This window comes from Acomys russatus, chromosome 32 (genome assembly GCF_903995435.1).
Source record: "Acomys russatus chromosome 32, mAcoRus1.1, whole genome shotgun sequence".
Classification (NCBI taxonomy): Eukaryota; Metazoa; Chordata; class Mammalia; order Rodentia; family Muridae; genus Acomys; species Acomys russatus.
In genome coordinates this window covers 17,353,723-17,585,250 of record NC_067168.1, presented here as the reverse complement: position 1 = coordinate 17,585,250, position 231,528 = coordinate 17,353,723, and the positions used below count along the sequence as shown (strand labels likewise).

At 46.3% G+C, this 231,528-nt stretch overlaps 3 protein-coding genes and 2 non-coding genes across 7 annotated transcripts; 2 read left to right on the top strand and 3 right to left on the bottom strand.

Moving 5' to 3' along the window:
• The first annotated feature begins 35,143 nt into the window (after positions 1-35,143).
• Positions 35,144-35,216, top strand: Trnak-cuu (transfer RNA lysine (anticodon CUU)). The gene has a single exon. It is a non-coding gene; the product is annotated as a tRNA-Lys (tRNA).
• A 12,034-nt stretch (positions 35,217-47,250) lies between these two features.
• Positions 47,251-70,995, top strand: Morf4l1 (mortality factor 4 like 1). Of its 2 annotated transcripts, XM_051140118.1 has the most exons (13): positions 47,251-47,305; positions 52,452-52,498; positions 55,903-55,970; positions 59,080-59,196; positions 60,218-60,304; positions 62,043-62,123; positions 65,151-65,176; positions 65,591-65,679; positions 66,280-66,381; positions 67,633-67,721; positions 68,144-68,316; positions 68,887-68,971; positions 70,253-70,995. In XM_051140118.1, exons 1-13 carry the CDS (start codon positions 47,266-47,268, stop codon positions 70,335-70,337), a joined length of 1,089 nt encoding a protein of 362 aa, XP_050996075.1. In that variant the 5' UTR covers positions 47,251-47,265; the 3' UTR covers positions 70,338-70,995. The 2 variants fall into 2 exon arrangements, with proteins under 2 accessions (XP_050996075.1, XP_050996076.1); XM_051140119.1 differs by lacking the exon at positions 59,080-59,196.
• LOC127184502 (small nucleolar RNA SNORA73 family) lies at positions 66,600-66,719 on the bottom strand. The gene has a single exon (XR_007830142.1). It is a non-coding gene; the product is annotated as a small nucleolar RNA SNORA73 family (small nucleolar RNA).
• Positions 70,996-76,264: 5,269 nt separating the features above from the next.
• On the bottom strand, positions 76,265-95,217 carry Ctsh (cathepsin H). The gene is made up of 12 exons (XM_051140186.1): positions 95,063-95,217; positions 89,764-89,795; positions 88,631-88,736; positions 87,596-87,666; positions 86,215-86,319; positions 85,873-85,959; positions 85,060-85,115; positions 83,286-83,367; positions 82,403-82,471; positions 78,826-78,932; positions 77,240-77,365; positions 76,265-76,560 (listed from the first exon to the last, which is right to left on the bottom strand). The coding sequence occupies exons 1-12, from the start codon at positions 95,145-95,147 to the stop codon at positions 76,485-76,487; spliced, it is 1,002 nt and encodes a 333-aa protein (XP_050996143.1). The 5' UTR covers positions 95,148-95,217; the 3' UTR covers positions 76,265-76,484.
• Positions 95,218-111,685: 16,468 nt separating this feature from the next.
• Positions 111,686-218,162, bottom strand: Rasgrf1 (Ras protein specific guanine nucleotide releasing factor 1). 2 transcript variants are annotated; one of them, XM_051140231.1, is made up of 28 exons: positions 217,218-218,162; positions 201,115-201,221; positions 191,310-191,457; positions 187,169-187,261; positions 183,629-183,882; positions 170,171-170,250; positions 167,852-168,045; positions 167,268-167,377; positions 163,716-163,834; positions 161,766-161,926; positions 157,961-158,024; positions 156,928-157,064; positions 154,282-154,364; positions 147,241-147,489; positions 145,321-145,841; positions 142,145-142,270; positions 139,680-139,850; positions 139,011-139,172; positions 138,345-138,460; positions 137,620-137,732; positions 136,883-136,943; positions 133,543-133,646; positions 132,036-132,120; positions 127,522-127,719; positions 123,285-123,364; positions 119,873-119,990; positions 118,862-118,930; positions 111,686-111,967 (listed from the first exon to the last, which is right to left on the bottom strand). In XM_051140231.1, the coding sequence occupies exons 1-28, from the start codon at positions 217,491-217,493 to the stop codon at positions 111,875-111,877; spliced, it is 4,092 nt and encodes a 1,363-aa protein (XP_050996188.1). In that variant the 5' UTR covers positions 217,494-218,162; the 3' UTR covers positions 111,686-111,874. The 2 variants fall into 2 exon arrangements, with proteins under 2 accessions (XP_050996188.1, XP_050996189.1); XM_051140232.1 differs by lacking the exon at positions 119,873-119,990.
• Between the last annotated feature and the right edge of the window lie 13,366 nt (positions 218,163-231,528).

Sequence of the window (231,528 nt, the reverse complement as noted above, 5' to 3'; positions counted from 1 at the left end):
GAAACCAAACTGAGTGAAAGCAGAGGTCTGTTTTCTATGAGGTGGTCATGGGAAGCTGTCATGATGACATTAGCCATTCGATCTGTGAACCAGAGTGGCCAGGCAGAGACAACTGCAGGAAAGGAAAAAAGATGGGCACAAACTTGTCAAACTTGTAGGACTAGCTTTTACGTCACTTCTTCCAGAAAGCCTTTGCAACCCCCTTGGAGAGCTGCAGAGCACGCTATCATGGCAGTCCCACCACTGTGAACGACTGGGGCTGCCTTGTATTGGTCTTTATAAACCTCGCACCTATCATAGCAAAGCCTTCCTTGGCCGACATATTTCTTTGGTCAGCCTCCAAGTCCAAACAACAGATGAGAGGCTTGAGGGAAATGCCACATTAAAACTTGTGTCTTCTTAAGATTTATTATTGATTTATTAACCTGGATTTTTTGCCTACATGTATGTCTGTGCACCACTAGGGTGTCTGGTACCCACAGAGGCCAGGAGAGTCATATCTCCTGGAACTGGAGTTACAGATAATTATCAGCGACCATGTAGGTGCTGGGAATTGAACCTGGGACCTCTGGAATGGCAGCCAGTGCTCTTAACTGCTAAGCCGTTTCTCCAGTCCCCAAAGTTCATAGTTTCAAAGCCCATGGCTGTCAGCGGCTCCCTCCTGTTTCTATCTGTGGCCCCCAGTCCTAGTGTGTAGTCTGATCACATCTTGCTAAGTACCTCCATTGTAAACCTCCTTTGGAACTACACTGACACAGTAGGATAAAAAAAAAAATGAGAAGGCTGAGTGATAATTCAACTGGAAAAGCAAACTGTGCCAACTCCCCATGTCGGAGGGCAAAGTGGATGTTTGGAACGAAGCAAGAGACTTGAAATCTCACATGCTTGATGCATTGTTCAGACATCGTGTGTCTATTTTGTATGTTTCCCCTTTACTTCTTTGTAAATTTATATTATTTTATTTATTATCATGGGCATAGGCTCAGCATTTGAACACTTAGTACCCAGTTGGTAGCATTGTTTTTGGAGGTTTAGGAAATGTGGCCTTGCTGGAGGAAATATACCACTGGGGACTAGTGTTCATAGGCTAAGGGTTCATAGGCTAAGAGTTCACAGTCTCAGCCCACTTTCAGTTTGTTCATACTCCCAATCTCTCAGTCTTCCCCTGCCCCTCTCTGCTTCATGATTGCAGTTAGGGACATGATCTCTTGGCTTCCTACTGAGTGTGGGCATACAGATTTTGCAGCAGCACATGGAAGGCAGAGGACAGTTTATGCAGAGTGGTTCTGTCCTTCCACTGTGGGTTCTGAGAATAGAACTCAGGCTTTTGGGCTTCTGCAACAAGTACTTTTCCCGGCTCAGCCTTCTCCCCAGTCCCTCCCTTCAAGTCTTGAAAGAGGTTGTTTCATTTATTCTCAAGTGGTTGGTGTGCTGGCTAACCCAATGCCTTTAAGAAGGTTTGGTATAGCTGAAGTGTTATCAACAACTGATCAAGTTTTAAAAGCAACTTATTTGTCCTGCTTCTGTATAGTCATTTGTATATTGCTAGGTAGTTGGAGGATAGAAAATTACAGTGGAGCACTATGTATTTGAAATTATGCAGCAGTTAAGCTGAGTGTGATGACACCTATCTGTATGGTGGTTTGAATGAGAAATGTCCCCCATAGGTTCAGGCATTTGAACAGTTACTCCCCATTTGGTGACATTGTTTGGGGATGTTTAGGAGGTATGGCCTTGCTGGAAGAGGTGTGCCCTTCTAGAGACAGGCATTGCAGATAAACATGTGATCTCTCAGCTTTCTGCTTCTGCTGCCATGTCTGCCACATGCTGCTATGCTTCCCTGCCATGAGGAACTCTTATCCCTCTGGAATCATAAGCCCAAGTAAACTCTTCCTTCTGTAAGTTGCATCCATCAAGATGTATCATCACAGCAACAGAAAGGTAGCAAAATCAGAAGCTTGTAGTGGAAGTTTTGGGTTCTTTTATGTGTCTTTTGTTTTGGTCCCAAGTATAGGATGTGGGAGTGTTTTTCCACCACTGAAGACAATCTCATGACCTTGGTTAGTGGAAAACAGACCCATGAGAGGGCACGTGATGTTTTTCTGGAAGCTGTCTTGTGAAAGGGCATGTGATGTTTTGCTGAAAACAGACATGTGAGAGGGCACAGGATGTTTAGAAGGAATGTAAGTAGAATCCCACAGTCAGTGAGATGGTGCTTTTGCATTGCTATGCCTTTCGGCGATTTACATCGCTTCGCTGGTCTTCACTGGTCTTCGCCTCACAGAGAGAAACATTCCAGAGCACCTCACTTCTGCTGACTCATGTCGATTTGATGGAGCCCTTCTGTTTCTGCTGGATCGTGCCGCTGTTACTGATTCATGTTGCTGTTTGGTGTTTGCTATTGGACTGGACTGCTGGTGTCCTGACAACACAGAATGCAATTGGCCCAAGGAACTACATCTAAAAAGGTCCACATCTCCCACCTCTATTAACCTTTGTTCTCTCCTGCCTCTTGTAGGTGGGATGGAAGGGAGGTAGAAGTGTTTAGGAACCCTAAATAAAGTAGGGTTTTTAAACACTTAAGCCTACAGAAGCTGCTACTGGAGAGTAAGCTGTTGCTATGAATAGCCTGACCATGTTGCTTTTTGGAGGAATGTAGAAGACTTTGAAACTTCAGACTGTAACATGGTTGGATGCTTTAAGCAGAGTTTACAGGGCTATTCTAGTAGAACCCTAGAAGACAGTAGTGCAGAGAGCAAGGTGCATGGTGGAGGCCCAAGCTCTACCGGTTTCAGAGAGTCAATACTAGACTCTGAGTTAGAAGATTTTCCTGGGGTATTTTGGCAAGGAATCTGACAGCCTTCTTCCAATGTCTTGAGAATTTGTCTGAGGTTAAGGTTAAAAGCAATGGACTAACTTCTTAGGTGGAAGAAATTTCAAGACTGTATAATGTTGAGTCTATGGTGTGGTTTGTATTGATAATACATATGCGGGTATGCTATGAGAAAGAGCAATAGGGCAGAAAGAAGTACAAATGTGTAGCTTGGAAAGAAAAAGAGCACTGCGAAGCTTAAGGTTACATCCAAGATACATGCCAAATGGGTTGCAGTTATTAAGATTAGCATCATTGTCAGGTGGTGGTGGTATGCAGAGGCAAGTGGATCGATGTGAGTTCAAGGCCAGCCTGGTCTACAAAGTGAGTTCAGGACACCCAAGTCTACACAGAGAAACCCTGTCTTGAAAAACAAAAAAACCAAAACAAAACAAAAAAAAAAGATTAGCATCATTAAGGAGAGGCCTGCTCTCCACTGGAACAGGCAGAAGGATATACTCAGGCCAAGATTCCACCCACATAAGCTTCTGAGTCCTAAAGAGAGGCTGGGGTGTTTTCTGCTTTTAGAACAGCACTGAATTTTAAAAGCCATTGTTAATGTGATTGATCTAAGAGAGCCAGAGTTCGTGCCATGCTTGCAACTGAACTTAGCGGTTTCATGCACACGGCGCTGCCTTTGGAAATATGAAGGACATAATAGGGAAAGAGTTGTGGATTCTTCCTCTGCAGTTTCAGGCATTGCCGAGGCCAGGCAGTGTGTGGCAGTAGCGCCTCTGAATAAGGCCTTTGAAAGGCCAGCAGGGGCAGAGGCATCTAAGCCCTTTTATGTGGACATTGAGCTACATGATTCAGAGTTTCCTATGCTTGGCTTTTGTCTTACTTTGGTCCAGTGTTTCCTCACCATGCCCTGATTCCTTCCTTTTGGAATGGTAATACATAGTTTTGTCACTGTATGTGGAAAGTATGTAATTTGCTTTTTTATTTTTACAGAGGGTTACAATTAAGAGATTGCCTTGAGTCTCAAAAAAAATAAAAATTAAAAACTTTGGACGTTCAAACAGGGTTTTAAAAAAAATGTCTAAGACTTTGTAGGTGCCCTAAATGCATTTGCATTATGTGACAATGAGCCTATAGGGCCAAGAAGTGGACTGTGCTGGTTTGAATGGGAAATATCCCCCATAGGCTTGAGCATTTGAACACTTGGTTTCCAGTTGGTGGCACTGTATAGGTAGATTTAAGAGGTGTCTCCTTGGAGAAAGCATGTCACCGGGGACAGGTGAGGAGATAGCCTCCGCCTATTTCCAGTGTGCTCTGCTTCCTGGTGCAATCTCTTAGCTTCCTGATCACACCACATGCCTACCATTTGATGCTAAGCCTTCTAATCTCTCGGGAACCAAGCCCAGAATATGTTCTTCCTTCTATCAATTGCTTTGGTCATGGTGTTTAATCACAGCAACAGAAAAGAAAACCATACAGGCCTGTAATGCCAACAATCGAGAGACAGGTGCAGAAGATTCAGCAATTAAAAGTCATCCTTGGATAGCTACACACCAAATTCTAGGCTAACTTGAGATACAAGAGATCCTGCTCAAACAAAAGAAAAGAAACAGAAAAGCCTGGAAAGATGGTTCAGAGAACAAAGTGTTTGCTGCATAAACAGGAGGACCTGAGTTCAGATCCCTGATACACACATACAAAGCATGTGTGCTGGCTCACAGGTGACCCCAGCATTGGAGGGGGAAAGGAGAGGTGCAGACAGGCAGATCCCAGATGTTTACCGGCCAGCCAATCCAGCCAAAATGCAAGCTTCTTGATCAGTGAGAGACCCTGTCTCACAAGTTAAGGTGGAGAGCAATAAAAGTTGACATCTAAAGTCAGCCTCTGGCCTCCACACATACACACAAAAGTAAGAGTATATATACACTCACACAACACACACACACACACACACACACACACACACACACACACACACACACACAAAACCACCCTCACCATCCTCAAAAAGAAAAAAACAAACAAAAAAGTAACAAAAGAAAATAATAAAAAGTGAAGCACACACATTGGGGCTGGAGAGGTGGCTCAGTGGTTAAGAGCACTGCCTGTTCTTCCGAAGGACCTGGGTTCAATTCCCAGCACCCACATGGCAACTCACAAATGTCTGTAACTCCAAGATCTGACATCCTCACACCAATGTACATAGATTAAAAGTTAAATAAAATATTAAAAAAAAAAAAAAAAAAAAAGTGAAGCACACAAAAGAAAAATACAGCCTTTTTGAACTTTAATTTTTTTTTAACCTGTCTAATAAGACAGCAGTCCCCACTACCAGGTCCCCCAGATCATCTAAAACAGTGGTTCTCCACTAGAGGTGCTTTTGCCTCTATGGAATTTTGCAATTTTCAGAAGACATTTTTTCCTTGCCAAAACCAGGGAGTAGTATTACTGGCATCTAGTGGTAGAGGCCAACAGTGCTGTCGAATGACAGCCAACAGCAACAAAAATTATCCAGGTCCCAAATGTCCAAAGAATCAAGGTTGGGAAATCCCAGGCTCCAGGGTTAAAGAGAAAGTTTGAAGGCAATTGGCAGTTCTGCATTTTATGCACAGAAGAAATGTCAAACTTTACACATGTTAAAAAGTAACTCTTGAGGCTGCAAGTATGATGGCTCGGCAATTAAGAGCAGTTCCTCCTCTTCCAAGGAACTTAAGTTTGCTTCCCACTACAGGCTCACAATTACCTACAGCTCCAGGCCCTGGGTGAGCCAATGTCTCTGGTCTTAGCAGGCATGAGACCAGAAGTATAACCACATAATTAAAAATAAATAAGTGGCCAGTCACGGTGGCTCACACCTGTAATCCCAGTACTCTGGGAGGCAGAAGCAGGTGGATCTCTGTGAGTTCGAGGCCAGCCTGGTCTACAAAGTCCAGGACAGCCAAGGCTACACAGAGAAACCCTGTCTTGAAAACGCAAGTAAATAAATAAGGAAATCTTAAATTTTAAAAAGTCACCTTCCCTCCCTAACCTGACCCTTCATCAGGGTTTTTCCCTGGAGGCATCACTAACTTGCTTTCTCAATACTCCTTCCAGAGGAAAAAATTCTATCAAGTACAAAGATACAGTTTATACATACTGTCTATGTGCTGTTGTTGTGACAGGTTCTCACTTTGTAGCTACGGCTGGCCTGAAACTTGCCAGATGTAGATTCCTTCAGAGTGCTGGGATTAAAGAGGTGTGCCCCACACTCATTGATAACTTTTATTTTTAATAATACAGCTTTTAGGTCTCGGGGAGTGTGTGTGTGTGTGTGTGTGTGTGTGTGTGTGTGTGTGTGTGTGTGTGTGTGTGTGTGTCTATATATGTGTAGCTTGCATGTGGCTTAGAGACTCTGATTTCCTTACTTAAGAACTGCTGCAACCTTGAAGCAGCTACGTCACTTTTCTCATGTTTACCAGACTGAGCTCCAAGACAACAGTCATTGGTTTGTTCACTGATGATGTGTCCTAAGTACCTAGAACAATGGGCCGCTTATAGTATGTGCTTAAGAGATGCTTTCATTATGCAGATAAACATTGCATGATTGACATCCCATTATGGGTGTATACTCTTAGTCCTACCTCCTAGTGGTGAGTACTTGGGTTGTTTCCCATCTCTTACTGCGACTGTACACTTCACATGTAGGGTGAAATGCTTGATCTAGAGGGAAGAACTGCATTTTCGTTTTGTATTTTGAGACAGTATCTTCTGTAACCCAGACTAGCTTGATGATCTCCAAGTCCTGAACTTCCTGGCTTCACTCCCTGAATGCTACGATTACAGGCATATGCCATCAGGGTCAGATAGATCATAAGAATTCTTCTTTCTTTTTATCAAATTTATTTTTATTTTATGTACATGGTTGTTTTACCCATACATGTGCCTCTGAACCTTCTTTGCAGTGCCCATGGAGGCCAGAACAGGACATTCTGTTCCCCCAGAGCTGGAGTTACACATAGTTTTGAGCCACCATGTAGATGCTGGGAATTGAAGAGCGGCCAATATTCTTCTCTCTCTCTTCTCTCTCTCTCTCTCTCTCTCTCTCTCTCTCTCTCTCTCTCTCTCTCTCTCTCTCTCTCTCTCTCTCTCTGTGTGTGTGTGTGTGTGTGTGTGTGTGTGTGTTTCAAGGCTGTGTTTCTCTCCATGTATCTCTGGCTCTCCTAGAACTCACTCTGTAGACCAGGCTGGCCTCTAACTCACAGAGAACTGCATGCCTCTGCCTCCTAAGTACTGGGATTAAAGGTGTGTACCACCATCACCAGTATTCTTAACTGCTGAGCCATTTCTCCAGCCCTGATTGGGTGCAGTTCTAACTTTGATAGGCGGGTATTGATAAATTAAAGATCCTATTTGTGTTGAATCTCTTCCGGTCCAGCAAATTGAAAAAAAAAAAAATGGAAATGCTGGTTCAGTTCCAATTGCTGAACAAAGATGTCCCGTAAAAGCCCCTCACAGGACAGGAACATGGCTGAGTAAGAGCTGGCCTTCAAATTGCCTAGGATGACTAGTTTGAGACAGGATGTGAGCTGCCACTGTGGGCCTAATTAGCCATTGTTCTGGAAGCCCTAGAGACATAGGCTCAGTCTATTCACACTCCTTAGAGGGCTGCAGCCTTCCAATGCCAAGGCAGCAAGGAGCCCCGTATTGTGCAGGACAATGCCACAGAAAGGGCCTTATCTTCCTGTCCATATTGAGATGTTGAAGTGATCAGTCAACCCAGAGGACACAGGCACAGACAGGCTTCTGCCTTTTCAATTGCCTAGGCATCAAGAGTGATGGTAGTTGCTGGACAGTGGTAGCACACACCTTTAATCCCAGCACTTTGGAGGCAGGTCAAACTGGTCTACAGAGTGAGTTCCAGGACAGCCAGGGCTACACAGAGAAACTGTGTTTCAAAGACAAGAAGAAAAGAAAAAGAAGAAGAAGAAGAAGAAGAAGGAGGAGGAGGATGGGACTATGGATGTGTAAGTGCTATAGCTCACAGGCCTGCATATGCTTTGCATGCAACATTCTGGGCAAATATTCTTCTCGATGTAAAGCAGGTATTATTACCTTTGACTTAGAGGCACAGAGAGACTGGGTAATTTGTCCCATGTCCCATCTCTGATGGTCTCGAAGAGTGGACTGGTGTAATCTCAGCACCCAGATCCTAACCACTCCACACGGCAACCCTTCCAGTTTCCACCACTGACTTGTCACTAAGGGTTCTGTTTCTTGAAGGGGGTCCCCTTTTAAAGTCTTTCACTTTGTCACACAGCAAGGTGTGTGGGAGGTGGATCACTTCCCCTTTTCTAGGGACCAATTGATGTCTTGGTGTTTCCTGTAAGTGCCAAATGCCAAAAGCCCTGCTGGCTTTTAAAGGGATCTTTAGTAATGAGCACCATGTTACTACCTGCAGTCAAATACTGTGCTTGCCTCTGGCCCACAAACTCTCATAAGCTGGGATCTGTATCTGGTGCACTGCCACAGCCACCCAGAAGGATCTCTGAAAATTGTTGCCTGAGAGAAACACCAGAGCTCCCACTGGAAGTTGCAAGCCTTGCCTGCAAAGCCTTATACCAGTACAAACATAACCAACCATCATTGAGACATTGGCTGCCCCTAGCCCAATAGTATAGTGATTGCCTTGGTTCCTTTTTTTTTTTTTTTTTTTTTTCCTTCTTCTTCCTCTTTTCTTTTTACAGCTGTTTTTCTTCATTTTTATGCCATTGTTTCAGCTCCATGGGCTCATGTCTGGAAATAATTTGAAAGCATTTTATGCTTTTCTATGGTACTAGAGGGAGAGGGAGATGGAGATGGAAAGGGAGAGAAGGGGAGAGAGAGAGAGAGAGAGAGAGAGAGAGAGAGAGAGAGAGAGAGAGAGAGAGAGAGAACTCTGCTTAGGAATAGCAATAGGCCCTTAGGTAAATTACTGAAACCTTCCTGGTCTTAAATCTTTTGTTTATAAGAACAGGGCAAAGAGACACATTAAACAATGTCCCCTGATAATAGAAAATAAATGAGACGGATAGTGTGAAAATGCACTGTGACACTAGTCCCAGGCCAAGTTCTTAAGCAGCCCTGGCAACCCTGTTCACACAAGTTCACCAAACTCCTGGTAAAGCATCTTTTCTGAGATCCACAGCATGCTGGCTTGTCACTACTAGTAGGACAGATAGACTGTCACTATAGAAAGTGTGGCCATTTGGTCCTGGTCTCAGGACACCACCTGAGAGCTTGTTAAAATACAAGATGGGGGTTGGGCATGGTGGCACACGCCTTTAATCCCAGCACTCGGGAGGCAGAGGCAGGCGGATCTCTATGAGTTCAAGGCCAGCCTGGTCTACAAAGTGAGTCCGAGACAGCCAAGGCTGAAACCCTGTCTCAAAAAACAAACAACAAACAAAAACAACAACAACAAAAGCAAGATGGTTCCCAGGACCACTCAAAACCTACGGAATAAGAATCTGTTTTTCCAGACCAAGAGGTGATTGGTGAACACATTAAACAGTGGTGTTCTGGACACTGGACATCCCTCTCCCACCAAAGGAGGTACAGACGTTCTAAGAGTCCCCTGGTTTGTTCCCACGCTGGTTTCTACTATGGTTCCTATTATCGTAATTATGAAACTCAATTAAGTAAGTAAGTCCAAGTCACAAAACGAGTTATTGTTTCCATTAAGACCAAGTCGAGAGGGGAAAAAGATGGCTTAGCAGTTAAGAGCACTGGATGCTCTTCCAAAAAAACCCGGGTTAGGTTAACCGGCACCCACGTGGCAGTTCACAAGTGTTCTGTACATCCAGTTTCTGGAGATTGGATGCTCTCTTCTGGCCTATGTGGGCACTGAGTGCGTGTGGTATGTATATGTGCAGGCAAGCACACATCAAATAAAATAAAAATATTTAAAATAAATTCTTCACTGCTGGAACGACATGATCAACGTGATTTGCTAAAGACAATTGTTTGTAATTAGAATTCAATCTAGAGAGACGACTAGAGAGGCTCTGATATCTTGGAGTATGTGTGTGTGTGTGTGTGTGTGTGTGTGTGTGTGTGTGTGTGTGTACACATGAACACATGTGATTTTAGTGATCTTGTTTTTGGTTTTTTGTTTTGTTTTGTTTTTTATTTAAGACAGAGTTTCTCGATGTGGCCATGGCTGTTCTGGAACTTGCTATGTAGACAAGGTAGTCTCAAACTCACAAAGCTCTGCCTGCCTTTGCCTCTCAAGTTCTGGGACTAAAGGAGCATGCCACCGTACTCAGCTTGATCCCCGGGGCTTTGCCTGCTGGGGCACTTGGTAGGTAGGCTGTCCTGTATGCAGGCTGGGCCAGCATACCCACACTATTTAGCTCTGTCAGCCCAGGATCCCCTCTGTGTATCCACAGCATTGTAAAATTATTCCAGGTCTAATTTGCGTGTTCTTCCACCCTTCACTATCGCCCGTGTGCTTGTGAAAAGACTGATTCTTCATCGGGATTTACCGCTTCCATGAGGGAGGATGCTACTGTCTCTACTTTATAGGCACAGAAAACAAACAAACAAAAGGCCAAGGGGTTTGTCCGCTGTTAATAACAAGAAACAGCAGGTCCAGACCTTAAAGGTCTAACATCTTGCAGGTGCTAGACTCACAGCCATTGCCCTATTCTTTGGCTGTAGAGTTTAGAGAAAACGCAGATGGTGCAGAAACGTTTGAGAAATGTATATTTTTGCCAGAAATTAAAGAATGCAAAGCCAAGCATCCAGGAACATTTCTCAAGTATCAAATTTGCAAAGGTCTCCTCCTCTTCCTCCTCCTCCTCCTCTTCCTCCTGCTGCTGCAATTTAACTTGCATTACATAAAACAATACATACTCATGGCTAAAAGAGGCAGAGTACAGCTTAGAGACGGTAGCACACGTTTGTAATCCTCGCATTTAGAATGTGGAAGCAGCAGGGTCAGATTTCCAGGGCTAGCCTCCACTACATGAACCTCAATCTCTCTCTCTCTCTCTCTCTCTCTCTCTCTCTCTCTCTCTCTCTCTCTCTCTCTCTCCCTCCCTCCCTCCCTCCCCGAATCAGTCAGTAACGTGATTGCCACACAAACATGAGGACCTAAACTGGATGCCAGCATCCATATGATAACAAATACTTTGTAACCCTATCACTGAGGGACCAGTGGCAGCAGGATCCTTAGGGCTTTCTGGCCAGCCAGGCTAGCCTAATTGATGAGCTCCAGGCTAGTGAGAAACCACTTCTCAAAGGAAGTGGATTGCATTCCTAAGGATGACTCTTAAGGACGTCCTCTGGCCTCTGGCCTTCACACTTACATGCAAATGCTTCTGTGTACACACACACACACACACACACACACACACACACATGCATACACACACGCACACACAATTTTTTTAAAGAATAGACCAGACCAGCCTGTAAAGTGTTTGCTATGCAAGTATGGGGCTCAGATTTCCAGCACCAACACAAAACCCAGTCATGGTAGTATATGCCTAGGATTCCAGCCCTGGGGTTGGGTAAGAGACAGGCAGATCTGTACAGGTAGCCAACCTCTGGTCTTCCTGCACACCCGCACACGTGGACATGTGGCCACGAATAAGCACACACATACAATTGTAAATTATTTAACTAAATTTTCATTTTATTCAATGTCTATGAGTGTTTGGCAGTGTTAGTGCCTGGTTCCTGCAAGGGTCAGAAGAGGGCATGTGATCCCTTGCAATTGTAGTTATGAGTAAGTATGAACCACTCTGTGGGTGCTGGAAACCAAGCCCAAGTCCTCTGCAAAGGTGGTATTATCCATTGAGTCATTCCCCTCCATTTATTTTATATATGTATCCATGTATATAATGTATGTATATATGTATAATGTATGTTTGTACTTTTGGGTTTTGGGGGGATCGTTTTTGTTTTGCTTTTTGTTTTGTTTGAGACAAGGTTTCTCTGTGTAGCCTTGGCCAAACTCACAGAGATCTGCCTGCCTCTGCCTCCTGCGTGCCGGGGTTAAAGGTATATATAACCACTGCCCAGTTTACAAACGTACTTTTAAAAGGAGAAAAAAAAGATCAGATTTCAATGTGGCTTTTTAAACTATGAGCATGTATTATTTTATGTAATGAAAGTTAAATAGGAGGCCGGGCATGGTGGCACACTTCGTTAATCCCAGCACTCAAGAGGTGGCAGAGGTAGGTGGATCTCTGTGAGTTCGAGGCCAGCCTGGTCTACAAAGTGAGTCCAGGACAGCCAAGACTACACAGAGAAACCCTGTCCCAAATAACCAAAAACAAACAAACAAACAAAGAAACAAACAGGATAGGAACAATATGAATCTTTAAAACATACTAGCTGAAAAGCAGCAAATTGGCCTAGCCCATCAAACACACATGTGCACACACATGCACACACACAAAATGCTCTGTAGGAAGATGAGATGCAATCTGAGGAGAGCCCCTGAATCTGTCCAGCCTCTCCACCACAGCCTTTGCCTACTGCCTTTTGCCTTCCAACCCTGGTGTTCTTCAGGGCCTCTGGGAAACATTGTCTTGATAGTGTCTGTAAGCCATTCAATTACAGCACAGAAAGGGCTGGCCCAGACTGGGGTGGGGAATGGACAGCGGGTGGTATGCAGAATGAACCAAAAGAACATACTGCCCTTTGACACAGTCATCTGTAATCTCACAATGGAGAGATTTATCCTCAAGGGGAAATCCAGCACTGGCTGCATGATGTCCACAGTGTAGCAATAAAAGCAAAGGTTGAAAGCAAAGTGATTCAAATGATCGAGCTGGGAATATAGCTCAGCAGAGCATTTTCCTTATAGACACACACACACACACACACACACACACACACACACACACACGTACAAAAATAATAATAACAAAACAAAATGCCTGCATTCCTAATGGAAAACCTTTTACCACCAATAGCTACCTCCTTTTTGGTGAATCTTCTTGTGCAGTTTTGGGAGAGTGATGGTCACATCTGGGCTCTCTAGGGAACCTAGCACATCTGAGAGATTTGGAGCATGTTCTCTCTCTCTCTCTCTCTCTCTCTCTCTCTCTCTCTCTCTCTCTCTCTCTATCTCTATCTATCTCTATCTCTATCTCTATCTCTCCCTCCCTCCCTCTTGAACCCAAAGCCTTTTTTTTGCATCCTAGAAAAATATTTCACTCCTCAGTAAGCATGCTTGTTTAAGCCTCAGTTTCCTCCTGTGTCAATGGGGATCACATTCTCTGCTTGCTCTGTGGCCCTGAGAGTTGGAAAAGATGGTACTTCTGAGCAGCCTGGCACTCTTGGATGTTTTGCTAGGGGAGAGGGGCAGCCCTCCATAAAGCATTCAGCACCTTAGCTTCAGTGCTTTCCCCACCCCCCCTTGGCTCCAACAACTATCACCACGTCACTCCTTGGGTTCATCTGTCCTTGGACATTCCAGTGACCTTCTGGCTCTAGCCTCCTGGGGCCATCTGTCCTCGTAGCCAGGATTCACCCATCAAGTGGTGCAGGACATGTCTTCATTGCCAACTCCAACCTCTCCTGATTGGCCTTTGTCCCAGCACTGCCTCACTGAACTTTCTATAGTCTGTCAAGTCCTGAGGCTAAGAATACAACCAACCCAGCTTGGTCTCTGTCCTAGTTTGTTTCTCTGTTGCTGTAATAAAAAGCCATGACTAAATGCAACTTCAAAGAGGAAAGGATTATTTGCTTATTTCTTTGGCTTAAAGAATATAATCTCTCGTTGAGGAAATTCAAGGCAAGAGACTGAAGCACAGACTATGAAGAAACACTCCTTGCTGGCTCATTTCCCATGGCTTCCTTAGCTACAACTTTTCTTACAAAGTCCAGGCCTACCTACCTAGTGAGAAACTAGACCCTCCCATGTCAATTAGCAATTAAGAAAATGGTTAAGCATCGTTGGCCTCAGAGGTTAAGAGCACTGGCTGCTCTTCCAGAAGTCCTTAATTCAATTCCCAGCAACCATATGGTGGCTCACAACCATCTATAATGTGATCTGATGCCCTCTTCTGGCCTGCAGGTTTACATGCAGGTAGAGCTCGCACATATATATGTGTGTGTGTGTGTGTGTGTGTGTGTGTGTGTGTGTGTGTGTGTGTGTGTATGTATGTATGTATGTATGTATGTATGTATGTATATAATAAGGAAATCTTTATTAAAAGGGAGAGGGCACTGGAGAGATTGTTCAGAGTTTAAGAGCACTGTCTGCTCTTCCAGAGATCCTGAGTTCAGTTCCTAGCAATCACATGGTGGCTCATAACCATCTGTAATGTGATCTAATGTCCTCTTCTGTCATGCAGGTGTACGTGCAAATAGAGCATTCATACACAATAAATAAATAAAATATTTTTTTAAAAGTAGCACTATTCCCAATTTTCTGCGAAAGTGCCAGATTGATTTCCAAAGTGACTGTACAAGTTTACACTCCCACCAGCAATGGAGAAGTGTTCACCTTTCTCCACATCCTCACCAGCATGTGCTGACACTTGAGTATTTCATCTTAGCCATTTTCATAGGTGTAAAATGGAATCTCTGAGTCATTTTGATGTGCAATTTCCCGATGACTAAGGACGTTGAGCATTTCTTTAAGTGTCTCTCGGCCATTCGATAGTCCTTTGTTGAGAATTTTCTATTTAGCTCTGTATTCCATTTTTAATTGGATTATTTGGTTTGTTTAATTTCTTGAGTTCTTTATATATTTTAGATATTAGCCCTTTGTTGGATGTAGAGTTGGTGAAGATCTTTCCCCAATCTGTAGGCTGTTGCTTTGTTCTGTTGACAGTGTACTTTGCCTTACAGAAGCTTTTCAGTTTCATGAGGTTCCATTTATTAATGGTTGATCTTAGAGCCTGATCTGTTATTCTGTTCAGGAAGTTGTCTCCTGTGCCAATGAGTTCTAGGCTCTTTCCCACTTTTTCTTCTAACAGACTTAGTGTGCCTGGTTTTATGTTGAGGTCTTTAATCCACTTGGACTTTAGTTTTGTACAGGGTTATAAATATAGATCTATTTGCATTTTTCTACATGTAGACTTCCAGTTAGACTAGCATTTGTTGAAGATGCTGTCTACCTCAAGACCCAGCTATACCACTCCTGGACATATACCCGAAAGATGCTCTGCCATACAACAAGGACATTTGCTCAACTATGTCTACAGCAGCTTTATTTATAACAGCCAGAATCTGGAAACAACCTAGATGTCCCTCAAATGAAGAATGGATAAAGAAACTGTGGCACATTTACACAATGGAATATTATTCAGCCATTAAAAACAAGGAAATCTTGAAAACTTCAAGCAAATTGACGGAACTAGAAACGATCATCCTAAGTGAGGTAATCCACACGCAGAAAGACGTGTATGGTATGTACTCACTTATAAGTGGATATTAGCCCAACATAGATGTTCTCTAAGAGACTCCACCCAATGGGGCATCAGAACAGATACTGGGACTCAAAGCTGGACTCTGGGTGGAGTACTGAGAGGTGTAGGGAAGAGTGGGGGGATGGAAGGTCTGGGAAGGAGCAGGAGCTTCACAGGAAACCATCAGTGTCTGAGGATCTGGACAAAGGGGGCCCTGCACAAACAGATGCTCTAGTCAAGGATAATAAATGCAGAGAACCAAAACCCACTGTTCAGATGTAACCCATAGACCGCCGATTCCCCCTGGGAGGGGGGGAGGTGAGGCCACTGCTGCTGAACCTCTGACATGCGCTCAGGTGTCCACGATTTGGTCACGTCTCCTTGGCAAGACGGCCTAGTGGACACACAAAGAAAGGGAATGCAAGCTATCCTGATGAGAGCTAATAGGCTGTCGCCAGACAGTTGTGGTAGGAGGGCCCCCATCAGAGGTCTAGGTGAGGGGAACAGGCAGAGGAAGGAGGGAGGATGGGAACAGGAAGATAAGAAGGGAGGGGATAACAATCAGGATGTAATGTGAATAAATTATAATAAATAAAATATACATCTCTTCCAGAGAACCCAAGTTCAGTTCCCAGCATCCAAGCCAGGTGCCTTACAGCCATCTATAACTCCAGCTCTAGGGGAACCCAAGATCTCCTGTGGTTTTCAGCAGTACTTGCACTCATGTGTAGGAATGCATGCCTACAATTAATTTAAAATAATTTCTAAAAAGTCTTTTTTAAAAAGGCATCCAAAAGGGGCTGGAGAGATGGCTCAGTGGTTAAGCTCACTGACTGCTCTTCCAGAGGTCATGATGAGTTCAATACCCAGCAACCATACAGTGGCTTACAACCATCCATAATGTGATCTGATGCCCTCTTCTGGCCTGCAGGTGCATATGCAGGCAAGCACTGTATACATGATAATAAATAAATATACCTTCTTAAAAAAAAAAAAAAATCTTTAAAAGTCTCTTAACAGTGGACTCCTGTAAAATGACAAAACAAGTTATATACTTTTTTACTCCAAAAGGTGAAAACTAGGGCACAGCTTCAATCAGAGGAAAGAGAAGCCAAAATCCAACAGTAAAACTAGATCAGTGTCTGGTTTCTGGGACTTACTCATGATCATCTGGGTTCCAAGGAGCTTGGACAGCCCAACCTGTAGAGCTCTGCTGTACAAAGCACATGTGGCTTGTCTCCTGAGCCCATGATGGCCTACTCCATGCCTACCACTGTCCTTGATGGTTGTCCCATGGTCCTGGCATCTCACTATGCATGATGCTGCACCTTCACTGATCATGTCTCCTGGACGCTTCAAGGAGCCTCTGACCCTGTTACAGAGTGTCAAACCTCAGCTACTTTCCAAGACCCTTTCAGCCTTAAAGACCAGTACCATATGTTACTCTTACACATTAGTTGCCAAGTTCTGCTGATACACACACACACACACACACACACACACCCGACACACACACATTAGAATTTAACTTCTATGTGTTGACCCTGGGGAAATACTTCCCAGAAGATTTCACCCCAATGATACTGTTCTCTTGCACCTCAGCTAACCAGCATCTATTCTTTTTTTTTTTTATTATTAATTCGTTCATATTACCTCTCAATAGTTATTCCATCCCTTGTATCCTCCCATTCCTCCCTCCCTCCTGCTTTCCCCCTACTCCCCTCCCCTATAACTGTGACTAAGGGGGACCTCCTCCCCCTGTATATGCTCATAGGGTATCAAGTCTCTTCTTGGTAGCCTGCTATCCTTCCTGAGTGCCACCAGGCCTCCCCATCCAGGGAACATGGTCAAATAGGGGCACCAGAGTTCGTGTGAAAGTCAGACCCCCACTCTCTACTTAGCTGTGGAGAATGTCCTGTCCATTGGCTAGATCTGGATCAGGGTTCAATGTTTACTGCATGTATGGTCCTTGGCTGGTGCCAAAGTTTGAGCAGGACCCCTGGGCCCAGATCCGCCCATCATAATGTTCTTCTTGTAGGTTTCTAGGAGCCTCTGGATCCTTCTATTTCCCCATTCTCCCAGTATCTACTCTTCCAGTGAAGCAAAGGTTTCACTTCCATGATTGTTGAGTCAAAATATCACATAAATGGTCCTGGTAAATTATTTGAGGAACTTTAAAACTTGCCTCTGAAACTTCACAAACCAGGCTTCCATCATCTGAATTTCTCCCCTGAACAACCCTTGAAACTCTGAACAGGCAATGGCTTTTCCAGCCCAAAGTTCTGAATGCTTACACAATGCAACCCCCAAACAGCCTGCATGTATAGTGAGTGTACCCCCATTCCTGGTGCCAACTTCAACCCAGTTTGCTTCTTTTGCTGTAATCAACACCATAACCAAAAGCAACATCAAGGAGAGAGGATATATTTGGGTTACAGGTTATAACTCATCATTGAGATAAGCAAAGGCAGGAAGTAAAGCAGAAGGCGGAAGCAGGAACCGTGAGAAGCGCTGCTTACTCATTCACTTCCCATGGCTTGGACAGCCCAGGTCCACCTGCCTAAGGGATGGTACCCTCTGCAGAGGATTGGGCCCTTTGGCATCAATTTGCAACTAAGAAAAATGCCTCACAGGCAAGGCAGACCTGGCCACAGCCCAATCTGAGGGAGGCAGTTTTTTAACTGATGGTCTGTCTTCCCAGGTGACTCTCTAGGATGTCTAAGTTGACAGACCTTCACCATCCATCCTTCTCAGAGCACTCAATGAACACAGACCCTACTTTCATGGGTCTAACTTGTTAGTGAGGACAGAAAAATAAAATATGCCAATATATGCACATATTCTATGATGAGTCCCATAACTAAGACCAAGAGATGAGGGCTGGAAATGTAGCTCAGTGAAAAAGCATTTACCTAATAGGTGTAAGGCCCTAGGTTCAGTTCCCAAGCACTCCATAAGGAAGGGGGAAATGACATAGTATTGAGAAAGTACAATCTGCTACACACCAGAATCTGATGAGCTCCAAGACAAATAGCTACAGTTAGAAGTGAGGGTTGTGGTTACCAACTATACTATGTGCCCATGGATGGAGATTACATCACAGTCATGGTTTGGCTACATATTTGGAGAGTCAAGAGAGCTGAAGAAAAACCATCAGTCCTGAGGTAAACTGGAGGAAAGCCCTCTACACAACAATCTCCAATGCCCACAAAGATCCTGGGGGTCAGGCTTTCGCTGCTCACTTGAGTGAGGATCAGTAGGGCCAGCCAGTCTGGGTGAAGCCAGGCACAGAAATGGGGGTGGAAGTTAAGAGTGCTTATAAGCTGGGAAACATCTCCTTCTCTGCCTATTCCCAGATATTTGGAGAACAGAGTAGAAGGAGAGTGTGGGTAAGAGATGCCATGGCTAAGGAAGAGGAAGAGAACTATCTCAAATGGGAAACAGAGGCAGAAGTGAGAACCGAGGAAGGCAAGTTGGAAGGCCGAGGGTCTTGTCAGTCCCTTGAGTCTGAACTCGAGCAGCCATCTTTGTTGCCTTCAGAGACAGAATTCAAATGACCTTTCCCCATCAGCGGCCTGGGAATGCACCAATATCTGAGGCCGGACACGTTATCCCACACACTGGGGAGAATTGCGAATCTTTGCTCTGCCAGGCCTCCTGGATCCCAAGCTCACTGACAGAAGGTTTCCAGCTCACAAGGAGATAGTGGGTGAAGCAACAGCTGATAGAAATCTTCTTGAAAGCTCCTGGAGTGTGCTATGTGTGCAGCCAGGCTATGGCGAGCATTCCAAAGTCCTGAAATATGCTGGGGCAAAGTGCTGGCGAGTCTCATTTTGTCACCACCTACCAGTAGGCAGCTGTAGAAACCCATCAATGGTGAAGACATCCTCCAGAGGCAGCCTTCAGATGCATGCTTCCCTGCTGGTGGCTAGATGTGGTGGAGGTACCTTCTACTGTCAGTCTTCTCCTCATCTGGAGTCCCTGCAGCTGAGATAGCCTAGAAGCAATAGCAGGCACTAATAGTTTGGGTGCAGATCACTAGGGCTTAGGAGACCCTGTCCACTGGCTGGGCTGGTGGGCCATGTGCTGGAGCAGTCCAGCAGGAGTGACATCACTTCCTGCTTAGTTACTTCCTTCTCAGCCTGGCAGCCACAAATCTACAGTTCACACTGATGCCGCCCTTCTGGTCTTTAGAGGAGCCATTTACAAGGGTTTGCTTAGAATTGCAGTACTCAACATGTGCCCGCAGCTTCTTCCTCAGTGTAATGAACTTGGTTTGCCAACGCACTGAACCCAGGCCAAGGCCATTCTGGCCACCTTGCCCACTGCTCTGTTCACCACACTGGCGAAAGTGGAATGTGGGCCTTTGTATGTGTTGCGCTCTCCTAATGGTAGTTCAAAATGCTTGACTTTCTATGGCCTGCAAAAATGGCGGTCACCTTCCTGCTCGGGGCCTATTCACTGATGCTGTCGTGCTTCCTGCTGGCAGTCAAGGGCCCTCCCCTGATCTGCTCTGAACCATCCCCAAGCTGGCCTGCTGGCTGCTTAGCCGAGTGCCCAGCCATTTAGAGCAGGGGGAAGAGAGAATGCTAGCCAACTAAATGTCAAGCCCCTGGGAGTGTCCCGACTTGCTAGCTCAGGCTTCCCTCTTTCTTGTCGCCACCTGCATAGTGCTCGCTAAGAGCTCTCTCGACCCACTGCTTTACTGCCTGCTGTGTTAGTCTTCTACCATGGCTAGAGAGTCTCTGTGTGTGGGTTCCACGATCCCCTTGGTGACACAGGAACCAGTGTTCTGGTGTCTCTTGGGAAAATGTGAATTGATGGAGACAACTTAAAAATGGATTTTTACCATTAGCCTTCTGTGTGATGCAAGGTGAACTCCTTCTGTCCTGGCCTCCCACAAGGAGCAGTAAGGAGGAAATAGCCAAGGGGACCTGCCATGTCTGGTCGCACTTACCATTTCCTGGTGCAGCCTTTGGAGACTCTGAGCTCCACTCCTCTCCCTTCACAATCCTGCCTCCTACTTTACTGTTTCCTTTCAATGTCACAAGGAGGAGGTCTGAGCAATGTCTGAGAACCTAAAGTCGGGGAGCTAAGAGCTCAAAAAGCCCTTTGGAAAGCTGAAGATGTCTGAGCTTTTGTTTTGATTTTTTTTTTTAATGTTTCCCCCCTATGCAATATATCTTGGCCATGTTATCTTTAAAGGCTGCTTTCTCTCTTGTCTTCTCCAGATCCCTGGGGCATGGCTGATTGCAAACAACTCTGAATCAGCAGCACATGCTGCCCTGAGCATGATAAGTGTTCCGGAAGCGGAAGCTGTGAAGGCAGCCAAAGGACCTTGGAGAATGATGCTAAGGGGTCATCTTGCCACCAGGCTAGTTGGAGCAACGGTGACTTAGAAAGCCCCAGGTATGAGGAACTAGGACTCATGGTAAGAAGTCATTAGAAACAGATTTCAGCCCCTAATTATGCAAAATATTTTCCCATTTCCAGCACCTGAGGCACATGAGGAAGTATGTTTCCTGTCTGGTATATAGTCTAACGGAAACTGATTGGTCACATACATTGTTTCAGTTAGTTGGTTGGCTTTGGTTTTGGTTTTGGTTTTTCGAGACAGGGTTTCTCTGTGTAGCCTTGTCTATCCTGGACTCCATCTGTAGACCAGGCTGGCCTCAAACTCAGAGCAATCCGCTTGCCTCTGCCTCCCAAGTGCCAGGATTAAAGGCGTGCGCCACCAAGCCTATCAGTCACATACATTGTTGAAGACTGAATTCATGTATCTGGCAAAGCGTAGAGCAGTGATTCTCAACTTATACGTCGAGATCTCTTTGGGGGTCAAATGATGATTTCTCAGGGGTACACTAAGACCATCTGCATATCAGATATTTACATTACTATCCCTAACAGTAGCAGAATTGCAGTTATAAAGTAGCAACAAAAATAATGTTGTGGTTGGGGTCAGCACAACATGAGGAACTGTAATAAAGGGTCACGGCATTAGGAAGGTTGAGAGCCACTCCTGTAAAGTGACTGATTTCAGCAGTCCCTTTTAACCTGGAGACCTTAGGACTGATATGGGAGATATGGAGCCTAACATATGCACCTATCTGCAAAATGTGTGCCTCAGCAGTGGATGTCACCCCTGCTCCCCAAATGCACTTACAGGTCAATCTGAGGACAGTTTTCTTCACTCCTTTCTGTGGGAGGAAAGGCTGCTTCTCTCATACTAACATATGTGCATTCTCAATACATGTCACCTCAAAAGATTCAGTGGGCAAGATCAGATTCTATTTTATAATTGCCTCTTTGCAAAGGCTGCTAATGAATTCCATGTCTGATGCTTCTAATGGGCAAGACAGCCTTCTTGAATGCACAGAGACCAACCAGGAACCTACACAGTCCTGTGGATCTACCTAAATGTCAGATCAGAGCATCCCAGAGTCTGGTCAGTTCCCATAGCTGCTACTGGGTGAAATAAAAACTCCTGGGTAATGTGATATGAATGATAATCTTCCTTTCAAATATCCAAGATAGAAGAATCTTCATCAAGTGCTGGGATTACAGGTGCCTGGCTAAGAATCTTAGTTCTTATAGTGCTTGGGCACTTAAAAAGAAAACCTTGCTTTTTTTTCTTTTCTCTTTTTTGTCTTTTTTAGTTTTTGCATTTTTGGGGTTTTTGGTTTTTCAAGACAGGGTATCTCTATGTAGCCTTGGCTGTCCTGGACTCACATTGTAGACCAGGTTGGCCTCGAAATCACAGCTATCCCCCTGCCTCTGCCTCCTGAGTGTTGGGATTAAAGGCATATGCCACCACGCCCAGCGAAACCCTTTTTTTTTTTTTTAACACAGAAAGGTGAAGTGGTTTACACCTGTCTCCACACTATGTTTTACTCTTGTTTGTGAGTCACTTGCTACAGGAAGAAGAGGTCCCCACCAAACTTCCTCTCTATCTTCCTGCAGCCCTTCCTCTGAATGAAGACCTGCCCTAAGGTGTGAGATCATGGCTGGCCTCCAAAGTGAACAGATGTCTGTCTGGGAGCTGCAAGCACTCTGAATCAGAAATAAGAGTTTATTAAATAGAACATCAGGGTAATGGTCGCTTCAAAAATAACATGTGTAGAGCTGGTGACATGGTTCAGTGAGTCAAAGTGCTTGCTTCACTAGCCTCCTGACCCAGATATCCCACAGTCGTAGAAGAGAAATGATTCCTGAAAGTTGTCTTCTGATTCCCATAACACATGTCCACACTGTTACATACACATCAAACACACAATGACAATTAAAACTGTTAAGGAGCTGCACGTAGTGGCGCACGCCTTTAATGCCAGCACTCGAGAGGCAGAGGCAGGCAGATCGCTATGAGTTCAAGGCCAGAGTCTAGGACAGACAAGGCTACATTGAGAAACACTGTCTTGAAAAACAAAAACAAACAACAAAAAAACTATTAGGAGGGCTGGAGAGATGGCTCAGAGGTTAAGAGCACTGTCTGCTCTTCCAGAGGTCCTGAGTTCAATTCCCAGCAACCACATGGTGGCTCACAACCATCTATAATGTGATCTAATGCCCTCTTCTGGTGTGCAGGTGTACATGCAGGCAGAACATTGTATATATAATAAATAAATAAATCTTTTTAAAAAAGTATTAGGAATATTGTGTTTGAGCCAGAAGCAGTGGTGTAAGCCTGTAATCCCAGCACTTGGGAAAGCAGAAGCAGGCAAATCACTGTGAGTTCTAGGCCAGCCTGGTCCACAAAGTGAGTCCAAGACAGCCAAGGCTACACAGAGAAACCCTGTCTTGAAAACACACACACACACACAGAGAGAGAGAGAGAGAGAGAGAGAGAGGAGGAGAGAGAGAGAGAGAGAGAGAGAGAATACTGTGTTTGAGCTGGAGAGATGATGCCTCAGAGGTTAAGAGCACTAGCTACTCTTCCAGAGGTCATGAGTTCAATTCCCAGCAACCATATGGTGGCTCACAACCATCTATAATGAGATCTGATACCCTCTTCTGGCCTGCAGATGTACATGAAGACAGTACATTCATATACATAAAATAAATAAATAATTCTTTTTAAAAAAAAGAAAAGAAAAAGAATATTGTGTTTAACTGGGCAGTGGTGATGCACATCTTTAATCCTAGCACTTGGGAAGCAGAGGCAGGCAGATCTCTGAGTTCAAGGCCAGCCTGCTCTGTAAATTGAGTTCCAGGGCAGCCAGGGCTACACAGAGAAACCTTGTCTCAAAAAAACATACAAAACAAAACAAAACCTTGAAAAAATAGAAAAGACAGAAAGAATGTTGTGTTTAAGGAATAACGTGTGGGCTGGAAGTGTCTCAGTAATACAAAACTTCCCTTACATCCACAAGGCTTGATCTCCAGCACACAAAAGCAATGTTACAGAACATCGCAGGCACGGTTCTAGAGACAACACACAGTATGGGAGGCAAAGGCCCTCAACTTGAAGTCAGCCTAGGCAGACACTTTTGCATATGTCTCTAAGTCACATCGCCATTTTCAGCCTGTTTCCTCACCCGTAAAGTGAGAAGGTTGAGACTTCTCTGTGTTTTTCCCACACCGATGGTTTAATTTTTTTTTTTATCCCCTGTCATTCTTTGTGTAGATAATTTCTATTCAGCAGTGATGAGAATCGAACCCAGTACCTTGTGCGTATTAGGTGCCTTAGTTTCAGTTACTATTGTCATTATGACCAAAAGCAAGTTAGGGAGAAAGGGCTTTATTTGGTTTACACTTCAACATTCATAGTCTATCATCGAAGGAAGTTAGGACAGGAACTCAAACAGGGGGAGAACCTGGAGGCAGGAGCTGGTGCGGGGACCACGGAAGGGTGTTGCTCACTGGCTTGCTCCTCCTGGCTTTCACAGTCTGTTTGCTCATAGGACCAGGACCACCTGGCCAGGAGTGACCCTACCCATGATGGGCTGAGCCCTCTCACACCCTGATCGTATGGAGGCATTTTCTCAAAGAAGGCTTCTTCCTCTCTGATGACTCCAGCTCCTGTCAAGTTGACATAAAATGAGCCAGGACACTCAGCAAACACTCTACCCCTCAGGCCCATTCCCAGCTCTGTGTTCTTTTCTGACGGCTGTCCACATACCAACCCTTATGGGGCTGTCTTTTGACACGTGCTGGCATCCTATGAACCATCTCAGCTTACTGAACTCTTAGTTCTTGTGAATCACCGAGGACTGCGTGTCTCTTGTTGTAAAAGTACCAGTCTTGCAGAGCCAGAGGCAGACAGATATCTTGTGAATTCAAAACCAGTCAGTCAGCCTGATCTTCTGTATAGTTCAGTCAGGGGTACATAGTGAGACTCTTTAAAAAATTAAAAAATAAAAAGTGCTGCTCTTTTTGAATAGCTCCTTCTTATGGGTATTGAATTCCTAGACAAAAATATTCCTGTTTTTTTCAGCCTTGTCTTCTACTTAGCTAGAATATTACTCTAGAGAAACAACTTATAGAATACGTGCGTGCTTGTGTGTGTGTGTGTGTGTGTGTGTGTGTGTGTGTGTGTGTGTGTGTGTGTGTATGGTGGATTTATTAGAATGGCTTATAGGCTGTGGTCCAGCCAACTCAATTAATGGCTGTCTGTCTACCAACAGAAGGTCCAAGAATCCAGTAGTTGTTTGGTCCACGAGGCTGTGTGTCTCAGTTAGCCTTCAGTAGACACTGGAATCCCAAGGAAGTCATCTCTAATGACAGGGGAGGGATGGACCTGCTAGTGAAAGCAAGCAGGCAAAGAGCAAAAGGCTCCTTCCACATCCTTTACACGGGCTGCTGGCAGAAGGTGTGGTCCAGATTAAAGGTTTATCCTCCCACCTCAAGGATTCAGATTAGAAGTGGGAAGCCTGCTTGAAATGGTTTAATTATGGGGAAAAAAAATCCCTCAAAGGTGTGCCCAGTCATTTGGGTTTTAGCTAGTTCCAGATGTGGTCGAGTTGACAACCAAGAATACCCATCACAGCATCCCACCCTCAACATGCGCCCTGGGCCCTCCATCTAGCCTCTGTCTCACGGCTCTCAGCTTTCCGCGCTTTTGACATCCTGCAGTCTCTCCGGCTCACCAAGTCTTCCAACATTGCTTGGCCTGACAAATACAGCAGTCAGTGTTTCCCTGCCTTCCCTTCAGCTGGATTCGCTCTTGTGCTGTGTATACAGTCGGTGCTCAATAGATGTTTGACGAATGAGCAACCAATGTTCTATGTGTCCTCACCCTCCACTTAGATCCAGTATAGAGTGGTCGTATGGTAAAGCTTAGACTTAGATGTGTCTTCCAAAGCCTCCCCCCGGATTCAAGAAAATTGTTCCAGAAGTTCACACTCCTGGGCAGTGGTCTGGCCTGACCACTCTGCCTATCTATTCCCTGCACTACTTGTTCTACAAGCTCCCTTTACACCATTATGTCAGTTCATCCTCATACTGTCTTTGGAGAGCACACTGTTGTCATCATGTCATAGAAAGGTGACCTGGGCTTCAAGGAAGAACACAGCTAATCAGCAACTGCGCTCACATATGATGTCACATCCTGGCTGAGAGTCTGTGATACCCATTATCAGACCAGAGTCAATCAGGATGGGATTATACAAGCAAATGTGGAGACGCTTTGCTACTTTCAGCAGTTGTTGCTTTGTCTTGTTGTGTAGTTCTCTTTGGGGTTTGTGAGTTGTTTTGTTTTTGAGACAAGATCCAAGTAGCTCAGGCTAGTCTTGACCTCACTATGGACTGAGAATGACCTGGCACGTCTTTTGTCTGTTTCATGGGTGTGTGTGTAATGTGGGTGGGTGTGCATGTGGCTGATGTTGGAAATCATCCTCAATTGCTCTTCGCTGAGACAGAGTCTCTCAGTCAAACCCAGAACTCACTAGAATGGCATCTTGCTAGCCAGCTTGCTCTGGGAATCCTTTGCTGGAGTCGTGCATGGGCAGTCTGCCACACCCACCTAGAGTTTCACAGGGATCTGGAGTTTCAAACTCTGGTCCTGGTTCGTGACTGGCCAATGCTTTAACTGCTGAACTATCTCTCCAGACCATCACTCTGAACTTATGCTCCACTATCTAACTGCCAGGGTTGCATGTGTTTGCACAAAGCCTGCTTTATGTGCTGTGCAGATCAACCCAGAGCTGTTTGCATGCTAAGCGAGCACTCAGCCAACAACGCTAAACTCCTAGTCCTTTGATTTCTCTTTGTTTCTTTTCTTTTCTTTCTTTTTTTTTTGTTTGTTTGTTTGTTTGTTTGTTTTGTTTTGTTTTTCAAGACAGAGTTTCTCTGTGTATCCTTGCCTGTCCTGGAGTCGCTTTGTAGACCAGGCTGGCCTCGAACTCACAGTGATCCGCCTGCTTCTACCTTCCAAATGCTGGGATTAAAGGCGTGCGCTTTCTGTTTGTTTGGCCTTTCTGTTTGTTTCTTTAAGCAGACAGAATCTGACTATGTTTCTCAGGCTAGCCTGGATCTCTTGGATTCAAGCAATCCTCCTGTCTCAGCCTCCAAAGTTGCCAGAACTGTAGGCACATCACTTTGGCTAAATTGTGAGTCCAGTCTTCCAAAGTCGTTCAGTCTGTATTTGGCTCTATAAAACGATGGATATAGTCCCCTACTTGTTTTACAATTAAAAAAAAACAACACTCCTTTTGCCATCCTCAAGTCACTGATAGTGTCAGGAAATGCCCCATATGCCCCCCTCTCCCCCCTCCCCCAGCAGCTAAGACCTGGCATTTTAAAGCCTCATATCCTTGGCCTCTTCCGTGCCTCTGTGGGGCTACAGTTTTCCTGGCCAACCCCTCTCAAGCCCTGTACCCTGAACATGTCCACTCAGGCGGCTCCATCTCTCTGGAGTGCCAGCCCGCCACCTGGCTAGAGTGGACATTTCTTGTGCCCCCATGACCTGTGGCTTACTCTGCACTGCAAGTCACCCCTGACTCTACATCTCAGAATCCCTTCCCACTTTCCTGTATTATCCAAGCATGTTTTGGTCCCTGAGTGAGACTGTAGATGGAGCTCAGTTGCTGAGAGTGCTTGCCTAGCATGCTGGAAGACTTGGTTTTGGTCCCCAGCACTGCATAAAACAGGCATGGTGGTGAACGCCTGTGAGCCCCACTCTTGACTCAGAGCAACCTCCAGGCCAGCCTGAGACACATGAAGTCCTGCTTCAAAAATAAATGAAGAACTCAGAGGCCTGATTGAAAAGCAGTGTTTGCAACCCATGCTGGCTAGGTGCCAGTCATCTGGACTCCTCCACATCTGGGGGCCCTGAGAGCTACTTTCCCCTAACATGCTAAGTGGTTCTGCTTCTCTTGGACAACATCCCCTTCCTTCATTGGACAGAAGCTTCTAGAAGTGAGGGTTTCTCCAATCTGTCTTGTTTGTATCCCCTTCACAGCAACCTCCGGTCTGATGCAGCGTCAGAGGTTCCTTACGGAAATGGAAATGTGTGTGGCCGTGTCCTGACCTTTCCACGTTCTGTCTCTGCTCTTCCTTTTCTAATTAAAATGTCAAGTAAACAGGGACCTGTCAACCAGCTTTCAGTTTCTCTGGGGTGGGGACAGGGGAGTATGATCTTCTCCTGTGATTGACAAGGACTTCCTAAGTGATACACTTCATGAACTGAAAAATGAGAGAGAGAGAGAGAGAGAGAGAGAGAGAGAGAGAGAGAGAGAGAGAGAGAGAGAGAGAGAGAGCGCTCATGTGTTTATGAGGTCACTTCTGCAGGGATCTAGTTGTCCCAAATGAATTTTTAGCACTTCCCTTGGGGAGGCAGCAACATAGGCAGGAGACCAAAAACACCCTTAATTAGGTCAGCAAGACACAGACTCATAAACCACGGAATGCGTGAGCTCCTAAGCCAGCGCCCTTGTCTTAGAGATGTCAACATTAAGGTCCAGAAAGGACCATTGGGTCATGCAGCCAGTTGATGTCAAACCTGCCCCCCATCAGTCTAACAGGGTCCTGGGAGGATGGCCGGGCCCTAGGGTCTAGTGCAGGGCTACCAGCCATCTCGTTTTCCTGGCACTGAGAGGCTGCCCAGCATCTCAATCACTCAGTGCTAAAACTGAGAGTCTCAGGCAAACCTTGGTGGCGTCACCCTGCTGCTGTGGGTCACAGCTTCTTTCTCCTCCCTAGCTCCAAAGCCTCCAGCAAAATTTCAGGAAAAAAGAAAAAGAAAAAAAAGGTATCTGAGGCCCAGATATGAGCATCAGATGAGCCCACTGGGATCAATGGTGTGGCCTGGCCTGGCAGGGAGCTGGGCTGCTAGTCACCACCCTGCTGTGGACACTTCCACCACCCTAATATAGACACTCCCCCCACCACCTTTGCAGCTTTGCTTTCTTTACACCAAAGACACAGTTTTTAAAGCTCTGTGGGGGCCGTCTGACTTTGATCTCTGCAAATATTTCTTTTGATAAGTACCAGAACCTCACATGATGTGGGTTTGGAGCATGTTTAGCAATATGCTGGCTTGCCTTTTTGGTTGTTTTCCAGTTTAGGACAGTCCAGTCAGCTCTGCCCCCTTAGCTCTTCTGTGTGACTGTGAGCAAACCTCTGAATACCTTGGAGTCTTGGCTTCCCCGTGTGTGGCATGAGAAGTGTTAGAATCGGGCTTATTGAACAGCTCTGGAGATTGAAAGGGGAAGCCCTGCAGTGCTCAGTGAACAGCTGTCACGTGCTGCCCCTGAAGGCCATGGGTCTAGTGTACCCCTCTTGCAAAGGCCGGGGCAGTCAGCCAGGGATTAGTGAAGATACACATTTCCTGGTGGATGAAGATGTACAGTGATGCACGATTTCTCTCTCCTTTTCCTTGAAGATCTATAGCTCAATTGTACTCATAATTTTTTTGTTGTGGTGGTGGTTGCTTTTTCTCTTTGTTTTGGTTCTGTTTCTGTTTTGGTTTTAGTTTTCTGAGACAGGGTTTCTCTATACAGCCTTGGCTGCCCTGGTCTTGCTTTGTAGACCAGGCTGGCCTCGAACTCATAGATTTCCTCTTGCCTTTGGTTTCTCGAGTGATAGGATGATAGGCCTACACCACAGCACCCCAGCTGTACTCATAAATTTTTATGAGTTTCTATGTAGTGGCATTGCTTTATACCCATCCCTCCCCACCGCCCTCCTGCTTCCCTCTGCCCCCCCCCCCCCCCCCCCCCCCCCCCCCCCCCGCCCCCAGGAACTGGTGAAAAACCATGCTGGAGCTCTGAAGGGCTCTCAAGCTTTCAGTGCCTGCAGTTGCTCAAATATGACAGTAGGGGGCAGCACAGGCCAATAAAGGTGATAAAATTAGACCAGACCCAGCCACACGACTCCTGGGCATACACTATACAACAGACACCTGCTCAATTGCATTCATAGCAGCTTTATTCATAATAGCCAGAATCTGGAAATAACCTAGATGCCCCTCAACTGAAGAATGGATAAAGAAACTGTGGTACATTTACACAATGAAATACTACTCAGCTATTAAAAACAAGGAAATCTTGAAATTTGCAGGCAAATGAATGGAACTAGAAACAATCATCCTGAGTGAGGTAACCCAGATCCAGGAAGACACGCATGGTATAAACTCACTAATAAGCGGACATTACCCACATAATACAGGATAACCACATTACAATACACAGACCTAAAGAAACTAAATACAAGAAGGACCCTAGGGAAAATGCTTAATTCTCATTCAGAAGGACAAACGGAAGCAGTTGAAGAGAAGGAACAGGAACAGAGCCTACCACAGATCCTTTGACAGACTCCAGCTAGCAGGGGATGCAAGCAGACGTTGAGACACACGGCCAAACGTCTGGGTGGAGTGCAGAGAGTCTTACGGAAGAGATGGGGAATAGAAGGAACTGGAGGGCCAGGCATGGTGGCACACACCTTTAATCCCAGCACATGGGAGGCAGATACAGGTGGATCCCTGTGAGTTCAAGGCCAGCCTGGTCCACAAAGCAACTCCAGGATAACCAAGGCTACACAGAGAAACCGTCTCGAAAAAACAAAAACTGGACGGACCAGGAGCTCCACAAGGAGACTAATGGAGCCAACAAAACTGAGAAGAGGAGGCGGGTGCTGCAGAGACTGATGCATCAGCCAAGGGCCTTGCATGGTGTGGACCTAAGCCCTCTGCTCTGATGTAGTAGATAGCACAGTCTCCTTGTGGATCCCATAATATGGGAGGCAGGGACTACTTGTGACATGGACTCTGACCCCCACATGCTGATCACTTCCGCCTGGCTTCCACAGAGGAAGAAGATGCAGGCAATCCTGATGAGACTTGATAGGCTGAGGTCAGTTAGGGGAGAAGGGCTCCCCTTTCTGAGGACTAGGGGAAGGCGGGAAGGGGAGGAGGGAGGATGAGGAAGGGAGGGTGGGACCCGGACATGACGAGGGAGGGGTCTACGATCATGATGTAAAGTGAGCAAAATAAAAATAAAAATAAAATAAAATAAAAACCAGAGACGAGCGCTGGAGTGGGGAATGCTGAGTGCTGAAGGCACACTCAAGCTTTGTGGTACCCACAGTAACATTGTCTGCAAAGGCAGATGGAGGAGGGATGTGTGGAGATGCGTTGGTCTGATAGAAAAACCACTGGCCTAGGCATCAGGAGACTGCCACAGCTCCTCACTCCAAAACTGCTTCTTATTTGTCATGTAATGGGAATTGAGGCTTTTATTTTCTCAGCCTCCCTGCTACCTATCTGCAAGGCATCTAAGTCAGAATAAGGGATTTTCCAGGATCTACTTGGTTTTGCTTCTTCGTGTCCCAGTTTCTATGCCTGACACTGTGCTAGGTACACAGCGACGTATAGTGCATCAGCATCATGGAAAGTAATTGTGGCAGGAACCTGAGGCAGATACTCACACTGAAAGAGACACACACAGAGGTGGGGGGGGGAGGGAGAAGGAAACACAGAGACAGAGAGACATGGGGTGGGGGAGGGGTGGCGCACCGAGGTCATAGCTCCTTTCGCCTTCCTGACTCTAAAGCCTCCAAACAAGTTTCAGGGGAAAACAAACAAAACAGAAGGGAGATGTAAAATTCAGCCTTTATTTGCAGAAGTCATGGGGATTGAAGCCAGGGCCTAAAGCTTGCTGAGCAAGTGCTCTGGCAAAGGAACCTCCTCAGCTGGACTAGCTGAGACCAGCAGTGGCTACCCATAGGCACCTCTGGCCTCTCTGTTTGCCCATCTGGCTGCCTAGTCTGGTCAAAGGCAAACCCAGACACCAGAGTTCTTAGAATTATATTTAAATCCCTTTACCCAACCAAGAAATAGTTCCTAATACCCCCCCCCAAAAAATGAAAAGTTCTATGCAAAAACTTGTAACGGGGCTGCACATAACAGTCAGAGTGTGGAAATGGGTGCCAGCTTGCCTTATGGACAAGTATGGGCTCTACCACTCTTTAGCAGCGTGGCCTTGAGCAATTCACCTAACTAGTCCATCCCAGCCTTCCCATACCCTTCCAAGGACAGCACAACCCTCCTCCCAGCACTGCAATGAGACTGCTTGCTAACACAAACCCAATGCTCAGATTAATGAGGTGCCCGGGACGTGGAAAACGAAAAGCAGGTCCAAGAGACAGAACAGTGGGTAACTGTGGGTTCGAATGCGCCCAGGACTGTGCAGGAAGCCCCAGCTCTGACATTTGTTCACTGGACCAGCCTTTGAGTCATCTATGCTGTGGCCCTTGTGGCCCTTGAAATGCCTCTGCAGAATGGAGACTCCAAAGAGACTGGTTATTAAGGTGTTGCTCAGTGCTCCTGGCTGGCTTCCATGGCATTCTCAAGGCTGCTGCCCACCCTTCTAAGGCTGGGTTGGGGTGAGGGTGGGAGTGAGTGGGGGTTGGGCCTTGATCTCAGAGACAGACAAAGAGATTCCACCAGGCACAATGGCAGCATTGTGAAGGCACGGAGCTCACAGTTTCCTTTCTGTCCTTTCAACCCAAAGGAATGCCCTTCTGGGGTAAGCATGGGAGGCAGTCCAGAACTCTACCAGCCACATAATTCAAGGTGGACAGAGGAGGGACCAGCCCAAAGCATCCTTGTACAACAACCTTCTAGGAGAATAGAAGAAGAATCAGGGGCTCAGAATGGGAAAGAGACATGCTTGGCCCTGTAGAGCCAAGAGTAGTGTGGAGGCCGAAGCCAAGGTCTCCAAGAGGCCTCCATCCCTGAGGGCCCACATCCCCAAAGGACATTTTAAACATGTACACTTTAGAAATTTGACCTTTTACCCAAATGAAGTTCTGTGTGTGTTACCATTGAACACCCTGACAAGGTGAAAAAGCAGACATTTATCTTGCAACTTAAATATTTAAGGCACATCTAAATTCCTATAATAACAGCTGTGGCTTTTTCTTTTTCTTTTAAAATAATAAATACCGGGCTGGGAAGATGACTCAGTGGTTAAGACTTACTGCTCTTACAGAGGACACTAGTTCAGTTCCCAACACCCACATAAGGGGATTCACGGCCTCCTATAAATGTAGTTCCAGGAGAGTTGACACCCTCTCCTGGCATCCTCAGGCACCTGCAGGCATGTGGTACACACATAAACTCACAGAAGCACACACACACAAAGACATAAAGTAAAGAAAAAGTCTTTTTTTTTTTTTTTTTTTTTTTTTTAAGTAAAAATAACAGGTTTAGGGCTGGCAAGATAAAGCAAGCAGGTCTAGATGCTTGCTGCCAAGTCTGGTGACCCAAATTTGATCTCCAGGCCCCATGTGGGTAGAAGAGGAAAACTAACTCCCAAAAACTATCTTCTGACTTCCACATGGCACGACCCTTCCCCAAACCCAAAATAAACAAATACGTTCAGATGTACTAAGTAGCCTGTGTTAGTTACTTTTCTCTAGATATGATAGAACACCGTGGCTAAGGCAACTTATAAAAGGCAGGATGTAAATGCGCTTAGGGTTCCAGAGGGGCGGAGTCTACAATGGTGGAGCAAAGGCAATGTGGCAGGAAGAGCTAAGAGCATCTATCTCAACTGAACCACATGCTCTGGGCATGGCATCTGGCTTTTGAAACCTCAAAGCCCACCCCCAGCAGCACACCTCCTCCAAGCAAGCCACACCTCCTAATCCTTCTTAAACAATTCCACCAACTGGAGACCACGAGTTGAAGCGTAGGAGTCTGCGGAGGCCATTTTCATTCAAACCACCACATAACCTTAAGAATAAATAAAATAATAGGGTGGTGGTGGTGGTGGTGTATGCCTTTAATCCCAGCATTGGAAGAGGCAGAGGCAGGCAGCTCTCTGTGAGTTCAAAGTCATCTCTGGTTAGAGAGGGAATTCTAGGACAGCCAGAGCTACACAGAGAAACTGTCTTGAAACACACACACACACACACACACACAGAGAGAGAGAGAGAGAGAGAGAGAGAGAGAGAGAGAGAGAGAGAGAGAGAGAGAGAGAGAGAGAGAGAGAGAGAGAGAGAGAGAGAGCACATGCCTATGATCCCATCACAGGTAAAAGGCTCATGTGCATCCACCAGGGTGGGCAACATCATGATATCTTGTTTGAAAAAACATATCACAAAATTAGTCCTTTTAAACTATACAGTTCTATGTGTGTCTGTATATATGCCTGTGCAGGTTACATAACTGGAAAGGGGATCATGAGAGGAAAAGAGATCTGAAGGGAGGTAGAAAGAAGAAAAGGAGCCAAGCAGTGATGGCACACACCTTTGATTCCAGCACTCAGGAGGCAGAGGCAGGTAGATCTCTGTGAGTTCGAGGCCAGCCTGATCTACAGACAGAATTCCAGGCTGTCTGGAGCTACACAGAGAAACCTTGTCTTGACATTTTTTTGTTTGTTTTTGTCTTTTTTGGTTTTGGGTTTTTTGTTTGTTTGTTTGTTTTTGTTTTGTTTTTCAAGACAGGGTCTCTCTGTGTACCTTTGGTTGTCCTGGACCCCCTTTGTAGACCAGGCTGGCCTTGAACTCAAAGGGATCTACCAGCCGCTGCCTCCTGAGTGCTGGGTTAAAGGCGTGTGCCACCGTGGCCGGCTTTTTTTTTTTTTTAACTTTTTAAAATTTTGTTTTGTTTTTGTTTGTTCTTTGTTTCTCTAGACAGGGTTTCTCTGTGGTCCTGGCTACCCTGGAGCTTACTCTGTAGACCAGGCTGGCCTCAAACTCCCATAGACTGGCCTGCTTCTGCAGAATTAAAGGCATGGTGCATTTTTTTGGGATTACTTGGAAGTGTGGTGACCCAAAGGCAGCTAGCTGTGTTAGGGAAAAGCCGACCCAAGCTTGGGTGAAGACTCAGTAAAGGATAGTTGGAGTTCCTTGGGAAGGAGCTTCTGAGTTGACTGTCTTTCTAAGCTTCCAGAGCCTTGCAAATTCAGTAGCTTTTTTTCAAATGTATTTTTAAGTTACAAGAAGGGGGTGTGCGCAGACATACAGTAGTTAGTTTTCTCTCTCTCAGAGATGGAACTCAAGTGACCAGATAGCTGAGGTTGGGAAATTAAGTTCCCTCCCACTGAGTCTTCTGGTCAGTTACCTGTGAAAATAATGCGGATTCTCGGGGCTTTGGTCCGGAGCAGCGTTGGTTCCTGTGCAAAGCACACGCCCAGCTCGGCAGCGCGGGAAACTTCTGGGTGACGTACACACAGGCCGGTGGAGACCAACTTCCTTACCCTGGCTTGCCTAAGGGAACAGGAGACTCTGACCGCTAGAGGGCCGTTTAGACATTTGTGTTAAGCAACAGAAGTTTGGGCGTACGGAAGCAGAAACGAGATTAATTTCGCGAGAAATTTTACAAAAAAAAAAAAAAAATAGAAAGAAAGAAGAGAAAAGGGGAAAAAACAAAAAACAAAGAAAGGAAAGCTCGGAATAAAGTAACTTAAAATGTGATACACCAGTTGATGCTAATTAAAATGATGTCATTCCTTTGAAAGAACCTAGAAAAGGAAAAGTGCTGGCTGCCCGGCTAGCTCAGTCGGTAGAGCATGGGACTCTTAATCCCAGGGTCGTGGGTTCGAGCCCCACGTTGGGCGGTTTGGTTTTCAATTTTCCCAGTCAACATCTGACCTGTTATCAAATCGAGTAATTCTGAATTACTTATTGTGAAACAATATAGTGCCAAAAGAAACATAAAGGTGAAGCGAAAGCTAAGGGTGCTTTTACTCAACGTGAGAGCTGTTATTCTGTCTCTGGAGCCCACTTGGTTGAAACAACAAAAATGACTGCCTCAAGTTGTTCTTCGTATCCACACAAGAAACCCATGCAGAACCAGCACCCACAAGATATAACGAAAAACAGCCGGAAACTTAAAAGCTACTCCGCCTAGGAAAACTTTTTTTTTTTTTCAATGTTCTATTTTAAGGGCAGCCTAAAGTGAAAAGAGGGGGTACCACGACACGAAAAGTAATGAAATCATAGGGTTCACTAGTGAAGCGATTTTTTTTTTTAACTTAAATACTACATGTGTGTTATTGAAGGTTGGTTTGGAGAGCAATTCCAATCCCCCTCCCAACCACCCCTCCCCCCTCCAGAGTTTCTCTGTGTAGCTTCCGCTGTCCTGGACTTGCTTTGTAGACCAGGTTGGCTTCGAACTCTCAAGAGATCTGTCTGTTTCCGCCTTCCAAGTGCTGGGATTACAGGCTTGTGCCTGGCTATAGGCAATTGGGAACCCACCAGTAGGGTTTTTTGTTTTGTTTTGTTTTGTTTTTTTAAACCCCTTTCCCTATGCTTTTTTATTTAAGTTGGTGGTTGAAATCGCAGTTTTTTCCGTTGTCCTTTTAGAGCTTCCTTTTTTTCAGAGATTTTCCCAAAGCAATTCACATTGGGTAAAACTTTGCTTTGGTTTTTTTGTTGTTGTTTTGTTCTGTTTTGTTTTTCCGAGACAGGGTTTCTTTTGTAGCCTTAGCTATCCTAGACTCACTTTGTAGACCAGGCTGGCCTCAAACTCACAGAGATTGCCTGCCTTTGCCTCCCAAGTGCTGGGATTAAAGGCGTACGCCACCACACCTGGCTTTGCTTTTCTATTGACAGTTCCAATTATTTTCTGTCATCCTTCACCAACTCTTTTTTTTGGTCTTGTTTTGGTTTTAGTTTTTTGAAACAGGGTTTCTCTTTGTAGCCATGGCTGTTCTGAAACTCAGAACTCATTTGGTATCCCATGGTGGCCTCTACTCACAAAGATCTCCTGCCTCTGCTGTGCTGGGATTAAAGATCACCATCACCCTGTTTCTCTCAGCAATTCTTTTGTTTGTTGGTTGGTTGGTTTTTTTGTTTTTGGTTTTGTTTTGTTTGGTTTGTTGTTGTTGTTGTTGTTGTTGTTGTTGTTTTTGGTTTTTCGAGACAGGGTTTCTCTGTGTAGCCTTGGCCATCCTGGACTCACTTTGTAGACCAGGCTGGCCTCGAACTCACAGCGATCCGCCTGCCTCTGCCTCCCGAGTGCTGGGATTAAAGGCGTGCACCACCACGCCCGGCTTGTTTTTGTTTTTGAGACAGGGTTTCTCTATGTGGCCTTGGCTGTCCTAGACTCACTTTGTAGACCAGACTGGCCTCAACCTCACAGCACCTGCCCCTCAGCAATTCTTAAATGTCATCCACAATTAACATATATTATGATCATCAATTCAAAACACAGTTTCAGGAGCCAGGCGTGGTGGCGCATTCCTTTAATCCCAGCACTCGGGAGGCAGGCAGATCAATGTGAGTTCGGGGCCAGCCTGGTCTACAAAGTGAGTCCTGGACAGCCAAGGCTACATAGAGAAACCTGGTCTCGAAAAATTAAAACAAACAAACAAAATACAGTTTCAGACTTTGGAAAACAAAACATGAACAAGTCCTGAAATTATCAAGCCAGGTGTCAAGTTACAAAAAGAACAAGGGAGCAAAACAAGAAAAGAGGAGGAAGAGGGGGAAGGGAGACCAAAGGGCGGGGAGGGGGGGAGAGAAGGAAGGAGGGAGACCCTCACACTCTAGGCACAGAAATGCGTAGTCTCTATGTGATATGTAGACAGACGGACTTTTTCCAGGACAGCAAAGAAGCGGCAAACTGTAAACTGAGGAGAAGTGAATGAAAACACCGCACATCTGTTTACTACAGAGCAGTGCAATGGGCAGAACTGTGTGTCTGCCCCATCCATCTCCGTTCCTATGTTGAAGTTCTAATTCCCACTCTCTCAGAAGTTTTATTTAGTAATAGTGTCGTAGATGGAGGTCATTAGTCTGGGTGAAGTTAGGGCAGGTCCCTAATCCAGTCTGACTGCTGGCCTCACTGCAAAAGAGAAACCCAGACAAATGGGAGGGTGTTTGGTGAAGGTCAAAATAAGGAACACCAAGTACTATCAGCAAACTATAGAGGTTCCGGAAGATGCGTGGGATGGTTCTTCACCAGCCGCAGAAGAACACCCTTACCAACACTTTCATTCCAGCTGTAAATTGTGTGAAACAATCCATTTCTCTTGTATAACCTGCCTAGTTTCTGGTGCTCTGTTCTGTCTGCTGCGGGAAGTGATTCTGCGCTGCATTATAGCTGGCTGGTAATTTTGATTTCAGACTTGGTCTGTTATGAAATCTCTCATAGACAAAGTAAAGAAACTCGTGGCTCTAAGTGAGCACAAGTTAGGCTGTGAGGCCACAGGTTCCCCAGAATCAACAGAATATATGTTCGTTAGTGTCGCTTGCTATAGCATCCGCAGCCAGTTTCCCGCTCATCCAAAATGATCACTTTTAAGCCCCTGTGCAGTTGGGCAGAATAAAATCTCAGAGAGCCCTCGATGCTTGGGCCCACGACCACAGACCTGACTTCTATATGTTCTGTAGGTCGTCACAGCTTCACCACACCCACCCAGAACGAACAGTCAAGCTCAAACTAACGCAAACATGGTTCACAGTTTAGGGCCTGGGATACTAAAATGAGCAGGAAGTGTGAGCAGCCTAGAGCCTGGGATCCCCCTCCCCACAACAGAAAAGCCAGTATGAGCAGCTCAGCCAATCCCTGGTCAGGTTACAGAAAGGCCACACCTCACTGCCTAGAATTGTATCTGCACCTTTCCCCTTCAGCCACTGGGGTAAGAGCTGGGCTCTGTGAGAAGCAACACTTGTAAAAATTTAATCCCAAAGAATAGTTTCTTCAAGCTGGGCATGGTGGCTCAGACCATTAATCCCAGCGCGCAGGAGGCCGAGGCAGGCAGATCGCTGTGAGTTCGAGACCAGCCTGGTCTAGAAATTGAATCCAGGACAGCCAAAGCTACAGAGAAAGCCTGTATCGAAAAACAAGAACAAAACAACAATAACAACAACAAAAAGATAGTTTCTTCTCACTCTTGGCTGATGGTTTTTGGACTAGTAATTTATTCCATGATTTGTTTTCCTGTGGATCTTATATTTGAAGATTTCATGTTTAGTAAGTCTATATATCAAACATTTTAAGAAGATGTGCTAATTCTGTGTGATTCAGTTTCAACCATTAAATAGCAAAGAAAGAAAAAGAGACAACTTAAAAAAATTTTTTTTTCAGGTGGAGAGATGCCTCAGAGGTTAAGAGCACTGACTTCTCTTCCAGAGGTCATGAATTCAATTCCCAGCAACCACAGGGTGGCTCACAACCATCTATAATGTGATCTGATACCCTCCTCTGGCTTGCAGGTGTACATGCAGGCAGAGCTCTGTATATATAATAATACATAAATAAATCCTTAAAAAAAAAAAAAAAAAAAGGACTTATTTTCTGCAGTCACAGGGAGGCAGCCAGTTTGGAATCTGAACCATGTGTCCTAGTAAAGAAATTGTACAACATTTTTAAAGGATGAGAATACAAGAGGCGGGAGCAAGGTGGGCTGTTGCGTTCGTTGACCAATCATATTTCGACACAAGGGCTTGAGCAAGGAAGTAAATGTGGGTAACTGGGCCACATCCAGGTCACCAGGCTTCAGGACCTTTGTTTGACTCAGCTTTTTTCAATCAGGTCCCCTCCTGGCCCTTGGCCTGGAATTTAGAAGGATAAAGGAACAAAGGAGCAGGCAAGCTTTAAGTCAACACAGGCAACACATTTATGACTTCTGGCCAGGCACGGTGGAGCACACCTGTCATCTCAGCACTCAGGGAGGCAGAGGCAAGCGGATCTCTGTGAGTTCGAGGCCAGCCTGGTCTACAAAGCGAATCCAGGACAGCCAGGGCTACATAGAGAGACCCAGTCTGGAAAGTACAAAGCAAACATTTGACTTCCGTGCCTTAGTTTAGATAACGAGATAAAGGCAACTTCTGTCTTCACATCCTTTCCTGGTTAACAGACACATGAAGCATCTGAAGAAACAGGGCAGGAGCCGGTTCTGGAGCCCCCGTCGTTGTCAGGAAGACAGAGGCTGTTTCTGAGACCGCTGGACTCAGGCAGTTGTCTCCTAACAGTCTGAGTGAGAATGCCTCCCATGGGGTCATATGTTTGAATACTTGGTCCCCACTTGGTGGAACTGTTTGGAACCGATTGGAAGGTGTGGCTTTGTTGGAGGAGGTATGTCACGGAGTGGGGGAGGTGGGGGTTGGAGGGGTGAGGGCTGGGGGATGGCGGGAGGGGGGCGGGGAGGGGAGGGTGGAAGCAGGCTTGGAGGTTTCAAAGAACTCACCCCAGTCCCAACGTTCTGAAACCGTAACCCCAGTTAAGCATTTTTTAAAAGTCACCTTGGTCGTGGTGTTTTGTCACAGCAATAGAAAAGCAGCTAAGACCCGATAGAGCATTGTCTATACAGCAATGCCCAGCCTAGCCAGAGCTCCTCAGTGAGAGACCCTGGCTCAAAAGAAATTGAAGACACTCTAGTCTACAGAGTGAGTCCAGGATAGCCAAGGCTACACAGAGAAACTCTGTCTCGAAAAAAAAAAAAAAAAAAAAGATATTGAAGAAGGTGGGGGAAGGTAGGCCCTGGTTTCCACTCTTAGCAACTGCTCCCCATAGAAGCAGATAGGACTCATGAGGAAGCACGGTGTGTCCACCACCCAGCTTCCACAGTTACTAACGCCTACCCAATCTCGTTTCTCAGGTACCCCTTCATCCTTCTTCCCAAAAGATATTTATACACACATTGCAGATAGCATTTCTGTATTTCATTCTATGTAATTATATATGTCTGTAAAAACTGCCTCCCCTTGGCCGGGCGTGGTGGCACATGCCTTTAATCCCAGCACTTGGGAGGCAGAGGCAGGCGGATCGCTGTGAGTTCGAGGCCAGCCCAGTCTACAAAGTGAGTCCAGGATGGCCAAGGCTACACAGAGAAACCCTGTCTCGAAAAACCAAAAAAAAAAACAAAAAACCTGCCTCCCCACCCACAGTAAGTCCCCCAACATGCACACCATTAGTACATTTAAAAGTAAATAATTCCTTTGTTCTTTTAGGTATCTAGTCAATGTTCAGATTTCCTGGTTGCCTCATACATATCAAATCAGCATCTAAGTAAGACAGACACTTAATTTCATTACGATGTTTCTGTCTAGCAGAGAAGTCAGGAAGCTGAGGCAGGCCAGCCCAGGCGATGTACTGAGACTGTGTTTAAAGAAAAAATTTTAAAAACTTTATCTCGGCTGGGTGTGGTGGCACATGCCTTTAATCCCAGCACTTGGGAGGCAGAGGTGGGTGGATCACTGTGAGTTTGAGACCAGCCTGCCTGGTCTACAAAGTGAGTCCAGGATAGCTAGGGCTACACAGAAAAACCCTATCTCAAAAAAAAAAAAAAAAACCAAAAATAAAACAATAAAACAATGAAAATTGATCTTGAGTAATTTTGCTTTTGTTTTTAAAGATGTATTTATTCATTATGTATATAATGTTGTGTCTACATGTGTAATTGCATGTTAGAAGAAAGCACAGGACCTCATTATAAATGGTTGGGAGCTTTTTGTTTTTAAGCTTCTCCAAAATGAGTTTTCTCAGCTTCCATCCTGAACCCAACAAAAGCACCACAATCAGGGACCACACTTTGACCAATGCGGCTTAGTTACACATATCTATTTAAAAGATTTTTATTACATTTTAATTTTGTGTATATGGGTATGTGTCGTGTACTTGTGTGAGAATGAGGGGAAAGGTAGGAAGGGGAGGGGAGATGTGGCGCCCACGCCACCGCTGTACCGAGTCGAGAGCAAGGGACTGCGGATTTAACTCATGCACACACACGCGCACACACACGTGCACACACACACACACAATAACACAGCGGTCCTTCGTGCTAAGAGAGCAGCAGCCGTGGCAGCGGTTTATTATTCTCGTCCTCCAGAGTGCCAAAAGAGCCTTCTTATAGGCAGCAAAACAGGAATCCTCCTCCCAGGTGAAATCCCTCAAGAGGTGATTGCACACAGGAGGAAAAGTCTCGAGGAAGGGAGGGGTGCGTTCTCAGAGCAGTAAACACGACTAGCTAACCAAGATAATCACAGACATGGAAGCTGCTAGAAACAGGACGTGAAACAGCAAGACAGGCAAGCAGCCCAGTTGGGCCTGGTTCCTACAGGGAGTGGGATGGATGTCACAGCAGCAAGCTTTTGGAAGTCAGAGGCCAACTTTTGGGAACTGGCTCTTTTCTCCCACCGTGTAGGTCCCAGAGATGAAACTCAGGTGGTCAGGCTTGGCAGTCAGTGAGCTACCTGACTGGCCCAGGTGCACTCTGTGTGTCTCTTTCTCTGTGCATAAACCTAAACCTTATGTCAGAATCCTAAAGATAAAGGTGGGGTGTGTCACCGACCCTCTTAGTTTGTCCCTTTCCCAGTGTGGCTACTGTGAATAAACGACTTTTTCCCCCTGCTTTTCGCTACTATGTTTCTGTTAAGTTGACCTGTTAGGATCCTGCTGGACCTGGCTTGTGAGGGCTGCTGGCGATTGCTACGCTTCTTATCGCCGTCTTGTGACAATCAGGCACTGTGGCATTCTCAAGGGACACAATGAGAACCGTGTATGTTCATGTCAAAAGTGGCCATGAGAGCCTGGCACAGTGGTGGCTCACTCCTTCAGTCCCAGCACTCGGGAGGCAGAGGCAGGTGGATCTCTGTGAGTTCGAGGCCAGCTTGTTCTACTAAGGGAGTCCAGGACAGCCAGGGCTACACAGAGAAACTCTGTCTCAGAAACAAACAAACAAACAAACAAAGTAATGTCAAATAGTCAAAATGGCTCAGGTTCTTTTTTGTTTGTTTGTTTTGTTTTATTTTGTTTTGTTTTATTGTTGTTTCCAGTTTTTCAAGACAGGGTTTCTCTGTGTTATCTTGGCTGTCCTGGATTCTCTTTGTAGACCAGGCTGGCCTAGAACTCACAGTGATCCACCTGCCTCTGCCTCCCAAGTGCTGGGATTACAGGCATGTGCCACCTTGCCAGGTGGCTCAGTTTCTTCAGAATTTGGGTGTCATGACCAAATAACTAATACTATTACCACTGTTAATGCAGTGTGTGTGTGTGTGTGTGTGTGTGTGTGTGTGTGTGTGTGTGTGTGTGTGTGCTGTATTTGAGCCATAGAATCCTTCTCCAGTCCCAGAGGCAGTCAATTAAGCCAGTGAACTCTTTCCTTATAGTGTTTTCAGATATATAAAATAAAAAGCATAAGATCATAAAAGAAAATAATAATTTTATAAAAATAAAGTTTAAAATATGGTAGGTGCATGCTTTATCATGAATCTATTAAATAACGGGATCTAGGTCAGGTCTAGTAAGTAAATATTTTTCAATATCTATTTTGTTTTTTAACTATGTCAATATGTGGGTGCCTGAGTGTTTATCCATGGACGTGAGTGCAGATGCCCTCAGAAGTGGCAGGCATCAGATTCTCCTGGAGTTGTAGTTACAGGTAGTTAGGAGTTGCCTGAGAATAGCTGGGAAAGGAACTTGGCACTTCTGTAGCAGCCAATCATGATCTTAAGCACTGAGTCATCTCTTTAGCCCCAAGCACAGTAATTTCAAAGTCTCGATGAATGCAAATGATCTTTCTGAGACATACGCAAGAACTATAATGTGATAAGAAAGCAGCTTAATTTCTCCTGGCCACTAAGTCATAGGTTCTGCTAATTACCGTGGCTTCCACCTTCATTTATTTTTATGTTTTAAAGTAATAGAACTTATTGTATTCACAGTTGTATTACATTTACTTGCTGTTTGTGGGCCCTTGTGCCTCTGTGTGTGTGTGTGTGTGTGTGTGTGTGTGTGTATGTGTGTGTATGTGTCTGTATGTGCATGCGTGTGTGTGTGTGTATGTGAGTATGTGTGTGTGTGTGTGTGTGTGTGTATTAGTATATTAGTTAATAAGAGTCATTTCTTTCCTTCCACCATGCAGAACCTGAGACTAGAACTCAGGTCTTCAGGCTTGGTGGCAAGGCTACTACTCTCTGAACCATCTCACTGTCCCTGTCTTTGTTTGTTTGTTGATAACTTTGTGTATGCATGTTTTGCCTGCATGAATGTTGGTGCCCAACATGTGTTCCTGGTGCCCATGGAGGCCAGAAGAGGGCATAGGAGCACCTGGTCCTGGAGTTACAGGCAGCTGCGAGCTGTCATGTGGGTCCTGGGAACTGGACCCTGATCCTCTACAACAGCATCTAGCTCTTTCCAGCCCCACTATCTCCACGTATAAAGACAGGAAACAAACACTAAATTTCAGCTTGAGTTTGGAGAAAACCATGATCTCTTTTTTTGTGACCCATGCAAATTCATGGACCTTTGAGCCGATGGAGTTCAATGATGATGTGTTTGCCCAGTATGTGCAAGGTCCTGGGTTTGATTGCCAGCACTTAAAAAAAAAAAATCCCTACCTCTACCTCCTTTGAATTGTGCCCATGGGCTTCTAGATTAAGCCTTCTGATCTAATTTTTAAAATGGTTCAATGAGCCGGGTGTGGTGGTGCACTCCTGTAATCCCAGGACTCAGGGAGGCAGAGGCAGGTGGATCTCTGTAAGTTTGAGGCCAGCCTGGTCTACAAAGGGAGTCCAGGACAGACAAGGCTACACAGAGAAACCTTGTCTCAAACCCCCACTTCCCCCCAACAATTAAAAATAAAAATAAATAAAAAAGAGGGAGGAGCGTGCACAACTGGAACTGGAGTGTCCTTGTAAGACTGAGCCCTCTAGAGAGATCTCTAGTCTACTCCCGGAGTCCCCACTAAGAGACGGAGTCCATTGTCAATGCAAATGCATAGGAATAGGAATTTATTGAGCCATCGCGACGGGGTCTGTCCAGATCTTTCAAGCTGCAGACCCCGAGAAACAGAGGCACAGGCCTTTTATAGGTTTTAGACAAAGAAATGAGTTTTACAGTATGTGATTGGTTGGCATTTGGGCAGAAAAGCTGCAAGCAGGGAGTTACAAGTCTTGGCGTTTGGTGGTTGGATAATGGGTGGAGGGGCAAGCTGACCTATGGGAAAGATTGGTTGAAGCAGTCACGGGGGCGTTTAGAAACTTTTTAGTTGGGGAGGGGTAGTAGAAATTTTAAACACAGTTGGTTGTCCTTGAGTCCAGTTGGACTCTGAGCACAGACTGAGACCTTGATTCAAGTTGGACTCTTCCAAGGTTTTTCCTGTCCCTGCCACACACATACAGTGATCTGATATCTGTCTGTCCTTGGTTCAAGCTGGACCCCCTAGAAATGTACATGCTTTGGCCTTCATGGGGGTCTTTAAGGGAGGACTGAGTAGGCTGACTTTTACATTTTCCCAGACTTTGGCTTTAATGGGGGTCCTTAAGGGGACTGGTTCCTTCATCCTCAAGCTGCCATGTGGGTGATGGGGATTGAACCCAGGTTCTCCAACAAGTACTCTTAATTGATGAGCTATCTCTTCAGTCCTCATAATAAAATCTTTTTTTTTTTTTTTTTTAATATTTGAACCGTATGATTATTTTTATTTTTTTATTTTTTTTTTAATTTTTTTTTTTATTAATTTATTCTTGTTACATCTCAATGTTTATCCCATCCCTTGTATCCTCCCATTCCTCCCCCCCCCTCATAATAAAATCTTTCAAAATGGTTATAAACATATTTTTTGTTGAGCCGGTATGTGGTTCTGTGGAAAAGAAACCAGATGCTAAGGTTGATGACCTGAATTTTATACCCAGAGTGCTGATGGTAGGAGAGAACTGACTTCTGCAAGTTGTCTTCTGACCTCCAACACTTGTACCATACATAGTAAACAAATTGGTTCCTAAGGCATAATATAGATAGGGTGCATTGCTCATATGTGTACATTTGAAATGCCTAAAAAAAAAAAAAAAATCACATAATCATAATTACATAAGATCTGAAAATCAAGATATAGGACATTGCAAGTGTCTCAAGACTTAGTACCTCTTTTGTATTTATCCTCTTCTACCCTCCCTGGACATCCAGTTAAACACTGTCCTGATCTCTAAGTCACTGATGAAAACGTTCACTCTTACCCCTTGCTTCTTTTGCACAACACATTTCTGTTGATTTAAAATCAGAGAGTGCAAATACCACATGTGGCAAGGATGTGGGGGAAAACAAGTATTTTCTTAAAATATAACTCAAGGAAGCCTTTCCTGAAGTTGTTTAAAAGACACCGGAATCCGAGTTTGGTGGCACATGCCTCTAATTCCAGCACTCGGGAGGCAAAGGCAGGTCAATCTCTAAGTTTGAGGCCAGCCTGTTCCGCAGAACTAGTTTCAGGAAGCCACGGCTACGCAGAGGAACCTTGTCTCAAAACAACAACAACAACAAATTAGAGACAGAGTCTCAGGAGGTAAAATCAGGTGGATTTCTGTGTGTTCAAGGCCAGCCCAGTCTACATGGCCAGTTCCTGGCCAGCCAGGGCTATATAGTGAGACTCTCTAAAAAGAAAAGTCCCAAAGGTTTACCTAGGATAGTTAGGTAGCTGCAAACTATGGAAAGGTTTCATATATCAGAATGACGATTTTTGGACTTCCTAATTAACAGCGCTTTAAATCTTTGCACGCAATTCATGTTATTCTGTGGGTACAGTGTTATTTCATCGCAGAGTACACTAAGGAGTTTTTGAACAGAAAAACAACGTGAAGAAAGGTTTTAGTTTTAAGACTTATTTATTTTTAGGTCCACTGATTTTTATTTTATTTTGTCTCAATGCACGTCTGTGAGAGAGTGCACTGTCCTCTGAAACTGGAGTTACAGACAGTTGTGAGCTGCCATGTGGTGCTGGGAATTGAACTGCAGTCCTCTGAAAGAGCAGCTAGTGCTCTTAACCGCTGAGCCATCTTTCTAGCCCGAAAGGTTTGTTTGTTTGTTGAGTATACATCCAATATTACACCAAAGAAATAAGATGACAAAAAAAAAAGAGTACAGAGAGGTGAAGTATGGAACCCTGACTTTCGCGTCAACCAAGGTTTGCTTCCTTCTGTGCGACTAAATATGTCACTACATTCTACAAACAGTCATGGGAACCGACCTCCAAACAGGGCATGGCTTTCGAGACACAGAAGCTTCTGGAGCGGACCCCCTTCTTGCTCGCCTCTAGCTTCATTTCTGCCTTCCAAAGCTCTCAGAGGCAGAGTGCTGACGCTGCTGAAGAACACAGGCTGCTGAGACAATCCTGCCCTCAGGCCACTTCAACACCCCACATTACCACGGCCTTATCTTGTACACAAGCCATCAGCCCCCTGAGCCTTTTCCATCCTTTTATTGCCAGCCAGTGATCTATTTATTTCTTCCTCCTTGTCACCTACAGAAAATCAGATCCGGATTTTAACAAGCCTTTGGGGTCTGGATACCCTGGGAGATTGAGACGGGCGGGCAGGAGGGGGGAGGGGGGTTGGAATGGGGGTGGGGATGCGGGGAAGGGAGGAGGGGCGTCTCCCGCTCCCCCTCCCCCACCCGGCTTCTCGTGGGCGGAGAGCGGAACTACCAATCCCGGCGTGCCTTGGGGCGGCACGGGCGCAGGCTCGCGTGCGCGGCGGGCAGCCGTTGGCTGAGGCGGCGGCTGCGTGGGTCGCGGTGCTGTGAGGTCAGGCGGCGCTGGCAAATCGCGCCTAGGATGTAGAGCTGGCTGTGCCCGACGGCGCGTCTGACGCTAAGTTGGGTGGGGTAGAGAGTAGGGGGCGGTAGTCGGGGGTGGTGGGAGAAGGAGGAGGCGGCCGAATCACTTATAAATGGCGCCCAAGCAGGACCCGAAGCCTAAATTCCAGGAGGGTGAGTGTGCAGCTTTGGGGAAAAGGCACCTAACGGCGGAGGGGAGGGAGGTTGAGTCAGGGCGCTTGAGGTTTGGGGGTGTCGGGGGGTCGGCGTGGCTCGCGGCCTCGGGGAACTGCGGGCAGAGCTTTGTGGGGGGGGGCGAGGGAGGGGAAGGCGCATTGCGGAGGGTAGTAATCTGGGTGCGTCATCTGGCGACAGTGCTTCGTGGCGCGAAAGCGTGCCTCGGTGCGGGTTGGCCAAGCCTCGGCGCCTGTTTTGTTTTTCTGAGAGCGGGGGGAAAAGTCTTATTGTGGGGAGGCGGCCGGCGGGCGAGCGATGGCGTCGGTTAGGAAGTGATGTGGCGTGGGGGAGGGGAGCCGCGGCAGCCCATCCCCCGCGCTGATGCGCACCCCCCGGGGCCGCGTGGGCGACTGAGCTGGAGGGTTCGAAGCTGCTTTGGCAGCATGGTGGTGGGTTAGGGGTCTGTCTCAGCTGCGTTCTGTGGAGTGGAGTCCTAGTGCTGGAGGATGGGGGCGATGGGGGGTGGTGGGGTGGGGTGGGCTGCGCGCCCCGCGGCGGGAGAACTGCGTTGTAAAATGGCCGCGGCAAGATGGCCGCGCCATCATGGCTGCCGGCTCTCCCGCAGCTTCGGGCCAGACGCAGCGCCCCCTGGGCACCGAGATCACGCGCAGACAGACGAGTGCCTCCTCTTGCCTCTGAGTGATGGGTGGGGACAGGAAAAACCGTGGGCCGCCCTAGCCAGTTCCTAGGCTTGCTGTTGCCTGCAGGCATCGTTTTGTTGTCTTTGGAGCGGAGCGCCCGGGTCCTTTTAGTACGGTGTGCTCTTCCTGGAGAGCCGTTGCTCGGGAAAACAATTTGCGTCCCACCTTTGGGCGTTCCGGTTTAGAGGTCCTTGGCCTTGTCATTGTTAAGTACAGCAGTTGCCTGGCTGGTTACTGTCGTAGTCGGTTATTGGCGATTTGAAAGCTGGTGTTTATTAGTTGGCTTTGAGAACAGTGTTTGCTGATGATCGGTACTTCCAGTGGAAAGCATACTCAGTTCTCACAACTCATCTGTCGAGATGGGTTTACCAGTACAAAAAAGGAAGTAAATTAATCTAAAGTCATAAAGAGGAACACTTTAAACCTTTTATTGCTATGCGCTTGTTATCATACATGCTGAGTCCAGATGCCTGCCTAGCTCTTGTTTTAGGGATGTTTAACCGTTAACGAGTTAGACATTAAAGAAAAGTCTTAAGCCCCAAACCTAAACATTTTCAACTATATGATGTTCTTAAGGGTATTCCGGGGGTATTTTGGTGCGGACTCAATACGTTTTTTCAGCTTTGAGAAATTGAGGCTGTTCATTATTTTGGTAGGTGTTTTTGAGAAAGTTTTTTGTTTTGGCTTTTGAGGCAAGTCTTGGTATGTACCCTTGGCTACTAGACTGATTTTCCTGCCTCAGTCATAAAAGTGCAATAGCTAAATCTGTTAACTATGTCTTACCCTAAATACTTTAGAATTAAAATGACACTTAAAATAGTTTTTGAGGGGATAGAGCGATCTAGTGCTTCCAGAGTCAAGCATGAGGGCCCGAGCTTGGATCTGCAGCAAACCTTTTTTAAAGCCTTTTTATCTCTGGAGGTGGTGCATGCCCTAAATCCCAGCACTCAGGAGGCAGAGGCAGGTGAACCTCTGGATTCCAGACCATCCTGGACATCCAGTGCTACACAGAGAAACTGTGTGTGTGTGTGTGTGTGTGTGTGTATCCTTCGTGGTGGGTGGGGACTGGAGCAGGGGGATAAACTCTGTAGCTCATTGGCCGTCCAGCCTACTGATCAGTGAGCTATGGTTACAGTGAGAAACAATCTCAAAAAATAGCGTGGGGAGTTAGCTGCTGTGGAAGACACTGCGCTGGCTCGGCTTCACACATAGAACGATGCTGTACTCTGTAGTTTTGCTAACTGCTAACAGGTGGTTTCCTTTGTGATGACTGTGTTTCATGTATTAAAACATGCTAAGAGGCTCAGGCTTCTTCTCCAGGTTGTCAGAGCACAAAACTTAATCCTCGGTTGATGTTAGGAACTAAAAATCAAGAATGGCTGTTTGAAGGAAGTGCTTTCTTTATAAAGGAGATGTTTACAAAGTGAGAGTGCTAAGAGCAAACCAGAGGGAGTGGAGTGTTGGTGTAATTGGAGAAGAGTGGGAACAAAGGCTAGGTTACGAGAGCCTTGTAAATCCTTGCCCTTACAGATTCTTTTCAACTGTAGTTTCTAGGTGTACCTGGGTGTGACACACACTTAAAATTCCATCCAGTATTAGAGAAGCAGAGGCAGGAGGTTGACCAGCCAGGGGCTACATAGTGACCCTGTCTCAGAAAACCAAAGCAAACAAACAAACAAAAAATGCAAAATATATAGTCATCTTTAAAAACATTTATTTATTCGCTTTACATCCTAATTGTAGCCTCCTTTCCTCCCAGTCCTCCCCTCCTCCCTATTCCCCTACCTCTGATAAAAGGGGAGTCCCCCCAACTCACTCTAGCATATCAGGTTACATCAGGACTGAGGGCATCATCCTCTTCCTTGATGGCCCTGCAAGACAGCTCTGCCAAGGGGAAGTGATCAAAAAGCATGCAACAGAGTTGTTGTCAGAGACAGCACCCACTCTCTTTACTAGGGGACTCACATAAAGACCAAGATGCCCATTGGGTACATATGTTTAGGTGGCCATCTTTTAAAAAGATGATAAATGAGGTTTGGTCCCTGTCTTAACTGACTCCTACACCCCACATGATGAGGTAAAGAACTGCTTCCCACAAGTTGTCTCTGACCTCCACATAATGTACAGTGAGTGGCATGTATGTATACACTTACTCCCCTTCCCACAATAAAATCTCAGAGAACATTTGGAAAGGAAAAATATTTAGTGTTAATGGGATTGTTTTGAAATCTTGGTGGAATTGTGATAGTGAAAGGTGGTGAATATTCGATGTGTGTGTTGGATTATTTTATGTGTGTGTTTGTGTGCCATGTATGGCTCCGGTGCTCTTGGAAGCCAGAAGAAGGCATTGGATTTCAGGAACTCGAGTTGTGAGCCTCTGTGTGGGTGCTGAGAATGGAACTGTTTCTTTGTCCCCTGGAGGGGTGTTCTTAAATAATTACAACCTAGCTGAGCCAGATGACGCCAGCCTGTAATCCCAGCACTCTGGGTGGCAGAGGCAGGGCATTGCTGTGAATTTGGCGCCAACCTGGTCTATAAAGTGAATCCAAAGCAGCCAAGGCTACACAGAGCAACCTTGAAAACAAAACAAAAGGCACATGGAGTGAAATCAGTTAATCACAGATGTGATTTTAGTGCTTCTGTTTAGTAGCAGAATGTTTTACCCATTTATGTGGATCTTACCCCTGAACTGTTTGAAAAGAAAGTCTAGGCAATTTTTCAACTTTATTCAAGGTGGACATAGCTTTAGTAATGCTTTCATCATTTGAGCTGTACAGATTTTATGACGAACCTTGCTTTTAAGGTTACTGGACCCTAATCTGGGAGTTTAGGGGGGAAAAGTTTCAAAAACCACTCCAGTGGCTAAGGATGTATGTAGCTCAGTTGGAAGAGTGCTCTCATAGCCTGCACAAAGCCCTGGGTTCCCCCAAAGTGGCGGCCTGTAATCCCAGGCAGACAGAATGAAACAGATGCTTCTCTTCTGCTTTTACATGTTCATTCTATGTTCCACAAGTGATGAACTATGTAGACACTACTACACTGTTGCACGCTTGTTTCTGCTGTCTGGGCCCTCCTTTCTTTGTGAACCCTCTCTAGTATCTGGCTGTCTTTACTGCTTAATAGGAAGAAAAGTACAATATAAGTGCAGGAAAGGATACAAACGCATTTGCTTGTCTGTGTGTTCATTATGAATTAAAATACTCGACAAACAACAGAACTGGCAAATAGATGCTTTAAAGGTCACATTTAAGAGAGAAAGGGTCGCTACATGGAACATACTGGCTTTGAATTCAAGAGATCTGCCAGCCTCTGCCTCCCAAGTGCTGGGATTAAAGGTATGTGCTACCATACCAGACCCATAACATATTTTCATAATTATTTTAATAGTTTTCAGTATAAGATTAGTAGACTAAACTTTATAGCCATATAGCTGACCCTGTTGGATACCTCAGTTGCCTTGCAGTGTGCTGAAAGCAAGTGAACTGAAAGGAATCAGAGTTCAGAAATCACCTGCCCAATTTGTTTGATGAACACAGATGGCTTCAAGTCTCAACTCTAGCCAGATTTTATTTGGATTTGCAAGTGCTGATGTTAGACTCAACATTGGGTGTGTAAGTAAGTTCTTAGTGTTAGGATTGTGTGTATCTGTTGCTCATTGAATAGCCTAGCTTCTAAGATACCGAGAAACACAGGTAGGATAGTTTAAAAACTAACCATTCCTCTGGGCACAGTGACACATAACTTTAACCCCAGCATTCAGGAGGCAGAGGCAGGCGGTCTCTGAGTTCGAGGCCAGCTTTGTCCACAAAGAGAGTCTAGGACAGCGAAGGCTACACAGACAAACCCTGTCTCAGGGGAAAAAAACCAAAAAACAAAAACCCTAACCATTCCATTTCCCATGTATGTGATCACACATTTTAAATATGTATAGAGAATATTCAGTAAAAGGAAGCAAAGGTCAGTCAAGTGACTAAACTTAGACACTGGAGAAGACCATTTAATAGATTCTGTTTCCAATCTGGAAATAGTTGCTTACAGGTGCACACCTTTAATCCCAGTGCTCGGGAGGCAGAGGCAGGTAGGTCTATGAGTTTGAGGTTAGCCTGGTCTACAAGTCCAGGAGAGCAAAAGCTACACAGAGAAGCCCTGTCCTAGGAGGGAAAAACCCCCAAACAAAACTATTTTCAGATAATTAAAACAAGTGAACTAGCCAAGCATTAGTTCATGGGTAAGTATAGTAGATTTTATTAGGTGAGCAGATTATTTAAATATAAATATAAATTTAAGTTGGTTGTTGTTGACCTTGGGTACTTGGTACTGGGTAGAGTTTGTTCTGAAGCATTTAGGTATAGTGACTCGTGGAGTCACATCTTTGTATATGGCAAAGGACTCACAATTAACCGGGCCCTTTCCCCTCCCCCCCCCCCCCCCCTCTTTTACAGGCGAGCGAGTGCTGTGCTTTCATGGGCCTCTTCTTTATGAAGCTAAGGTATGGAACCTGCTTTCTTTTGAGAAGGTGTTCAAAAGTGTTGGTAATCTTCCCATCTCATTTTGAGTGTCACTGCATACTTGGTGGTGGATAAAGTTCAGACATTGCTACTTTTCTGACTTCTAAACTAGCCTATTGGTTGGAAATAGCATTTAAGTGATAGGTGAAGGTTGGTTGGCTGTAACAAGTGGCGTTTTATAGTCAATAACTCAACAGAAAACTACTATGCATGCATGCAAGTGCTTGTGCAGGTAGGTGTATGCCACCTCATGAGGTTGGAGGTCAGAGGAAACCTCAAGTGCCAGTTTCTTCTTCCTGTCTCCTTGTCCTTATCCAAGTCTATCAGATTTCCCAGGATTCTTTTCTCCAACTTCTATCTCAGTGTAGAAGCAGCAGGATCGTATGGGTTTGGAGATCATATGAATTCTGCTTTAACTCAGCTTTTTTTTCTTTTTTGGTTTTTTTGAGACAGGATTTCTCTATGTAGCCTTAGCTCTCCTGGATTCACTTCTCACTTTGTAGACCAGGCTAACCTTGAACTCTAAGTGATATGCCTACCTCTGCCTCCCAAGTGCTGAGATTAAAGGCGTGCGCCACCTTGTCCATTAACTCAGCTTTAATGGTTGATATTTAACTTCTGTCTGCACACTCAAGTGTTTATGCATGCATCTTTCTCTTTGGATCTGGCAGTCAAGCTGGCCTTGAACTAACAATAATCTTCTGCCTCACCCTCATGCTGAGGTCTCACACAGATGTGAGCCACCATGCTCTGCTTGTCCTATACGTCTAACTTCTGTTTGTTAATTTGGATGGTAAAGTTTGAATCCTGAGTGAGTAAGGCTTTTTCTCTGTTTCATCATGTGCTCATCTTATGTAATAATTTACTTATGATTTAGCCATAGGTGCCTGATGGTGGTGGCGGTACATGCTTTAATCCCAGCGCTAGGTAGGCAGAGGCAGGCAGATCTCTTGAGTGTAAGGACAGACAGGGCTACACAGAGAAACCCTGTCTCAAAAAACAAAAAAGAAAAAAAGGCCAGAGATAACAGTATAATGCATTTATTTTTATTTTAGTGAAAATGTTTGCAGTTTTCTGAATTAAACCCAGAGCATTGCACATACTTGGAAGAGAGCTACCACTGCAGTTACATGCCTGTGCCCTGTACAATGTAATGGCTCAGCAGTTAAGAGTTCTGGCTACTCTTCCTGAGGACCTGGGTTCCGTTCCCAGTACCCACATGGTGGCATACAACCATCTATACTCCAGTTCTAGAGGATCCAGCACGCTCTTCTGATCTCTGTGGAGACCAGGAACATATGCTACACATAAACTTAACAGCCTAAAATCTTTTACTATTTTACTTCCGATGATTTTTTGATAGAATTTAGGTTGGGGTGTCATTCTGGTGCTTGAACCCAGGGATTTAAAAAACTCCAGACATGTTCTCTGTTACTGAGCGAACCCTAGCACAGAAAATTAAGTTTCTCTCCCTGTTTGCTTTTTGAGTCAGGATCTTCCTATAAAGCTCAGAGTGTCCTTAACTTCATTCCATAGCTACTCTAGACTGTATCTTACTCTTAACTGCCTGAGGATTGGGATGAGAGGCATTTCTTATTTTTAAAAACATTATTTTGAGATACCATTTCTGTTTGTAGCCCTAGCTGGCTGGAAACTTACTCTTTAGACTAGGATGATCTTGAACTTATAGAATGACTGCCTGTAACTCCTCAAGGTTAGGATTAGTTTTAAAGGTGTGCTTGGGCAGGCATTTTAAGACTTGTACACAAGCCATGGGTTTTGGCAAAGAGTTGTGGCACGTGACTGCACTTCCTGAGGCAGAGGCAGGTGGATGGATCTCTTGAGTTCTAGGTCAGCCTGATCTACAAAGGGAGTCCAGGACAATCAAGGCTACACAAAGAAGCCCTGTCTCAAAAAGGCTGCTGGCTAATTACATGGTAGAATACTTGCCTACCTTGATTGATAACTTGAGCTCAATCGTTAATACTACTGCACAACCACCACCCCTCAGGCGGTAAAAAAAATAACCCACCCATGTAAACAGTGCTGCCACAGGCCTATGACCAGGCTACTTTAGGAGTTGAGACAGAAAGATTATTTGGGATACAGAGTTCAAGATTGGCCTTGGCCAGCCTGGTCTACAAAGTGAGTCCAGGATGGCCAAGGCTACACAGAGAAACCCTGTCTAAAAAAAAAAAAAAAAAAAAGATTGGCCTTGGTAGCTTAGTGAGACCCCTTTCTCACAAAGGAGTAAGCAGGCAGGAGACAAAATTCAGTGGTAAAAAGCACTTGCCATGGTTGAGACACTGGTTCAGTCCCTGGTACAGAAAACCAACAAAATCTAGCAACACCCACCACACACACACTTTACATGTATATATGTAAATATAAAAGCATAATGCTTAAAAGCAATTTCTGTGTAAATTTCTAGCAAGTTTATATTTGTATGAAAATATTCTTAGCATATAGTACCAGGCAGTTCTGACTAAAAATGATGTTCACTTACTATGTTTTAAATGTGCAGGTGTTTGTTTATAACTAGTCCTTTTGATGATCTTGTATGTTTTTCATTGTTAATTTGTATGTACTTTTGGCTGTTTTTTCCTTCGGCAGCGAAATACTTGGGTGAACAATTTTTAAATGGTGATTGGAGTAAACTATTGTTTGGTTTGCCTATAGTGAATACCCTTAAATCCAAAGTCAGATAATCATCACTTGTCCTAGTGACTTTCCTTTAATAATTTGTTCGTTTGGCTACTTTTTTTTTTTTTTTTCAAAACAGTTTCTCTGTGTAGCCTTGGCTGTTCTGGACTCACTTTGTATACCAGGCTGGCCTTGAACTCACAGAGATCCACTTGCCTCTGCCTCCTTGAGTGCTGGGATTGCAGATGTGTGCTACCTGGCAGCTTTCATTTCTTGAGTTTGGATAGCAGATGTAGCATGTTGATTTATAGAGACAGCCTATCTATTTATTTATTTATTTTGGTTTTTCGAGACAGGGTTTCTCTGTAGCCCAGCTGTCCTGGTTCTCACTCTGTAAACCAGGCTAGCCTCAAACTCAGAGATCCGCCTGCTGTGATTAAAGGTGTATACCACTGTTTGGCTAGAGACAGCTTATTAATGCTGTCTATCAGCTTTGTGTTTATTTCTGAGTGCCAGTTTTGTAATTTTTAGAAAAGTGTTCCCAGCACCAGGATTATAAGATCTAATTGGTTCACTCTCAGACCTTGAAAGTGCTCTAAAAGTTTTTACAGCATCAAATTATTCAAGATTTAATTCTTTATATTAAAAAGAGCACATCTGTTATTATGCAGATTTGCTTTTTAGATTAAGAATGATAAGATTTCATATGTGTATACTAAAGACCTTTTCTTTTTTATTTCAGTGTGTAAAGGTTGCCATAAAGGACAAACAAGTGAAATACTTTATCCATTACAGTGGTTGGAATAAAAAGTGAGTATTAGACCTTTAAAAGCATTTTGTACTCTGTTGTAATGTAACATATTTTGAAGCAAGGATGAGCCATTTTCAGTATGATGAAACTGTATCAGGCAAAACTCAGCCATTTTATATGTACTTGATTTTCTTGGGAATATTTACTTACTTATCCCCCCCCACCCCCACCCCCGAAAGGGTTTCTCTGTGTAGCTGTCCAGGACTCTGTAGATCAGGCTGGCTTCGAACTCAAAGTGATCCACCTGCCTCTGCCTCCTGAGTGCTGGGATTAAAGGCGTGTACAACCACGCCTAGCTTTTATATTGTCCAGTGACTATCTGGACCAACTATCCTAGTTGAATTATGTTTTTTTTTTTTTTTTTTTTTTTACCTGCTAGCTTTGATTTATTTATTTTGGGCATATGTTTTAGGATAGCCTGAATTTTTTGCCTGAACACAAACGAAGTGACTAATCTTTCTTATTCTAGAGGCTAACCTCAAAATTAGTTGTAGAAAAAGGGGGATATTAGCCGGGCGTGGTGGCGCATGCCTTTAATTCCAGCACTCAGGAGGCAGAGGCAGGCGGATCGCTGTGAGTTCGAGGCTAAGCCTGGTCTACAAAGCGAGTCCAGGACAGCCAAGGCTACATAGAGAAATCCTGTCACAAAAAGGGGCAGGGGATGTTTTTTTAGAAATGACAGTTTACAAACCTGTTTTAGGAAGTTTTGAAACATAATGCTAATGTTAACAGAAAGTAGTTTCCATGTGCCTTAGCATAGAAAATTCTGATTTACAGAATTTAACTTTTCAATGACCATTGGAGCTCTTTCTCAGTATGTTCTTTTTGGGACCCAAAAGTAATATTAGCACTTAATAAATTATCCAGGCTTTTTGTCTGGAATTGAGTGGCTTATTTTTATTAGGGGAGATTTTAAATCATTTTTATTACTGATATTTTGTACTTCAGGGATTACATTGAAAGGAACTAGCCATTTAGGAATTACTTTTCTGATAACTTGGAATGCTTAATGCTGCTTTGTCTCATTTGATATAGTTCTTTATCTGAATGACCAACTCATTAAGTAAGTTTGTTAAAAATAGGTAAATGCTTTTAGGTGAGAAACATCAAACTTATATCATAAATATAATTGTAGAAAGGCCGCAATTCAAAACACATGAAAGCACATTCTGATAATTTGTGAATAAAGTATTTCTAATAATGATCAGTTGATAATGTCAGTATTTCAGAACAATACCAGTCTTCTGTTAAGAAATTGGGAGCTGAGTGTGCTGGTGCATGCCTTTAATCCCAGCACTCAGGAGACAGAGGCAGAGGCAGGCTGATCTCTTGAGTTCCAGGCTAGCCAGAACTACATAGTGAGACCTTGCCCCCACCAAAAGAAAAAAATACATTTTTATTTTAGGTTGGTTGTAATATCTATATCTAGGAAATGGACGTTTTAATGTTAGTATTTCCAGAGTATATCTCCATATTTTAAAAGTGAATTAGAAACTGAATTTCTGTCTCTAATAATTCATGAGGGTTATATTGTACATGTTACTTTGCTAATGTCCAGATAAAATGTGCAATACTCTTTTTGATACTCTTCTTGAATATGAGGGGTGGGAAAGTTAAAAGTCCGTATAAACTAGGAAACACAGCACATTCATGGTGTGGGCCTTTCCCTTTCTCTACACACTTTAGAGTTTTGTTTTAATAGCTGTGAATATACTTTTTATGCTTCATTCTTGTATTTTGTGTAAAATTACACACATGGACATGTATAGGTCAATATATGTTAGGTTGCAGTTTTTGTAGATTGCCATCAATTATGAAAACTAAAGCCTCTGCTTTTCTACTTTTGGTTTTTCAAAAGGCATTTTTCCTTTCTTGGATTGTGGTTCCAGACAGAAATAGGTGGCAGTTTTATTTATTTAGACCATGTTTTCTTGGGAAAAGAAAAGGAGAAATAGCCATAGTAGGCATTATAAGACTGTTGGAGTGTACTGAGGGAAATTAAGATATCATAGGTGTTGACACTTTCATAGTTGACTTGCTAAACATGCCGTTTTAACCTTGGGGGTTATTTAGAAATGATTTTTTCATTTTCCTTGTTTGAGACTGGGTATTGCTTTGTGGCTTTGGCTGTCCTGAAACTTGCAGTAATCTTTCTGCCTCCTGAATGCTGAGATTATGGCTTGTACCACCACATCTAGCTCTAGAGAACTTGAAAACCATTTCAGATGCGTGCCCCTTAAATGCCTGTCAAGTACGTTATGTGTGTATTTAATTTTGCCTGTGCATTTGACTTTGGATTAGTCACAGCTACTTTAGAAAATGCTGAAAGTCACTTGCTTGATCTATATTTAAGATTTTGAATGACTCTCAGATATTCTTAGTAGAGATTCTCAGAATGCAGGTAGCTAGCCATTTTGCTTTTTTCAGTTTTAGCAAGGATTTTTAACTCTTTGCTTATAAGCTCTTGGAGTGTCTTGGTAATTGGCTATTGGTCAAAGTGCTTGTTTATATCTCATGGGGAAAGAGTTTCTACGGTTTTAAAGCAGTTAAAAGTTTGTGTTCTTTAATTTGGGGAGAATAGGGATATAATTTTTTAAAAAAAGATCCTCATGGATAGGGATATAGTTCAGTGGTAGAGCTCTTTCTTGCTTGGAGCCCTGGGCTCAATCTCCAGTATCTTGCCCCCTTCACTTGCCCCCATCCCCCGCAAAAAGAAAGAAAAGGACGGTTTACAGGATACCTTTATTTATTTAGAAATAGTGTCTTAATATGTAGCTAGACCAGGCTGGCCTGGAATTCAGGCTTACCTGTCTCTGCCTCTGTAGAGTGCTGAGACCAAAGGTGTATGTGTATACACCATTATGCCCTGCTGCAGGACACCTGAAAGAAACACTGTACAGCAAAATTCCAGTTTCAAATTGGAATTTTTTGAATATTAGTATAAATACACTTTAAAAATCACAGTAGATACTAAGATAATAAAAACCTTACTGGAATTTGTTGACACAGACATTAAAATATTCCATTTGTAAATGAATCTTGATAAAACTTACGCTAAAATCTGCACATAGTTACTGAGATTACTTTGTACTATGCTGTCTGTATCAGAAGTGCTGTGAGGCCCAGGCGCTCTGAAAAATCTTTGAAGACACGTGAGGATATTGTAGCCCTTTTTCCTGTTCCTGAAGGAGCTCCCTCAGTACACCACCCCCTCCTGACCTCTAGGTAAATGCATGTTTTAAAGTTTTCTTTAGGAAATCATGTTGAGGAATGTCTTATTTATTAATTTTCCTTTTGGCTATACTCTATAAGAGGTCAGAGGTGGGAATCATTAAGTAAAAGATTGCCTCAATAATACACCTGATTGTGTCACTAATGGAGCTCCATCAGCAGGAGAAAAGACTAATTTTGCTCAAAAGTTAGTTTGCTTAAAAAGTTCAACATTCCACAAGAAAGTTTTGTTTTCCCATACACAGCAGCACAAAGCTTGTTTTGTGAGAAGCTAGGTAGCTACCTTAGTTTTTAGAAAGCCAGCCTCTAGTCTTCCTTAGAAGTTACAGTACTCCCTTTGAGTAGAAGAAAGTGAGCAGTGGGGTATCTGATGTGCCTCTGGTGCACCTTCAGCATATGTGACCTGTGTAACTTACGGCAGTACTGTAATTCTGAAAGGCTAATCATGCCTTAGAGACTTTAGTGATTTATTAAACCATTTAAAAATGATTTGAATAATCTACATACATAGTTTATATTTGGAATGCTACTTACTAGAACACTTTGTTAGATTTGTCTTTTAGATAAGAATGGATTTGCACTGCCAGCTTATCAAATTATTTCAGAAAAAGATAGGCATGGTTTGTACATTCCTGTAATTACAGAATTTGGGATACTGAGGCAGGATTACAGTGAATTCAAGGCCAAGTTGGAATTCATTTTTAAGAATTCTCCAAAAATGAGGGTTGACAAGATGGCTCAGTGGGTTAAAGTACTTGCCAAGGGTGAAGACCTGGACCTTCAGGACCGACATGGTGAAAGAAGCAACTCGGAGAAGTAGTTCTCTGATTTCTACACATACACTGTACTATGCACTTGTACATACATACAGATTAATAGATGTTAAAAGTACAAAATTAAAACGTTGTTTCAGGGGATTCCTACATTTTAACTCTTAGATCTTTAAATGTTAGATGGAAGGGAGCCTAAACTGCATTAGGCTGTTCCTCAGCGCTGCTATGACTTGTCGTTTCAGTTGGGATGAATGGGTCCCAGAAAGCAGAGTGCTCAAATATGTGGACGCCAACTTGCAGAAACAGCGAGAACTTCAGAAGGCCAATCAGTAAGTTTGTTTTGAGAATTTTTTTGGGACACAGAATGAACAAAATAGGATCATGTTGGTGCCTCCCTCTCTTGGCAAAATGATTCTTGATACTTGTTAGTTCCAGTGTTAAAGCTTGATTGCAAGTAATTACATATTTTCTAGGTAAAAGAAATGTCCTGTCATTTCTGAGTCTGTCTTTAGATCTTGGAGTTTTAGAAATTGGAGGTGCAAACCCATTAACACCTTGTTTAACTACTTCTTGGGGGCTGTGGAGGCTGCTAACTTGGAAGAAACAAGGGAGGAGACGTTCCCGGTAATATTCATCTCTGAAAATACACCAAGAGGAAAAGACCCATAAAATTATAGGAGTTACTACATTTGAATTTTATAGCATTTACAAAACTAAAGTTATAACGTGGAATCAAATAAAAGAAAACACTGGGACTCTTAGTCAATCCCCAACCAGGCATAGCACTGGAATTAAAAAAAAAAAAAAAAAAAAAAAAAAATTTATTTATTATTTATACAATATTCTGTCTGCATGTGTGCCTGCACACCAGAAGAGGGCACCAGATCTCATTATAGATGGTTGTGAGCCACCATGTGGTTGCTGGGAATTGAACTCAGGATTTTTGGGAGAGCAACCACTGCTCTTAGCCTCTGCGCCATCTCTCCAACGCCAGCACTGGAATTTATAGTTTCTGAGACTATATATTCATCAATTTGTATTGTATGACTTATATTTTATTTTAGTAACAAAAGCCTTTTTTTTTTTTTTTTCCCCAATCTCTCTGCATTCATTTTGTATGTGGGCATAGATTTGCCATGTTGATAGTGTGGAGGTTGGAGTCATTCCCCCCTCCCCCCCCCCCTTCATGTAAGGTTCAGGAATTGAACTCAGGTCAGTGTGAGTGGTTGTACTTTGACCTCTTAGGCCAGCCCTCTGGCTTCATCCTTGGTTTCTTGGATCCTTTGTTTGGTTTCTGTAGACCTTTTTTTAAAAATTATTTTTGGGTTTGTTTATATATACGCCAGTGTTTCGGCATTATGTGTATGTGGGTACCACATACATGCCAGAAGAATGAGTCATGTCCCTTGGAGCTACAGATGATTGTGGCCATCCATGTGGGTGCTGGGAATAAAACTCATGCCTTGTGGGGCCTCAATTTTTAATATGGAACTTTAATTCTTGTTCTTGGTTCTAGGCACAAAACTTTCAGGCCTTTTGTATTTTGTTGTGATTTGTTGTTGTTGTTATCTGCATGCCTGCACACTAGAAGATGGCATCAGATCTCATGGGGCTATAGTCATGTAGTTGTGAGCAGCATGTGTGTGTTTGGAACTGAATTCATAACCAGTGTTCTTCATTGCTAGGCCATCCTTCCAGCTCCAGTTTCAGACTTTCTGTGGGTGTTACTTATTTTAAAGTCTTTATTTTGTTTGTTTGTTTGTTTATGGTTTTTCTAGATGGATTTCTATGTATAGTCTTAGCTGTCCTAGATTCTTTTTGTAAACCAAGCTGGTCTCAATTTGGAGCGTTATAGAAGTCTACTTATTTTAAATTTTTTCTGAGATTAGGGCCTCACTGTACAAGCCTTGGCTAGGCTTGACCTTACAGTGATCCACCTGCTTTGCTTTGTCTCCAAAGTGCTGGGTTTAAAGGTGTGTGCCACCATACTTGGCTGAGAACTGCAGGCACAATTTACTTTTTCTTAAATAACTGCTTTATGATGACTTTTTGACCTTATTTTTGAAGGGAACAGTATGCAGAGGGCAAGATGAGAGGGGCTGCTCCAGGAAAGAAGACATCTGGTCTGCAACAGAAAAATGTTGAAGTGTAAGATGCTCTTTGTTTAAATATTGCACACTGTTTTATAAGTGTAATTTAAGTTTATGATTGCTTATGATACATTCTTTGTCTCTAATGGGAGCTTTAAAAAATGTCAAATTTTCATTTCTCAGATATCAGGTTGTTACAGTAATTTAAAATGCACATTAACTACTTTCTTAGCCTCTTCTCTTACACTAGAATATATGCAACATTAAAGTAGCATAGTTTTAGCAGTTCATTGGTGATAAGTGCTTTTACAGTTCTTATGTTTGAAGTTACATGTGTATATACATACAGTGTTTTCTCTTAGAAAGGTAGTGAATTATCAGGCAGTCAAGTTTTGATGTAATTATTTTGGCAAAGGTTACTTTTTCAGTAGTGTTAATACAAACATGGAGAATGAGAAAAGGGTAACTTGTTAATTCTGGATTGTGAGGCTTCTTGATAACCAGCCCATAGTGTGAAAGTCAATACATGCCTTTTATCTTTAAAGGTTATGTATCTGAAACTCACTGTAGACGACCAAATTTTTGATTTTAAAGATTAGTAATACAGAATATAGGCTATAACTATTACTTGAATTTTTTGAAAAATTCATTCATATATATAATGTATTTTGATAATATTTATCCCACCACTCTCCCCTCCTACCCTCATTTCCAGTCAGTCTCTTGCTAAAGTTCATGTTCCTTTTCTTTCAAAAAGTCTGATGAGTAGTTGCTGCTAGTTTTGTGTTGATGGGTGTGGGTCCGTTCATTAGAGCGTGGGCTACCTACTAGTGGCCATATCTCCATTTCACAGCACTCTGTCCCTGTTCTTCTGTTTGTACATTTGTTCACACCCTCTTAAGCTTTGTTCCCTGAGCTCGTTGTAGGGGAAGGAGGGACAATACAGATATATCCTAGTGAACATTCACAGTCAAGTCTTGTGAGCACTTTGGCTAGTTACAAGTCTGTAGAAGAAGCTTTTCTGGCCAAGGCTGAGAGCAGTGCTAATATTTTGAGTATAAACAAATATCTACAAGGTAGTTAGACAACAACCATTTATCAAAACAATAGATTTCCCTGTAGAACCTATGACCTCCTCAGCTATGCATAGGCTTTTGACCAGGTACAATAACCAGGCATGGATTCCCTGCTATTGAGCAGGCTTCAAAATACAATCAGAGTCGGGCGTGGTGGCGCACACGTTTAATTCCAGCAAAGGCAGGTGGATTTCTATGAGTTTGAGGCCAGCCTGGTCTACAAAGCAAGTCGAGGACAACCAGTGCTACACAGAGAAACCCTGTCTTGAAAAAACAAAACAAAATCCAATCAGAGTAGTTGATCACCTCTCTAACAGTCGCCATTATTGTACCACGGCAATATTTCTGCAAAAAACATCCATTTGTATTTTGGGGGGTTTTTCTGTTTGGTTTGGTTTGGTTGTTTATTTTTCGGGATAGGGTTCTCTGTGTAGCCTTGGCTGTCCTGGATTCGCATTGTAGATCAGGCTGGCCTCAAACTCACAAGGGTCCTGCCTCTGCCTCGTGAGTGCTGGGATTACAGGTGGGTGCCACCACCGCCCAGCTTTTTTTCTTCCTTCTCTCTCTCTCTCTCTCTCTCTCTCTCTCTCTCTCTTTCTTTCTTTCTTGTCTCAATATATAATTCTGGCTGACTTGACTGGCCTCATAATGATCTTCCTGGCTCTGCATATTGGGTGTTAGGATTAAAGGTGTCTGGCACCATCCCCAACTTAAACCCTATTTTATCTGTCTGTCTTATATATCTGTTGTTAAGCTTAAATTTTTAACTAGCCTACAAAAAAGTGGTTTCCATGCATTTTTCTTGAATTTACCTACCTTTCTATTACTTCCTGAATTATTTTTCTTCTTTTTAAAGATTTATTTATTTCTTTGTGCTTGGGTGTTTTCTCTCTCTCTCTCTCTCTCTCTCTCTCTCTCTCTCTCTCTCTCTCTCTCTCCTCTCTTGTCTCTCTCTCCTCTCTTGTCTCTCTGTCTCTCTCTGTATGCCTGTGCACATACAGTCCAGAAGGGATTCTCTAGAGTTGGAGTTGGCAGACATAGTTGCTGCCATGTGGGTACTGGGTACAGAACCCACGTCCTCTGGAAGCAGCCAATGTTTTTAATGACTGAATCATCTCTCCAGTCCCCTAAAATATAATTTCTAACAGTTTATATTTTGACTGTATGTTGTCATAAGTTTTAGAATTAGAATACAGGCAGAGCACTAGCAGTTATTGTATGAATCCGGTACACTTAAGAACTGGTCTCCTGGGGTTGGAGAGATGGGTGGTTCAGTGGTTAAGAGCACTGCCTGCTCTTGCAAAGGACCTGGGTTCAATTCCCAGCACCCACACGGCAGCTCACAACTGTCTGTAACTCTAAGATCTGACACCCTCACACCAATGCACATAAATTAAAAAACAAAACAAAAAAAAAAAAACTGGTCTCTTGACCTGGGCGAGGTGGCACATGCCTTTAATGCCAGCACTTGGGAGGCAGAGGCAAGTGGATCTTTGTGAGTTCGAGGCCAGCCTGGTCTACATGTGAGCCCAGGACAACTACACAGAGAAACCCTGTCTCGAAAAACAAAAACAAACAAAAAGAACTGGTCTCTTTTGATTTCCATGAATCATTAGCATGTGTGTACAAGTGGTTTAATTGGACTTGGGAATAATGTCATCAGATCTTTCCTACTATAAACTTTAAGCTTATTGAGTAAAGGGAAACTTACGATTGGCTAGATTTTGGTTTTTCAAGACAAGGTTTCACTGTGTAGTCTTGGTTGTCCCGGAATCACTTTGTAGACCAGGCTGGCCTTGAACTCACAGATATTTGTCTGCCTCCAGAAGTGCTGGGATTATAGGTGTGTTCCACTGTGATTGGCTGTGAAATTGCTTTTTATAATTTTAAATTTTATGTGTGGCTGTGTATTCACAAGTATGCATGGTTCCACAGAGGTAGGCTAGTCATTTTTCCTTGAATTTACCATTGTTTTTCTAGTAGTAATTTTTGTTTTCTTCTCTTTTCAGGAAAACAAAAAAGAACAAGCAGAAAAGTAAGTGTATAAACTTTTTGAAAATTGACCTATTCCTTATAACACTTAGGTTGTGAATTCTCTACGTTAAGCTGACATTTAGTAAGTATGTGGCTCATTGGCCTGGAGTCTAGGTCTCAAAGCCGTGTTGTGTGTAGATAAGGACAGCTTTGATCTTTGACCTCCTAGAAAGTGTAGTTGTTTTCACCTACCTGCTTTAAGTCTTCATAATTCTCTTAGGAAGATAGTATTTTAAATATATGGTATTATCAAATATTTCCTAAATGAATTACTAGGTACATTCTTTTTTAGAAATATGATTCGTTAAGTTGGATTTATTAAACATCTGTAATGGGGAAATGAGAACTTAAGGCACTCTACCATACATTTGTTAGTTGACCAACACTGCCCCCACCTTCCACACATATTTTGTAGCACCTGGAAATGGAGATGGTGGCAGCACCAGTGAGACGCCTCAGCCTCCTAGGAAGAAAAGAGCCCGGGTAGATCCTACAGTTGAAAATGTGAGTTTTCTTCTCTTTTTCTCTGTTAGGCTGGCCTAAAACAGTCATCTTTACTTCCCCCACTCCTGTCGGTCCTGCTATTGGTGTGTGGTTTAGGCTAGCTTTGCCTTGAGCCTCATGCCTCAGTTTTCCAAATGCTAGGGTTACTGACACATGCTACCAAAGTTCAAAGATAGCCATGTTAGCTGTGCATGGTGGTGCATGCTTTTAATTCCAGCACTCAGGAGACAGAGAAAGGCAGATCATGAGTTCGAGGCCAACCTGTTCTACGCAGTGAATTCTAGGATATCCCGAGCTACATAGTAAGACCATGTCTCAAAAAAGCAAGAAAATCGTGTTTGGGATAACCATTTGGGTATCAACAGTAATTCTGAATATTCCATTTCCAGAAGAGGAAAAAATGCACTAAGGGCCATTTTGACTCAAGACCATATTTTTCCTAACTGTGTGATTTCATGTTTTATTTTTTCTAATGACTAATCCTTTGTTATAAGTGGCTCCTTCAAGGAATTAGTGTATACATGCTGATGATTTAAAGGTCAAAAGAGAAGTTACTATTAAGCAAGAAAGGCTTGCAATACCTTTGCTTTCCCGATTTAGGAAGAGACATTCATGAACAGAGTTGAAGTTAAAGTAAAGATTCCTGAAGAGCTGAAACCATGGCTTGTGGATGACTGGGACTTGATCACCAGACAAAAACAGGTAATTTAGGATGACATAGGTTGTAGTTAATTTTCTTTTCTTTTTTTTTTTTTTTTTTTTTTTTGCCTGCATATATGTCTGCATGGCATGGCCTTTGCGGTGCCTGTGGAGGGCATTGGGTTTCCTGGAACTGGTTGTTAGCCACCATGTGGAATGCTGGGAATTGAAGCTGAGTCCTAGTGGCTCTTAATTCCTTTTTTTATTTTTTATTTTTTTACTGTTGTTTCTTGCATGGTTTGTCTCCTCAGTCACAGTCCATAGGACTCTGAGAAGTCGTAGGAATATGCAGGCGCGGACTCGAAGTCCAGCTTCATCTTCAACAGGCTCTTAATTCTTGAGCCGTCTATCTAATCCCTTAAATTTTTCTTTGTTTCTGATGAAGAAAGTTGGAGGTTGCTAGAGCAGAACTCTTCTGACACTAATAGCAAGTAAACACAGGTTTCCATCTTAATGTTGCCTACAGGAGAGCATTTACATACGTCCTGATAATGGAATAGTGTAGAAAGCATATAACATTGCCTGCAAGCAATCCTGAATGTAATTAAGGTCCTAGGTTTATTTACTTGCATAATGTTGTTTTAGAAAAACATCCATCCATCCATCCATCCATCATCATCATCATCATCCCCCCTACCCCCCCAGATGCAGACAACCTGATCTTTCCCTAAGACAGAATGGATGCCAACAGAAGAACCTCAACCCAGTGACGTTTTAGGGAGAAATGGGAACAGTCCAAAAATAGGCGTACCACTGAAAAGCCCACTGCTAAATAAACCATGACTTAGACAAGATGCATGTGAACATTGTCCCTGGAGCTTCATCTTCGCTGTTAGGAAGGACCCTGTGGATCTTTCAAGTGTCAGTTTTCTGAGGGTTTTGTTTGTTTACTTAGTCTTTAGGAGCCTCTTTTCCTCCCTCCTGACAGGACATGTTCAAAATCCAAAGAAACTGCTTTCACAACATAGAAATATAGGAATCCAGAAAAACTTAGAACAATCAGAGTTGGTTTGTCTAAGTCCAGGTTTAGGAACTCCGTCCAGACCAACTATTTAAATTGACAAACGAGAATTGAGATTCCATAGACATAGTTGGGATTTGGTTGAAGGTACTTGGTTAGATTGTGCAATTGTATCTCCTTGCACACTGTTTGTAATCTTGAACACGTTTAGCAGGCTTTCTGTGCTTCATCTACTTTGTTGGAAGGAATGTGTTTTTTCTTTATAAGCATTTGTGTTCAATTTTTTTCCATAGCTTTTTTATCTTCCTGCCAAGAAGAACGTGGATTCCATTTTGGAGGATTATGCAAATTACAAGAAATCGCGAGGAAATACAGATAATAAGTAAGAATATACCCTTTTGAATATATACAAAGTACTTAAGTACTATTTTAGGTACAACTTTTGGGGCCTGGTGGTGGTTGGTGACTCAAGCCTTCTTTAACCCACCACTTGGGGATCAGAGGCCGAAGGATCTCTGAGGCTAGACTGGTCTACAGAGTGAGTTCTAGAACAGCCAAGGCTACAAGGAAACCCTGTCCCCTATCTTCACAGCCCCCCCCCTTCCACTCCCCAAATTGTTTTTTACTACTTTTGGAGGCATACATACCTTATTTTGACAGGGCTGTAATTTTCCAAATCCTCCTTTAATACAATTTTGAAATTCATTTTACTTTTTAAAAAAAGTCTTAGCTGTAGTTCCTTACCTTTATAGCCTCTCCAGATAGGATATATTTTTGAAAGTAATGTTTTTGTTCTTTCATCAGGGAGTATGCTGTCAATGAGGTTGTGGCAGGGATAAAGGAGTACTTCAATGTGATGCTGGGCACTCAGCTGCTCTACAAATTTGAGAGACCACAGTATGCTGAAATTCTCGCGGATCACCCTGATGCACCCATGTCCCAGGTGTATGGAGCGCCACATTTACTGAGATTATTTGGTAATAAGACTTAAGAAATTGAGCCTTTATAATAGCTGTTTTTTTTTTTTTTTTTTTTTTGTCTTTACTAAATGACTGAGAGATAAAATAACCATCTAAAATATGACTGTGCCAGTTTGAAGATTTAAATAGCAAGTTTTTTTTTTTTGTTTGTTTTTTTTTTTTTAAAGAATTTGAAAAGTCATTAAGATTGGGGAGATAGCTCACTCCAAAGAATCCAAGTGTGATGATTTCCCCCCCACATTAAAAAGCTGGGTATAATGGTACATACTTGTGACCCAGCGCTGGGGCAGCATAGGCAAGCATCCTAGGTTTTCACTGGCTGCCCTGACCTGTGAACCCCAATCTAGTGAGGTGGGACTTTTTCTTTTTTCTTTTTTTTTTAAGGTGGAAAGATAATAAATTTGTCTTTTAGCTTACCAGACAACCCACATACACTCATCTACATATACACATAAAATCATTTAGTTTTATGAAATCAGAGACAGCTCGATTATTTCCTACATAGTTACTGTGTATGGTTATAGTGCTGCCTTGGATATAACTTTAACATAATTCTTTGTTAAATAGTGCGAATTGGAGCGATGTTGGCCTATACACCTCTAGATGAAAAAAGCCTTGCTTTATTACTGAACTATCTACACGATTTCCTCAAGTAAGTTTAATTGAAATCATGAACAATTGGGGTGGTTATTTAACATTAATGTGTGAAAGGAAAGATTATCATAATTACTAAAATAATATATTTGTGCAGATGCCAATAAGGCAGTAGAACAGTATAAATATGGGACTCTCACAGACGATGGAGAATGAACATGTAGGTGCTGTATGGGAAATGATAATGTAATTAAATCTCCAAGCTGTTAAGACAATGAAAACATAGGTTGATTTTGTAGATTTACAGCAGTAGAGAGTAGGAAGATAAGCTGTAAACTTTTAGGGGGTACATTTAAATAGGACGTAGGAGACTTAGAGAAATAGCAATAATGTCTTAGTTGGGCCAGTGGCTTACCCCTGTCAAAATTAAAGCAGAATTTTTGAGGCCAGACTAAGTTATATGCTGAGGCCTAAGGATATATTAATACAAATATAACTTAGTTGAGTTTAAAAGATTGAAGAAAAGCAGTTCTACATCATGTTGGAGGGCATTTTTACAATAGGGAAGAACTTAAAGGCAAGCAGCTTTTGGGGATGATAAAATGCTCTAAATATACTAACAAGGATACTATTTACCAATGAATTGAAGAAGAAATCAACTGTAGTGGCGGGCAGTGTTCTGATTCTTGTTTGGACAGAAACATTTCAATTTGAAAAGGACTAGGATTTCCAGAATATGGAGCATAGTTACTGTGGATTATTACATTTTGGGCCTGGTATTGAAGAGGGTTGGAATATTTTGATTATTTATGGCCCTTTTTATAACAACAGTAAATATTTTCTCCAGACTTCAGTTTCTTTGATAACACAGAAATGCACTGCTTCACATTTCACATCCCCTTCTTTCAGGTTGGACAGTGTTGAGCAGTGTGTTTGTAGACTACCTTGTACTTAATTGAAAAAGCTAAAGAAAATATTGTTTGAGGGTAGTGCTGCAGTGTGGTAGGATAGCTGTTTGCAGATTCCCTCAGGTTGAAGACAGCTGTTGTTTAAAAAATGGTGCTCGTCTTTAATCCTAGCAGAGGCAGGCAGGCAGATCTCTGAGTTCAGGCCAGCTTGATCTACAAAGCAAGTCCAGGACAGCCAAGGCTACACAGAGAAACCCTGTCTTGAAAAACAAAACAACTAAAAAAAAAAGAATAACTTGACACTATGTATTTTTGTCTGTAATTTTAACTGTTTGGATTATAATGATGTGGGGTTTTTTGGAGGCAGTGATCTATGGTTAATATCAATATGACTTAACATTTTTATAATGAATTAACAATTTTCTTTTTAGGTACCTGGCAAAGAATTCTGCAACATTGTTCAGCGCCAGTGATTATGAAGTGGCTCCTCCCGAGTACCATCGGAAAGCCGTGTGAGGGGTGTGCTCGCTCTCGCACTGTGCTTGGATCTCTGTACACAGTTTGGTTGTTAGTCCTTCTCTTGTACAAATGATATACTTTGAAGACCGTTAGTGTATAACAGAGTTGCTGTTTGTTTTCTGTTTGAATTTAAACAGAGAAAATAAAAGGAGTCACTGCTCCTTTTTTCTTTCTTTTTTTTTTCATTTCAAAGTTTCTACCAGTGTATTCAGTGATGGACAACAGAGACATGCTGTAGAGTGTTTTATTGCCTAGTTGACAAAGCTGCTTTTGAATGCTGGTGGTTCTGTTCCTTTGACACTACGCACTTTTATAATACGTGTTAATGCTCTATGACAAAATGCTCTGATTCCTAGTGCCAAAGGTTCACTTCAGTGTATATAACTGAACACTCATCCATCTGTGCTCTTTTTTTTTTTTTTATGGTGCTTAAAGAGCCCATCCTTTGCAAGTCATCCATGTTGTTCCTTAGGCATTTTATCTTTGCTAAATTGTTAAAGAATGGTGGCTTGTTTTCATGGTTTTTGTATTTGTGTCTAATGCACGTTTTAACATGATAGACGCAATGCATCATGTAGCTACGGTTTTATGGAAAAGTCAATCTTGTAGGAGTTGTTTTTCAGATCTTCAATAAATTTCTTTAAATTTCAAGAAATTGTGTGGTGGCTATGTTATCAAAACCTTGGTACATTGCATATTGATTAGAAACTGATTGCTCAGGAAACTTTAATTATGTGGTTGATCTTTATGGAATGGAAGCTTACTTGGACATGGAGTAAACTGTTGGATGTAGAAATTTGTCATCCTGAGTCCTGCCTAAAAAGCTAGATGTCTATGATAGTGTCCTTTATTCTGATTCTTCAGCATTGAGGGCATTTTACCTGTGTAAAAATTGCTTTCTGTTGGTGATTGATTATATTTAAGACATTTCTTTGAGACGTGAATAAAAAAATCTCCATTTTCTTTAGGATACTTGTAAGGGAGACATTGACATTTTCAGTAGAGATACCAGAGTGATTTGGACAGGATGCTTGAAAGGGTTCAGATGGCAAGATCCAGAAGAGGACAGGGAGAGTCAGAGTAATGGCTTGGTGTGTGTTTGTGGTCTCTTGAACTGTAGTTTAAAGATCTGCTTGTGGGGTGAGAGATCACTGTCAATTACCTATTAAGTCTTGGGTTCAATTCCTAGCACAGAGTAGGGAATAAACTTGTTTATTTGGTACGCATCAAAAGGGCGATGGATTGCTTTTGTTGCTGTTTTTGTAACTCAATTCCTGAAGAGTATTGTTTTTAATCATAATAGATTGTATGTGTGGGGGGGGCGGCTTGCCACATTGCACATCTGGAGATTGGAGGACAACTTTTGAAGAGAGTTCAAGTTCGCCTCTTTCACCTTGTATGTAGGTTTTGGAGACTGGATACAGATTAGGCCTTTGCCTTATTATCCCTGGCCACAGTAGTGTGCTGTATTTTTAATCAGTCGAGATGTTTGTTTAATGAGTTGTTTAATTTATGCAAGTGTATACCTAAGTTTGACTAAATTTTTCTATAGGAACAACTCAAACCTTTTGTTTTAGAATATTTCTATATTTTACAGTCTTAAAAGTAATAGCTAGGTGTGATGATAAACAACTGTAACCCAGAGTTTTGGTAGTAGGATGAAGGAGGAGCGCAAGTTTTGGGCCATCGTGGTCTGACACAAAGCAGTAAACTAAGACCTTTGCTGAGACAGGGTTTCTCTGTGGCCCTGGATTTCTTTCCTGGAATTCATTCTATAGAGCAGGCTGCCCTCTGCCTCCTGAGTGCTGGGATTAAAGGCATGGCCCCCACTCCCCAGCCCTTTACTCTCTTACTCCTTGCTTACAAAGCATGTTTATTGGTAAGGCAGAACTAGGAAGGTGGCTTGGAGGGGAAGGGTGCTAACCCTGAAAACCCAGTGACCCATGTTCGAACCCCAGAGCATAAATGTGAAATCCCAACACCCTTGTGTAGAGAGAAGGTGGAGATGGAGACAGGAAACTGAACAGCTTGGGAGGAGCTTGTAGGCCATCTACAAGAGTCAACTCCTAGGCTCATAAAACTCAAAACAAACAAACCCCTAAGAAACTGGCAGTATTTAGGTATAGACTGTATGAGTTATGGCTTAAGACTGAAATGGCTACATAGACTCATTTGTTTAATTAAACATTTGGCCTCTAGCTGGTAGCACTGCTTAGGGGACCTGTCTGGAAGTAGGCCCTTCCTGGTAGACTATCCCTACTTGTCATGCCATGCACCCTGCTTCCTTACCTGCCAATATGTAAACAGGCTGTGTCCCAAGTTCCTGCCACCATAAACTGAAGAGTCCTATTCATCAGGCTTTCCCTGCCTCTTTGAACCATATGCCTTGAAATTTCCAGCTGGAGTAAACATGAGGGTTTTGCCACTACAATGAAGAAACATTTATGGAGAAATCGAGTTGTAGGCATTAGTGATGCTACTGGGAGCAAAAAAAGGGGTGAGGGGAATCCTTAAGAAAATGGGTAATGTCCTCTCAAGGTGGTGTACACTTGTAATCCCAGCACTTGGGGAAGCAGAGGCAGGCGGATCTGAGTTTGAGGTCAGCCTGGTCTACAAAGCAATTCCAGGATAGCCAAAAGCTACACAGAAAACTTGGCTCAAAAAAAGAAAAACTGGATTTGTGGCACACATGGACACCATGGTACCTTGCTTGCATTAGTCTGTCCTAAGTAAGGATCGGTGATACATTTTAGGTTTTGAAATTATTTTCTCAGAATTGGTGTGCTTGGCTCTTGTTTGCTTGCATTGCTTACTCTTTGGCTTTTGTTGAGCATAACTGTACTGTCTTACACTGCTACCTGTCTCCTGGTGCTGGGAAATGAACCCAGGTGCCCCAGAAGAGCAGCCAGTGCTGTTAGGAGCCAAACTGTCTCTACACACCTCAATGCCTACCCATATTAACACACAAATTCTGAAGCTCTGTGCCTGTTGTCATCATCTTGTTTCAGCCAGTATTATAGTTTGGGTTTTTACCCTTCTTGAGTTTGCTTTCATATGTTGTTAAATGAAGAAAAGCACTACGGTACTTTCCAGGCATTACACATAAGCATGTATCTATATTTAAAAGACTACCCTTCAGCCAGGGTAATAGACTAAACTGAAAGAGCACACACTGCAGAATACCAAGACATGTAAGAGGAAGTAGTGTAGCTTTGGGCATATATACATGAGCAGAAAAAGACAAAAACCTGAACAAAAATTCATCTGCCTTTAATCTAGATAATGGGATATATATAGTCTCAAGATACTTAAAGGGCAAGACAGAAATGACACCCTCTACTGTTATATAAAGGAAGTCCCTTACTCTAAAGCAGGGTCCCAAATCTGCCCATGGAATTCTATAAAGCCAGCACACAATCTGGAGCCCCAAGTTTGCAAAAATAGGCAACTTGCCTTAACCTTGTAGTATGGAAAACCAGTTTACCCAAAAAGCAGTTTCTGGGCTAGCCATGCACCTTGCTCAGTACCACCACTGTCAACACTACTGGACTACAAAATCTGATTCTCAGACTCTGCACTGTGCTCCTGTACCCTCATACTGAGCCTAGGGTTTAGAGATGTCAGCCTTTCAGACTAATAGAGGTTTGTCTCACTGTTTTGAGTTGGAAAAAAAGATTATTTAAAGAATAATTGAAAGTGAGAAAGGAACAAAATGGACTTAATGATCAATAAAATAAAGTCATGCCACTACATCAGTATTAATAACAAAATCACAGAGTAGTACACATTTAATGCGGTTCAGTGGGGCTGATTCTTGCCATGTTTCTTTAGAAGTCCTTTTAAAGCTTTCTGTGGCAGTTCATGCCTTTAATCTGGGTGAATCTGTCTTTGAGGCTAAGCTGATTTACATACCAGTAACAAGTTCCAGGCAGCCAGAACTACAAAGACTGTCTTTTTGTTTTGTTTTGCTTTTTGTTTTCCGAGACAGGGTTTCTCTGTGTAGCCTTGGCCATCATGGACTCACTTTGTAGACCAGGCTGGCCTCGAACTCACAGCGATCCGCCTGCCTCTGCCTCCCAAGTGCTGGGATTAAAGGCGTGCGCCACCACGCCTGGCTTTACAAAGACTGTCTTAAAAAAAAAAAAAAAAACCAGCTGGGTGCAGTGATGCGTGCCTGTAATCTCAGCACTTGGGAGGTGGATCTGAGTTGAAGACCAGTCTGATGTACAAAGTGAATCCAGAACAGCCAAGGCTACACAGAGAAACCTTGCCTGGAAAAATGGGAAAAAAAAAAAAAAGGCAAAAGTCCTTAAAGTTGGTGCTGCAGAGAGATGGCTTGGCTGCTCTTCAAAGGAACTGGGTTCAATTCCCAGCACCCTCATGGCAGCTCATAACTCTCTGCAACTCCTGTTCCAGAGGGTCTGACACCCTCACACAGGCATGCATGCAGGCAAAACAGCAATGTACATAAAGTACAAATAATTTTTTTTAAAAGTTCTTCAAGTTGTGCCTATGTTGACCATGTTTAGAGTAGTGGCATAAATGGGGGAATCCAATGTCCACCATGATTGCCTCAAGCTTCTTGCATATTACAGGAAAGGAACAAATCCTTCATTCTTCAGAAAAGTCATTCTGAAATTACCATTTTTAGGTGGTATTGGGGATTGAATTTAAGACCTTGTATATCTCTCTTGGAAAGCTTTGTGCCCTTAAGCTGTATCTCTAGCCCTCAACTATTTAATTTATTTCAAGGGTTTTCTTAGCATCTATTGAGATGCTTATACAGGTTTTAATTTTTTTATTAATTTGGTATAGTATTGATTTTCACATGTTGAGTCAACTCCTTATTCCTGGAATGAGTCACATTTGGTGGAATATACAGCCCTTTTTAATTTTTTTTATTAATTTATTCTTGTTACATCTCAATGTTTATCCCATCCCTTGTATCCTCCCATTCTCCCTCCCCACCCCCCCCTTTTCTAATTATTCCCCTCCCCTATGACTGTTCCTGAGGGGGATTACCTCCGTGTGTGTGTGTGTGTGTGTGTGTGTGTGTGTGTGTGTGTGTGTGTGTGTGTATACACACACAGCCCCTCTTGCTGTCAGTCCATGTCCCCCACCCCACCCTGGCTTTCTCTGGGTAGCTTTGACTGTCCTAGACTCACTTCACAGAACAGGTTGGCCTTGAACTCAAAAAGAGATCGCCTGCCTCTTCCTCCCTGAGTACTGGCTCTTGCTGGTATTTTATAGATGCTTTTCACATCTTTATTGATAAAGGGCATTTACCTAATTTGTGATGTCTTTTATCTTTGAACTAAAGTTTATCTTTCCCCCTGAGTGGGAACTGCTTGGTTACAACGATGTGCCTTATGACCCTTAGATCCCCAATTATTCTTAAGTTCTTAGCTTTCAGGAGACCCAAATAACATGGTAGATTTTTTTTTTTTTTTCATTGAGACAAAGAGCAAAGCTACAGCTGTCTGTAGACAAGACCCTGGAGCCGAGAGGCCTGTAGAGTAGCTTCATGGAAGAGGAGGGGTGGCTTGCAGAGGAGCAAAGGAGCAAAGGCCTGTCCAAAGAAGGGCTTTCTGAGGAAGCCATGGGGCACCTTTTCTAAGAGCCAGTCAGTGAGGCCACATAGATGAGATTTGGGGGCTGCCCTGGCTCTGCCACACCCTGGCCCCATTTTCTCCATTCTTCCTCCTGGGATCTCCATCCGGCTGGCACCAGCACCCCCACCATACTCCCAGCTAGTGATGCCTTCTCTGTCGTCCATGGAGATGGAAAGGAATGGCAGAGGCCCGGGCCCAGCCCAGGGAGGTGTTCACTGTGCATTTATTGAATCCATAACATAGAAAAAGTAGTCATTGGAGCACTCTACATGAAGAGAGCTGGAAAGAGAAGATTCTAGGTCCACATGAGTTATGTGAGTTAACCACATTCAAGGCACATGGCTGGTTTTGGTGTCATATGGGTGGGCTTGCTGCTGGTTGAGTTCTTCTTCACTATTTTAGGCTTCCAGGCTCAATGCAGAAATGAGAGGGCCTCTGGGTGGATTTCCCCACTGTTTTCCTGGGCAGGATTTGTTGTCAAAGGACCAGTTCTTCATTATGTTTGCCAACCAGTTGCCTGTTTGGCCTTGGCTTATACCTTGGGGATAGGGTAGGAGGCACAGGCTGCCAGGCCACACATGTTCTTCCCACGCTCAATGAGAAAGTACCTGGGCAGAGAGAAGGGATTAAGGACTGACTAGTGGCAATTAAACCACAGGGCTTTCTAGAATATTCTTGTGCAAACCAAGACATGACTACAGGGGTTAGGCTCTCTGGATTTATTCACAGAATAACTACCACAGGCTTATTTTTTACCAGTAGGGAATGACTGGTGTCAACTACTTACTTCATTTTTCTTGCATATAATACTTCTCAGAATTGATGGAGCTTCCCTTCTTCCCTCTGTCCAGGCCCTCACATAACTACCTAACCACCACTAGGAGTTTCTAAAAATAAAAACGTTCCTTTTCAGGTCTGTCTGTCCATCCTGATTCAAAAGAGGGGCCGTCACTCAATGTAGCAAATTCATTGCTTTTATTTCTCAGACCTTTCCAGTGCTTGGTTTTGTCCCAGCAAGATGTTGAGGTCTGGCTGTTTTCAACCTTTAGTTACAGACCAACCCCATTAAACCAATTGGTGTCCTGTCCCCTGCAGACTTGTTGGAGCTGGGATCCTATGAGGGCTCTTGCTAACAGGGCCTTGGTATATGAAGGTCCCATATTCATGTTCCCCTTTCCTTGGGGATCCTTAGAATTTTGAACTTTGAGGTGGAGATGCCTTGCACCAGGGAGCACCTCTAGCCATGAACAACATGGGCCCCAATAGTAGAGCCCGCAGGCTACTTACCCATTTTGCCCCCACTGGGAGCCCCAAGAGTTTTTCACAATCCAGTAGAGTAACCCATTCTGTTCTCCATAGCCAACAGCCAGGACTGCGTGGTTTACTTTATCTGGGGTTTTATGACAGGAAGTACTAGAAATGAAAATGGAATTTATAAAGGCTTGTAGTATAGGATAAAGAAAAGTTAGGTTGACTTCTGGCCTTCACATGCTTGCACATGCACACTTGGACACACTCACATGAATATATGTATGCATACATTTTCTTGGCCAGAAAAGCACTTCAGAAGAAGGACTTGGGCTGGGTGCAGTGGCACACACCTGTAATCCCAGTGCTCTGGGAGGCAGAGGCAGGTGAGTCTCGAGGCCAGCTCAGTCTACAGAGTGAGTCCAGGATAGCCAAGGCTACACAGAGAAACCCTGTCTGGGGGGCGGGGGGAAGGACTCTGGGTCCAAATGTGCAAGGGGCCAGGTGTCTGTCTATCGTAGGGGAGACAAATGTCTAGATCAAGCCACTGAGGAAGCATCTGGAGAAGATGATGATGGTAGGAGAGGAGAGTGAGCAGCTTATTGGGGCTGTGGCTTCTCCCTCAGCAGCAGCAGGGTTGTGAGTTAACAGACACAGAGACCTTAAAGGAACACTGGGGCTGGGCACAGGGTTGGAGGTCCCAATGGCCACCCAGGTTGAATTGGCAGGGGCCTTCAGATCTAACCATGGATCTAATACTTGGAAGAGGTTTGGTGGGCCACGTAGTTGGCTTATGGATTTATAGCTGTATCTGACAACTGCATTGAGGGCTGAGGGCAAAGCCCTGAAGAACAGGGACATTCTGGGGGTGACTAGAGAACAGAGACTCCTTGCTGAACTCATTCTTGTCACCAAACAGGAAGGCTAAGATGTGTGGGTACAAGAAATCCCACATTAGACATGCTAAGGGGGGCTTGGGACAACTCAGTAATAAAACGTCTGCCTACTGTCCATGAGGCCCTGGGTACTCCCGAAGAACCAGATAATGAACTGTCCAGCACAGAATTCTGGAGTTTGAGAACAGCTACTTTTCCTTTCTCATTTTCAATTTTTTTTTTTCTTGAGACAGGGTCCCATGCAGACCAGACTAGCCTTAGCTCACTATGCAGCTGAGGATGACCCTGATCTGCCTCTACCTCCTTACTGCTGGAATTATAGATGTGTACCACCACATCCCAGGATGGGGTGTATGCTAGGCCAACGCTCACCAAATGGACTGCATCTCCAACCCCATCTTCAAATACTTGACTATGTTTTCAAACCTTAGTTTTCTCGACTGAATTAAGCACTTTTGTAGGTGACCACAGAGCTCTGAGAATAGATTTTGGCCTTAGGTATGACTTAGCCACTATGGCTGGGCCTATAGCATCCTTTGTGACCTCCTTTTCCTGGGATAGAGACTTGGTCCCTGACACTCAGAGCCGCCAGAAGACTAACAGAGGGAACATATGATAAGTCTCAAATGTAATCTAATTGGGAGCCTAGGCTGAGCCAGAAGCCATGTGCTGGGTTTGAGGAAACCCAATCTTACACACTCCCTTCTGCCACCCAGGACCCTGGCTTACCTGGAGTACACACCACTTTTATACATCATAAAATCTTCAGTCACCTCAAAGGCAAAGCTCACAGGGTTGTACAGTGCCACAGCCTCCACCATGGCATCTTCATCATTCTGCAGACAGACAGAAGGGTTGACAGACATGTGTGGCCTCTCCCACCTCCCCACCATGCTTCTGGTCTGTTGCCTGAAGGTAGGGGCTAGAGTTCCAGAGCTCTTGGCACTAAGCTGTGATGCAGACACCACTTCCTTCTGCAGAGTGCCGCACCTTTGGATTGATTTTTGTTATGTTTTGAGAGTCTCATGTGATCCAGGGTGGCTTTGAACTTGCTTTGTAGCTGAGGATGACCTTGGCTGATCTTGCCTCCTACCTCCCAAGTGCTGAGAATTCAGCCTGGTACTACCATGCCTGGCTTGGGTAAATTTTATCTTTTAAAAATCCTTTTAAAACTGGTTATGGTGGCACACACCTTTAATCCTAGCACTTGGGAGGCAGAGACTGGTGGATCTTTGTGAGTTCGAAGCCATCCTAGTCTATGTATTGAGTTCCAGGACAGCCAGAGCTATGTAATAGACTGTCTCAAAACAAATAAACAGTGATGGGAATGGAAGGTAGGATTTTGTTGTTTTCTTTTTTTGGTTTTTCAAGGCAGGGTTTCTCTGTGTAGACTTGACTGTTCTTGCCTTGGACTCACATCAGTCTGCCTGCCTCTGCCTCCCGGGTGCTGGGATTAAAGGCATGTGCCACCGCCGCCCGGCAATTTTTATTTTTTCCCATTTTTGAGACAGGGTTTCTCTGTGTACCCTGGCTGTCCTGGACTCAGGACTCAGGTCCTAGACCAGGCTGGCCTCACACTCGTGCAGATCTGTCTGCCTCTGTCTTCTGGAAGGTAGCATCTTGAGAACGTTAGGCATGTTCTACATGCGGTGTGTGCTGCTAGGCCTGGCATTTGTGTGGAGATCAAACCCGAGGATCAAATGTACGTACATGCTAAGCAAGTGCTGTCTGATTAAGCTGCATCTATAGCCTATTTGGGTTTTCAATTTTTCCTTCCCAAACCAAACTAACAACCCCATAGCTTCAGCCTTTACCCTCACATTCTGAGTGTCTGGGATGCTCTCATTTGTCTCCCTGACAACCTCATACACAGCTTGCTCATTCATTCTCTCAGTCACAGCTGACCCCCGAGGCCAGCACCTGTGAGTGATGCAGACACGAACATGGCACTCTTGCTTCTGTGCCCAGTGCTCCACATCCAGGGTGACAATCTAGAGAGCTTCACTGGTGGAACACAGATCTTACAGATCCACAAATAGCTAAGACCAAAGCTAGCCAAGGCTCTGAGTCTCCTGAGTAGGACCTGCCACCTCAGTGTGGGAAGGCATGCAGAAGGGAGTCATGGGAGCTTCTTGGAGGCAGGGGGAGAGCATCAGCCAGAAGCATCTGGTAGACCTTAAAAGCCTCCCTCCAGGGCAAGGTGGGTGGCTCCTACACTCATGTGTTTTAAAGCACCCCAGTTGGGGAAAACTGAGAGAGGTGGTCATGATAAGGAGATGCTTCGGAGTGGGCATGAGGCTGGAGGCTCCTGAGTTGAGGCCAGAGCTCAGAGAAGGGAAATAAAGTACAGGAAGAGAGAGAGAGTACAGTAACCAGCGTGTCCTCCTCACTCAGGCAGCGGTGCCTTCCAAGCACTGCTGGAGGTCTTGGGAGCCCAGGAGATCACAAAGGCCTGCTCACACTAAGGGCCAGGACCTCGTGGCAGGCGCTGTTTCTACGGCTGTCCCTTGTCCTGTCTGGGAGTTCTGGCCTGCTCTCTGGGCTCTTTCCAGGCTTCGACAAGACTCTTGTCAGACTTGGTGGATGTGTTAAAAAGCATGTTTCTTTTCAGGAGACAATAACATCTCTATTACCAGCTGTGGGCTGTGTTGCTGAAGTGGTAAACCTCAGTTCTGGAGTGGCATACCTCAGTTCCAATCCAGCCCCACCTCCTAGCTCCTGGGCACATGGTTTGGCTCCTTTGAGACTACTACTCTCACCTACCAAATGAAGGTAATAGCCACATTCATGGCCTAGGTTATTTGGAGATAATGCCTGTCATGAGGCTCTAGACTGTGGCTAATCACTCCCACCTGCTATTACTATGGAGACTTGACATGCCCTTCAATCAGATGGCAGCTGCTGTCATTACATAAATTACCTACTTGTGACCTGCATCTTTTTTTATAGGCACACGCCCCCCTCACGTGCACATCGTAACTGCACACATCATGGAGGTTTCTTACCTCCTACGCAGTCCTCCCAGACTGAGCGGGTGCCTACCAGACGGACGGGGTCATTCACACATGCTCACGTGTTCTCTTTGAAAAGCAGGGTATGACTGTGTGCTACGGAATGCTGTCCTTCAGGTACAACAGCCTTTAGCATCTTAATCAGGGTAGCCCTGATTAGACCTAACAAGATTGGACTTGCTGGGGTTCCCTCATAGGAGGAGGGGGAGGGGAGGGTCATAAGACCATCACCTATGGTTCTATCTACTTCCACTTTGAGTCCTTGTCAACGCTGTATAGAATTCTGTCCCAGATCCAGGTGGTCTCTGCAGGTGCTATTGTACACAGGAGGTGGCATGTTCCTTACTGTGCAGCTATGGGAGGTTGTCATCCTCTCTAGGGTGAGACATTTTGGTGATACAGCCATTTGGAGGTTACTCACGTTACTGCAAGTCACCCCAACAAACTCATGGGTTCACCAAGCTAGACTTGGATGCAGTGCGATTGCTTTGGTTTGTTGGTGGTGTGAGCAGGCATCTGTTAGTTTCTCACTGGTAAAGTAAATGTGTTTCCCCATGTACTCAAGATGAGGTGTGACATAACTTATTATGCCACTCTCAGCCTGGGTGTTGAAGTGAAGCCAACAACACAGGATGCACCCTGCCCCACTTAAACCACAGACAGGTGACAGGAGACACACTCTACCCTTCAACTTTGAGGATGGTCATGGCCGCAGCAAAACGTAGCCTGACCTGACGAACTGACAGGTCCATGCTCCTAATCTTCCTACATCTGACCTGCGTGCTCCATCCTCTAGCGCAGTGGTTCTCAACCTGTGGGCCTCCCCCTTTGGGGAAGTTGTACGACCGATCCTTCCACAGGGGTCACATGTCAGATATTTACATTATGAGTCATAACAGTAGCAAAATTACAGTTATGAACTAGCAATGAAAGAATTTTACGGCTGGGGGTCACCACAACAGGAAGAATTATGTATTAAAGGGCTGCAGCATTACAAAGGTTGAGAAGCACTGTCCTAGTGGAATGATGGTGGAGATGATCACTTGCATTTCAGATGAGAAAACAGAACCATAAGCCTCATATAGACTTGGCATTCAGGACCCAGGGCACCACCACCCCCAGCCCCCCCCCCCCCCCCCCCCAGTCACGCCACGATCTCTTTCCTATCTTCCAGCAAACAGCCTTCCTAGTGAGCAGGAGTGAGAAGTAGCCCAGACTCCTCCATCACGGATGAGCTGCCATAGGGAGCTGCTCCTGGAACACACTCCTTAGCTAGAGATGGACCCAGTACTCACGAGTGTGATGTTGGCAACGTCCTTGACGAACGCGACAGCTTTTTTGGGGTTGAATTTGCAGGGACCATCCTATTCAGGACAGAATAGGGAAGGGAATACAGGTTAGAGATGCTTAGCCTTTGGCCGAGCTCTCATTTTCCCTGTGAGTGTTGACAGCATTTTTTTTTTAAATAGGAGCCTGCATGCATCAGAGCCTTATTGACAGTGCACACCAGAAGGGCTCAAAGTATCCTTGTCCTCAAGATGTTTAGAAACCGTGGGCAGGAAACAGTTCTGTTTCTGCCTGGGACAAATGCATAGTGCTTGGTCAGAGCCCAAGGAAGGATCTGAGCCAGCTTAAGGTCAGAGAAGAGAAGTTGGGAACCTATGTAGCAGGGTTGGGGCAGTCCAAGGAACGGTGCTAACCAGAAATGGGTGGAGATTAAGTCTCAAGACAAACTGCGGGAGGGGGACCTGGTTTGTGGAAGCTAGAAATTGTTGGGCACAACGATGGGAAAGACAGGCCTTGTGTGAGTGAAGCAGATCCTGGGAGCCTCCAGGCTGCTCTGACCAAGGTAGGCAGAGCTAGTCAGAGAGACCCACGGTGAGGCCAGCTAGGTGGTGATGAAGAGAGGCCAAATTCTAGATGGCGGTGGTGACACAGGGTGGACCGACGGAGTCACAAAGGAATAAGGCATGCTGAGTTGAGGTGGGAGGATACTGCAGAGGGGCATTCAAGAAAGAGAGATGATGCTATAGGGCAGGAGTGACAAGAGGTCCCTGGTGAGAGCAGAGGGTACAAGCAAGCACCATGGGGGTGCAGATTTGAATGGCAGCAGGGCGTGAGGGGGATAAGGGTGAAATAGAGTTGAGAGGAGACATAGCCGAGATCACCCACAGTTACCTTGCCTCTGTAAGGGTAGGTGTCTTCTCCCATGATGCCCTTATTATACAGGATGTACTCGAAGGCCTGGCTTGGGAGACCTCTGCAAAAAGAACACATATGTAAGCAGTTCTGGGCCTGGCCTCACAGAGCAGAGTGGTCATCTGTTTGGAGCTTGGTAATGTTTGCCCTTGGCTTGGATCACTGGGGTCTTGGTAGGGCACATTCCAGTGGCAGAGGTCTCTGGGAGGTCTGAGAGGCTCTGAGCCACTGGTGCTTCTCTGGGACAGGGACTCCTGTCAGGAGAAGCAGACAGCCTCTCAGCAGGCAGGAGTCACTGTCACCTCAGTACCATCTATACCAGGCATCCTCTCGGCCAGTGTTCCACAGACAACCTTCCTGACCCCCTCATGTCTGCCCCAGGTGGCAGCTACTACGATGGGACATTATGCCCAGGCAGCAGTCTGAATCCAGCCTTCAAAGATTCTAAAGGTCAATCTTCCCCATCTTCCTACCTCCCAACAAAACAAACAAACAAACAAACAAACCCAAACAAACTCATTCAGCAGACCCGTCTGTCCAGCCTTTGCTCTTCTCCCTATAACCCGTGTTAGCACTTGACCTATGACATGCTCACATATGCCTTATTCAACTCTGTGGAATGTTAGCTCTGTGTTCCGCTGCCTGTTGGGTCACCTATGCCCAGGGCCACAGGGGGATATGGTGGGAGCCTGGTACTTGAATGAAAAATGGCAGTGATGCCAGGACCCAAAGCAAACAGACTTCCAAAGATGCTGGGGCCCCTTGCCATGGGCCATGCGAAGCTGCACAGAGGAAAGAGATGAGAAGAGAGGTGAAACTGAGTCCCCTGGTGGATCCCTGGCTGTAGCATCAATCAGTCCTGATTCCCTGGACTCAGGCTAGAGACCCTGCTAGTCACTGCTGCCAGAGTAGAAGATGGTGCATGAGATGTCCCACAGAGCAGTGAGGACAAGGCTAAGTCTGACAAGGAAGTCAAGGCTGAGAACATGCCCTGGATGACCCTAAGGGCCTTCCTGCATATTGTATGGCCAGAAACCTACTTAAGCACCCAGAACGTTTTCAGAGATCAGCTCACATGGACAGAGAGAGACGGGCTAGTGTCACTGTGGAAATGGGACTAGCTAGTTGCTAGTAACTTATTAATAGGAAGGCCGGGAAGCTGGCCAAGTACAGTGATATGCATGGACACATTTCCAAAACTCACAAAGCTCTCGAGAGGGTGGGGCAGCTTGTGCTTCAGGGAACTTGTCTAAGAGCCCATCACTTCTCCACATGTGAATCTGGGGTTTGGAGGGCGATATGTTTCTTCCTCTATCGATACTTTCTTTTCTGTTTTTTTTTTTTTTTAAGATTTATTTATTTTATTATGTACACAGTATTCTGCCTGCATGTATACCTGCACACCAGAAGAGGGCACCAGACCTTATTATAGATGATTGTGAGTCAACATGTGGTTGCTGGGTATTGAACTCAGGATGTTTGGAAGAGTAGCCAGTGCTCTTAACCTCTGAGCCATCTCTCCAGCCCATCCTCTATCGATTCTTTTGGCCACTTGTTCAGAGGCTTAGGTGACCAGTGAGGCCGACCATGCTGAGCACAGGGCTCAGTGGCATCTTGGGAAGAGATTCTTAGCCCTGCCCCTTCCAGCTGTGAGACCCTTTACTTCTCTACCCATGGCAGTAGATGGGATCTCATGACTCTAGCAGCTGCTAAAGGAAGGAGAGAAGGAGTGAGCTCTCCTTCTGGAACATACCCTTCGCAGCCATGATTGTTGAAGTTCTGGGCACAGTCCACCAGCTGCTGCTCAGCCTACAGGAAGAAACACAGATCCTGTGAGGAGACGGCTGAGAGGCCATGGAAGTGCTGCTGTGAGGTGTCAGCTTTTGCTAGCTCATTCACGTTTGTGGCCTAATTGGTGTTGTGTGGTGATGACCCTGAAAGTTCCCCCAGGGGCCAGGCCACATCTGTATATCCCAGAGTGTCTGCCCTGCAGTTGGTACATGTTGGGAGGGGATCAAAATGACCTGGCTCTCCTACTTAACACTTGTTCTGTAGAACACAGTATGAAACGATGCATCTCATGGTATTACACCAGAGGAAAAGGGGCAGGCCCAGAGACACTGCTCCATCCCTCCTCAGCCCAGCCTCTCATAGCTATACTGAACTTGCTCTACCTCCCTTTTCCTTACACAGTGGGACAGTTCCTTCACAGGTGTCACCCTTCTTGGGGGTTAGTGGGTAGACAGATGAAGATAACCAAGCATGGGAAAGGGCCCCGCTCCTAGAAAGACTGTCTCCTAGGCAATATCTACTGTTCAGAGCTCATCTTGGTGAAGTACTGGGCTGAAAAACTGAGGAATGTGATGGACACCCACACCCACTCAGGAAGGAGCGTTGGCACAGTCCTTCACTCTGGTTGAGATTCTCAGGCTAAATAGCCTCAAAATTGGGACTTGAGATCCAATGGAAATACAACTCTTGGCTGACCCCATGAATGAACCAGAAGGTCCAGGCCCAGTGGTGAGAGAGGTGGTCTGTAGAAGATGGGCTATGGCTGACTTCTTACCAAAGACAGCATTTTCCCACTGGCAATAGCCACAGCAGACTCCAGGGCCCCGGTGGTGGAGAAAGTCCAGCAGCTGCCACAGGCTCCCTGGAGAGGACACATGAAGCAGAGGGAGTCAATAAATGTGCCCTCATGACACAGCTCTACTCACCAGGGTGGGAGGGAACCTTAACGCAAGGACATCCAGAGTCTTGCAGAGGAGAGGACAAGAGAGATGATGGGAAAAGGCAGAAGGAGGGATATCCTTTTAGAGATGCTGTGAGCATCTGAGTTCTCCGCCCTAGTACGATGTCTGACCACATGGCTGTTTTGGAGGGGAAACGTGGGAACTGCCATGCATACCTGATTTTTCACTGCCGAGACGAAATGACCTTTCTTCCGCCAGTCCATGGAGGAAGGGTAGGGGCCAGTGCCACGGAGGTAGTTACTTCTGGTGGCTGAACAATTCTGAAACAACCAAATACATGATTTTCAAGGAAAATGTAATTAAAATGAAAAGCTTTGAAAAGAAAGGAAAGGTCTGGGAGACGGCTCAGTGGGTAAGCGCTTGTGCACAAATGAGAGCCTGAGTCCTCACAGCTGTGTGACTTTGTAACCCCAGTGCTGGAGTCGAGAGGAAGATAGGCAGGTCCTGGGGACTTGATGATCAGCTAGTCTTGCTGAAGGGGTGAACTCCAGGTTAAGGTGGAAGCTGGGTATGGTGGCGCACACCTTTCATCCTAGCACTCAGGAGGCAGAGGCAGCCTACTTTACACAAAGAGTTTGAGGTCAGCCAGGGCTACATACTGAGACCTTGTCTGAAAAAAAAAAAATGGTGATGGGACTGGAGAGATGGCTCAGCATTCAGCAATTAAGGGCACTTGCTGTTCTTCTAGAGGACCCAGGTTTTGTGCCCAGCACCCACATTAGGTGATTCAACAACTATATCTTCAACTTCAGGGCATCCAATACCATCTTTTGGCCTCCATGGGCACCCACATAATGTGTGTGTGTGTGTGTGTGTGTGTGTGTATGTGGCAAGACACACACACATGCACACCTAAATACACACACACAAAAAAATCTTAAAAAAAAAATAAGGTGGAGAGCATTAGAGGAAGACAGGGATGCGAACCTGTGGGCTCTCCATGTGTACGTGTTCTGAGTAGGCAAGTGCACTCACATATGCTTCCACCTCACACATGTATCCACCACATACATGTATACACCACACACACACACAAACATATGCACCAACAACACACAGGCATATACCACACATATTCAAGCACACACGCGCACACACATACGTACAAAAGGGAATGAGGAATGACAATTTGAGTGTGGTGGCATCCACTCAGCACTTTTGGAGTAGATGCAGGAGGATGAGGAGTTCAAGGCTAGCCTTGGTTACACATCGAGATGCAGGCCATAGTCTTACTACAACTTGACGTGCCATAGCTGGTTAATATCGGTGGGAAGCCTGCCCTTTTCTGAGGAGAAAAAGAGGAAAGAGGGCTGGGGTTGGGGGGAGGGGCGGGGGCTGAGAGGAAAGGAGGAAGGGGAAACTGTGGTCGGGATGTGAAAAAGTCCTGGCTGGACTGAGGGGTGCTGAGAGGTGAATCCTGCTCTCTCAAAGTATTCAGGGACACCCAAGGCGTGGCTGGGACAGGACTGAATCTAGCTGGAAACACAGCAGGCTTAATGTTTTATTCCACAGGTTTGAGTGAAAAGATCCACTAACCTGAGGCTCTGACCAGAGGTATTTGTGTTTTATTTCAGCAAAGCTCATGTCAGAAAACTGGTTCAATGCCACTGCAAAAGAGAAGGAAACACAAACCAAACAAACCCACAATGAAATAGAGGAGCATAGTGAATCGCTAATAAACTAACAAACAACAACAAAAAAAACAAGAACCCTTGTTCACCCATCTTCTTTCTATTTATAGTCACTACAACTTGGCTCCAGCAAAATTACACACACACACACACACACACACACACACACACACACGATTCAATATAGCAAGGTCAACTGATACTGTGCCTCTCAGATGCTTGGGCAGACAGACACACCCCAGAGTTGCTGGTGGGTGTAGCGTAGGCACCCACTGTTTTAGATTCCCATTGTGAGACTGTCGAATACCCAGGTAAAGAGCTGTTCTACCCGTGCACGTGTCTTCCCAGCTGCACTGTATCCCGTGTGCACTGCAAACCAGCCAGTTCAACATTTGTCAGTTCCACTTGAACCCAAGTTAGCCCTTGCTCCAGAGTGATGTGCTAATACTGGCCAGGCACAGACAGAACACCTGTTTTTCTTTCAGTTCATGTTTTCTGCCCAGAGTCCTTTCTCAGAAACTGCAGTGATCACACTGGATGTGTTCCTAGTGACCGGGTGATCGCAGTGACTGCTCATGGACCCAGAGCAGCCTGAGAGGCAAGGCCTCACAGCAACCCGGACAGATCTTGGCTGTGTGTGCTGTACCCTCAGATGACCTGGGGGTGGAGCAGGCAAGCCTTCTCCAGAATCGCTCCGAAGTTTCACAACCCCCACAGAAAGTTACCAGTACCGTCTAAATGTATATCCTGCACTGAATCTGAGATTCGCCAAAGACATTCTCAGTGAGGAGTCTGAGTTTCTGCGCTACACCACCGTTAGCCCTGAGCAGACCCTCTCACCAGCCTGTGCCGGTTAACTGTTTTCTTTCCAGATCTGAACTGTTCCCACCCCTCCTTCTCCCAGAGGCCTGGAGGAAAAAAAGGGGGGGCTTCCCGGTACTTTTAAATGTGTGGTTCTTCTGGTTGTGAGCATTCATCTTCTTCCAGTTGTTGGTGAATGTTTGCAGTCTGTGGTTGTACTCCTCTGAGCTGTATGTCTTTCGGTGCTAAAAACAAAACACACCGGCAAGTCCGGAGAATAGGTGAAGCCTACCAGAGGGAGTTTTTGTAGAGATTCCCCGCCCCGCCCCCAAGACTCCTCCAGGGTGTCATGTATGTAGGTAGTGTCAAGTGTCTGTAGACAAGATGGCTTACAGATTCCTACCCCACCTTCACCTCCCAAGTGCTGGGATGGAAGGCATATGTCATCATGCCTGGGTTACATGGCGCTGGGGATCCGTGCAGGCGAGGCAAGCATCCAGCCTACTGAGCTGAATCCCCAGTCCATGGAGGTTTTCATTCGGCCACTATCTCAAGACAGATCTACAGTTAGGTGGGACCCTGGTCTTGCTCTCCACTGACAATATCAGGAAGTTACAAAGAAATCCTTTAACTCCAGGGACCTGTGGCCATGCAATGAAGACCATGCAACCGTCAGGACATCAGTTAGGAAGAGTTCAAGAGACCTCAGCGAGGAGACCCACCAAGAGTAGGTGCCCTCTGGATACCACCGCTCATTGCTGAGCCAAGTGTATGGCAGGACCCACCACTTTATTTTATTTTATCTTTTTGCTTTTTCTGTTTTTCAAGACAGGGTCTCTCTGCATAGCCTTGGCTGTTCTGGACTTGCTATGTAGACCAGGCTTGCCTCGAACTCATAGCGATCCCCCTGCCTCTGCCTCCTGCCGAGTGCTGAGATTTAAAGGTGTGCACCACTGCACCCGGCTTAGGACCCATCATTTTAAAAACTGCACAGATTCATGTTCACAAGAGATTCTGCAGCCATTATGCAAGGTGCTCTGAATACAAACTACAACAGTGAAACAAAGGCAGGAAAGGCTTCCACTAGGCTCGTCACTGGATTTAGAAGTTTAAGTCACTGTATCCTTCCTGGAGTTCGGCCAGTTGGAAGCATGGAAAAGAGCCCGGACAGAGCAAGGTTGGACATCTCCTCTTTTGTCTCAAATCTGATACAGTTTAGTTTGCTAACAGGAAACTTTGTAGCAAGAGAAAAAGAAGAAGTTGGCCACTGACCTGTTTCATCCATGACTTAAAATGAAGCTTTTCTGTAAAAAATAGAAAGTGAGAAAGGAAGAAAAAGAATTAGGTCTGCACATGCCTAGTGATCATGTTGAGTCTAAAGCCAAGTAGGGCACTGGAGAGCTGACTTGCATTTTAGTAGTTACTTAATTTTTCATTTTATATTATTATTAATTTGAAACATGGTTTCACTATGTAGCCTTGGGTGGCCTCAAACTCAGAGGTCTGCAGGCCTCTGCCTCAGAGGTCTGGGATTAAAGGTGTGTGCCACCACATCCAGCTGATTCGCATTTGCAAAATACCAAAGAGGAGGTTGATACGGGTTCGTTAAAACTTGTGTGCAAAAAAAGGAACCCAAACCTTTGCTGCTTTGTTACCACAAGACATTTTGAGAAACTGCTATTTATGTGTGGTGTATGGGGGAGGTGTGCACCCATGTGTGCACATGCGAAGGGCATAGTTGGCTTTGGGTGTCTTCCCCTCTGTCTACCTTATTTCTTGAGATGGGGTGTGTGGGAGAACCAGAAGCTCGGGTACTTGGCTATACAGGCTGGCTAGAAAGCCCCAAGATGGAGCTGTGCGTGGTGGCACACGTCTGTAATCCCAGCACTTTGGGAGGCAGTGCGACGATGTCTTTGAGTTATTTCTGGTTCTGTAATTAACCTCTCTCCAGTAAGTAATTCATCCATCCTGCAGCCAGGTGCAGTGGCTGTAATCCCAGCAGAAGCAGGCATATATCTGTGAGTTTGAGGCCAGCCTGGTCTACAAAGTGAGTCCAGGACAGCCAAGGCTACACAGAGAAACCCTGTCTCAAAAACAAAACAAAAGGAAAACCTCACTGGTGCATAAAGTTGGATGTTGGTGGTAGTTATTGGTTCCCTGTATGTGGTCAGTAGACTTTTTTTTTCTAGCCAGAAATATAATTTTTAGGGAGCCAGGAATCTTTTCTTGTTTCATGGGGTGCAATTTATATGAGTCTCTTCAATCTTGAAAATTCACCAAAATTCATGTTTAGTGATTAGGGTACTTTTGCTATTATAGTTCAGTATAAAGTTAGTTGAAATCTTGGGCACACACTCCTCACTCTCCTGAGATTTGGGGTTACAGATGTGTACCACCATTCCCAGGAACTGTTTTAGCCTTAGCAGTGTCTGTGCTTACCGATTTTTACTCATCTCTGTACCTTAATGGAGCCACAGGGAGTGGGAAAGGAAATGAGGTTGGTTGTGTCTTCTGTAAAACTTTATAAAACTAGGCAAACCAATTGTTAGTGGATTCTAACCTTTCCTTGTACACAACTTTAAATAGCTGCACAAGATGTGTTCCAGTGTACTTTTTTGTTGTTGTTTTTTCAGTTTTTCGAGACAAGATTTCTCTGTGTAGCCTCAGCTGTCCTGGACCCATTTTATAGACTTGGCTGGCCTCAAACTCACAGTCATCCAGTTGCCTCTGCCTCCCAAGTGCTGGGATTAAAGGCATGCACCACCACGCCAGGCCCAATGTTCTTTTTAAAAATAACGAGTTATTTACTTTGCCTGCATGTACACCTGCTGGCCAGAAGAGGGCACCAGATCTCATTATAGATGGTTGTAAACCACCATGTGGTTGCTGGGAATTGAACTCAGGACCTCTGGAAGAGCACTCGGTGCTCTTAAGCTCTGAGCCTTCTCTCCAGTCTCCTCCCTCCTCCATGTACTGTTAATGTTTTACATTATTATTTTTATTTTTTACAGTATGTACATATGTACACCTAAATATACCACCATGAGGATTCTGGGAATTGAACTTAAGGTGTTAGCCCTGGTACCAAGCAAGGACCTTTACTCTCTGAACCATCTCACTGACCCCGTAGCACCAAATATTGACATTTGAAATAAGACCATGGCTAGGGAGATGGCTGAGCAATGAAGGCACTGGGCGTGAAAGCAAGAGGACTGGAGTCTGGGTCCGCAGATCCTACTAAATGACAGAGCATGGACACTAATGTGTAATTCCAGCCACGGGTGGCAGAGACAGGGCACCAGCCTCGATGGACAAGGTAGCAGAACAATCAAGGAAGGTTCGTGATGTTGACCTTGGGCCTCCACACATCCCTGTGAAAATGTTGTTCACGCATGAGAACCTAAATGTGTACGTACATACGTGCATATATCGCCCCACATAAAACACAGGGCTGGATACCTTGCTAGTCGTGGAGGCACAAGCCTGTTAATTCTAGCACCTGGGCAACTGAGGAAGGAGGACCTAGGAGAAGGAGTTCAAGGGAAGCCCCGGCTACATAAAAGACCTTGACTCAAAACACACCATCATTAGCAACAACAAAAGAGTTGGATATTTTACTTTTTAAAATTTTTATTTGTTTTTTGGTTATTCGAGACAGGGTTTCTCTATGTAGCCTCAGTCATTCTGGACTCACTTTGTAGACTAGGCTGGCCTCAACTCAGAGATCCACCGGCTTCTGCCTCCAGAGTGCTGGGGTTAAAGGTGTGTGCCCCCAGGCTCGGCTATTTTACGTATCATTTTCTCCTTGAACACCTATCTTTCTGTCTCACAAAATATGTATTAAATCACTTCATATTAGGCTGCAGAGTTGGCTCAGAGGTTAAGGGCACTGACTGTTCCTCCAGAGGTCCTGAGTTCAATTCCCAGCAGGCACATGGTGGCTCACGACCATCTATAATGTGACTTGATGCCTTCTTCTGGCCTGTATGTATACATAATAAATAAATAAATAAATCTTTTTTTTTTTTTTTTTTTTGAGACAGGGTCTCTCTGTGTAGCCTTAGCTGTCCTAGACTTGCTTTGTAGACCAGGTTGGTTTTGAACTCAGAGTGATTTGCCCGCCTCTGACTCCCAAGTGCTGGGATTAAAGTCATGCGCCACCACTCCCGGCCATAATAAGTATTTTTTAAAAATCACCTTATATCCTTTTCTGCAACAACAAACATCATGTAAAGTTATTTTTGATTCCTAAACATTAAAATTTTATTCTAGATTGAGCAATAATCATAATTATTATGAAGACCTTGATATTTTTCCCCCCAAATACACTTTACACTATGAAAAGTCCTTGTTAAACCTAAACAGTGTAAAACTTGAGTGGAAATCCATCTTTTGTATGTGTGTGTTTATAACAGCTTCTGGCTATACAGCCCAGGCTGGCCTTGAACTCGCGATCTTTAAACTTTAGCTCTGACTGCTGAGATTACAGGCAGGCATCACAACACAACACAAACGGGCAGTTTGAGGGTAAAGGATCTAGACGGGTTTCTCTGACACCATCTATGTCCGGGTCATTTGGAATGACTCCGTGTTGCCCCAAGGGATCTCCAGGGACCCGTGCCAGCACAGCAATGCAGGTCATTGCTATGTGGCATTTATAGCTTGCTCTGAAAGTCCTATACCTGCTCCAGAAGTCAGCCAGGGTCTGAGCAGGGTGCAGGGGATTCCAAACCCCGGGTAAGGGCCTGCTGTGGCTGAGGCTTTCAGAGAAGACAAACCCCAGCCTAGGACCAGGCTCTGCGATGGGCAGAAGTTGATGGCTGACCTGTGCCTCTTGTGAGGGTTTCCAAGCCAACAGGAGGGAAGAAAGCCCCAGAATTCCTCAGAATGTTGGTGGACGAAAACACACACAATCCATCCCAAGCTTACTTAAATGAAATCCATTTCACTATTTTTATTTATTTATTTATTTTTACATGTGTTCGGGGGTGCAGTGTATGGGTACACTGTGTACTCACAGAGATGCCATGTGTTTTCCTGTCACACCCCACTTTACTGAGGCAGGGATCTTTAACTGAACCCAGGCCTCAACGATTTTAGGTCATCTAGCTAGCCTGTTTACACCAGGACCCCCCACCCCCACTGTTGCCTGAGATACTGGTGACTGCTCTGCCCGGCCAGCTTTTACATAGTTCTGGGGATAGGAATCTGGCTCTCAGGCTTTCCGTACTAAGTTCTTTTCCCACTGAGCTATCTCTCTAAAAGGAATGGTTTTATGACTAGGGAGTGACAAGCACACGCCTGTCATCTCTGTAATTGGGGGGGACACAGGCAAGAAGATCAGGAGTTCAAGGTCATCCTTGGCTACTTAGTGAGTTGAAACCTGAACAAACAAACCCAAGAAAGGGTTGGAGGAGTTCACAAAGTCCCATCCCTCCCTTAGGATTTCTAGGCAGTTACTAGTTGCTGGGGGAAAGAAGATACATTTTCCTCTAGTGGTGTAGCCCCTGGTACGGTGGCCATGCTTCTGTGACTAGCCCTGTAACCCAGAGAAGGGGGAAGTGGGGGTGGGGGTGAGGCGGGTGCTAGTTTCTAGACTGGTTTCTCTGACACCATCTGTGTCTGGATCATTTGGAATGGCTCCATGTTGCCCCTGGGGACCCCCAGGGATCCGTGCCAGGACAGCGACGTTGCAGGTCATTGCTATGTGGCACTTATATCTGGCTCTGAAAGCTGAAGTATGATCAAGACGTTATATACATCTATGAAAATGTAATAATGAAACCTACTAAGTATAATTAATTTAGCCTAATAAAATCATTAACAAAAGGGAAGTATAGTTTTGCGTGTCATGTTGAAGGACCGACAGCAGGGCTAAGAAACCACAGGCCACCACCTACTCTCAAGCCAGGGGCTTTGATTGAAAGGCGCTTTACACTTACAAGTGGTTGGCGCGTGCAAGCGGTGGTGGAGGTGGTGAAAGATCAGCTGCACTTGAAAATAATTTAACTTCTATCTTCACTGTCCATACATAAACACCGGTTAGAATAAGCTACCTGTGGCTGCTTTCGTCCCACAAGCGCGCCTTTAGGAGTTACTGCAGAGACCAACGTATTAAAGTATTTATTAGGTAGTCTTTTGTTGCTCTTTGCCAAGAGTTAAAGCCACTTTTCCGTGCCAGCTTTTCCTAGCACACTACACACACTACAGTTAAAACTGCCGAGGGTGAAGGGTGTTCCTCAGGGTAGGGAGTCTCCCCCAACGCGCCACAGCCGAACAAACAACCAAGGCAGGGCGATTCCCGGAGGCCAAGTCCACAGAAAGAGGTAGTACAGGCTGGGACGTCCCGCTCCCCGTGGCGGGGCAGAAAAGTTCTGTGTTCCCTGCTGAAGGCGAAGGGCAGAAGGGGCTGAGGGTTTCTGTATCCAGGCCTGGATCAGAGGGACCCTGGGCACTTGCCGGCCTGTTCTCCGAATCACGTAAGACACGGGTCCCCTCGAGATTACCCCAGGGGCTCTCCATTCATCCTGCGGTGCCCCCGGAGCCCTGCGCCCCACTTTCTCCCACTTACCTATGGCGTTCACTGTCAGCTCCGCGGTGGCCCCAACACTCAGCAGCCAGGCTCCGGCGCACAGCAGCGGCAGCGCGGCCCACATCGCGGCGCTCACTGCCCGGGTCCGGCGAAGCGCCCTCTGGACCGGTGTGGGGAAGGAGGTGGAGTAACGCTGGCCTCCGCCTAGGCGGCAGTGAGTGGTTCCTCCCCCGCCCCCTGCTGCCACTGCACTCTGGTTCTTTTCTTGGGATGAAGGGGTCCTGCCTGGCCCTGATGACTTGTCCTTAGCAAGTGGGAGGAAGCACAGCTGGACTCCCAGTTTCCTGTCTGGCCCCATCTCCAGTAACCCATCTCCACGGAGGTTTCTTGAACCATAGCTCCCTGGCCTTCCATGGGGCTTGGAATGAAGGAACGAGAGGGCTGTCCTGACTGCTCACTCCCAACAGGCATTTGTTGTACCTACTTGGCCGCTTTCTTTATTTTCCAAGTCTGAAGGAGGAAATGGATGCATTTAAGGTTTGCTTTGCGAAATAAACAGAGAAAGCACGTTTTGAATTAAGGAGCCCTTGCCAGGATTCCTCTCAAGGAGAAAGGGGAATTCGGACAACATAACATCATGCCCGATGGAGGCCAGTTAATTCCCACTTGTCTCTCTGCCCTGCCAAATTTGTTTTGTTGTTGTTGTTGTTTGTTTGTTTTTTGTTTTCGTTTTCACTTCCTATTTAACAAATGGGAAAACTAAGGCCTTAGGACTAGTTTTCCCCATAGGGCGGCTGAACCTACTGTAGCTTTCTTCAGCTCCTCCTCCTTCCTCTTCTCCTTTTTTAGTTTCTGAGATAGGATTTTTCTGTGTAACAGCTGTGGTTGTCTTGGACTTGCTTTGTAGACCAGGTTGGCTTCAAACTCACAGTGTTTGCCAAGCATGCGCCACCAACACCTGGCTCTGCTGTAAGAGTCTAGGAGTTTTGTTTTTGTTTTTTTTTTTTTTTTAACTATAGGAGTCTTGATGCTGGCTCTGAGGCTATTTGATCTTGAACTTGTAATTCTCCTGCTTCAGCCTCCTGTACATGTATTCCCCAGCACCCATGGCATTTTGATGAAAACAAAATGACCTTCCTCTCCTGATGAGACTCTGCCTTTCAGGTGCCAGGGGAACAGATTCCAAAAGTTGTTTTTTTTTTTTTTAATTTAAATTATGTCTAATGCAGTGGTTCTCAACCTGGGGGTCGAATGATCCTTTAACAGGGACCACCTAAGACCATCTGAAAACTCAGATATTTATATTATAGTTCATAACAGTCATGAAGTAGCAACAAAAGTAACTTAATGGTTGGAGATCACCACAACATGAGGAACTGTATGGAAAAGTAGCAGCGTTGGGAAGGTGGAGAACCCACTGGTCTAGTGGGTTTGACCAGTTCCCGGAACTCTATTTAAGGAGCCTGAGGGCTACAGAGATAACTCAGTGAGCATGGCTCAGCATGCCCAGGGTTCTAGGTTCAATGCCTAGTACCGCCAGAAACACACACACACACACACACACACACACACACACACACACACACACACACAAAAAAACAGCCACCAGACAAAGGCATGTCTCTCAGGTGGTCTGGACAACAACAAACACATGGACACTGACTCTACACAGGAACCACTGATCAGCTCTGGCAGGCCCTGGAATATGGCTCCAGGGACAAATACTGTGCAAAGGGCTCCCATTTTAGGATTTCCGACCTGCTGATGCTTTAGGGACAATATGCAGTTAGTTGAAACTGTGATTCAGGTTTGAATTTTGAGCTCTTTCCAGGCCAGCAGCTGCAGTGGCCTGCAGCTCCAGGCAGCAGACAGCTAGTGAGGGGAATCAGCTGACATTCTGAGGCAAAGTGTAAGAGACAGATGGCATAAGCTATTCTGGTTTTTATTATGCTATGGCTTTATGTCAAATGGTCTTGCCCAACTGTGAGCTAATGTGAGTCTTCTGAACACATTGTTGGTAGGCTGGGCTAAGCTGCGATGTTTAGCAAATTGGATGTACAATAAAATGCATTCTTGGTTTATAGTGTTTTCAACTATGGAAGTTGAAGAGCACTTGCATTTTATTTTTTATATGTTTTCTGCCAAGCACATGCATACTTGCACTTTCAAGTGTTGTCATGTGTATGCGTACAGGTGTTCCACAAAAGTGAGCATGCATATGCATGTGGTGGACCCAAGTTGACTCTCGGTGTCTTTCTTGACCATCTGCTTTATTTATTGAGTGGATTCTAGCTATTCTAGCCAGTCTGCTTGCTATGAGTGAGTTCCTGCCTCTGCCTCTTGAATGCTGTGATGAAACACAAGGCACTGTAACCTGCATGGTTACTACTTGGAGTGTAAGTCCCTCATCTGATAAAGATGTCCTCTGATGCAGTTGTCCTACCTAGCAGGTGTGCTGGGGCTGCCTCATCCTTCTGTCACTCTGGCCTCCTGGAGAGCAGCAGGATTTCAGGACCTAGCATATTGAATTAGCCCAGGGTTGCTCCTTTGATCACCCTGAAGGCAGAAGCCCCTGGGGTAGTGAGAGGAGGAGGGCATCTACCTGGTCACCTGGGGACCACTGTGTGGTTCTAGTTTTGCCACGAATTCCTTCTGCCACCTGAACAAATGGTTTGCTCTCTGAAAAAAAATGGCTTCAGTGTCCTTGTCTCCCAGAAGGGTTAAATATAGTCACAAGAAAAGTGTTGTAGCGTAGCCCTGAGCATGGCATTGCAACGGTAACTGACCACATGTGGGCTTCATCGAAGTCCAGCAGCACTCTGTATCCCGAGCTTGTGGTGTAAGGCTCTCTCTCTTTCAGCCAGTGGCACCTGATTTTTGTTTTCTTGCCCCTTTTCTGCAGGATTCCCCGAGTGTTTGGTTATAGGTCTCAGCATCTGCTCCCAAAAGTTGCTGGATGAAGCCTATCTGATGATCAACATTGCTAAGCTCAGGTCAGCGAGTATAGCAGAGTGTTATTAAGACTTGTCATTGACTTGTAATTTTATTTATTTATTTTGTCAGTCATGTTTGGTTCTATCCTAGGTCTCTGGGCTATCCACTCTGTAGTATTTGGCCTTCCAGGCAGTGTCAGGTGCCGGCTCCCTTTCATAGCATGGGTCTCAAACTGAACCAGTCATTGGTTGGCCACTCCCACCCACGCTTTGATGGTGAATGTGTCTACCCTACTGGAGTGGAGATGGTGAAGTGTTGACTCTGTTTCTTAACAATTAAACTTTATTATACAACCCAACTAGTTTACACAAAAGGGAAAAAAGGTTAAAGGAAAACAAGAGTGAACCTTCTGGTATCCGTTCCATGGGAATGGGTCCCTTGGTGTCTCTGACCTGTGTGCTGGTCTGGCCTGTTCACTGATCCTCTTCCCGATCCAAGTGCGCTCAAGCCAGGTCTGAACCTGCTACTCCTCTCTCCTCTCTGCCTGCCTGCCTGTCGTGTGCAAAGGGCGGTCTCCCTCTCTCATTGAGGGTTGATTAGAAACACAATAGTCCAGGTGGAGTCCCCAGGTCCGCTTCCTGAATTCCAAACCCAGGATGACTCCACCTTGTCTATCTCAAGGTTAATCTCAGGGAGTACCCTTGGTGTGTCCAAGGGCAAAGCCCGCCAAGACTGCTTTCATCTGTGACAAAGCGTACAATCCTTTCCACAGTGAAGGCTGGTGTTGGTGGCAGAGCCTTGTGGAGGCCAGGCTCTCTGTAGAGTCTTCGAGTACCTTTCTTCAGGTCATCTGGTCAAATATCTTCTCAGTACTGCTGGGAAGGGGCTTTTCCTCTTAAAGCAAACCCAAGTCAATTGACTTCAAAACAAGATCATCTTGAGAGCCTTGTAATAACAGGAGCCTCAAAGGCAGAATGCTGTACGGTATCCACCAGAGAAGACTGCTCAAACATGGGGCTAAGGCAACAGAAATCTTTATTAGCTGGCCAGCAACTAGGTGCTCTCTGAGCCTTTTTCATGGTGAGCTTTTAAACACAAAAAGCACACTCTGGTCGACATATTTCAGCTAACAGGAATAGTTATCCAGAAGCAGAACCACAGAAGCCAAAAAGCAAGGTTGGCACATTTAGAGACTTTCCCAGAACTACGGACTTTGGTGGATTAGGTCTTTGTTTTCATTTTGGCAGGTGGTGCTGTTTAGCTGCTAAGTTTTATGGCCTGGGTGGTACTTCCATCATGGAGTCAGTTGTGCTAAGGTCTGGGGCCTCCTAAGGTCTGGGCCCCTCCGATGATAGAGGGCTGGGCAGAGCATAAAGAGGTCTAGCACAGAGAGGCTAAGAGAACAAACGACAGGCTTCATGGTTTAGAGTCTCTGTCCCTAAGGCCACATGCATTACAGGGATGAACTTTGGGAGTCTGTACTCTTTATTCTCACACGGATAATGTGACTGAGCCTTTAAGTGCCTTGGCTAAGACTACAACTGATCTGGGAGTGGAAATTTGAATGCCTGGATAACTGAACACACAACTCTGGGCTTAATTAGGAAAGTGCTTGCTATACAAGTGCGGGGATCTGAGTTCAATTCCTGGCAGCTACATAGAAACTGGCCCCTGTGGCTCAGGCTTATAATCCTATTACTGGCCAGCAAGAAACAGGTATATTCTTAGTGACTGATGGCCAACCAGCCTAGGTGAATCATCAAACAACAGGTTCCAGTAAGGGTCCCTGCCTCAGAGAACAGGGTAGATGGCTCACGTGGGCGCGCGCGCGCGTGCTAACACACACGCACACACATACACAGAGACACACACACATACAGACACATGTATGCATACACACACACGTTTTTCGAGTAACCTCTGCCCTGTGAAAGTGGATGAAGGAAACTGACACTTGTCTACTTTCCTAACTTCCTAAGCCCAGAATCCCAAATGGCCTCAGGAGGGCTTTGGAATCCAGTCAACCCCAGCTTCTGGGCTCTACAGTCAACCAACATGCAGAATGCCTGATGCATGCATGCAGATCCTGATGATCATCTGGCCGCTGCCACTGGCCCCACTCTACATCCACTATTATTTTTCTTAGGACAAATTTGTTGCTTCCCTGTCCCCCCAACTTTTCCTCATCTCAGTCTGTTACCTACATAGAGTCTTCCAGAGCCAACGTCTAGCACACAGACTGGGTTGTGAGCAGATTCAGCCCTAGGCTCGACCCACAACATCTCATTATGACAACACTGACTGCAGCAACGAGACGGTGGCCACCATTCACATGGAATTTGTTTTTCAACGCTTATAAAAATCCCGCCAGATTTCTTTCAACAATTTTATATTTTAAGTTAAAAATATGCATATTTGTTAAGTGTGTGTATGTGCATGTCTGCATGCATTCTCGCGCGCGCGTGTGTGTGTATCTCTGTGTGTGTGTATCTGTGTGTGTGTGTGTGTGTGTGTGTGTGTGTGTGTGTGTGTGTGTAGGTGCCACAATGTATAGAAACCAGAGGACAATTTGTAGGAGTTGGTTCTCTCAGGCTATCTAGCTTAGTGGCAAATGCCGTCACTAGCTGAGCCATCTTGCTGCCTTCCCCTTTTAGTTTTTTATTAGAATATATTAATTATATATGATAATAGTTTCATTATGAAAATTTCACACTTGTATATACTGTATTTTGGTTATATTTATCCCCATGATTCTTTCTTGTCCCTGTTGTGGCATTCAAATCCACTGGGGGAGATCAGAGATTTAGACTCAATTCAAATTTAGATTAAATGAATTTATTCTTACTGCTAGCAGAAGGACTTAGAGCCAGTACAGCATGCTGTGCAAAGTGGAGGTTAAGGGGCCTTTAAGGGCAGACAGCAGAAAGATATGCAATGTAATTACAGATGTCCATGTAATTCACAGCTGGGCAAGAGACTCGTTTTACTTCCCTCGGTTGTCTTTTCCTTCCCGCTACATAGTGATAAAAAGGCCGTTCCATCCCTTTCCCCTAAGATCAGCAGGTTTTACAGAAGTGGAGGCAGCTGTTCATTCCTCACAGACCATTACCCTGTCTTATCTCACCTGCAGCCACTAGGCTCCCAGGCATTCGGAGCTAAAGGTCAATGGCCCTTAAGGGGTGCCTGGCTCTGAATTAGGTTTCTTTAGTCATCACAGGGAACCTGTGTAATATTACTCAGGTCCGAGCGCTCTAGTGATTGGGATAGAGAAGCTCACTTCTGGGCAGGCAAAACAACAGTGCCATCAGGCCAAGGCTGGCTGCCGCGTCTTTACAGTTCCACCCCCATAGTCCCCTTGCAAGAGACTATAGTTGTGGTCTATGGCTTTGCCCTTTCTTTCTTTCTTTCTTTCTTTCTTTCTTTCTTTCTTTCTTTCTTTCTTTTTAATGACCCACTGACTTTAACTGGAGTTCCTTATATAGAAACTATAAATAGGTTATTGACTAGAGCCTGGGCACTTAGCAATGGTTTTAGTACTGAAAAAAAAAATGTCTTTCTCTATCTCAGCAACCATTAACTGTCTTTAGAGCACTAGAGAGGAGGGTCAGTCCTCATGACCTCCCTCTCCACTCTGACAGGATGTTGACAGGACTGGGACCTGTGAGATGGCTCAGAGGGTAAAGGGCTTGCTGTGCACTAGCCAGGTGATCCCTGGACCTTACATAAAGTTGTCCCTGACCTCCTCAAATGATAACAAATAAAGTAAAAAGAAAAGAAGGCTGACAGGCCCAGTCCTGGGGCCATCCATCTTGTGCTCATAACTACAGCTGCTGAGTTCCAGAGCACAATGGAGGCATTAGGCCCAGGACAGTCTTCCACAGCATTTCCAAAGGCCTCCTCTACACTTTCTTACAAAGCTCTTACATGCTTGCTGCTCCCCAAGACTCGGAGGATGTCCCATTTAAGGTTCAGCTTTCAGCGATCAGTTATTCTCAGAACACAGACCGGCTACAAGTCTCTTCAGGAACCTCTACCCACTGCAAAAGGAGGCCTCACTGATGAGTCTGAGGGCAGCTCTGACCTATGGGCCTAAAGCAAAACATTCAGAGGATTAGCTGTTGGGTACATTGTATCAGGTTAGCAAATGGACAGTAGTAACTTCCCCACTAAGGCCTATGACCTCCCCAAGGTTGGTTTTTTTTTTTTTTTTTTTGGTTTTTCGAGACAGGGTTTCTCTGTGTAGCCTTGGCCATCATGGACTCACTTTGTAGACCAGGCTGGCCTCGAACTCACATTGATCCGCCTGCCTCTGCCTCCCAAGTGCTGGGATTAAAGGCGTGCACCACCATGCCCGGTAAGGTTGGGTTTTTGATGGAGTTCCCAATACTGGATGTGAATGGCTTCTCTTGGAGCAGGCCTCAGCTCCAGTCATTAAATGGTTGATTATCCATAATAGGCAGGAAAGGGAAACAACTTAAATGTCCTTCAACTGACAGAGGGATGATGAAAATGCGGCACACATGTACTATGGAATACTCTTTGGCTATAGAGAACAATGAAATTATAAAATTTGTAGGCAAATTTATGGATGGGACTAGAAAAGTTTATACTGAGTGAGGTAGCTCAGAGCCAGAAAGAAAAGCTTGAAATTTCTCCTTCATCTGAGGTTCCTACTCCAAACCATCAGATGTAAACACACGCTCTAACCGTAGAAACCGGGAAAGAAAACACGTCAGGGAGCAACCAAAAAGGGGAATAGGATAGCAGGGTACAAGTGATCTGATGAGGGAAATGGGGAAAACAGGGATGCTCTGGTTAGGGATGGGGAGGGAGATGAATAAAGAAGGAAGGAAGGTAAAACTAACAATAAGGATGTCTGGAAAAGCCATATGAAATAATATTTTATTTATTTGCTTAAAATTACAGAGTCGGGCGTGGTGGCGCATGCCTTTAATCCCAGCACTCGGGAGGCAGAGGCAGGCAGATCGCTGTGAGTTCGAGGCCAGCCTGGTCTACAAAGTGAATCCAGGATGGCCAAGGCTACACAGAGAAACCCTGTCTCAAAAAACAAAACAAAACAAAAATTACATATAGGTCTGTGTATTCATATACATGTATAGTTTAAATAAAAACATTCCCCATTTGGGCTGACAATGCTCCCTACAAAGGCCAGAGATTGTATAACAGATACCCTAACATGAGGCATGAGAAGTCCCTGGTTTGATTGTCAATTCTACAATTGGGCAACCCCCTCTACCATTAAATAGAATGAGGGTTCTGATTGGCTAAACAAAGATAGGGAAGATTTGGAAAACAACAACACCCGTATATGCAAGACGGTGGTGGGACATGCCTTTATTTCCAGCACACAGAGGGTAGGAAGCAGGAGGATCTCTGTGAGTTTGAAGTCAGCCTGGTTTACAGAGTGAGTTCCAGGACAGCTAAGGCTACACAGAGAAAGCCCTGTCTTGAAAAGCCAAAAAACCAGATAAGAGAAGATTACCTCTGTCCATTATTTCCTTGAAAGATAGGTAAGAAGCAGAGGCCGGGGAACAATAGACAAGTCACTAATTAACATTAGATGTCTCAGTTGTTTTGTTTTTGATACACTACTCCATATGAAGTCCCAGGCCGGAGTAGATATTGAAATCTTCCTGCCTTAGCTGAGATTACATGTGCTCACCAAGGTTATTTTTCTGTAGGGATTAAGATAGAGGGAACTTTAGTACCACAGCAAATGAAACGAACCTGTTGGGAAGTGGAGTCATTACCTCTCGATTGCTGATTTTGCCCATCATCTGGGCCATGGAGTTTCAGCTTCTTGAGCTTTACCATGAGTGATTCCATTTTGATTCGTGGTCTTGGCTAGTGGGCACTAGTGTAGGGTTTTAGTCCACGGTGAGGAGAGGTCTTCTGTAAGTTTCACCTAATAGGCGTGAAGGAGTTCAGCCACCACAATGGCTTCAGTTGGATTGTGAAGTGACTTGGGCCTTTTAAGTTAGCTTCATCATAGACCAGATGACATCCTGCTTAGCCATCACTGTGGGTCAGAGAAGAGCCCCCAGAAGGGCATTTTCTGATTACATAAGGCAGCGTTTGCCCCCTAGGAGGCCAAGGAACAAGCATTATAGCATCTTTTGGCCAAGCACAGAGAGCTCTGCATTGTAGCCTAGCACAACATAGAGGCCTGAGGAGGACAGCAGAAGCTAGCCTTCCATCACAGGCCTGGGGAAGTGGGGGTGGTGGTGTCATGCTGTGTAAGGCAGTCATAGACCGTGTTTATTTAAAAATGGGGTTTGAAGCTGGGTGTGGTGACACACACATGTAATCCTGGTACTCAGGGAGGCAGAGGCAGGTAGATGGCTCTGAGGTCAAGACCAGCCTGGTCTACAAAGTGAGTTGTGAGGAAGAGAGGGACTTCAGAACACATCTGCCTCCAGCTTCCTTCCCAGGGCCTCCTTTATTCTGTGATGGGGCAGGACAGTGCAGAGGTTCTTCCGGCTTGTAGTTTTGCTGAGGTCTGTTTCCAGGTTTAACTAGAATCTGATCTCCTTGGTGGAGAATCCCATGGAAAGTTTCTGGGCTCTATTCTAGGAACCAAAGGTCAGGATGTCCCAACGAACTTATCTCAGCCTTTGTTAAAACTGCTTGTTTGTGCCGAACCCCCTACAGCTAGCCATTTATCTTAGCTGCCTGTTTGTTCAGAACCTCTCTACAGCTGGCTAGCCACTTATCTTAGCTTCAGTCAAGTGATTGCTTCACACTGCTTACTCTGTGAAGGCCCCTCAGCAGCTACATGCCTCCATGAGGTCTGTGCTCATAAAAACCTCTTATTCTGGACACTCATGACCATGCCTGGGTGCCCAAACACTTAGCTGTGGTCCCAGCCAGCTGAGAAAGACTTTCAATTGGCTACACACTAGGTCTGAGTGGTCATCTCTGATGGGCTCCCTGTAATAATTCTCCCATCATTGACAAAGTCTCACTATACTCTTACTTTTTGTTGAAAATTTTAGACCCTCTGTGACATATCCCTATTCCGATTATACTGATGAACACTACGGCATCCATCCATCCATCCATCCATCCATCCATCCGTCCATCCATCCGTCGGCCAGCTGTCTGTCTTGGGCACAGCCTTACCTTTAACCCTCCTCTGCACTCCTCTACAACCACACCCTTTTTACCCATACTGGAAATCTCCTCTTCCTGAATTCCTATGCTAATTACCCGTATTTCACACAGTCTTTCTTGTTTAATCCTGTCTGACTTGTATGGTTTCCTGAATGGACTGACTGTGAACACTCTTGCATCCTTTGGCTACTAGTCTGAGAGGGAGCACCCATACCTTACTGTGGGTTGGCAGTTCTGGAGATCTGTGGTGATCCTGTACCCTGCCTTCATTGGGGAGATGTAGGCTGACATCCTTTCAAACTCAAAGGCAGAACCTGAAATCCTGGCATCCCTGTAGACTTGTGCAGCCGGCAGCCACTGCTTGTTCTGAGTCACAGAGCAAGAGGCTGGTGACATTGACTATGCTTGGTGGTTTGGTTTTGGGCTCCGGATGACTGAGGTTTGGAGATACTGTGCAGATACCTGCAGAAGAGGCCCTGGGGTCTCGGGAAGGCACTCTTTGTGAGCCAGCATCATGTATGGGGTTGTGAACATGTTGGAGGCTGACAGGGAACAGAGTCAGACACAGAGGCTTCACATTCAGGCTTGGTATGGAGCTGGAGAGGGATTGTGGGCCCCAGACCCTTGTGCAAGCCAAAGGACAGCTTTCAGACTGTCCTGGAGCCTGGAGAGCACTTTCCCTGGGTCAACACAGTTTTCTGACTCCCCTTCCTGCTACTCTGGAGTGGCCTGGACTGGTCATGAGTCACCTGATCTGAGTTTGGGGCTAATTGCTTGGTAAACATCCACCATCATAGATGCTACGATAAGGTCTGAGGAAAGGACTGACGGCACGATCGTGGCAATCAGGTTGGCTGACAGGGACTCACAGGATTTCACCACCGTTCCATGATGTGGTACTTCTAGGTGATTTCCTGAGCCAGCCACTTACTTACCTCTCATGCTGGCCCCACCACCTACCATGGCCCCTTCATAGCATCTGACCTTCCTCTTCTCTCTGCACTCCCCGGCACATTCCTAGTCAGGGGCTGACTTACCTGAGACACCCTGATATTCTTTTCTACCAGGAACCCTAAGTTTCTATGCTTTCAAGAGTCTGTTTTTATTTGGTTTTGTGGTGGCCATGGGCCTGGGCTTTGCTCTTCCTAGGCAAGGGCTCCCCACCGAGCTACAGTCCCAGCCCCAAAGGCTGGAGCACAGGCTTCTTCATCAATGTGGTCCCAGCATCATTGTCACAGGGATTCTGACCGCCAAGGCTTCCCACCTGTGCAGTTCACAACCCTCCTTAGGCAAACTGCTGAGTCCCTGTAGCTGAGAGGCCAGGGCCATTGTCTCAACCTTAGTAGCACTGCTTTACGGACATAGTACATCCAGCCCTGAAATCCTGGCCTCAAGTGATCCTTCTGTCTCAGCTCTGGTAGTGGGGACTTCAGGTATGCTGCACTGTGCATGACTTTGATCTGACACTGAGGCTAAATTCACACATCATAAAATTAATCATTTTAGGATAGGCTTGTTGGTGTGTGCCTGTGATCCTAGCACTGACACAGGCAGCACTTCCAAACTCTGAAAGTTTGAAGCTAGGCTGGTCTACACAGTGAATATCAAACCGGGGAGGGTGACATAGAAAGAGCCTGTCTCAAAAAACAAACCAACAAGCATTCAGGAGGCAGAGGCAGGCGGATCTCTGTGAGTTCGAGGTCTGCCTGGTCTACAAAGTGCTTCCAGGACAGCCAGGGCTGTTACACAGAGACACTGTCTCAAACAAAACAAAACAAGCCCCCTCCCTGCTAAAAAACAAGCAAACAAAACCAACTCCCCAAACAAAAATCCAAAAAGCCACCAGAATAAAAAGGAGAACAAAAACACCCTAACATTTTTTTTTTTTTTTTTTTTGTTTTTTTTTTTTTTTTTCGAGACAGGGTTTCTCTGTGTAGCCTTGGCCATCCTGGACTCACTTTGTAGACCAGGCTGGCCTCGAACTCACAGCGATCCGCCTGCTTCTGCCTCCCGAGTGCTGGGATTAAAGGCATGCGCCACCACGCCCGGCTCCACCCTAACATTTTAAAGTGTACAATTCAGTATGTTTAGTATGTGCACAGTATTATGCAACCATTACCCTCGCTCTAGTTTCTTTTTTGTTTCTTCTTCTTCTTTTTCTTCTTTTTTTTTTTTGGGCCGGGCGTGGTGGCGCATGCCTTTAATCCCAGCACTCGGGAGGCAGAGGCAGGTGGATCGCTGTGAGTTCGAGGGCAGCCTCGTCTACAAAGTGAGTCCAGGACAGCCAAAGCTATCACAGAGAAACCTCGTCTCAAAAAAAAAACCAAAAAAAAAAAAAAAAAATTTTTTTTAAAAAAATGAAAAAAAATTTTTTTTTCTTTAAATTTAGAACATCAAGCTTGGTAGATAAGTGCCTTGACCAGGTGATCTGTCTTTCTGGCCCTTGATTAGGATTTTTCAAAGTCTCATGTAGCCTACACCGACTTAGGACCTCAGGCAGACTAGGCAGGCTCTCTACCACTGAGTTATGTGTAGCATCAGCTCATTTGTTATTTTTAAACATATTAATAATAAATCAATCATCCCAAAGTTTTGGTTTTGAATAAAAAATTAGCAACACAATTATATTGGTAGATATTATCCATCTATGCAAAAGATTTTAGGGATTTCCAATAAGTTTTAGGAGTATATAGGTCTCTTAGAAGCCAAAATGTTGGAGACCAGATGACCCACAATGACTGTACAAATGATGCTTCCTGGATGGAGAGATAACTAAAATATGACACAGCCAGGGCCTCATGAGCCTCTGGAAGTGGGAAGTGAGAGGTGACATTGCTGACTTGGCTAAGTGGAATTGTTAGCAGAGGGGACAGGAATGGTGTCGAAAATGGCAGAAATGGCAGGTCAGCCTGGTACAGATGTGTTGGAGGTGGGTGTAGGGAACCTAAACTGGGACAGTGGCTTAACAGTTGGCTGTAATGGTGAGGAGCTAGGAAGAGGGTGGTGGCATCTGGAACTGGAAGTGTGGGCTTCTTCTCCTCCTGGAGTCATTAGCACAGGAACTCTGGGGGCTGGCAGATGCTTGGTATCTAGGCATGCACATGCAGGGACTCATTCCATGATGTGGGCAGATGGGAGGCACCTCTGTCCTCCTCAGCAGGACTGCCATTGGGTAAAGACACTTACCATTAAACAGAACGAGCATTAGCAGCTTGGGGAGGGGCAGCCAGATGCCAGTGGCACCATTTGCCACCATGAAGCCCGCTTACACCCAAAGACACTGTGATGATTAACCTTCTGTTTTGTTGTTGTTGTTGTTTGTTTGTTTGTTTTTTTGTAAGTAGCAAACTAACTACTATTTTCGTGCACAACAGCAAAGGAAGCAGGGCTCCTCCACTCCTCTTCCTCATTAAGGGCCAAGCCCCAGGCATCTGAGCCCCAGGAAGGCCAGTGCCAGCCACATGAAAGAAGTGGTTTTGGAGATCATTGCTGAAATGTAGGAGGAGCTCTCCACACACAGGATGGTTGGTGAACGTGTCTAGGCCATCCTCGGTAGAAAGGGATAGAGCCTTGCTGAAGAGAACGGCTCCAGGAACTCCCCAGGGGGAACAGAAACTTAGCTGTGAAGGCCACCAATAACGCCAAGGTCACAACAGCGTGTGGCGGTGTTTTCACCTCCAGGGGAACATAGTCCTAAACAGTGGGCATGGGTTGGCTGCAGCACCCGAAAAAGGGCCAGGAGAGATGATGTGATAGATAGATAGATGAGCCTGTCCCAGGGCACCATTAGGTTCAGCAGCCCTAGCTCCTCCCCTGGGACTCTTCTCTGAGAGGCCACCCTGGGGACAGCAGCTGGAAAGGAGCTGCCAGGTTCTGTGCCACCTCCGTTGGCATAGCTGTACTTGCAGAACCTGCTGAGGGGGTGAAGAGCTTCCTGGAAGGGGAGATCTCCTGGGGCTTTCCCAGCATCCAGCATTCACTCCTCTTCGTGGTGCAGCACACCGAGCTGCACAGAAGACTTGGTCAAGTAGCCGAGCTGGCACAAGCATCGGCACTTGTCTGCCGCACCAATCACTCCCACCTTTCCCCCCAGGCCCAGCCACTTAGTGCAGGTAGCTTCCGGGAAGCATTCCAGGCTTCTATGCTGGTTATCGCCACACAGCTCTTGGCCAGGGATACCAGCCTCAAGATCCTACAGAAAGCCTTCCCTCTAGAGGTCTCATCCAGTGTGACCACAGCCACTGTCTTGTTCTCATTGGCCTTCGCCTCATAGAACTCCGTGAAGTCAGGGAGAAACTGTCTTGTGTACCAATGACAGCCACAGCTAGGGCCTCCTGGGCCACATCCTGGGGCAAGCAGTGCTGCTTTGCTGAGTATTTCATGTATATCCTTGGCATACTTGGTGACAAGGCACTTGTTCTAGGCCATTTGAAAGTGCCAGACTTCTGTCATCAGCTCGGTGCTCTTTTATTTTTTTTTCCTGAGACCATGGGCACAAGACTCACCCAGATCTGTCTTGCTGGGAGGACCTGGGCAGCATGGTGGGCAGGTTGGTGTAATAGCTCATGGCTGCTTTAAATCGAAAGTAGCTCTAGGAGCTCTTGGCTGCCTGGTGGTTCATCTTGACTGTTGGGTTGATGGGATTCCGTTTCCACATGGAAGCAAATCTCTGAGCGTGCCGTCTGTGAAGGAATCTCTAGGCTAAGTTAATCTAAGTGGGAAAACACGCGTTGGGGTCCTGGACTAAATAAAGAAGACATCACACAGGTCATGTTTCCTTGGCATCCCCCAGGATTCTTTCTGCACCCATGGCTGGAAGGGTGGCTCTCATAGTCTGTTTCTCTAAGTCACCGAAAGATAGCTATACATTTCCCCCCTTCTTCTTCTTCCTATTGAGAGCAATGTGCTTGTGCTTGACATATAGACTGTTGTGTCTCATTCTGAGGCTGGTCTTTAGAAGCCTTGCAAAGTTCTTCCTGAGACTGGGAGCAGCGGTCACTCTTGGGATGCAGCTGCCATATGGCAAGACACAATGTCACATAAAGATGCCACTGTGAGCGATCCTGTTGACACCCCCAGAACAGCACCTGGCAAACGTCAACTTCCAGCTGCAAAGAAGGGTCACCTTGGGTGTCTAGGCCAGTGCACCTTCATATGACTCCAGCCCTGGCTCCTGTGCAAGACTGTAGTCTAATAGGAGTCCCCCAGCAAGAGCTGCTAGGGAGGCCCAGTAAGCCCCCAGAACTGGGGAAAGTAATGCAACCAGTTTTAAGGCACTCAGTTTCTGAGTGATTTGTTTTGGGTACAATAGGTGATGGGAGCAGCCAACTTCATCAGACCAAAGCAGGCAATGACATCACTGCCACTTGAGAGCGCTGATGCTAGCCCAGGGGAGGAAAAAAAAAAAAAAAAAAAATATATATATATATATATATATATATATATATATATATAGAGAGAGAGAGAGAGAGAGAGCGAGCAAATGAAACCCATCAAAACTCACTGTTCACCCTGAGATAGAATAGATTTATTAGCAAGAGGTAATCAGGAAACATATATTTTTACAAAAAATGGAAAAATTTTTTTCCAAACAAGCTGTAAGTTGAAATATTTTAGGGCTTGAAATAGAATTCTCATACCACTAGGTATTGCTTACAGCAAAAGTTGTCTGTCTGCTGTAGTGGAGCATGCCTGCCACTTCTGAGTGAGCCTGTGTTCTTTCTACTGTACAGAGTAAAAAAAAATCATGGTAATATTCACAGAATAAGCACTACCTTACTATATTCCTGCTAGAAGGCATTTAGACAGGACTACAGTATATGCAATAAAAACACTCGGTTATTGAGTTTCTAATTCTACGTCATGGGACTAATTACCACAAGGTATACAGACTCAGGGCATCTCAACATAAGCTGGTAGTGACTGCCAGGCAGCTGAAAGAGGAGAAGTGACATTGTGTGTGTGTGTGTGTGTGTGTGTGTTTGTGTGTTCCTGCTCTCCAGTGGAGGCTGGGCAGAGGTCGGCCAAGGTCACCACGACTCGGTGTTGGAATTCCATTTTCCTAGAGCAGTTCTAGGGCCGTGTCCACTTCTGCTGAGCCTGCTGTTCATGCTGTCTGGTGTTAATCCTAGAGCAGAGAGCTGCATGGTGCCAGAAGTGGCGGCATTTGGTGCGAGGGGGGCGTGGTTGTCAGCTGAGAGGACTCCCTTCCCAGCCAGATTTAGTGGGGGGGAGAGGGGAGGGGAGACAAATGGGGACTGTTGAGACCTGCGATTTTGGCTTGAAGAAGCTGCTTTAGAACTTGGCATCACCGTCAGCAGGAAGGGGCGTCAAGGATTGGACTTGCAGGTATGGCTTCCCCCTCCCTCCTCCCCCTCCCCCCCCATCCCCCAGTTATAACAACTACATGGAACATGCTGGGGAGGATGCCTGGGTGGCCTGAGCCAACCCAGGGGCCTGGGCTGGGAGGGATGAAGCAGGACTGGAGTTTGAGACTTGTGTCACGTGGGTTCTGTCTCCCCTTCTGATTGGATGAGGGCCTGGGAGAGCTGACAGGGAGTACAGCTGTTCGAAGGAACAGGCTCCGCAGGGGGTGGGGTGGGGCAGAGTCTGAGACAGTGCAGAAATTCATATTCCGGTTCTACAGGAATCTAAGAACAAGAACAGATTTGTATTCTTGGAGGAGCATGTACTGAAGAAGAAATCCAGAGGAACCAAACGATTATGTACAATATCATACAGCAGAAGTCCACGGGAGCGGCTGGGACATAGGAGCGTACAGCTTCAGGTGGGGAGTTTTGGTTCTATCCGGAGAGAAGACTCGTAGAGACTTTCTTCGTCCATTACAAAAGATTGATCCAGCAAGTACTGAGTTACCTGAAATGAGAGGAAGGAGCAACAGAATTGCTATGGACACCGATGTCCTGTGAAAAAAATTTCTTTTCTTTTCTTTTTTTTTTTTTTCAGACAGGGGCTTACTTTATAGCCCAAGGCTGGTCTGGAACTCACTCTGTAGCCCAGGTTAACTTTGAACTTGAGACCACTCTTCTGTTTTGGTCTGCCAAATGTGGGAATTAGTGATGTACCTCGGCGTGCCTGGTGGAGCCAAATACTTCCTTGCGTTCTCACGTGTGTGAGACACAGCGTTTTGGCTTCCTCCACCTCCGAAAGGGTTCGAGATGTGACAAATCTAACTCTAGCCTTGAACTCAGGATCCCTCGCCTCGGCTTCCCAAGCGTTGGCACCAGCATACATGGCTATGTTTTGTCTTAATATAACTTTTTCTTTCTTCTTTCTTTTTAAAATTTTAATTACTAGTTTTTAAAGTTTTTTTCAAGGCAGAATTTCTTTGTGTACTAGCTTTGGCTGTCCTGAAATTCACTTTGTAGACAAGGCTGGCCTCAAACTCACACAAATCCACCTGCCTCTGTCTCCCCAGTGCTTGGATTAAAGGTGTGAGCCACCATACCCTGCATAACTTTTAAAAAAAATTATGGTTTAAGATGGTTTATGGTTTATCTTGTGCCAGCACTCGGAGGCAGAGGCAGGCACTGCTGTGAGTTCGAGGCCAGTCTGGTCTACAAAGTGAGTCCAGTATAGCCAAGACAGCCAAGGCTACACAGAGAGACCCTGTCTCGAAAAATCGAACAACAACAACAAACAAACAAAACCAAAAAACCCTCCAAGTTTATCTTGTGAGCTGGATGCAGTGATGCACGCCTGCAATCCCAGCACTCAGGAGGCAGAAGCAGGCAAATCACTGTGAGTTCAAGGCCAGCCTGCTCTACAGAGCAAGTCCAGGACAGCCAAGGCTACACAGAGAAACCTTGTCTCAAAAAACCAAACCAAAAGCCGGGCGTGGCGGCGCACGCCTTTAATCCCAGCACTCGAGAGGCAGAGGCAGGCAGATCGCTGTGAGTTCGAGGCCAGCCTGGTCTACAAAGTGAGTCCAGGATGGCCAAGGCTACACAGAGAAACCCTGTCTCGAAAAACCAAAAAAAAAAAAAAAAAACCAAACCAAACCAAACCAAACAAAAAACAACCCCCCCAAAACCCAAAAACAAAACACACACCAGACACACACACACACACACACACACACACACACACACAACCCCCCCCAAAAAAACCAAAAAACCCACATGTGGTAAAAAATTACCCTTGACAGCATTTCTTTTCTCTTTCTTTCATTTTTTTCTTTAGTTGATCATGAGGAAATGTTTTGCTTGAGGAAAATAAACAACACCGTGAAAAGGCCAGGAGCTGAATCTTAGTGGTGGGTGGGTGCTCACAACCCTTGCAGTGTTGCAATGTGACCAGTTCCCTAGCAATGTCATGTGGAAATAGCCACACACTAGGGTTACACAGTGCTGTGAGACTCCTCTCAAGCAGCACTGTCTTGGGGAGGGCTTGTGGGGGCTCCCATGACTGAGTCTGAGGCAAAATGCTAGCATAAAACCTTGAGAATGGTCACCCTGGGAAACTGAGTTGTCTTTCCTCCTGCCTGCCCACTCTACTCTTGACTGTAAGTAAGCCTTTCCCTGAGTTCCTGTGCACTCAATGAGAGATCAGAGCTCGACGCTTGCAGGTGCCCCTGGATCCAAGGTTCATTTATTTGACAATTTGCCTTATTCCCTCTACAGAAACAAAGAACAAGAAGGAAAACGAAATGATCTCCGTGTTCTGTGCCTGAAAGTTTAACACTGGCTACTTCGGGGAAATCAAGACTGTTGCTTTTGTCTTGGGAAACCGTCTCTGCCACCATGATGGTAGGATGCTGCTGGATGCTGATTGACATTATTGCTGTCTGCTTGACAGCTCACACCCTGTACCTCTAGGAAGATGACCTTGCGTCTGGCATAACCCAGCCCTCTAGGTAAAGACAGAGTGACTTAGGACTGTAGGAAACAAAGCTGTCTCTTAGCCCTAGCCAGTAGCTCCAGGTAAGGGGTTCTTTCTAGAATATATAAATACACTCTGCTCCCAAAGCAGATGGACCAGTCCATTTCCATGTGAGTACAAAGTTCAATTTCCCTGAGATGTTGTCCTTGAACTGGTGACAAGTGGCACATCCATCTCTGCAGAGACACTCAGGAGACTTGAGGGGCAGTGGGGTTTGTGTGCATTGAGCCTCAGAGTGTGGCAGAAGGGGAAAGTAGTGGCAGGAGACAAGAGAACACCCTGAAATTTTGCTGCTAACTTTTTTTTTTTGGTTTTTTGAGACAGGGTTTCTCTGTGTAGCCTTGACTGTCCTGGACTCACTTTGTAGTCCAGGCTGGCCTTGAACCTACAGCGATCCGCCTGCCTCTGCCTCCTGAGTGCTGGGATTAAAAGCATGCGCCACCACGCCCCGGCTTTTGCTGCTAACTTTTGAGACTTTCAAGGGCACCATGTTTTCACCACAGTGCTTTTCAGAGACAGTACGTGACACACTTGCATAGATCCTTCAAATGCTGCAAAATTTAAGTAAATAGTTCTCTCTCTCTCTCTCTCTCTCTCTCTCTCTCTCTCTCTCTCTGTAGGTGTGCGCATGTAGAGGTGAGATAACAACCTTTGGTGTCCACCTGTACCCTCTTTGGGCCTCTTCTTAGCTGTGCACTGCTGTGTAGTGAGGCTAGTTGGCCTGTGTGATGGTTCAAATAAAAATGGCCCCCCATATGCTGGGCGTGGTGGCATATGCTGTAATCCCAGCACACGGGGAGGCAGAGGCAGGCGGATCTCTGTGAGTTTGAGGTCAGCCTGATCTACCAAGCAAGTCCTGAACAACCAAGGCTACACAGAGAAGCCCTGTCTCAACCAAACAAAACAAAATGAAACAAAACAAAAAAAGGAAAGAGAGGAGAGAGAGAGAGAGAGAGATCCCCATAGGCCCATAGGAATGGCAGTATTAGGAGGTGTGGTCTTGTCGGAGTAGGTGTGGCTTTTTGGGAGGAGGCGTGTTACTGGGAGCTGAGCTTTGGGGTCTCAGAAGCTCCCGCCTGGCCAGTGTGTCACTGTCACTTCCAGCTGCCTATGGATCAGATGTAGAACTTTCAGCTCCCTCTCCAGTACTGTGTCTGCCTGCATGCCACCACATTTCCTGCCATGATCATGGACTAAACCTCAAAACTAAGCCAGCCCTGATGAAATGTTTTCTTCTATAAGAGATGCTATGGTCATGGTGTCTCTTCACAGCAATAAAAGCCTAACTGAAGCATCCTGATTATCTGGAAATTTTCTGGTCTCTGCCTCCTGGTCATAGGAGTCAGAGACTCCCACTTGCCATTGGAGCACGGTGCTTATGAACATATAATGTGAACATGAACCATGACTGGATTTTATGGGCTTTGGGGATTTGAACTAAGGCCCCCTTGTAAATGCTTTACCCACTAGGCCTAGTGTTCTCAACCTTCCTAAATGCTGTGACCCTTTAACATAGTTTCTCATGTTGTGGTGACCCCAACCATAAAATTAGTTTCATTGCTATTTCATTAACTGTAATTTTGCTACTGTTATGAAATGTAATATAAATATCTGTGTTTTCTGATGGTCTCAGGTGACTCTTAAAAGATCTGTGACCCGCAGGTTAAGAACCACTGCATTAGGCCATCTCCTCAGCCTTTAATATTCTTTTCCTTTCGTTTTTTTTTTTTTTTTTCTGAGACAAGGTTTCTCTGTGTAGCCTTGGCTTTGCTGGACTCACTTTGTAGACTAGGCTGGCCTCGAACTCACAGAGATCTGCTTGCCTCTGCCTCCCGAGAGCTGGGACTAAAGGCGTCTGTCACCATGCCCAGCAATATTCTGTTTTGTTGTTTTGTTTTTGTTTTTTATTATACACTAAGTGCTGAGTGGCTGGGGATATAACTCACTTGGTACAGTGCTTGCCTTGCATGTATGAAGGTAAACCTGGCCCTCCAGAGGTACTTTTTTTTTTTTTTTTTAAGTGCTAGATGTGGTGGGAGACAGAGGAAGGGCAATCTTTGAGTCCAAGGCCAGGTTGGGCTATACATTGAGCTCAGGCCAGGCTGGGCTTTGTAGAGAGACCTTGTCTTAAAAAACAAAACAAAACAAAGTAACAGAGAGAGAGCACATGTACATCTTTGGCCTAGATCTTATGTGTGCAGGCACAAGTGTGTGCATGAGTGTGTGTGAGCACGTGCAGGTATACTGGAGACTGAACTTAGGGCCTACACTCTCAGCGTCTCTGGATAGAGTCATGATGAATAGCGTGACTCTTCCTCAGCCATGTGTTTCCTAGTGTAAGTGCCATCTTCTTATAACGTGTCCTATGGCAGCCATGACACTTAACTGCCATGCAATAGTATCATCTGATACACAAGTCATATTCAAATTTCAAGTGCCCTTCAAACAGCCTTCAGAGTATTTCCGTATTGTTACTATGTGTGTATATGTGGTGTGTGTGTGTGTGTGTGTGTGTGTGTGTGTGTGTGTGTGTGTGTGTGTTCATTCATGTGGCATAGTGTGCATGCGGAGATCAGAGGACAGCTTTTGGGAGTCCATTCTCTCTCTGTAGGTTCTGGGGATCAAACTGGGTTTATAGGCTTGCTTAGCTACCATGGTAGCCCCCATAGTGTTACTAAAGCCAGGGTCTAATCAACATTCGTACACTTTACCTAAATACCATGTGTCTTAGTGTCCTTTAACCTACGGTTCATCTTCCCTCCCCTCTTCTCCCTCCTCTGCCTCTCTCTCTCCCTCTCTCTTTCTCCCTCTCTTTGTTTGATTGATTGATTGACTGATTTTGCTATCCTAGACTGGATTGAGCACCAGGGCCTCACTCATGCTAAGCAAGCATTCTACCACTGATTGCTACTGCCGTACTATGGTTTTTGTTTCTTTGTCTATTTCCTTCCAGAGTGCAAATTCATGAGGACAAGTTTGTCTATCTTTTTTTATTTGGTTTTTCGAGACAGGGTTTCTCTGTGTAGCCTTGGCCATCCTGGACTCACTTTGTAGACCAGGCTGACCTCGAACTCACAGCGATCTGCCTGCCTCTGCCTCCCGAGTGCTGGGATTAAAGGCGTGCGCCACCACGCCCGGCTCTATCTTTTTTTTTTTTTTTTTTTTTTGGTTTTTCGAGACAAGGTTTCTCTGTGATAGCTTTGGCTGTCCTAGACTCACTTTGTAGACCAGGCTGGCCTCGAACTCACAGCGACCCACCTGCCTCTGCCTCCCAAGTGCTGGGATTAAAGGTGTGCGCCACCACGCCCGGCCAAGTTTGTCTATCTTGTATACGGTGCCTTGTGGCCTGAGATAGTGCTGGGAGTACAGTTCTCACCTTATAAATATGTATATATTGAATGAATTAAGAACAACATTATTAGTGGCCCAGTTAGTTGTGCAAAGATCTTATCTACATGCCAGAACAGAACATGGTACAGAATTAACGTTTTGTTGTTGTTTTCTGAGACAGGGTCTCTCTTTTATGTAGTTCTGCTGTCCTGGAACTCACCATGTAGACCAGGTTGACCTCAAACTCACAGAGATCCACCTGCCTCTGCCTCCTGAGTGCTGGGATTAAAGATGTGCACAACCATACCCAACATTTTTTTTTTTTTTTGAGACAGCGTTTCAGGTAGTCCAGGTTGGACTCAAATTTGCTACATAGCCACCTTTAAAGTGCTGGGATTACAGGCCCAGGCCATCATGCCTGCATTTATGCCGGGGATCCTACACAGGGCTTCAATCACACTCGGCAAGTACTCTGCCAATGTCCTTAACTCCAACACAAGATATTTCTTTGAGCTTGGTTTGTAGCTGAGAAACACTAAAATAAGCTAGATCTCCATCCACGTAAAGGACATGTGAGAGAAAAGGATTTCTCTGCAGCTTTAAGCAAGCATAAGGCCACTCTGTCTCAGGAAGGAGTGACTCCAGGTTGTCTTTGGCTATGCATTGAATCTGAAGTCGGTGTAGGCTACATGAGACTTTGAAAAATCCTAATCAAGGGCCAGAAAGACAGATCACCTGGTCAAGGCACTGGGCTACCAAACCTGGTGTTCTAAATTAAAAAAAAAAAATTTTATTCATATAAAAAAAAATTTTTTTTTTTTGGTTTTTTTTTCGAGACAGGGTTTCTCTGTGTAGCCTTGGCTGTCCTGGACTTACTTTGTAGACCAGGCTGGCCTGGAACTCACAGCGATCCACCTGCCTCTGCCTCCCGAGTGCTGGGATTAAAGGCATGCACCACCACACCCGGCCCCCCCCCCCAAAAAATTTTTTTTTTAAAATATGGGTGCTGAGAATTGAACTCAGGATCTCTGGAAGAACAGCCAGTGCTCTTAACCACTGAGCCATCTCTCCAGCCCCCTGGTGTTCTAAATTTAATACAGTAGAATTTATGCGGTGAAAGTAGAAAACCGACTCCTACAAGTTGTCCTCATATTTCCAAGGGCACCATGGTACATATATATGAACAGACACACCATACATACATACATACATACATACATACATACATACATACATACATACACACACCCTTTATAAACCAAAACCATGCAAAACCACCAACTAAGCAAGCAAAGGGGATGTTTGGAGCCACCTCTCTAGTCCTTTGTTTTAAGGCATCCCCTGGAATGTCAAATTAAGGAAGAATCACAAATGAGGACCAGCTTGCTTCTGGCCAGGGATCACGAATAAGGAAGCCGTCCTTAGGGTAATGGCCCTTGAAGCTGGACCCTGAGAGTCCTGGAAGGAATGAGGGAAGGCACTTCCAGAAGAGGATGGAACCAGCGCAGACAACACCGCTGTGAAGGAAACCTCCTTTACCTTTGCTTGGTGCTCGATTTTGTAGGCTGTCTGTTGAAACTGGCGAATCTCTCGAATAATATGGGAGATCTGTGGGAAGGCAGGGAAGGGTTAGAATAGTCTGCTCTCCTGTGCTGGCCTTGCAGATGGAAAGGGTCATTGGGAGCTGTGTCTCAAGTCACGCTACTTTCTAGAAAGCTCTGCTGGCTTTCTTTACACAGCCCACCTGTTTCCAAGGTGAAACCTGTCTATGTGGGATAACTCTGTGTGTGTGTGTGTGTGTGTGTGTGTGTGTGTGTGTGTGTGTAAGAGAACTCCCTTAGTCAGGGCCAAAGACTTCCCAACACCACTACACCCAAACCCCAGGCTGCCAGTGAAAGTGAACGGCGTGCAAGTGTCTAGTGCGTGCACGTCAGGATGCGAAGCATATGACCTTCCCTCCATTTCTAAGAAAGCCCTCCTTGTTTATGTGTGAAAGACGCCCTTTTTTATTAATGTGTAAGCCCAGGTTCAAAGTGGATGCAAATAGAGGCTCTCTGGTTGGAGTGAGTGAGAGACATGGGCGGCTAGAAGTCCTGTTCTTGCTCAGAGGGGTCTCCCTGGATCTTCTCACCCCCATGTCATCGATCTTTTGGGATGGATTTGAAACCTGTCTTTTTTGGCTGTTGTTGTGGAGTGATTTTTCTTTAGTTACACTTACACACACACCACAAAAGCCTTTCTGCGGATATTAAAGGGTGAGATGCAAAGAAAGGTGTGGGTTTTGGGGTCAGACTCAGGACCCAGAAACCAGATCTTCTTTTTACATATGTGGGGGCTTGAGCTGGTTTCTTGACCTTGCTCATCCTCCCTTGAAGGGAGGGGTGCTGGGCTGAAGTGAGAAATCAGGGAACACAGGACTAATGGCGTTAGCATCAGCCGTGGTTTTTACTGGAGGCCTCCAAGCAGGGACAGGCAGAACAAGCTGTGCTGGGGCAGAGGCTGGGTGGCTCAGTTTGGAGTTGTGGCTCCCGTTCACACAGGGAAACGTACCATCCTCATCTTGGAGAAGTTGACCAGGCCGTCCTCTGTGTAATTGGGTGTCCCCTCCTCGATGAAGGCCAAGTCAGTGAGGTACATCCCCAGGTAAGGGACACATGGTGGGTCACAACTTGGAAACAAATGGCATCCACAAAAATTTTTTGTTTTCACTTAAGGAAAGGGATTTCTGCTAAGAACAGAACATGCATGCAGATTTTTCTTGGCTGGTAGCAAAGGGGTTTCTAGTTCTGAAGAATCATAGGGCATACACAGGTCTAGACTGCCTGGACCCTCAACCCACACCTGGCGGGGAGGGAAGGTCTTACTTGTATCTCCTCCTTATGTGACCCAAAATGCCTTTCTTTACTTCTCTGGCATCTACGAAGTGGAGTTCCTCAGCTGTCCGCTGTCCCCAGTCCCCTACAGGTTCACTGTTCCCCGCCCCCCACTGTTACTCTGTGTTCAGTCACCTCTGGGAAGGCTGTGCCACCCACACCCAAGTTCCATCAGTCACCCAGTGCAGCATCCCCAAGACCTGTCTTTTTGTCACTTAAGTTTTAGGGCCAAAGCAGGAAGCCCTGGCTTGACCACTTTCCTAGAAATGTCTTCTGGAAAGGGTGAACGATTCTCAGGGTCTATTGTTATAAGAGATGAGATCCTGGTGTGATGGACTAGGCCTCTGATGTGTGATTCTGAATAGGTGCTCATGTTCCCGAACCATGGCAGCTTTTCTGGTCCTTTGGGGGGGGGGGTGCCGGGAAGGATTAATGGGGTTGGTGATAAAGTGAGCAGCCCTGACCCTCCCTTCAGAAGTTCCAGGGGATCCCTGAGATGGTGCTTTGCTAGGCAACCATCTCTCAACTTGGCACAGACATGCCAGAGGAATTGTTCCTTTGGCCACCTGACACTCTTGCCACCCTGGACTTTGAACTAGTCCCAACTCCATCTCCCCTATACTGGGATTAAAGGTGAATATTATTATGAACATTTGATTTTTTGTTTTGTTTTGATTTTTTGAGACTGGGTCTCTCTACATGGCTCTGGCCACCCTGACCATCACACCTGATTTTATTGGTGCTAGGGATTGAACCCAGTGCCTCTTTTTTTTTTTTTTTTTTTTTGAGACAGGGTTTCTCTGTGTAGCCTTGGCCATCCTGGACTCACTTTGTAGACCAGGCTGGCCTCGAACTCACAGCGATCTGCCTGAACCCAGTGCCTCTTGAAGGCTAAGTAAGCACTCTAGCACCTCAGCTAAACTCCCAGGCCACGATAGGCCACTTTAACTGCCTAGAAGGTCATAAATAGATAACTATCTAGTAAGATTGCTCTAGAACAAAGATATAGCATTGTCCCACTCTTAAGTGTTAATCCAAATGGGCCTTGTCAGTCACCTGCACAGGAGAATGCTCTTCAGAGAGCTTTCCCAGAGATCTTTTAGAACGACTGTGAGGCCTACCCAACCATGTAGGTCACCACAGTGGTCCCTTTTCTGTTCGCTTTCATCCCTTGAGTATTATATCTTTAACTATATATTTTCTACACTGTACTGTGAATCCTGTCTACATTCTTTTGATGGACATCACTAGGACCAGAAAGCTGATAACAGGTTGAAAAAAAAATTCCAGGGATGCATGAATGGGGCTGGGGATGCACCAGGAGAGCCACTACAGGATTCCTTGGGGGTGGTCACCATTTCTGCCTGAAGACTATTGTCAGTTATCTTCTGCTTTTTGTCCTTTTTCTGGTGAAACAGACTCCCTAGCATCACTGGATATGACACGCTCTCCATCTTCACAGGGCAGATCTGCCTTACATAGAGATCTTGGTTCCCGGATGCCCCTTAAGCCCTCTGCTCTGTGCCATAGGCAACAGAGGGTTCTCGGGGAGGCACTTACACAGGCATACAGGTCACCTGAAAGGGAAGACAGTCAGGAGAGGGACTCAGACAGAATGGGAGCCACGGAGACATTTAGGTAGCAGTAGTGGCTGCGGTGGATGAGGAAGCCGTGGGAAGGAGGCATATGGAGCAACGCCCAGAGGCAGACGGACAGTTGGTGAATGCACAGTGGGGCAGCTCCGTACAAGCACAGTCCACAGGGGCTCCTGGGAGCCCGGGCGGAGGAGAGACGGCCGGACAGCACAGATGGGTTCAACATCTGTCTGAGGACATAAACAAAGTGGAAATGGTCAAGGCAATGGCACACTGAGCTAGTGAAGGATGGACAAGAAGTAGGGCAGGAAGGAAACAAGAAGAGGAGGCAGGTGAGGCTGGCTGGGAAGAGGGAGTGAGGAGGGCATTCCAGCCCATGTCAGGGGCTGAAAGGTGTTGGCTGTCCCACACTAATGTTCAGGGACCTTAATTGGGGCTCTTATTGGCTGTGGTCAAGAAGTCTCTTACGGAAGGGAGGAGAGTACTCCTGGAAGTTAGAGAGACCCAGCATCTCCAAGATCCAGTGAGGAGCCAGCCAGCCAGGAGCGAGACAGGGATAAATGAGGGCAGAGCCTAGTATGGACGCCTGAAGAAACCATCTCTCACAAGTAATAAAAGCAGAGTTTTGTTTTTTCAGAGTCCACATCTCATGAGTGTGCAGCCAAAGTCAGCTGAGTCATGGCTTTCTTGTCAGAGGTACCCAGAATCTCATGGGACAGTGCCCAAGGCAGAGTGCAAAGTTCTGGTCTTGGAGGCCAGCTCAGGCCAAATCCAGGCTCTAATGCCATTGCCGCATGACCTTGGCATGTGCTCCCTATCTTTTGTTTAGAAAAACAGGATGGAAAGAGCTGCCTTAGCGTTGGGGTTCACAATGTCTGGAGATGCTTCTGGTAGTCCTAAGTGGAGCGGTGTCATTAACGTCCCATAGAGTGAAGCCACAGTGTGCCTACAAATCCCACAATGCATAGGCAAGCTTTTGGACACAGAATCATACTGGCTCAAGTGAGAACAGTGCTGAGTTTGAGAAACCCACTTTCCAGGCAGTATCAATGGCAAAAGTTAGAGAGGTGACCTGCAAACTGTAAAAGTGAAGTTATCAACTATTGGTAAAACTATTATTTCTTTGCTTCTAAGATGTAACTGTTAGTAATGTATGCACTCGCTTTGATGAATTCCTTCATGTGAGCAAGAAACACAACTGTATTAAATAAGCTAACTCGACATACTGGTTATTGAAGTTATTAAAGTGGAAAATTGCATTTAAGAATCAAGAAATCTGGTACCACCTCTGGTCAACCACAGAGAAGTTGCTTCTGGCATTTCTCTGGTAGATAATGGAGGGCAAAACTGAGCCACTGCTGGGTCTGGGGAGTCTGTGGGTCTTATGGGTAGGCAGAGGGACAGGCAGACTTCCTGCTCTGACCGGATGTAGTGTGAAGATGCCTTGGTAATGAGGGCTACGATTTTTAAACACAACAACGAAGCACCACTTACTTTTTCAGAGCTTCTCTGAGGTTCTTAAATCTGCCCTCTGATGACACAAGCTTTTGGAGCTTGTCAATCAAAGCTTTCGTCTAGAAGGAATCAGAAGCATTTACTAACATTCGACACACATCCAGGCCCCAAGCCCCAGGCTCTGGTCCATGATCTGACAAGCTGACCTCAGGGCTCCAGGCTACATTTGGATCTGGGGACTTTCAGTGCACGGCAACCTCACCCTTGATTTCTTTTGGAGTCAGGCTTGATCCCTGTCATAAGTGCCTCTCTTCATATATGCCTCCCCGAACACCAAAGTGAGGAATGACCCTGGAAACTGGTGTGATCCAGAGGACTAGTTATTTAGAAGGACTTGGTGAGTGACTTGAGGGAGTCTGCATTTAGAGGAGGAAATAGCTAATTCCTGCTATAGACTTTTCATGGCCATAATTTTTTTTTTTTCAGTGCTGGGGACTGTGAGCCTGGGACTTCTGACATATGAAGCAAGTCCCCTTCCACTGAGCTCTGCCCTGACCTTTATGATCTTTCCATAAGCTGGGCCAATGAATCTGACCAATTTTGCACACCCTCACTTTGATGAGCCTGAGTGAAATGCCATCCAAGGTCAAGAATGGAGGAAAAGGATGGCAGAGGAACTGATCATCCAAGAAGGAAAGGCCTAGGCAGAAAGGATGAAACCCTTGGTGAAGGGCGTGTGAAATGATCATCCAGGCCTGAGCTACATGTGAGCAAGGCAGGGGATGGGCAGCTGGATTTGACTGGCAAGAACAGCTATATTCCCAGGAGAGTCCACTGCACTGGGTCGGTCTTTGTGCACCTTTCCCTGTCTGGGCTACAGGATGTCTCTCTGAGGTCCTCCATTCCCTCATTTATACATGGATGGGAGGGATTAACTTTTCCTCTCTATATTTGTCCTGAAAATCCAGAACATGTCTGGGAAACAATGCTATGAATGGTCATGCATCATAAGGACCAGGACTGTACTAACTAGCCCCAGAGGGACATAGTCACAGGCCCTGGTGTGTGCAGTCACAGGACATGACAATATGAGTGTCCATGCTGACAGATGCTCGCTGTGCACCCTTTGATGGGGAAGAGAGGATGGAGGCGTTGATTGACCTTAGCTATAAGGAGCGGGAGCACTGGTGTTTAGACTGAGCCTCAAAGCACAAACGCATTCTTATCTGATGATGACAGAGACACGTGGCAGCAGAACAGAACCGATACCAAGTTAAGGCACGTGACTCTGACGTTCCCTTAAAATTGGCTTTCAGTACCCTGGTAAAGCCCACATTCCTCTGATAGGGTCATGGTGACTACCTGTCCCAGCCCTTCCCATGATGGTACCCTCTTCCTTTCCTTGCGCAGGGAAGGATCCAGAATGGATTCAGGTAAAATGTGGCGATTTCGCACCAGATCTGGGTACTCCTCAGCCCCTGACACCCACCCTCAGCATGCACAAGAGCAAATCCCCACTCTTCAGATATTTACCAAGGGTAGTACTAGTTCAGATATGGTAGATTTTTGAAGAAAGATGCCCATATTTTGAGGCCATTAGCATGCATTCAGAGTGTGTGGTGTGTGTGTGTGTGTGTGTGTGTATGTGTGTGTGTGTGTGATTTGTGGATGTATGTGGAGGTAAGAGGACATGTCTCAGGAGTCTGCCTTCTACTATGGGCTCTGGGAACTGACTTCAGGTCACCAGACTTGTACTTTACCCACCTTACCCACCAAGCCATCTCACTGGCCCTATGTAAGCTATTTCTGATGTGTGGGGATCAGTGGTGACTCTGGAAGGCACACAATTTGATTCTTTCCATGGCCTCGTGTCTACTGTGTACACAGACTGTCTCTGGGCTGCCACTCTATCCAGGATAGCGTTTGGGATGCCATGAAGCTTTCCCTGTTTGTTCTTCTTTGAAAGCCATGTCACACATGCTTAGGCTGGGCCAGGAGCTCCGTTCTTCTAACTCTCCCTGGGGTGCTAGGCCTGGGATCTGGAGGCTTTCTGGTTAAGTGTGGACATCAATGGGTAGAAAAAGGGGGAAGCTTTACATATGTCACTGAATTAAGGAACAAACAAAGGAGCATTGTCAAGAAGAAAGATGATTCTATGGCCTCCGAAATACTCTCCCTTCCTGCTTATCAAAGAGAAGACATCAAGTGGCAAAGAATGTTTCCTCCCAAAGAGGCCAAGACATTTTGGGAGATGAAGGCAGCTTTTTGTCCTGCCAGATACGACCTCCCTGGGGTGAGGAACCACAGGCACATTACTCATTTCTGCGGTCCCACAGAGCCATGCCAGACACTTCCCGAAGGGACAGAGATTGTTTGAAAGATGACGGGAAGGGAACTGAAAGCAGAAAGGAGAAACAAAGCAAATTTCAAAGCACACTTGACTCTCCTGTTTGGCTGGTCTGGATTTGACATCATGCTTTATTGAATTGGGGCTGACATACTGAAGAACGTGATAACAAGACTGTGCTTCAGGGTCTTTAGGAGATGTGGCCATCTTGATGGGTCACAAGAGTCCATAGGCTACCCTACCTGCAGAGAGACAATGAACATGGATTTTGTTGGTGGGGCCATGGACACGGCCTTCCAGAGCCATCAGAGCCAAGCACAATGTGGATACCTAACTACTGACATGCAGAATGGCCGGAGAAGCCAGCCAGCTCAGTCTGCCATTTAAAGCTGAGGCCAGGATGTGTTCCCAGATGCCTCTTTACTGTTATTAGACCAAGCCTGCTGCCTCCTGGTTCTGGACAATGTTTTTAGAATGCAGGCCAGGCTGCATACACTGTCCACTAGCTGCTCTTGTTTTAGACTCTTACGGAAGAGAACGGAAGATTTCAGAATGGTCATGATCTGTCCCCGTACACTCCGACTCCGTGAGGATGGTGATGCTGAAGAAATATAGCATGTGCAGTCTAGGAAGAGTCTAGAAGGACTGGATGGGAAGCCTAGTCTGGAGGGTCCCTAGAAAAGGTGCCATCATCCACCGGTACATGGAGGGAAGAGTAAGAACCGGAATGGGCTCCCTATAGACCTAGTCCAAACCTGACAAGCCATACTGACTCAGATGACTTGGGACTTAGGGGTCTTCCTCAAGCCCTGACTTCAGTTTATGACAGCATGTGCTTGTGTGGCCATTTGTCCTGAAACCCTCAACTTCTGTTCTTCCTTGGAGTAGCTAAGAGTAAAGACATCTCTCATGGCCCTAACCCTGACCAATGTGCCAATAAGGAAGAGGCCCAGTGTCACTGAGATGTGAGGACGTATGGTCCTATAGATTCTGCAGCTCAGGTCTAATCAGGGACTAGAGTGCCTGGAGCACAGGGAAGGACAGAAGATGGGCACATCCCAAAGCTTTTCTGGTTTGGATGCTTATCTAAGTAGGAAGATTTATGGAGCTGATGCCCGCTAGTAGGTAAGATCACAACCTGCTACTGGCTCAAGGAAGATAACGAGAAACAGGTGACAAAGAGAAAAATGAAGGGGATCTAGAGTGCAAGTCTAGAGGGCTGCAGACGGGACAGGCTCCTTGGCGATGCTGGGTCCTGAAAGGCCCTCTTAGCTGAAAGACCACAGATATCGCTGTCACGTTACAAGTGCCTTTAGAGGCTTACTTATCCTTGGTGATGCTTGTCTATTTTCTGCAGACATGTGAACCAGGCTTGGGGCACCCGCCGAGTTCACCATGGAAGTACTGGTGTGCCTCGTAGTGTGCTTTGTTGAAGGGAGCTCTCCTTATGGGCTACCCCATCATGACCCTAGCGCCCCATAAGATTCATCTTATGCTTTGTCAGAAATCATGGTCCACATGAATAGAGATTAAATTTAGACTTAAGGTTACCAGTTATTCAGTAGGTTACAGTTATCCAGTGGGCAGATGCAGCCACTGGATACTTGGAGTCTTGGGAGAGAACTTCCCAAGGTTGGGAGCCTTATGAAGTTACTACTCTTGTTTCAAACCAAGAAGAAGAGAGAGAGTATTGGTACCAATAACCACTGCATCACAGCTCCCACTGTGGGCTCTTACTTGCCCTAGGAATTGAAGTTCCACAGGTCCACTTGCACATCTGGGGCCTGACATCTGTTCCTAACTGACACGATCTTCCTGGAAATGTGGATCCTCAGCTCGGTCCTTTGTTCACACCCACGGATCCTGGTCTCCCCGCTCCCAATCCCAGCCCAGGTCCATCTGGCAGCAGTGCCAGCTTCCTGCCCGCACCTGCTTAGAAACTTTGAGCCATGTCTTTTTGAGTCGGAAGATTGCGCTGCGGTTCATGGAGGAGGTGATCTCTAGCACGGCATTGTAGTTGTGTAGGCAGCGGCAAATGTCGGCCACAGCCACCCACTTCTCAATGGCGCTCACCCTTGCATTGATGTCCTCATTTCGGATAATTTCTGAAGCAATCAAGTTACTGATCTTTAAGCCAATGCAATAAGATAGGGAAAAAGTAAAAGGAATATATATATTGTAAATAATAATAAATTATTATTGCAGATACAATTTCTTATTTCAAACAGTGAACTGGAAAACTATCAGAACAAATGCTTAATATAAAAAAGGAGATATTTTTCCTAGGAATTAGTGATGATCTATTTAAAATTACAGTGCAGCTGAGTGTGGTGGCATGCACCCTTTACCCCCATGACTTGGGAGGTATAGGCAGGAGGACCCCAAGTTTGAGTCCAGCCTGAGACATACTAAGGTCTTACCTCAGTAAAATAAAATGAAAACAAACAAGCAAAGTAATGACAAAGGTTTTACCACCCAAATAACAAGAGGGCTGTGAATTACCTTGGAATCTAAGTTAATAAGAACAGCGTAGGTTGTGGCATGGGAGAAAAAGGTTAGCAAAGGATGTAAAAGGTTTGAGTAATGTGGGAAAAGATCATATCGCCAAATGGTCCTGTAAGTACCGTGCTTTCATAACTAACCCAGGAGGTCAGTGTAAACCAGCTCAGCATCTGGTGGACATTGCTTTGGCACTTGGTGGAGTGGTCACCCAGGAGGTCAGTGTAAACCAGCTCAGCATCTGGTGGACATTGCTTTGGCACTTGGTGGAGTGGTCCTAGAGCTCACTGGAAGAACAAACAGCACGACAAAGCCTGGTTCTGAGGGAAGTTCCTATCAAGTTCCCTTCTGGAGCAGGACACAGACTTGGTCTCACATATGCAGGAGACCAGATCTCCGTGGAATCCCACACTCCACCGACAACCCTATTCACCCAAACAAATCACGTGTGAGTTAGAACTGGAGTGGCTAAGTGGGTGGGAGCTGGACCCGAACATCAGGGAACTGCAGTTGCAAGGAGCTAGGGAGTCACGAAACAGCCACTTCCCTGCATGGTGCCCTTAAATCTATAATATTTTAAAATAGAAAGTATAATAATACATAAATACATATGTATGAAAGCATCACAATGAAATACATTTCTCTGTATGCTAGTAAAAATTGATTTAAAAGGTTTAAAAAAAAGACTTATTTTTGAAAAAAAAAAAAAAAAAAACGGTGTTAAGAGGCAACTACGCCGGGCGTGGTGGCGCGCGCCTTTAATCCCAGCACTCAGGAGGCAGAGGCAGGCGGATCGCTGTGAGTTCGAGGCCAGCCTGGTCTACAAAGTGAGTCCAGGACAGCCAAGGCTACACAGAGAAACCCTGTCTCGAAAAAACCAAAAAAAAAAAAAAAAAAAAAAAAAAGAGGCAACTACATGGTCCATGGTCCATGCCTTTAATCCCAGCACTGGGGAGACAGAGGCAGGTGGATCTCTGTGAGTTCAAGGTCAGCCTGGTCTACAAAGCAAGTCCAGGACAGCCAAGGCTACAAAGAGAAACCCTGTCTTGAAAAACAAAATAAAACAAACAAACAAACAAACAAACAAAAAGAGGCAAGAGAAACCTTCTCTAAAGCAGTTGCTATGGCATGGATGCCAAGAAGGGATGTTGAACTTGAATTTTTTTTTTCTCACTTGTTTATTTTCGTGTGTATGTGTGCACGCAGGAGGGTGGGTTGTGTCTTCTGCAGTGCATGTGAGAACAACTTGAGGGGTTTGGTTTTCTCCTCCCACCGGGTGGGTTTCAGATATGGAACTTGGGTTATCAGCCTCGGCAGTAGGATTTCCCACTGATACATCTTGCCACCTGGGATGCTGAACTTTAGTGTGTACTTAAGGAAAACGATTGCATTTTGAGGGGGGGGGGATAGCAAACAAAACAGTGTGTGTGTGTGTGTGTTCTATCTACTAATTAAGTTGAAGTAGTTAAAATATCTTTCCATATAGAAAACAATGGAATAGGGCTACAGAGATGGCTCAGTGGTTAAGAGCACAGTCTGCCCTTCCAGAGGTCCTGAGTTCAATTCCCAGCAACCACATTGTGGCTCACAACTGTCTACATTAGAATCTGATGCCCTCTTCTGGTGTGCAAACCTACATGCAGACAGAGCACTCATATACATTAAATAAATAAATAAATAATCTTAAAAAAAGAAAACACTGGAATAAAAACGTTTAAAAAAAAACTTAAAATCAGGCACCCAGCTGTTCATTTGCCATGGCTAAGGAGGGTTTGTACTCAAGACACAGAATCTTTCAAGATTAGAAAAACTATGAATTCTTAAATTTGCCATATCGATAGATTAAAGGAAGGAAGAACCATATGACCATTTTAGTAGCTGTAGAACACTGAATAAAAGTCAATTTATGATTTGCAGAGATGAGTCAATGGTTAAAAGCTCCTGAAGCTCTGGCAGAGAGCTGGGGTTCAGTTCCCAGCACCAATGTCATATTGCTGACAGAAATCTAGAGGATCTGATGCCCTCTCTGACCTCTGTGGGCATCTTCATGCAGGTGGCACACATAAATATACCCAGGCACACACACGTACACATTAAAAATAAATAAGAAAAAAAGTAAAAGTCATCATTCATGATAAAAATTATTGGCATTCAAGGAATAGAAAGGGATTTTTTCCCCTAACTTTATCCCCTCTTACATAGGAGAAGATTAAAAGCTTTTTCTGAATTTAACTAATAAAAGCAAAAAGTCTTCTGTGATTGGGGGGGGGGGCACATCATGTCAGTTATCCTGACTGCCTGGCCATAGACTGCACCACAAAAGACACACTGTCTCCATCTCCATTGAACGTTGTTCTGGAGAGTGCTGGGGTGACTGAGGCACTGGGGTGCAAGTGCTGAGGCTGGATGGCTCCTGCTGTTTTGCACCCTGGCTACATGCCTGTCCCAACAAAGTCTGGTCTGAGTGCTGGAGACCCCAGTAAGCGCCAACCAACGGGACAAAGACATTAGAGGCCAATGGCTAGATAATAGAAGGTTGAGCCATGTCAGAGATTAAGATATTCCACAGAGGCACACATTCTGTGTCTGAACAGAATAATGGGTGTGAACAGAGATGCCAAGTGCCAAACAGTCACAAGGGCAACTTCCAGAGGACTACGTGGGTTCAAAGGGGGGAACTCTTCTACTGTGTCATAGGATCAGTGCCATTTTAATCTCTTTCAGTTTCAGTTTCTTCCTCTATAGAGTCAGTGTCATGGTTTATATGAGATTTCCATACACACAGAGCCAAGTGCTAGGCAGTTATGGGAAATATTAGAGGCCACTTTTAGTAAAAAACTTTTCAAGCACCCCTCATAGCCACACGCCTTCCCCAGAAGACTCGGAAGCTTGTTCTGCTCCCAATTCTCTAGGGAGAGATTCTGGGAACATTGATGCCTACGTGCCTGGGTGTGTGCAATGTGCATGTGTGTGTGTGTGTATACACGTGCATGTGTGCACATGTAGGTGCATATGTGACTGCATGAGTGCACGTGTGTGTGCATTTGTGTGAGTGCATGTATCCATGTGTGAGTATTCGTGTGTGTGTGTGTGTGTGTGTCTGTGAGTGTGATGCACCAGTCTGATCTTAGTGCCCTAATCAGAGTCAGCTCAAGCCCCTTTTTCTCACACTCACAGGCTCACTTTTCTGCTTTTGTGTTTTGGCCCCTCTTCACCGTTCTCCAGGAGAGCTAAGGTGGAGGGAGTACTGGGAGGTGAAGATGTGCAAGGCTATCCCAATCCTGTCCAGGGCGGTCTCAAGCCCTTGTCTCAAGCCAGCTTTGTGAACAGAGGCTCTGAGGCTTCTAGACTCTTCAGTGCTAACATGTGGAGCCATCTTACCAACCACGGAAGGCAATGTGTGGCTAGGACATCACACCATCATGTCTAGGGTAGATGGCACTGCTAGACAACATTTTGGGAAGTCAGAAGGGTTTGGATAATGCTCTTATCCGAGGGAAGTTGTCTGCCATTTCCAGACTCATTTTGCTTATTCCTAAGGCTGAGGTGAGGTAAGAAAATAAAAAACATTAAGAACGCTTTGGGTCTTTTCTGCCCAGCCCTTCCTCCTTCCCATTCTTCTTGCTACTGGTCTGCTGTGACCCTAATCTGAGGAGGAGCTCTTTGTGGTGGCCACAGGCCTGAGGAGGCTCCTCAGCATCCATTGCTGGCAGATGGCTCTGCATGAATGTCCCAGCTGATCGTCACGTGGCCCTCTCCCAGTTATCTGGTTAACAGGTGAAGAAACTGAGACTGAAGGGAAGCAAGTTGGCCCTGGCTACACAGCTAGGGGCGGGGCGTGCAGGAGGTGGCATGGCTCCAGCCTGCCCTCCACTCAGCCCTCTCTGGTGGTCCTGCAGATGGAAAGCCTGGCAGAAAGGCCGTGCGCACACACGCATACTCACGTCGTTGAAATGCTTGGTGGTTTTCATGATGTAAGGCGTCCTTTCATTCTTCTCCACCTTCATCCAGCCCTGTCCAAAGAACTCCCTGCAGGGAGGAAAGGGCAACCCGGAGCAGGTGTAATTAGTTCTGCCTTGCTCACTCAGTGTTGGGTCACTTCTTTGTTTTTTTTGAGGTAATCATTTGTAGGGGAGCCGCCCTCCACAGAAGCGCAGAGAGGAGGGAACCTTGAACCCAAGCCCAGCTCTGTGCTGTACTGTTTCATTGGGAGTGCTTCCAGACAGGTGCTTTGTGTCTTGGGGTACTTTCCTCATCTGTGAGATGGGAGGCCATCATGAGACAGAAGGGAAACGGGATAGGAGATGGCCGAGCCCTGCTGTGAAAGTGTGGAGGCATACCAGATTTTGCTATGGATTTTGTTTCTACATTGTAGCTATTTTGTGGAAGCTGGTCTTGAGAATAGAGGAGAAAGATGGCTACAAAAGGGGCTTGGGGGGGCGATGGGTAGAGCATGTACCTAGCATGCACAAGGCCCTGGGTTTAATTTCCCAATGCTAAACAAAAATGATGGGGCATAAGAGGAGAAAAGAATGGCAAACTAGCTCCAAGCAGTGTGTTTTGGCCCAGGGGACCTAATGGGGAAGCCATGGACTGCCCATGCTGCTAAGTGATCGATCAGTCAAGGTGCTTGGGTGAGGTCCCACGGGCTGGTGCAGCTGTGGGGAGATGATGCCTGTGAACATACATCCTACTGTTGCTATGGGATGGAGGCAGGAGTGGAACTGTTGCACATCCTGGGGGTTCATAGGTCTCCAGGCCAACCCTGTCATCAGAGGAGGCTGTGCTCATGTCTGTGGGGGTGGCGAACATGCCCCGGAAGAAGGCAAACTAGAAGCAGAAAATGCCCTGATGATGTGTGGCCTCACACACGGTAACCTCAATGTTGGGAAGCTGTTATGCGATAATTATTGGAAATTCAGAGAAATGCCTTAATTGGGAGGATGTTTAGTTCAGCTTTAAAAACAGATTGAAAACAGAAAACCATTTTTAACTTAGAATGCATTGCTAAGGACACGAACAGTGTTCACAGATGCCTGTCGGTTATTAGATGAAGAGAGAAACATAAAACTGTGTAATTACAGGGAATACTAGGGTGTCTAATGACAGGGCAGGGCAGACAGCAGTGGAGCCATTTCCAAAATTTCTTCCTAGTGTTCATGAGTACACAACCACACACACACACACACACACACACACACACACACACACACACACATGCCTGTGTTCAAATAAACATGGATTCTTTCTGCACCCATAGAAAGAAGATTCTGAATGAGAGAGACACTTCTAGAAAAGTGTGTGCATGGGGCGGGGGTAGGGCTACACTTGCAGGTGATAGGTAAAGAAACAGCAGGAGAGGAGAGTTCTTTCCAAGTTTTGGAGAGTTCACATAGCTAGAATCAGAGATATGCCGAGGAGGAAGACAAGACGGCAGCAGTATCCACTTACTCATAAGGAATTTTCTTGAAGACAAGGTGATCCAGCAGGGTCAGCTGCTCTGCTATCTCCAGGGCTGAGTGGTTCTCGAACGGCTCAGCCTTCATGCCCTCTGCCTGAGAAGGCAAGGTCAGAGTCAGGCCCAGGAGGTGATGGGTCTGGGCTTTTGGTACTTCCCTGAGGGGCTTCTTCTCTTCGTTTTGGTGGGTGAATGGAATAACAATGAGGAAGCTCACTGCACCCTCTGCGCACGTGTATGTGTGTGTGTGTGTTCTCTTTCCAGAGGACTCTCCCTGGAGGAGGTGGCCACCTACCATTACATAAGTCGAAAGGAGGCCAAAGACCCCCAAGCTTCTCAGAAGGCAATATGCTGGCTGGCATGCAAGCTCAGGTATCTGACCCAGGCTGTGATGGACCACTTCCTCTGGGCTTTGGTCCTGGGTGGGTTCAACACAATTTTTCTTTGAGACTCATTAGTGGGTGTGGGTTTCTGGGTGTGATTCCTGCCAGCGGCAGGGTTCCTGTCTTGTGAGCAGAAGACGGCTGTTTGGTTCAGTCCTCAGCTACCATGTCTCTGACTTATGAGCCTCATTGGTGGATACTACCTTTAAGATTATCTGTCACTTGGGTCTCCTTGACCAGGAAACACCGTTAGGGGAACATTAGCCAGGGACAGGGGTCCACATCGCAGGAGTTAGATGACAGTGGACATAGGGAGGCAGATGTGCTCAGGAGTGCAGGAAAGCCTTAGGCCTGCTGGATATGGGAGCTAGAGGTGGTGGGGAGAGGAGAGAACGGCTGTGCTGGTGGTGGGAGGAGCCTGTGTTCACTGAGGGGTGAGTCATATTGAAAGTTTCTTGCACCTTGGAGCCAGCTGGGTCATACAAGAGTAGAGGGAAGGCCTATAAGTTAGATGGGCCTGCCAACCACACAGGATCTGTCTACCTCACCCAGACAGCTGGCTGAGTGCCCAAGTGGTCCATCTGCACAGATCCAAAGAGAAGTGGGGTCCACCCCCTCCCAGGAACATGGCATTCCTTGAGGCTGAGTGTTCTGCTGCTGCCCTCCCTGCCCCCACCATTTCTTCTGCAATCGGTGAGGTCTGTATGGCCAGGCTCGTGGCAGACATGTGCGACAGGCAGATGTGCAGACACAGTCCAGGCTCAGTGGGTTCACACAGCGGGGACCCCATGGGACAACTGGTTCTGTGCGGTAGCAGATCAGTCATGGATGTTTCCTGGCAGAGTCACCAAGGCAGAGGACAGAAGGCCAGGTGCAGGAGTGTGGGTGTGGGGGCACAATGTCTTTGGGGAGGATGAGTTCTTAGGCAGGCAAAGGGGATGTGGGCACAGGGGCAGGAAGGGCTTTGAGTGGCTGGGTTGTAGGGCAAGCCCCCTGTGGTGGCATTTCCCCTGTGTGTTCTTGGGGAATGGACCCTTTGAAGGCAGACAGCTCAGCTACAGTCACTCCTGAGGGTCCTTTGCAGATGTTTCAGGGCTGAGTCTTGGAGGGTGAGGCTCACAGAGGAATCCAGGAGGCCAGGCTGGGAGGTGGCCCAGTGGCCCAGTGGCTCAGTGGCTCAGTGGCTCAGTGGCCCAGTGGCTCTACGCACTTTATAGGTACAGGTAGCTATCTCCTTGCTTTTGACTTTTGCCCAGGGATGAAGTGGCTTTGGAAGCAGAAGTCAGAGTGAGAAGTTCTGTCACCTTCCAGAAGGCTTGTGAGAAATAATGTAGCAAGCCCGCTTTCTCCTGCCCCTTGCGGCCACTGGCCTCTGTTAAGCTGGACCTGTCATTCAAAGGCTTTGAGCTACCTGTTAGGGATTGAGGTGGGCAGAAATGGGTTCAATGACCTTTTGTTCTAGAAGAGCCCAGGACACTTACAAAAGGAATGGGTCCTTGTACTCATCAAGTATATACATTCCAGCCCGGCCCTGTTGGCAAACAGGAGCACTTGGCATTCTGTACTGTGGACGTGGTGGGGAAGGCTATTTCAGCATCCTGGACCCAGAGAATCAGTCTGCAACGAGTAGTGTCTGGATGCTACCATCTTCCCTGCCTTGGTGGAGGTGGGGGTGGGTGGGGGGGGGAGCTGTGTGGGCTCCAGGGAGCACCAGCCATACAGGGACAGAATGTGGGCAGGGTACTGTGCTTCATGGATGGTGAGTGAAGAGAGGGGAGAGGAGCCAGAGTCCAGAGCCCCAGGTCATTACACTGGATGCTGCTAACACACTAGTGGTCACTGACTAGCCTGGAGCTGAGCTGGGGTGACACTGAGTCCACTTCTGGGAAAGGTTACAGTGAGTCTGTCTTGAGCCTCTCCAACCGTCATAACTCAGTGGTCAGGAGCTTTGGCACGATTCACAAAGGCATTCTAAGTGTTCTAGTCAAGTGGTGGCAGTAGGCGAGGTCATTGTTCCCTTAGGGCACATGGAACACGGGCCCCTAGCTCATGCTGTTTCCTGGAGAGCACAGCTCTCCCACAGCTCTTGTCATTTCAGGGCAGGTTCAGTGAGCACACCGTGACTCCTCAGGATGAGGTGGTGTGGCATAGCGGTTGAGTTTTTCTCTGGGGTCAGCTGCACCCGAGTGTGAGCACGCCTACTGCTTCCCACTCACACCTCTGAGTGAGTGATTTTAGATCTCTGTGCCTCAGTTGCCTCATTTGTAAAATGGAATAATGATGCAAACGTGCAGCATCCCTGACAAGAGGATCTCGAGTCCTTCAGAATCTGAATGTGGTCCAGCACATAGGCATCCATCAGAGGATCCTTGTTAAGAAGTGTGACAGAGCAAGGGGGGTGGGGTGGGGATGGGGATAAGGGAGACGAGGATGCACAGTGGATGAAGAAAAGTGTTACTAGTTTGAATTTGCTCTCAATAAAGGAGCAATTTCCTAGTACCTTGGATCTTTCCCAATGTAGTGAATTTACAATGAGGCCAGTAGGGTGGGTCAACATGACTGATGTCCTGGAAGACAGGAAATATGGATACAGGGTACACAGACATACACTGAGAAGGAAGACAACAGAAGGACACAAGAGCAAATGGCTCCGGGACCATGGACCCATGAACTGGAGTGATACGGCCAGGAGCTGAAGACATACTGGGCTACCAGCAGCTGGCAGACGCAAAGAAGGGTCCTCTTCTAGAGATCCCAGTGGTGGGGTGGGTGTACAACCTGGCATACACAGGACATGGGTGAGGAACACACTGCTTAGTTTGTGGCACTTAGTCACAAAGCCACAGGAAATGGATTCAGGTGACGACCCTGATCGGTCAGAGGGTCATGGAGCAATGAGGGTGTGGAGGCTGTTGCCTTGGTGATCAAGTGAGATGGGCATCCTGCTCACCATCTGTGTGATCTCTTCCAGTGTGATCTGATTGTCACCTGGGTCCTCCTGGGTCAGAGTCCTAGGGAGAAGAAAGCACATGAGTCCCAGCACACCTCTCTGGTAGAGCTCCCCTATGTAGCCTGTCTTCCACACCTCCTGCCCTTACTGAGAGGCACTGCCTCTCTCTGCTCCTGCCCCTCATCCCCCTCTGCTTTACCAACTTATTCCTGATCCCTCTGTCTGAGAAAGGGCCCTCCATTAGCCTGAGATTCCTACATTGTGTATGCATATGCCTGGACCCAGAGAGGCGTAGTCAGGGACCTCTGAGGTCAGGCCAGGGCCTGTGGCAGGCACTTCTGTGTGCACATGGAATGACAGGGTACACACGGTGAAGTATTGGCAGACTGGGAGGACCAGAGTGGACAGTAGATGTTTCTAGCTGGGATGCCCCTCAGGTGTGGCTTGATCAGAGATAAGGTGACACAGTAGAATGGAAGCCTAAGAGCCCCAGATGGGACTGTGATGAGAGAGAAGTAAGGGGGGGGGAATGTGGTCAAGCTAACTAGAGTGAGTCTTGAGGGGTGAGGAGACAAGAGAGTTAAGTACATAGAGCTCCCACCCCAAGCTTGGGTATAGGGTTAGGTACCTGGGCCCTGAGTTGTCTGGGGGATTACATTTACCCCGATACACCTCCTGCCCAGGCTGGCTACTATGGAGGAACAGGGTTCGGCCCTGTCATCCTAAGCTGTTCTTACCGGATGACGTTGGCTGCTGCCTTCCGCTCCTGTGTCAGAAGCTCTGGGTCATGCATGACCTCCTCCAGGAAGCTGATCACCTTGCTTTTGAGCTTACTGTTACTTTCAAAGTCCTGTGGGAGGATGGATGAGTGGCTCTGGCTATAATTACCAAACTTCCCCGCCGTACGCTGGGGTTAGCCTGAAGGAGGGAGTTTTTGTCTCTGCCCACGGTGGCTCCCCTGCTTTCCTGATCTTGTCACGACCTCCTGCAAGGCCACAAGTGGGGCCTCAAGCCTCCTAGGCACAGGGCCCTGAGACAAGACCAAGGCCACCCCTCAGCTCTTGTACCCACCATTCAGGGAGGCCCAAGCCTACCTGTCCTCTACCCGGAGACAAGTGGCCAAACAGAGCCCCTTTGTCTTCTTGACTGTCCTTGCTTATCTTCCCTGGGTAATTTCTTTTTTTTTTTTTTTTTTTTTTTTTTGTTTTTTTTGAGACAGGGTTTTCTCTGTGTAGCCTTGGCCATCCTGGACTCACTTTGTAGACCAGGCTGTCCTCGAACTCACAGCGATCCGCCTGCCTCTGCCTCCCGAGTGCTGGGATTAAAGGCATGCGCCACCACGCCCGGCTCTTCCCTGGGTAATTTAGGCAGGTCCTTCTGGGAAAATGGAGTTCCCATCCTCCTGGCGACCCACTGTCTGTTACCACTGGGAGGCAATTGCTCTGGAGCAGAGCCCACCCACCTGAGAATGCTTGGAGACCCAGTGGCGGAGCACATTCAGCACACGGTTGGTGGCAGCTCTGCGGATCACAAACTCCTTGTCGCCATTTCTCTGGTCAGGGGGGAACCCTGGCAATGCTAGTGGTGGAGGAAGAGAAGGACAGGAAGTGCTTTTCTTTCTTTCTTTCTTTCTTTCTTTCTTTCTTTCTTTTCTTTGTCTTTCCTTTCTATCTCTTTCTTCTTTCTTTCTTTCTTTCTTTCTTTCTTTCTTTCTTTCTTTCTAAGACATTTATTTAGTATGTATACAATGTTCTGCCTGCATGTGTGCCTGCCTGACAGAAGGGGCAGCAGATCTTATTATAGATGGTTGTGAGCCCCCACATGATTGCTGGGAATTGAACTCAGGACTCTGGAAGAGCAGTCAGTGCTCTTAACCTTTGAGCCATCTCTCCAGCCCCAAGAACAAGAAGTACAGCTTGCTTAGTCAATATGGTTCATCTGCAGGGCCTTGGAGGAAAACACTTAACTGGATTCAGACCAAGTGAGACGTCATGAAGCCCCAGGGGATACAGTACTTCAATACCCAGCCTCTGCCACACTTGCTCCACCTAGAAGGTGCTGGAAGCTTCCTCCAACAAGATTATACAAGGCACGCAAGACCAGAACTGTCCGGGACCCCACGTCTAACCTTTGGTGTGGAACCGTTGCTGTGGAAGCGGGTGGTGAGAGGAAGGGTGCCGAGGGCTGTCTCGATTGACATTCTTTGCCGTGAGTAGAATTTGACCAAGGACCAAAGGGGACTGGCTAGGGAGGAGGGGGCTCCAGGATGGCAGAACAGCACTGGTGGGGCCTGCAGGAAGAAAGGGATGAAGTGGATAGTCGCAGTTCAAACTGGATGGAGGGGAGGGTAAATCGAGGTGTGTGTATGTGTGTGTGTGTGTGTGTGTGTGTGTGTGTGTGTGTGTGTGTGTGTTAGATAAGCTAAGATTGCCCTTCTAGGGGTTGACAAGCAAAACAGCTAAGACTTTACCCCTTTGCTAGTGAAAAGCAGGAAGGAAGGGTGCAGCCTAAACAGAGTTGCCCTGACTGCAGGTCTGGGTGTGCAGAAAGAGGGGCTCCATCCCAGCCTCCATGACAAGAAGAGCCAACAGGGCAAACAATGGAAAGCAAGGCTTCAGGTCCAGTCAACAGGGATAGCTTGCTAGAGCAGGGAGCTCTCCAGGGGGCACTGTAGGAGGACCCACTGTAGCATCTGCAATGTGCACCAAACACCTGAGGAAGGGTAGACTTCATGCCTGTGGCTGCCTCAGGACCATGGAGAAGAGGAGTACACATAAGCAGAGATGCACACACACACCTGTGCTGGCCAAAGACATCCTGCGATACTTCTCCTTGTTTGGGGTGCCCTCATTGGCTCCCGCAGTTGCTATGGCAAAGGCAGAGGCTGCTGAGAGGGCACTGCGGTTACTGTCCAGGTCACGACATGAGGTCATCACGACTCCATTGTTGTAGTTAAAGAGTGGGAACTCTGTGGGGGCGGGGAGGGGGGAGAGGGAGGAGAGGGAGGGGGAGGAAGAGGGAGAGGGGGAGGGGGAGGGGGAGGGAGAGGGAGAGAGGGAGAGGGAGAGGGAGAGAGGGAGAGAGAGAGAGAGAGAGAGAGAGAGAGAGAGAGAGAGAGAGAGAGAGAGAGAGAGAGAAGAGAGAGAGAGAAGTCAGTCCTTTAGGCTGGCAGATATTCAGTAGTCGGAGGACATCCTAACCTCAAAAGCCCAGGGCTGAAAAGAGGTTCCAGGGGTAGTGTGTGCATGTGTGTGGGGAGGAGCTCTTTTCCTTGTAAGAGTGGTGCCACAATATTCCTGTGAGTGATGCCTGTAATCCCAACACGTGAGACACTTGAAAGCCTGCACCATTGCACCGGTCCTAGTCAGGGACCTCAGGAAGCTCAGCTAGTCTCTTTCTGCTTAGAAGACTGGGAGCCACCTTTCTCTTTCTCTATCTCTGAGGCTCTCAACACTATCTTCTTGGCCTTGCTAGGCTTAGCCGAACTTGAGAAAAGCACGATGAACCATCTGTGCTTTCAGTGTACTGGCAACTGACACACGACCCACTCAAAATCTGACGTGCACAATTCATATCGACAGGGTTATGGGCAAGGTGGGACTTGAGGTCATTCTGCCTGGTTTGAAATTCTCCTTCAATTCTCGAGCCTCAGGAATCTCCTTTGGACAGTAAGGGTACACCCAAAGGCGCATAGAAAAAGATCACAGAAGAAAGCACAAAATAAACACAGGACCTATGGTTGGTAATAATGTGGACAAATAGCCACAGGCGCAACCCCAGAACCCATTAGCCTCGTTTTGTAGGAGTCTGGAAAGCAACGTATACCGTCACAGTGAAGGAGCAGTCTTTGAGCTGTGATAGACAGATGGGCTCACTTTAAAGACTCTGAGTCAGTCCTTTCCTTTTCAGTTTCCCCTTCCTCTCTTCCCTTCCACTCCCTTCCCTTCCATTCCTTTCTCTTCTTTTTCTGAGATGTGTCTTCCCCTTCTTTCTGAGACCAACTCTCTCTCTTCATCTCTCCCTCTCTGAGGGAGCATTTCATCTCCCTTTCCCTTAACTTCCTGTTTGTTGAAGACAGCTCTCAGCAAGTTGCCCAGGCTGTCCTGTCTTGAACTCTCTCTGTAGCCTAGGCTGGCTTGGCATGCCTCATTACCTTGGTGCAGGCTCTCAAATCTCTCCTCTCTCTCTCCCTCTCTCTCTCTCTCCCTCTCTCTCTCTCCCTCCCTATCCCCCCTCTCTGTGTAAACCAGGCTGGCCTTGAACTCACAGAGATTCACCTGTCTCTGCCTCCCAAGTGCTGGTATTAAAGGCGTGGGCCACCACCACCAGGCACTCTCAAAGGTCTCAAGTGCTGGGGTTATGGGCATCGCTCAGAGCTGGGTCTCAACGCTTGTTTCTGAAAATGGGTTCTTTTGATATCTACTTCTGTGTCTGAGAAACTAGGCAAGGGCTGCAGAGTGCTTGGGTACCTTTCCTCTAAAGCTGGGAAGCTTGGCTCCTTACTGGGTTTCTTCTCAGGCACTGGTAGCAGGGGATTCTGGGATATGGGCTGCCCCATGCATGTGGAGGAAGAAGTTGGGAATGGCAAGTTTCCTTCTTTGGGAGGCAGGGAGACTGTCTTGGTGCCTGAGGGTCCCTGAGTCCCCTCCCACAATTAGGTGTCCCAGAGCCCTCTTGTGGGCACAGTAGTGTTTATGAGGACCAGAAAGTAGGTAGGCTGCTCAAAACCCCTGCAGGATTGTTGGTCTGAAATGTGAGCAGAAAAGCCCCTATCTTCTAGAACTTCCCCCCAGTCTGTGATGGTAGGGTAGAACACAGACCCTTAAGTATGTCAGGAAAGTACTCTACCACTGAGCTCCACCCCAGCCTTGCTTTTATTTAAAGATAAGAACAACCTAGGTTCCCTTCATGCATGTTGAAAGGGTGAGAGAGCCCACCACACAGGCAGAAACATGAGATTCCAGGGAACATTTCTGACTTGAGATCTTCCATGTGAGAGGCCGAGGTGCTGGGTCACTGATTAGACAATGCAGTCCTGCCTGAAGTTGGAGTGACTTCACAAGATGAAGACCACGCCTTACCTTACAGCTAACATCCCACAACATCATCCTCCCATCCCTGGGGTTTACGAAATAGAATAGGCACTGCCCCCAGGAATCCCCCATAAAACACAGTGGCAACACCAGCGTGCTTCCCTTGATCCGACCTGCAGCTCTCTTCCCTCGTGGGCCCCACATGCAGCTCCACACTGGGGAATGGTACCTGAAGAGTTTTTGGTTTTGACTGATTTTGGTGTTGATGGGGATTTGGTTGGCGATGCCTCAGTGTCACCATCGTCGCTCTGGTTCTGATCAACATCAGACTCTTCTTTCACGGAGACTTCAGAGCCTGGGGGAAGAGAAAGACTCACACTCTCCTCAATTATCCATTGGTGGGAAAACTCACATCTGGAATTTATCAAAACAGAATGAGTAACAGGAGTCTGGTACCCGGGTGATGACCGTTCAGCAGCTTAGCTGCCATGGGCTCTATCAGAACCTTTCACGTGCTCATGGACGGTGTGGGTCTCCAAGATGGCTTGTTCTTTACCAGGACTTCCCAAAACTTAATGGGAATACCTAGGTTTTTGTTAGAATGCAGATTGTGGGGCCTGGGGATATAGCCCAGTGGCAGAGTACTTGCCTAGTCTAGCCTACCTAAGGTTTTAGGTTCAGTCCTCAGTGGAATGGGTGAAGGCAGGTTGTCATACACCTCCTGTCTATGTGGAACACGAACGTCTTTCTTTCTTTTCTTTCTTTCTTTCTTTCTTTCTTTCTTTCTTTGAGATAGGATCTCATGGAGCCTAGGCTAGCCTTGAACTGTCTATGTAGCTAAGGATGACTTCTTTTGCACCTGCCCTCTAAATTCTGGGATTACATAATTTACAGGCATGCACCAGTCATACTAGATTGTATACAGTGTTCAGGTTGAATCTAGGGCTTTGTGCTAGGTGAGCACTCTCTATTTTTTTTTTTTTTTCATTGAAAATACATTCTCATACAATATATTCTGATTATGGTTTCCCCATCTCCTTCTGCAACCTTTCTACCCTCCTCACCCACTCACATCACACTCCTTCTTGCTCTATATCATTAGAAAACAGACATATAAACAACGACAATAACAGAAACCTCACAAAAAAAAAACCCAGAAAAAAGAGCCAAATTAAAAAACCCCACAAGAAATATACACAGACTCAGAGGCATATACATTTGAACACACAGAACTGCCGTACAGACACAAAACTGGAAAACATAATATATAAGACCAGACAAAGCATTATGAGACAAGCGAAAACTCCAAAAATGCCATTGAATTCATTTTGTATTGGCCATCAGCTGCTGGGCATGGGGCCTGTCCTTAAGTGTGGTTTGTGTACTCAGTGAGACTCTGTTGGAGAAAATTGGTTAAAACAAAACAAAACAAAACAAAACAAAACAAAACAAAACAAAACACCAGTTATCCATTGGAGATGGCTTCTGGGTTAGAGATGGGGCCTAGGCAAAGACTCTTATCAACTGAGCTACATTTCCAGCCTCAATGCTTGCATTTCTAACAAGCTTCTGGTGATACTTATGTGGCTGAGCAATGGACCACACTGACTAGCAAGTTGTTTTTGTTTCTCATGAGATATCTTGGGTAGACGCCTGTCTGACTTGCCAAGGGTAGTCCTGTTTTAGAGCCCATCTCTTGCTTCTGATCTGAAGTAAATATTAGTCTTCTAGTCATGGGAAAGTGAGGACCTACATATTCTTTGTACAGTGTTTTGGCTAAAAAAATGTGTGTGTGTGTGTGTGTCTCACTGAACCTGGAGCTCACCAATTCAGATTGAGCCTCATGTCTCTGCCTTTTTAGCACTTGGGATTATAGGGGTGTGCCTCTGAGCCTAGCATTTTAATGTGGGTAATATTGAACTTAGCTCCTCATGCTCCTGTGGCAAGCACTTTCTCAATGGAGCCATCTTCCCTGAGCCTTGAAGTGGCAGAGGGCCAGGGGAGGATGTAACCTTTCCTGGCCTCAGCTTCCCTAACTAGAAGGTGAGCACACTTGAGCCTGTTTATAAAGCCCATTGGAAGCTACAGGTCTCTTTAGAAAAGTCTACCCAACCAGCCCACAGAAGCACAGGGTTAGATAGATTGAGGGTCCCTGGGTCACTCATTAAGAACTCTGGTACCAGGTGGCTTTGTAGGACTGACTAGGGCCACATTCCACAAGGTAACAATGGGATCTCACTGCAGATTTGTGCTGGAAAAAATTCTGAGCTTCACACTGTTGCCTAATGATCCCAAACATCACACACATGGGATGGTTCTTGGCTTCTCTGGCAAGCTGTTACCTTAGCTACCGACTTACAGCTGTGTGAACCACACATATCATCTATTTGTACCATGGGAATGCCTCGATGGCTTCTCTTCTTCCCAGCTGTGCCCTTTTGAAAGCCTGGGGCTTGTGATCAGCTCAAGTATACACACACACACACACACACACACACACACACACACACACACACATCTACACAAATGCACACAGACAGGCACACACACCCATACACACATAGAGACATACACATATACACACAGAGAGACAAACACCTGCGCATATACACGGGCACACAGTCATACATGCATATAGGCACATAGACATACACAGACCTACACACTTACACATATGCAGATACACACATATAGACAAATACATACAGACACACAAACACAGACACACACACACACCAAGACTATGCTGGTAGTTCCTCGCATATGGGCTGATCTGAGCTAACTCAACCAACTGGGATCCTTCTAGAATGATCAGGAGAGGCTGTAGTCAGGAAAGCACTGGTTGCCCCAGCAGGATCTTGGTCCTCTGCCACCACCTTTGGTGCTTCAGTGTGCTGAGCTGTTCCTAGAGCATGCAATGCCTTCCTTATTCTTAAGCATTTTGTGTTGCACTATTTTTGTCTAGAATGTTCTCCCTTTCTATTAGTGAGCATTAAAGCTGACAAGATCCATTATGAAGCCTTCTCTGGCTCTCCTGATAGTGGCCCCAGCCTATCCTCTGCATCCTTTCAGCACCTTTCAAACGTAACATGCATCAGTGTTTGGTCTGGTCCCCAAGCTAGACTGTGACTCCTAAGGGCAGGGGCCAACAAGATGATCTGAGCACAGGGATGCAGGATGCTACTGTGGGATGGAGAGGGAATGCACAAATCCGAGAACTTCAGTTGAGACTCATCTAGAGTTTGGCCATATCCTGGGATTTTCTGCTGGCCTCACCTTGGCAACCTATCCCCTCCACATGGCTACCAGTGTGCACTGCCTATATCCTGGTCTTCCAGGGCCAGTACAGCCAAGCCTTACAGTGATAAGTGCTAACGGGATGGTTCTGTTCATGCGTCCACTCACTTTGCTTGCTAAGGGCTGAGGGCTCCTCAGGATTCTCTGGAGTTGGAGTTGGAGCTGGGGTTGGAGTTTGTGTTGGGGTCCGGACTGGGGTTTGGGTTGGGGTTGGGTTCGGGGTCGGGGTCTGTGTTGGGGTAGGGGTAGGGGTTGTGGTTGTGCTAATGGTTGTGGTCGTCATTGTAGTCATGGTTGTGGTCGTATCGGTCTCATCTGGAGTCTTGCTGGTGAAGCTGCTGGTCACACAGAGCTTGCTGGTGTCCAGCGTGGCCTTGCTGAAGGGAGACATGGGTGAGTGCATGCTGGTGAAGCCATTGGAGCTGCAGCTGAGTGCTGCCAGGTCCAGCGCCTTGCCTCCTGTGATGATGGGGATGTTGAGGGACAGCTTCCGCCGGCGGCTTGGGGACGATGTGCTGATGGACAAGGGTGGTGGTGAGGAGAACTTGCGCGTGGCACGGGGGGACTTGGGGGGCTCTCCATACAGAAGCTTGTTGTTCTGGCCGCTGGCAAACAGGAGCTCCAATGACCTGTGGGGAGGGGAGGGAAGAGGGAGAAAGAGCCATTAGTGTAGACTTGCCCACTTGCCCTGTTTCCTATAGGGCTCAGAGTACCTGATGGCGTGACAGTGTGTCCTTTATGGGCATTATCCCTGAAGCCTGGGGGGGGGGGTGGGGTGGGCGTCCCTGCACAGGGTTGTGATTAGAAGGTTTGCAGAACCTACGTGTCTGGTGGTGGGCGTGGTCCTATGTGATGCTCCTACCTCAGCCTTCTTCCTGAGGTATTACGGCTCCTGACTGCAGGCCTCTGCAGAGCCTCCATCCACCCACGAGGTTACTCTCACCTCCACGCTCTGCCCTTGTCCTTACAGTGGTCCTAGAGGATGCCTTGTGGGTGGAAAAGCTCAGGGATGGCCTAGTGACTCATCTGATGTCTCTGACTCTAAACCCATTGTTTTTGCCCATGGCATCTGGGGGCGGGGTGTTTACATGTCCGTCAGGTTTGGAGGGGTGGAAGTGCAGCACCTTAGCAATCCTGAGGCCAGGCCTGCTTTTAAGGCCACCTCAGCTGCAGTCTTCTAGGGGCTTTGTGGGAAGTCTCTTGGCCTTTCTGGGCCCTAGCTTGCCACTTGGAGAGCTTCAGTGATGTAGGTGTGAAAGACAGCTTGGCGTGGTGGCACACGCCTGCAATGCCAGCGTTTCCAAAAGAGATGTAGGGAGGGGAGAAAGGTAGATATCCCTTGGCTTTCCTGACTGAGGTGCATGGGGTGGGGGCTAAAGGGGGCTTAATGAGCAACAGCATGGGTGGCCAGGCCTTGAGGGTCTCTGGGCTGCGAGGAAGGGAGGGACAGCGGAGTGACCCCCTCCCCCCCTAGAGGATGTAGTCTTCCCATCAGAGCTCTAGCAGGTTCCGTAGCCAAGGATGCCCTTGTGTTTCTGCTCTTTCCACTCACAGATCCAGAGCTTTGGGACCACCAGGCTTGGACCATCATGCCCACTTTCCTTTTGCGGGGGAGGGGGGAGGCCTCCAAATGTATTACCTCTGTGGTCTGGGAATGATGTGTGCCATCACATCCTCACTTCTGGGACAGCCTCTTTTCCAATGACCTCAATGTCGTGGAAGTGTGTGGGCTCGGGAGGGGGGTGCACGTACCTGGATGGAATTCTATATATAATGTCTAAATAAATTTAAGTGTGTGTGTGTGTGTGTGTGTGTGTGTGTGTGTGTGTGTGTGTGTGTGTGTGTGTGTTTCTGGGGATGTTAGGGTCATAGAGCGAATGTGGAAGTCAGAGGACAACTTGCAGGAGTGGGCTCTCTCCTTCCACCATGTGGGTTCCAGGCTTTGTAGTAGGTGACTCTGCCCACTAAACCATCGTGTCAGAGTCCAGGGATTCTTGCAGACACTGATGGCAAGGAGTGTGCATGCACCTGGCCGGAATGGCACTGATGGGCTTCTTGTAGATGGTGATCAGCTTGTCTAGGACCACCACAGCGGTGGTGAAGACCCGATAGGAGTGCAGGAAGGTATTGAGGAAGTCTATACTCAGGAAGCGAAGGTCTGTCAGGCGCTCCAGCAGCCGCTCCACGCTGGCGTACCGGATCTGCAGCACTTTGCAGGAATTCATGGTTTTGCTGAAGCGAATGTCAACATCATCACAATATAAGGAGGCATCAGACCTGCAGAGGGTGAAGGCGGGAAGAGGCGACATGTGTGCAGATGTCAACATCATCACAGTATAAGGTGGCACTGGACCAGAGTGAGGACTGAGGGAGGAGAAAGAGGAGACGAATGTCTAAGGTTGTTTGGGCCAGTGGCGTCTCTTCACCAGGCCTGGGCTTGAGGCTACCACTAGGCCATCTTGTCAACCTCCCAATCAAGAATGGTCTTCCTGGAAACTTCAGAAGAAAAACATCAAGAAAGAACTGTAAATCCTTTCCCTCAAATTCTAAAAATCCTTCACTATGCAGCACTTGTCCCCCACAACAGTATCAGAAAAATACAAACTTCAAAAAAAAAAAAAAAAAAAAAAAAAAGTGCTTCCAGATTTCCAACACACAAGAATTCTATCCACATAAAAATGTGCATATTTATGTCTCCAGTGGCATTGTTCGTAATAGAGCAGAATGGAAAAAACTCACAAATGAGCATCAGCAGATGAATGGACAAAAAAGTACAGTGGGATGTTACTCAGCCATGAAAAGAAATAAAGCAATGGATCTGTGCTACAACGTGGACAAGCCTTGAAGGCATTATGCTAAGTAAAACAGGCCATGCACACTATGGCTCCATTTATAGGAAAGCACAGAACGGCGAACCACAGTAGCAGGAAGTAATCTGGTGGATGTCAGGTGTTGGGTGGGCACAGTGGGACTGACTGTTCATATGTACGTCATCTCTTTTTTTGGCAGGGGTGGGTGATGGAAGTATTTTAGAAGTAGATGCTGGCGTGAGCTGTACAACATAATGGGTATCCTGAAATCTACTGAATTGTGCTTTTAAAGTGGGGGAATTTATGCTGTGTGAATATATCTCAACTAAAAAATAAATAAATAGGGCCAGGTGTGGTGGTACACATCTTTAATCTCAGCACTTGGGAGGCAGAAGGCCATCTTGGTCTACTTTGTGAGTTCTAGACCAGCCAGGGCAACACAGTAAGACACTGTTAAAACAAAACAAAACAAAATGTAATACGGGGTGGGGGGTTTTTGACAGGATTTAAGGGAAATTCCAGTGTTCTAAGAGAAGAGAAAATAAGAAACCAGCTGCTATTTTTCTGCCTTGAGGTGTCTCTAGGCAGCTGCCTGGCCTGCTGTGCAGGAAGCTGGCTGGCAATGCCGTGTCAACTTGGGGTCCACAAAGGGTACAACTTTCAGAGAAAGACCATGAGGGAAAAAAAAAAACCTGTCCTCCAGCAGAGCAGAATGGTCTTTCGGATATGGCTAAGGCTCGGGCACTTCTGTGCTCTTGAGACTAAGTGGGCAAAGCGGTCTCACAGATGTAATGCCCCCTGGGATGCTCAGTGGAAGAACCATGCAACCTTTCTAAAGAGATACCTCTCAACCGGGCTCCACATCCTATCAATAGGTAAATCCTTAGTGACAGTCCTAAATTGAGACGAGCACAAGGAACTAAGCCCCTTGACATAACAATAGCTGATTTAGACTGACACCCCCCCCTCCATCTCCATATGTTTTTTTTCCTCTTCACTTCTCTTTCTCTTTCCTTTCTAGTTTGGAACAGTGTTGCTATGTGTAGCCCAGGCTCATAAAGTCCTTCTGTTGCAAGTGCTGGGAAGACAGCTGTGTACCAGCAGTCATTACAAAATTTCTAGCGAGTCCAGGACAGCCAAGGCTACACAGGGAAACCCTGTCTTGAAACAACAACAACAACAACAACAACAAAAAATCTTGGCCTACAAAGCCATCAATGCAGTTGGCCACAGGCCTATCCAGACCTCTCTTCTCATAGCTCTCAGAAGCTATTACTGATGAAGCTGGCTTTGTAAGGCCTCTCATCATGAACTTCTAACTTACGTGCCAGCGTGGGTGGGCAGCACAGGAGTTTATATCTCTTCCATCTCCTTAGCTTTTGTAGCATAGGCCACTCTGCTCTTGACCTCACTTTGGCTACTCCTTGAGCATTTATTTGGTAGACGGACTCTTAACTCTCTAATAGAAAAAGGAGCCCTCGGGGCCTGTCAGGTAGCCTGAGTTGGATTTATTGAAGTCTTTCCCTCTGGCCATGGTGATCACTGCATGGGTAGGAATCTGTCCCAGGCAAGACCTATCCAAGGCTTTTTCTAGGACTTTCTAAAACTGGCTCTGTCCTTAGGTCTCACTCCTCTGTGGGCTGCCAGGGTATGAGAGTCAGTCACTCAGGTCACAAGGGGAGCTGAAGATGGAGCTGTGGGTTTAAACTGTGTGTGAACTTAAGATCAATGGTTTCTTCTGGGCCACTGTATGAGGCAGTGCTAGATGAAGGCTGACCCACAGCAGACTCCCTTTAATGACAAGAGGGTGAAGTATATTTGAGCTTAAGCAAGGACTCTGAAGCTGTGTTTTGTTGTTATTTTGTTTTCTGGGTGCAATTGTGTTCCCCCCTTTTTTAATTTGACTACTGAAAAATCTCAGAGTGAAATGCAGTGTTCACTTGATTTTTTTGCTCTTCTTTCATCCTTCTATTGCCCTCTATTCACTGTACACTGAAGACTGTGTCTTGGTAGTTGTTTCTACTTTCAGATAGTAGCTCTCTTAGACCTTTTGTGTTTCTGGTAGGATGTTAATAGGGGAGTGTATAAATAAACAAATAAACATATGCTCTTATTGAAAGGATAAGCTTGAAAAATCTTATCATAATGAGCTGCCAGGGCAAAGAGTACTTAAAGAAACAGAATTCAGCGTGTGCTGACTGCTGAGGCGAGAGCAGGCTTGCATTGGTAGTCGTTATTTTTCTTACTGCTGTGGCAGGAGTCACTTAAGGGAAGAAGGTTTAGTTAGGTAGCCCACCTCAAAGCAGGGTGGTGGCACAGTGTCAGGGCTGGGTAGTGGTGCAGCTAGCTTACATCTTGATGAATCTGGAAGCAAGCCCTTTTGCCCTCTAGATAGTCACTTCCTCAAACTGGGCTCAGCCTTCTACAGGCTCAAAAACATCCCAGAATAGTGTTATCATCTGGGTACTTAAGTACTGAAACATACGAACCTGTGTGGGGTCCTTCACATTCAAATCATAACAGCATCCCAGTGTGATGGACACTGCTTGATCCCAGCTCTATCCTTGTTTTCTAGACAACACCTATTCCTCAGTTCTTAGTCTTCTCATCTGTGAACTGGAAATAAAGCCTTACACAAAGCTTTCTCGAGAGTGGACTGAATGAACCAGTTTAAGAGGCCTAGCACAGTGTGTGGAATACAGGAAGCTGTAAGTGAGTGACAGCTCTAAATTTCCTGGTTCTGCAGAGGGCATGTTCCACTCAAGGGTACAGACAGAGGTCCGAGGAACTGAGCAACAGACTTGTTTTCTATTTGCACCATGTCTAAGGTGCCTTCTTTGGGAGCTGGTGGTACAGCTGGGTGGTAGAGTACTTGCTGAGCATATGTGAGGCCTCAGGTTCAACTGGTGAGCACTTTCTCTGGAAATAATGGGATTTGAAATTTCAATAAATATTGATATTTCTCCAAGTGCTCCTAGTGATCAGGAGGGAGAATCTAGGAGGTGGAAAAGCAAATTAGGGTAGTGTGTGGACAAGTGGTGGTTCCCTATTATCCCAGTCCTGCCTATACAGTGTCCTTCTGCCTCGTCTCTCCCAGATGCACGGACCAGAGGGGAAGTTGGATAAGTGGTCCCAACCCATAATATGCAGAATAAACCACAAAGCCTACAGAAAGAATGACATATTAAATGTGACCATCTCAAAGAAACATAGGGAAGGCCTTATCTAACTCAACTTTGCTGCAGGACACAGAACTTTTAGAAACCTGAGCATCAAGTCAGCTGCTCAGCCCCTTGCTTTTTTCCAGCTGATACCATTGCTCCCAAGGCCTCTATCAGAGTGGCCACCAAGGGGATGGAGCTGATACCCTTGGGGTACAGCCCTACCACTTACAGAATAAAACCCAACAGCTTGCCAGACACAACATTGTTAACTGAATCCCACATACCTCACCAGCCCCATCTTTCACCACATGGTGTAGATTGCTGTGTTGGTTAATAAAGTCTGAGTGTGCTATAAAAAGCTCAGAGAAACAAGAAGTGAAATTAAGTACGGAAATAGCTCGTGAGACATAGCACGCACACATACAAACTACAGCACCTGTATGCTGAATGTGGAAAGGGTCAACGGATTGTATGGTCACAAAGGATGTTCAATAGTCATGAAGTCTTATGCTAGACATCCACTGACGACACCCACATGCAGATAATGTCACAACTGTTGCTTAGGCTAAGTGATATGCTCAGCTATGTCAGGCATATGTGCCTTTCTACGTCTTGGAGAGGACAAGTGTGTACCACAGACCCAAGTACCTTCTATAGTTTGGGCCTATTCACCTAACTTTCACTCTAGTCTCTGCATCAGGGAAGGTTTGACACAACATGGGGGAAAGTCAGGGCAGGAGAGCACTATGTGACTGGGACTCAGGTAATGTGGGGGCAGGCACTTGACTATACGCCATTCTCACCTACTATTCCATTTCTCCACTCCCAAACCTGCTTTTTTTTACTCTGTTTCAAATGGACTCACCAAACCATATGGTGAAACATATTAGTTTGGTCCTTGAGACTGTTTGCTCCAAGGCCCACGGGATAATTGGTCTAATCAGGTCCCCGGAGACCACTGTTCACCCAGGTCACTGCCTGCATGGCATTCTAAGTCCCATGACCCTGGATCCCCATGGGATTACTCATTGTTTCTCAAACACATCGCACTGTCCTGCATCTGAGCAAACACTCACACCATCCCTTCTTCCCAGAATGCCTTTCTATTTAACAAACTGCAACTGGCCTTAGATGCTAGCTCTGGGTTCCCTTTTCCAGGAAGTCTTACTCAACTGTGTCAAGTGAATCAGTCCCTCATCCCCTGAAACCTTCTAGTGCCAAACAAACTGTCTTTTTTTTTTTTTAAAGACTTATTTATTATGTATACAGTATGCATCAGATGACATTATAGATGGTTTTGAGCCACCATGTGGTTGCTGGGAATTGAACTCAGGACCTCTGGAAGCACAGCCAGTGCCCTTAACCTCTGAGCCATCTCTCCAGCCCCCCAAACAAACTGTCTTATAGCATTCACCCTACTCCCAGCAGTGGCATTTCATTGTGTCTCTTTGGCTCACAGAATAGCTCTTCCTACTGGTCCCACTGCCAACACAGCTGGGTGTTCTGCAGTAGAGGTGAGAGGACTAATACCTGACCAGTGTCAAAGAGTTTTAAGGGGCCTGGTGCACCCAAAGCTATCTCTGCCGATCCTCAGCGATGTAGGAGAAACTCGAAGTAATAAAATTGATGTTACAAAGGATTTTCTAATAAACTTGTTTAGGAGACATTAAGTCACACAAAGTAGAGTTTAGATAACCAAGGGAGCTAAGTGGTATACTAACTAGCTTGCTAGAGATAACTCAAGCTTAGCACTGATGAGAAAGCACTTATGTCAAAGATTGTCTACTAGGGATTGATCTCCAACTGGGTTCCATTCCGATGACAAAGAAGACACCCCTAACTCAAGAACCAGCCATTAGGCCCACTCCCATATCAATACCATGCCTCTAAGAGGCATCTCAAAGGGGCAACACAGGGTGACAACTGTTGTTAAGACCTGGTATACCATAAAATATAATTCTGTTGATGGGCAAAATGGCTCCAGGTAGCAACTATTCAAAAAGAACAGCACTGGTGTCCTTTAGAAATAACTGGCAATATCATCACTGTGTAAATCTCCTATTTGCCCAAATGTCAAGACTTGTAGTCTCTGGTCTGTGTTTAAATTGTTGAAAGTGTAACCAGTGATTGGGACCTAAAGACATGTAAGAACGAGAGTGCATTTGGAATGGATAAACCAAAGGTGTATATAGGCTGGGAGAGTCTGTTGAAGGATTGTTCCCTGTTGTGCGTTAGCCAGAACCAGTCCCGTGCTGTCATGAAAGAGTTTTTCCTTCATCTCTAAACATGCAGAGTGATTTCTCACTGGGAAGGCATGTAGCAGCAGTACCCAGTAGGCTCACCACATGCTTGTCTTTATCTTGGTGGCAAGTGTGAATACAGGACTGTGACATCCTTCAGATACTAAGTCTACTATCCCATTGGAAATAGTGGAGAGGCCAGCCATAGTCATCACAGGCCAGGGGGCAGTGCGGTCCTGGGAGGTACCCACTGACATCATCAGGCTTGGGATTCAGAGGTTGAGATGGGAGCCAAACAGCCAAGGTGCTACAGGGTGAGGGAAGGGAGGAGAGGGAGGTGGCATATGAGGTGGGAGGCACTGGCCAAAAGATGTTTCAGGCAGTTTATGGATGCTGTGCAGGGGCTGGAAAGACTGCGTCCAACAGGACACTATTCCCCTTGTCCCGAAGGACTATTCAAACAGATGCACTGGCCCTGCAGCTGCACCCTGCAATTAGGTTTTTATGTATTTTTGAAATGTTCTATGTATTTATTTTGTAATTAGAAGAAAAATCCCTAGGAAACAATATGTGGAATTTTCATTCCTAATATTATATTTTAAATGGCCCAATATGAAGACTAACCAAAATGTAAGTAAAAATTTATTAAAAAAAAAAAAAGCCAACATGTGCAAAGCCAACGAACCATGACAGAAGCTGCACCAAAGCAGCCATCTGAACAGACATTAACTCAGAACATGAAACCATCCCCCATCCTAAAACACAGCATCTTTCCAGCCCCAGGGGCTGGCCCTGTCCAGGTCCTAGTGTATCTGAGTGGTGCTTGGTTTTTGGAGACAAGTTGAGGGCACTTACTTGATCATCTGTGGCACGGTGACCTTGGAATTTTCTTCAAATGCATTCATCATGAGCCCATTGCACCGAATGTTATCCACGCACTGGAAACAGAGGGGACCCTCGGCTCAGAACCCAGTCTCCATACTGGGACTCAGACCCACCTGGAGCTCTCCCAGCCTGAACACAGGGTCCTCATGCTTTAAGCGCACTTCCAAGGCCAACAGAGCATCATTCAACTTTTGGAAGTCCAGTGACCTCGGGGGACTGACTTGGCTTTCTTGAGTCTGTTTCCTTATCTGCCCAGATGGGTTTAATGGCTCCTGCTTTACCAGGGTGCTTTCCAAGTTGATGCATCAGACTCTGGCCACTCTGCTGTGTCCTTTGAGGCCAGAGTCAAAGATGAGGGATCCCCACAATGATCTGGGCTCTCGGGAAGCTGCCTAGGGAGCTTGTCCTCTGCCCATGCCCAGTGCCAATGCCCTGACGCAGGGGGGTGACTCCTACATTTCCGGTCTATACATGGGGAGTGGTCGGGTGAGGGTGGGGAGCTCAATGCAGGCTGGCAGCAGGGATGATGAGAGGATATTTACTCAGTCTCTGAAAAAAAAATTCAAAAGTGAAATTCCGCATTCAATAAGAAGAGCCCTCCCAAACAACACTTAAAGCTAAATCTTTTGAGCCAAGTGAAGTGTTCCATGCTTGGCACTTAGGAGGTTGAGGCAGGAGGATCACAAGTCTCATACAAGCCTGGGCTGCGTTAGGAAGATTGTCTTCAAACAAAAAACCAAAAGCAACCAAATATGGAAAATTAATCTGAGGGGTGGGGGCGGGGGGCTCTCTAGCCCTCTACCCTGGGGCTTAACATTTCTGCTGTGGAGGGGGTCCCTCCTAGATGAAGGCTGCAGGATCTCCATGTACATCACAGAATCTTAATGCCCTTGAGGTTGTGTGTTAGTGGAGGCCAGTAGAGGTCACTGGAAAGTGAAAGCTGGCACAGTGGGTGGCAGGTGCCCTCAGGCCCAATCCCTGTGTCAAAGCCAGGCCAACAGAGGAAGTAGCACAAAGGGGAAGGTTTCTGGTTTTGTTGTTGTTGTTGTTGTTGTTGTTGTTGTTGTTGTTGTTTTGTTTTCTAGTCAAATTTCTCCACCCACCACAAGGGGAAATATAGAAATCTGAGACTCTTTTTCAAGCTCATTCTGCAGGTAACTCCAGTCAGAGTGCTGTGGAGACAGCAGAGGACCCCAGGAAGCTGCCAGGATGGCTCTTGAAGGGAAGATGGCTGGGAGAGCCATATTCATGAATATCAGTTGTGTTGCTAGTGAGTAAAGGTCCCTGTGCCCTGTGCCTTTAGCAGGGCAGCCAGCCTTTGATGGCAGCCCCTCACTGGGGACAAGAAAGGATCTGGTTTGATCTTTCCATTTTTCTCCAGTGCTGTTTTTTGGGGGTGGGGTGGGGTGAGGGTAAAACTCAAAAGAATATACTATGTATAATCCCACTGTGCCTCGGTCCTCAAGAGGGGTGGGTTGCCAGAAAGCCTAGCCACCTCGTATCCCTTGTACCAGGCAATGCTGATGTCTGCAACGTTTAAAGACTATGCAGGCATTCAGTTCAATTTAGAGTTCCACAACATGAAGGTAAATCCGTGGTGCTTTACTATTGCTCTTTATCTGGAAGGTTCTTTCAGTTCTTTTTTTTTTTTTTTTTTTTTTCTTCCTCAACCAAACCCTACTTTGAAGCAAGGCACAGAGGTAAGAGGGCAGGGAGCGGGTGAAGGAGGCCCTTCAGGTACAGTGGGTACCCTGCTCTTCCAGTATCCTGTAGGCACAGGGTTCCTGCCCAAGCCCCCAGGACACAGGGAAGGAAGCCAGCCATAGCTGTCCTTTCTGCTGCCAACTGGTCTAACACACCCAACCAGCTCTGCAGAGCAGATGGCCACAGGCAGACACTCTGGGACCTGCTCCTGCCTTTGAGGGGGAGGGGAGGGGATGGGACTGCCCTTTGTCTCTTGGAGCCCAAGCCAGGATCTGCTGACAGCCCCATTAGTAGATTCAACTTCCCACCTCTTGCACTTTCAGGTGCCCCAATGCCTTAGGCTGCTGACTTTCCTGGAGAAGTCAATGCTTCCTGCTTAATGGTTAAATAGGGTCGGGAGAACAACTCTACTGCTTGCAGCAGGCAAAGGGGCAAAATTCCATCTTTCTCTGGCATATGGATGGTGGCCTGGACCTCAGGAGCCTGCCCTGGTTTGCTGGAGTAGGTGCCCATGTATCTCAGGACTGTGGAGCTTCAAGTTGTGCTGCATCTGACCTCCTTAGATGGTAGTGCCGAGACTGTGTGTGTGTGTGTGTGTGTGTATGTGTGTGTATGTGTGTGTGTGCATGTGTGTGTGTGTGCATATAAGGACCTGGAGATCAGAATGATGTGCAGACACCTTTGCTATTCACAGGTCTGGGCACTGGAAAGCAGAGCCTGGCAGTCTTAAGGCTTTAAACCCATGCTGAAAATGGTACCCATAAGTTGAGTCAGCCTGGCCTGGGGCTCTGGACCTGGAGGGCTCTGGGCTTTCCCATGCAACAATACAGCTCTGCTCTCTCCATCCAAGTCTCTCCCCAGGCCAAACATGAAGTGACAACAGTGCTCTGAGGAACAGGCAATGCTGCTCACCTGGCTGATGTCACTGGTCCACGCTGCCTTCTCCTGTCTGGATGAGGCCACCAGGATGACTGTGAAGGGTGGGGAATCCTTTGGCTCCACCCCGATCTTAAAGTCCAAGTGGTCTATGTCCTGGCCAGTTCCTTTGGCTTTTCCAGTGACAAAATATTTAGTTAGTACAGTGAGTGTGGGTGCTTGTGGGCTGGATAAGGTTCTCTGGTCCTTGACTTAGGCACCAGTAGAGGATCTGGGAGTATTCTGACTGTTCCTTTTAGAATAGTGTTTTATGATTTTGGCTGAGTGAGAGTCACCCTTTCAAAAAAGGAGAAGACTGAAGATCTAGCACACATTAGTAATTTATAGGTACACAGATTCTTGACTCAGAGCCAGAATCACTGAGGGTACATCTTCTGCCCTCCCTGCACGAATGGGTTCTGAGCCAGGACACAGCTAACTCTACTAGCAGGGAGGCAGCTGGGCCTGGGTTAGACGGGGGCCTCAAAACCCAGCCCTTTCTGCTAACACCTGGGACAAGTAACATTGACATCTGAAACTGTTGTGGACTGGGCTGAACATTCAGCTTGGTTTACAGCTCCCTTATGTGAAAGTAAATCCTAGGTATTTTATTGCTGATCTTCAATTCTCTTTTCCTTTTCTCTTTTCAGTGCCAGGGATCAAATCCCGGGCAAAATACATGCTAGACCCTGGGACTCTTGGGAGTTGTTTACTGGAAAGACTAAATTCACAGTATTAGCATCTTTCTGGGGACAGCGAGGTGGAACACAATGGTCAGCTATCTGCCTCAGCCTGGGTTGTTCTCTTGCCTTTTTGCATCCGGGTCAGGGGCTACAAGGTATCAGCTGATACAGTGTATCCTGAAAAGCCCCAACCCTGCTGAATGAGCATGCCTGATTGCATGCATATGTGTGTTTGTGGATGCGTGTATGCATGCAAATGTGTGTGCATATGTGTGTGCATGTGTGTGTGCATGCACATTTGTGAATCTGTGTGAGCGTGCTTACAAGTTAGCAACTTGGACACTGACCTTCCTCATCCGTGTTTTCTGGTTCCTCCAATAAGGTGCAGTCGATGAGGGATATGACTCCATTCTGAAAAAGAGCAGCAGGCACCACTTTGGACCAGGCATCCATGTTGTAGAATAGAAGTCCCAGAACATCAGTGTTGGAAGGGCCTCTATCCCAAACAGCCACACATTCACACACACGTATATATGGCATAGGCCGAGTGGGCATTCTGCTTTGCAAGCAAAGGATGTTAGCTTCCTGTACAAAGCCCACCGAGGTGGGTGAAATGAGGTTTTCCTCGGGGAGACCACTCCTGATGAAGGCTTAGGTCAAGCTGTGGGCAGATGGGCCGGAATCTGTCCTGTTTAGCTTCCTCTTGCTGCATCAGCATCTCTGAGAATTACCTCATAGACCTAAATCTATAAAAATGTGAAATCTTCTGGTCTTGGCCAATCCCTCACGCTGCCAATGGTGAAATAGGCCAGCTTCACGGAGCCTTTATATGCATTGCTAACTCTATTTTTACAAATTTAGAAATGAAGTCAGAGCAGTTAATGAGATGTGCCCTCATCACCTAGTCAGCTACCCGTGGGGTCCCGAGAAAGCCTCAGGGGCCTCATCTCAGCCCTAGGTCAGCAGCCCTTTACTTCCCTGTCATTTCTTGGACACTGTGGTGGTGAGACGAGAACCTGGTGGCAGTCCTCCTAGCCACAGACGCTTTGACACCCCCTTTTTGACAGTGGAGGAATAATGTTCTTCCTCTTAGGTATAGGCTGGGCTGTGACCAGTGCTGAACAAGAAGAACCGCATGACAGCAAAGGCAAGCAGCTCCGGGAACTGCAGCCTCCTGCTTGGTTTTTTTTTTCCCCCCTCCCTGGAACACCTGTCCCAGGAGAAGCAGGTACCATGTTGAGGCCTCCAGTGAATGACCATCTTGGTTGGGCAAGCTTTTTGAGCACTGTGGTCTGGCAAACATTGCTATTGCAAACTGGCGCCCTGAGCCAAGACCACTTCAAAGCCGCTCTGACCTGACCCACAGCAACCGCGAGGCAGTGAGTGTTTATTTTACAAGATCTAATGTTAATATAGACCCAGCCCCATGACTGATCTCTATATGAAAATACTGGGAAGTCTGCCGATTTTTTTTTTTTTTTTTTTTTTTGGTTACAAAACTCAGAATCTATTTTTAACTGCTTGCCTGGATCATTATGGTCTTGTGTTATACAGGCTGCCACTTGTGAGGAGAGCATCTGAGGGGATTCCCAGGCCCTGGGGTCTGTTTCTTGCTTCCTTCTTTAGTGGCCTAGAGAAGTTCCTGGGACCTTTGAACAGTAATCTTGACCTGTGACTTCACTGGCCTTGATGATCCTGGAAGGCTCCTAAGATCTGACAGTCTCTTATTTACATGCAGTGCTGAGATTAGAACCTGGGGCCTTCTGCGTGCTAGGCAAGTGCTCAACCACCAAGCTACATCCCAGCTGACATTCTCTTTCTGGCTTGTAATAGTTTAAGAACCCATTATAATCTAATCTCTTACTTCAGCCGGGCGTGGTGGCGCACACCTTTAACCCTAGCACTTGGGAGGCAAAGGCAGGTGGATCACTGTGAGTTTGAGGCCAGCCTGGTCTACAAAGTGAGTCCAGGACAGCCAAGGCTACACAGAGAAACCCTGTCTCAAAAAACAAAAAACAAAAATCAACAATAACAAAAATCTCTTACTTCCTTTATCTCACCTGTGAACCAAGAAAGTAACTGTCTGCCTCAATGGTGTTTTAGAAATTAAATATTCATAAACCATTTGTGATAGGAGCTGGCCACAGTTATTGTTGTATTGGAGGCCTTGCTGTTAGTAATATGACAAGCTCATTATCATGGCATAGTGACATAGAATAGTGACTGTTAAACTTATTGAGAATTTATTGTACCAGACACTGGGACTCCCTCAGTATTCTTGGGAAGCATTTTTATATCCATTATGTAGATAAGGAAACTGAGCCTTAGTGAGGTAACATGGCATGTCTGAGGTCCATACGGTGCACAGCAGTGCCAGAATTTGGTCACACCCTGGTCATGTGTTCGTTATTTGCAACATTTTCTTTAAAAACATATTTAAATTTTAATGCGTGTGTAAGCGCGTGTGTATGCATGTGTGCGTGTGCTTGGGTATGTGTTTGTACATGTGTGACATGTGCGCAGGCGTCCACAGAGGCCAGAGGAGGACATCAGATCCTTTGGAGCTGGAGTTACAGGTGGCAGCGAGCCACCTGACGTGAGTGCTGAGAACCAAATCTGAGTTGTCTGGACAAGCAGCACGTGCTCTTCACTGCTGAGCCACCACCGCCCCCCCCCCCACCGCCCGCCTCCGCCACCCCCCGACCAGGAAGCTGCTTTCGTGTCTCTGGTGCAACCTGCCTGTGCTTGCCCCACCGCTGAAGGACAGGAGACGTGACCCTCCCGGCCTGGACAGGCACATCTGGAGTAGAACTTGGACCTAACGGTGAGCGAAAGCCTCCCTCGACACTGTTTGGTTGGAACTCGAGTGTTTAATATTTGTAAATTAATTTCTCCGTGTGCAGCCAACCAGCTAATGTGTTGACATGTTAACATAAGCAGGGTATTCCCTGAAGCCAGCGCTTGATCTAACAGCTCAGCGGGAGGCTGCAGACCAGGCATCCAGGTCCCTGAAGGATGGTTTCGCTGATGGCCTCACTTAATTAAGGACGCCTTCTGGCCTTTCCAGGCTGCCGCAATGTTCACATTGGAAATCCCATCTGCTTCCACGGGATGGACTTAGTGTGGGGAGAGATGGCAGCACAGAGAGACAAGAGCTCGTAATCACCACGGCAAATTCATAGGCACTGTCAGCTCTTTGCCAGCTACCTCAAGCAATGTTTCAGTGGGGGCTGTTACCTTTGTTTGACCAATGAAATGTATACAAGGCAAGGACATGTCTACGGTCACATGGGTGACAGAGTTGGGACCAGCTGGGATTCAGAGCAATGAGGCCGGCAATGAGTTGTGTTGGGGAGCAGTAGTTTTGGTTTGAGCCCCAGGCTTTACAGCAGAGCTGAATTTGAGCAGGTCTTGAAGGACATGCTCAAAGGGCCTTGCTTGCTTGTCTTGCTCCAAGGAATGCTTAAAGGGTCTGCTGAAGAAAAGGTAAGGCTGTGCAGTTGAGTACCCACCAAGAGCAATGGTCCTGGGGTCTAGATGCCTTTTTCTTTTTGCCTATTGGGATGATGCAGGCCACTGAGCTAGTGCTACAAGAAGGAAGACCTGGTGACAACAGTTTAGCAGCCTCCCAGGGTCACCTGGCCTGAGGAAGGCTTCCTGTGATAGAGTGAGCGAGTGTCTGGGAAGTTCAAGAGGGTTTTGTCTGACAATTTTTGCCTGGAGATAACAGAGAAAGATGCTATGTGTTGCTCTAATCCTTGCCTGGAGGGGACCTTCCACTCTCCCTAACACCTCTAGCCATAGCGCGCGCGCGCGCACACACACACACACACACACACACACACACACACACTTGCATAATCACAAGGTTGGTTAAAACTCCTGAGCAGCTGTGGGGATCTCTGGGGCCTGACATCACCTTCCCAGTTCCCATGATTCCTCAGGGGAAAACATCAGGGACTGCTCTGCTCAATCCCACCCTCAGCTTAACCAAGGTGTGTATATGCGTGTATAGGCATGCGCTCACACACTCACAAACTCCCGGCAAAGTGCTTCAGCACCTTACTGTAGCTTCGGCCTCCAGCCTGGAAGTAAAGGAGGAGTCTGCGGGCCTGAGCCCCAGGCCCTGTGGCTCCTCTCACATGGCCTTACCTTCGTCAGGTGCAGTTTCCCTCCGGAGCCTCTGGTGCAGATGATGAGGTGTTTGGAGAACAGGAAGCATTGCCTCTCACCCTCTTTCTTAAGGGACAGAGATCCCAGGCGCCCCCTGGTGATCTTGCCCTTTTCTGACATGGGCACCTGGATGAGGGAACCTGTTGGAGCAGGAAGTGGTGGTGAGGAGGCTCTGAGCCTTGCCTCGGATGACACCAACGACGCTACCCTCTGGCCCAGCCTTGGAGACTGAGGTGCATCCCACAAGTGGTCGTGGAACAAGGTAGTCCAAATCCCCAGCTCACTCCTTCTAGCCCAGCCTCAGGCCCAGGTGATGGGGATGACAAGAGCTCTGTACAGAGCCTCGCAACTTCCCAGCCAAGGACCAGGGGCGTGGCAAGCAAAGGGGCCCTGAAAGAAATGGAGAGCTTCACTGAGGGTTGGAAACGAAGCTGAAGAAATAGGGAGCTGGAGGCGGGTTCTGGTGTATCTGCATGATATATATCTCACAGCTGTGGCCACAGCAGGCATCACCAATTAATCTCGGCACTTAGCTGCAGAGCCCAGACTGAGCATGTGATCCCCAGCGTAATACAGTCGAAAGCCATTGCTGGGTAGAGTAGGTGGCTGCCTCTGAGCTGGCTGTCCCACTCAGCACAAGTGTTACAGGCTCCTTCCCCATTGCCCTCACTGTCGGTAGGGATCTGACACCCAGGGCTCCTCAGCATGCTTTTGCACTGGGCTCGCCTTCCAGCTCCTCTCCTCTCCATCATCATCTCTCTCTCCCCCATAGTAAATGCCACTCTAGATTACACTGTCTAGCCTCTCTGGGGGATGCCCGCTCCCCTGACTCCCTTGCCCTTCTCCATAGCTGCTGTGTCCGGCATGTCCATCTGTGATATGTCTTCTTCTGCAGGGTGGGGCTGGCTCTGTCCTCTGGGGACCTGGCGCGCACAGGGCAAGGGTCAGGATTGGCTGTGTGGCTGAAAAGTGGGAAGGGCTGGGAGGGGCTCCAGTGCCTTTTCTGGGTGATGGGGCAGCTCTCTGGTCTGGGGAGGGGAGAATTTCTACTCCAAGAGGGGCTTCTTTCTAGGGTATTCTTCAGAGAGGCAGAAAGAGGATTCACGGGAATGCTTCTGTCGCGGAACATGCCTTGTGCAACTCAGGGAGACACAGGGACAGAGAGTTGCCTCTGGGCATCATGTGTCACAGGTGGGCCCCAGGAAGGCACTTGGGGGCCACAGCCAGGCACCATCCATGGAACATAATGGCTATTGGATCCTCCCTGGAGGCCAGATTCTGATGTACAGATTGGTGTAAGCCTCTCACCAGAGCTATTTACTAGAGAACTCTGAAGCTGGGGAGAGGGGATGCCGGAGGAATATTTGGGGGGGCATAGATCCATGTGGGACACACAAGCAAGTGCTAAGTTTCCCATAGAACATGGCAGCTGCACCAGGGGACCTTCAAATGCATCACAGCTTTGATGTCTCTGAGGTACCAGGAGCTCAGCAGGACCATGCCATCCAGACCCCTTCTCAAGACACTCGTTCTCAGGAGCCAGAGGTGAGAAGAGTCACTTCAGGAAGAACCATCGAACATGGGCACCCTCCCATTACCTCCAGCAAACACCTGTTATTCCCAGGGCCACTTGCTATCTGTCTTCATCTTGTCTCCATGTTTCTCCACCTAAGGACACAGGTCAGAGCTTACAACAACACCCCCCCCCCCCGCGGCTAACATGGGACTCATATTTGGCACGAGGAAAACTGAAAACTAAGAGCATCTGCACGTGCGTGTCTAGGTTCTGCTTCCGAGAAGAGCTTTTGTAGCCCCAGCAGTACAGAACATTCCATAGTGACAGTTGCAGGCCAGTCCACGGGTGATGTCCCCCGAGTGCCACCCTGCTCTCGGGGAGCCCTCAGTAGGGTGCAGAGCAGCTTGCCCTACCTTGTCTCACGAAGGTCTGGCTAGTGTCAAGGAGGATCTCACAGCCCTCAGTGATCATGCGCTCAATGGCCAGGTTTTTCCGGATGTTCTCCGTCTCACTGACTTCATCATGCATGATCCTGGGGAGACAGGAAGTAAGAGACAGGCTGTCCCACTCTCAGGGAGGGCAATGCCGGCTCTCTGAGCAAACGTAAGAAGAGAAGTTTGGACGTGAGGCCCATAGTTAAGAAGGGGAGGGGGATGTGTATCTACTGAGTGCCAGTTGTATGATGGAGACTGCCTAGGCTCTACCTGGTTTAGTCCCCTGGCAGCCCAACTCACTAGGTGCTTGTTTTAGAAAAACTGAAATGGAAATTGGCAGCTTGGCAGCAGGCAGGTCATAGTTCAGTGTTGAACATTGTAGGATAGATAGCAACTCCAGCTCAGGAGAGACAAGTGAGCCCAGGATACCCTTGTTTGTTACTACACACTGTTCTCAGCTCCAAGAAAAGTTCATTACCCGTTTTCCTTTCCCTCAGGCTGTCCTTTCCTTCTTATTGGGAATTGAACTCTAGTCAAGTGCTCTACGTCTCAGATCTTTATCCAATATCTTTACATGTCTATGCTTTTATTTATATTTATTTATTTATTTATTTTTGTTTTTTCGAGATAGTCTCTCTGTGTAGCCTTGGCTGTCCAGGACTTGCTTTGTAGACCAGGCTGGCCTCGAACTCACAGCGATCCACCTGACTCTGCCTCCCGAGTGTATGAATGTATGCTTTTAATATTGCTTGGGCTCTGGAATGGCCTGAGATTTGGGAGCACCTGCCAATTCTTTTGGCTCAGAGAAAGACCGGCCCTCTATCTGTCTTCTGGGAGGAAAAGAATCCTTGCAATTCCCATTCTCGCCAGGAGATGGCGCCATTTAACTATTTTGAAAAAAAAAAATAGCACGAGAAAAAGACGTTATTTGGCAATTTTGCCCTGGTGGGTTCCCAGGCTTCTTAGGAAAGCAAATGAATACGTTTGGGAGTAGGGAGTTCTAGAGAAATCCCTACGCACTTCAAGAAGAGAATATCTTATGTTTTTCTGATGATTTCTGGAGTCCTACACTCAATTTTACCAAGAGGGCTGGTGACCACATGTGGTTTAACTTCAGGAAGAGGTGCTTGGGTGGGCCATAAAATAAACAGACCATTGAAGGCCCATCCTGGGGATCCTCAGCTCCTATGTGGGCAAAACTGTGGAGGAGGTGGGGCTCCGCATTACAGTTTACTTTTTTTCTTTTTTTCTTTTTTTTCTGGTTAAGGACTCTCATTTTAGCATAAACTACACTGGCTCACTTCTCTAGAAGCCTCAACTTCCCCTTTTCCTTCTCAGAAAAATCTTTTCTTAGACACCCAGTTCCTGGAGATGGGGCCCTGTTTGAAAAGTGGCCGGTGGCAGAGAGAACGTTTCTTGTGGTGAGGGTGAAGTCTTGCTTGGGGAATGTTGGACTCTGAAAGGCATAGAGAGAGGTGACTCCACTGTGGCAGGCCAACTTGACAAGGCCAGCTGGAAGCTGGTCAGGACAAGGTCGGCTTCTGAGATTGGTGTTGGGGACCCATGTGCACACGTAGTGAGCTCTTCGAGGGCCCTGGGGGCCCTGGAAGTGATGGTCTGTGTTATCAGTGGTGTTACAGTGGTTGAGGATAAAATGGACAAAGCAAATGCCTGGTCCTTAGAGAAAGCGCAGCTGGAGATGCTGGAGGAAACAGCGAGGGTCAGCATTGGAGAAGGAGATGTGGTTCCTAGGCTAGCCTGGGCAGCGCTTGGCTCTCTGATAGTTTTGTCTTGCCCGGACACTTTCTCAGCACAATATGGAGTGAGGATGAGAGGACACTCCAAGGCGCCATTAGGGCTGGGCCAGGTGAAGATGCAGGTGTTGGGTGCAAGGAAAGAAGGAGTAGGTTGTGTATCTAAGTCTTAGGTCTCTCAGGCCACCTGTGTGCCATTGGCTCCAGGGCATGCGTCCCTCAGTAATGAGGAACCCCTGTGAGACACCCTAAGGCCTTTTCCCTGGGGAGGGAGGAGCTTGTATAGTTTGTTCCTGAACAAGATAGACAGAGGGTCCTTCATCCCTGCTGTTGGCTCTGTCCCTCTGCAGTCACACCTGATACCATGCTTACTCTGGTTCCCGTACAGCTCAGTAACTCATCTGGGTCTCAGAAGGATCAGGCTGGGCAGCTTGTCCCCTGCCTGTCTCCTGCTTGTCCCTGCCTGTTCCTCTGCCTAGCTTGGAGCTGATACCTGTCTCTTAGTTATCTTTTTCGGGCTTCCGGAAGCTAAGCCTCCCTGGTCCTCACTCCCATGTCTGACCGCAGGCCCATCCTCATGGTGTTACCTTTCACTCAGGCCTAGGCTCTGGTGTCTTCCTGTTTGAAGTCACTCCTGTGGCAGTCTCATAGCACTGTGGTTGTTGCTGAACTGATGATGGCTCTCAATTCCAGACCCTAGAACCCTCCTTTCCGGTCTCCTCCACTTAGGTGTCTAGAGGCATCTTGTCTGGAATCCCCGGCCTCTTCTCCTTCTCCCACCCAGTCCATCCGGCAATCCTCACTAGATCTGCCTCTGAGCTCCATTCCCAATCTAGAGCACTTCCCACCGCTGCCCAGCACCTTGGTACAGTGTGACAGGGCTCCCTGTCCTGCATCCTGCTTCTGCTCCCAGAGAGAGGAAGGCCCTCTCTGGACTGTAGGACAGAGAGAGGGCCAGGCCAGTGATTCTGGCCCAGAGGACCAGAGTGTCTGTAATGGCCACAGCTGTCACTCTCTGCTGTTGAAGGGAACCTCAGCTGGTTGCCCAGGACACTCATCCGTGGGGGGCTCTTATTACTACAATTTTTTTCTTATTTTTTGAGATAAGGCCTCATATATTCCAGGGTAAACTCCTGATCCCCTTGTTTCTATTTCATAAGTGCTGGGGTTAATAGGTACCTGGTTTCATGTAGTACTGGACACTGATTGCAAAGCTTCATGCATGCTGGGCAAGCACTCTATCAAATAAGCTATGTTCCCACCTTGTTTTGTTTAACACACACACACACACACACACACACACACACACACACACACACATACACACACACACACACACAGACACACATATTCTCTCCTCTCTCCTTCTCCACCTCACCCCGCAACAGTCTTATGTAGCTTAGGTTGGCTTCCAACTCGCATGTAGTAAGTAGAGGCTGGCTTAGAACTTTTGACCTTCCTGCCTCCCCCTAGGTTTCTACACCTGGCTCACTACAGGGTCTGACAATTTGACACTGAAAAAGAGGGGGAAACAGGTGTTGAAAGTTACTGGAGGTTCCCTCTCCTGGGTGATGGGTCCACTTGAATGCCAGGATTCTGCAGGCTCCATCTATGCCAGGGACAGCACCCAGCCTGTGCGGCTTCACCTAGGCCTGTGTGCAAGCTGCACAGTTTAGTCGGGGAGGGACCCAGCTTTGAAACGAGGTGGGCTACGATTTTTCTGAGGAGATTCTCAGCCCTTCCCTGCCCACCCTCTGCTCCGTGGCCAGGCACTCACCTGGACAGTTCCTCTAGTTTGGATTTGGCATAGTCCAGGCTGTTGCGTTCCACATGCTCATGAGGTGTGTGGGCCAGCAGCTCATGGAGTGTCAGGATGTACCTGGGGATCTGTGAGTGGCAGGGGACATGGAGGGACAGAGCCAGAGAGATGAGGGATGGGTGGAAAGACAGAAAGGCACAGAGAGCCAGGGGTGGGGTGGGGAGGGGGGAGGGACAGTGACAGCAGACAAGAGATGCAGGGCAATGAGGAAAAGGGACAGAAGGCAAGATGGAGAGGCAAGAATGGTTCTTTGAACTCAGCAGGCTGAGGAAGAAAGCAGGCTGCATTTCTGATCTGCCTGGAGAGCCAGGACAATGGAGATCCCCGCCCCCTCCCTCCCCCTCATGTGACTGCCTCCAGAACCGGCCCCTCACCTTCCCCATTGCTGGACAAGTGCGTGGGTGCTCAGCTTGCTCTCCACCTGCCAGGGTTGTTGAGGACTGTGTCCTGCCAGCTGTGCCCTCAGTGCTCTCTGCCCCCCCCCCCCCCCCCCGCCCGCCGGCCCCGCCTCAGCCTGCTCCCTTGAAGATCACGGCAGCCACCTGGAACATTGGGTAGGTGAGGAAGGTCTCCAGTGTGCGCTCCTCGCAATCTGGCTTGGCTTCGTACTGCTTGAGAAGCTTGTCAAAGTCCCGGTTCTGCTTGCAGTGAGCTAGGATCTGGAGGCTGTACTGATGGTTGCGGACGAACTCCTGGTAGATGTTGAGCATGGGCAGCAGGATGTCGAACAGGTCGGCTGCAGGGCAGGTGGGGTCAGCGGACCAGAGGGACCCTGGGGCTAGATGTCCCTAGGCCTTTGGCCCATCGGCCCCACCCAGAGAGGCTGTGTGCCAGGTTCAAATCCCAATTCCAGAGAGAACCTGTCTTCGTGGTTATCGTGATAGATACCAGCCTTATCCAGAGGTGGGGGTCAGGAGGTGTGGGCTGACGGACTGACTGGAGAGGCTGGGAGAGATGGAGCAGAGTCCCTTGGAGGCTTGATGCCTGTGGCTCCCAGGGGTCCTGCCCTGGGAACCATCTCCAGAAAGCAGCTTTGGTGTAGGTCATAGCTTATCTCATGATCAATCCATGTGGAGTGTGGCCAGCCCCTGCCTCCACCCAAAGTGTCTTTGTAAGAGGCAGGATGTGTGTGTGTGTGTGTGTGTGTGTGTGTGTGTGTGTGTGTGTTCATGTGTATGGGGATGTGTGTGGGCATATGTGGTGCACCTCTGCGTGTTTGTATGTGGAAGCCAGAGTTCAGCCTCTGGTGTCCTTCCTCAGGAGCCATCGGCCTTGCTTTCTGAGATATGGCCTCTTACTGGTACCTGGGGCTTGCTGATTAGGCTAGAGTGGCCAGAAAGCCCCAGGGATACACGTGTTTCTGCCTCCGCACCACTGACTGGGAATATAGTGCATGCCATTGAGTCCATTTTTTAAAAGTTTGTTTATTTTTAGTTCATGTGGTGTTTTTTGTTGTTGTTGTTTTTTTTGTTGTTGTTTTTGTTTTGTTAAGTCTCACATGAGCCCAGAACAGAGGGCTAACTGAGGCACCTATTAACATATCATTAACATATCATATCAAAGCCCTCTGCAAGAGCAGTAAGCATGATCCCATGAGGCCCTGAGCTTAGCTTTCTCTGTGGCTTGGCGGGGGAGGGTGTGGGGCGGGGGACGGTTATTCCCAGGGCATCATTCCTCTGAGGCAAGCACTTTACTGACTAAGCTCTCTCTCTCTAGCCCCATAAAGCAGGGTCTTTGACAAGAGAAACATCCAAAGAGTGGACGGGCCTTGGCGAGCTACCTCTGGCCCAGCTCTTTGACTCCGCAGCCTCAGCGGGCCCTTCCCCTCGGCAGTGAAGGGAACACTGGTGTCCACCTTACCTACCAAAGTGAGGACGTGAGAAAGCAATAACTACAGCAAAGGCTCAGGCCCGGCACAGGTGTGGTGCAGGGGAAGGGTACAGCTGTGCCTTGTTCCTGGGACCCTACAGCACAGGCCTCTCGGCAGCGGAGACGAACCCAGAGCCTTTCGTTTCTCGTAATTCTTTCAACATCTGGAAACCTATCCCATGGAAATGATCTCTAAAGATTTGCCAACAGCTTGGAACCAATAAGAAGAGCGAGCTGGCAGCTTAGGTCATGGTATGTATAGGTAGGGACACTGGTGCATCATAGGTCATCAGAAATCCTCAGTATGGGAAAACTGGTCATGAGAAAAAGCTCCATTTACAGGGCCAAGCTAAATTGTGACACAGGTGTGGTGGTGCCCACCTATAATCACAGCACTTGGGAGGCCGAAGCAGGCAGATCACTACCAGTTCAAGGCCAGTCTGGTCTATAAAGCAAGCTGTAGAACAGCTAGGGCTACAATAGAGACCCTGTCTCAAAATAATAATAATAATAATAATAATAATAATAATAATAATAATAATAATAATAATAACAACAACAACAACAACAACAACAAGCAGCATAATTAATCATCTTATATAAGCAAATGCATGAAATGTCTATTAAAAACAAGCTTCAGACTCTTTTCTTTTTTTTTTTTGAGACAGGGTTTTTCTGTGTAGCCTTGGCTGTCCTAGACTCGCTTTGTAGACCAGACTGGCCTCGAACTCACAGTGATCCGCCTCGCCTCTGCCTCCCAAGTGCTGGGATTAAAGGTGTGCGCCACCACGCCCGGCCCAAGCTTCACTATGTTTTCAGTCATGTGAAATGGGAAAAGAAAAGTCTTAGACTCTCAGGGCTTCCGCGTAGGGAAATGTGGAAGGGGGCACACAACAGTGACTGAGGTGGCTGTCTTTCTCCTCTCAGGGACAGAGGTGTCTCCTGCCCGGGAAAAGGACTATGTGGGGGGCGCCATGGGGCTGGCTACTTACCCAGCACCAGGGTGGGCCAGCTGGAGATGCGGGCCTTCAAGCCTTGGTAGAAGATCTGATGCAGGAACATAATGGTCTCACTGAAAGAAAAAAAAAAAAAAGCAAAAGCACTGGTGAGCTCCAGCCTTGGGCTTCCTACCTCCCTGGGGAGGACCCTGCTGAACACATCAGTGCCGTCCCAAATGCGGGGCCCTCACTGGATACTCTGATCACCTCCTCAGGATTAAGTGATAGGACCTCCACACAAGACCCTTTGTGCTGGAGGTGGGGGGTGGGGGTGGGGACAAGGATGCCAGCTCACAAAGATGGCAGGGAAGAACGGCCACTGCTCACGAGAAGCCTTCCTCACTGTCTCCCCTTCCTTCCCCTGCCTTAAGGTATTGAGACGATCTGGAGAATACAGAACTCCGGCCACTGTGGGTGGGAAGAGATGAGGCTTGGAGCCGCACAGAGCGAAGCTCTTATCTGACTTAGGCGCTTGCCTAAGCTGTGTGTCCTCCGTTAAGACGCCTAACGTCTCTAAAGCTCAAATCCTTCTATGTGAAATAAGCTGGAATGAAGAATCTCCTGCGATGGTGGGGCGGCTTGGGTGCCTCGTATGCAGTAGGTGCCTAGCAGAGACTACATCCCCACTGTCCTTTTAATGCCTAGTTCGTTCTCTTTCTCTCATGCCTTGCCCTGCCTCTCTTTCTCCTTCTTCCTTCTCACCCTCCCTCCTCTGCCCTGCACAGGACATTTCAGACCTTCTCAGGCCTTTTGTCCATGGACCCTACACTACTTTCTTTGCTATTCACTGCTCCCTCTCCACTTCCCCCTGCTCAGGGAGTGCTGATATAGCAAGAACCCCCCCACCCCCCCCCCCCCCCCCCGCCTCCCCAGATGACAAGTTGCTGGGAGGGAGAACATCCGAGCAGAGAGCAGAGTCTAGTCACAGGAAGCCGGTCCAGGCAGCCAGAAGGTATGCAACAGACACTGGGCCATGCACCAGCCAGGAAAGGTAGCTCTTTAGATCCCAACACTGCACAGGCCAGTGTAGCGACACACCAGGAACATCTGCTTGAAGGCATTGCAAGAGGTGGCTCCAGACCAAACAGAAAGCGAACAAGCTGGTTAATGGAGTCACAAGATTCCACCCCCCACCCCCACCCAGTGTTTGTTAAAGGTTATATTTTCACTAGTTTTATTTGTTTGTTTTTGAAACAGAGTTTCTCTGTGTAGCCTTGGCTGTCCTGGACTTGCTTTGTAGACCAAGCTGGCCTTGAACTCCTAGAAATCCACTTGCCTCTGCCTCCCTGAGTGCTGGGATTACAGATGTGTGCCACCATGCTCATCTTCCACTGTACTTTAGTCTACATATACAGTAATGCGCTCTCTTTCCCTCTCCCTCCCTCTCTCTCTCTGGTATATATTTGGTATATACACACCTGTGTGTGTCAGAGCAAGAGCCTGCTGCATGAGTGTGGAGGCCAGAGGAGAGCGTCAAGTGTCCTGCTCTATCTTTTGAGGCAAGGTCCCTCACTGAACCTGGAGCTGGGCTGGCAGCCAGCAAGCCCCAGCTATCCTTATGACTCTGCACCCCACAGCATCGGGTTTAAAGGCTTATGCAGCCATGTCAGTTTTTTTTACATGGGTTCTGGGGATTTGAACTCAGGTCCTCATGCTTATGTAGCAAGTTGCTCTTGCCCACTTAATCCACCTCCCCAGCCCGAGCCTGGTGCCTTAAAAATCCACATAGCCTAACCCAGAGACATTTCCTTGCTGAAAGATGCTAATGGCTGCCTGAGCCCTTAGCAAGTCTCATCTTCGGATTCTGCTTCTGATTCTGTTCCCACCACACCTGAGATGACCCCCTCTCTGTGGAAGTCTTGGATGCCTGCATGTCACTTGTGAGACTCATAATCATCTTCTTCCAAACTCCTGTTAATGTTAGTATCTTGTCCTTTTCCGTGAGCCACGGATCCTCTTTCTGGCATTTACAGTGGTGAGTGTTTTCCAGAAACTCTTGACTTAACTTGGACTGAATCCTTCAGAAGAATCCCTAATTACAAAAATATGATACTTATATAATCAGACGGCAGCACCAGCTGCAGGGCAGATGTCATGTTAGCAGGTATGAAATAAACATTTGCTTTGTACGTCTCCATCATAGCTCTGGGGTGGCCAGGTGCATTGTCAATCACTGGTACTGTTTTGGAAGGGACCTTTGTTTTTCCTTAGTATTAGGTCTCAACAGTCCATGTATTTATAGCTATGCCTGGTCCCTCTAGACAGAGCACAGGTGAGGGAGATTCAGGATCTTGCTCATTCAGAATTTTAAATGACCACTGGCTTCAACTCTACTTCTAGGTCCTTAACAAGACAGTCGCTTCTTTGAAGCTCTGAAGCCAGAGACCGATGTCTCTGTAGCTGTGACAGTCTTCCACAGGAGGCTCTCTGGTCCACATGGAAAATCGGGTGTGGAGTGCAGCCGCCTTTGTGAGTTTCTCTAATGCATCTTCTGGATAACTTACTCCACTTTCCCCACCAGCGCGTGATGCGTCACCTTGCACTGCACATTGGAGGAATGGCTTCTCTCTATGAATGTCTGCCAGCTTCTAGGCTTCCTCACCTCAAGAGAGTTAGCGAATCACTATGGATTATGTCCCTCCCTCAGGCAATGCCACTGTTTATTTAAGCTTCTTCGTGGATCATTGAGAACGTCTCTCTCCTTAGCATTGGTATGTTTCCTGGACCAGCACCTTCTTTTCTTTCTTCTTCTTTTTTTTTTTTTTTTTCGAGACAGGGTTTCTCTGTGTAGCCTTGGCCATCCTGTACTCACTTTGTAGACCAGGCTGGCCTCGAACTCACATCAATCCGCCTGCCTCTGCCTCCCGAGTGCTGGGATTAAAGGCGTGCGCCATCACGCCCGGTGCACCTTCTTTTCTTAATATAAAGAGTTATATTTATTATTTTTAATTATGTGTCTGAGTGTAGGTATGTGCCCATCAGTGCAGGCATGTGAGGATGCCAGAGGCACAGGGGTTCATGGAGCTAGAAGAGTTACAGGCCACCTAACATAGGTGCTGGGAAGAGAACTCGGGTCCTTTGCAAAAGCGGAAGGAGTACTTAGCCACAAAGCCCCCTCTCCAGTCTTGGAGTGGCTCTTTTTTATTATTAATATTTGTTTTATTCCCTTCAAGGTCCTTTTCTTTGTCTTGTAAACTTGGCTGTTTGTTGCAAGAAGCTTGGCTCTCAGGCGATTCAGTTCTCAGCATGCTGTTTTCACTGCTCAATGTTTTTGCTTTTGATTTGAAAAAGAGTATTGAGACTGAGCTTTACTCACACACCCAGGGGCCACTGTAGAGTTACTGCTCCAATTTCAGCATCATCTCTGGGGACAGGGAGGCCAGGGGACAGCAAGTGAGGTACAGCAACGGCCAGCTAGTGGAGCAGCCAGAACGTATGTGGCATTTATCACATCAAACGGATCCTCTTTTTGTTTTGTTTTGTTTGTTTTATACAGGGTTTCTCTGTGTAACACCCCAGGCTGACCTCGATCTTGATCTTTAGACCAGGCTGGCCTCGAACCCACAGAGATCCACCAGCCTCTGCCTCCCGAGCACTGGGATTAAAGGTGTGCGCCACCATGAGTGACCTCAAATGGATCATCTTAAGATACATGACATCTAAACAATTAGGTCATAACATCAAAGTCACTGGTCACAGACCATCATAACGTAGTAAAATTTGAAATTCCACAGGAATTACCAAACTGTGGCAGGGACATAAACGGAACCCGTGTTGTTTAATGGGTATGCTCTGTGGGGGTTGGTCACGTCTGTTCAGCGTGGTGAAAGGAATGTGCTACAGAAAGCAAAGCATGCCTCCTAAGAGTGTGGACTTTGAGAAAGAACTTCACCATAGCCTGAAAACCAGAAATCACCACTGTTTCCCACCCTGTAAGAAAAGCCAAACAAACAAAAAACCAATGGTTCTATCTTGACTTGAGTTGTTAAAAAAAAATGTCTCAGGAGATGGCTCTGTGGATAAAGTACCCTCTGAATAAGTGTGGTGAGCTGAGTTTGGATCTTTAGAATACAAATAAGCTGGATGTAGTAGCATACACCTGTAATCCAGCGCTCTTGTGGGGAGATGGGGAGTAGAGACAGGTATTCACGGCAGTAAACAGCAGAGCCCCTGTGTCAAGCATGGTGGAAGGAGAAGACACACAGACGCACAAGCTTTCCCTCTGACCTGTACATACATGTGCCCACATGCAGACACACACACACACTCACACACACACACACACATACACACACATACACACACACACACACACACACAGTGAGATGGTGGAACATTTTTTTATGCATATTGGCCATTGGTCTCTATTTTGGGAACTGCCTACTGATGCCCAGTTACTCTTTCTCTCAGGAACTTGAGACAGCTTTCTCAAACACAGGTCTGGCATGTGCGAGTCCCATCATTCGCTTCAGGTTTATCAAGGGTGGTGATGGGATTGTCCATTTTGCTCTGGGAGGTTCTCTGTTTTCTTTTGGCTTCAACCTTGGACACTAGGCCTTTCCCAGATCCTCTGTGGCATCCGTGTTCACCTGTATTTTATTTTATGTGAAAATAGTCAAGCAAAGCTTGCTTTGGTGCAATGTGAGAAGAAGGATATGAAGGTGACCTTTCTCTTTGTTTGGCATGCGGGTTGTCCAATTAAAGTCAGAATGTCAGTGGATTTTACTAAATTCCCACACATTCTTCAACCTGAGTCTGGATTTGTTTTTTGATCTGGTGACCTGCTGGCTGGTTCTGGTCCTGGGTGTTTCCATCAAGTTATGATGCACCTTTTTTCTCCCCCCTCCCTCCCTCCCTCCCTCCCTCTCTTTATCTATCTATCTATCTATCTATCTATCTATCTATCTATCTATCTATCTATAATCTATCTGTCTGTCTGTCTATCTATGCATCCATCTACCTTACCCCACACTACTTTACCCACTTTTGTATGTATGTGGCATGTGCAAGTGTGCATGCGTGCTTCCATGGGTGTGACGACAAGAAGTTGATGTCAGATGTCCTCCTCAGTTGCTCTCCACAGCATGGTTTGTGTCAGAGTCTCTCACTGAACCCAGAGCTTGTTGGTTCCTTTGTCTAGCTAGCCAGTTTGTTTGGGGGACTACAGGCAGAACACTGCACCCTCCCAGCATATGTGCGTTGCTGGGGCTTTGAACCCCAGCTCTCGTGTTTGTGAAGCACCTGATCTCCCCTTCTGGCCATCTTCCCATGCTCTTTATAACATTTTAATGCCAGTAGGAAATGTGTCTTTCACTGCTCAAGTGAACTCTAAAATCATTTTGCTAGGCTGCACGTTAAGTAGATTCGTATTAAATTTGGGGAATATTTTTGATGAAAGGACATTTTTGACATGGAGTATTTCTAATCTGGACACTGGTACCCCCCCCCCCCTCGTGTATGTGTGTATATAAGCATATGTGTTTGCAGGTGCGTATCCATGTGAGAATAGGGCACCCTTTGGCGCATTCCTCAGGAACACTATTAACCTTATGTTGAGACAGGGTCTCACTGGCCTGAAGTTCATCAAGGAAGCTCGGTTGGCTGGTCATCGAGGCCTAGGGCTCCACCTGTCTCTGCCACCCTCAGTTTTTTCACATGGGTTGTGGGGATGGAAGTCAGATCCTAGTACCCACTGAGCCATCTCCCCAAGCCCTGCTTGTGTGTTTTCTGAGTCCTTTTTTTTTATATACCCTCATCATTTGGGTCCTCTGTTCATTTATACATAATCGTGTTGTTGGTTCTATCATGAGCAGGATCTTTTCCTCGTATTTTTTTGTTTGTTTTTTCGAGACAGGGTTTCTCTGTGTAGCCTTGGCCATCCTGGACTCACTTTGTAGACCAGGCTGGCCTCGAACTCACAGCGATCCGCCTGCTTCTGCCTCCCAAGTGCTGGGATTAAAGGCGTGCGCCACCACGCCTGGCCTTTTCCTCGTATTTTTAAGCTACTCTGTCGACAATGGGAAAAGCTATCCCTGTCTGGATTAAAAACTACCTGGATTTTGGACTCACTCCCATGTTCCTGTGGACTGTGACCTCTGACCTCACCAGCACAGCTACTCCTCCACCATCTGCTGCTCTTCTCACTGAATGGCGGCTCCGGCTGGCCAGCTTCTCAGTCACTCCACTCCACATTGTGGATTCTGTGCTCTGCTCTCAGCAGCAGCTGCCTCTCCATCACCTCTGCCCAGAGTATTGTTGATGGCTTTCTCACAGGCCCCCTGCTTCTGTTCCCGGCCCCAGCTCACCCTGCTTTCTTGACACAGCAGTTATATCTTGAATATCTGAGCTGATTATCTGGAGGGGCCTTAGCTTGGCCTGCATTCCCCCCTCTACCCCACCCCAGTCTGTCTTACAGATCCTTCCCTCTTTCTCACTTTGCTGCTGCCTCTTGCCTTTATTTCTGTCTACTGTACTCAGGTTTTTCTTGCCTCAAAATTTTTGCCTAGGCTGTTCTCTTGGTATGTACTGAGTTTTTTGTTTTGTTTTGTTTTTTTGTTTTTGTTGTTGGGAGAAGGAGAGGAGGAGAGAAGAGAGAATGGGAGGTGAAAGAGTGCAGTATTATATACATGCAGGTATACTTGAAAATTCCTTTAGAGCTGGACATGGTGATGCAATCCTAACACTCCAGGAGGCAGAGGCAGCTGGATCTCTGTGAGTTTGAGGCCAGCCTGGTCTACAAAGTGAGTCTAGGACAGCCAAGGCTACATAGAGAAACCTTGTTTCCAAAAACAAAAACAAAAAAAAATCTTTTAGATGTATTTATTTTACTTTAGGTATGTGGATATTTTGCTTGCATGTATGTCTGTGCACCACAGGCATGCCTGGTGCCTACGGAGGTCACAGAGGGCACTGGATCCCTGGGACTGGAGCTATGGTTGTGAGCCAACATGTGGGTGCTGGAATTCAATGTGGCAAGAGCAATTCTGCAAGAGCAAGAGAGTGCCCTTAACAACTGAGCCATCTCTTCAGCCCTAAGTATGCTTAAAAAAAAAAAAATCAAAGTTTGATAGGAATAATTGGAAAGCTTTCCATTTTATTCAGTCCTGTCAGTTTAGATAAAAATGATTGATTTTATTCAGTTCTGTCAGTTTAAGTAACAATGATTGATTCTTTTAAAATGCTGTTTGCAGTTACTCTCTAAAGAGAGAGCACAGCATAGATTTTTCTAGGTGCGTGCACTCTGTTGAAGGTGGAAAGCTGTGAGCTGTGTGCAGAGCTCTGCCAACACAAGGCCAGGCAGCAGATCTGATGCTGGTCACTCCAAATCCAACCCTAGCAATGATAAAGACAGATTGAGCTGCCAGGTACCCAGTTCCGGTGGGGACCCGTCTCACCCCATTCTGTGTCTGAAGTTAGCAGCTGTGGCCTGTGGACCACACATGGCACACCTCATCTTGGATGGATGATTTTCACTCTTTTGAGGTAATTGTGTTTTTAAAGGCAGAATCTTACTATATATTTAAGGATGACTAGGAGCCTGCTATGTACCTCAGACTGGCCTTGAACTCTGAATTCTCCTGCTTTTTTCTCCTCAGTCGTGATATTATAGGTATGTGCCACCACATCTGGATTTTTAAAAATATATATTTTAAATGGTTGGGGAAGAACCCTCAAAAAGATATTTTGTGATAAGTGAAAATTATAAGAAGTTCACATTGTAGTATGTATAAATAAAACTAATTGGAACGAGCCACCCCATCCATGTGTTTGTGTCTCTATTATTTCTTAGTTGCCATGGGGAACATAGGACCCACAGACTCTAAAATACTTATTTTTTTATTAATTAAGTTTTTAGTGAATAAGGCAATGACATTTTATTTGTTATTGTACTTTGTTCAGATTTGCCTCTCCAGTACCCCTCTGTTCCTTCTCCCATCTCCCACTAGGAAACAAAAATACTCATATCTGGCCCTTTGCAGATGAGTTTTGCTGGCTCCTTTTATGAACAGTAACTGAGGAATTGTGCACTGCGTAGCTGTGGTCCTGTCATCCGTCACCCTCTGTGGGGATCTAGACCGTGAAGAAATCATTGTTTGGGTTTGCGAGGTGGCTCGGTGGGTCAAGCGCTTGCTTTACAGTACGAGGAGCTGCATTTGGATCTCCAGCGCCAATGTGGAAAAGTGAGCATGGTGGCGTAAGACTGCAGCCCCAGCTCAGGGAAAGCAGGCGAGAGGACCCTTGGCGCTTGCCGGCCACTGAGTATGGCCAGGTTGGTGAGATCCAGGTGCAGGGAGAGACATCTCGTTTCCAAAGATAAGGGGAAAAAAATGACATGGAGAGAGATCAAAGGAGACACCCAGTGTTGACTTTTGGCCTCTACATGTGCACACATGCAGACACTCATACATGCACTACATGGTTAAATGTAGTGAGGGCTGCTGCAGCAGAGGCGTGCTAGGATTGTATGCAAGGAAGGGAATATTGTCCAAAAGGTAACAAGAGCTCTGGGCACCAGTGAGGGACATGCCATTCAAAGACACCAATGAAGAGAGGGCAGCAGTGAGACCTGCTTACCTGCCTCCTCCTTCAGTGATTAGGAAGGAGGCATGACCAAGGCCAGTTTCAAGTGGAAAGAGTGGGGCCAGAGCCGGGCAGAAGCACACCTGCCTGTCCACTCTGCTAGTTATGGTGATTTTGGGGCCTGCCCTTCTCCACACCCAAATCATTCAGACATGAGAAATGGATTGTGGCCTTTCTTCCATGGAGTTCCTCATTGGCCCAAACCCAGAGGATTCAGGCAGTCACTCACTGTCAATCATCAGAATGAGCATCGGTATAAAGATACCCCTGCTCACCAGACAGAGGAGCCCCTTAGCACAGTTTGTGGTTTCCAGAACTCAGTGCCGGGCATGGATTGTATTAGAAGGAAATTGCTCAAGTCTGTAAGCAGGCCATGCTGGCCACTCAATGCCTGCTGCCACTGCTTGTGTGAAGGATCTTTCAGAGGTATGGCAAGCATGCAATTAACACCCTCCACAACACTGTCTTCCCAGACAGAGGTCTCTTCCTTCTTCAGAACCCTTTTAATGAACACCGTTAAATTAAATCAAATCACCAAACTGACATAAGATTTCTAATGGGGTTGTCCACTTCCTCTCACAAGCTAGGTAGTGGGGCTGAGCTGTGTACAGAAATGCCCTTCAGTAAACAAGCAGGAAGCCCCACTCCTCATGTGTGGTACCCAGACCGCTGCCTCATGGTTGAGGTAGAAGGCAGGCAGGATCAGGTTCTGGAACCTGTCTCCAAGGCACTCACAGTAGGAGGGGAGGGTGTGGCTTAAATAGGGTCGGACACACTTCAGATAGATGCCTGTGCTGGGATCTATACTCTCCCGGGAGAACAGAGCAAAGGCAAGATGGCCTGGGAAAGCACAAACCTTAACATAAAACAGACCTAAGTTAAAATTCCAGCCCATGTCCCTGGTTGTGTGCCTCTGAACACTTTCTAGCACTGCTCTGAATCCTAATTCTGACCTCCTGGGCTATCTCTGGTACAAGGAGCCTAACTCAGGCAGGCCCTGAGAGCACTACCTTAGGATGGCATGTGCCCAGCACTGTGCAGAGCACTAGGTTGGGTTATGCTAGGGGACTAAAAAAGAATTCCAGCTGTTATTTTTGTTTGTTGTTTTTTTTTCAAGACATGGTCTTACTAGGTAGCTCAGGCTGTCCTGGAACTCATTATGTAGACCAGGCTGGTGCTAACTTACAGAGATCCATCCGCCTGCCTCTGTCTCCCGAGTGCTGGGATTAAAGGCATGTGCCACCACTGCCCAGCCAATCCAACTATTCTTATGCTCACAAGAACCATCAAGCTTCAAGCTGAGGGCAGAGAAGACTGTGCTGTCCTCCCATGGTCCTAGGAGGATAGGCATGTTTGAGAAAGAAGTCAGGGGAGGTAAGAAGCCAAGCGCATCAGATTTGTGCACACCAACATGGCCATGGCTTTTTCTCTTTAATACACACTGGCTCCCTGAGCCCCTTGGTTCCAAACCCACAGGTTCAACCACATGTGAGTCGAAAATTGCTTGAAGAAAATGTGTCTGTGGGGGCTGGAAAGATGGTTCAAAGCACATGCTGCTCTTGCAGAGAATCCGGATTCAGTTTTCAGTAACTATACAGTGGCTCATAACCATCTATGACTCCAGTTCTAGGGGATCTAACAGCCTCTTCTGACCTCCTTGGTACTGCACATATGTGATACACATGCATGCAGGTAGGAGAACCCATCATACACATAAAAGTAAATAAATGTATAAAAATTGTGTCTATAGAGAATATTCACAGACTTTCTTGTCATTGTTCTTTAAATATCATATCCTAACTATTTGAATAATGCTCACATGGTATTTGTTATTATTAGTCATCTAGAGATGATTTAAAGTCTATGGGATGAGGTGAGGGTTATATTCAAATTCTAGGCTGTTTTGCACAAAGAGGTGAATACCTGCAGGTTTTGTCATCTGCATGGGTCTGGGAACCAGTCTCTCACAATTACTGAGGGACAGTTATAGCAAGACAATACAGTCAGTTATGCTGGTTAATTTTCAATATCAAACCAACCTTGCAGCCTTGAAATAAATCCTGTTTTTTTTTTTTTTTTTGTATTATTGCTCTTCTACACTCCTGGGCTCAATGTGATATTTTGCATCCACCCTCATGAGAGGTACCCGTCTGTGGTTTTCTTTTCTCACGATGGCATTCCTTGATTTTCATATAAAAGTAAAGCTAGCTTTATAATGGGAAAGCTCCCAACACAAATTTGAAGCTGATTTTTTTCAGGGTATATTATAATGCGCACTTGAGACATGCTTGGTTAAATGTTTTACACATTTATAAACATTGTCCCTGTCTCTCTCGGACATGGTCTCACTATGTACGACGCAGCCCTACGGATTTTGAATGTTTGGGCTGCAGGTGTGGGTCACCACACCTAGCCTATAGCACGAACATCCAAGCAAAAATATCAGGTTAAAGGAGTCCAAATGCAGCTCAAACATTGACCGACACCTTTAATCCAAGCCCTTGAGGCAGAGACAGCCAGCAGCCTGATTTTGTGAATTCAAACGGCTACATAGTGAGGTCCTGACTCAAAAATAAATAAATAAATAAATAAATAAATAAATAAATAAGCAAAAAGGCAAAATTATGTCTTAGTGATAGTGTTAAACAGTCCCAAAGCTTGCAACCATGGCCTAACCTGTCAGGAAAATACAATTGTCACAGAGCTGTGACTGTTCCCAACAAGGTCTCAGTGACTCAGCTTCTCAATGGTCAGAAGGCCAGAAGCTCTTTCCGTCCCCCGCATCTCTGTGTTTCTTCCCCGACTGCTGCCATTCTGATGCCCCCATCCACATCCATGGTGCCAGCCCTGCTCCACACGCTGACTTTTGTTGCCTCTCCCATTACTGCATGGTGTCCCACAGGCCTTTAAAACTTGCCACACTCTCTTGGCAGAAGAGTCAGGTATGGAGAAAGCGGCCCATGTCCCAAGTATCCGAGTAGAGGACCCAGATGAGGGGCAAATTTGTTAGTAAAATAACAGAGTGATGGAGATTTATAAGAGAAACACAGTTAGATGAACAGGCAGAGGCACAAGTGAGCCGCCTTACTCCTTGTGAGGACTGTCTGGGAACAGCATTCTATTTCTCTGCCTGCTTTTCTGTTGCGTTTTTTCTAGTTTATGTAATTTTGTCACCCACCAGAAAGTGTACTCGAATTGTTGTCTCCTAAGGAAAGTCTTTCTAGAAAGAGGCTGATGAAGAAGCGCAGCAACTGAAAGGCTGCAGACTCTTTCCATTAGGTGAGGGGTGGCTGGCAGCTGAGAGCTGACATCTGAACCTGGCCTCCAGGTTACTGGCCACAAGATAAAGAACAAGCTTCATCTAACTCTGGTGGCCTTTTGTGAGCTACAGATTATTCTTGGCAAGATTCACGTGGAACCCTGGTCTCTAATCTGGTGATCCTGGCAAGTGGTGGGACCTTGGAGAGGTGTAGCCTAGTGGGAGATAACTTGGCCAGGAACATTGTCAGAAAGGCGTGGCTGGTGGATTCGCACTGTGGGTTTGGCCTCACCGAGTGGGCTGGTTCTAGAAAGAATGGATTGTCGTAAAAGTGAAACTAGTCCCTCTTGCTCTCTTGTGTTGGCATAATGTTGTTGTGCACTGTGTAAATTTACACTTGTTTATTCAAATGCTAATTTCTCTACCCTACTATCTGGTTTTAATCCAGACACAGCTTTGTCGAGTTTGCTCTAAGTCAAGTTTGTGTAACCACGCCCACCATTTGTTGCCTGTTCTGCTAATAAAATGCTGATCAGCCAATGCTGATTGATAGAGACAATAGGGTGGGATGTCTGGGTCCATCGAGGGGAAGAGAAAGAGGAAGTGGGATTGAGCCATGAGGAGAGGACCAGATTGCATCAGGACAATGAACCAGAGCTAGGAGATGATTAAAACGCAAGTATGATGGGGAATTTAGCTGGGAGGAAGCCAGATTAGCTTGGAGGTTCAGGATAGAGTAATTATTGCTCAGTATTGCCCTCTAGGCTAATTAAATAAATCCTAGTCTCCATGTGTCGTTACTTGAGTAAATAGCCGGCTAAAGATACAGTGACACCATACTAAATTATGATTTATACCGCATTAATAATCATTCTACACTTTTGTTTCCTTGTTCATCATGGGATGTCTCTTTTTTCATGCTCTGTCTACTGAGGCTCTTACCACAAGAGTCTTCCAGAAGTTAAGGCTGCTGTTAAGCTCTTCAATTTCCAAAACACAAGTGCAAATGAGTTGTCTTTTCTTCCTTTCTTCCTTCCTTTCCTTCTTTTTCTTTCTTTCTTTTTCCTTTCTTTTCTTTTTATTTTGGCTCTGTGAATATAACTGAGGGTCTCCCATAAGCCAGGCAGATGTTCTCCATATGAGCTGTATTTCCAACCGTTTTAAAAAGTGAGGTACTCAGCTTCAGGTATTTTGTTATAGCAATGAAATAGATGAAGACAATTTGTAACTGTTAAATATTGAAAGTGTAATGTCTCGACAGTGGTGGTATTGGAACTTTGGGTGGAATAGCTCTGGTGCATTTTAGAATGTTTGGATGCATCCACGGTCTTTGCCCATCACATGTCAGTAACAACCTCCTCTAAATTGTGCAATCAAAGCCGTCATTGTTAACGGTTTTACCTTGGTCAAAATGCTTTAAGTTCATATTCCCATCTCAGGCCCTGAAACTGTTTACCCATATGACCTTGAACTATTTCCTTCCTCTCTGGATTTCAGTATCCTCAGATGCATTTGGTGGGAAACAGACATGGGTTTGTGTCTGGATTCTGCTCAACATCTGGTGAACAATACTTCATGGCCTCCGTCCCACCTTTGCTGTCCGTCCTGCTTACCTGTTCAGGAAGATGCTGCTGACATCATCGTGTGTTATGGGAGGCTTCTTGGAGCTGGCTGCCATGCGCAGTGGGCGCAGAAAATTGTTGACAAGGATGTGAAGCTGCTGTACGTACTCAGCCTCGGCCTCCAGCATGCTGAACACCACCTGGTTCCTTTTGCGCATGCTGTCGGCGTGGGGAGACCGGATGTAGTCCTGGATGATGGTCTTCCACTTCCGCCGGCACAGCCAGCCCCGTAGGAAGCTCTGTACCTGGTTAAGAGGAGTGGGTGAGGTCTATGCTAGTATCGGTTACTCTCAGTCTTGTAATCTGTGAGCATCTCAGGGATGGGGACCGGGAGTTGGTCATCGTTGCTGCTGGGAGTATGGGGAGAAGAGCTAAGATGCAGAGCAGGCGTGGCCCTGCTGCCCGTGTGATGCTGAGCATGTTCTTTGGAACTCCTGAGACAATTGTCTGTGAGATAGGGACAGGGGAGCATCACAGTATAGACTGACAGCTTGTTAGAGTGTGAGGTCCAGGGCCTGCTCCAGCCTGCTGCATTTAACAAGTTCCCTGATTGCTTTGGAAATGCATAAAAAAACAAAAACAAAAACAAAACAAAACAAACAAACAAACAAACAAAAATGTGGGCTGCAAGTCTCCACACAGGGCACGCCTGAGGAAAAGGTTGCTAGGCTGTGCCTAGCATGGTTGCATCCTGTCTAATGACACTTCTGAGGGGCCAGAGGTTTCAATTAAAGCTTGTCTGGAGAGGGTAATTATCAAATTGAACAGAACATGGCAAATCTGCTTGCCCCCAGCTCTTCAGGGCCTCTGAGGCCCAGCACCAGGCTGGAGCCTCTCCCAGCTCAGTGAGGAAATTAGCTGGGCACTTGCTCAGTGGCTTTGGAGTTGGCTGAGAGAAGTGGTTTCTAATAAGTGACAGGAACTTGGAAAAGGGTCTTCACTCATGGATGTGCATGGACACACATAGATACACACACAGAAACACATACGGAGACACACAGACACAAAAAGAATACACACTACACACACAACACACATACACACAGGAACACAAAAACGCATAAAGACACATGCAGATACATACATACATACACACAGAGACACATACATGCAGCCACACATCACACACAGAGAAACATATATATACAGACACATGACATATACACATAGAATATAAAGACACACAGACAGACACAGACATGCTCATATGAACACACACATAAAGACACAGATACAAATCAACATACATACCTGTGCTGGCTAGTTTTATATGATCTTGACACAAGCTTTGAGTGATAAGATAGGAAAGTCTCAAATGAGAAAATGCTTCCATAAGATCAGGTTGTACACAAGCCCGTAGGACACTTTCTTAGTTAGTGATTGATGGGGAAGGGGCCAGCTCACTGTGGGTGCTCCTGGCTGCTTTTTTTTTTTTTTATTATTATTAATTTATTCTTGTTACATCTCAATGTTTATCCCATCCCTTGTATCCTCCTATTCCTCCCCCCCCCACTTTCCCATTATTCCCCACCCCTATGACTGTTCCTGAGGGGGATTACCTCCCCCTATATATTCTCATAGGGTATCAAGTCTCTTCTTGGCTACCTGCTGTCCTTCCTCTGAGTGCCACCTTTAAGAAAGCAGGCTGAGCAACCGGGAGGAGCAGGCTAGTAAGCAGCATTCTTTCAGGGCCTTTGCATCAGCTCCTGCCTCTAGGTTCCTTCCCTGTTTAAGTTCTTGACTTGGTGTCCCTCAATGGATTATGATATACAAGGCAAATAAACTTTTTCCTCCCTGAGTTGTTTTGGTCATGGTGTTTCATCATAGCAATAGAAACTCTAATTAAGACAATGGACAAAGATACAAAGACACAGGTACACACACACACACACACACACACACACACAAACATAAAGACACAAGTACACACACACACACAGAGTTGTTATCAGCTGCACAGGGTTTGAATCCAGGGTCACCTACCTCCTTCACTCTTGGGGCTACTCAGCTATGCACAAGCTCGTGATCTGCACAGGGAGGGACAAAGAAACTGGGGACCAGCATACAGGACTCTTTACTGAAGGGCACTGGCCATGGACAGCAAGCCAGCCAGCAATAGAGCTTTGTCTCTAAGCACAGGGAGGCCTTTGTGGAAAAGGGAGGGCTTTAAATCCCCAAGAAACAGATATGGGATTGGATGTCAGGCAGCCTTTGTCAAATGCTGCAGGCAGAAAGAGCTGCCCTACGTGGAGGGGTGGGCTGAGATGTTCAGGGGCACAGCAGAGCCAGCTGTCCCTGCCTTGGTGGGACCTGGTGCCAACTCCCCATGTTTGCCTGCGTGAACCTGAGAGCTCCTACATATGCACGTGGCAGGAGGCAGGCTTGGGAACGGGAGATGGCAGCGTCTCCTGCCTGGGGCTGACACTGCTGCCCGTGTATAAGAGGTGGCCCAGGTTGTTAGATCTGCTCCCCCAGGGGGTCACGTGTTCATGCAGCTGAGGGCAGGGCTCAGGAACCGGTGCCTGGGTTTGAACGTCTCCCTGCAGAGATTTGCTGTGTCAGCTTCGACAAGTCACCTGGCCTCTCTGTGTCTCTGAGTCCTCAGATTTGAGAAGGAGATGATGATGATCTAATCTCAGAGGCTTTTACAGAGGATCCACTTAATCTGCACCAAGCTCCCAGAATGTAGCATCTGGCACATAGAAAGTGGCTAATGAACGCTGCAAATTTCTATTTTTGAGAAACGAGATATCCAGATTTCTGGGTGAAGTGTTTAGCTCTTAAAGCACTAACAACAAATATAAATGAAGAAATAGACATGGGCTGAAAGCCATATATACAGGGGGAGAGGCTGGACTTGACCCTCCTTGGGATACGTTGGAAGTTTCTGGTCTGTGTGGCATGGGGCCCTTACTGCAAACTAGACAAAGAAGAGCCACTTGTGTCATCGGCTGACCTTAGGGCGAGCCATCTCCCTAAGTGTGGCAAAATGAAAACATAGCCAGGCTCCTTCCCATGGTATTGTTATTACCCTGGCTATTGGGCAGGTCCCTGAAGCTTTGGGAGACAGCTTTTCCCTTGGGAACTCCCAGGGCCCAAGCAGTGGCTGACTTTGGGGTCTTATGAAAGCCAGCTCCCTGCTGAGTCCTGGTGAAGAGTGGGCAGGTGTGTGTGTGTGTGTGTGTGTGTGTGTGTGTGTGTGTGTGTGTGTGTGTAACAAGCAAGTAAGCGATGGCGGAAAGGTGTCTGAGGGGTTAGATGAGGCTGCACAGCACTTGGAGAAAAACTCTTAAAGGAGACGCCCTAGACCTTGGTCCTGACCCCACCCCCTCCTTCCTCTCCCTTGTCTCTATAAAATGGGGCTAGATCACCCTCACTATCAGAGACAACCAGAAAGGGTGGTGTGACAGGTGTCAAAAGAGACACACTGCTCCTGGTTCCACTTCTAGAACTGAGGTGACTGGGTGAGTGGCTCACCACGAGGACATGTGTGAGGGTAGGTGGACACTGCCAGCCAGGGGTGATACAGACCTTCTTAATTTTCTTGATGTCACTGTCCTCATCATTGGGGGTGACAGTCTGGGTGGACTGGATGCGTTCATTGTCCTTGAGCAGGGATGCAATCTGCAACAGAATCATAGGTCACAGGAGCCAACAGCATTATGAGCGGAATCTCCTGAGCCTAGTATCATGTCAGCGAACCACACAGGTCCCAGATGACTATACAGTAGTGCATGCTGGATTGGAACAGGTGTACCTTGGGTACCTTGGGGCCATCAGAGTGTGGACAGGCCCTTCTATGTATGAGGACTGGCTATAACCCAATCTATGATTCTCTTCCAGGTTCTGCAAACCACGAGTCCCTTTTTATTTTACTGTGGTAAGATATAGCATACCATGTGAATCTCCCCCAGCCATGGGTAGTAGCATGTACATGTGTGGTGTGTGCATGTGTGTTCAGGAGAATGTGCACTGGTATGTTCCTGTATATGGAGGCCTGAGGTCTTTCCTTACTCGCTCTTTACCTGTACTTTTTGAGACCAGGTCACATTAACCCTGAAGCTCATCAGTTCAGGCATGTACCACCATGGCTAACTTGGCTTCTGGGGATCTGAACTCAGGTCCTTGTGCTTGCACGTCAGAGACTTTCCTGATGCAGCCAACTCCTTAGGACCCATCAACCATTTAAAAACAAAACAAAACAAAGGATTGTTTATGTATTTGTTTGCGTGTGTGTGCCTGTCCGTGTGTTTGTGGGGGCCGGAAGAGAACGTTCAAGAGTCAGTTCTCTCCTTCCACCATGTGGGGTCCAGGATTGAACTTACACTGTCAGGCTTGGAGGCAAGTGCCCTTACCTGATGAGCCATCTCGCTGCCCTCCCCCAGTGAACCGTTGTTCAGAGGTGTCCTGCCTATTTGTAACATGCAGCCAGCATCACCACCCCTCTCTGTGCTCCTCTTCAGATGGAAACTCTGTGCCCACTATCCAGTAAGTCCTGCCTCCTCCAGTGGCCGACAGACTCTGTGAATTTCCACATCTGTGAATTTTTACACTAGGAAGCTCATGGGCAGTCACTTGGTATTTGCTTAGCATTGCCCTCTTGGTGTTTTGTCTGTTTCGCAGCCTGTGTCAGAATTTTCTTTACACGCACTTTCATTATCCTTTGTTCCCATGTACTCCCTTCCTGCTGTCCTTCTATGCCACCCCTGGCCCTGTCACTGGTTTTCCTCCTTCTCCCAGATAGTCCCCCTCTCTGCTTTTTAACTATATGTATCCATCCCCTTCTTTCCCTTCAACTCCTTAAGATCTTATCGTCCCTTCTTATGATCCCCCTTTGAGTTTCATGACAGATACAACACACACACACAGAAACACACACATATGTAATCTTAAATCTAATTTCCAACATGTGGGACAACGTGCCGTATTTGCCCATTTCTGTCTTGTTTGACTTAATGCAGAGATACCCAGTTCTATTCATTTTCCTGCAAACATCATTATTTCATTATTCTTTATGGCTGCATAAAGTTCCACATTGTATTACGTGCTACGCTTTCTTTGTGCATCTATCTGCTGCCTCAACACCCCAGCTATTGTGAGTATGGCAGCAGTGAACGTGTATGAACAAGCGTCTCTGTGGTAGGCGACACTCACCTGTTGGGCTGTCCTTTATCTTTCTGACAAAAGCACACGGGGGAAGAGATCAGATCAGAGCTAGCAGCTTAGAGTGCGGCTCTGCTGGCTGCTCTCTCTCCTCTCCGGGTTACCGTGGAGCATTTCTTGGGATCAAAGTTCTCTTTGGAGCTTAACTACTTGTCCAGAAAGCTAATGTAGCCCCTGACATGACCCAGAAAACAGCCTCCATTTGTGTTATTTGGGGATCATAGAGAATCAAGACCAAGGGCTGGTGCCCAGGAGCAGCACACTGTAAGTCTATCTGAGACTGTCCCAGTGCACAAGTCAGTGAACATCTCACCAGGGCTCACACTCACATAGTGAGAAGAAAGAACTTTCTCATGAAGAAAAGCTACCCGGTCCCTCCCCCTGCTTTGGCCAGAGTTCCCTGGAGAGTGGTCTCATTCATTACAGCGCCTGGTGGCTAGCACAGGACCCAGCATGCAACACTGCCCTTGCTAGCTACAAAATTAAGTGAATTAAAAGCCGATCAGAGCCACAGTAGCTGCAAAAGCCTCAAATCACAGAAAGCTTCAGCAGTCCCCGAGCCCGGCACATCTGAAGGCAGACACTCAGGGGATTCTGTGGACACGGCTGCTGCCGGCAGGCTGCTCCCTTCTCAGAACACGAAGCTGTGTGCCCTCAAGGCCACTTGCTGAACCTCAGGATGAATGGCTCTCAAAAATGAACCATCGAAGCCTTTGAAAGTGGAGTGAGCAGTTGCTGGCTCTCCACTCTTAGGCGGCTAAAATTACCCTGGCTGGCCTTCGCCTGGAGAGTGTCTGAAAACATCTAGCTGGAATGTTCAGTGGAGAGAGGACCTGCTTGCCCGCTCTCTTTCTGCCCCTCCCCCTTTTCTCTCTGTACCACTTCTTTTTACTTTCTCCTCAACCCTAAATCTTAGAACATGTACATATTTACATGTTGAAATAAAATGATTCTTTTAGCCGGCACTCAAAAAGGCTGTAGTGTACACATGCATGCACGCGCGCACGCGCGAGCTCTGGGTAAGCTCAGAGGCTTCTACAGCTTGGTCAACACCTTCCTCCTGGCCTAATGGTCTTCACCGTCACACCAGCCTACTTTCTTGGCAAGTTTTGCTATTTGCACAGAGGGTGGTAGTGATGGGATTTGTTGGGGCTCTGCCCTCTGCACCTGACACACAAACCAATGAAAGATTTTAAGGCCAAGTACGGCCAGAATTTATTATACTTTCTGGCTTTCAAGCACCTTGTCAGGAGCGGGGCTCACACAGCCCCATCATTCCCCTGTTCACATTTTTACACAGCAGACTAGCAAGGAAGACATCTCCTCACTGCTATTGCCCTTCAGAGTCTGTGATCACTCACTCACCGAGCGCTTACAAGCTTTCGTGCCAGCAAGAGGGACTCAGTGGTAGAAGATGCAGCTCTACCGCTTATGCAGTTCTGACCAGGCTGCTGAAGTCAGACAGACAAGGGAGCTGGTGTGTCTGTTGGCACTGTGTTGTGCTTGAGAAATCCTTGTGAGCAGGCACAGAGCCTGCTCACAAGCTGGTCAGAAGCCCCACGGTGAGGTGGCTGTCCTCGGTAGGATTTGGCCAGGTGGAAAACGTGGCCATGAGAAAGGTATGCCAAAGAAGGGGGATACCATGCAAATGCCAGGTGGGTAGGGCAGTTCAGTGCTCTGGGATGCTGGGTGGTGGTGCTAGGCCACTGCACACTTGGGACCTGGGCAAGAGAGTGAGGTCTGCAGTGGGTGAGCATAGATGTTTCATGAGTGAATGACTGACTGTCACCCCGCACGCAGCTCTTGGCCAGGGAGTTAGAAATTGGGTGATGGGCCACAGTCCTTCCCTGCTCTCTCTCTCTCTCTCCCTCCTTCCCTCAGTCCCTCCTTCTCTCTCTCTCTTTCTTTGTGTGTGTGTGCGTGTGTGTTCTGTGTTGGTCTAACAGAGTCCTCGGAGCTTCTCTCTAGAGTAGGATGGAGCCCAGAAAGAGCCAGGAGAGTTAGAAAGAGGACAATTTTGGGCTAGCCTCTGGAAGACTGTCATTGGCTCTGTACAGAGTAGAAAGACTAACCGAAGGATAGGAGCCTGCGATTTGCCATTTGGTACTTGTGTATCGGTGTAGGCACAGAGAGAGCCCACAATAATTCTTACAGGTGATATGGCACCTCCCGAAACTAAGGCTGACAATTAGTGACAGCTCATGTGTTCTTGAACCATCTAATAACTTGTCCATAAACTGTCACTCTGCCTTGTCACTTAGCCAGGTCATAGCTAAGACCCTGCATTGTGTGAAACAACTCAGGAGCATAGAAGTGGGGACATGCTCCCGGTGGCACTTGGTAAACAAGAGGTGGCATCCAAACCAAGTCTGAGTGCTGGATCACCCCTCTTAGCTCCCACCACCTCATCCTAAGCTTGAGGTCAGAGACTGAGCTTGTCCACCCTGTGCCCCCTGTGTCCTGTAGAAATCGGGATGGATCTGGTCTGGGGACCCCAGCTTGCAGTCACCTCCGCCTTCAGTCGCTCGATCTCGATCTCGCCATCCTCAATCTGCTGTCGCAGCTGCTTGGCCACCGTCTTCTCTGTCTCTACTATCTGCAGCAGGTGCAGGTACTTCTGCATGAGCGCCTCGTGCTCCGTGGCCAGTGTCCTGTAGCTGGGGACAGAGGTGCATAGCGGGTGAGATGCTGCCCTTTGACTCTGGGCCCTATACACCCCACTGTATAGCGACTTTTGGTTGCTCTATTAGCCTTTCTCTCTTTGTTACGCACTTTATCTGTTTCTGTCTCTTTCTGTCTCTCTGTCTAATACACACACACACACACACACACACACACACACACACATACACACACACACACACATTCCTGGGACTTTGTCTAGATAGATTTGCATTTTGAAACGTATCCCCAACACCCTTCCCTAACTCCACCCTCCTTCTTAGGCTACTGGGAGTCTGCTGAAATATCACCTCCAGGAAGCCTTGGTGAACTCCAGGGATCCTTTTCAGCACCTGAGCTTCTAGTATCATGGTGATGGAGGGTGGATATACCGTGCACCTAAAAAGTACTTAGCGGACACTTGCTGCATGTAAGGATGACTACAGATGCATGCGTCAGGCTTTGTGGGGTATTCAGAGGACAAGTAAGCACAGGCATCTCATTGTTTGGATGATGCCTGAAAACATTGCACGGGACACAGTAGTGTCAAACGTTGAGTCACAGGGTCTTAGTGTATGACACCGAGGAGAGAGTCAATAATAAGGACTTGTGACCAGGGGAGACTTCCAGGGAATACAACCCAAAGTTGGAGCTGAGGTTTCCTTGGGTATGTACCCACTACAGGGCAGCCCTGGGTAGGGAGCTTGATATTAGGTAGGGAACACACATCTCAGTGTGTTTGTGAAGGTATTTCCAGAGATGATTAGTGAAGGGCTGGGGGGCAGGAGGGGACTTGCTTTAGCTGTGGATGGTGCCATCCCATTCACAGTTGGGAGGAGGTCCAGCAGGAACCAAAGGGGAAGAAGGAGGGATCTTATCAGCTAGGACATTCTCTCTGTCTGCCTTCTGGTTGCCATGGAACGAACGAGCAGCTCCATTCGGTCTATCCTACCGCAGCCCCAGAAACAACAGAGCCAAGAAATGGAGGACCGAAGCTGCAGAAACCATGACCAAAATAAAGCTTTCCTACCTGGGGTTGTCCTCTTAGGCGTGTGTCACTTTCTTTCCCACTTGCTCAGCATGTTTTAACTGAAAGGATAGCTCACCCAGTGTCTCCTAGTGCTCTCTTCATCCCAGCATTAGCTCTTAGCACCCGTAACAACTGCTCCCTGCTCTGGGTTCACCTGATATCTCCTGCTCGTGACAGCAATGGACACTTTTTATTCTGGAGGCTTCTTGCGTAACCGTGAAGTCCTGCACATAGCTGGTCAGTGGGATCAAGCTGTGGAGGGAGGGTCTTTGTCTCAGCCCCAGGAGCCTGCTGACAGGCTCACAATTACTCCGTGACACTCAAGGTTTTAGGTGAGACTCTTCACCCTGCAGCAATGAAGGGCTGCACCAAGGTGCTGAAGTGGACAGGGCAGCTACAGAGGGCCTTGCTTTCTGATGGTGCTACAAGACACATTCGTGGGAGGAGGCTGACAGCAGCCATATCCTAAGGGTGGGAGGATAAAGCAGGAAAGGCTTGCTCCGTGAGGCTCAAGACAGCTGTGGCAAGGAAGGGGTCCAGGGATCTGGGGAAGAACCCCCAATCCAGGGAACTGATCCCTGTCCTTAGCGCTGCCCTTTCTTAAGTAACATGCCTTGAGAGAAGTGGTTCCATTATATAACACTGTTAGATTAAAATGGCGATCTGGGTGCTTCTCTTCTGAAAATGAACACAGACAGGAAGGTCTTTCCAACTTCCTACGACATTCAATTGTCTTCACTTGCAAGCAAAATTCAATTGAGAGCAAGGAGTCTGTTTTCACACCATCCTGCCTCTCTGCTCAGGGGTGCAAAACACAGCTTCTTCATTAGTCTAGTCTTACTAATGGCAGACACCCCAGTGCTTTGCGCAGGAGTCTCATTGGCAGGTGATCTGCCTGCCTTGCTTCTCCCCCATTCTTTGCCTTTCCTCACCATCTTCTTTCTTTTCTCTTTTTCTGTCCCATCCCCCTCTCTCACCTTCCCCCTTTTCCATCTCTTTGATTCCCTCTTTCCCCTTCCCTTCCCTATTCTCCTCATCCTTCTACCTCTCTTTTCTCCTCCCCTCCACCTCTCCCCTCTCCTTTTCCCTTTCTCCTCCTCTCCCATTATGCTTTGAATGTGTCAGGAAACAAACACAGATAAAGTTGGGGCCAAGAGCAGCAAGGTTGCTGCAGAGATCATTAACACTGTTAAAAAGAGGCCACTGGGCTAGTGAGATGGCTCAGTCAGTAAAGTGTCTGCCCCACAAGTGCGCGTGTCTGTCTGTCTGTCTGTCTGTCCAGGTCTCTCACAGGATGGGAGGTCACTGAGTAGGCTAGGCTAGATCTGCCTATCTCTGCCTCCCCAGTGCTGGGATTCCAAGCACACGCAGTCAGTTTGGCTTAGAGATTGAACTAAGTCCCTCATGCTTGTGGGAAGCCCATGGTAGTATTTGGTGCAGTCAGTTTGGCTTAGAGATTGAACTAAGTCCCTCATGCTTGTGGGAAGCCCATGGTAGTATTTGGTGTTAGTCACAGGACACTGGTTCTGGAGCTATTTAGAATGTGAGAGTTGTGGGCCACAAAGGTATCCACCCAGATGTCAAAAGAAGTCCTGGGAAGCTAGGAAACATGGGAAGGTCAGAGTCCCTCCCTGTTGGGCAGTCCTGGAGAGGGTGAAGTTGTGAGAGTTAAAGATGAAGTTTTGGAGCCCTCAGAAACTTGGAGGTGCCAAGAATGTGGGACATCTGATGAGAGTATTTAGAAGTCAACAGGGGCGTCTGAGAGGCTACACTGAGGAGCTAGCAGTTGGCAGACAGCCTTAGGCATACAGAGAGGGAGAGGGGCCATGGCTAGGTAAAAAGATGCTGAACTTTCAAGATGGCAGGCTTCTTCCTCACTCCCCCCACCCCCCGCCCCCAGCAACCCGACCCAAGACAAACCCCTGACAGCTTAAAACAAAGGCTTTGTGTATTTTTTTCTCCTGTCAGTAGGGCCTCCTTGCTGATGGACTGGCTCAAGGAACCCAAGGCTGTACAAAGGACATGCCTACATAACAACTGTGGGCCCAATAGTCATCGTTCTTCCTTCAAACTGAGCAGCCCGATGCTAGGGAAGGGAGACCCTTCACTGACTTTAAAAATGCCCCATACCTCAAGCAGAGCCTCTGATGCAGCTTCCCTGGTCCTCATTCTGCTTGGCAGAGGGTCCTTTCTCTGTGTGCTTGCCCTGTATACGCATTTCCTCCCCTCTCACAAAAGCCCTTCTCGACCGCTTGAAATATAGACTCCTTTTACTCCCCAGCTGCACACTTCCTCCAATTGGACCCAACCACAGCTTCTCCTACCTTCCAACAGTCTATTCAGTGATGACCTCACCAAGGCTCCTTCCACTCATTAGGTCAGAACCTATTTGAGAAACTCCCTGCTGGTACCAGGTGTGGTAGAGAATCACCCCCCCCCACCCCCACCCCTGGCCCCACCTGCCTTTTAATTCTTTAACTGACAAAGGAAACGAACACAGTCATGTCCCCTAGATGGTATCAATAAGAGCTACAGACAGAAAAGACTATGGGGGCAGGACTTTCCAAGCCCTCTGGAGCTCATCCTATGGCCTGGATCCTGGACATACTCATAACAGGCCCTGGCCACCCAGACGTGGAGCTACATGGCATAATATTTTCTGGCTGGGTGTTGGCCTTGCTCTTCTTTTCTATGGCTCGTGTCCTCTTTGGAAAGGAGGAGGTCCCATCACCACGTGTTAGAAGTACATGGCTTCCTTTTTTGTGTTATAGGTGCCTTGAGTCATTGAAGAGTTTGGACTTAGACCTCTGAGAAATTCTGGGACTATTAAGACAAGGGACCTTTGGGGGACAGAGGAAATATGCTTCACACTGTGAGACGGTCATGGGCCTTTGGGGGCCAAGGGAAGAATATTATACTTTAGTCGGAATGTTCCTCAGGAGCTGATGTTTCAAGGCTTGGTGGCCGGCAGATGGGCCTCGGGGAGCAATCACGAGGGCCCTGACCCAATCAGTGGACTGAGCCTTGGCGAATTCATCATTGACTGGACCATGGGGAGGCAGGAGAAGCTGTGGATGGTTAGCTCTAACCAGAGGAAGTGGGCAGCTGGGGACCAAGTCTGTGAAGGACATATAGCTTGCCCTCAGCTCTTGGTTCTTTTTCTCTGCTTCTTGGTGCCATGAGGGGAGCAGTTCCCCTCCACCGTAACCCTTTTGATAAGGTGTTTCTATCCTAGCTGGGCGGTGGTGGCACACGCCTTTAATCCCAGCACTCGGGAAGCAGAGGCAGGCAGATTGCTGTGAGTTCGAGGCCAGCCTGGTCTACAAAGTTAGTCTAGGACAGCCAAGGCTACACAGAGAAACCCTGTCTCAAAAAACCAAAAAAACAAAACAAAACCAGAACAAACAAACAAAAACCCCAGAACAAAACAGAAACAAAAATAAAAAGAAAAACAAAAAAAGATGTTTCTATCCTAATACGGAGCCAGCCAATTGCAGCCTCAAACCATGAGTAAGTCTTTTGTTGCTTTAAGCTGATTATTTCAGGTATTTGGTAAGATCATTGAAAAGAGAAAAAACCCAACACCCCTTTTCCGCCCTTCCTTCCTTTTCTACCTACCCCACCCCATCCCTTTCTTTCTCTTTCCCTGCTCCTTCCTCTTTCAGAACCCTTCAAGAGGAAACTGACTGAACCACATCTGGTGTGTACACTGTTTTTATGAATTCATAGGCTTTGAGAGGTAGAAATTCAGGGCTCATGAAAGGTTGACGTATGACTTACTCAATGCTGACACCAAAGTCTAGGGGCGAGAAGCAATTTGCTCAGAACAACAGTTGGTCAGTGTCAAAGCTGGAGGTGGAATTGGCCATAGGGCCTGAGAGTGCATTTCATCCCCTCAGACCGCCCCCCCCCCCCGGCCTGGCATCTAGTGCTCATACACTACTGAGGCATCCCATAATACTAGACTATGATACGTACAGTGTGAGAGAACATTGTGTCTCTGCATGGTATTAATACACCACAGTGCTTATTTTTGTACATGGAATGTTTCTATTAAGTATATGTAAATAAAAACTAAATTGGGAATATGTAAAAATACTTCACAGTCAATATGGCTGTGGCAGAAAGCCAGTTGCTGCTGCTGCTGCTGCTGCTGCATATACACCTACACACACACACACACACACACACACACACACACACACACACACACGCTTGTAGAATTTGGTCTTCCAAGTTGATAGTCTCTCGTAAAAGGAAGGGGTGGGAAGGGGCGCTGGATCCTCACTTGGGATTGCAGTGCATCCCCCTAGTCATTTTTGCATGTGTCCTTGGTGTTAAAGTTCAGAGAAGGGGGCTTCTGTGTGGATATGGGGCTGTCATGATCTATGCTGAGTGAAGACTTTCCAGTGTGGGCGCTTGACAGTGCTGCCAGCAATCACTCACCACTCTGTAACTGAGCCCAATAAATTCACTAGCTTCCCAGGGTGAGCCATGTAGAACTGTTCCTTGGTTTTTTTGGTTGGGATTTTACAAAGACAGGGTGGACGTTATTTGTTTCTTCCCAGGGAAGGAATTCTTGCAACACATGCACATCCACACATATGCATGCTTTTACATTCCCTCTCTGTCTCTGTCTCTGTCTCTGTCTCTCTGTCTCTCAGTTCAATGACCTAACCCTGATTTCAGCGTCACAAGGCTTCAGGCAGAAATCTCAGGTGAGCCTGGACTTCTGCTCCACAGAGATGCAAGCTAATGAAGGGATATTGCATGCTGACAAGTCTGTGCTCGTTTGTTATGCAGCAACAGGACAGTGAAACATTCTAATACTTATCATTTGTTTTTAGAACGTGAGGCTATTCAGTGCACATGTTGTGGAAAACACAGATCCTAATGTCACAATGTAACACACACACACACATACACACACACACATACACACACACATACACACACACGCACACACACACACACACACACACACACACACACACACACACACACACACACACACACACACCTTTCTAGGGAACTCGCCTGGCAACCTGTTAGCAACCTAGGACTCCTATCTTCACTGGTTTGTATGTACATCCTTCTTTAACAATGCAGTGCTGTTCCTCCTTTCCTTAACCACCACCACCAAGCTAAGATTCTATTCACTCAAACTCTAATTATGGTCTATGGAGTAGGAAGGTCAATCTGGCCTGAACTAGTTTTGGGTGCATTTGCAATAAGGCAAACGGCAAGCTGTTCTTTTTTCTTTTCTTTTCTTTTCTTTTCTTTTCTTTTCTTTTCTTTTCTTTTCTTCTCGGAGACAGGGCTTCTCTGTGAAGCCTTGGCTGTCCTGGATTCACATTGTAGACCAGGCTGGTCTCAAAGTCACAGAGATCCACCTGCTTCTGCCTCCCTGAGTGCTGGGATTGCAGGCATGCACCACCATGTCTAGCTCTGTGAACTGTGATCTTAAAGTGATTTTTTTTAGGGATAATCCCATATTTGCCACCTTATGACTATACAAAATTGGGTACACATATAATTAAGATCAAATAAATTATGGAAAAGGACACATGTAGTAGAAAAGAGGTTCTATAATTTAATATATCAACCAAGACCAAAAAAAACCCCACTCATACCCTTAATCAACAAACACGCATCCTTTATTTTAACCCATAAAAGGAAGTGCCAAACAGTAATTGGGTCTTGATTTTACTCTTGGGGCCTGTTGTCACTCTTGAGAGAGTATCTGACCTAGCCTATTGCTTTGACACTTTTGCCACTTTGTGTATTTATTTTAGTTCTTTGAATAAGAGACCAAGAACTTGGACAAACCTGGCCCAGGTTGCAAACACCATTAACAGTTTGAGCAAATTGTGATAAAAATCATAAACCTTAATCAAGACAAAGATAATTTCTAGCCCCCAGGAAGCTCTTTCCACCCTAGAAGTGACTGCTACTCTGGCTTCTGTCATGCTGGTTAGTTCTGTTTGATCTAGAATTTCATATAACTGGAATCATATAGCACATATTTTTTTTTGCTACATCTACTCAGCATATTGATTTTGAAATCCATCCATCTTGTTGTGTATAACTGTAGTTGATTCATGTTTATTTCTTAGCAATATTCCATTTTGTGGATTCACCAGTGGTTTGTTTATATATTACCTTGGTTATAGACAGCATAGCTGATGGCTGTGCATAAAGCCGTTATGAACATTTACATAGGAGACTCTTGAGGTCATTTCTAATTCCTCTTAGATAGGTACTCAGGAATGGACGACTGGATAACAGAGCATATGGTAAGCAGCTGCCTATCCATGTCCCAGGTTGGTTGTACTGTTTACACACTCTGGTACTACCTGAGTGCTGTGGTAATTACACATTTAGTGTTCCAGCATTTAGTATTGCCAGCTTTCATCACTTTAGCCACCAACTATTATTGCACTGTCGCTAAAAATTGTTTGTATTGATTCTGCATTGATGAATAATGAATTAAAATTCTAATGCAGTGTCCATAGGACAGCTCAGCAGGTGTTCACCTCATGCTCCATCACTCGAGTTTGATCTCTAAATGCCACATGGTGGAAGAGAAAGCCAACTCCCTGTAAGTTTCCTACGACCTCCACATGTATGCTGTGACATGTGTGGCCCCCACAAGGTAAACAAACAGATACAAAAGAAAACCCCTCTAATGCTAAAATGCTTACAAAGTCCTTCCATGTAAATAATTTCATTTGTTTTTCAAATGGAATGTTTGACCTCAGAAGCAAACCCTGTTTGTTTGTGGTTCTGCTCTGATGATAGGGGACTGAGGTCTGATTGCTCTCCCCGAATCTCGGTTCTTCTTCATTCATTTTGTCTTGAACAACCCTGGTGATTCCTACTCTAAGTCATGGCTCTGGTCATGCTACCCTCCTGCTGTAAGCCCTCCAGTGGCTCCCATGGTTTACAGAGGAAAGGTCAGGGGATTTGAGGTCATTTATGATCTTATGACAGTCAGTTGTAGACCTTATATGCTTTGAAAATTTTTTATATTAGCGTGTGTGTGTGTGTGTGTGTGTGAGAGAGAGAGAGAGAGAGAGAGAGAGAGAGAGAGAGAGAGAGAGAGAGAGAGAGAGAGAGAGAGAGAGACAGAGAGACAGAGAGAGAGACAGAGAGACAGAGAGACAGAGACAGAGACAGAGACACAGAGACACAGAGACACAGAGACACAGAGACAGAATATGACTACCCGTAAAAGCCAACATTCTCTCTCTCCTTTCACCAAGTGGGTCCCAGTGACTGACTCAAGTCCTCAGGCTTGGTGTGATGCACTGTCATCTGCTGATCCATCTCACAGGCCCTCATCTGCATTTTAACATCTAAGCTTTATCTCCTGTTTAGTCTTGAAATTATCTTCTATGTATCAGTGTTTTATTTTTTAATTTTTATTTTTTTGGTTTTTTTTTTTTTTTTTTTTTTTTTTTTTTTTTTTTTTTTTTTTTTTTTTTGAGACAGGGTCTTTCTGTGTAGCCTTGGCTGTTCTGGACTCGCTTTGCAGACCAGGCTGGCCCCAAACTCACCAAGATCCACTTGCCTCTGCCTCTCGAGTGCTGGGACTAAAGGTGTGTACCACCACCGCCTGGCTTGTATCAGCATTTTAAATAAAAGATTCTTTTGAGCGAGGTGTTGTTGTTGAGATGCTCATATTTAAACCCACTAAATCTTCTTTCCCACCCTTTACTCAAGCCTCAATGGAACTCTACCTCTACCTGTTTCTCCCTGCAGATGGATGTCTCTCACTAAACTGTCTTATCTTCTGGGGGAATACTTGTGAGACAGCCAGCTGTAGCTACTTAGCACTTTGCACTGGACCTGTGTCTATTGGTTCTTCTAGTAGAATCTGGTTTCTTTAGCTAAGGCTGGATGCTCTTTGTGGACAGAAATGGAGATGGCGTGACCTTAGGGTTAAGTCATTGCTAGAGTCACCATATGGGTGTCAAGGATCCATCTATCCATCCATTCTTCTATCCTCCACATATACTTCTATCATCCTTTACTCACTCATCACTAATTTTACATTAATCACCAACTTTCAGCCTCCAGACTTCTGTCCAATCCTCCATCCTTCCATTCTTTGCATTCTTCCAACTCACACCTGATGGATACCTTTTCTCCACTTTTATCAGCCATTAAGAATGCAGAGTTCCAAGTAGTTTCTGACCTCAGAAGTCCACATTTTTTTTTTTGGAACAGTAGACACAATAATGCTCTTATTATTTTCTAGGTCAACAAGATCAATCATCTGTCTAGATGGTCAGCTGTGTGGTGCTACCCTTGACAGTGTTTTGGCTCTGCCAGGGTATGGTTAGTTTTGGTTCAGAAAGAAGAGTGGTCTGATTCATGGTCACATATCAAGTTCATGGCTGCACACATTAGAGATGGGGCTTAGGGTTAGAACAGGGTGTGAGTCTTCAGTGTTCTCACTCTCTGGGGTGGCCAAGACTGGATCCCATCAAAAGATGTTTTTCCAGCATTTACACACTCCTCTCCTCCTTTCCCACATCCTTGTCCTGAGGCTTGGACTTGTAGACGTTTGCTTGCTTTGGTCCCGTCTGCCTAGACAGTTTGGCAAGGTGAGACATACCTGGCATGAGCAATTGCTGCCACCCACTCGTCACAGTCCTTTGCATCTTCAGTCCTCAGTTCCAAGGCCTTCTGGTTCTCATGGGTGAAGTTCACTGTGAAGTAATGCTGCACCAAGGAGAAGACACAGACACTCTAGTTACCAGGATGTCTACAAGCCCCATAGCATTCCCAGCTGCCAAGTGGAGTTCCTGCTGCATCAGCAGCTGGGCCCAGATGTATTCTTTGTGATCACTGGATGCCATTCTATTCAGTAGTGTCAAGTGCTCAATCAAAAAGGCTTTTGTGTGATGTAACAAAAACTTATGCTATGATAAGGAGGCAAACCCCACAAAACCTATTTGCCAACCAATTCCAAAGGGGGGAAAAGAAAAGAAAAGAAAAAAAAAGTCAGTTAGAAACCATCAGGCACTCTGGAAGAACAGCAGGGGAAACACACCAAGAGAACATCTCCATGGGGTACTGGGTACCAATTCAATGCAGCATGCCTTTAATTACTCCATGGAAACTGACTAAGCACTCATCTAGATGCTGGGGCGACAGAAGTGAATCAATGGTACAGTTCGCAGGAAATCTCACTGTAAGCCACTTCTACGCCAGGCACAGGTGTCTGACTTAAAGCTGAGTCAACGGTGGGGCCAGGCTCTCTGATGTCTCTAGGAATCTGAGGAGCCAGATAAGAGACACCCAGCTAGGGTCGTCCATAAAGATCTCTAAACAACACCTGGCGTGTGCAGTAATTGATGCCATATGATCAATGCATGCCAAAGGTAAAAGGGACTGTGGGGCACAGAGGAAGCCTGCCACAGATTCCACCCTGGGAGACAAAGAGGAGCTTCTCAGAGGATGTGCCCTGGGCCCTGGTTCCTTTTCAAGTTGCCTAGAAGACCGTGGGTGACAACACGGGTACCTGGAGCCCATGGCCCATGAGAGTAGAAGAGATGCACTGTGCGGATGGATTAAAGGCAGAGGGGACTCAGGGGTACATAACACAAGGTGAGGGGAACCAGGGTAATGTCCTAGTTTCTGGTTTGAGTACCCAAAGTGACACAGACAGGGGTCTATGGGTGGATTGGAGGCTAGGATGGGTGGGAGATGGGCGTAGAGAGTGTGAGTTTCCAGAGATAGCCTTGAGGTCAGGAGAAAAGCTGAAGTCATTCAGAAGGAGGGAGAATTCCAAGTTGGGGGCTACCTACTTTGTCTCTTGGAAAGAAGCAGAGTAGGATATAAAGAGGGGGGCCTTGGGCTTGACCTCTGGAGGGTGTGCCATACAGGAAGCCTGTGCTTTGGTCCCTTGGTGTCCAGGTGGCAGGAGGCAGCAGCACAAGGTGAGATGTGTAAACTAATTTTAGTGTCCAACTGGTACTGTATTTTTAAATGCCATTCTAGTCTTGTGTGTGTGTGTGTGTGTGTGTGTGTGTGTGTGTGTGTGTGTACGAGCGTGTGTGTGTGTGTGTGTGTGTGTGTGTGTGTGTGTGTGTGTTAGGGGGTAGGGGGAAGACTTGTTGCAGAGTTAGTTCTATTCCTTGTTTCCTAGGAAACAGATTACCGGGTCTGTAACATGAAATGTCAGCTCCAGCCTCGAACGACTGAAGGAAAGCTCCAGTGGGCAACAGCCCTGTGGGAAGGAAGCAGGTTGAGAGAGGAGCTGCAGGTGGCCACTTAGCTCCTTCCTCATCTCAGGAAAGGAGCCTATAAATGTACATCTTGTATGATGTTATTTTTGTCCCATATCCACAAAGTGCTACAGGCATGATCTACTTTCCAGCTGACACCCTAGACACTTAGAGAAGCCATGTAAGTGGAGAGCAAAGGAGCCAGTTGCCTCACCTCCTACTCCTCAGGGCCTGGCCTTTGCCACTGGGATGCAGATCTGTGGGCACATATTTCATTTTCCTTATTTTTCCTCTCCAATGTTGGAGCCTCAGAGATGCATTGAGCCATGCATGGACCTTAGATTTCTCAAGGCCAGGACCTGGGTCCTAATGGTTTGGAGGATTCTCAGCCCTACCCTGTGCTGGTTCTAAGTGAACAATAAATGGATGAAGAAGGGGACGAGGGGGGGGGGGATGATGAGTGCTCCACCCTACCCTGTCTCTGAGGGCTCTGTAAGGCACGAGACATGCTGTAGCTCTTTCTTGGCTCACATTAATAACGACCAGACACAATTCTTCCTCTGCGCATGCCCCACACCTGCCACAATGTTGAATCTAGCAAAGCATCCCCATGAAGAAGGCAAGAATGTAAGTGTATTGCTGTTGGTTAGCTGGAGTCTGGATCTGATGTTTTCTTTTTAGTATCACCAAGACGGGCTCCCCCAAATAATGCAGAGCTCAGGGATGGGCACTGAGGATAGAATTTTCTCTGTGTTCCAGGATGGAGAGTAGGGAAATTTCTGAGGAAGCAGGTTCTTTTGTTAAAGTAAGAGGAAGGAGAGGTTGTTTTGTTTTGTTTTGTTTTGTGGAGGTGTGAGAACAGCCAAGATTATGGATGCCCCTGGGTCTGAAAATGAGGGAAGGGAAGGATTTAGAGGACAGAGGACAGAGAAGGCACTCTCTTTTGCAGCTTACTGGAACCTTGAGGTCAGTGAGCTAAGAAAGCCTTGGTCATTGCTGCTCCCCTTTCCCCTTCCAGTGTCATGTTGTGAAGCTCAGGCATTTGCAAACATTGGCAGAGTTTTATAGTAAAGCCGACATAAGCTACCATCTGGGCTCCTGTTGTCCTCTGCAGCCCCAGAGGACAACCTTGGCCTTCATGAGTCGCTCCTGGTGAGTTGTTAATCTAGATGGAAGATTCCTCCCCACAGTTTGGCACAGCTGCCCAAGAGTGGTGGAAACACCTTCCCACACCACAGAATGGCTCTTCAAAGTCCTCGACTGGTAAGAATGGTATGGGCACGTTGTTTGGACTTGGGAAACATCTGGTGCTAAGTGCAGAGGGCATGTGCTTCTGGTTTAACCATTTCCTACCTCCCACTGGTGTGAGGGCTAGTCTGTGACAGGCTCAGGTGTCCCCTTGATCTGGGGCTTGGGAAAATGAGAACAAGTAAGAGTCAGGGTTGCAATGATGTGGCTCTATAGTCCAGTTTGGGTCAAAGAGTGCGTTCTCCTGTGCCCTGCATAAGGGGCAGCCCTACCTGGGACAAAGCATGACAAAAGGAAGGGGACAGGTATATTTCTTCCAGCCTCCGTTTTTTTTGTGTCAGAGGGAGCCTGCATTTGGAAGGCTGCTTTCTCCCCTTTTGTACTTTGTGTATATGTGTTTATGTGTGTGTGTGTGAACGTGAGTGTGTGTACCTATGCGCAATTTGTGTGCAGACTGGAGGCTGACTGTCTGCTTTCCACCTTAAGTTCTGAGACAGGGTCTCTTACTGAACCTTCTTCCCATCTTCTCTGTCCCCGGCACTGGGATTACTCCTGGGCCACCAAACCCAGCTTTTTCATGGGCCCTGGGGAATCCAAACTCAGCTTCTCATGCCTGCGCGGCAAACACGTCACTCACTGACCCACCTTCCCAGCCTCTTTATTTTATTTTGAGAGGAAGAAATGGCTGTAATTGGAGGATAGCAATGAAAAGTCCAGTGGCCTTTTTTCTGTTTGTTTGTTTTTGTTTGTTTGTTTTGATAAATGCTATGCCAGCATGTCTTGCTAGATACATAACTTTGAGAATTACTCAGCAGATTTTATCCCTGTTTCTTCATCTATGCAATGGGCACAACGGGGCTCTCTTTCCCTTTTCTCAGTTCTCATAAGGTCCGATTGAGAGAATGCTGGTGCCACAAATATGTCCCCAGTGCCTGTTTGCTGCTCTTTTGCTCTTCTTCCGATTTTTATAACACCCCCCGCCCCCAGCAGTCTTGTTGTACAAAACAGCTGAGCCTAAATCAGAGAAGGCATTACTTGGGTGGTATGCTCTGCTGCAGATGTGGGATAAAAATATTGCTATCTTTCAAGGCCTTGATCCAGGCTAGAAATTTGGGGCAAAGTTTGGGACAGCATTAAATGTATAGAGCTACTGAGGGTCTGACGTGCCCATCTCATGGGGTGGCCACTGACAGACAGCACAGGAGCATATTGAAAACTCATTCTGAGCCTTCCCCATGGGACACAAACCACCATATCTTTTGCTGGTCCCCACCCCCTGGAGGGTAGCCGCACCCTCAGGTTTGCTCACACTGCATTTATAAGGAGACAAGAGGAAGGTAGAGAGGAGATGATTGCCACAGCAGCTCTGCCTTCAGTAGTGGCTCTCATGACCCAGGGTAAGGCTGTCTCCTGCCACTGTGTCCCGTACAGTGAGCAAAGCTCCTGGCTCAAATGAGCCAACGCTCTGCAAAGAGCCACATCTTCTTTCTGCTCTTCCCATGCCCATCCCATCCCACCCCTGCCTCTCCCACCCTCATCTAGATCTTTTCATTCTCCGCTGGTCAGGATTCCTCTTCTTTTCAGTGCCTACTCCTTACATCCCTACTCCTTACATGAGGGGTGGATGCCAAGGTCAGTGTGGTCTGGTTCTATTTCCTCTCCTGTCTGAGGATAATCCTCTGTTTCCAAAATTCCTGGTGCCCATGTCAAATGTCCACGGCTGAAGTCAGGTAAGGAGATCTTGAGCCCTGAGAAGCTGGGGGTGGGGTGGGGCTTGGGGGTCCCACCTGCTCAGCCCTTTCCTGGCTTCCAGTCCTTCCCAGCCAATAGGAAAGGGATACACAAGATAGATGCAGAAGTGGTTCTTCACCCAGCCTTGGAGACATTGATTTTCTGTGGAGTTCTACTAATTACCACCGTCATGATGGTCCGTGTCTTCTCCTTTGCCTATGCTGTATTGAGTGGGCTCCTGTCCTTTCAGAGAAGTCAATTCTGACTAAGAAACAGCCCACAGCCTGGCACTGTGCCTTGTGCTAGGCATGGGGCTGTCTCTGTTTGCTGAGTGGGTGACCAAACTCATTAGACCACTTCATTAGTTAATTGGTTAATAGCAAAAGCCTCAAAGCAGGTGGTGCTGAATTCCCCCCCCCCAGGAGTGGGCAGGGGAGCTGTCAAGATTGATGAGGGGGGACAGGAGGTTTGTGAAAAAAGACCTTGACACTGCAGGGACACCAGGACAGCACTGGGAAGTTCTGCAGCCAAAGACTTATTTCTGAAACGTATTCAATATAGAACCTTTGACTTATTTATTTATTTATTTATTTATTTATTTATTTTTGAGCTAGCATCTCGCTATTTAGCCCAGGATAGCCTCAAACATGAGATCTTCTTCCCACAGCCCCCAGGGTGCTGGGATATTTGGAACTTAATCTTCATTTCATTTTAGGGGAAAGGTCTATTAATGTCCTGGAAATCAAGAATTTTAGGGCATCAATCTAGGGTTGTGGCAGGTCCCAGGATTTGGAGTTCAAATGTATTATTTCCTTATGGGGTCTTCAAAATAGCTTGCTGCTTCTGTGAGCAGTTCTGTCTTTCATAATGTCTACACCATGGGGCAGTTAATGGTGTGATCGGGCCGGCTCATCGTGGGCTCAGTGATGTTCTTTAAGTCACTGGAACTGCTCACAAGGCCACCTTGTTGGATTGATCTGCAAGCAGCAAGTCATCAGAAAATACATCTTCCCTCCCCAGTTGTTGGGGTACCTATCCAGGCACCTTCTGTTTATATCCTCCGGCTCCCTTTTTGTGTCCCACCCAAAGTCCCCAAAACTAAGCTCCTTCTGGCTATAGCAGGCCAGTTTAAGACTGTCTCCTGACATTTTCCCCCAGTTTCTACAAAGCATGCTCATTGAATGCACTTTCTCTTAGCTGTGGCTGCACCACCCTCACCCAGAAGCACAGTGGGAACCTCACTAGCTACTGACATTTTATAAAAAACTGCTGGGTACAGGCACAGGCCCCGTAGGGTTTCCTGATGATCTCATGCCAGTAAGGACAGACTGCCTGTCCTGCCCACTTCTGCCCTATCTCATCCCATGTGGCTTCATATAGACACTCTGTTTTGTTTTTCAAGACCGGGTTTCTCCGTGTAGCCCTGTCTGTCCTGGATTCACTTTCTAGACCAGGCTGGCCTTGAACTTAGAGATCTGTCTGCCTCTGCCTCCCAAGTGCTGGCATTAAAAGCATGTGCTCCATATAGACACTTTTTTTTAATTAGGGCCTAGTGACTTCTTTCTGCCCAACTTCCCTCCATGAATTCTCAAATCAGAGTCTTTGGGGCCTTGTTTATTAGACCAGGACCGCTGCTTTGCCCTGCAATGGTTAATACTGATTGACAACTTGATGGGATCTGCGATTGTCTAGGAGATAAATCTCTAGGCATGTCTGCTTCTAGGTTGTGTTAATTCAGGTGGGAAGATTCACCGTAAATGAGGGGAAGCACCATGTTATGTGCTCGGGCCTTGTACTGGATAAAAAGAAGAAAGCAAGCTGGACACCCACATACACCTCTCGCTGCTTCCTGACTGCCATCACAATGTGACCAGGCACCTCAGGCTCCTACTGCTGTGCCTTCTCCACGATGATCGATGATCGAGTAACCTCAATTGTGAGTGGTAACACATCTGTCCTTCCTGAAGTTGCTTTTGTCATAGGAAAGAAACAAGTAACCAATATAGCTCCCAAGCTAATCCCGCGCCCCCCCCCCCCCCAAGTCTTTATCTAGATTGCTGGTCTCTTACAGGGCCTAAGCTATGCATCTGCCTGGCCATGCCCTCGCCGATAGGTCTGACCTCCTACATAACTTCTCCCTTGATCACTTACCCTCCCTGCTCTGTCAGCTGGGTGTGTCAGATCTCTAGAGCCCTGTGGCAGCCCGTCCCTGTCAGCATCAGCCAGGAGCCAAGCTTCTGCCTGTTGAAAGGTCTGTTTATATACTCCAGGCCCTGGGATCCAGGGACACAGAGCGGACTGTAACTGTCACACCAACGTCTTTCAGTCTATCACTGCGCCTTAACCAGCCTCCCCTACATCTTCCCACTGATCTTTTTTCTAGATGTTCACTGAATGGGCCCCATCCAGTGCCTTCCATCTGAAAGCATCTGCTCCTCAGTGTCTGTCGAAGGCCCGATGGGAAATGATCTTTGCCATGGGTATTTATTAATTGCAGCTATGATTGTAATAACATCAAGGGCTTTAAAGTGACTCAACTATTCAAAAAAGGGGGGGGGCTGTCTTAAAAGCTTTTAGCATATCCACACAATAGTATAGTCCTCAGCTGTTCAAAAAATTTGCATAAAGAACAATCACTATGTAGTGAGAAAAACAAGGTGTGAACATTGGCTGGCATATTACAACTGGCTAGCAGTTATGCGCACAGGCATGTATCTGATATGTATGCTTTCTGAGAGAATGTATAGAAACAAGTCTCGAGGGTCAGACCAGTTTTCCTCTCAGATGTTCAGCTGTGGAATTATACTACCAATTGATAATTTAGAATAAACAAGGCAGTGGCTGAATGTCAGCATCTCTGACTGATGGATCCGACTCATGTAGCATTCCCCACAATCAAGATACTGACCATCAGCTCCATCACCTGTCTCCTGAGTGTGGTCTTCACTGAGGGCCAGGAGAAACTGCTGACTGGGACAGTGACTTAGACGTCGAGGCCAGCTTTACAGCCCTGCTGATGTTATGTGCAAGCCACTCATACTTTTGCTCATTTCAGCTCATGAGGCAGTTGAGGGTCTCAAACTCAGCCTGCTTCCCTCTTTGCCCAGGCTACAGGGAAGCTCTGTACTACAATTATTCACCCTTCTCACCCATGGCCACACAGTAAGGCTCAGAAAGAACTTTACCCCTTTTCCACTTCTAGTCTTCCACAGATATGGCCAGAGGCAAAAAGATTTGGGTGGAGAACAGTATGGCCAGAGGGCAATGAAGATCTTGGGAGGGCAGGTTTGGGACAAGAGGACACTCCCTGTGACTAGCTTCTTCCAAACCTTTTCATCACTGTCTGGAGTTGGCCTAAGAGCCCAGGTGGCGTTTAGACAAGTTGATTACACTTTACGCCTGCAGTTGAAAATCTTTGAGTAGGTTTCTCTGCATTTCTACAAGGGATTTTGGAATCCCAGTGAAGGCTGATAGAAATCCATCCATTCACTTTCCTAAAAGTGGGTTTGAAAAGGTTTTTATTTTACGATATGAGTTGGATTTTCCCAATGTGAAGCAAGTCAAAGATCAACTGGGAGATGTCTTCTAGAAAATGATTATCTCGTTTTGTAGAGGAAAAGAAGTGGCTATAGCCCAAGAGGTTAGCAGAACCTGTTCTCTAAAGCAGAAATCGCCAAATTTAGCAACGGGACCAGATGCCCATTGGCCCTATCAATCTAAGAGGTCTGGTTCAAGTTCTGACCTTGGCATTTGGCATCGAGAACTGAGCCAGCGCAGCACAGACTCCACAGGTGTTGGTTGGCACCACACTGAGATATAGCTTTCAGCAGTGTGTCAAATGACGGGGAGCCTTAGTGCTCCCCAAATTCTAGCCTTTACCAATGCTCAGTTCTGATAGTGTTGTGGCAGGGACCAAGTAGCAGCTGTAGCAATCGGCCTCCCCTTTTCAGAGGGCAACTCATTAAGAGTTTCCAGGAGCTGCCGGGGTTACAGCCCCACGTTGACTTGCTTTAACTCACTGTGCCCCTAGTGATCTGGGTTTTACTGTCTGAGGAAAAGGAAGAAAAGTTGTTGTTGTTTTTGTTTTTTAGCGTAAGTGGAGGCTGTGGCTGCTGCAATGCACTGGCTACACCTGCCAGGTTGTACCTTCGTTTTCTACACTCTAGCCAGTTTAACACAGTGATGGTGACACACTGAGGCTCGGGGAGCTTGAAACCCACCCTATGCGGAGGGGTGACAGAAGTTGCATCCACAGCTAGGCTGAGAGTCCTTAATGCTGCCTCTCCTCAGAGGCTGGGAACTCCTCCTCCATGTTCGAGGCTGGAGGCGGGAAATTAAGGCTTCGTGTTTGAGCGGCTGTGCATTCCCCTCTGGGGACAAGAAGTGGTGGTGGTGGTGGTGGGGGTGTCAGGGCCGCCCTGGTGTTCTCTGCACGACAGTAGCCCTCATGGGAGCATTTGGGCATTGGCAGTATTCTGGGCCTCTGTCACGTTCACAAGTCACTGGGGTTTCTGCACATCCATCAGGGGGCTGAGTTGTGTTCTTAGCTGTGTGTACACTACAGCAGCTCCAGGCTCCTTCAGATTTCAGTGAGTCAGGGCTGTGGGGTGCGGATGCCTGCCTTGTGTTTTCCCTCGATCATGGCAGCGTTGCAAGGTTCCCACCCAAGCGGAAAGCAAAGCCTCCTTCACAAAAGTCACTGAAGCGGCCATGACATATTTTAGTTGCTGTTTATTTTTTTCCCTCTTCAGACAAGATCTCTCTCTCTGTCTCTATCTCTGTCTCTCTGTCTCTCTCTCTCTGTCTCTCTCTCTCTCCAATATTGTTGGCTGGCACCAGACTTGCAGATATCCTGGCCTTAGACTCTGCATCCTGACTGTTAGGATGACAGCTATGTACTTTATGCCTGGCATAAAGATCAGCCTAAGTCTTAGTACTTGCTAAGTTAACTAAGCCACACCCCCAGCACTCCTGTTAATTATTTCTTATCCTTACTCTTTCCTGACATGCAGAAGACAGTAAGAAGGTACCCAGGCAGAATCTTTGTGTTCTGTTTGTGTCTACAGAGCTTCAGTTTGAGAGTTAGGCAGATCTTGGTGCCAGCATCTACTTGCTCTGTCACTTTGATCATGAGAAGTTGATTTCTGTCTTGGAGCCTCCATTTTTCCATCTTGAAAATGGGTCAACAGTGACCAACCTTATAGAGTTTCTGAGATCATTAAGAGAAGTATATAGTTATACTCTGGGGCTCAGTGGTTGGTATTTATTGCTCTTATTCAGTGTATATTTTAAAATGCCATGCTACAAAATTACATACATTGTAAACTGGGTATAGTTGTCCATGTCTGTAATCATAGTTACTTGGTAGCCTGAGGCAGGACATTCAAAGCTTGAGACCAGCCTGGGTAACTAAACACAACTGAGATTTTTTTAAAACAACAAAACAGGGTAGATGTGTGGTTCAGTGTTAGAGCACTTGCCTAGCACGCACAAAGACCTCAGTTCAATTCCCACTACAGAAAATAAAGAGAAAGAAAAACTATAGACATTTTAATCTGCATTTAGAATGTGCCGGAGTTGAGCTGAAGGGCATTTGGTGTTAACTCCTAGTGAAGGTCAAATGTTTTAAAGCATTAATATAAATGAGTTTTCATGTGGAAGCCCAATTAATATATAAAACAGTTAAAAGCAGGCTGCTCTGACTGATGTGGGGGTATGGCCCCCAGGGCTCCTCAGGAGGAAGAGGGAGGAGAACCACAGATGAAGAGCTAAGTGATCGATCAACGGGGGTGGGGGGGTGGGGGGGTGGAGGAGAAAATTAGGCTCTGCTTTGTCATGCAACGTTGGCAAGTCCACAGGCCTTCCCATCCTTATCTGTGGAGCCAGCACCTGGCTGGAAGTGTGAACTCTCTGATCTCACCAGACCATAGCTGGCTGCTCTCAGGGCACACAAAGGATAGGCTAACAAGCCATGCCAGGTTGTGAAAGAATCTAGTGGCAGGCTGATTCGAAGGGACCATACAGGGTCTACCCAGCAGGCACTGCCCTCTGTCTTCTCTTGCTGTGGCCCTGTACAGTACATCAGCTCATTCCCTGGGCTCCAGGTAACAGGGAAGCCACCTGCCAAGCCTTTGACCATGGCCCTTCATTGGTGGAGTCCCTTTCCGGACATATGCCCGCTTTTGTCCACTGGGGGCGAGGGTCACTGTCTCCTCTTCGCAACTGTAACCAAAACCCTTTTCTGCCCCCAGCATCTCCCACTTGACCTCCTAAGACAACACCATTTCTCACTGTTATGCTTCTGACCCCCGTCTCAGTTGGCTGTGTGCTCATGCCCAGTGTCCTCAAACAGAAGGTGGACATCAGATTTCATCTCCACCTCTCCGTCTCATCCAGTGGAATGGCAGTTCCGGCCAGTCCCCAATTAGGGTCTCTTGATAAAGCCTATCAGAGACACTCATTCTTTCTTTCCATATCTGTGATATGGGCACTTAGTTGTGTAATTTCTGTCCTAGTTACCTGGCACTGTCTTGGTCTCTGGCTTTAGTGGGGGAAATGACCATCTTCAAACTACCAGATGAGTACGGAAAGTAACTGTGGACTGTGGCAGCAAATGTGAGTGAAGAAGAGGCTAGGAACACCACCATTGCTGGAGTGTCAGGGTGAGGGTGGCTTGCACTGGATCCTGGCGGGGGGTGGGGGGGCAGGGAGGGAGAGGAGACTTCTGAGAGGTCATTTTTTAGGCTAAGACCTTCTAGAGGACCAGAGGCCATATCCCACAGGTATGCACAGGGATGAAGCTCATCACATCTGAAAGAAGAGCTATTTTTAGGGCCTTGAGAGTGGGAAGAAGGGATATTTAGGATGAGGAGTTATGACAAGGGCAAGAAGAAGAAGAAGAAGAAGAAGAAGAAGAAGGAGAAGGAGAAGGAGAAGAAGAAGGAGAAGAAGAAGAGGGGGGCTGGATTAAAGCGATCAGCCGGCTTGATCTCAAGGGATCATTTAGACAATGGCTGATAGAAGGAAGAATTTGAATGCACTCTGGGTAAGAAATGGAAAAGTTCAGGTAATGTATATAGCAGTTATTCTATGTTGATCAACACTAAGGTAGATGAGAACAGAACATTAAAACTGTACCTTATAAATATGTACAGACGGTATATGCTGTGTGTCAGTCAAAAAGGTTAAAAGTTACATAAATACAAAAACAAAAGAACACTGAGACTGCTTGTTCATTGCAGTGGGAACTGGAATAGAACAAGGCAGGGACGAGATGAAGGAGGGTTCCTAACCAAGGAGGGGCTGGTGAGAGAGTCCTCTAGGGCTCTCTGGGAGGACAAGAAGGTTTCTTGCCTTCGGCAGGTACTGTGAGTGTGGGGAGTGCAAAGTTCTCTCCTCTCTGACCCTGGCTCAGTGTGGAGAGCCAAGCTGTACCCTGGGCAAACAACAACAGTGAGATTTCAAGCTTGGGGTTTCAGACACACAACCTGTTCCTGACCCTCACCCTACTGCCAGCAGGCATGTGACAGGGAGCAAAGCCTTCTCTGTCCAAGTCCCATGAGAGGCATCCTCAACCTAACTTTTTAGTTTCATGAGAGGTAAGGTAGGTCATGCACAGCCCCACCAGCTTCCTGCAGGTACAAATCCTCAAGTTGGAACTGTGCTTCATCCCTGATTTGCTTGGATCACAAGCTGTGTATGAAGGGTATTGTCATGAGAGCAGCCAGATTTTCCCACATTCTGGCTTGCATTTTCCCAGCTGGTAGAGGAATTGAATAGGATCCAGCTCTGGAGGGTGGTAAGACTGGCATAGCTGCAGAGAGGGGAGGCCAGAGGGCAAGTCTCACCTTTGCTGCTATCCTGGGTGGCCGCTGAGGAATCTGTTTCCTCACCTGTAAAACCAGAGCACTCCAAGTCTCCAGGCTGTGGTGGAGAATCAATCCACTAGGCCAAACGGGAATGTTCCCCATAAATAAGAACCCCAAGTAACGCTTCCTTTAGGAAATAACACTGGCCTGGTGGAGGAGAGGTCCTGAGAGGTTTGCAGTTCACCAAGCCTAAGCCTATAGCAGGCTCCGAGCTAGTGGCATTGTCATCTGCCTGGATCCTTTTTCTCTCTCTCAAGGGAATCACAAAGTACCCTCCTTCCACATTTGGCCCCTCCTGGTTGGATGGAGTGCAGGCCGTACTGAGGTTGGTTGGGCAAGACCTCTTACTGAGAAGCCGGCACTAGAAGTTTTATTTCAGGTAGTTTGGAAAAGCTATCATAGATGATTCTATTCAGAAGCAGAGTGTGGGGTCCCCAGGGCCATTTCTAGGCATGTTGGGCCCAGGCTCCGAGTTCATATCATGGTTCAGGGCTAGGGATGTCAGGGCTGAGTAAGCAGAGTCCAAGGCCATGGAGGTATACAGCAGCTAATGAGAGTGGGGGACAAGATGCCGGTGTTTCTTTTTTAGGAGACCCTGGGGTCCTAGGCTGGAGCCAGTGTGGGACAAAATCCTGGGTATTGCTTTTGCTTTAAACATACACCAATCTTGTACAGCTGGGTGAGATAGTGTCAGATCAGCCAGTGCACCTTGAAATACCCTGCAATCCAATAGTCCAAGGTTTTCACAGGGTGTGGTGGATCTCCCTGTTCACTTTCCCAGAGTCCCAACATTTATGATCATCAGCTTCTTAGGCTTAGTGCCCAGTACCCAGTCAGTCCTCAGGACATGAAATACGGAAGCAGCACATGACACCCCAAACATGTCTAGCTCAAGAAGCAGTTCCTGTGCATCTGCTACGTGGTAGGTCCTCAACTTTGCCCCTGCCCCTGGGGTGGAGGTTCCCAGCTCACACGTTCTCTCATGGGTTTAGACTTGAGTAAAAATGAAGCCCTCTTAAAACTAAGTGCCACCAGATAACGGTTAATCTTGCCAAACTGATTGCATTTTTCTAGGCTCATTAATTTAGACACCTGGCCACATGCTTAGGGAGTATGAAGTCAAGGCTTGTTTTAGGTCTAAACTTGGTCGAAAGGCTGTCCTGGGGGCTTCTCACACCCGTCTCTCAGGTTATTCCACGGAGGTGCCCGTGTCCAAGAGAAACACAAAAGCAATTACAAGGGCCACAGATTTTCCTCAAAGACTGGTGGGTGATCGTGAAATTTTGTACACAGGAATGGATGAGAGGAGTGAGACCTATGAGGCAATAGGTGCTAAACTTACTCTAGAGCCGAAATAAGTGTATGAGATGAAGCAGGTGTCTTCACCAAGGACCTGCCAAGCTAGGCCAAAGCAGGCCATCACCTGCTGCTCCCCACTTGCCCTCTTCTCTTAGTGACTGAGCGTTTGGGGAAATGGCTCAGAACACATGTGCATGCCACTAACTGGCCTACTTTCCCATCTGTCTCATCATCAGTACCCAAGACGGGGGGTGGGGTGGGGGTGTGTGTGTGTGTGTGCTGGCTGACTTGGAGTCAACGTGGGATCCTATTTTCAGGAGTTTTTTAGACACCGGGTCAATTCTAGGTTGTATTCTGACTGACTTCTTTGATGTCCTCCGTTTCTCAGCCTGAAGGATGGGAAGGATGGAACAACCTAATATGCACAGACGGATAGAATTCTAATCCAGTGAGGATTCCACTAAATTGTACTGCAAGCAACTTTTCATACACAGAATTTGGCTTTGTGTTCTCAAGGCCCCAGGGAAGGTCACTGTCATTTCCCCTCTGGACACAAAACAGGCTCAGAGGACTGAAGCTACACAGCCAAGAAGCCATTCAGCTGGGATTTAGTCTGCAGCTTGGCAGTCTTCTCATTCAGGGACCAGAGAACAGATGCTTTGAGCCTCCTACCAACTTAGCTTCCCTGCTCCTCGCCTTCCTTCCTACCCAGGAGCTCAGCTCCTACTGTGATGTCGGGAGCTGTGGGGGAGGGCAAGGGGGCTCTGGCTGAGGCTTGGGGTACAAGGTACTGGTAGTTACAGGTGTGCTGTGGCTGCAGACAGCAGGCAAACAAGAGGGCCGACAGCTTGGGCCTGGCTGTTCTAGCTGAGGCCAGGAAGGCTGCATTTGGCTACAAGCAAGAGAAACTGCTGTTCCTTGCTATCTGGGAGCCTCTGTCTTGTCTCCTGATTGGTCATTCTCAGAGTCTTCCCCCAAATTCCTGGCCACACTTCCCAGCCTCCAGAAATCGTCACCTAACACTAAAGGAGTTTGAGGCAAGGTACAAAGGCAGTGCCGAAGGGACCGAGTGCAGATCTCTGTCCTGATTATGGAGGGGACTTCAGGGGAGGCTGTCATCCATCCCCATCAGTTCAATTGCCACCAGCATGCATGCTTTTGAGATCTCAGTTGGTTGTCTTCTCAGAACCTTGGGTGGCTTTGACTGCTGCTATGACATCGGGCAAAAAGACACCCCCCCCCTCCGCCACCCCGGCCCCGCCTCACGGTTGGTCCCCATCTAGGCAAATAGCCAGGTGGCTGAGCCAGGTGGATGTCAGGCTTTCTTAGTGATGACATTTTAGGATACACTATTCCTGTACTTTTTTCTTTCCTCCCAGAGGCCGGGGGACCAGACTCCTTGGGACAGATATCAAGCTTAAAGGTAGCTCTCTCAGCTTGAGTGTTCCCATCGGGCCGCTGCGCTGTGGTGACCTATCCTCTCTCAATGCCAAATCATCAGGTCCAGGCCCGCGGCAGATCACGGCCTGGCCCTTTAGTACTGCCGTTTGGGCAACGCCAGCAAGCGGGTGAAGGAGCGCAGGGCTACAGCGGCTACTGCGGCGGTCGCGGCGGCGCAGGGGGCGGGGGGTGGGGGTGGAGGGGGGAAGGAAAGAAGAGCCCACTTGTTCCACTGCTCCGCCGCAGCCCTGGCCCTGACCCCGGCGCATCAGAGCGATCTTTGGAACCCTGGGGTTTGTTAGCCAGGCCAGACCCAGCTGAGAGCACACCATCACTCAATCGCACACACACACAAAAAAAACCGACTCCTCAGGCTCCGCAATCTCCAGCTCGGCCAGGCTAGCGCAGGTTATACTTCGCCCCTAGCTGCGGGAGACAGGGGACCGCGACGCTCCGACGCCTGTCTCACCTCTTCCAAGCCTAAGCGTAAGGAATTCCACGTTTCAGGCAGAAGAGCGCGACTATCAGGGCTGGGGTGGGGGTGGGGATGGGGGTAGGGGCACCATTTTGGGTCGGACGCTGATCAGATTCCTTGCCTCTGTCGGTCCTTTGGACCCCATCTCCATCGGTATCTCTAAGTTTCAGCTGCCCTGTCCCCGCCCCCTACGGGGCTTACCCAGCCAAGGGCCGCCGCAGCTCTTAGAGGCGCCCTGACCGCAGTCCCTGCCTCCTCTGCCCGCCCTAGGGTCACCCTCCAGGTTTGGTTCAGCGGAAGGTGCTGAGACGCCCTGAATTCTTAGAGTAGAAGGGTCAAAGTTCGGCCACCGAAGCAGGATGGAAGGCCCTGAAGCCGCAAGGGCCTCAGCAGGGGCGCGGGAGGTCAGGACGCGGCGCTCCCTCACCTGTTTCTCCGCTGGCTCCTTGGCGGAGACCGCCGGCTTGGGGGAGGGCGCGCGGTCGCAGACACAGCCCTCCAGCAGATAGAGCCCCGAGGGCCGAGAGCTTGAGTCGCTTTCGAAGTAGAAGAGCAGATTCTGCAGTAGCGCGAACCACTTCGTTTGCCATTTTGTGTTGTCCGAACTCCGCTTGCTCAGGTAGCCTTTGCGCGTGCCGTCCTTGCGTGCCAGCAGTCCCAGGGACGCGACGTGGCCATCGTTCAGCCGGATCCCTTTCTGCATGGTGCTCGGAGGCCAGCGAGACCCCACGCGCTTACATCTTCCCCGCGCGGCACCCGGCAGCCCCTCGTCGGTGCGCGCTGCGCTGCCTCTCTCTGGAGCTCGCTAGATCACTCCCTCTAGCTCTCCCACCCTACCCGCCTCAAGATCTACACTCTGGGATCTGGCGCGGAGCTGGGGTTTCTTGAACCTAGATGGACCATTCCTTGTTGGAGCCTCTTCTCTCCGCAGAGCCCCGGGGCCCCGGGGGATGTCGACCGACCCTCCCCCGGCAAACGGAGGGAAGGGCGGTCTGTGCGCTGGCTAGGGGCAGGCGGAGTCATGTGACGCCGATCCCTCGAAGAGCCCGTTTCAGCAGCGCGGACAGGGACACACGCACGCAGCCCCGCCGAGGCGCAGAGCCGCACGCAGGCTGCACCTTGGCGCCTCCTCCCTCTCCCTGGACACACACACACACACACACACACACACACACACACACACACACACACACACACACACACACACTTCTCGTCCTCCCTCCTTGTCCTCCCCCACTTTGGTGTTCTAAACCAAATTAGATCAATTTTCGTTCAGCCGAATGGAAACCCAGAGACTCACCATCCCCGGAGTTTGGGTTCTTTGCGCCCCACCGCGGCGCACTGTAGACCTAGGGTAAGCCCAATTTGTCGTTTTTTTCTCCTAAAGCCTTCCCTCGCCTTCTTCTCATACTTTATTTTTCTAATCCAATGTAGATGAGCAAAGTGGATAGCGTAAGGGATGGGATATGTACTAGTTTTTGCATAGCCGTTCGGGTCTAATTCCTTTCAGTTTTCAGCTCTATTTCCCCGCGGCAACGCTGGCGACCTGAGAATACAGGTTGGGAGGGAAGAGGTGACCGTTTATTTTTATTTCATTTTGAGCGTTACCATAATTACCGGCGTCACCCCGTGAACCTTAAGGTCTGGCTGGCAAGCTGCTGCTGGGAGTTTTTAGCAAATACCCCTGAAGCCCGAAGGCGGGCTTCAAACGCAGGCGCCGGGGACCATGGGAGCCTTCAAATAGCTGCGCTGGCGCAATGATACCTTAATGATAGATTTTCCGTTCTTATTTTTAGCTCTCATTCGCCTACACAGTTACACGGCATTTATCCGAGAACGTCACAGCGCCCGCATGCTGCACCGGCAGAGCGCGCGGGCTGCCGGGCCAGCCGTGTGCTGGAGCAGGGAGCGCGCACCGCCGTCTGCCGCAGAGGGCAGCGGCCTCGCTGAGACCGGGAGCAGCGCCAGGCGCTGACAGTTTGCAGCCGGGACGGGTGTCCGCGTAACACTCTGGAGAAAGAACAACATTTTTCCTCACAGTACCGTGAAAGCCCTTCCCCCTTTAGAACACATGCGCGCTCGCGCGCGCGCACACACACACAGACACACACACACACACACACACACACACACACACACACACACACACACACACACACACACACACACACACACACACACGCTCGCGTTCCTGCGCGCGCGCACACACACACGGAAAGAAGCTCTCCCAGTTCAGGACTTATTGGCCTAGACCTCTGTGATGTTAATTTTCCTTCCTCAGGTAATCAAAAGAAAAAGAGCAGAGGGTTAAGCCCCTTCGGGAGCCTTGATTTGTTCTAGAGAGAGCCCATGAAAATGATCGCGACCATTTTCTACTTGTTTTCTATCTTCTTTCTCTTGCCCCACTCTTCTTTTTGCCCAGCTAGCCCCTCTCCTCTTTTCAGACAGGATCTTGCTTTTGTAGCCCAGGTTGGCTTGAATTGCTGACACTCTCACCTCATTACCTTCCTAAACTTCTCTGGCCTTCACTGTGGAAGCAGACTTCCCAGAATGCTGTTGTTGTTGTTGTGTTGTTGTTGTGGTTAAATGTAAATTCCCATTAGGAAGCCTGTTACAGAAAAGGCCAAGGAAATCCCTGGTGAGGGGCACTTTGCCTCAGTTCAGCCATTACATCTCCTTTATAGTTTTCCGTGCAGTTTAGGGCTTGTGTTCACAAGCTTAGGGCTACTCTGATGGAAAGTGGCAGAGGTGGGATTTGAACCAGATTAAGGCTGAGGCAGAGCAGGACTTAAGAGTTACATCAAGGCTGAGGTTTATCCCACTAAGAAGCAGGATAGCCAGGGAGAAAGGGCATTTCTATATGGACTAGTGTCAAGGTTTGGCCTGCATTGAGGCTTGTAGGGCAGACAGACAGAACCTGGGCTGCAGATTTAAGGGTGGGTAATGCATGTTCACAAGCAGTTTTTACCTCAGGAGCTTGGAGACTCCTTACAATATGGCAGATCCAATGATGACGCCCTGGGCACATGAATCGCCTATGTTTTCTGTCAGAGTGTACAGTCTCACTTAGTGGAGCCAGGCAGGTCCGAGAAGCTGTATTTCTGACAGATCTGCCTGCGATGCAGCTTCTCTGCTTTGCAGTTCACCCATTAGATTCTGGGCACTCGGGGTGAGAAAGTATGGGACTCGCCCATTTGTTTGTTCACTCACACATGTTATTCTGTTGGCCAGGCCCTGAGACACAATGGTAAGAAAAATTTAGTCCCTGATTTCTGGAGCTTGGGCTAGCTTAGGAACTCCTTTGCTGTATGACTCCTAGTATAGCCAGAGGAAAACCCACTTTCTCTTGGGGACTGAGGAAGACATGCTAACCGAAGGAATCAGTCAGAAGAAGAAATGAGCTCACTTCCGAGGCTCTGAACTCTGGTGTACTTTAGAGGTTTAAAGTCTGTGTTCAGACTTTACTCCAGGCCAGTGACATCAGAGTCACTGAGGCCGAAAATGCCCTACCCTACTTAGAAGGTCCTCAGAGATCCCAGTGTGGAGTCAGGACTAAGAGCCACTAAAGCCTGGGCCAAGAAGAGGCCTGCACCGCCCACTCCTGCCCAGTCAGCAGTCAGCGCTGCTGGGGTGGTGGTGGAGTCATACTTTGTTGTTGTTGTTGTTAATCCTGGGGTTCTGGGATTTTTGAGTAAACCAAACCATGCTGGAGGGCTGGCTGTGACTCTAAGCTACTGTGCTAGAGAGAAGAACATGGCTGCAATCCTGCCTGCCATTTTGTTTACTCTTATGTAAGCTGTGTGAGTATTTTGTTTTTTTCTCCAGTGAGCACAGGAAGAAACCTGAGTCTAAACTTTGGCAGTCTCAACGCTCTTAGAAGCCACTTAATGATTTAGTGATGCTGGGGGTTGGGGGGGGGAGAGAGAGAGAGACAGAGAGAGAGAGAGAGAGAGAGAGAGAGAGAGAGAGAGAGAGAGAGAGACTGGATCTAGTATGTGTGTTGTTTTTTTTTTAAACCTGAAAGCCTACGCTATGCCAACAGGGTCATAGTTTCTAAGCTTTCCCAGTCTACCAACTGGGGCTTTTCTCATTCAAACCATCACAGCTCCGGAAGCTTGGACCTTATTAGACTCACAGGACTCCTCCCCAGGCTTGGATGCGCAGTTCCAGTTGCTGGAGCAGATGGTGGTACTGGAGGAGAAATTCTTCAGGAGAGCTGCCAGCAAGTTCCAGGGATGCACCCATCCTTGGGGGTGGGGGTTAGGTTAATAATGCAGCTGCCTTTGAGTTACCCATGCCCTGTAAGTAACCCCAATAATCTCATTGGTTCATCAAGCTAGAGTTGGGAGAAATTCTTTTGTTTATCATTGCTGCCCTAGCTGTAGTAAATAAATGTTAATTTATATCCCCACCTGCCCACCTGTCCCACCAAAATCACACAACACAGCACCTTGACATAGCTGGTGGAAATAGGCACACCTGTTAAGCATACTGCCTACCTACGGATGCCAGAGCTTAACTACTCCTTCAGGGAAGAATAAAGAGGCCAAGTAACCACAAAGCATTTGGGCCTCAACTTGATTCACTCTGTCTTCCCAATAAGAATTTTGAATAGCAATTAACAACCCCATTTCCCAGGTGGAAAACCGAGGGTCCACTGTGTGTGTACACTCACATGCTCTTTTGGCAACATATTAAAAAGGAAATGGTAGTTTCCATACAGCTTTGAAAAAGAGACATTAAGTGTATGGACTCAGAGAATTTTTGGACATGCGTGCTTTGTCCGTGGGAATTCCAACTCTAATTTTAGGCTCCATTGATCATTTTGATCAGACAGACACCTAGTGAGGAACAAGAGACCCACCCTTTTAGTTTGTATTAGTGATGTTACTCTGTCTGCTTCTAAGGTTGATGAAAGTTCTTTAAAATAAATATAAACAATAAGATCACACAGGGAATAAAGCGATAACACCATCAAAGATTCTTCTTAACTTGTTTTCCTATAAAATCCTTTTGTTTTTTTTCCAGACATAAACTTATTCACTAAAATGGTTTAATATCGTATCTGATATTTGATAGGCTCAGCCTCTTTCTCTATTTCCTTCCTGGTATGTGAAAAATATTTCTTCCTGTCATTAACAAATTTAATTTTCTTCTTCTTATGGACACTTAAGCTGGATGCAGTTCATAGATTTTTGGCATTGTTGTGCGCACCTTCAGTCTTGGCTAAGTTCCTCAAGGTGAGTCTTCTGAGTGAGAGGACATACTTTTAAATTTTATTTTTATTTATTTATTTTTTCAAGCCAGGGTTTCTCTGTGTAGCCTTGGCTGTCCTCGACTAGCTTTGTAGGCTAGGCTGGCCTTGAACTCACAGCGATCCGCCTGCCTCTGCCTTCCAAGTGCTGGGATTATAGGCGTGCACCACCATGCCTGGCTGAGGATATACATTTGAACACTGGTATGTATTGCTTCATTTCCAGTTCTTGATTTTTGCACTAAGCCACCAACAGAGGACGAGAAAGCCTGTTTCTTTATCCTGTTGTCAAGATATAGATGTTGTCCAATTTCTTAAATATTTGCCCATTAAGAGGGCCAAAAGTAGCATCTCATATTGTATTTTCATTTATTTTATTATTTTGTTGAGTTTTAATTATATACAGTCATGGCATTTCTTCTCCTTTGAATTTTTTTTGCTTGTATTGAAACTTTTAAAATTTTAAGATTTTCTTGTAGAGTTATCAGTATTTCATAAGTGTATAGCCAGTGACTCCATGCATGCTGCAAATAACTTCCACAGTGTCTTGCTCGCCTTAGTCTTCATTATAGTAAAATAACACAACATATACTTTTAAAACACTCCCTTCCTCCTCTTAGAGAGGATGTCTTTGCAAAGCTCTCACTGTCCTGCTGCAAAGATCCAATGGCCTCTGCTTCCCAAGTGCTGGGGTTGAGGGTGAGCGCCACTATGCCTGGCTTTTACAATGTTCTTAAGTATTTTCATTTTATCAGGCTCCAGGAGAATTTTGGATGGAACTATATTGAAAATATCTTAAAATTAATTACCTTATAATGTGTTTTGTACTCTTATACAAGAAGTCATCCCTCAAATTCTTTATCCTTAATGTCTTGGTAGAATATTGTGCTGCTACTGTATAACACATAACATATTATATTATCCTATTGTATAGTATATAGAACGCTATACTTCCCTTCATATGTGCCTTACGCATTTTATTTCCAGATGTTTTGTACTTAGTGGGCACTATTGGAAACATGTTATTATTATTTTTTTTTAATTAATTTATTCTTGTTACATCTCAATGTTAAACATGTTATTTTTATGTTTTGAACTTACCTTTGCGAGTAAGCTGTGAGTGTGCAGCCAGCTTGCTGCATCGCGCAGGCTGGGCCAAACCTTGAGGATTCTTCTGCCTCAGCTTTCTCAGCAGTTGAGATAACAGGCACATCCCATCACACTTGTTTTCCTAAAAGTGAGCACTGTTGGTAAAGAAAAGAAGCTATTGTTATTTATGTATTTATTTTTGAGCCACTACTATGAATTGCATTTTTCTGAGTTTTAAAAACTTTATTTCCTCTGAGTTTCCTAGTAAAATTCACTGGAATATATCAGTGAATCTTCTAACACCTAGGAATGATAGTATCTTTCAGGTAAACCTCACTTAAAGGTGGAGGATTTTTTTATATTATTATTAATTTATTTAGCTTGTCTTTCTCGAATCAGTTTTGATGATGTCGTTTTCAAGATCATTTATCCATACTTTTGAATTTACTACATTTACTATTAAATACCATAGCATTCTAATTTTTTCCATATGTGCCTCTTCCTCTTTTAACGAGCTTACTTTGTCTTCATGAGAACTGGTCTTTTCTTACATTTGATTTATATTATTAAGACATTCAACTACTTACTGATTCTACTCTTTCCTAACTCATCAACATCTGTATTTATTATACTATTTTTCCTTTAAAAAATTTTATTGCTTTTTTTTTCCCTTCTACCTCCTGAATGTGTGGTTCAATTTTATTTCATGATTTCTTGTTTAAGAGGCAATAGTGTTAAAGACTGTTTTTTTCCCCCTTGTGAGAACTGATTCCTCTTCTTCCCTTAGGATTACTACATAAAACAGATCCTATAGAATTGCTACATAAAAGAGATCCAATGGGATCGCTATATAAATCTTCAGTTATCACTATAATAAATGAGTCAGGAATGAATATATCCTTTAGGTAAGTAGTTACTATGTGAATGCCTCCCCTCCCCTCCTCACCCTTTTTTTTTGAGACAGGCCTCATTGCATGGGCCTGACTAGCCTAAACCTTGCTTCATAGACCAGGCTAGCCTTGTACTCACAGAGCTCTGCCAGCTTCTGCCTTAATCCCTAGTGCTGGGCTTAAGCCATCAGGCCTGGCTGTCAAGTTGTAATCAAATGCCTTTTGAATTTCCAAGCCGTTTTTTTTGCTTGGTTTGCTTATCTCTGGCTCTTTGCATCCTGCTCAGGGAATATGCACTGCATTATTTTACACATATTGAAACTGATAGCTGTTTTTGTTGTGTTCTGCAGCTAGCTGGTCAGTTTGTGACCATTCTGGGGATTCTGGGAAAGACACACAATAGATTCGCTGGGTGTGATGTGTAACACAAATCTAGTAGCACAGTTTAGCAAGTTACAACGCGTGAGGACAGAGCTCTAACTTCGACTTGTGGTCAGTGCAGCTAGCTGGCAGCTGTGAGCAGAAGCTACAGATGCGCATGGGAACTCTGAGGGAAGCTTGCTTTTGCCTGCCAGTGCTAGGATCCTGAGCTCAGGCACAGGGCAAGAAGCAAACGTAGAGTGACAAAAGAGCACAGCCTCGCTCACATGTTCCCAAGCTGTGATCCCACCAAGCTGCCAAAGTTCTGGCTCCGTACCATCTGTAGTTCGCATGTCCTCTCTCAATTTAATCATAGTTGCAGTGGGATTAAGATGCGGGCCCTTTAAGAGGTATAGTGCCACTGGAGGCTCTGCTCCTATAAGCAGGTTAATGCTGTTATCAGGGGGTTAATGGGTTAATTATCACAGGCATGGGCTCTGGGGAAAACGAATGGGTTTGACCAATGTTTATCTGTCTCATATGCATTTTCTTGTTTCTCACCTTGATATGACCAACACAAAAGGCCTTTGCTAGACTCTGGCACCATGGTTTGCCTTTCTTAGTCTCTAGAAGTAGGAGTCAAAATTCTGCTTCTAAGCTATCCACTCTGAGACATTCTGGCATAGTATAGTCCAAGAGTGGACTAATTTATTCCCTTTATATCCACACTGCCCAGTGCCATCCAGTGACTGGGTGATAAGACTGCCCAGTCCAATCAAAACCCAGAGCAAAATAATTATGGCCGACTGAGCCGACTGTGTAGCTCACAGTAAGTGAAAACATTCCACAGAGGGCAGGTGGTGGTGCATTCACCGACTGCAGCGAGCTTGTGCCAGGTGCTCCTGCTTGCTGCTCCAGGCTTGGCCTGAGCTCTTCACCACCCAGCTCTGTGGCCCTGGTGTCTGGTCTCAGTCTCTGGTCTTCCCCAGACCAAGGGCTCCATGTTGGCTTTGCTAAAATGAAGCATTGTCCCGGATGAAGTAGGACATAGCTTGACGTTGCACCTTCTTGCTTAGTGCTGTCTCCCTGCACTGTCCCTAGGCTCCAAGCCCTGCACTCCACCCTCCGGCTCCGGAGGAGGCCTGTACTTACCCCAGGTCAGTGAGATGGCTTTCCTGGCTTCCTACTTCTAGCTCAAACCTTTTAAAATCTCCTCTTCCACTCCCTCTGCTTTGATTTTGTTTGTTCGTTTGATTGTTTGTTGTTTCTTGAGACAGGGTTTCTCTCTGTAGTTGCAGCGGCCATGGAACTCACTCTGTAGACCAGGGTGGCCTTGAACTCAGAGATCCGCCTGCCTCTGCCTCCCAAGTGCTGGGATTAAAGGCATTCACCACCATCTCTTGGCTGTATATACTCTCTTAAATTACCCAGTTCCAGTGCTTTGTTTCTTGCTGGATGTTAACTCTACAGAGCTGGTAGGAAATTCACGGATAATTCAGACTAACGTTTTACCATTTGATTGAGACACTCAAGGCCTTAGAAAGTCGTGGCTAGCTGTAACTTCACCTAAGACCTTGGGGTTTCAATTTGCCATTCTTCTCTCTCCTTTGTTCACACTTTTGGATGAAATTCTGTTACATACACAGCACTAGGGTTGATTTATAAGCACCGAATAATATGAAAAATAATTCCAAGATTTGCCACCCCCTTCATTGGAATCAGGCCCAGCTAACTAATCTGATCTTTTGAATCATTTTAGGAGAGTGGGAGGGAGGGAGGCATATGTGCACTGTTTCTCATTTAGACTCAACAGCCCTTCTTTCTTATCTGTATTTTTTACTTTTTTAAAATAAAAAGTGACTAGTAAAAAAAGGAAATAATAAAACAAGGACATGTAAAGATCTTTGAGGAAAAATTTCAGTCAAAAACTTTCAGAGAGCTGGTGAGATGTCGCAGCTGGGTCTTGCTGCCAAGCAGACAACCCACATTTGATGCCAGGAGCTTGCATGGCGGAAGGAGAGAACTGACTCCCGTCGTTGTCCTCTGACCTCCACACACGTGTCCCCCTCCCCCTCCCCATTTACACACAGCTCTCAAGTCCAGTCTTCCCCCATGCCTCCTTCCCCAATGATGTGGGTCTGGCTTTTCTCCAGAGGTAAGAACAATAGCTTCTGATTATAGGCCCTGAAGCTACTCTTGGAATGAAACGAAAAGTCACCTGGACACTATTCTGAGCTCATCCACTTCCGGTTCTGCCCCTTCTGTTGGATTCGTGCTGAGCCCCGTGAGCTCTCCCAGGCCCAGGCAGATTCGGGGCTCTGAGTATTTGTGCACGGTGAGTGTTCCCTCTCACTGGGCAGCTACCTTTATTCACCTGCAGCCCATTTCATCTCTCTTTGGATGGCCTTTCTCGTCTGTGTGTTGCCAGTTTGCTTTCGGACAACAGTGGCTCAGTGGTTTCCGTGGTTTGTACTGCGGCATCTCCGCTGTACCGCCTCAGGAGGAGCCCTTCTCTGTGGAGGCTGGTGGTGCTCTCAGGGCCTCTTGTATTGGGATGCTCTTTTGTTTCTCAAGATTTGGGGACATTTGTTATTGTTGCATTGAATAGAGTTTTCTATGCTACTCTTCATCTCAGCAGTTTCTAACCTTGAATTGTCGGTCTCTTTTTCCCTTTTAAAGTTTCATTTTCTCCCTCCCGGATACTTTTGTTTCCACGTGGTCATCTTCTCTAGTTTCTACCATACTTTTAATTGATTCATTATTTCTAATATTGCAACTTAAAAAATATCATTTATTTTATGTGCCTTGGTGTTTTGCCTGTATGTATGTTTGTGCAAGCGTGTCAGATATTGGAGTTACAGACAGTTGTGAGCAGGGAAAGCAGGTGCTGGAAATTGAACCCGGGACCTCTGGAAGAACAGTCAGTGCTTTTAACTGCTGAGCCCTGTCTCCAGCCCTAATTTTTTTTAAACATCAGTTTCCTCTCTTGTTTTCTTATTCACATTGCTGACTTATTTTTAGCCACTTAAAAAAACAAAAACAACAACAACAACAACAACAACAAAAAAAAAAACCCAAAAAACAAAAATGCAAATCACTGACTTTCTCATCTATGTTGTTAGCTTTCTTATCTAGGTCCTGAATTGGCTTCTTCGTGTTTGTTGATTCATCTGGAATCATTGATTAGTTTTACAAGTAAACATTTTAGTTGTTATCTACCATTTGACCTATTTCAGTCTCTCAGTTGTCAAGGAGTTGTGATCTTTTGGAGGAATTCTGGTGATTTGTTTTATTATGTTGTGTTCCTGTTTTGCACAGCTTTTGGATAACTCTTCTAGTCTTGTTAAGAGATCTTGGGGCTGGAGAGATGGCTCAACGGTTAAGAGCACTGACTGCTCTTCCAGAGGTCCTGAGTTCAATTCCCAGGAACCACATGGTGGCTCACAACCATCTATAATGTGATCTGATGCCCTCTTCCGGCCAGCAGGTGTACATGCAGGCAGAACACTCATATACATGAAATAAATAAATCTTTAAAAAAAAAAAGAGATCTTGGTGAACAACCAATTCTTTTTAGTGTGTATGTGTGTGTGTGTGTGTGTGTGTGTGTGTGTGTGTGTGTGTGTGTGTGCGCGCGCAGAGGCTTTAGGCATCAGATTTCCAGGACCTTGAGTTGCGGGGGAGGGCATGTTTGAGCTGCCATATGGGTCCTGGAAGGCCAACTTGGGTCCTTTGTTAGAGCAGTATGTGGTCTTAAGCACTAAGCTATTTCTCTAGCCCTAGCCCTGCATCTTTTTAGGTGTTATTTAAAATAGATGCTGTTTACCAAGCTGAGGCTATACCTCTGAATTTTTAGTTTTCAGGAAGACCTTTTTTTTTCAAAATGACAAGTGGTGAATTTCATCAAATGCCTTTTCTATATGTTGTTATTAAAAATTAATGTTTTAATTTTTCTACCTTATTAACATGGTAGATTATAAATATGCCACATCATTAATATGGCTGGTAAACTTTCGATACTGAGCCAACATCAAACATTTGCAAAGAAAAATCTGAAGAAACTCCATTTAGTAAATGAATGAAGGAAGCAGTTAAGTTTCATTAAGTGGTAGATTTTTATTGTGAACAATTTTTACCAATAATCCAATAAATGTGGATGGGATAAAGACATGATATTGAATAAATTCTATATCCCAGGAAAGCAAAAACAAAAGCAAAATAATTGTACCCATAGCACTTTGGGGATCTAGGCTTCTTTGTCTACTGAACGCTTTTTCCAATCTGGTTATATGCCCTTTGGAGATGTGGCTACGTTAGGGTGAAGCTTTGTGTTACTGAAAGGACTTTCCTGTTTTGAATAACTGTATAAATTATTTACTGATAATATTATAATGAAGAAAATTATTATAGAGGACAGAAATAAAAGAATGGGGCACATACTAAAAAGAAAAATTCCAAGAAACTTCATTTAGTACTGGTATGTATATATTGCTGAATTTGATGTATTCATATTTTATTGAGGATTTTAAAATCTGTTCTCATTAACCATATTTTTTTATAGCTTTTATTCTTTTGAACTCCATTTGTCTGAATTTGCTGTCCAGCTAATGTTGGTATCAGGAAATGGATGGAGGAGTGTTTCTTAATCTGTTTTCTAGAATAAATTTTGTAAAACAAATGTTAATTTTTATTTAAACAATTAACATGACATTGGGAGCCCTACTAGCTCATAAGGAAGAAAGGAAAATAAAGGAGATACAGACCAGAAAGGAGAAAATAAGCTGTACATGCTGACAGAGCACTCATATACATAAAATAAATAAATCTTTAAAATAAAAATGAGGTCTTGGTGAACAACCAATTCTTTTTAGTGTGTGTGTGTGTGTGTGTGTGTGACATGAAAATCTATGTAGATATCTATGTAGATAATCTATGTAGAAACATTCCAAGGAGTCTATAAAGGAACATAAAAAATACCGAGACAATAAAGTCTTCAAGGAGGCAAGCCAAAGCGTGCGCATGCACACAGTATCAATTATAGTATCAATACAGAAACCAAAATTAAAAACACAAGAATTTTGGGAGGCAGCCCAGTTGTTAAAGTGCTTGCCATGCAACTGTAAGAGCCTGGCTTCTTAATAGACAGGACATTCTCCACAGCTGTGTGGAGAGTGGGGACTGACTGACATGAACTCTGGTGCCCCATATTTGACCACTTCCCCTTTGTGGGGAAGCCTGGTGGCATTCAGAGGAAGGGGAAGCAGGCTATGAGGATGAGACTTGATAGGCTGTGATCATATGGTAGGGAAGGAGGTCTCCTTCTGTCACAGACCCAGGGGAGGGGAATAGGGTGAAAGAGGGAGGGAGGGAGGGAAGAACAGGAGGATACAAGTGAGGGGATAACAACTGAGATGTAATCTGAATAAATTAATTAAAAAAAAAAAGAGCCTGGCTTCTATTCCCAGCACCCATGTAAAAGCCAGTGTGACAGTGCACTCTTATAATTCTAGTGTTGAGGAGGTAGAGACAGACAGATCTCTGGGGCTTGCTTGCCAGCCAGTCTAGCCAAATTGGTGAGTCCTAGGGTTAGTGAGAGACCCTGTCTCAAAAAATAAAGAAGACACTCCCCATCAATGCCTGGCCTCCAAACACACTTGAGTGTGTGCACTTGAGCACACACACATACAAATGCATACATTTACCAATTCTATATTATTTATAATTGCTCAAAAAATGAAATTCTTAGGTATAACTGCAACAAAATACATAAAAGGTCCAAACATCTCTAAGTATAGAACCTGACTGAGGAAATAAAATAGCTAAATAAGTGAAGACTTATTTTCTTCTTGGCTTTAAAATTTCAGCTGACTTAAGTTATCAGTTCTTCATACAGTTTTAAAGAAATTCTCATTAAAGTTGCAGCGACATATTTTTTTTGTAGCATAGTTAAGAGAATAAGATCTGTACCTAGAATAGCTGAGGGAATTAAAATAACCGAAGGGATAAAGGGATCAGGAGTCTTTCCAGGTGTTACTTAGGTGTAGCATTGGCAGAGGGATCCATACAGTGGCCGAAGAAATACCCTGGGAACAGATCCAAACAGATGAAAGAACAATTTAATAGGATGGCAGTTCTTTCAATGAAGGAACTGGCTCGATCAGATCTCCACGAGCAATTATATAAATCTCTGGTTAAACCTCCTGTATGCAAAAATCAACACAGAATGGATCCCAGATACAAATGCAGTGCGGGAAAACTATAAAACAGAGAACCCAATCATTGGGACATAGGCCTGAAGAGCAAGCGTGTGTGACAATAGAAAGATGAGATCATCTGCTAAAGAAAAACATCAGTACATTAGACCTAGATGAGATTAAAAATGACCTTGTCAAGAAGACAAAGGATAGTTACATATTGGGAAAAATATTTGTAAGCCACATTCTTGGATCTGTATCTTGAATGCTATATATATATATATATATATATATATATATATATATATATATATATATATATATATATATATATATATTTATAGATATTTATAGATATTTATATGTATGTATATATGTTATTCAAGGCCCAGCAAGAAAACTATCCAGTTAGAAACTAGAGAAACCCAGGATGTATGGATGGCAAATGAGCATAAGAAAAGGTTGTTCAAAGTTACTAGCTGTTAAAAAAAATGAAAACGAAGGCTATGAGAAGCCATCACTTCATACCTACAGGAGAGAGGGGAACAGAGAGACAGTGCTAATTCTGGTGAGGATGTGGGCAGCTGAAGCTCTTACCCATCCCTGGTAGGCATGTAAAATCACACAGCTGCTCTGGGAGACTTTGGCAGTTTTTTTTTCCCACAGCTGAGCGTGTACTTACTCTGAGATCCCCTAAATCACACTTCTGGGCACTTTCCCAGAGAAATGAAAATTTATGTCCATACAAACTTGTACAGAAATTCCAATAACAGCTTTTCACAGTAGTCAAAAGTTGCAAAGAATTTGAAATATCTTTCAGTAGGTGAGTGTCCAGGCTCCGTGTGGTATATCTGTATACCTTAAAAACAAAACAAAACAAACAAACAAAAAACAAAAGCAAAAACACACAGCCAACCATGTGAAACCTTGGAGATGCTACAGTGTGCAATA

What these genes read in the sequence shown, in the direction of transcription:
- Morf4l1 (XM_051140118.1), top strand. Translation starts at nt 47,266, where the DNA reads ATGGCGCCCAAGCAGGACCCGAAGCCTAAATTCCAGGAGG. An exon ending in GAAGCCTAAATTCCAGGAGG is followed by an intron (nt 47,306 to 52,451) that starts GTGAGTGTGCAG and finishes CCTCTTTTACAG; the next exon opens with GCGAGCGAGTGCTGTGCTTT. An exon ending in TAGATCCTACAGTTGAAAAT is followed by an intron (nt 65,680 to 66,279) that starts GTGAGTTTTCTT and finishes TTCCCGATTTAG; the next exon opens with GAAGAGACATTCATGAACAG.
- Ctsh (XM_051140186.1), bottom strand. Translation starts at nt 95,147, where the DNA reads ATGTGGGCCGCGCTGCCGCTGCTGTGCGCCGGAGCCTGGCTGCTGAGT. An exon ending in TTAAGTCATGGATGAAACAG is followed by an intron (nt 88,737 to 89,763) that starts GTCAGTGGCCAA and finishes TTTTGTTTTTAG; the next exon opens with CACCGAAAGACATACAGCTC. An exon ending in AAAAGTGGTGTGTACTCCAG is followed by an intron (nt 77,366 to 78,825) that starts GTAAGCCAGGGT and finishes TTTCATTTCTAG; the next exon opens with TACTTCCTGTCATAAAACCC.
- Rasgrf1 (XM_051140231.1), bottom strand. Translation starts at nt 217,493, where the DNA reads ATGCAGAAAGGGATCCGGCTGAACGATGGCCACGTCGCGTCCCTGGGA. An exon ending in TCACCTACCCAATGTTCCAG is followed by an intron (nt 167,378 to 167,851) that starts GTGGCTGCCGTG and finishes TGCCACTCACAG; the next exon opens with ATCCCCAGGTACATCCTGAC. An exon ending in CAAAACCAAAAACTCTTCAG is followed by an intron (nt 139,851 to 142,144) that starts GTACCATTCCCC and finishes CCGCCCCCACAG; the next exon opens with AGTTCCCACTCTTTAACTAC.